Source organism: Rhea pennata, chromosome 17 (assembly GCF_028389875.1).
Source record: "Rhea pennata isolate bPtePen1 chromosome 17, bPtePen1.pri, whole genome shotgun sequence".
Classification (NCBI taxonomy): Eukaryota; Metazoa; Chordata; class Aves; order Rheiformes; family Rheidae; genus Rhea; species Rhea pennata.
Genome location: NC_084679.1, coordinates 14,952,711 through 15,221,086, shown reverse-complemented (window position 1 = coordinate 15,221,086; position 268,376 = coordinate 14,952,711). Strand labels below are relative to the sequence as shown.

General features: G+C 54.5%; 14 protein-coding genes, 1 long non-coding RNA gene and 1 other non-coding gene across 31 annotated transcripts; 8 read left to right on the top strand and 8 right to left on the bottom strand.

Annotated features, from left to right (window-relative positions):
* The first annotated feature begins 8,912 nt into the window (after positions 1-8,912).
* PLA2G3 (phospholipase A2 group III) lies at positions 8,913-11,614 on the top strand. Its single transcript, XM_062590406.1, has 7 exons — positions 8,913-9,357; positions 9,435-9,567; positions 9,635-9,769; positions 9,984-10,507; positions 10,690-10,819; positions 11,001-11,135; positions 11,413-11,614. Exons 1-7 carry the CDS (start codon positions 8,913-8,915, stop codon positions 11,612-11,614), a joined length of 1,704 nt encoding a protein of 567 aa, XP_062446390.1.
* Positions 11,615-12,355: 741 nt separating this feature from the next.
* INPP5J (inositol polyphosphate-5-phosphatase J) lies at positions 12,356-21,398 on the bottom strand. 2 transcript variants are annotated; one of them, XM_062589730.1, is made up of 12 exons: positions 20,454-20,491; positions 19,343-19,453; positions 17,724-17,832; positions 17,216-17,332; positions 16,969-17,144; positions 16,279-16,390; positions 15,779-15,888; positions 15,229-15,418; positions 14,735-14,872; positions 14,089-14,181; positions 13,680-13,784; positions 12,356-13,449 (listed from the first exon to the last, which is right to left on the bottom strand). In XM_062589730.1, the coding sequence occupies exons 2-12, from the start codon at positions 19,417-19,419 to the stop codon at positions 12,877-12,879; spliced, it is 1,800 nt and encodes a 599-aa protein (XP_062445714.1). In that variant the 5' UTR covers positions 19,420-19,453; positions 20,454-20,491; the 3' UTR covers positions 12,356-12,876. The 2 variants fall into 2 exon arrangements, with proteins under 2 accessions (XP_062445714.1, XP_062445715.1); XM_062589731.1 differs by lacking the exons at positions 13,680-13,784; positions 20,454-20,491 and adding an exon at positions 21,334-21,398.
* Positions 21,399-22,334: 936 nt separating this feature from the next.
* On the top strand, positions 22,335-24,385 carry SELENOM (selenoprotein M). Its single transcript, XM_062589740.1, has 5 exons — positions 22,335-22,502; positions 22,613-22,648; positions 23,113-23,147; positions 23,249-23,327; positions 23,557-24,385. Exons 1-5 carry the CDS (start codon positions 22,344-22,346, stop codon positions 23,767-23,769), a joined length of 522 nt encoding a protein of 173 aa, XP_062445724.1. The 5' UTR covers positions 22,335-22,343; the 3' UTR covers positions 23,770-24,385.
* A 1,640-nt stretch (positions 24,386-26,025) lies between these two features.
* Positions 26,026-55,267, bottom strand: SMTN (smoothelin). Of its 3 annotated transcripts, none has more exons than XM_062589726.1 (20): positions 55,132-55,267; positions 47,329-47,489; positions 46,967-47,060; positions 46,695-46,773; positions 46,234-46,586; positions 43,353-43,455; positions 42,775-43,076; positions 42,436-42,502; positions 40,749-40,841; positions 39,274-39,669; positions 38,156-38,226; positions 34,416-34,574; positions 34,184-34,259; positions 33,626-33,790; positions 32,663-32,725; positions 32,420-32,483; positions 31,831-32,001; positions 31,629-31,752; positions 31,398-31,549; positions 26,026-26,318 (listed from the first exon to the last, which is right to left on the bottom strand). In XM_062589726.1, the coding sequence occupies exons 1-20, from the start codon at positions 55,180-55,182 to the stop codon at positions 26,168-26,170; spliced, it is 2,895 nt and encodes a 964-aa protein (XP_062445710.1). In that variant the 5' UTR covers positions 55,183-55,267; the 3' UTR covers positions 26,026-26,167. The 3 variants fall into 3 exon arrangements, with proteins under 3 accessions (XP_062445710.1, XP_062445712.1, XP_062445711.1); XM_062589727.1 differs by lacking the exon at positions 26,026-26,318 and adding an exon at positions 29,766-29,927; XM_062589728.1 differs by lacking the exon at positions 33,626-33,790.
* A 13,508-nt stretch (positions 55,268-68,775) lies between these two features.
* Positions 68,776-72,960, bottom strand: LOC134148227 (uncharacterized). The gene is made up of 2 exons (XR_009960167.1): positions 72,871-72,960; positions 68,776-70,215 (listed from the first exon to the last, which is right to left on the bottom strand). It is a non-coding gene; the product is annotated as an uncharacterized LOC134148227 (long non-coding RNA).
* A 234-nt stretch (positions 72,961-73,194) lies between these two features.
* Positions 73,195-117,896, top strand: MORC2 (MORC family CW-type zinc finger 2). Of its 7 annotated transcripts, none has more exons than XR_009960166.1 (26): positions 73,195-73,321; positions 78,658-78,711; positions 79,974-80,008; positions 80,571-80,639; positions 84,763-84,853; positions 86,440-86,548; positions 88,704-88,863; positions 88,947-89,058; positions 90,933-91,058; positions 95,340-95,419; positions 99,321-99,403; positions 100,344-100,429; positions 103,952-104,092; positions 104,695-104,849; positions 105,048-105,176; positions 106,484-106,589; positions 111,315-111,447; positions 111,826-111,900; positions 112,037-112,426; positions 112,824-112,967; positions 113,062-113,116; positions 113,929-114,070; positions 114,421-114,612; positions 114,712-114,805; positions 115,266-115,439; positions 115,977-116,062. XR_009960166.1 is itself a non-coding variant. In XM_062590118.1 (26 exons), exons 1-26 carry the CDS (start codon positions 73,254-73,256, stop codon positions 117,022-117,024), a joined length of 3,087 nt encoding a protein of 1,028 aa, XP_062446102.1. In that variant the 5' UTR covers positions 73,195-73,253; the 3' UTR covers positions 117,025-117,896. The 7 variants fall into 7 exon arrangements, 6 of the variants coding, with proteins under 6 accessions (XP_062446102.1, XP_062446107.1, XP_062446106.1 ...); XM_062590118.1 differs by lacking the exon at positions 115,266-115,439 and adding an exon at positions 116,956-117,896 and having other exon boundaries at positions 115,977-116,165; XM_062590119.1 differs by lacking the exons at positions 73,195-73,321; positions 115,266-115,439 and adding exons at positions 73,596-73,892; positions 116,956-117,896 and having other exon boundaries at positions 115,977-116,165.
* Positions 117,897-124,325: 6,429 nt separating this feature from the next.
* Positions 124,326-125,387, bottom strand: LOC134148320 (apelin receptor A-like). The gene has a single exon (XM_062590280.1). It carries the CDS (start codon positions 125,385-125,387, stop codon positions 124,326-124,328), a length of 1,062 nt encoding a protein of 353 aa, XP_062446264.1.
* A 7,786-nt stretch (positions 125,388-133,173) lies between these two features.
* On the top strand, positions 133,174-152,822 carry MAJIN (membrane anchored junction protein). The gene is made up of 10 exons (XM_062590330.1): positions 133,174-133,274; positions 137,887-137,932; positions 138,414-138,489; positions 140,273-140,398; positions 142,905-142,936; positions 143,786-143,895; positions 146,291-146,345; positions 148,637-148,709; positions 149,153-149,297; positions 152,777-152,822. The coding sequence occupies exons 1-10, from the start codon at positions 133,174-133,176 to the stop codon at positions 152,820-152,822; spliced, it is 810 nt and encodes a 269-aa protein (XP_062446314.1).
* Positions 152,823-156,293: 3,471 nt separating this feature from the next.
* NIPSNAP1 (nipsnap homolog 1) lies at positions 156,294-159,229 on the top strand (the record flags this gene model as incomplete). The annotated part of the gene is made up of 10 exons (XM_062590095.1): positions 156,294-156,328; positions 157,018-157,145; positions 157,232-157,277; positions 157,408-157,502; positions 157,605-157,675; positions 157,768-157,908; positions 158,000-158,031; positions 158,554-158,648; positions 158,734-158,817; positions 158,931-159,229. Coding segments are annotated over 10 exons (792 nt in total), but the record flags the coding sequence as incomplete, so codon positions are not given.
* A 954-nt stretch (positions 159,230-160,183) lies between these two features.
* On the top strand, positions 160,184-173,113 carry THOC5 (THO complex subunit 5). Of its 2 annotated transcripts, none has more exons than XM_062589892.1 (20): positions 160,184-160,212; positions 161,367-161,481; positions 162,100-162,243; positions 162,555-162,668; positions 162,837-162,934; positions 163,239-163,385; positions 165,378-165,492; positions 166,056-166,188; positions 167,337-167,414; positions 167,657-167,697; positions 168,055-168,154; positions 168,447-168,555; positions 169,823-169,924; positions 170,198-170,294; positions 170,732-170,846; positions 171,542-171,645; positions 171,738-171,825; positions 172,159-172,274; positions 172,508-172,698; positions 172,910-173,113. In XM_062589892.1, the coding sequence occupies exons 2-20, from the start codon at positions 161,386-161,388 to the stop codon at positions 172,971-172,973; spliced, it is 2,052 nt and encodes a 683-aa protein (XP_062445876.1). In that variant the 5' UTR covers positions 160,184-160,212; positions 161,367-161,385; the 3' UTR covers positions 172,974-173,113. The 2 variants fall into 2 exon arrangements, with proteins under 2 accessions (XP_062445876.1, XP_062445877.1); XM_062589893.1 differs by having other exon boundaries at positions 160,193-160,212; positions 161,364-161,481.
* Positions 173,114-174,569: 1,456 nt separating this feature from the next.
* Positions 174,570-180,923, bottom strand: NEFH (neurofilament heavy chain). The gene is made up of 5 exons (XM_062590006.1): positions 180,146-180,923; positions 178,397-178,596; positions 177,386-177,510; positions 176,800-177,109; positions 174,570-176,556 (listed from the first exon to the last, which is right to left on the bottom strand). The coding sequence occupies exons 1-5, from the start codon at positions 180,921-180,923 to the stop codon at positions 175,102-175,104; spliced, it is 2,868 nt and encodes a 955-aa protein (XP_062445990.1). The 3' UTR covers positions 174,570-175,101.
* A 4,914-nt stretch (positions 180,924-185,837) lies between these two features.
* AP1B1 (adaptor related protein complex 1 subunit beta 1) lies at positions 185,838-220,501 on the top strand. Of its 3 annotated transcripts, none has more exons than XM_062589651.1 (23): positions 185,838-185,872; positions 193,808-193,870; positions 195,867-195,972; positions 197,749-197,884; positions 198,893-199,138; positions 201,184-201,374; positions 201,976-202,197; positions 203,559-203,679; positions 204,469-204,564; positions 206,080-206,195; positions 207,310-207,475; positions 208,915-209,013; positions 209,434-209,693; positions 210,324-210,525; positions 211,755-211,775; positions 212,388-212,417; positions 212,521-212,664; positions 213,470-213,615; positions 214,484-214,613; positions 215,309-215,393; positions 215,979-216,065; positions 217,388-217,542; positions 219,153-220,501. In XM_062589651.1, the coding sequence occupies exons 2-23, from the start codon at positions 193,834-193,836 to the stop codon at positions 219,225-219,227; spliced, it is 2,871 nt and encodes a 956-aa protein (XP_062445635.1). In that variant the 5' UTR covers positions 185,838-185,872; positions 193,808-193,833; the 3' UTR covers positions 219,228-220,501. The 3 variants fall into 3 exon arrangements, with proteins under 3 accessions (XP_062445635.1, XP_062445637.1, XP_062445636.1); XM_062589652.1 differs by lacking the exon at positions 185,838-185,872 and adding an exon at positions 193,125-193,494; XM_062589653.1 differs by lacking the exons at positions 211,755-211,775; positions 212,388-212,417.
* On the top strand, positions 214,047-214,148 carry LOC134148469 (small nucleolar RNA SNORD125). The gene has a single exon (XR_009960222.1). It is a non-coding gene; the product is annotated as a small nucleolar RNA SNORD125 (small nucleolar RNA).
* Positions 220,502-220,772: 271 nt separating the features above from the next.
* Positions 220,773-229,496, bottom strand: GAS2L1 (growth arrest specific 2 like 1). The gene is made up of 8 exons (XM_062590404.1): positions 229,465-229,496; positions 227,612-228,290; positions 224,645-224,752; positions 224,299-224,395; positions 223,983-224,163; positions 222,794-222,860; positions 222,520-222,619; positions 220,773-222,459 (listed from the first exon to the last, which is right to left on the bottom strand). Exons 2-8 carry the CDS (start codon positions 228,260-228,262, stop codon positions 221,588-221,590), a joined length of 2,076 nt encoding a protein of 691 aa, XP_062446388.1. The 5' UTR covers positions 228,263-228,290; positions 229,465-229,496; the 3' UTR covers positions 220,773-221,587.
* A 1,982-nt stretch (positions 229,497-231,478) lies between these two features.
* Positions 231,479-255,159, bottom strand: EWSR1 (EWS RNA binding protein 1). Of its 4 annotated transcripts, none has more exons than XM_062589898.1 (17): positions 255,086-255,159; positions 251,721-251,757; positions 251,418-251,469; positions 248,936-249,059; positions 243,078-243,264; positions 241,551-241,718; positions 240,525-240,739; positions 239,770-239,950; positions 236,913-236,950; positions 236,369-236,401; positions 235,289-235,407; positions 234,507-234,636; positions 233,963-234,085; positions 233,677-233,854; positions 233,191-233,288; positions 232,257-232,524; positions 231,479-231,876 (listed from the first exon to the last, which is right to left on the bottom strand). In XM_062589898.1, exons 1-17 carry the CDS (start codon positions 255,096-255,098, stop codon positions 231,837-231,839), a joined length of 2,004 nt encoding a protein of 667 aa, XP_062445882.1. In that variant the 5' UTR covers positions 255,099-255,159; the 3' UTR covers positions 231,479-231,836. The 4 variants fall into 4 exon arrangements, with proteins under 4 accessions (XP_062445882.1, XP_062445880.1, XP_062445881.1 ...); XM_062589896.1 differs by having other exon boundaries at positions 236,913-236,947; positions 255,086-255,149; XM_062589897.1 differs by lacking the exons at positions 231,479-231,876; positions 233,191-233,288 and having other exon boundaries at positions 232,408-232,524; positions 255,086-255,149.
* An 899-nt stretch (positions 255,160-256,058) lies between these two features.
* Positions 256,059-266,810, bottom strand: EMID1 (EMI domain containing 1). Its single transcript, XM_062590020.1, has 14 exons — positions 266,689-266,810; positions 264,956-265,069; positions 264,636-264,739; positions 262,342-262,428; positions 262,068-262,129; positions 261,807-261,933; positions 261,080-261,223; positions 260,403-260,489; positions 260,261-260,313; positions 260,089-260,142; positions 259,692-259,736; positions 259,526-259,570; positions 258,272-258,356; positions 256,059-256,404 (listed from the first exon to the last, which is right to left on the bottom strand). Exons 1-14 carry the CDS (start codon positions 266,808-266,810, stop codon positions 256,322-256,324), a joined length of 1,212 nt encoding a protein of 403 aa, XP_062446004.1. The 3' UTR covers positions 256,059-256,321.
* Between the last annotated feature and the right edge of the window lie 1,566 nt (positions 266,811-268,376).

The following is a 268,376-nucleotide window of genomic DNA, read 5'->3' as shown; positions in this document are numbered from 1 at the left end:
ACAGGGAACAGCCGATCGCCAGCTTTGGGGTCAGGAAGGAATTTTCCCCCAGCACAGATTGGCAGCAGTGCCTGGGGGTTTTTTTGCCTTCCTCTGTAGCACTGAGCACGGCCCATTCCCAGGGCTCCTCGGAGCCCTTTCAGGCCACTGATTGCCTGCTCTTGCAGCACCAAGACACCAGCTGTGCCCTGCAGCTCTCCCGCTCTCTGCCCTGGGGCAAGCTCAGGCACTTCCATGCATTCCGTATGCCTGGGCTGTTCTGCCTTGTGCAAAACAATGTGCGTTTGCAAAGGCTCCGAGCTTGATGCTGCATCAGGAAGCAGCTGCCGCTTGTCAGCTCTCTCTGCATGTAATAAAAGTGCAATGCTTGCAGCCTCTGCTGGCTCTGCTGTGTGTGTCGTGTGAGTTGTGGCTGTGGCCTGAGCGCTTTGTCGTGCAGCCGTGCTGTCAGGAGGCGCAGGTACCCTGCTGCCTGCAGGGCCTGTTGTCCCCCTTGCAGGGCTTGCAGGGTTGCTCTGAACCGCAGCGCTACCGCAAAGCATGCTCAGTTGCTGTGTCCTGAGCGTTGAGTCAAGGCACTGGAGTTGAGGAATGGATCCCGTGGGTGCCTTGGGGTCCACAGGTGTTTCTCTCCAGTAGACCACATCTGTTCCTCTTGCTGTGGCCCAGGGCTGTGTCTCGCCATCCCTGCCACTCGTCACCAGCACAGCAAGGCCAGGGCTGGCCCCACAGCACGTTCAGGCACACAATTGCCTGCAATGACTGTGAGCAACACACTCCACCCAGAGCCCTCAGGCAACGCCAGGACCTTGCCTGGCAGAGTGTGCTCCCAAGACTCTTTCCTCATAGGCCCGTATGTGATGGGAGGCTGCTCCCAGAGCCCAGACCCTCCACAGAGGGTTTCCCACCTTGCAGCCCCAGTGCCTGCCATCCTGCCGCACACCCTCTGCCTCCAGCAGCGCTCTCTGTCCCACTCTTGGAAGCCAAGCCAAGCCAAGGCTGCCAGGGGAGGTGACAGTGAGTAAGCAGAGGCTGCAGGCAGGAGAAACCTCTGTCACCACCACCTTCCCCACAATCCCCCCCTCCAGCAGCATCACCCTTTGGCATGCTCATACTGCTGTCCAGCCCAAAGGCTTCATCAGTGGCAAGGGAAGGTAGGAGAGGCTGCTCTCTGCAGAGAGCCCTCAAACCTGCACACCTGGACCCAGTCCCAGGCTGGCACCCCGCATCTTGCAGTCGGGCTGCTAGGGTATGGCTCTGACGAGTTCCCGCTGGCATCTCTCTGCCGTGCATGTCTCCACTCTGTCTGAACCCTGCTGGTACCTCCACCACCTTCTAGGGAGCAACTCTCTCCAGTTCAGGGCCACCACACAAGGAAGAACTGTCTTTTACCTGCTTTAACCCATTCTTCTGCCAGATTCAGTGTGTCACTCCAGTTCCCCCGCACCATTTGGTGAACAGGAGCTCTACACACAGCTCACCCACTACTTTCTTGGTCCTGCACCCTGCATCACCCTTTTCTCCTCCCGTCGAACCCAGCAACCAGCCGTCCTTCCTCTGCTCCCCAACCCTTCCTGCAGCCTCTGTCTGTGCCCTGCTGGCAGCCCTGTGCCTTGCCCTCCAGTCCCTTCCCTCGCCTCCAAGCCCTGTCCCTCGTCTGCAGCCCCCATCCCCTGCCTGCAACTTCCATGCCCTGCCTGCAGCCCCCATCCCTTGCCTGCAGCCTCTTTCCTCTGCCTGCTGCCCCTCCCAGGGAGCCGTGCCATGTGCACTTGGTCCAGGCTTCTCCACTCGCATATGTGCCAACTCCATCTCCATCCCTCGTTGCAGTCCCCTGTTTGGTCTTCATCTGCTGGATGTACTCTGATAGCAGTCAGTTGCATTATTGGCATGGACTCTGCCCAAGCTAGGAACAATGCAGACATGCGTGTTATGACCAGTTAGCCTTATCCTGCTGATTAATCATTCACCTAGCTCAGTATAACACTTCCTGCTGCAGGCACCCAAAATCCACATCAGAGACTGTCATATAAACTCACAGTTAGATAAAACATATATAATGTTAAGCGATTGTTAAGCATATGGTAATTTTCTCTGCTAAGCTGTTTTGGCCCCTTACAGAAAGATGAAAATGCCAGCATGAAATTTATCTTTGACACTAAAAGGAAGGAGAATGTGTTTGCCAGAAACCAGAAATGCTCCAGAACTGTGACCTTTTCCGCTCTCTGGTTTGCCAGTCCATGTGATCTCTGCCAAATTTGGATCCATGCTGACAAGGGGATCCCCCTTTTTGAGCTGCAGCCTCTTATGCTGTTGGTCAATCCCAGTCATGTTGACTCATCACTTACCCAACCTTCATCTGGAAGTCACATGGTATGCCAGGTACCAGCTCCTGCTTGCAGATCTGCTTGGCAGTTCTCATAATTTAAGTAAGTCATTCACCAGGATAATTAAACCTACACCTCTCCTAACTACATGTCACTGACACTTTTCTAGGGATTAATGCAAAGCAGAAAATGATAAGAATTTCCTCCTAGCACTAGTGTCTGAGCTGTTATTAGGAACTTGATGGTCCTGGGTATTTTTTGTCTTTGCTTTTCTCTTATCTCATTTGAGGTTTTCTGGAATTTCCCTTTAGGCATTGCTGTTTAACAGGAGCCATGATAAGTTATTTCTAAAAGCCCTGTCAGAACTGCTGCACACAGTTCCTGTCTTTTCTTACTCTCCCTCCTCCTTCTAGAAACAGGAACAGGATTTTGTGCCACAAACCAGTTAGCATGGCTGGGTTCCTCCGCATACTTCTCTCGCTGGCCTGCATGTTCTTTACCTGTGTGGAAGCAAAGGGAGTGTGGGCAGGTATTGGTGCTTCCAGTGGGACTATGAAAGCCTGCAGAAGCCTGACTGGTTGTGCTCACAGTGGGACTGGGAGGAAATCTTCACCATAAGTCATACCACAAGCATCCTTGGAGCTCAAACTTCTGAGTACGTGATGGGTACATTTGTTATAGCCTAGGTACTTTAGGATGCTCTGAGCCCTTTCACCTAACAAATTCCTTCCGAAAACATGCCTCTCAGATATTGGCAATGTCCAAAACTATGCCTTTTAGTCATCTCTTGGGCACATTAGGAGTTTGAAGTTTTTTATAGAGCTCTGTAGAAGTTGTTCTTGATTCAAGAATAGGTATAGGCCCGCAGTGGTTGTGCTATTGTGTTGTCTCATTTAATATTTGTTATGTTTTCAAGACAGTGCAGAGGGCCAAGTAATCCCATGCAATCCTGCCCAGGAATGTCCTAGAGGGTTGGTTGTATCACTGCCTTGTGACAGGGACAAATACCTGGCAAGGTGTTCCACGTGTCCACACCTCTGCTGGCCTAGGTCTTCCTGTAGGCTTGGGACACTGTCCTGTGCTGCTGCAGCATGGAAGGAAGTGCTGTGCAAGAATCATGGGATGAAGGGAAGAAAGGACAGAGTCCTGTCCGATGGCTGGGATTGCCCACCAAGTTCTACAGCCTATGAGTAGGCGTAGTGCTTTTTACTCACCTACAGTACACCTCATTTCTGCTAACTGCTCTTCAGGCGGTTTCTAGTCCATTTTCTGAATTAGCAAAGGAAGAGGCTTAGGTAAGTTCCCCAGTGCAAGCAGCTTGGTTGGTGTTGCTGGCTCCACATGGACATTGGCTCACTGAACTGAGGAAGGGTGCAATGCTGGCACTCACACTCTGCAATGTCTTAGATAAGAGTAGTTACCTGGCAGCACAAAGATTCTCAAAAAAGACCTTGAGGAGATCTCAACTCACAGGATAACGGTGAGGTATCACTCGAATGGAGACCCAGAGTAGGAAAGAGGCAGGAGGCACCACTTTCTACAAATTCCTGTAACATGCTGAGACCCACAGATGACAGCAGGGCCTAATTCAGCTCCACACCTTCCCTGCACCCAAGACCTGCACTGAAAACAGCTGGTGGAGCCAGCCTAACTTCTGTTCAAAAAGTCTGGAAAATGCAAGAGAGGCAATATTTTCCCCTTTTTAATTCCTTCATCTATAAGACTACATTAGAAAGAAAATATATTCAAGGGACTCTTTCTTTAAAGGGTCCTTCTTCATATGCCTTGTTCCAAGGGCTGACAAAGGTGTTCCTATATGAACGTCCTGGCATGATGATAGACTTCCACAGAAAATCAGCTCAATGCTCAGCAGTAGGCAAAAAAGCAAATCAGCATTAGGAATCAGGCAAAGAACGGAGAACAGAACAGAGAAATCATTATGCCAGATGATGCATATGCAAGTCCTTTTCTCCTGTTCTGGACACCATGTGCAGATCGGAGTCCTTCATTTCAGACTGAAGAAGTGGAGTGGAAGAAGTTCAGAGAAGGACAAAGGATGAGCAGGGGCCTGGGACAGCTTCCATGTAAAGAAAGGCTAGGGGAGCAAGGACTTCTTAGTCTGGGAAGGGAGGATTGAGGGGCTATGGTAGAGGAACAGAATATGTATAACAGAAGAAATGACGGAGTGGCAGGAGAGGGTGCCTGAGGAGCCACATTCACTGCCATTCTGCATAGAGGAGCTAAAGGGCACCCAAAGAAGCTAATGAGGGATGTTCCGGCAGAGGAGAGGAGGTGTCCGAGCACCCCGTGGGCAGAATAAAGGGAAAGAAAAACAAGGGAGCTCAGGGCACAGCAAATGGCAGCTGGGAGTGGAGCAGGATCAGTGAGTTAGAAATGGGAATAGAGGGAGCAGGAGGGGACCCTGAGACCAGCTGCCTCCGGGCTCCACAGGCCAGGAGGCTCCCCGCTAGTGCCCTGTCTGGAGACACAACAGGACCCAGAGGTGGTTGCAAGCTCTGAAGTCTCCTGGAACTCCCTCCTCCTGGGGGTGCAGCTGCAGCCCTGCCAGGGTGGGCAGCCACAGGAGGCCCCACTTCCCGGGTCCTCACATGGGGAAGGTGCCAGTGAAAGCTGAGGGAAGTAGCTCTGGTTCTGGAGAAGGTGGGAGAAGCACCACAACCTAGCACACTCCATATCTCTAGATGAACTCCCCACACCATAGAAGAGGATCTGCAGAGTCTGGAGGTGGGAGGTATGGACCTGGCTGTGGATGCTGAGCAGGACCTGCCTGTTCTTCCCCAGGGCACCTCACAGAGATCCAGTGCAATCCCAGCCAGAAACAGCTAGCACTGGCCTTTGGAGCCCAGCCAGCGCTGCAGGGCAAGGACAGTTGGGCTGGCTGGCGCCCAGCGCCTGGCCTGGAGGAGAAGGCAGGCAGAAGCCCTGCCCACTCGCTGGCTCCTCTGAAGCAGCCCACATGGAGAAGCAGATGCCATGAGAGCCCAGACAGAGCAGCGGAAGAGCCTGGCATCAACCGCATCCCAGCACTACTGGCCTAAGGAAGGGCTAAGCTCTGCTGTTTGCAAGCCAGACAGTGCTCCTGGAGGCCACCACAAAGCCCACACCTTCCAGCAGGCTGTTGTGGATGTGCTGTAGGCACTTGCTATAGGCCTTTCTCCCCACACAGTCCCAGGGGCCCAGTGCATAGATGAAAACTTCACCCAGGGCCTAGTATTTGTCAGAATACAAGGCATCAGTCCTCACCTCTGGGCCCAGTATTAATTAACTATATTAACAATTAGTCCCTCTACCTGCCCTGTGTGCAGCAGGAGCCCCAACATCTCAACAGTCCCCAGCCCCTCAGGCCATGAGTCCAGGGAGAAGGGGCTCACTCCCCACAAAGGGCTGTGGAGGTGGGTGACATTGACCTCGCTCCGCACTGCAGCCACCCACCGGCTCAGCAGTCAGGCTGGCACCAGTGTCCTGGAGAGACGCAGTGGAGCATCATCCTCCTCGCTGCAAGTGAAGTAGTGCAGGGGAAAGTCATCCTGCGTGGAGAAGATGAAGCAACTTGTAGGTGAATGGCAGAATTCACACCAGCGTTCAGAGCCAAGCCAGTGAAGAGTCTCTTCTAGGTCTGCAAGTTGATTGAATATATACCTTCAACTCAGATACGAAACACAAGAAGCCTCTGTTTGTTCACTCCAGCTCTCCTTTCGATTTCTTACCTTTGCAAGAGATTTGCTCTTATAAAGAAGTTGTTTTTCTGCTCTGCCTTTTGTGTCCAGGCCAGTCAGAGTGCACAAATGCTCTGGACAGCAGAATGTCTCTTACTGTTGGCCAGGACATGGCCATAATGATTTGTTTATCCTTTCTTCTTATTTTTTATCTCCACAAAGCAGAGAAAATAGCCTGTGGAAAGCAGAGACTTACCACGATCCAATATTCCAGTGATTTTTTTCTGTAAATATCACTACCGATGCCCCCTCACAAGGGGCAATATCCCATGTTGGTCATTAAATCACTAAGAGTGCGGTGTGTATTATCCCGGACATAACTGGGGTTGGTCAGAGCTCTGCAGAGCCAGCTTTTCTCCCTCTTTGCCATAAGAAAAAAGAAAGAAAAAAAAAACAGGCTCCTCGACATCTCCTCGAGCAGATATAATAGCCCATCCCTTTCTTCAGAGAGGAGATGAAGCTGTGCTGTTCAACCACTAGTGCCGCTCCTGCGTGTACGCCGAGGGCCGACCAGGACGCCGCCTGCAGAACGTGCTGTCCTTGCTTGCGCACACCTGTGTGTACACACGCTCGCACAGCTTCATGCCCGCGGGGAGCCCGCTCTGTTCGCCAGGGCAAAGGGCAAAGCCGAGTGTGGGGGCAGCTGGGGATGACTTTCAGCTCTGAGACATCACGGCTCAGTCAGCAATAGCGTACTCCGTCATCTGTAGGATCCTGCCATCTGTCTGCCCACCTGCAAGTCAGTCCCAAAGGATGCATCACCTTGACACCTCCACTGGTCCTGGGTGTCCAAAGGGAGGAAGAACAAGAACTCCCATGGTCCAAAGACAAGGACAGAGTGAAAAGATAAGATCCCTCTTTGCCTCCACTTCTCTGGGATGAACAAGCCCAGCTTCCTCACCTTCTCCTTGCACTGAGCTCCTGCCCCAACCATCTTGATGTCCTCCACAAGCCTCACTCCAGTGTGTTGATATCTTTCTTGCGCTGGGGCTAGAGCCCCACTGGAGGTAGTGTGCCGAACACAGGGAAAAATAAATCACTTGCCCTGACTTACTCCTGCACTCTTGTTAGCCAAGCCCATAATGCAGTTGGCCACCTTCACCATGAGCACCCACTGCCAACTGCTGCCAGCATCTCCCCAGCCTGGGCAGAGGGAAGGACAGGTCTTCAGAGCCAGGCACTCCCACCATCGCTAGTTTGTGAGCGTCCAGGGCTTTCCAGCACGGCTGTCAGCCTGTGCAGAACCAGCCCTTGCTGTTGCAGTGCGGTGCTGGCCTTGGCTGCAACCCTGAGCCACGTCAGCTGCCCAGGGGCACAAGTCTATGTACGCCTGCCAGGGTGGTGGGCAGGCAGCCCAGGCCATCAGCCCTGAGCCCTATGCAGCAGGACCCCAGCCCTCATCACCTAGCTCCTAGGACCCAGTAAGCAGAGGGTTAATTGGATGCTTACATATTTGAGCAGGTTGTGTGGCATAGGGCCAGCCATGCACAGACACACACACACCCAGAGCTGCTGGGGGAGGGTTGAAGGCCAGAGCACCAGTCACCCGTCCCTCATTATCCCTTGTTATCTTCCAGACAAAACCAAACTGGGGCCTGGCTGAGCACAGGGTCCCTGACGTGCTCACACACTTGGCAGCCAAGGCTGGGCCACACTGCAGCCCTGGGCTCTCCCTGCCTGTCCCCCACGGGGCTGCGGTAGCCCAGGCAGCGGGGCAGCCCCGGTACGCCTTGCAGGGGGCTGGGGAGGAGGGGGCCGGCACAGCTCCGGTGGCAAGGCAGCCCCCAGGCGCATTGCCAGGTGCTGGGAGGATGAGGGGGGCAGAGGTGTGTGCCAGCTTCTCTCTACGAAACTTTGCAGTCCTCCTGGGAAGGAGAGCAGAGAAAGGAGGCTTGGGCAGGGCCCAGATTGCTTCTACTTTGCAAACCCACCCTCCTGCAGGACACGGGCAACTCAGAGCCTTCAAGTGGCCCCGCCAAGCGACACGCCAGCTGGGAGACCTTTGCAACACCTCAGGCGATGTCAAGGGCACCACATGGCAGCCATGTCACAGCTGCAAGGTGGACTCTGCACTTGCCAGTGATGTTGTCCCCTGGACATGCCGTTAGGGAAATCCTGAGATGATAAGATAAGGCATCGCCACCAAACTGTGTGTCAGCCCCAGGCCACCCTGCAGCGCTCCCGGGCCACACAGGGCTCTACAGGCTACCTCCTCCGAGGATCCCGGTGGCGAGCAGCACAAAGCCCGGCACTGCGTGTCACTGATTGGACCCCAGTTGCCACACAGTCCCCAAGAGGGAAGCAGGGCATCATCCAGGGCAAGAAAATAAACCTGCAACTCAGAGGCTGGCTCTGAAAGCAATGGTCTGCACCAGAGGGAACAGGAGTTTCCCTTTTCTCTCTCTTCCTGGTCTCCATTCCCTGAAGTTGTGCCCAGGTCCCACCTCCCTCTTAGCTGGGAGAGGGGAAAGCTGGACCTTGGTGGGGGGCGTCTCCCGAGCTGCTGGGGCCGGGCACCCAGGCCTGCGCTGCGCTGCGCTGCCCGGAAGGGACGGGCCGCGAGCACGCACGCCGCCTGCACCCCGGACCAGGCCCGGGCCAGCTCGCACAGCGGCAAGGCCACGCGGCCCACGGCGCGGTGAGAGGCGCGCGGCGTCCGGGCCACCAGCCCGCGCCCGCCGGTTCCCACGCGCCTGGGCAAGGCGGGCGCGGAGGGGGCGGGGCCGGCGCAGGCACGGCCCAATCAGCGCGCGGCCCGGTCGGCGCGCGGTCCAATCAGCGCGCGGCCCGCCACGGGCGCGGGCGCGGGCTTAAAGGCGGCGCGCGCGGGCGCGGGCGGCCCGGCGGGATGCGGGCGCGCGCGGCGCTGCTCTGCGCGGCCGCGCTGCTCTGCGCGGCGGCGGCGCCGGGCGCCCGCGCCTGGCCCGGCGGCGCGCTGTGCCCGCGGCGGGTGGCGGGCGCGGGCGGCACCCGCTACCTGGCCTTCCTCAGCCGCGGGCCCGGGCCGCCGGCGCTGGTGGAGAGCACCTGGGCCGGGCGCGGCCGCCTGCGCGCCTGCTGGGCGCGGCGCGACCCGCGCCTGGCCCGCGCCTTCCGCGCCGCCTGCGCGCGCCGCCCGCCCGCCGCCGGCGCCGCCGCGCTGCGGCGGGACCTGGCCGCGCTGTGGCGGCGCCGCGCCGCCTGCCGCGACCCGCGCGGGCTGGCGCGGGGGCGCCGCCGCCGCCGCGGCTGGACCATGCCGGGCACGCTGTGGTGCGGCGCCGGCGACTCGGCGGGGAGCCCCACCGAGCTGGGTACGGGGCCGGGGCCGGGGCCGGGGCGGGCGGCGCCGGGGGGGGGCTGCGGCCGCGCTCACCGGCGCTGCCCGCAGGTCTCTTCCGGGGCCCCGACGGCTGCTGCCGGGAGCACGACCGGTGCGAGGCGCAGATCGCGGCGCTGGAGTTCAACTACGGCATCCGCAACTACCGGCTGCACACCGTGTCCCACTGCGACTGCGACGGCAGGTGCGCCCGCGACGGCGGCGGCGGCGCCCGCCGCACGCCGGGGCCGCTCACGCCGCCTCCTTTGCAGATTCCGGCGGTGCCTGCTGGACCTCAACGACACCATCTCCAACATCATCGGCGTCACTTTCTTCAACCTGCTGGAGGTGCCGTGCTTCGTGCTGGAGGAGAGCGAGGAGTGCGTGCAGTGGCGCTGGTGGGGAGGGTGAGTCCCAGGCGCTGAGGAGCCGGTGCTGATGCAGCCAGCTGCACCTCCACAGCAGGAGAGCAGGCTGTGGGGACTTGTGCTGCAGCCCCCCAGCTTCCAGGGTGGGTGTCCTCGCTGCTAGGGCCCTGAGCGTGTCCCACCTGGCTGCTACGGGCAAAGCTGGGCTGGGGCAGGTCCATGTACAGCACCCCGTGCGATGTGGTGTCCCCAGGTGTGAGCGTTATGGTGTAGTGCCCCTGGCCAGGATGGTGCAGCAGAATCAGTACCACTATGGCCTGCCAGTGGAGGAGACGGACAGCCCCACCACGCAGTCCCCACGCAAGGGAAAGAAGTCCTCTAGGCTTGGCCGGAAGCGGCTACGACAGAGACTGGGACAAAATCCTAAGCTCCGCCGGACGCAGAGCCCTGGGCAGAATGAGAGACTTGTGACAGTGCAGCAGCCATGGGGCCCAAGTACCTTGCCCCCTGCATCTACTAGGGATGAGGCTGAGCCCACAACCAGATACCTGACAGCTCCATGGCAGCTGGAGCCACGGCCTTCGACAGCAATGACCATGTTGGAGCAGGACTCTACTGGAGAAAGGCAGATACTTGGAGTAACACAGCAAGGGGGTAAGGGTTCAGCACATCCTGCCTGCATGGCCCACCGTGAAGAAGGCAGCATCAGATCCAGCCCAGCTGCGGAGCTGCACAAAGCAACCCCCGTGCCTCCCCGGGCTCAGCGCAGGCAGCAGGGTGAGTCGTTTCCCAGGACAGAGCATGCAGTAAAGATGGGATTTCCCCAGACCCAAGTGGCTTGGTGTGATTGCCGGGGCTGCACCCACCCCTGGTGGCATCTGTGCCTGAGAGGTGCACGCGGCGCTTCCTGAGGCCTGTGTGCTGGAAGTGCCCCTCATTCTCTCCCTGTTTCTTCTCAGGTGTAGGCAGGATGTGCAGGTGCTACAAGCGCCTGGATAAGTGCGAGCACCAGATTGCACCCCATGAGCTCAAGTACAAGCTGCATAACACGGACATGCGGACCCTCTTCCACTGCAATTGCACTCGCAGGTCAGTGTCCTTAGCACACCCTCCGCAGACGTGTGTGTGCACAGTGTGAACTTCCTAGGAAGTGACCTGGCCCACAGGCCAGCCAAGTCCTGGCTCCTGGAAAGAAGCCTGTCTAGGACTCGCTGCCAGGACTGTCCACCCTGTCCAGCAGCCAGTGAGCACTGCCTCCCCTTGCCTGCAGACTGGCCCGGTTCCTGCGCAGGGTGAGGGGCCTCAGTGACGCGGAGGAGGCCGTGCTGGCTGAGCGCGTTGCCGCGGACTGCTTCGTACTGAAGCCGCTGGCTGACTGTGACCTGGGCAAGGAGCCACGGCACAAGTAAGTGCGACGGGATCGAGGGAGCTCGGCCTGCCTGGGGGCTCTCTACAGCCTGTGCAGGCAAAAGGGACTTTGTGGGTGACTGGGTGCAATCCTGGCTCAGTTAGCGCTGTGCTGTGCCCTGGGCAGAGCCGAGGCCGGCAGCGCTGGACGTGTGTGGCGGGGCAGAAGGCAGTCCAGTCAGAGGACTGGGCCTGGACTGGCTCTGGATGCCAGTGCTGCAGCGTTACGGGCTCCGGGGCCACTCCTGAAGTTAACTGCTCTGCTTCTCTGGCAGCTGTATTACAGTGACCCAGGCTGTGCTAGTACCTGCTCGGCACCTCAGAAACACCTTGAGGCACTGGGATCCACTGCATATGACCTCCAAGATCAAACATCAAGACCAGAAGATACAGGATAGTGGTGGCTCACTCTATGAGAGATGCTTGCAACTGGCCTTGGAACAGAAATGGGGAGTTCAGCACCCCACAGCACCCTGACGATGCCTGAGCAGAGCTGTCTTGTGTAAAATGAATGTGCGCGGTGCAGCAGCTGCTGGAGCAGAGCTGCTTACCTCCTGTCTTGGAGGCAAAGGATGGCTCTGAGCACTGCGTGGAGCTTGGGGGCCAGAGCTGGAGTGAGGGGGGAAGGCAGAGGAACTGGGAGGGGTTGACTAGCCCCTCCCAAGGAGTGATGGGGCTGTGCTTGCCATCTGTGAGCAGCCCAGAGCATGGGGAAAGGAGCAGGAACAGCTGGAAAATGAAATGCCATGTCGTTCTCTGCTGTGCTCATGGGGCTTGGGAGACGCTCAACCCACCCTCCCCTTTGGTCACTTGAGGGCCCAGGCAAGGGAGATACCAGGAACTCCTCCCCCCCACCCAGGATGTGTGTTCCTTCTGCTGATGGGGCTGAGCAGTCCTGAGCTGCTGGGTGAGCCTGGCCCAGCCACCAGAGGAGGAGGTGGCTCGCAGACAGGCATGGGGGGTTGAGCCGTGGCTGCATATCTGCTCCTAGCACTGGAGCAAAGACTGACTCCTGGCAGGTCAGGAGAGGGGGCAGAAGAGGTTACAGCATCATCCAGGGTGATGGAAGGAGCTCTGCTGTGTGGGGGGGAAAGGGGAGTAATCCTGGTGTGTAGCAGGAGAAGAAAAATAAAAGGTGGTACGGAGTGTGGTGTGTGGTGCTGGAGAGATGGCTGTGCCTGGGGCTGTTTCTGACCCCCCTGCAGTAAGCACAGCACAGACAGGGACAGCAGGATGGTTTATTTTGTTACTTGCAGTATGTCTAAGGTTGAGGCACAGTGGTAGGAGCAGGGGAGGTGCAAGCTTTGATCTTCCAAGTACCTACACCAACCCAATGGCCTAGGATAGTCCTACCTCCACATCTGGAGCAGATGGGAGGCCAGTGCTCCTCCAGCAGGACTGAAGTGCCTTGGCCTGGATGTGTTTTGCCCTGACTTGCCTTTGAATTTCATGAATGGCTTCTCCCAGCCACCCCCACTGCAGCACCAGACTTTCTTCCTGTCCCTTATGTCCCAGCTGTGCTACCTCACAGCTCCTCCACGACCAGGGCAGCAGCTCAGGCAGTGGGGGCCAGGGACAGACTTCTATAAGCCGGGTATACAACAGGTTACAGGTACAGAGGGTTATTCACTGCAATAAATAAGGGAGAGGATGTTTCGGCAGGAAAGTGGTAGAGAAAAGCACACAGCAAGCACCTTACGTGAATGGTGGGGCTGCTGAATTAGTGTCCCATGGCATGATTATGGCTGCCCAACTCTTGGGGCCTGGTCCTCCCTTGGGGAGGTGCTGCATGGGTCCCCGGTGAGGCTCATCTTCCTGCAGGGGTAGCCTTGGTCCACACTCTCTCTCCGATGGCCTGTGGTCTGGTCAACTGTCTCCAAACGGAGCGCAGGCAGCAGGCCCAGGTTCCTGGGATCAGCCCTGGCCAAGAAGTTGTCAGCAGAGACATGCCACAGGCCGCATTGCTCCCATGCAGTCTGGTAGAAGGAGCCCGAGCTGCCCTCCTGATACTCGGCTGCTTGCCCTGGTTCCTTGGCTTTGGCCCCACAGCACCCTGGCTCCGGCTTGGGCAGGTGGATGGCAGGGATGTGCCCTGTGAGGCCCCGGCGGCTTTGGGGTGAGGGGCTGCGGCTGGTGCCCCGCTCCCGGCTTGACGGCCGTAGGATGAGGCCCTGGAACTTGGCCAAGGTAGGGCTTCGGCTCCGGTGCTGTTTCATCTTGCCTGGGCTGGGACTTCGGGATTTAGAGGCCAACAGGACCAGCGTGCTGTCATCTTCTTCTTCAGAGCCCTCCTCTGACCTGGACAGGGAGATCTGCACGTCCCCTCGAGTCAGTGCTGCTGGCAACAGGTCCCAGGCTGCCCCATGCACAGTACTAGCAGTGCCAGCCCCCACCTTCCACCCCAGGGGTGCAGAAACACTGCAGGACTGCTGCGACAGCCGGCCTTCACAAGGGGCCACGGGGCACCACAGGAGCCTGCCTTATTCAGCCAAGCACTCACGCTTCCCCCAGCCCTTCAGCCTTGCCTCCGGGCCGCGCTGACCTGGAAGGGCTCCGTCACGCCAGCGATGCTGCTGGAGTTGTTGCTGTAGTATCCCAGGATGTACTCGCCTCTCCCCTTGGGCAGCGCCTCCTCTGAGAACACCACCTGCAGCCCAGAGACAGCTGATAGGCACCAGGGCTGGGTACAAAGGTGCCCCCACCGCACCTCTCAGCACTGCAGGAAGCCCCAACTCCAGCTGAGAGCAGAGATCTCTGACACCAGTACAGAGTAGGCCTGCCCTACACTCGGCACAAGGCAGGAAGGAGGCACCCTCTTGCCCCGACCATCAGTGGCACCAGGGACACAATGAGATCGCTCAGCCTCAAGGGGTCACTGCTGCAGATGCTACAGCCCCAGTAAGGCTGCAAGAGCACAGGCAGGGCAGGCTGTGGCTCCGGGAGATGCTTACCTGTGCACAGACTTGCTTCTCCATGCAGCAGTCTTCATCATCACTCCTGGCCCAGACATAGGACACATAGTCTTTGGGATGCCGAAAACCCACCTGCATGTGAGCACACACGAGAGAACACACAGATGAGCTGAGGAAGGTGCCAGCTCCAACACCCTCCGCTGTGCTCAGCGCCATCTCCCCTGGAGCTGAGCACAGGACAGGTTGAGGCACATCTGGCCCTGCTGTACCCTATCCCCCAGGTCCTGAGGCTGCGCTACCTTGCCCTTGCGGGTTCAGGGCTACCATCAGCAGAGCACAGGGGGCACTAACGACTCTCTTCCATCCATCCCTTCAGTGCCATGCTGGGGAAAAGACCTGGGCACCCAGTCCCCCCCCAAGACATGTCTGGTCTTGGACCACATGAAAACCAAGGACTGGAAGGAATAACAGAGCTGCTAGATCTGACTACTTCAAAGCAGGGCTGTATCCCCCCCCACCTTGGCTCCTAGAGGAAGGGAAAATACAGCCCCCCACGCAGAGCAGGGAACACAAGCTGTATTAGGCACATACCCAGCACCCATGTCTGCTAGGGGGAAGAAAGCAGCAGAAGGGACGCCACCGTGCTCCCCATTCCTTTCAGCCACTGCAGCCCTACAGCCGGTACCTGGTAGAGGCCTATCCAGTCCCAGGAGCTCCGGTGGAAGTCAGCAGCCATCTTGTACCTGACAACAGCTTCCTCAGGCCTGCTCCACTCATCAGCCACATAGATCTCAACTGGGGGGTTGTCTGCCTTGGAAGCAAACTGCCAAGGACATGCATATAGTGAGCGAGGGCAGGTGGCTACATGCCAGACAGAGTTTGCCCAGGGTGCCCGTCTGAGGCTGGGCCCTCAAGGACGCATCAACAGCAGCCGCCCCGCTGTCCCTGGCCATGGTAGACAGGCAGCCAGGCCTGCCAAGCAAAGAAATCAAAAAACAACACATGCTGTGCAGACTCACTGGGCTCCCAGACCCGAGGCCTTGCTACCCCCTCTGTGCCTCCTGCCCCCCAACCCCAGCTGGGAGGAAGAGCCTCACTACTATGAGTGGTAGCCCAGCACACCTGCCTCCTGACCTGGGGGAGGCATACCCATGGCCAGTGACCCTGCGAGATGCTCACCTGCACTGCAAAGATGGCAGCCACAGGTTTGTGGTCACTCACAGTGTACTCCATGTGGCTGCAGTAGCAGAGCTGGCTCACCGACAGGCCACCCCAGCCAGGCTGGCACCCAGCCACACCTGGCCCAGCGCTGGGAGACTTGATCTTCCAGAGGATGCGGTCAGTCCAAGCCGGCTTTCGCTTCTTGACACTGCAAGGCACAGAGGGGCATCTCTTGCCTGGCAGAGGGCAGTGGGCTCCACCCCGAACTGCCTCCCCCTGGCACTATGACATGCGTGAGTAGGGGATGCAGCTCATCTTGGCACAGTTCGGTGCAGGTCTGTCCTTGCAGCTGCACTGTCCTGTCCCAGCCCTCTGTCCCCAGCCTGGCCCTTACCTGCCCCACCGTGGTGCCCCCCCACACACCCAAAGTCTTCACTGTGAGCTGGAACTGGCATCCGTGAGCACCAACACCATCTTGGCTATCAGCCTCACAACTCCTGCAGCCCTCAGTTGTACCATCCTCTCCCAGCCTGCAGGCCCAGCACACACTCAATCCCTACCTTCCTACCTGCTGTCATACTTGTTGGTGCCCACGTCAAACTTGAATGTGGGTGGGAAGTTCAGAGGTCCCTCCTCAAAGCCACTCAGGACAGACCAGGTGTTCTTGGCAATATTTAGCTGAGGGGAAGAGTATGTTAGGGGAACAAATCAGGCCCCACAGCCAGATTGCACATGTTGTTGGAAACCTGGAGACCTCCCCACACCCAGCTGGGCTGTTAGTATGCAGCAGCCTCTGCCCCCTTGCTGCCAGCCCCACACACCCTAGTGGGCATCACACAGCTTTTAAGGTTTGTCCTTGTCGTGGAAGCAGCAAACCTATAGGCCCACTGCCCCCAGCTCTTCCAGACATGCTGATAAAGGAATCACTAACATGTGCATAGCCCCTCTGCATCCTGTGGGTGGCTGGTGGGCAGTAGCAGGATGTGCCCTGTCACATAGCTCCAGCAAGTGCCAAGTGACACTCCAGCCCAGAAGCACAGCAACATGCTCAGCCCACCTGGATCTCACCTGGTCCTTCTCCCAAAGCTGACTTAAGATGTTGCTGTCAATGGCATATTTCACAAAGCGGATGTCAAGGCTCTCAATGCGGAAGTTGAGGTCCCCAAACCAGAACACAAGGCTGGGGATGGAGGGACAGTAGGTTAAAAGGGCCCGGGCAGCAGAGCTAGGTAAAACAAGCCCTGGCAGGGGCCTGCGGACAATCTCAGTCTGCAGCAGAGGCGCTCTCAGGAGCGGCAATGTAGGTCAGTATTCAGCCAATAGCTTGGCCAGCTGCCAGCCCTGCCAGAATAGTTAGCTTTGGACCAAGCACCATCAACCAACTAGGCCAGGCTTCCCTGGGCGGAAAAAGAGGACGGAAATTTCCATTGCAGGCACCTGCTCGAGTCAGATTACACAGTCAATGCACTGGGGCAGAGCTGGGCCCTCCACCTCAGGCTCAAATTGTAAGACAGTGCCAGTATGGCAGGAGCTCTATCAGACCCGGACGTGCCTCAGGGGAGACCGAGGCCCCGTCTTGACACCTACCCCACTGTGCAGCCATCCTGGGCCAACGGACAGCCTTGCAGCTCTGTAGGCAAGACCCCATCTCTGTCTGTCAGATGCCAGACCCAAGTTCCTGGCTAGAGGCAACCAGGGGAGGCTGGGCTGGCACCGCAACTTTGGCCCAGAGTGGGGAGCAAAGGGGGGTGTACGCACTCATGGTCCAGGATGCTGCTGGCCGTATGCCCCTCGAACTGCTGCATGTGCAGTATAGTGGCGAAGTCCTGCTTGCGCTGCTCTGCCTTCTCCAGGTGCGCTGGCAGGTGGCAGTTCAGGAAGCAGACCATGTGGCCGAAGATGGAGAGCCGGATGCTCACCCCACCCTTGTTGCCCTACACCAAGAGGAGCCCACTGGATCATTGGGAAACCAGTCCCTCACCACCTCCCCCGGGACCACACTCACCCAGCAGCCGCCCAGCCCTGTCCTGGTGCAATCTGTCTGGATGTCCTGCAGGAAGGGGAGGTGGTAGTACTTGGCAAATATCAGCAGGAACAAGCCTTGCATTCGTACCGTGCTGACCTGAAATGAGAACAGGGAGTAAAAGTAGGACGATGGCCACAGCACAGTCCGTAGGAGCAGGAGCCTCATCTCCAGGTCACAGCCACGCTAGGACACAGACTTGCTCCTGCATTCACCTCCCACCCTGGTACAACACAGCAGCAATAGAAAGTGTTCCAGGGCACCATGGGGGAAGCCAAAGGCAGTAGGAAAGGGAGCAGGATGGTGAGAGCTATGCAGCATGGTGGCGAGATGCCCCACTAGCCCCAGTTCAAACCCTCCTCCTGCTCTCCTACTAGCTACATGTTGTCCCTCCAGCCAGTTCTCCCACTCCATATCCTCTCTTGATCTCCACAGCCTGATTCTCCTTTCCTGTGGCCAGCAGCTGTGCAGCCCCTTTGGACCTCCATACCAGGACAAAGTGGAATGGGCTCAGAACGTCCATGAAGAGCTCGCTCCACTGATCTGTGAACAGGGCATCCTTCAGGCGCTTGTTTAACTTGGAGTTCACCTCTTGCAGCCTGGAAGAAGAGGAACAGGTAGCTCTGCAGGGCCTATCCAGCCACAGTTTCCTCAGCCAACGAGGAAGGTGTCTGTACCCCAGCTACGGAGAGCGCCTTAGGAGAGATGCAAAAGAACAGTACTGGGGAGCATTGCCAGGGCAGGAAGGGTAGTTCAAAGGAGGGTCCTGGATTTACAGCCCAGACCAGCTGTATCCTTGCTCCAGCAACGCCAGGGAAAATGGCAGCAAGAGGCACGAGTAGCACTGTAAACCCACAGCGGACTTGGCCCTTTAAGCAGGAACAGTTCAGCTGCACAGGGCTGAGCAACAGTCTAAAGCCTGGACATTTTGGCTGCGTTAACATCTGCAGAGAAGCCAAGTCACACCAGGACTTCAGCATAGGTGTCCAGATACATCCCAGCCACAAAGCTCAGAGCAGCAGCAAATAGAAGGTTAATAATACTCCTCCTAGCTCAGCAATTAGTGAACAGAGGGAAGGAGACTGTCGCTAGAGAACAGCGGAATCAGGAAATGCCTTGCCCAAAAATATCAAGTGCCCAGGGCTCAGAGAAAAGATGCAGCCAGGCAGAGACATCCTGGAGGTGGGGAGCAGCTCACCAATACAGGACATCCCATCCCTGGCCAAGAAACAAGAGTCCCGGCGAGTCCCTCAAACTGAACACAGGACTTACGCAGTCAGCTACCCCCAGCACGCCATCCAGCCAGGCCGAAGTCTTATCTCCACAGCCCCACACAGCTACATCCTGCTGGTCTGCAGAGCCAAGGGGGCCATGACCAGGAGAGAGGCTCCAACACAGCACCACAGCTCTGGCAGTCCAGGCAGCCTCAGCCTCATGCTGCTCCCTCCCTGGGACAAGGAGGATGAGGGTTCCTGTGAACCTCTTGGATACAGACCAAGCTCCTCCACCTCACATACACCGGGAGCCTGCCAGGGCAGGAGCTATGGCTTGGCAAGAATCTGCTGCAGGCTCAGCAGCTATCCCCAAGGGGCCGGTTTTCCCTTTGACTCTGGCAGAGCTTGCCTTGCTGGCCACACCAACAGAGCCTTACCACGCTGACTTGGAGCTGCCTTGCCAGCGGTTAAGTGTTTCCAGGGGCACAGAGCCAATTCAGCTGTGAGAGAGTAGAAGATTTGTGCCCTCGAGGCTCGCGTACCATGGGCAAAAGCTGAGACAAGAATGCTCCCAGGGGACTCTCTCTGGCAGGCGAGTTAAATCTCTCTGAAGGCATGACTCCAAGGATTGCCAGGACTCATGGCAAGGGCAGCATTCCCAGAGGCCAGAGTTGAGCTCCTCTTAGTGCCTCCGTTTTTATTAGGAGCCAACTTTCAACCACCTTTGCTGATGCTTTACCACCTGCAATGCTAAGTCCCTCCCTGCTCCCCATGCCGTAAGGGAAATTGGAGCTTTGGCTTTTCAGCTCCAAGGAAACCCCCCGACTACGGGGAAGCCCTTGAACAGGAATCTCTCTGGGGCAGGAGAAGGGGGCCCTGCACCTCACATCCTTACCCAATGGCGATCATGTCTGCATCATTCGTCGTGCCTGTGTTGAGATGAAGCAGGGATGTCACATCGTTTGGGGGCATAGCTGTGCCCACGTTCCAGGTGACCACTGTGATGCTTGGGAGGATAAAGGAAGAACATGCTGATACGCGGGCTCAGAAGTGTTTCCTGTCCCCACCTTGCTCAGTCCCCAGTCTCAACAAGGAGGCTGTCTCCCAAGAAGCAGCTGCAGCTGAAGTTCAGCCACGGCCCAGACGCCACGTCCTTAGCTCCTATTTGAAGGAGGTGGGTCATTGCCTCCTAAATCCTCCAGGGTCTACGCTCAAGTGTGTGGCAAGCCATGCTGTACCCCAAGCCCCAGCACAATTCTGCAAACCGGCACACGAGCCCTCACTTTTATTGGCGCTGTCAAACCCAGGCTGGCACAACAAGGAGCCTGTGAGCCAGGGTGTCCCCGGAAAACTGCTCTCCCTCCTTTCCCCAAGAATCATCAATCTCTCGGGCTCCTGGAGAAAGAGGCCTGGATTTCAACCCACCGGGTCCTCCCCTGGAGCACGGCCAGCCTGAACAGCCAGGACGTGACTCGTGACAGAAACGCTGCAAGCCCGGCAGCAATGTCCTTCACTAGTGCAAAGCCACCATCAATAACGACACGCGAACGCCATTACGCAGCATGCACCAGCAGCCTGCAGCCTCTTTCAACAGCACTAGGACAAGTCTTAGCCACGGGAGGCGGGTTTTAACAGCAAGGACGGGCACTGCCACCCCAGGCCCAGCTGCAGCAGGCACCTGCTCCAGACGAGTACACCGGGGACACACCACCCCAGAGCATCCGCTCCCCAGTGCCCCCTGCACAGAGGGCAGGCACCAGCCTCTTTTCCCCTCTCCAGCGTGCCTAGAGGAAACGGGCCGTCAGCAGCCCCTCATCTGAGATTCCTTCCAGCCGGACATCACCCACAGCACGCAGGTTAGGAAGCCAGGAAGAGGCTTCACTCGGCGCTTTAGAGCGGGGGGCAGCCGCGACCCCGCGTGCCGTCCCGCCGCCGCTCCCCCCCGCCGCCCAGCAGCCGCGGCTCTCCTCCCTCAGCACAGCGGGCAGCCGGCCGCGGGCGCTCACCGGAACGAGCCGTCCTCCGCCACCCTTCCCGCAGAGCCGAGGACAGCGTCGGCGGAGCCAGCGCAGCTCGGCGGGCTAAGGGACGCCCCGGCCCTCGCAAACACGGAGAACTCGTCCGACTTGGTTTTGGGGAGGGCCGCGGCCTTGGACGGGCCGAACTGTCCCCCAGCGATGAACTCACTGGAGACGGCTTTGGGCAGGCCCGCGGCCCGCGGGGGCGAGCCCGCCCAGGCCGAGATGTGGCTGCTGGACTCCGCTTTGGGGAGCATCTCCCTGCGCTCCGTGAGCGGCGGCTTCCCGGGGGCGGCTCGCTCCAGGGGACCGAGTTCGGGGAACGGGAGCCGGCTCGGAGACTGGCTCAGCTTTGCGGGCGGCGGCAGGCCGGCGCGGGCCGAGGGGCTGCTTGCGCCGGGCGACGGCAGGGCCTGGGGGCCGCCCGGCTGCGCCCCGCCGCCCGCCTCCAGCGACGGCGGCGGGGCGGCCCTGCGCGGCGGCCGCTCCGCGGGCGGCCCGAGCGGCGGCGGGGAGCGCAGGGCCGCCGAGCCGAAGGGGTCGAAGACGACGTCGGGCTGCGAGCCCCGCGGCGCGACGGCGGGGGGGGCGCCGCCGCCGCCGGCCGCCGCCGGGGCCCTGCCGGCGCCCTCGGGGTGGAGCCGGGCGGAGCCGAAGGGCGGCGGCACGAGGAGCGCGGGGGGCGCCGCGGCGGCGGGGCTCCGCGGGGAGGCCGCCGGGGGCCGCCGCGCCGCGGGGGGGCCCCGGTCCGCGCTGCCGCGCCGAGCCAGCTCCATCTGCGGGGAACCGGGGAGCCGTTAGACCGCCGCCCGCCCGGAGCCCGGGCCCCCCTCACGGCGGCGGCGCCGGCGCCGCGCCGGGCTCTCACCTTGCGGCGGCCGCTGCCCCCCGCCGCCGCCGCCGCGCTCCGCCCGCCCGCCGGCTCCATGGCGGCAGCGCCGGCGGCGGCGGCAGCGGCGCCCTCTGATGTCACCGCCACCTGCGCGCCGCCTTAAAGGCGCAGCAGCGCCGCCGCCGCGCACCTGCCACCGCCCCCCGCCCCGCCCAGGCCCCGCCAGCCCCGCCCCGGGCCGCCCAGGCCCCGCCCCTCCCCGCCCAGGCCCCGCCCCTCCCCGCCCAGGCCCCGCCGGCCCCGGCCCCGCCGCGTGCACGGTGCGCCCGCATGTGTTCCCATGTATGTGCGCATGAACGTGTGTGTATGTATGCAGGTGCCTTCACGTGTGCATGTGCGCATGTGTGCTTGTGCATGTGCACTCATGTGCACATTTACGTGTCTGTGCACAGGTGTGTGCACACATCTGTGTGCCTTTAGCGTGCACGTGGGTGTGCACCTGTGTTTGTGTGTGTGCATGCTGGTGTGTCTCCATGTGTGCATGTGTCTGTGTGCATGTGCACGTATGTATGAGCATGCATTTCTGTGTGCGAGTAGGTGCATATGGTATGTTTTCATACATGTGTGGGAGTGTGTGCTTGTGTGTGCACTTGTGCATATGTAGGTGTGTGCACATGTATGCATATGTGTGAGCCTGTTTATGTGAGTGTGTGTGTGTGTGTGTGTGTGAGGCGGTAGGTGTGTGTTTGCACACCTGTGCACCCCTGCTTGCATGTGTGTGTGTGTGCAACTGTGTGCCTTAGCGTGTGAATGTGTATTTGCACCTGTGTGTGCACGTGTGCGTCTAGGTATGCGCAAGTGAGTGTGCCCCTGTGTCGGCACGTGCGTCTGTGCGTGTGCACGTGCGAGCGCCTCTGCGTGCACGCTTGTGCATGCCCCTGCGCGTGCATGTGAATACGTGCGCGCGCGCATGTGCGGGCGCGTGTGCCCTGCGCATGCGCGCGTGCGGGCGGGCGTGCGCAGCGCCGTGACGTGGCGGCGGCGCGATGCGGCAGATGGCGGCGGCGCTGCTACCGCAGCTGCTGCTGCTGCTGCTGGCGACAGCGGCGGCGGCCGAGGGGGACGGCGGCGGCGGCGGCCCTGGCCCGCTGCGCTTCCAGCCCGACTGGGCGAAGCTGCGGGGCCTGGCCCGGGGCAAGGTGGAGGTGAGGGGGGAGGCGGGCGCGGCGCGGCGCGGTGAGGTGCGGTGACGTGACGTGACGTGACGTGACGTGACGTGACGTGACGTGACGTGACGGCTCTGCTCTGCCCACAGACCTGCGGGGGATGACGGCTGAGCCGCCTGCGGGAGGTGGGTGCCGAGGCGGGCCGGGTCCCCCGAGGGATGTGGGGGCTGGGGGCGGAGGCCGGGACTACCCGCGGGAGGAGGGGCGGGAAGGAGGCCCAGACCCACCCGACGGGGGGAGACCGGGAGGGGAGGAGGCCGGGACCCCCCCTCCTGAGGAAAGGGGGGAGGGAGTCCAGAACCCCTCTGAGGGAGAGGAGGGGCCAGGGGGGAGGAGGCTGGGACTCCCCCGAGGGTGGAGGGGTGAGGAGGGGGAAGGAGGCCTGGACCCACCCAATAAGGGGCCCGGGACCCCCCCCCTCCTTGAGGCGGGGTGGGTGGCAGGGGAGGAGGCCAGGCCTCCCCCCCCCCCGAGGGAGGTGGCCTGGAGGGGGAGGTGGGGGACCCCCCCAAGTGAGATGGGGGCCAGAGGTGGCACAGGGGCTGCGACAGCGCCCTGCTGCTGAATTGTGCCCGCTCCGTCTCTCCAGGTGAAGGCCTTCGTCACTGAGGACATCCCGCTGTAGTATCCTCTGTCCCAGTGTGTAGGGGTGGCACAGGGAGTGGGTGGGGCGGGGGGCTGCAGTAGGTCCTCCGGCTCTGCCAGCTCCTTAACCCACCTCCCAGCCACAACCTGGAGATGAAGCACCTGCCCGGCGCTGACCCCGAGCTTGTGCTCCTCAGCTACAGATACGCGGAGCTGGAGGTGAGGGGATGGTGGGGCACTGGCCCCTGCCGCGGAGCTCCAGGCAGAAGGTGCCAGCAGAGCTGGCCGAGCAGGACCTGGTGGCATCCAGCTTCCTGGCAGGGCGCTGGGGGAGTGGGGCAGCAGGAGCCCCTGCCCACTGGAGCCCACATCTCCCCATGTGGGCCCGTGCAGGGGGCCTGGGCTGGGCGCGGAGGGGACGGGTGCTGCAATCTCTGTCTCTGCGCAGAGAATCCCCCTGAGTGACATGACCCGGGAGGAGATCAACCAGCTGGTGCAGGAGCTGGGCTTCTACCGCAAGGAGACTCCCGATGCCCCTGTGCCAGAGGAGTTCCAGTTTGCCCCTGCCAAGCCTCTGCCCACCCTGCCACTCTCCAAAGCTCATGCAGCCGAGAGCAAGACCCCATCCGAGCCTGACAACGGAGAGCACCCAGACCTCTAGGGAGCAGTGTGAGGGGTGCCATGCTCAGGATGCATGCCGGGGGGGAACAGGGACGTGGAGCCGGTCCCTAGCGTGTGAGGGTGAGGCCGTTGGAAGAGCTGCCTCTCCTCGTGGGGCTAGGCATGGTAGGCATCCGTCATAGGCCTCTCCAGGAAGCAGAGATGTCTTCTAGCTGCCTCCCTTCATTGCTTGGTGCTACATAGCCTCTGCTACAGGGTTGCCCTGAGCTGTTCCAGCCTTGAGCAGAGGCTCCCTGTGCATTGAGGACAAGTGGGGTCTGTGTGCCCATCCTTGCCCTGCCTCCCCTACAGCCCTGTAGCTGCAGCCATGCTGGCATGGCTAATGAAGAGGAGAAAGGGTTCTTTTTACCCCCTCCCCCTGCCCCCACAAGGTATTGGTTACCGCACCACAAGGTATTGTCAACACACAACACTGGGCAGCATTATCCTACCTGCATGGGACAGGATGAAACCCTCAGCAGAAAGCCTAAGGTGCTGAGAGTAGATGTGCGGAGTCCTGGAGGGTGGGAGAGCTGCCTCCTGGGAGGGTGCGGCTTTACACCGCCATGCTCATGGTCTCATATCCAGCCCACAGTAAAGCCCTTACACACATCACACTGCACGGTGTCATCTTTGCAAGCAGGTTTCAGGGAGCAACATGTCCCACACTGCTTTGTAGTCAGTGCCTGGTGGAGCTGGGTGCCACATCCGTGCAAGAGCAGCTTGCAGGGGTGGGAGGAGTTTGCACGGTGGCCCTGGCTACAGTTGCTGCTGGCCAAGCTGAGCCTCATGCTCTCACTGGACTGTGCCTGCGCGACCGCCCTGCTTGCTGGGTGCCTCAGGCTCCATCCACAGCTTTTGGTTCAGCATTGCTTCCTCAGGGGGAGCAGTATATCCCATGCCCCTTGGATGAGGTCCTACAGTGGCCGAGTTGAAGCCTGACTGGTCCATGTGCTTGCCCAGTGCATTTGTGCTCTGGCAGAAGATGGGAGCGGAGAGAGCAGATGCAGCATCTGCAGAGAAGCCAGCAGAGGTTCAGGAGCTGGCTCAGCACGCCCCTGTTGCGAGTGTGGGATCTTTCCCACTCTGCCAGACCTGGCTATGGCAGCAGGCAGTAAAGCGACAGCCCCCAGCCAGGCCCAGACGCAGACAGTGCCCCTTAGCTCCTGCAGTTGTCCCTGTCTGGGAAGAGCTGTGCATGCCCCACATTGCCTCAGAGGTGGGCAAGTGGGCCTGTGCATAGCTACAGGCAGAGGGGTCAGCACTGAAAGAGCAGCACTAGGAATGTGTCCTCTGGATGAGGGAGGCTGAGCCTCAGCGATGTGCTTCGCTGGCACGAAGCAGCAGTGTCACTGGGAAGGGTCTGGAGATCAGGATCTGAGGTAGAGCCGTCACCCTGTAGAATAAACCTTTATTGTCTGGCTGGTGTTGGTACACGTGTCAACGCAGGTGTAGAGACAGTGATGAAGGGGTGAGTGGTGCTGAGCACACAGTGCCCAGAGCTGGGGAGGAGAGCAGGGGCTGGCTGGGCCCATGGCCCTGGCCTGCACTCAGGCCCCTTGTTTCCCTTTGAGCCCTCCCCATCACCCCTCCAGCTCTCCAGCACAAAGATGCTGCAGATCCCCAGTGTGGAAGTGCCCCCGGGCACATGTGCGTGGTGGGAAGCAGGGTGTCAGTCGGGTGCCATGGAGCCATCCTGAGGGAGGTGGCACCAAGCAGGGACTGTGGTGGGCAGAGAGGCTTCCTTGCAAGGTGCCAAGAATCTGGGGCCGCCTGGAGAACCAAGTGCTCTGTCTCATGGATGCACCAGAACCAGCAGCTCATGACAGAGGCATGGGCCCTGGGCCAGATGGGCCCTGGCGCTCAGAGCCTGCTGGCTGGGGGGGAGGTGGGGGAGCAACAGCCCCACAAGCCCACCCAGACTGCTGGATGCATGGACCCAAGCAGGCCCAAGGTCTGCGGGGCACAGCCATGCCCTGGCCTCCCTGAGGAAGCAGGGGCACTGCCCACAATAAAAACAACTCCTTGAGAATGAATAACTTAATACAATAGAGAGCAGGAAGGGAGGAGGAGAGCCCAGCTGGAAGCAGGGATGGTAGCATCCTTGGCAGTGTCCACCTGGCTCCATCCTGCCCTGCCTGCACATTCAGTTCTCAGCTGGCCATGGGCAGAGGCTGACAGAGGGAGCTCCAGCAAGGCCCAAGCATGGAGTAACCCATGATGGCAGAGACACTCCCCCCACCCCCACCCCCACCCCCCCCCCCAGTGCCAATCCCTCAGCATCACTGGGCTCCTCCTGCCAGCCTCTCCGCTGGGGCAGGCAGCTCCTCCGCACACCAGCGTCCCTGTGGGGAGAGGGGGGCAGTGAGGTGTTGGTCAGCTGCAGGCCAGGGCAGGCTCTAGCACTCTTTCTGCCGCAAGCGCAACTCGTGGCGACGCAGGTGATTGTAGAGAGACTGCACATAGGTGAAGACACACTTGGAGTCTGGTTTCTTCCCCATGATCATCATGTCTTCCACCTCCACCAGGGGCACACAGTCCACCAACATCCTGGAGAGAAACAGCCCTTAGCGTGGCCACCATGCAGCCTGCAGAAGGCCAGGACACGACCATGCCACGCAGGGGCCCACCCAGACTAAGTGTCTCTGCCCTGACCCCACTAAGCTCCTGCTTAGCCCCCAGTGCTCACAGACTCCCTGGTCACTCCTGGCGCTAGGAAGAGCTCGTGGTGCCTACAAGGACAGGGCAGCCAGCTTGCCTGCACTGTCATCTCCTCGGCTGGGCGTAGCAGCCACCTCCCTGCCCTCCAGCCGTGGTCTCTGCCCCACTTACTGTCTTGCCTACCTCTTGATTGCCTGCAATCAAGTCACTTCTTTCCCCAGCCTGCTGCTCCCTCAAAACCTCCCTCCTGCAACTCTCAGAGCAGAGCATGGCCACACACAAACACACACCCTTCTTCAGCTGGTGCTTTGGGGGAAGAAACCTGTTGGGACGGACAGACGGACGGACTCACACCCCCCCCCCCCACACACACACACACCCCTGCCCCCCCCACAAACACACACCCCTGCCCCCAACCAAGGATGGGCCTAGGAAAGGCCACTTGGTTGTGGTACAGTCACAGGAGGTTGCTGCTCACATCTCTGCCCCTTCCTCCTGCCACATACCTTAGCCCTGTTTGCCCCACTGCTTCCTTTCTGCTCTGCTAAGCTCCCTCTTACCCAGATGCTGTCAGAGCCTGAAACAAGGGCCCGCGTTGGCTAAGTGTTACAGCAGTGCCACAGTTGCTGGTGGACTGGATGTTGTGCAGCTTTGAACATCTCAGAGCTGGCGTGCATGGCTGCCACGTACCTCCCCCGGGCCAGGAGGCCTCAGTGCTGCTCTGCAGATCTGTGCCATGGTCCTTTCCCAGCCCCTGCCAGGGCACAGCCTGCAGCCCCCAGGGTGCTGGCAGCAGGCCTGCTCCAGGGTGGGGAGAGCTCAGAGAGGGGCCACAGCCAGAGCAGCCTAGGCCCTCTCTTGGGGATGGGAACTGCTCATCCCTCGGAGGGCCTCCCCTCCCACATGGCACTGCCCCAGGTAGCTACAGCCCAGGCCAACTGGACAAAGCTCCAAGGAGCTTCACTGCTGTGCTGCAGCGGTAGCTGCACCTCTAACGCTGGCCTTGGCCAGGCAGTGCTGTGGGGACCAGTACGCAAGAGGGGAAGGTGCCCGAGGACTCCAGGGCACGTTGTGTTACTGTCGCTAGTGGCCTACATAAAACCACTGTTCTTACAGACGGCAGGGAGTACAGCCTGTGCTGGCACCCAGAAGCTGCACGATGCCGGTGTGGCCCCTAAGGACAGGGCTGGGTCCAAGCAGGCCCAAAGCTAAAGTCATGGGACAGAGGGGGAGGCAGTGGCCCAGGACTTTGCTCCGGACTTCCATGCTGTGCCCAGAGGAGGTGCACAGAGCCAGGGCAAGGTCAGGAACACCCATCTAGGCCCAGGTCTAACCAGCCCCCCTGCCAGCCACACAAGGTGAGCTGGCCCTTCGCAGTGGGGGGGGGGGGAGGGCTCCACGCATGCCTCGTTACTCCAGTCCTGGAGGAGAGAGGGAGGGCAGATTGGGGGGAGGCCCCACCCCAGACCTTGAGATCCCACAGCACCAGGGCACACGTGCATCCCTTGAGCTGGACACCCAGGGAAAGGGAGCCGGGAAAGCTGTCAGGTAGAAGGTCAGAGGGACTCTCTGCCACGCAGCCAAGGACGAACCAGGCAGCCGAGCAGTCTGGTTCGGTTCCCAGGCACCAAAGCCGCTGTCCAGCCAACGAAGAGGCTTGCCAAGGGCAGCTGGTACAGCACTGAAGGGATAAACAACTACCCCTCGCGAGTGCCCGCCCCTGCGACACCCCCCGCCCCAAGCCTTCTCCGTCTCCCCAGGCTGCAGAGCCCCCATTAACCTTGCTGAGCATCAAAGTCCCCCCTAGCACAGTCTGCCGTATACGCCATCCCTCACTCCCGCCCCAGCTCCCCACAGCCCCATGTCTGCGGGGAGCGTTCCTAGGCCAGCCCTGTGCCGCAGCCCTGGAGCAGACCTCACGGTGTAAACACAGGCCAGGACAGACCTGAAGCCAGTTCTGAGCCTCCAGGCAGGGAGGCAGTGCAGCCATGGACACAGGAGCTAGAGAGGCATCAAGGCAAGCCCTGTTGCCCCTGGCCTCTGCATCGGTGCTGCAGCCTGCTTCCACCTCTGGGTCACCATGGGGCTCATGCATGTGCCTGGGCTTGGACCAGTCCCACTCTTGGCTCTATTGCTGCCCTTCTTTCATGCCCTGCCATCCCTGCTCCTCTCACCAAGCCTTGACAGAGCTGGAGCTGAAGAGGCTGTGGGAACAGCAGGCTCTGAACCCAGGGGCCTGGCCAGCACCTGCCCCACCTCAGGGTTTGGCTGCCAGAGGGGATGTGCTCAGCACCTTGGGAAAGCACCTGTGGGGGTTTGGGGATTCGGGGAAGCAGTGGTGGCACACTACTGCCAGCCCAGGCTTGTGCTCAGCCCTGACTGCTAAGGCAGCCCAAAGAAACAGTTTCTGCCCTTATAAAGACATTGTTTAGGGCTCGGTGTGCTCGTGCACCATGGAGCCAGGGGGAGAGGAGGCTCCAGCGCCAGCTGGGATGCCCCTGAAGACAGGCACAAACACTCCAAGAGGCAGGACTGAAGCCTTGAGTCACACTTTCCAGGCTCCCCTCTCTTGCCCATATATGAGCAGGCAGCACCTCGCTGGGAGAGCACCGTCACCCACGCCTGACCCTGCAGCGCAGCATCCTGCGCAGCCCCCCGGCAGAGGCCAGCGGCTCCCTCTGCACAGGGTTCGTGCAGCCCCTGCGCTCCCGGGGCAGATGACCCCAGAGCCCAGGGGAGGGGAAGGAGGCAGCAAGTGCAAGCAGTGAGGCTGGGACATCTGAGCCCCGTGGGGGGCAGAGGAGAGCTTACCCTCGTGGCCGCCCCTAACCTAGGCAGTGCTGTTCTGGGATCCTGCTGCTGAGCACTTAAGTGTAACTGAAGCAGCAGTCCCCAGCAGCTAAGCCCCCCGGCCTGGATCAGCAAGCTAAGAGTCTCGTGGCACATGATTGCCACAACCCGTCCATTCCCACTAGCTGCCAACCCCAGCGGCCGGAGAGCAGTCAGCCCGCCTGGACTGCCACAGTACTCCCCACTGCCGCTGCCCCCAGCTTCTTCCTACCCACCCTCCCCATGAGCAGTATCTACTGGGAGGACCAAGGCCAGGAGCTGGTACCAAGCCAGTCCATCCCTTCTCCTGGCAAGAGAGCCAGAGCTTTGCACCATGAGCTGACAAGAAGTCTTGACCCTCACCCCCACCCCGGAATCCCCCATCCCCTTCCCAAGAGCTAGTGGCTGCTCCCCAACCCCTCCTGCCCAGAGCACGGCCAAGCTGTGGGGGTGCGGGCAGGTGGGCACGTGGGCGGTAGTTTGACAGGAAGATTCTCACCATCGCTCCCAGGGGTGAAAATAGGCTACGACTTTTTGGTTTTTACCAGCCCCTTCTGGACCAGGCAGCGATAGAATTCCTGAATGTATGTGTACACACACTTCCAATCCGGCTCGCGCATCCGGATCATGTCCTCCACGTCCAGCAACTGCGGACAATCTGCGTGCTTCCTGGGGGCAGGGAAGAGAGAGGGGGAAGCCAGTGACCGCAGCCCAGTCAGGGAGGGGGGGAGGAAGAGAGAAAACAAGAGACACGTATCAATGCAGTTCCCATTCCCCGGGGCAGATGCTGCTCTGCTCTCACATGCTCTGGGGGTGCACGATGCAGGGCAGGATGGGACTAGACGCCGCTGCGCTCCAAGGCCATTCAGTGACACTCAGAGGGGGGGGCTCACAAGCACAGGCTGCAGGAGGGCAGGGCACAGGTGAGCAGCGTGGACAGGCGTGAGGTCCAGGGGGGGGAATGACAGAACAAGACAGAGGAGGGAGTGACGTGTTCTGGCGCGCCGGGTGGTTGAGGAGCAAATTCCAGAACGGAGTGGCACTCTATATAGCAAGTATATAGACCAGGCCAGCAGGGCAGGGCAGATCTGACCCTCCTGCCCAGCTCCGCTTGGAATTGCATGGCACAGCCCTGGTGCAGGAAGCTCGGGAGAAGATGCTCACAAGAGCTGGAGGAGGAGGAAGGATGAGAGGCCACCTGGCTTCCAGGCTGGAGGGATCGATGGCTCTCTCAGTCCACACACCAGTCCCAATTAAGGCAAAAAATATATTAACAGGATCGCCAAGGCCCAGGTACACGGCCCCTATTCCCGCTTGCTCCACTGAACAGCACCACAGCACCAAAGGAGCTGGCTGGAGCTCCCAGCTTGTGCCACCACACTGGGCACCAGCCTGCTGCCACACATTGGGGCAGGCAAGGCAGGGACTCCTCAGAAACCCACCTGGCCCTGCTCAGAGGCAGCAGCCAGCCAGGTGCTGGAGGGAAGGAGGAGTGGATGGGAGGAGAGACAGAAGGAAGGAGAGAGGGCCTGGCTTCCAGCCCTCCAGCTGGATGCACTCCCATCTCTCAGCACCCAGGAAAACCAGAAGCAAAAGGGAAGGGGAAAAGACTTGAGAAGCTGCGACGGTGTCTGAGCCCTTACAACCGTGAAGGAGGCACCCCTGCATGTACGAACCTGGCCCTCCATCCATCCCCCAGCTCTGTCAGGAGCTGTGATCCCATGCTCAATGCACTTGGAGAGTGCTACGCCCCCAGAGGGGGGTGGGAGGCCCAGCCTAGCCTCTGCATGCAGAAGTATGGGCTCAGAGGCTGCCTTGACTTTGGGTCTCTGCCCTGCAACCAGGTATCCCAGACCCATGCCCAACATCTCTACACCAGACTGGGCTGTACTGGCCTCTTGTGGCTCTGTACAAACAAGCACGGCTTTCCCCAGTGTCAGCCTCACCCAACCTCATTGCACAACACGGGGAAGCGATGCAGATGGGCCACTGAGCCTGGGACACAGCCAGCTTTCTCCGGGGCTGTGGCTCTTGCCCTGTGCCTGTGTTCTCCTCACCCAACCAGCGAGAAGAAGAGCTGTCCAGGCAAGGGACAAATCATGCTCACAGCCCATCTGATGGAGCACAAGAATTACGTACTCTGCAGAGGAGAAGGCCACCTCGAAGTTGTGACGGCGGTTCTGGGGCGTGAGCTGGCTATAGTCAAAAGCCTCAGGGAAGAAATTGTGGACCAAGGCACAGAAGGCCATGCCATCACTCCAGCTGGACGAGAAGTTCTGGATGTCCACATGCTGCGGGGCAAGAGAGTTATTCAAAAGGAGAGGGACTGACCCAGTCAAGCCAGGGATGGGGAGAGGAGGCAGTACCGACCTCATAGCCCCGGGTCTTGGCTCTACACCAGTCCAGCAACATCTGCTTGATGCTGTTGGCATTGGGAACGCCAAAGCTGGAGGAACGCTGCACAGCTGTGCGTGACACTGCAGGATTTGCAGGACTGTGGGGAAAAATACACAGCATTACCTACGTGGTGCTCAGTCCCACCCAGCCATCCTGCTGCAAGGCCTATCCTCACCTCCCACTTTCCTTCTGCAGCTTCTCGATCATGGCCTTGCGAGCCTGCGAGGCCGAAGTCTTGGGCAGGCTCTGAGCTTTCATCAGCTCCTTCTTCCTCTCAGCCTGGCGCCGCTCCAGCGCAGCCAGGCTGTTCTGTCTTGAGGCACTCTCATCTTCACGGTCAAAGATGCTGGAAGAGACACAGGCAAAACCTCAGTACTAACGGGGACATAGTCAGCCCAGACAAGGGCACTTGGACTTCTCAGCACCTTCCCATCCCTGGCCAAGGGTTTGTGTATCCCTGGTGGTTCAGAAACCTTCATGCTACCATGATAGAATGAGCACTGCTCAAGGGCCCCCAGCAGGCATGCACAGCTAACAGTGCTGCAGATTCCCCCGGGCTCACAGCCCGGAGTCCCAGCCAAAAGGGGACCCAAAGGCTTCTGCTGTGGGGATTGCTGGAGGAGCCAGCAACTGCTGGCGTTGGCAACACCCCTGTACAGAGCACCACAAGCTGGACAGAAAGGAAGAGGGCTTGTGAAACCAGACAGCAGACAAGGACTGCTACGCCTGTCCTCATACAGGGCTGCCATGGGGCTGCCACTCACCTGCCCATCTTCTTGGAAGAAGAGCTGTAGGATGATTTGGTTTGAACAAATGTACTGCTGCCATCTGCAAAGAGACAGCGAGAGAAAGAGGCATCAGGTACGAGCAGAGGGGGAAGGAGCAAGGCAGGCTGGACAGGCTCCACCACGTGCCCAAGGGCAGAGATGGCACTGAGACAGCAACGCCCTGGGGAAAGTGGTGATGCCCAGAGGATGCTGCAGAGAAAGGACAGCACAAGCTCTTACTGTCTTGTCTCTTCACATAACTCGACTCCGTGGTTGTCATACGGGAAGTCTTGGTGCCATCGTCTGCAGGGGGGAAAGACAAAGAGGGGTCAGTTAGCTCTAGGTGCCACCAGTACCCACAGAGACTGACTGCTGAGACGTGCATTGGCATCTGCGTAGTGACAAAGAAAATTCCTGGATGACCAGCAGGATGCATGGGCATAGCTGTGTCCAGGGGAGACACCAGGGTGTGAGACGGAGGGCGTATGCCAGCCCAGGCAGCAGCGATCAGGCAGAGCAAAGAAGAGGCCAGTGTGAAGGAGCAGAAAGGCAGAAGGGCCAGAGCAGCCTTCAGTCGCAGACAGCAACTCCCAGCTTGAGGCAGCCAGCAGGTCCAAGGGCTTGGAGACCAGAAGATGTAGGTGACAGGAGATTGTCCTGAGGAGCACACAAGGCCTGTGCCAGGATTGATGGGGGAGTAAGGATGAGGTGGGAAGGGGCCAGAGCAGATCCTTTAATGCTCAGGCCTCCAGACAAGCTGTGGGAGATCCAAGGAGACACCCACTATTTCCCGACACTGAAGGCCGGCAGAGGGAAAGCAGCTGGCCCACTAAACTGGGCCCTAAACCAACATCCTGCTGTCTCCACATTGCCTCCCAAGATACGCTGACCTTGTGTACCCACACCATTATCTCCCTCCACAAGGAGGGCAGTGGAAGGTGCTTAGGTCTTTGTGCTGGCCACTGCCTAGGCTTCTGCAAGGCCCTGTGCATGCCCCAGACTGGACTGATGCTGGAAATGCCAGGGCTCCCTGAAGACACTGCAGCCAGGCCAGGCCCAAGATAAGTGGACAGACAGTAGTAGAAACAGAGCTGATCTTTGGCAGGAGAGAGCCAAGGGAGCTCTCAGCACTTCCTCCTGAAGGGACGGTGGGCCTGCAGAGCTGAGCCAGCACGGCCTACGCTCTGCCAGCCCTGCCCTTACTAGACTGGACGAGACGCTCTGTTTTGGTGACTGTGCTGCGGGCCGAGCCGTCGGCCGACTGGGTGCTCTGCGTGGTGGTGGTCTCTGTGTTATGGCCTGCCCTCCCTGCTGTAGCCTGGTTCCTCATCTCCTGCAGCTGCTGGTTTCGCTCTTTCTCCCGCTGGTCTGCAAACACACACGGGAGATGGTGTCAGCAGCAAGACACAGGCTTCACTGGGCGACGGACACTTTCCCAGCCATCCTGGAAGGTCCTACCCGCTGTCAACAGTCCAGAACTGGCCTACAGGAAGAATGATGTCCTCAGCCTGGCAGAGCCAGGAGCGTAGCAGAGGACACAAGAAGCCCCTTCTTCTCCTTACCACTGCCAGGATGCACCTACTTGGGCACCCCTTTTGGCTCCACCTGCAACGCCTCTGTGACCAACAGCTCCACCACTGACGCCCTCCAGAGCTCCCAGGCTCTGTTCTTCCAGCCAGGGCAGCAGCTTCTGACCCTCCCTCCCTGCCCCATGTGGGGGCAGCTTCCCCAGCCACCAGCCCCGGTAGTAGGAGCAACTACCTCGCTTACGCTGGCGCAGCTCCCGCATGGCAGCACGGATCAATCGCCGCTCCTCAAAGTCCGTTGTCTGATCCAGCTGCAGAAAGAGATGGAGGTTAGCATCTCCCCCTGTCTTCTGGCCCCGATGAGGGCCTCCTCACCGCCAGCCTGCGCCCTTCCTACTACCCCTTGGGGATTGACCTGCTCCACACCCCACTCCACCCCTGAGGGAACACAATGGCAGGGGAAGTACCATCTTATCCAGAACATTCTCGTCCTCGATCCTGTTCAGCTCCTCAACGCTCAGCTTGCTCCTCTTCTCTGGCTCCCTCACTTGGACTTTTTCCATGCCATTGGGAAGTTCTGGTTCCAGCCTCGGTGCTTGGGGCTGCTCCACCAGCTCCGGCTCCATCTGCAATGACAGCACTGCATGGCTGAGCTCTCTTCAGCTCAAGATATATACGTCTGCTCTGGTTCTGGCTGCTGAAACATCCCTAAATGCTTCTCCCTACTGCCTGGGCAGACAGACTCTGCTCCAGGAGGAGGAGGAAAGCCACAATCAGCACCAGCCCAAAGGTCCCACACAACCCACTGCAGCCCGCCAGGATCCTACAGCAAGGCAGGGGGTGCCCAGGAGATCCAAGCTGGGTCATGCTGTGCCCACTCCCTTGTGGCAGGCAAGTTGCTGGCAAGGCCAGTGTGTACCACTGGTAGTGGCAAGGGATTTCCAGGGAATTAAGGGACTTAGCAGAAATAAGAGCTTGTGCAGAAGATCAAGAGCCTCTCATCTCTGCTCAGAAACTAGGCCAGCTCAGCCCCTCCAGGACCAAAGCCAGGGCACCAAGTCCCTTTCAGCACGACCCACAAGCAATGCGCCCCAGGCAGCTGGCCAGGCCCAGAATAGGACAACAAAGGGAAGGGACAAGAGGTGTCGAACGTGGGGCCAAGGCAGCCCCTCCACACACCTGGCTCCATCCCGCCTGCCCGCCAAGAGGTGCCGGGACCTGCTGTCGCGCCCTAAGCCAAAAGCCCTGAGCAGGGAGGAGCAGCGCCAGAGCCAGATGCCTCGGGGCGAGAGCACCCAGCAACGCCAGCGTCACCCGCCCCCGCCTGCGGCTCCTGCCGCTCCACCAAAACGCATCCTCGCGGGACCCTGGGCCTGGAGCCAGTGTAAGGGGAGCCAGAACAGCTGCCCCGCAGCCCGCTGCGGCCCCCGCACCGCCCCGGGCGGCACGCCAGCAATGCGAGGCAGGCAGGCGCCATTGGCTCCGAGTCCGGGCCAGGGGCCCTGCCTGGCATTAGCCTTCCCCAGCAACACAACAGCAATCGCTAGCTAATCCCTGCGACAGCGCATCTGCCTGGCCCCAGCCGCTGGCCCAGCGCCCGCCTGGTCCCAACCCTCAGCAAGGGTTTCTCCTTGCCCTCGCGGCTCTACGCCCTTGCTCAGCCCGGGGTGGGGGGCCTGGCCACCTCCGAAGGATCGCAGGCAGGAGCCGGCAGGGCTCGGGGGAGGCCCCACGTCTTGCAGAACTCTTAAGATACAGAGCGGGGACAGGCGAGGGCCGCTGCGTCCCGCTGCCGGGCCAGCCCCGCTGGAGAGGGCTGCCCGGCCCCTGCCTCGCTCTGCCCCTGCCCGGCCCCTGCCCGCACTCACAAAGCTGTTGCTCCTGGAGAGGTGCACAGACGACTGCCGGCGCGTGCTGGAGAAAGTGGGCGGATGGGCCACAGGGCTGCTGGGCTCCTCGGTGCCCTCAAAATGGGCACAAGGGTCCTGCGCCTCCAAAAAAAGCGTGCTGAGGTCCTTCTCCTCGGGCTCCTGCGGCCCCAGCCACAGGGCCAGCATGTCGAGCTGGCGGCCCAGGCGCGCCTGCTCTGCCCGCAGCACCAGGTGCTCTTCCTTCAGGTCGTGCAGGGTGCGGGCCAGGGGCTGCACTTGCCGCAGGGCCTCCTCCAGCTGGCCCTCCACAGCCTGCCGGAAGGCCTGCAGCTCCTGCCGGAGCTCCTCCAGCTCAGCCACCTTGGCCTGGGCCAGGCCGTGCAGGCTGACCCCAGGCATGGCGCTGGTGGGCTCCAGGGCTACGGGACGCAGGCGCCGCAATAAGCCCCTCTCAGCTGTCACCTGCCTTTTATAGGGGCTCCAAGGGCACCACCCTCCAGGGCTGGAGGCAGGACCATGCCCCGGCACGGCTCCGCATGCCGGCTCGGCTATTCTTATCGCCTGCGCTGGGGGTCCCACACGGGGGCACAGAGAGAGGCGCTGACACTTGGGAAGATTCCCGGGCCCCGTGAGACCGGGTGGCCCTGCAAGGGGGGGCTGTCACCAGGCTCTGCAGCCAGACAGAGCAGCACCGTGCAGCTCCATGCCGGGCAGAAACACCCAACTGCGGCTGCGGCGACTGGGAAAGCAAGGTCCTGCCTTAGCCCCCCAGTGCTCTCGGCTCCAGGCCGGCGGCGGGTGCCCCCAGCCCAAGCCATACCCCCCAAAAGGGGCTCCTGCGAGAGAAGAGCCCCGGCACCAGGGAACAGCAGACGGACACAGGCAGAGCCACACTCATGCAGGAGGCGGCTGCGCCGCCAGGATCTGTCCCCGAAACATTTTGCTGGTTGCCTCCAGACTCGCAGCCTCTCTGCAGAGCCCTGGGACCATCCTGCTGACCTCCTTGGCCCCTTCTCCCACTACCAAGGACATCGTCTCCTGTCCTGCGTCACCAATAAACCACAAACCTCTTTGGCCCCAGTCCAGCGTGAACGCAGGAGGGCCTTCGCCACCGGCTGTGACTCGGGGCAGGGGGTCCCGTGGGGGGCATCCACCTCCCCTTCCTGCTTGCAACCTGGGCAGATCAGGTCACCGCACTACAAGCGCCCATGCCACCTTGCCAGCACGCCAGGCAGACGGCGCACACAGAGGTGGTGACTGTCCCCCAACTCTGCAACCACCCGCAGGGCCCTAGGACGTCACGCCAGAGCCCAGCCCTGGCCGGGACAGCACCGACCCCTACCTGGTAGGGCTGACAGCACCTCTGCCACCTCCTCCTCCTCCTCCTCCTCCCTGCCCGTTCGGAGCACCCCCAGCAGCTGTGTCTCCTGCTGGGCAAGCAACGGGTCCTGAACCCCGCTACGGCCACGTGGCAGCGCTGCTAATGCCTTAATGGGAACTGACAGGCCGCTGGGGCCAAGCCTGCCTGAGCGCATTAGCGCGGAGAAGTTGCCCCTCCGCAGGCAGGGCAGAGCTGCCTGCCGGAGCTGTGCCCTTCCCCCAGCGCTGCCCAGGGCAGGCGGCGTTTGCAGCCGACCCCACCGAGCTCCGGGCAAGCCGGGCACTCCGCCTCGCCGGGCCACAACTGAAGAGCCCCCGCTTCTGCCAGCACCGCTGCGCGCACGAGCGCTTTGTATTACCCTAGATGGCCAAGGGCAGATAAAAGCGCTCAAAGAGCTGCCCATGCACGGCTGCCTCCCAGGCACCTGCGCGAGCCCTGCGGCCCCAGCACTCGGGGGGCTGCGGGCAGCTCTTCCCCCCTCAAAACGGAGCAGAGGGGTTTTTGCAGCCGTACCCAAGAACCCCGCAAATGGGCACCCGCCTGCCTCTCTCCTTTCGGCCTGAGGGCAAGGAAAAGCCAGGGCTCCAGCCCACGGCGCCCGCACTCGGGGCGCAGCATCCCCTGGGGCCAGAGGCCCGAAAGGAGCTTCCCAGCTGGCCAGCTCCCCGTCTTTACAGCCAAGGAAGGGAAAGCGCAGGGACGGATAGCCCTGTCCCCTGGCCTGTCCCTGATGGGTTTCTCTGAGCCGCTGCCACCCCGAGAGCGTCTAAAAACAGAGCCAGTGGGGAGGAAAGAGCCGCAAAAGGCTTCCAAGTCCAGCTGCGGGCACAGCGTGGTCCTCACAAGGCTCACGTGGCCCGGGACATGGTTCCACGTGCAGATCGCGGGGTTCCTCCGGCGGTGCACAAACATCAGCGTGAGGCACCGCTGGGCACTGCCTTAGGCACACGCTCACCTTGGTGACATTGCTGCTGCTGGGGATGGTGGTGATGTGGATGGGAGTGCTCCTCAGCCCCACGGTCAGCTCTGCAACAGGAGGAATCAACGGTCAGGGCCTGCTCCAGCCCTGCGGGCTCGGTCTCGTGCCCGCGCCTGGGAAAGACGCTGGCTCCCAGCGGGCTGGCTGCCTGCCACATGAATCCTGCCTCAGCAGCCCAGGAGCTGAGCTCTGGGACACAGAAGGGACTCTGGGGACAGCATACAGATTTGGAAGCTGCTTCATGAGGAGGGGATTTAGCCCCCCCTCGTCAGCCCCAGCCCTCCCTGTCCCAGAGGAAGGACACTTTCAGCTGAAGCCAAGACCACCCTGCATGAGAAACAGCCCCAGGAGAGGGCAGAGCCTCAACAGAGCAGCTCAGAAACATCCAGATCCAGGAAAGTCCAACCGTGAGCAGGCAAAGCTGGGACATGCATGCTGCACATCAGCAGGGACAGGATGGGACCGGACCACAGGGAAGCACGGATGTGCAGGGCGAGACGGGACGAGGCAGGTGTGTGGGGATGGGGCACGAATGTGGGGATGGGCAGGACCGCTGGGGTGGGGACGGGGTTTGGAGCCGGTGGCCTCGTGCTGAGCACAGAGGTGCACTGGGCAGGCTGGTGTTCTCTGCCAACGCGCGAGGGCTGCCAGGCAAAAACCTGCCCAGAGCCTGTGCTTCTTCTGGCACGAGGCGTTTGCCCACGTTCAGCCTCCTGACCACCAGCGTCCACATCCCATGGGCGCTCACCTGCCCACGTGTCCCATCGGCGCCCACCTCCCCGCTCCTGCCAGCTTGCCTGCTGGTTTCCACCTGCCCATTGGTGCCTACTTGTCCCGCCAGTGGTGACCACCGTCGGTACCGCCCTACCCATTGGTGTCTATCTGTCCCCACCAGTGCCCACCTGTCTGCCCACACGCTCCATCCCCAGGGTGAAGGCCAGCCCGCAAGCGCCCGGCTCCCTGACCAGCGCCTACTTCCCCGCCGTGGGCTACGTGCCGCAAGGTGCCCATCCGCCCCGCGGTGCCCTCCGCCCCATCGGTGCCCAAGCTTGCCGCGGTGCGCCCACCATCCCACCTGCCCGGCCGGTGCCCACCTGCCCGCTGGTTGCCGGGGGCCCCCACGACCCGGGTGCTGAGGGGCTGCACGCGCCCGTCCTTGATCTCGATGGTGAAGCAGGTCTTCATGGCGTCGTGGGCGCCGGCGGGGCGGGGGCCGGCGGGCGGCGGGGCCGGGCGCTGCTCTGCGCCCCCGCCGCTGCCCCGCGCGTTTTGAGCGGGGCCCGGCGGGGCCGCGCTCGGCCCCCGCTGCCATTGGCCGGGCGCGGCCCGCCCCGCGGCGCCGCCGCCCGCCCCCTCGGGGCCGCCCGCCGCCGCCCGCCGCCGCCCCGCGCTGCCCGCCGCGGCGCTCGGCGCCGGCGCTTCCGCGGTGAACCTGCGGGCGCGCTCCCGCACGGAGGCGGCGCGCTGCGGCGGCCCGTCGGGGCACGGCTCTGCCGGCGGAGAGGGGACGGGCGCGAGTGAGGCGCTGCGCCGAGGCGGCCGGGGCGCCCCCGCGGTGCACGCAGCCCTCCCGGGCGCCCCTGTCGCGGTGCTTGCGGGTGCCTTGCGGTGCATGCAGCCCCCCGCGGTTCCTGGCCAGGACGCTCCCGCGGTGCACGCAGCCCCCCCCCCCCCCCGCCCCGGGTGCCCCCGCGATGCACGCTGCCACTCGCCATACCCCTGAGGTGCACGCAGACCCCCCCCGCCCCGGGTGCCCCCGCGATGCACGCTGCCACTCGCCATACCCCTGAGGTGCACGCAGACCCCCCCCGCCCCGGGTGCCCCCGCGATGCATGCTGCCACTCGCCGTACCCCTGAGGTGCACGCAGACCCCCCCCCCGCCCCGGGTGCCCCCGCGATGCACGCTGCCACTCGCCGTACCCCTGAGGTGCACGCAGACCCCCTGCCCCGGGTGCCCCCACAATGCACACTGCCACTCGCCGTACCCCTGAGGTGCACGCAGCCCCGCTGCCCTGGGTGCCCCCGCGATGCACGCTGCCACTCGCGGTACCCCTGAGGTGCATGCAGACCCCCTGCCCCGGGTGCCCCCACAATGCACACTGCCACTCGCGGTACCCCTGAGGTGCACGCAGCCCCGCTGCCCTGGGTGCCCCCGCGATGCACGCTGCCACTCGCGGTACCCCTGAGGTGCACGCAGCCCCCCCTGCCTGGCCAGGGCATCCCCGTGCTGCACGCAGCCTCCCCGGGCGCCCCCACGGTGCACGCAGCCCCCCATGGTGCCCCTCCAGCGCCAGCAGCGCTTGCAGCCAGGCTCCCGGAGGGGCCCTGACTGCCAGCAGCACGTGTGGGTCATGCACAGGTGCGACAAGCCCATGGGGAGCAGAGGGAGCAGCAAACATTCCCTGTGCGGGCGGCCAGAGATCGGCCTCGCTCCAGCAGCGACATCCACCGCGTAGCGTCCTGCCACCGCCGTGGAGCTTCTCATCACCCCCGGCCTTTGCGGGGGACCCGCCGCCACCGAGAAGCGCAGCGAGAGCAGAGACAGCCACCCCCAGCGGAGGGACCTTACCTGCGCGGCCGGCCGGGCGCAGGGAGGAAGGCGCTTGCTCCCAGCGGTGAGTGTTCAGACGAGCTGGGGTCCCTGCTCCGCGCTGGGTGGGCGCTGCCGTTCGGGAAGAGACGGACCATTTTCATAGATAGGCAAAGCAATAAGCCGAAGGGAGCAGAGGGTCAGAGCAGCGCAGGGGAGCGTTGTCAACCATCCCACCACCGCCAAGCACAGCACCCTGAGATCTCTCCTGGGGTCACCTCACGCTTCCCAGATTGCGGCACCGACAACTGCCAGTGTCCATGGGCTGCCCTGCGCCCGGCACCCTGAGCAGCTCCTGGTCAGCAGAGGGTTTGGCTCTGCAGTGCCAAATCTGACAGCGCAGGGGGGAGCACCGGTGCACCAGCGCCCGGACCGGGCAGCGAGAGGGCACGCCATCACCGTGCGAAGGCCGGGAATGACCCATGCCACTGCCCACCGGCTGCCACCACAGCACCCAACGGTGCTGCAGCGCACGGAGGCCGAGTCTGCACCCAGCGGGCATCGGCTCCGGCTAGGAGCAGCACGACTGGCACCCAACAGGCTTGGCCTTTCCCCAGCAGCCAGGTCTTGGCCCGAGCCCCTCGGGTGATGGCAGGCCGCCGCTTTGCCCCCAGCACTCGTTCTGCCCTGAGGCTGTGCCATGCTCCAGCCCAGCCCAGAAGCTCCCTCGCTCCTGCCTTCCCATTTAGCCAGCAGTCCCGGCCCCTCTTAGCTTTCCCTGGGTTTCTTCAAGGGTGGGATGGCCATAGTGCTAGCGAGGGGCCCGCTTGCAAGGGTTGCTGCAGGTGGGACCCATGACTCTACGGGTGCCTGGGGCAGAGAACTTGTGCCAGGAGGAAATAAGACCAGGGACAGCAGAAAGGAAGGACTTTCCCAGAAGTGGCACAAGGGCATCTGTGGGGCAACATGATGCCTCAAGCCTGCCAAAAGCACCCAGGGACTGGAGAGGTGCTCAGCCCCCAGCCAGGCCAGCGAGCACAGCCCCAGGGGGGATGGGGCCAGAGCGGTGCTCAGCTCCCAGCCTTATTGGGATAAAGAATGTAAAAGGCCGGAGTTTGTTGCGTGCACAGATTCCCTTTCATGGCCCTGCAGCAGCCTGGCCAGTAGCTGGGTGACTTGTAAACAGCGCGCCTGGCACCCCACTCTGCCAGGACTGGGTGGCCAGGGCAGGCAGCGCGCTGGCCAGGGGAAGGCCAGGCAGGCAGCGAGGTCACTGGCCACGGAGGCCTTCGGCCTGACCCGACCCTGCCATCGCATTCCTCTCCGCAGTTGGGAAGTCTCTCTCATATCCGTGCGGATATAAGTCACGTCCCCAGGGCTCACAGCCTGCCCTTGCTCTGTTTACTCTGCCGGCGAAGCTCATCCCAAGCCGGAGCGGGGGGACGCAGGGACACGGAGCCGGCTCTGCCCAGCGCGCTCAGCGGCACGCTCCTTCCGGCTGCCCGCTCCTCAGCAGCGCAGCAGGAGCCAGCGCCGCTCGCCCACGGCACCGGCGGGTCACGGCGCTGCTGTGGGGAAGGCGCAGCATCGCCGCGAGCCTGCGGCGCTGCCCGTTGCTGGGATCAGCTAAGGATGCTGCTGCCTGGGCCGGGAGAGGGCTCCGGCCGAGCGCGCTGCGTGCTTCTCTGGGTCTGCCTTGCAAAGGGAGCTGCTGGGCCGCTCTTACCTGCTTGCTTCTCCACAGGAGGGTTTCCCATCTTCTCTGGCATCTGGCCCCTCACGCAGACAACAACCTGCGGGGAGGGAAGGGGACAGCGCGGTGAGCGGGAGGGAAGCAGCTGAACCTCGCTTTTCACCCAAGCAGGGTCAAAGCCTTCGGAGAGCGGCGAGCACCAGCCTTGCCAGGTGCCTGAGCAATCACGAGGCTGAGACGAGTCATCAAGCTACCTTCATTTGTGGCCACAGCTCAGTGGGACCTCCAGCCCCCCTACTGAGAGGGTCTGGGGCACACGGTCCTGGTGGTCCCACCAAGTCTAAGCCTCTAGAAATGCAGGTGTCTCTGTACCTGTCTGCCCTGGCTAATGGCAGAGGGCTGTCGCAGAAGAGCCTGCTCTACACGGCAGCTTTCCCCCACGCTGCGGGGTGTCTCCAGCTGCTCCGCTCCGGGCTCTCGCATGGCAGAGGGGCTGCCTGGGCTCTTTTCCTTCCAGGAAGCTTGATACCGCAACTCAGCCTGAGCAGCGAGCTCGGAGCATGGCTGGCCCTGCTCCAGCTCCTCAGTGCGCTCTTTGGGCTCCGGCTCGACGGCTGGACGGGGCTCTGGGGCCTGGTGCAGATCCAAGAGCACAAGGGTCCTAGAGGCTGCATCTACAGGAGAGAGAACAAGCTCCTTAGAGGGGAAGCCTCAAGCTGCTTGCGCATCATTCCCCTCGCAGTGCCCCCAGGCAGAAGGCTGGCTCCCCTGCCCCAGTCTCAGGCTCTTTAGCAGACTCCCCCCCAACCTTCTGCGTTCTCCTACCTCCAGGTAGGACACACTCCAGCCCTGACCGCAGCATCTTCTTGCACTCCCAGGCTCTGCTTCGTCCCCTTTGGGGGATTTGGGCAGGGTTTTGCCTACAGAAAGCAGGATTCACATCGACTCACCCTGGGCGTTGCTTTTTTCAGGTGTTCTCTGCTGCTCGCTGCATAGCTCCTGGGTCTCAGTCCGGATGTGCTCCTGCTCCACCACATTGCCTTGCTCATGGGCCTAGGAAGAGTGAGGAGTGAGAGCTAGGCCAGCCCCTCTGGCGTACCCCTCCCCACCACAAAGAATGACCAAGCAACTTCTTATGCAAGGTACGTTAGAAACACCATCTCCACCAGCCCGGTCGCTGGCCTGCACCCGCCACCAGGCCAGGGAGATGCTGCAGACTGTGGTGGCCTCTACCCAGGCACCCCAGGTTCTGGCCCAGGGCAGCAGGCAGGAGATACCTGTACATGCACCACAGTAAGCTGTAGGCTTCCAGACAACATGCAACATCAATCCCACACCCGGCATGGGAGTCCAGCAGCAGCAGAACCGCAGAAGGCTTGTGGGAGAGCAGGTATCCCAAAGCATTGCTGCCTCTCCTGCCTTTCCCTGACTGCGCTGCCCAGCACCAGCAGCCTGCTGCAGCACTGAACCATCTCAGATGGCACCAGGGCAGCCAGGTAGTGCTGGTAAGGCAAGGGACGGGGAGGCTGTATCTGCTGAAATGGGAGGACTAGACTCCATGCCTACCCTTTGCATCCTTGGGGCTCCAGTCACCCCTCGGTGCAGGGCTGAGATAGGAAATAGAGCACAGAGCCAGAAGCTGGTTCTTAACATCCCTCTGTGCCCTCTGCCACCTGCATGGCACACAGAGGCAGCTCATTTCCCAGCCTTGTCCAGCACTGATGCCAGAAGGTAGGTGGAAAAGACAGTCCCAGCCCAGTGACCTCTGTCCTGCCCTGCTTCCCAAGCCCCAGAGAGCCAGAAAGAGCTCCAGGATGCAGGGCAGCATCTAGCTCCAACCTACTCCATGGCTTCATATCAGCCTGGCCCTGCCTGTGTCACCCAGCAACTCTGGTCAGATGGGAGCAGTGAAGGTACCAGGTTCCCCCTGGGCTTCCTCTGCTGCCCTGCACTGCATCCCCATCACTCAGCCAACACAAAGAGCCTAGGATTACACGCTGTCGTCGGAGCAAAACCTAGGAAAGCTCCCCCCAAACCTGAGAGGGACATGCAGGTGACAGGGGCCCACACTGCCCAGTGCCTGAGGAGAGCCAGAGGCATCCTGGGCGCATTTGTCCCATCAGTTGGAGCAGGAGTCCTGGCTGAACTGGGCACAAATGGCATAACTGGGAGCAATGGCAGGTAAGCAGAAGCACAGGGGCTCAGAGCATCAGCGCAGAGCTAGGAAGGACTAACAGATCCCAGCAGGGAAGTAGCACAGCGTGAATCTCGGGAGCAGCACAAGCTCCAGCTGCTGACATGAATGATGTGGAGGTGGTGAGGGAATGGGCTTCCCTAGGAAGCGTACAGGGGAAAACAGTACTCAAATCTCCCCATTCCAGGATCCTTATTTTAGAGAAACAGCCCCAGGTTTTGGAGGAGCAGCTGGATAAGCTGGGACAGCTCCACTGGCTGCTCAGGAAATACCCCTGCATGGACAGGGCCTGTGCCAGCAGACCCTGATGGGGAAGGTGGAGGAGTGGTGAAGAGCTAAGTAGGGCCGCTTTTCCCTCCACAAGCCTTTTGCCATGGCCCTGGGGGAGGCAAAAGCTGAATGAATGTGAAAGTGCTGCGGGGTCCCACTCCTTCACACCCGGTCGTGGCTATAACCACTGCTTTCCAGCTGCTTCTCCCCTTCCCCAGCCTCTTCCCCGAATGGAGACCCTGTGCTGTGCTTCTGTGCGCAGGGACCTCGTATCATCACGAGAGCTATGCCCATGTGGCAGGAAACCATAGGCAGGAAAAGGGATGAGTGGGCTTTCACCCATTCCTGCCAGCCCTGGGCCCGACCTTCAGCCTGCTCCACTAGCTCATCCTCCCCTAGCCGTGCCCACCCAGAGAACCATCACCAAGCCCAGACCCCTTGAATGTGAGCAATGACAGCAAGCATGGTGAGAAGGAAGCAGGGCTCAGGTTTCTGCAAGATAACTGCTGGCAGCAGCCACCACCACCACCAGGATGAGCAGCAGTCAAAGCCTGGCACTGAGCAGCAGTCTTCCCCAAAGAATATGTCCCCTCCAGATCCACAGCGAGGAGGGATGCCCCACACTCCTCTCTGCTCATCAACCACCCAGCAGATACTGCTGCCCCCCTCTCCCAGCAAGCACATCCTGGCCAAAGTGGGCACGGACCCAGCCCAGCACTGCCAAGGCTGCATTCCCAAAATGGCTTCAGCAGGACCTGCAGAAAAGGCCACGGTGAAGCCCGTCCGGAGGCCACAGCCCAAACGGAGCACTGTCTCCAGCTGGTGCCCTGGGCCTTCCAGTAGGCAGGCCGGACACAGCCATGTTCTCGTGCTCCAGCCCTGGCTCATCACTGGCAGGGACACGCTGGCCCAGCCCAGTGCAGGACGGCTGGCCAACCCTGTCGGCTCCGGTCCTGGCTCACAGCTATCAGGGCACACTGGCATAGCAAAAGGTGCCAGCCGTGCTCCTGGCTCCAGCCCTAGCTCACCACTGATGAGGACACGTGGGAAGAGCCCAGAACTGGTGCCCAACTGTGCTTCCAGCTCCAGCCCCAGCTCATTGCTGATGGGGACATACCAGCACAGCCCAGCGCTGGGTGCCTGGCCATGTCCCTGGCTCCAGCCCTTCCTCATCAATGTGGACTCTTTCCACCCCCTTGTCCCAGCCCCAGCTGTACTGCCAAGGGCACCTGCCCCAGGCCCCAAGGCAGGTAAGTGACATCTGCACTGGGGGCAGCCTGTCCAAGGCAGGCCAGGACATGGAAAACAAGCAAAGGAGATGGAAAATCTGCAGCGATTCCCCCAGCATCAGAGTCCTCCACACTCACCACACAGCATTCAGCTTCGGTCAGCTCAGGCTCTTTAGCAGCCAGTGGTTCAGCATCACCCCTGTGACTACTCTCCATACTCCCAGCCAGGGCTGGTGGCTCATCATCATCCCTCCGGCTACTCTCCACACTCCCAGCCTCAGTCAGTGGCTCAGTGTCGCCTCTCTGGCTGCTCTCCATGTTCCTGCCCCGAGCTGGGAGCTCGGCATCATCTTTCTGGCTGCTCTCCCGACTTCTAGCCAGGGCTGGTTGTACACTGTCAGCCCTCTGACTGCTGTCTGTGCTGCCAGGTAGGGTTGGTGGCTCAGTGTCATCCCTCCGGCTGCTCTGCACATTCCCAGCCAGGGCTGCAGCTGGATGGAAGCAAATGAAGGCAGTTAGCAAGGAGCTGGCCGTGTGCCAGCATCTCTGGGGTAGCAGCAGCAGCTCAGCCTGCCCGGGATACGGGGACGGTGCCTCACCTTCGATTTCCTCAGCCCGCAGCTTGCGGATGGCAGCCCGGATCAGCTTGCGCTCCTCGTACTCGCTGGCCCCCCGCAGCTGCAGGGGGAGAGACCCAGGCGCGCCGCGCCGTGAGCATCCCCGTCCCGAGCGGCAGCCTCTCAAGCGTGCAAGAGCAGCACGGGAAGCCTCAACGGCACCAGACTTCTTGCGTTGTCCCCGCCTCGCAGGAGCTTTCCCTCTGGGCATGGGCCAGCCAAAGTCAGCCCGTGACCCAGCGGAGGTCACTTACCAGTTTTGTTAGCTCCTCCACATCTGTGATCGACTCGAGTTTCTGGGATAACGAGGCCAGGGCCTTCTGCTGTTCTTCCTCCAGCTGCTGGGACCTGTGCAGGGCCAAGGGCAGGAGAGAGGCTAGCTAGGGTTTGAGGTGGGTGCCTGGGAGCAGAGTCCCCTCACAGCTGCAAATCCCCCACTGGCAGCCCGGATAAATTCAAAGCCCCCACGCACAGAACCATCCTCATTCCAGGCTCTTCCCACCCTCACGCCCATCAACGTCTGCCCAAGCCGCAGCAGGGGACAAGGCATCAAAGCGACAGGGTGCAGCGGGTTCAGGGGACGCACCCGCACCCTGGCCTCCCGCGCCGTACTCACCGCAGCCAGTTCTCCTTGTTGTCCTGCCTGTGGCTGCCGCGCTCCGAGCGGAAGCGCTTGGACGCCAGCGCCTCCTCGTCCCGCTCCAGCTCCTGGCGCCGCAGCTCCCTGATGGCCGAGCGAATGCGGCGCCGCTCGGCAAGGTCCAGCGTTGCCTCCAGCTGGGGTGAAAAAAGAGCTGGGTCCGCAGCGCACGTCGCCGGCGCTCGGCCCCCGGTGCCACCCTCTGCCAGGATCGCCGGGCGCGCTGCCCGCCCACGCGCGCGCGGCACAACGGGGCCGTCTGTGCCCGCGGCCGTGCGGCGCCCGCCGCTCGGCACTGCCCTCGTCCCCCCGCCGCCCACGGCGCCAGCTGGGCGCTGCCACCGCCCACGGCCCCCAGCTCGGAGAGAGAAGGGAGCTGGACAACCCAGCTCCCCTGGGAACCAGCACCCAAGGCCACAGTGCCCGGGCTGGGGGGACCCCAGCACCCCATGCAGGAGGGTGCAAGCCCAAGGCCAGTCTTCTGCTGCCACGCTGGCCTCGTCTGCCTCATCTGGGCAGCACTAACAGGGAAGGCCGGCAGCTCTGGGAGCCCAAAGCCGCAAGCAGGATGTGTCCCAAAGCAACGTCCAACCCGCTGCGCGTGGAAGCACCCCTGCGCCACGAGGTGCCTGTGCTCCCATCGCTCCCCGAGAAGGTCACATCTCTGCGGCGTGCTGGCAGCACAGCGTCCGCGCTGCAAGACGAGAGCGCCGGTCCCGCGGGGCCACCGGACCGGGCTCTGACGGGAAACCCTTGCCTGCGCCAAGCACGGGGGCCAGGGCACTCGGGAGCGGGGCCAGGCACCCCCCCCCCCCAGCCGAGATCTCTCATTGCTGGTACAGAGGGGCTCTGCCTGCAAGGAAGCAGCCAGGAGAAGGCTCTGCCCCCGCTCCGCGGCACGCCAGAGCAGGGAGCCCCGATTCCAGCCCGAAGCTGGAGCCGGGCTCGCAAGCCGAGGTGAGGAGCAAGCCGGGGCAGGGCCCCAAACCAACCCAGAGAGCTCCTTGCCGCGGGCCAGCAGCGCGCACGAGCTCCCCGGGCATGGGCTCGGCTAGCAGAGCCATCACCCTTCCACGTCTCCTCCCTGCGCCGGCTTAGGAGGCACGGCCAGAGGGAGGGAATTATTTTCATCCAGGCCAAAGTAGAGCCCGCGGGGTTCAAGGGCAGAGCCGAAAGCGCCCCAGACCCGCTCTGATCCCGGCTCTCTGGCAACGGCAGCGGTTCAAAGCACGAGCGTTCCCACGCGCTTCCGAGCGGCCTTCCCTCCCAGCGCCCTCCCCCTGCCACACTGCCCCACGGCACAATTTGTATCGGACACGCTGCAGCTGGTTATCACATCCTGCAAAGCTTCAAGCATTTTCCTCCCAGACAGAAAAAGCCTGGGGGCTGCAGCCCAGGCCCAGAAAGGTCCTCTCGCGAAGGTGGGGGCTTTCCTCCGGAGATCGCGCCTCTGCCCGCCCGGGCAGAAGAGGGGGGAGGCAGCTGGGGAGGATCCAGGGCATCTCCGTTCCCAGGGAGGAAGCCAGGCTCTCCATTCGCGGGGGCCTCGCATTTCCCATCGGCGCCCCGCGCTGGGCTCGCCTGCCCAGGCTGCTGGCCCTTCCCCCGGGGAAGATCCTACAGGCAAGGGGCACCGGCTGCAAGGACAAGGACTGTGGGACCGGGACCTTCCCCTTGGGGGAAGTGACCCCCGAGACGGGGAGGAGCCGGAGGGAGCTCGTGCAAGCCGCTTCTCGGAGCTCTCTGCCGAGATAACACAAGGGAGCGTCGCAGATCCTTCGCCTTCGTCCTCTTCGCACCGCACACGTGCCCCGGCGGCAGCGCTGCCCCAAGCCCGCGCCGAGGGAAGGCGGGCGCCTCGCACGCAGGCCAGCCCGTCTCCTGCCGGCGCCCTGCACGGCAGAGGAGTGGGGCCCTAGAGCACACGGGCCAGCTTGGCTCAGCTCAGCACCCCACGGAGCTGCGGCAGCATCAGGCCGGCCAGCGGGGCCACAGTGCCTCCCAACAGCCCCCAAGGTGAGGCAGCAGCGGGAGGAAGGAGCTGGGCAGGTCCCCCAGGCCACAGCTCTGCGAGCCCTTAGCTTCTTGCCAAGGGGAGCTCCTGGCTCCGTAGTGTCCTCTGTGCAGCGTCCCCACCGGTCAGAGAGGGATAGGCTTCAAACTTCTGCCTTAGGGGAGCAAACGTGGTGGCCTCCAGCCTAGGTCAGACCAGGTCCTCTCCATGCCCCCAAGGACAGGGGAACAGTGCTCAGCACTGCAAGAAGGGCAGGTAGGACCCCACAAAATTAAGCTTAGCCTGAACCTAAGCTTGCCAAAACCATAGGAGCATCAGCAGGACACCTGAAATCACAGTCTGCTGCTCGCCCACATGGCACTGGGCTGGGAGAAGCCTCCTGTGCCCATGACCCGCAGCAGGAAAGGCTCCATGGCCAGCCTGTCCTGCCCAATCGCACGGGAAGCCCTGCTCCAGCACGCACAGGGTGGGAACAAGGGTTTTGGGGGAAGTGACGGACCCTGGTGCAGATCAAGCCCAAGAGGAAGAGTTGGGAAGAGCTGCCAGCCAAAAAAACAGACACTGACAGTCTCTCTCAACAGCCTGCGTTCACCCAGGCCCTGGCGGACCTGGGACAGGGTGTTTGCAGGAGGAGGGAGAGGAACAATGTTAAGTCAAGCTCTCCTGCAGCTGTGCAAGAAGGGCATTACAGACAGACAAACACTCTTCTGCCACACGCTGGGGGCCTGAGACCTTGACAGTTTGCTAAACAAGCTGCTGATTGCATGCTCCAGCACGGAGGTCTCTGCAGGTGATGGGTCATATATTTCACGGACACATGATGCAGAGGCAGCAGCACAGCATGCAAGAGGATGCAAGGAGTGCCGAGGAGGTCGAGGTGCCCATGCCCTTGTATCTTGGAGCAGACCCTCATGCGCTTGTGAGACACCTACTCTCCAGCTCTTTAGCCTCATAGTTCTAGCTGTGGCCTAGCATCACTGTTCTAGGAGCAGCCCCAGTTTCTCATGGGGGCAAACCCCAGTTAGGTACTGGTGAAAAACACAAAAAAAAACAGGCAGAAATATCCTGACTCCAGTATCTCAGCTGCTGCTCGAAAGCATGAGGCCGGAAGTGAATTCAGTCTTAGATAGGAGGAAGAGAAGGAAAACAACCAGGCAGACACCCTGCCTGGGGGGCTCTAGGTAGGATCTGATCTGCATTTGGGTCACGGGGTGCTTAGAAAGCCTTTCCTCTGCAGGAGAAACTGCGGCAGAGCAGGAGAAAAAGCCTCATCCCAAGCCCACGTCAGCACAGAGGCAGGACAAGGAAAACAAATGGCTTTGAAGGCTCTGTGGCCAGCAGCAAAGGGGAAACGTGCCGGAAACCACAGCTGGAGCTGGGAGGTGGAAAGGGGCTGAAGGGCCCAACCCAGCCTACAGCTGAGTGCCAGGAGCTCCGGACACGCCAGGGCCCCATGGGCCCTGCCCAGGCAGCAGCAAATTAATGGTTGCAAGCGAATGCCTGCCGAGTCACACGCACAAAGTGGCTTTGTGAAAAGGGTGCTGGCAAGCCACCCATGGGCTGCTTTCCCAGTGATGCCTGAGCCCAGCAGCTTTCAAAGCCTTGCTCACGCCTGTCCGGCCCGTGGCATCTCCTCCCGGACAGTTGTAATTAGCCCTGTACCCACCCAGCTCCTGACAGAGGCAGAGCCCAGGCAAGGGTGGTGAAAGGCTGGAGCCTGGCCACAGGGAAACTCTGCTCTGGGGTAGGAGCCAGACACATTCACGAAGCGGCCGTCAGTCCTCGAAGGAGCTACCTGCCAGTAAAGTGTCTCCTACAGCCGACCACTTTGCTGTTGCCTTTGGGAGAAGCTACGGAGAACACAGCTGCTGCCTTGAGCAAACAAACAGAGAGGACAGCTGGGGCCAGGGGACGTGACGGGGATGCGACAGCTCTTTGGGGCTGCTGAGAGGCTGGACAGGCCAAGCCTTCCCCAAAGAGCGCTGGGGCGTAAGAAGAAGGGACCTCAGGCCTGTGACCTTCCTAGCTCCAGGTCTGCCCTAGACCTGCCTGTGCTTGCAAGGGTATTTGTCTCCTGCCTCTCAAACTAGCTGTCCTGAAATCCAGGGAGGCTGAGAACGGGGAGCACCCCCCGGTCCGGGGCCACCAGCCGACGGCCCCGAGCTCAGTGCAGCTCCACGCACCCACGTATCCCCACTCTTTACAGACATGCAGCCAAGAACTGTCCCTGCAACAGCAGCCACCCCACCGCTCCCTCCCTGGTCAAGCACTTGCTCTGAGCTCCTCCAAGCCCAGAGCATCTTTTGGGCTGCACAAGTTCATCCTGACCAGCTTGCCCTGGCTGGGAAGCAGGCGGCCTGGCCGGCCGCCCCCAGGTCACAGTGAGATGCAGCGCATCCACGTCGGCGAGACGCCACGGAAAGGCACGACGGTTCACCAGAGGCAGGCGCGCGGCGGGGGCGGCCGGCCCGGCTCGCCCAGGCGGACCCAGGGCTGCTCCCAGCCAGGCCTGTTCGTCCCCCGCACGGCAGCCCTCCTGGCAAGCATGCAGGGCAGTCAGGGAGGCTGCGGGCACCTCCTTGCATCCTCAAACCCTTCCTCTTCCAGAAGCCCCCAGGGCCACCATACATTGCTGCAGAGATCCCGCTAGCTAGGAGGGAGGAGAACAGGACAGGACAGGAGCTGAGGATTAGGGAGAGCAAAGGAGCAGGGAGGAAGTGGTGGGAGAGGCAGGCAGTTTTCCCTTATATGGGCTAATCCTCTTCCAGCTGAGTGGAGCCAAAAGCCAGCACCAAAAAAAAAGGGAAAAAAAAGAAAAAAGAAATAAATAAATCCCTTCCCCGCCTCATGTCATTTCAGAGCAGGCTTTTCCCAGCCAGCTCCACATGGATGTGGAGAGACCACAGCCACGAGCAGCCCCTCAGGAGCTGGGTGGAAGCAGGGCAGGAGGAAGACCAACAGCAGTGGCAGAGGGGCTAATGCCAACCACCAAGGACCCCACAGCCAGGAGATGGAAGAGAGAGGTCACAGTGCTGGCAGCCAGGGAGGGAGGGATGGCTCCACGGCCTGCAGTGGGACGGAGAGAACCACCCTCCTTGGACCCCTCCAGCTGCTTGCTTCTCCAACAGCACAGCTTGTAGCTCCAGGAGCCCCTGACTCTGCCTCTACGGCAGGAGAATCGCAGGGTACCCGGGGCAGCCTCCATCCTGAGCACTTGTGTGCCCAGGGAACAGCAAGCGCACACGTGCCAAGCCTGCTATCGAAGGAACACACCACCCCCAAGCAAGGCACCCACGGGGATGCAAAGCCACAGTGGGCTGAAAGAAGAAAGCTTCAGGAAAAAGCATTGCTCGCTGCTGGGGTAAGATCCATCTCACTAGGTGAGCCAGAGACCCAGCTGCATCAGAGACCTGGCTACCCATCCCACCAGCCCAGTCTGGAGCTCCAAGTCAGCCCGGAGGCCTCAGCCAGCGTCAGGTAGGAAGCAGCAGAGCCGAAGCACAGCCAGGATGGGGAAAATGTTTCCAAACATATCTCACCGGCTGAGACAGAGCCCTGCTTACCCTACAGTAGTGGCCCTTACGCAGGTCTGAGCTCTTGCACCCACCTCGGAGACCTCCTCTGCTCCCCACACTGTTGCCCTACGTAACCGTGAAGGAAGGGACTCTGCCCTGGCGACGCAGGAAGGGTCCTTGTCCCGACAGCAAGGGCCAAGCGTCTGACTGCTCACTTCCCTTATCCCTCCAGGGACTGCCACCTCTCCTCCTGCACATCCCATGCCACCACCAAGCTCCACCTTCGCTTCTCACACCACCGGGGTGCTCATCCTTGGCCTTTCCCTAGTCCTCCCCACTCCGGGTCCCCAAGCACACTCAGAACAGGGTCTCCCAATTGGATTCGGCTTTGCCCAGCCACAGGACTCCTTACGGACAAGCTGGACAAATGTTTGCTGCCCCAAGCCATGTTGCCAGCCCAAACCACCCATTCTCATCTCTCTAGCACCCCCCTTTGGTTTCTGCTTCACCCCAAGGAGACTGCTGGGCTCCTCAGTCCAAGCACAACCTTCTCAGCGTAGGAACAGCACGCAGGTAGCTGTGACTGCCACCTCGCAGGCCCTGCCCACAGGGACGCAGCGGGCTGCGACAGCGTGTCAGCTCTGGTATGGAGGGCACACGCAAGTCTCTGAGAATCACAGCAGGAGCGATCTCAGCACAGCAGGGCTCAGGGATCACCACGGGCTCGGCATTGCATGCTACCCCTCAACCTGGGACAACAGCATCCCCCTCTCCAAAGCCCTTGGGCTCCCCTTTTCCTCTCCTGTGCTCTCGCCGAGGTGAGTACAGGCGACAGGTCTGCAAGCCATCACCCGGAGCAGCACAAGGATCGGCTCTTAGGAGGCTCTGGCAGAAAGGCAGCACAGCCCACGCGCCGGCCCCCCGCCCGCCGTGGCGTGCCGCTGCCCGCTCCCACCAGGGTCACGGCACCCCGACTCTTTCCTGTTCCTAACAGACGTTCTTTCCAAGCTGACTCAGCTTCCTGCCGTTAACCATTCCCCAGCGTCATTCCAGCGCCTGCTGCTGTTTACAACCAGCTCAGCCTCCGGGGCACCCAAGCAAAACCCTCCGACCGGGGACCCGTCGTACACAGGAGGAGAGGGCTAGCTTTGGGGGAAGGTGAGCTATCGGGGAGGCGGCAGGCCAGCCCCAAGCAGCGCCACGCTCTGCTGGGGTGCTCAGCTCGGGCTCCAAAGAGGATGTGTTCGTCCCGCAGCGCGATGGCTCTGCTGCCAGAACTTTGCAGCTTCCCGACGCTCAGCCCTGGCTTGGCAGGTTAGAGCCCAACACCCAGGCTCCCACTCAGGCCACGCAAGTGCCAGTTCCCCACGAGCCCATCCAGTCCGGGGAGTCACAGGGCTAGGATGCAGCTCCAGCATCGTCTTCAGGGGAACTTAAAACAAGCGGGTAAGCAATTCTGCTGAATCCACCAGACACGCTGTGGAAAGTTATTCCAGCCGCTGCCTAGCAGGGTCCCAGACTTAACGCCTGGCGACGCAGGGCACAGCATCGGCGGCAGGAAGCAGGTGGTGGAGACCGGGGAGGGTTCAGCTCCTGAAGCTAAGCCAACCCTGGGCCAGGAGGAAGCAGAAACCTGAGCTAAACAACACAAGGCAGATGGGAAGCAGCAGCATCCCCACCTGGCAATGGGAGAGGACTGAGCAGGTAATGGAGCAGGCAGCAGGAAACGTCTCAGGCAGCAGGAAATGACTCGGGCAGGAGCAGCCAGCCTAGGAAACGGAGCCAACTGACAGATGCTACGGCCTGAGCACGGGGCCAACAGTCCCAGTGTCGCAAAAGGAGGTGACCCGGGGACTCCGCAGGCCAGCGACGGGCTGGGAAGGTTGCTTGTGCGAGCGCCCACACGCGCCCGGGCAACCTCGCCGGCACACGCCAGCGGTGGGGAGGGTCCGACCCCTCCCGATCTTGCGGTCTGGGACCAAAGACCCCCCCCCAACCGGGGAGGCAGTACAGCAGGAGCGGTCCCGGCGAGCGACCCCCCCCCTCCCCGCGCTCCGGAGGCTCCGAGAGCAGCGGGGCAGCGAGGCCGGAGCAGCAGCTCCGCCGCCCGAAAGCCGCTCGCCGCCGCTCGGCCCCCGGCGCCTCCCGGCGGCCCCGCGCCCCGGGCCCGCCACGCTGGCGGGGCGCGCAGCCGCCCTGCCCGGGCCAGCCCGTCGGGCCGCGGGCGGCCCCGCCGCCGCCGCCACTCACCAGCTTCCTGAGCGCTGCCTCGTCCATGCCGAGCAGGTTTTCCTGGGACATCTCGCGCTCGACGGGCGGCCCCGCGGCGCCGCGGCCGCGAGGTGCGGGCGCCGCCGCCCCCGGGAGGCTCGGCGGCGGGCGAGGCAACAAAGAGCGCCCGGCACCGGCACCGCGACTCGGGACCCGCGTCCCGCGCCGCGCCGCGCCGCGCTCCGCCGCGCTCCGCTCCGCCGCGCCCGCCGACCGGGCCGGCCCCGCCGCTCTCCCGCTCCCGCCGCCGCCGCCGCCGCCGCGCGGGCCGCAGGCTCCGTCCCGCGCGCCGCGCCGCCCACGCGCCCGCCGCCGCCATTGGCTCGCCGCGCCGCGCGGGGCCGCCCCGGCCCCGCCCCCTCCGCCCCCAGGCCCCGCCCCCGGCCCCGCCCCGCCGCGGCTTCCCCGAGGGGGCGGCTGCCAGCGCTGCGGGCCCGGCCGCTGCCCGGGGCTGGGGGGGGGGGCTCTGGCGGGAGAGCGGCGGGGCCGGGGGGCCGACGGGGCGGGCAGCGGGGGCCGGGGGGCCGCGGGGCTGAGCACCGGAGGCTGCAGGGCCGAGGGGGCGGGCAGGGGCCGAGCCCCGGCACCCGTGCCGCCCGGGCTGGTGCCCCAGCGCGGGGCTCGGCCCGGCCCCAGCTCCCCTCTGAGGTGGATCCTGGCCCCGTGGCCCTGTCCGGTGCCCCTGTGAATTCCCCGTTGCCTTGCTCGAGGGGGCACGGTGGGGACAGTCCCGTGCAGTGCCCAGGCAGACATGCTCAGGCGAGAAGCGGCAGTCCCGCTCCTCATCAGTAAGCGGCCAGCCCGGATCCCCCCCAAGACCGGGGGGGGGGGCACAATTCTGCCCGGGGCCCTTCTCGCTGCACACCTGGAGCAGGGCAGCCCGAGATTGGGGTGCTGAGCAGGATGTGCAAGTCCCAGAGCGTGTGACAAGACCTGGGAGCCTTGCCCCAAACCCAAGGTGTCGGGTGGCAGTGCCAGGTGGAGAGCCGGACGCGGGGAGGGCGCGGGAGCCAGGAGAGCTCAGCTGTGCCCCAACATGAAGCTCCCGGTGGGCGCTGGGACCTGTCCTGTCCCCGACGCTCGCCAGGGCCCGCCCGGCTCTGTGGCATGTGCCTGTGCTCAGGGGAAAAGTTTGTTTGTTTAAAAGGAAACAGTTTCATTTGGAATTAGAAACGAATGGGATACATCATGGAAATATTTCTGTCCCACTCAGCCTTTTGTGACAGCTTTTTGCAAAACCCCAAATTTGGGTGTAAATCCGCACGTAGAGTGTCCCTCCGGGCTGCAGCTCTTAACCCTTCGCTGCTGCCTGCGGAGGTGGCGGGTGTAGCGGAGGCCTCGTGTCGGTGGGGGGCTGCTCTGCCGGCTCCCAAGGGAGGGGGCTTGGGTGTGAGGACGTTTCCCGTCCTTACAAGGGAAGGCTACGAAGGCTCCCTTCACCTTCCCGGCAAGTCTGGCCAAGCCTTCAGCCCAAGCTGGGCTGCTTCCAAAAGTGCCAGCCCCGAGCCTGTCCCTGCCCTGAAGGGAGGTGATTGCTGCTGCGAACAGGAGAGGGAGGCACGTACCGGCGCGCTGCTGCGTGTCCACGTCGCCGAGCGAGGCGCGGACAGCCGCGCGGCGCCTCTCCGTGAGGCATCCTGCCCCTTCTCGGACCCGCGCCATCGCAGCGTTCCTGCGCGAGGCTCGTTTGGCCCCCGGCCCTGCACGCTCTCGGTCCTACCCCGCTGGCCCCGCCGCGAGGTGTAGTGTTACCGTGCCGCTCGGCGCAGCACCCCGAGCCAGGGGTGAGAGTAACCAGAGAGAAATGGTCTTGGGAAGTTGCGTGTTTCTCCAGGCTCCCATCTTGTCCCCTTGCTCCCCGCTGTGCCTTTCTGCACCCAGCCCAGGTCATTTCACACCCGAGCTGTGCGGTGCTGGAAGAAAGGCCAAAACCCGGTGCCAGGGCAGAGGCAGGATCCCATGGAGATCGCATGGATGCCCTGCTCAGAGCATCTAGCTGCTGAAGCATGCTGAGCTCTAGCGATAAAGTGATGTACACAGCAGGTACGTAACGCTGAGTTTGTGCATGGACAGAGGGTTCCCTTTGCGCTTGCTCTCCAGCAGGTTACATCTCTATAGTGGCATTTACTGAGAGGTTTTTTCACGTGCTGCTCAGCTCCTTGTTCTTCTGTTTGGTGAACAGCCTTGGCCAGCTTGTGCTCTGGACAGAACAAGGACAACTCTGGTCTGGTCCGATTAGTTTTCTCTCCAGTTCTTACTGGAAATGTACCGAGTATTGCTGCAATCCCATCTGTGCTTCTGTTCCCAGAGTCCTGCATCCTGCCAAGTTCATTTTTACCCAAGACAGTGACTCAGCCCCATCCCTACAATCCCAGCGCAAACAGCTAGCACAGCTAGACTGCTCTGTCCTGTGTCCCCACCGTGGCGCTTCTGGTGTCTGCTCCTGGTGGCAATGGGGTAGGGACTTATTGTTTGTGCATCTAGCTAAATGCAGCCTTGCAGAAGCAGAAGTTCATGTAACAGCGGAGCAAGAAGAGATTTACAAGTATCCTGGTGAGTGCAGGGGCACCAGCTCCTGGCTTGGCTCTGGAGAGAGCAGGGAGGGCTGCAGACTGCTGCTGAGAGCATCAGCACCGGGCACGTGAGAGCATGATCTCACCTGCATGCAGGAATCACAGGACAGCTGCCTTGTACCGGAGCAGGGCAGGCAAATTGCCCAGCAGATGGGATGTACCTGCGTCATGAAGCAGTGGCTAGGCGAGGCCGGGTGTACGGGTGTTGGCCTATGTGCAAGAGGAGCAAGAGTCCCACAGGAAGGGGATGAGCGGGGCTCAGGAAAGAGGTTCAGAAGTCCTTTAGTTCCCTTTGTAGCTGTAGATGCTACAAGCAATGTTAGTAATATGACTTGACTGTGTCAGTGTGTATCTGGGACTGGTGTGGCCTGGCTGGGGTTGAGGGACCCCTGCCTGGCTCGAGGGTAGGACAACGCAGAATGAGAGTCTGCCATAGTGTAAGGACCTGCTGCTGCATCAGCCAAAGAGAATTCAGGTTCTCTCAATCTCGTGGCCTTTCCACTGGGCTTGACAGTGAAGGAGAGAAGAACAGATCATGGGCAGGCCTGAGCCAGGCTGTCCTGCCAGTGCCTCCCCACCAGCATGAGCCTGCATGCCTGCGCAGAGGTGCAGGGGCTGCCAGACCCCTAGGCATCCCTTCGGAGTGGGACCACGTTGCTAGGAGGACACAGCCCCACAGGCTTGAGCTCAGGCTGTCCAAGGCCCCTGGGAGGGCCTGGCAGGCACAATCTCCTCTTCCTCGCAGGAAGCAGATCCCTTCCCTCCCCTCCCAGCACAGCTGCTGTGGCAAATGGTCCCCATTCCCACAGTGTCTGGCTCAGCTGGTGCTGCCAGCACTGGGGAAAGGAGCAACCCAGGAGCTCTCTCAGCTCCTCCTTCCTTCCAACTGCTTCAGAGACAGACACGCTAACTGGGAGTTTCCTGAGCTCATCTCTCTCACCTGGGAACGCCTGACGCCCACAGACTCTGGGTCCCTCTGGATCTCCCCACACCCTCCCACTTCCCAGTGGTGTCCAGATTTCAGAGCCAGGATCTCACTGCATTACAAATCTGCTGGACCTGCTTTGCACCATCTCCCAGAAGAAGCAGGGGAAGAGGGACAAGAGAGACCTGCCTCTCCTGTGTGATGGCTGGGCCAAATGCCCCCTCCTCAGGCTGCCGAAAGCAGCCAGCAGTGTTCAGTGAGAAGGAGAAGGAGGAGGAGGAGGAGGAGACTTCCTGGTTCTGCTGAGCCATGCTGCTTGCCCGCGGCAAGCTCACACGTAGCTTGACACTACTGCTCCGCTGTGCGCTGGTATCCAGGGCAGCTCCCACGGAGCACAGTGCTTGTGTAAGCGGTGACGTCATGCTCACCAAGTTTTGGGGTTCTTGCATGCACCTCCAAAGGTGCCCCATGCTGGGGGGCTTGACAAGTGCCCAGGTCCCAGGCAGGGGACAATCTCTTCTGGTTCCTGGGGCTGTGGGTGGGAAGTGGGGGACTGCACCCATTTCTCCAGCTAGAGAGGGAGTCGAGCAGCAAGGCTCTTTATTCTTCCTCCTCCTCTCCTTCCTGGAGATTATGTCCTTGCTGGGGAAAGAGAGCTCCAGCTCCTCCCAAGCTGGGTATCCTGGGTTTGCTGCTCTTTCCGCAGTGCAGCTGAGCAAAGGGGCACTTAGCTTCCAGAGGAATCTCCCTAGGCGCTCGGGCCACATCTCCTCTAGTTCAGAGCAAAGCTGTGAAGCCTTCCACACCTCCCACCAAGCCCTCCTGCTCGTATCTGGCTGCACTCACGCGTTCCCAAGCACCCTCCCGGGGCTGCGAGCTGGACCTGCAGGTCTGCAATGCCTTTATTGACCCGAACCGTGTGGCCAGCCAGCTGTTTGCCATGCGCACCCAGCCTGCAGCACCGTCCCTCTGCCCCCCTACAGCCAGGCTAAGGGAGTCTCTGGTTGCTGGAGGGAGCAGTGCACTCCGGAGAGGGGTTGCTGTTCACTTCTCTGCTCCTCCTCCTCTGCCGGGCATGTGCTGCTGGACCCTTCCTGGGCTCTCTGCAAGGGACAAACATGAGCCACCCCCGAAGGGAACCAAAATATTCCTGTGCACCCACCCCAGGGAAAGAGAAGGGTATAGAAATGGGAGAAACCCAGGCTGTAGCATGGCAAAAAAATGAAGCAGGGGTGAGAGGGTCAAAAGGAGGGACACAAGCGCCCTGTGATGAGTGAACCCCTTAGCGAAGCCTGGGAGATCTGCAGAGGGAATTAACTGCTTTCCGGCTGGAAACGCTGCTTTTTGTCAGGTGCGCAGCAGCGTGTAGAGCTGTGCTGCAGCTCTGCCACTTCTTCGGCGAGAGCCGCTCCGTGGCCCCGTCTCTGGGCCCAGCCCGGAGGCGGAGGGGACGCACCGCCACGCAGCTCTGCCACAACTGCATTAGCCGTAGAGATCGTCCGTCTGGGCCGAACGGGTGAATTGGTGCCGTTTGCTTAGGAGGTGACACTTGTGCCCAGTTGAGTGTGTTATACTCATTTATTAGGCCTGGCTCGGGTCCTGCTCAGAACCAGGGCAGAATGAGGTGTGATTAATCCCTGCTCTTTGCACAGGCACGGTGCAGCCTCCCACCTGCACTGGGGAGGCTGCATCACTTGAGATGCGTAAGAGCCACGTAACAAGGAAACTCTCATTTCTGGGGTGTCGTGCTGCCTGAGAAGGGGTGATGCTGTCATGGGCATGGAATACTGCAGTAGTCACGCTCAGCTCAGTGGGCTAATACAGGAGCCAGCACACTAGCAACACGCAGCACCTTTCCTCAAGGCAAAGGTGATTTCCCATGAGTGTGCATCTCCAGGACTGAATCTCTCCACGATCTGCCGTGCAAGAAAGCGAATTTGCTGGTATAGTCTGTCTGTCTCTCTCTGGGCACTGGTCTGTCCACTCACGCCGTTTACGGAGGTACGGGGTTTCCAGCCTCTGGCGCGATGTGTGCTGCGGGTGGCTGGAGCACACCGTGGAACTAGGGCATCCAGACTAACTCATAGGCCAAGCTGTGCATGGAGGAGCTGTTTTGCTGACTAAGCTGCTACTGATGTGTGTCTCATCTTGCTATGCCAGATGTCTCTGTGCTGCCCTGCACTACAAATGTTGAGCGAGGCAAGTCATTTGGGGTCTCAGCCAGCATGGTGTGGACACCACAGGAAGCGCTGAGCTCCTCCTTGGCAGTGTTGCCAGGTCCTCTCGGAGGAACTCACAGCCATTAATACACCTTGCCTGCTCCCACAGGCAGACAGGACAGAGAAACACCAGCAGTCCCCAGTGCTGCTGGAATTCAACAGCCTGGGGATGGACTGCAGTGCTGCGTGGCACCCAGCAATGCAGGACAAGGCTCCAGGCACAAGGCCAGCAAGAACACCGTGTCCACTGGGAAGACGGAGGAATTTGAGGCAGATGCTGGAACAGAGCTGGCATTTGCTCAGGATGGTCCCTGGGGTTACAACCTATCACCTGACAGTGGGCCTGGGTAGACCTGAGTGCTTAAGAATCAACTAGGCTTCGGTTTGAGCATCTCCGCTGACTACGGGGCTGCTGAACCCGGGATGAAGAATTGGCACATTGTCTTCCTGCTTCATGTCGGTGTTCCCAGGCCTATGGTAACACATGTGAACAGGCGAAGCACATGGCCCCCGCCTCAGCTGTATGGCTGCAGCTGCTGGAGCAACATTAGAGATACTCTGCAGCCTTGCTCCCTGGGGTGCTGGCTCCTGAACTTTCCATGGAGCTGTGCTCCTGCAGAGCCAGAGCTCCTGGGCTGCACATCTTCCTCCTGCAGCCTGGCCAGGCACCCACATGACCTCCAAATGTCACTTCTCTGCCTTGCCTTCTTCCTCTGAGGTGCCAGAACACTGCCAAAGCATGTGGAGCGCTGACTCGCAGCGTCTCATCCTGCTGTGCTTTGCACCCAGAGCTGCTGTGGGAGCCAGAGTCCAAGGAGATCACAGCTCTGCCAGGTTTGCAATCACCTCAATTCTGCAGTGTTGCACTTAGAAGGGTGGGACAGCCTTCTGCACGTCATCCAGGTGCAAGAGTGAGCCTGGAAGGATGGAGATCTGAGCAGAGGTCCTGCTCAGCACTTGGCAAAAAAGAAATGGCAGCTCTTAAACACTTTTAGTCCTACTTAATAGTCATAGCTGGCTATGTGGGGCTTGTGGGCAAAGCCGGACCAGAACAACCCTGTGCTGGCTGTATCCTAGCTCCTGAGAACGATACTTGAAACCAGATTTCTTTGGAGAGGGGTCAACCCAGGGGGATAGGTCAAACACATGCTTCGGTTCTAGCTCAGCCTCAGCTCTGGGAGCTTGCCCAGGGCCATATGTGAAAGGGAGGCTGCTTCACATTTCTACAGGTGGGCCATTCCTAAGAGGTGACTCATCCACCTCCCACCCCCCCATCTCTCCAATTTCTTTGTCACACTAACAGTGAACGCAGCTCTTTTTTCCCTTTTTGAGACACCTCTAGAGCCCATAAACCACAATGCTGAAATCTGCCATGTCCAAGAAAGGAAGGGTATGGAAAAGGGGGTTCAAGGAAGGTACCACTCCTAATTGTTTACCTCTAAAAAGCAGGCTCCAGATACTCACAAACATGTCAGTCCTTTCTGGGGACCTCCCAGAAGACCCTTTGTTCAAAGCAGCCACCTGTGCTGCCTATCTCTGATGGCCTTACATTTCAAATAGGATTTCTGGCTGTCGGGATGCTGAGGGGGAGCCAAAGAACCATTTTTTTCAGACTGACCTTAAAAATTTGGCTTCATTCATAGGCTAGGTGTAGAGACTAGAACTATTTTTCTTACAGGGATGGGTTTGGGGAAGGTCCTTAGGGTCACAAGGATTGGAAGAGAAATTCAAAGATGCCACACTGTGCCAGACAAAGCTAAAAAGCCCTGGTCAGAGGAGACCAAACCACCTTGGACTCCCCAAGTCCTGACTGCAGCCATGTACCAAGGTGAACAAATAGCCTCTACAGGGGTGACAAAATTGTTCGTATGGAGAATGATGCAGCTCCAAGCCCACCCTTGTGGGTTCCTTGGCCAAAGAGCACCACAGGCGAGTCCTGCTGCCAGGGAGCACCTTCTCTCACAGGCAGGCTGGCTTTCACAGGGCAGGACCCACTGCCCTGCAGAGAGGTGGGTTTTCAGGATTGGCACAATCGCAACGATGTTTCCTTCCTGAACCTGTCTCCACTAATGGTGCCAGGATGGGTACAAGCATCCCTCCTACACTGTCCTGATAGGACATTTCTTATTGGGGCAGATCCACAGTCAGCTCTATCAGCACTGGGGCCTACAGAATGATGCTTCTCCTCCCTGTCTGTGCCCTGCTATATGGGAAGGGAAAGTTCCCACACGGGCTGAGACCATGGGCTCACTGAAACCCAGAGGTGGGCAGGACATCTGGATGGCTCTAGTCCAACCTTCTGCCCTGAGCAAGGTTATCTCCAAACTAAAGCAGGCTGCTCAGGGCCTTGTCTGGTTGAATTCTGAAATGTCCAAGAGCAGAGACCCCCACCTCTCTGGTCTCTGTCCCAGGCCTGCACCTTTCAGGAAGAATTTTCTCCTTATGTCCAACTATAATTTCCAAAGTTGCGTCTCACATCTGTTGTCTCTCATCCTTTCAGAGAGTATCTCTGAAGTCCATTCTTTATACCTCCCTTTAGGTGCTGGATGACTGCATTAGATTCTCTTATGGTATCAGCCTCTTCTTGTATGACCTGTGCTCCAGACTTGACCAGCTTCATCATTTCCTCTGGATCTGCTCCAATTTATTGAAATTCCTCCTCTACTGAGGGAAGGGGAGGGGGGAGGGTAGACATAACTGGACCTGGATCACTGCACCTGAAGCAAATCATACCTCAGCAACAAACACCCCAGAGCCCTGCTACAGCCCTGGTGCATCTCTCTTTCCTGGGCAGGGTGGACTAGGCTGGGGATATAACAGCTATCAAGTCTCCAGGTTGTCCTGTGTGCTCTCCCAGAGAGGGAATGGGCAGTCCTTTCCCTCCTAGAGTGAAAAAAATGCAGCTCCTTGATCATGCAACTTCTCCTCCAGGAACTGCCCTCTCTTCTGTGCAGCACCTGTCTGGTGCTCTGAGCTCATCTGCAGCAGAGTGATAGATTTGGGGTATGAATTTTCCACGTCTGAAGGACTCCAGCCAGTGCAGAGAGCTACAAGCCCCTCTTGGCAACACATCCAGAGGCAGCACAGCATACACTTCTGCTCTGTGCCCTTGCCAGTCTCAGCCATCCTCTTCATGGCTCACCTGGAGCAGTCTGAAGACTGACTGCAACTTTGTAGAGATGTCCATGTACCAGATGCACAAAAGGATCTTCCATAGTAAATGACAAGCCCAGGCTCACTGGATACAGAGGTCTCCGGTGGGTGCAGACTACAGCAGAGGAAAGGTTTCCCCTGAAAATGTTCCTTTCCTGTCCCAGGAAGCTAAGCATGTTTATTGTGCCTTACTGAGCAAACACCTACACGAAAACATGTTTGTATGGCCAAAAAAAAAAAAAAAAAAAAAAAAAAAAAAGCCATCCTCACCAGATCACTCCACCAATATGGCTTCTCCTCTCAGACTTAGGAGGAGGTGACAAAACTGCTTCTATTAAAAGAGAAATAGAGGCCACAGGCACATGTGAACAAGCAGGAAGCCCACACAACTGTGCTCTTGTGTTGCCCTGCTCAATGGCTCACTGTGCTCTCACGGGCCTCCAGCACCATGGAAACAACATCATAGGCACTAATACCAATTTGTCCCAAGAAATCTGAAAGCCTAGAATCTGAAAAATATGTTACAGGAAACCTGTAACAGTCCAGTCCTGGTATTCACTAATGAGCCAAATCATGTGCTGACAAAGGGCTCTTGGATGCCATGTGTCCTACACATGACTGTACCTCCACATGACTGTGTATGGCACAAGGCTTGGCTCTGTGTCACAACTTCTGGCTTTCGTCAACTTCCTAATTGTCAGTGGCTCATCCATCTTCCAGGAGGATTATCATGTCCTTATGGACTAGTACAATGAACCTTGCTGTACTGCTGTCTGGTGACAACTACAGTTGTTTTCAGATTTACTCCCTCATGGTAGTACTTGTACCAGCCACAGGTTCTTCCATCTCTTTCATTCTGTAAAATTCTTCAGTATCAGGATCTTTTTTGATCATACTTTTTATTTACATTCACCTCATTTTGTGCTGAGACAGTCACAAGGAACTAGGAGAACTTGGTGAAATATTTCTGAGCTTGCGCATATTCCTCTCGGCTGTTCCTTCGCCAGGATCCGCTCTTCCATTCTCTTCCACAACATGAGCTGTATCCCCTAGTGTTATCTGAATTTTGCAGGGTAGATACTGTGGGTAGATAATGTTTTTGGCAATGTGCTTTTGTGTGCAAAACATCAAATGTTTTCCTACGTGTAATAAATCTTCTGTTACTGTTCTTTTCCATTATTTTTATTGCCATTTCACAGACTCTTCTTTGATGCATAGCTGACTTGACATTCTTCTTCTATTCCCTTCTTACTCTACACAAAATAAAATATGAAAGTTGTGAGTTGTAGACCATCTGTGCAGGGAACTGTAGTCTTGTGCCAATGTTGGCTTTGCAGCTTCTTTTCTGGTCTAGACAGCTTATATAAGAAAGATCCAAACAGCTGCCTGGTCAGGAGTCCTCCCTGTCCAGTTGTGATTCTGCCAAGTCTTACACTGGACTCTTAATCCTTCTCGGTATGTCTAGTTTGCTGCAGTCAGGCTGTTATACTGCATTAAAAAGCCCTATCCATATACAAGAAGGCTGGTAGAACTTCCTTCGGCATTTCATATGTGGTCTTAAATTCATGGTGGAGATGGGAGATTAATTTATCCACAGCAAAACTAATACGAACAGATCTGTATTTCACCACAAATGCTGCATGCAGTGCTCCTATCAGTGCCTCACGCTGCTCTGCTGGCTCCCTGGGTTCCTATGAGGTACTTTTCTAACCCTTTATTTTCTGGAGATCATTCTTTTAAGTCTCAATTTCATCTGCTAACTCAGGATCATCTGTTGTTTCAGCTCACGTGGAGTTCACAAAGCTGTGTTGTGCTCCTTATGACTCAGTTACAGCACCCTGATCCAATAGGGAATCCTGGGCTTTAGTGATTGCTAAGCTCTTGCTCTGACTAACTGGGCTGCAGACAACTCAAATGATACGACCACTCAAATTCTTCACTGCTACTGTGCCAAACATGACCACATCTTTGCTGCCAAGGCTCTTGTTGCACCACAGCTGACTGTGTCCCTCTGGCGAAGCCAGCATCCTGGACATTGAGTGCAGGGTTTGAATACTGAACTTTGAGTTGAGCGTGTTTCTCCCTGTTCAAAAATGTATTTAGCTGCTGTCTAACAGTTATTGGCACTCTTAGAAGCGCAGGAATAGCCACCCCTTCACTTGTCTACGTGCCCAGGAGCTGGTGCCTGCCCATTCCAAAAACCACTGCTTGACAGTCTGACATCAGCTCTGCCATAGTCATGGGAAGAGCAAGAACCGAGACAGCTCCTTCCTTGCTCATATGTGAGCTCTGCAAATTTAGGACCCTGACTGTCTTCCATATATGCTTGTATCCCTCTCCTCTCGGCAGATCTCTGGACCTTGAAATAGGCACACAGCAGAGCCCTGGGTGCAGGGTAAGACATTGCTCCACATTAGAAACTCTACAGCATGCTAAAAACCCTTCCAGTGCTAGAAAACCAGTGACACCTCTGCCAAATCAGAGGAAGGTAAGTAAGTCCCTCTGCAAACTGTGCTTGGCTTCGGAGATCCTCAAGGAGGAGCACATAGGGGCATGCCACAGCCTTTAGGCTGCCTGATTCCCACCACCCCTCAGTCTCCTGGAGTTGCTTGAAGAGAGGGAACAAGCAGCACATCTTGCAAGGTGACCTTGTTCCTGGCAAGGGTCCCCTCTCTGCACAGCCAATGCAGCTGGAATAGGAAAGCTTGTCTCTTGCCCCTTAACTGTCCCATCCTGTTCGCACAGACAATCTTCTCATCTTCCACTTTCTCAGTGGAAAAGACTGTCAGATCAAGAGCTATTTTTGAGGAATAACCAAGGATAAATTATCTTTTCTCCCCTTTGCTATTACAGTGCTTGGATTAAGGTCTCAGTTACATGTAAACAGACTGCAGAGTGGAGGGAAGGCCTCGTCATGTCCAGAGCATGAATTGTGTAGTCGGCAAAGCCACAAATCTCTGAAAGTGGGGGAAGGAAGTTCTATCTTAGAGCAAAATATTTAGATTCTGCAGTATATTGGCCAATTACAATATTTTTCTTAAAATAAAACATTTATAAGAACACAGAAATAAATATTTGAGAATGTAATATACCAAAGTACTGAGTCATTTCTGATGCAAAAGTTTTCTCTCATTTTCCAAGTAGCTTCCCCATTTAGGGTTTGGAATTGGGATGGCCTCTGATGGCACTGAGGTGCACTGACAGGTCCTGGGGCACCTATTCTTGCTGCATGGAAATGCTGTAGCTCCTTCTGGCAAGGGGTATCTTCTAGTTTGAGCTGAATGCCTAGGTATGCCAAGGAGACACAGTTCTGAGTGTGTAAGAAATTGCCTACAACATAGATCACGCACAGATGGTAGAGCCAGAGGTGCACCGAGACCCTTCTCGCTGTTTAGCGTGGCTCATAGATCACTACTGAGTCTTTAAAGAGAGAGGCAAGAGAAAGGATTAACATAATTCAACTGCTATGATCATAGTTACTGTCCCTGCGGCACTGCCAGGTGTGCTCCAGTGATGACCAGATCAGAATACACTTATGGGCCTAAGGAGGCACTACATACTCCATGGGGGTGAATGTAGAAGGGAAAAAAAAAAGAAAAGGCCTTCTCTTCTCTCTTCTATTCTCTCTTCCTCTTCTTCTGTCTTCCTTTCCTCTCTGCTGCTGGCAGTGTTTTTTAAGTCCAGCCTGCAAGCTTAGCTTCAGATCCCTCTTGATGTAGAGCTTAGCACCTTTCCCTGCATGACAGATGATACCATGCCATGTACAGTCCTTGGGCCTATCTGCCACAGGGTCTCAATACTGTGTCTTGTCAGAGCAAACTTTGTCTTCTTTCCCTGGGCACAGCTGATTTCCCACTTTCTGGGTGTTGTGATGACTGTGAGAATGAGGCACAAGGTTCTCACAGTTAGACATACTATCATCATTATCTGTATGCACCTTGCTTGGCCTTGCATGGGACACAAAACACCTTCATTTCTGATCGGCTTCCAATTTCATCTGATAGAATTTAGAGACTGAGGCCAAGTAGGAAACGAGTCGAACATGGCGTGTGCTACAGAGGGTACCAGGCAGGAGACAGAAAGAGAATGCTCAGAAACAGTAAGGAAACAAAAAGACTGGTAAGGGTTCAAAGGAAAAGAAATCAGGAAGATAGAGAGGAGAAAGCTATTGACTTCTCACAGCAGAGTTAACTGGTCAGCTTATAAAATGAAGAACTCTGCTACATCCTAGAGAAAGTAAGAGCTATGCCGAACAGCAGACCATCTAGTCAGAGAACATCTCTCTCCAGAAAACATATTTCATACATAGCTCTTCAAAAAGGAATTAGCATAAAAACAAAGGGATTGGACATGTGCAGTGGTGTCTCAGCTTGCTGAAATGAGCTCCCAAGATTGTCTAGGGTTGTGATGAGATTTACTGCCTTAATTAAAAAAGACACTTCGAGCAGTAGCTCTTGGAAAAAAGGCCTATAAGCAGTTTACCCTGGGAGGGGGGAGGAGAGGGCATTTCTTGATGTTCTTCAAGTCATCTCCTACCAAAGACTCTGCAGGCTGATATGGATACATATGAGATTCCTTAGAAGGTTCTTCCCGAGATTCAGATAAACAAGGTTGATCACTTGAGCCACATTTACTGTGGACATTGTTAGTGAGGTTGTTCAATCTGTCTTCCAACCCAACCAAGGTGTGGAACCACTGGCATTAGGGAGAGCACCCTCATCCTCCTGACTGCAGAAGCAAGGCAGACCCATGATATGGACGAAACAGGTTTATTGTCCTGCTCCTGGCGGCATTGGTGAGGCAATCCCCAAGCATCTTTGATCACGTGGTTTGCTTTGCCTTACATTTCCTTTTACCTCTCCCATTTAAATAACCCGCCTCTGGTTTTTCTCTTTCCCTATATGCCCAAGTTTTGCTGATTTTAGTCTTATTCAGTAATTGCAGCCTTGGTCAGTGACCTCAATAAGCCAGCACCCACTCTCACTACCCTCAGGCACTCTCTATCCAAGGCAGGTCTGACGCTCCCCTCTCACCCCTTTAGTCTGGTTGCAACTCACTTTATTAGGTTAGTCCCAGGTCAGGGTTGGTCAGCTACTTTCGCATGCCCATGGCCTGCTCTGTCCGGCAGTTTCTCACACTGTTATCCCCTCAGGATAACCTCAGGCCATGTCCGGCCATCTGCCTGCACCTTCACAAAAATGTCGTTAATGCTGGTATTCTCCTACACATTTCAACTGCTGTCCTAGCTGCTGCAGCATCGGATTTATTTTGATGTATTGAACAAGCATGGCAACATCTCCACACTTCCTGCAAATTAGACACTGACAGGATTAGAGGGCTGCGGGGGTCACATTATCACATGGGAGATCTAACAGCACTGGTAAAACCTTTCCTAAGCTATGACTGCTTTCTCTTAATGATAGTAACTGCGTCAACAAGAACTAATGATTTCAGGGTGAAGTTGCTGGGGAGGGGGAACCCACATCCCACAGCTTTGTTTTCCTTGATCTCCTGATGCTACAGTCTGCTTGTCAGAATGGTGTTCTTGTGCCTCACATCACCTCTCACTTCATGCTTGTAATTCTCACCGTACTAGCTGTTTTCCTGTTAACCTTCACATGGTCACGCACCAGAGAAAATGCTGTGTCTCCATACAACTCCTTCAATCCACTCTCCCACCAATGCAGCTGAGTCCACTTTGTGTCTTTGGTGATGTCAACTTCATACAATGCAGAAGGTCAGTTTGTGGTTCCGATTTACATCTCACCTTGATTTCAAGCTATGAAAACAATAGCAGTAGGATAGATTTTGCCAAATGTTGTCTGCCTACATCTAAAGTTAGGGGGGAGGAATGCCTTCAGAGATGACAGACGACATTCACATATTGCAGTATTCACAGCTCACAAAATGGCGGTTATTTACGGACAGTCATCACTGAGAGATTTTTTAATGAGAAGACTGTAGAGCCGCTCCAAACATTCTGCATCCGACGTGGTCATATGGCTGCTCAACTCTTCACTCACAGCAGAGCTTGGTCTAGTTGGACGCCACTTCTAAGTGCAACTGACACTTGAGGTTTCACTGAACTTTTCACTATAAGATCATGTTTTCAGTTGCTTCTAAGTCTGCCAAACTGAAATCACTTGAACTGTCCATATTAGGCAGGTCTGTCAGAGTGATTTTAAATGACATTCTAAATCAAACAAAAAAAACACAGGTTATATAGTCCACACATTTCAAATAACAAGGTAAGGAAAAATATTTACTCATGACCCCCCCCCCCAAAAAAAAATCCCCTAATTAGTCACTTTAAGAAGCCTGCATACCTTTTCACTTTGGTAAAGGCCACTGACTATTTTCTGTAATCACAGCTTGGGAAGAGGGAAGCCTCAGACTCAGGATGGGGGAGCCTGACAGGTATCGTACTGGACAGTCTGCACTGTCCAACAGTTCTGCTGAACAATTCCCATTTCTCACTTCAGGATGTCTGCCTGCTCTTGTTTATTCCTCCCCTTTCCATTTTTCTGCCAACTATCTCTATTTATAAACTCATTTCTGACAGCCAGTGTCTTACTGATAATAATACCTAAAATGGTATTTTCCAAATTGGGGGAACAAAATCACACATTTAAATCTGTGGTGTGACTTTTTAAGGAGATAGGCAAGACAGAAGTTGACATTTGGCACTATAGAAAAGGTCTTTGGACTTTTCTTTCAATGCTTTGATACATCTTGAGGTACTCCTGTTTGAACATTTTGGTCAGCTTGTCTCACATGGACTGGTTCACTGACTGCTCAGTAAGTTGGACTGTTCCAGAGAAAAGACATGCAGAGACTAGATCTCTCAACAAAGAAGAAAAAAAGACACTACTACCAACGAAGAAAGGTTTCACAACATGTTTCATGTGAATTAGTCAACAAATTGCTCTGCTAGCTAACATGAATGATGGAACAGCTGGGCAGCCATACCTATGAATAAAAGGAACAGCTCTAACCAGGCCACATACGGCAGAACTCCTTGCTAGTAACAGCTAGAAGGGAAAATGTTTGCTTCTTCTAAATTCTTAGTTTCATGGCTTATATTCAAACACATCCTGAGATTCAACTCATGCCCTGGAAAAGGCAGAAGGATTTGATGAATAATGCACGAGCAAGTAAGATAGGCAGGCTCTATTTCAAGAATACCTTATGCTGTATTGAGGGAAGTTGAATACTACATTGATCAAGATGTCCAAACTCAGCTCTGTGTAACAAAATCAGCCGCAGGTTAAAGAAGAGCAGCAAGGTTTGCCTCAAGCACCACACAGGTTACACAAGTTCACCATTCTGTAAGTCACTTCGCAGGATGGTTATATGCTCCATAGCAAACTCTGTTGTCTCCCACTGCCTCTCAAGAGTGATTCTGTTGCCTATGATATTTTATTTCATACCACAGCTGTGGAAGAGACAAAGTAGTGGAAGAAGCTAGACTCATACTACCTGTTCGTGTAGGTTGGCTGCAAAGAACCACTCACTGAATAGGAGCTTAGGAAACCAGTGCTGATAGCACCTCAGCTTCTGCAAAAACTGAATTCCTTCATATTTTAGATCTTTAGCTCAGATTCTTATTATCTGAGACAGAGGAAAAGCAGCCACCCTGTTTTAAAGTCCATTTCGGAAGGAGAATCTGATATGCTTTTCCAACGGGCAATTCAGGTATTAGCAAAAAAATTCTAACCTTTGGGATTTCTGTATTCTGCCTGTGGTTCGAAGGGAGACAAGTTTTACACAGCATGTAAGGAGCATAGCCCAACTGTGGTCAGTCACTTAGGAATTCAAGATGAATCAAAGGGACAGAATTCAGATAAGAGCGTTTATGACTTTACATTCCCTCTCTATTAATCTATTTTAGTAAATATGAACACATTCATCAGCTTTTCCTTAATGATTTCACAGAGCCTTCATCAACAATAGGAGCTGCCAGCTGCAGGAAAATTAAACAGCAGCTGAAGTCCACATGCAAGTATTTTGTAGACCAGAAGCTGATGGTCTCCAGGCTGGATTTCAGTTGCAGAATGACTTCAGTGGAGCGCACAGCCACGCTCGAGGGGATCACCGCCACAGCCCCCTCCGTGCCCATGAGGCTGGGCAGCCGCGGGCTCCTCACGGCTTGCTTTAGCGCCCTTGCGTTGCGTTCAGGCCTCACATCAGGCGTCTCGGTCACGCCAATGCTACAGGGTGACAAGCGAAGGAGATGCTTCTCCTGGCCCGCACTGGTGCCTGCGCCCGAGATTTATCACCAAGTTTAAATGCAATGAGCTGGATTCGCCACAGCCATCCTGGCTAGCAGGCGAGAGGCTGCTGCGCTGCTGGGCGGCGCAGCGGGGTCAGCGGGCGCCAGGACGCCAGCCACAGGGCTCGTCACGCCACGGAGGCGCACGGGGCGGGCGCAGCGCGCAGGCCGGCCCCAGCACCCCGCAGCAGCCTCCTGCCCCGCCCCGGGCCCCGGCCGCTGCCACGCGGCTCCCGACTTGGTTTTTTTTTTTTTTTTTTTTTTTTTTTTTTTTTTCCCACGTTTCGATAAAGTGGGGGCAAAACCGCTGGTTCGCTGCGCGAGCTCAACATCGGCCCCAGGCCGCGGCTAGGGCAGGCTGCCACCGGGGCGCGGCAGCGGCGAGATCCGACCGGATCCGACCGGATCAAACCGGATCAGCCCAGAGCTCGCTCCCCTCCCCAGCCCCCCCCCGCGCCGCGGGAGCGGTGGCCGCGCCCGCCCCTCGCGGCCCCCCCCGCCCCGCACGGCCGGTGGCCGGCCCCGCCCGCGCCCCCCGGGGGGGGGGGAGCTGCGCGCGCCGCCCGCCGCACTCACCCGCCGCCGCCCGCGCCCCTCGCCCGCCGAGCACGCCCGTCACGCGGCGCGCCGAGGCCGCGCCGGCCGCCGCCATGGCTCCGCCGTCACGCGCCGCGGCCGGCCCAATGGGCGGCGAGCGCGCAGGCGCCGCCCCGCGAGGCGGGGGCGGGTGGGGGCGGCGGGCGCGCGAGCGCGGCGCAGACAAAGCGGGGCCCGGCCGGGGCGGGGGCGCCGCCGGCAGCCGCGGGCCCCCGGCGGGGGCGGCGCGTGGCGCTGGGCTCCCGGCGGGGGCGGTGACCGGGCGGGGGGTGGCGGCGGGTTGGCACGAGCGGGCGGGCAGCTTTCGAGGGCGCCCGGGGCCGGGCCGCGGGCGCACGCGGAGCGCGGCGGCCGCCGCCGCCATGGCCTTTGCTAATTACAGCAGCCTGAACCGGGCGCAGCTCACCTTCGAGTACCTGCACACGAACTCGTGAGTACCGGGCCGGGCGCCTCCACGGCGGGGGCGGCGCCGCCGCGGCCTCCCGCCGCGCTGGGCCGCGCCGCGCCGCGCCCAGGTGAGCGGCGAACCGCCCGGCCGCGGAGCCGCCTCCGCGCCGGGCGCAGCGCGGCTCCGCCCTGCCGGCGGCGGCCGCCCCCGCCGCAGCGCCGCGCGGGGCCCTCAGGGAACCCGCCGCGGGGCGGAGCGGGGGAGGGGGGCGGCGGTTGGGGCCGCCCCGGGCCTCGGCCGCGTCGCTCTCCGCGAAGCCCCGGCGCTCTGGCCGGCCGCGGCGGGTGTTGGCCGGCCGCAGCGGTCCGTTTCACCGGGCCTGGGTGCCCGCGGCCAGCGTGCCTCGAGTGGGAGCGCCACGCTTGGGCTCGCGGGCTTCCGCCGGCGTGCGGTGCTGCGAGGCCTCGAGACGCGGTCCCGCAAGGCCCGAAGTTCTGGCTGCTTTAGACGCGGTCACCTCAAAACGCGTGTCTGGATGATGGAATCGCCGCCAGGAAGTGCAGCTGAGCCCCGTTAAACGCCTGCCGGAGACCTGCCTGCCACGAGCGACCTTGTACGTGCCACGTACAAAAGAGTCTAGAGAAGGAGTCCGTTCGTGCAGAACGGTGCCCTGAAGGGACAGCATGAAGCATGTTTGATGTTTCTTCATTTCCATCAACTGGGGGCCAGCGACTGGCCTGTGATTCTCTGTAACGTTTTGTAGAAGAGTTAACTCTTCGTGGACAGAAGAAGAAAGTGCTGGCTTTTTTAATTTTTTTCCTCACATATGATTTCTTAGGTGTGAAGGCAAGCTTAGATTGAGGGACCCCAGTGGTCTGCAGCAGGCTGAAGACTTCAGATAGACAGAGCAGTGAATTTCGAAGTAGATCCGACAGTATTTTTGTTGGCAGTGCAAATAATGGCCACAAGAGCGACTAGTCTGCCAAATCTCATATTGTTACTTATGTCAAGAGCATTATGCTCAATTTCTTTCCACTGTGAGGATGCCAAGTTCTTACACAAGACAAAGATAACAGCCTGGTGTCACCCATGGCTCTGTTATCCTGTGGCTTCAGTCTCTGGTTTGACCTGCAGCAATTGCATATGAAGTCAGCAGGCTGAAGTCTGAAGACAATAGGCAATATTGAGTCACTGTCACTATTTGCTGTCTTTGTTACTAACTTGCTGAAATGTTCCTGTCCAGATATGCAAAGCAAGTACTCCTATGGATTGAAAAACATCTGTATGGCAGAACTCTATTTGAAAGCTTGCATGTGTCTGCAGACCACTGAAATTCTGGCTATGCTTGTAAGAAGATAATTAAAGGCTCTGCTGTGAAGAAGTCTCTCATAGGTTTTGTGACTACTGTGGTTGCTTCCCTGAAGTGTTAAAATTACTTCGTGCTGTCACTGTACGTTCTAGTCATCTGCTGTGGATTCAGCAAAGCATAACTGCTATAAACTTATTAGGAAGAGTTGAAGGCTAACAGAGTATAGATAAGCTAATGCCAGGGCGTTTGATCCACGAGTGAAGAGCTTTGTGAGATTACAGGGACCAGTGCGTAAACTTCCTGAAGAACAACAATGATGGAAAGGATGGAGATACTTTTGAAAAGTTTGTGACAGAAAACCAATCATCCCACAGGATTTCTGATAAGAGATGCTTGTGTCTCAGACTGTGTCCTCTTGCACTGGTATGCTGCAGAAAATGGTACTATCTCATTCAAATTTCACTTCAATAATAAAGGCATTCTTGCAGTCGTGGAGTTAAAAGTTCTTTAAGTTGCAGCTGTCAGTCATCTAGCTGTCAAGCTGTGGAATGAAGCCCTGATTTAGTTTTGCTCCATTTTTAGGCTTTCGCAAAGCAAAGTTTTCATCTAGTCAACACTGACTAAAACCCAAAGAGCTTTTCAGCAGTCAGTTTATATGGTCCTGAGCTTCAGGACTTGCAGCTGATCTTTAGAATAGCTTATTAATACTTCCATGCCTGATGGCAAATTTCAAAGTGCAAGCTTAAGTGACTTCAATTTCTTTTTTTTTCTCGATACCACTGCTGTTCTTTCAAGTGCTTTTCTGAAACTTGAATAGTTGAGCTGTGAAAGTCCTTCTGAATCTTGTAATGAAAATACCCATGCACAGGCACACTAAAATTAGCGGTGCATTCTTTTTATGGTGGCTTCTCAAAGCTGCCTGCATGTAGGTTGGTGATCTTCCTTGAAAATTAAACGCTGCTACTTTAAAGCACTTCTGAAGCCACTCACTGAGATAAGTACAGACAATGCATCTAGATCCAATTGACTTTTTTTTGAGTATTTTTAATGCATATTTGAAGGAGCATATTAAAACACCTGAAATCATTTTCTAACAGTGGCACATAGGAAGGAGTTAACTTGTGCTTGAATGTAAGGTTCTTTCTGTAATCGGAATTGTCCTGTTAAACACAGCTGGAGTGGAAGAAGATCACTTAAATGGAAAGACTTCAAAGTAACTGAACAGTGACCTTGGGAAATAAGGATGATAGTTAACTCCTGACCCTCAAATGCCAGCCCAAGCTCTCTCATTTCTTCTGTGGATGTTTTCTGATCTAGCCTGAAAAGTTAAAGTACAATTATGAGAGAAGAACTCTTATTTCTGACGTTGATGCCAAACTCCCAAGCTTAAGTATTTTCCCAGATGTGGCCTCCTTTAGAACAAAAATAGTCTTATGTCTTTCATTAGTAATTAGGTACTTGTCTGACTATGTAAGATTAGGAGTCCAGCAGGGTTCAAACAGAGTGTGATCCTCTAAGAACTGCTCACAAAATAAGCTTTGTTTGAGAGGAGAGGAAGGGTATTACTCTCAGTGGATTGTAGAGATGCTTGAGATCAGTCATGTTCTCTGGAGTCATCTGACTTGACCTCTTGCAACCAGAATTTGAATAAATATATTGGCAGCATTAGACTTCCATGTTCTGTTGTTCCTTGTTGAGTTTGGACTTCTGCATAGAGCTGTCATCAGTGAAAGATGAAAAAATGAGGAGGCTCTCAAGCCAGTCCATTTCTGCCAAGATGAGCTGTCACTGAGACTACAAATTTTAATAATGCTCTCTTCTTTTTCCCCTTCGTGTTTCATTCCAACAGTCATATAATCAGTAATGGTTATATTTCAAGTGCTCTGATTGTTTGAGGATGATATGATCTGTAATGCCAGTCTAGCTCATACTTAAGGGTTTCCAGGTTACGTGCAAGCTCTGGTGGACTCAATTTTGCCAACCTGCCTTGCATGTAAAATAATCCCAAGTGTTTTTCAGATGGCTGGGTTGAGGGAGGATTGTCACTGGCTGATCATGATACATGTGAAGTGTTTCAGGTATCCCTGATAGATAGTAAGGCCAGATCATAGGTTTTGTTTATAGCTGAACAGGTAAAATCAGACTAACCGCTTCATGCAACTGCTAGTTTGATGTTGAGTAGATAATTTGGGACACTTTAGGTTGGGTGTTGAGGTTAATATATTTTATGCAGTGTATTTGTGGTGTATTTAAGTCTAGTAGAGGTAAATAGCTGGAGTTGATCTGAGTTGTTTTTAGTAAGGTGTTATTTTGCCTACATCTGGTTTTGGTAGCTGATCAAGTTGAGTATGGTGCCATGCTATGTAGAAATAACTTTATTTTGTTCCGTATCTTTCTACAGACATTCCTATTTGTATCTTAAATCTTTTATTAATTTGAAGAGTTCTTTAAATTGTAGAGCAAAAGCTGCTATGAAGCACAGTGACTACTGCTAAAACATCTTTTTGCTTGTAGCTTTTTCTGACATGAGTTAATTCCTAAATAAACTTCTGGGATGTTGAATTATGAGTTGAATAGGTGCTCCTGAACTAGGACTACTTGAAATCTGTGCTCAGGAAATTGTGCACAAATGAAAGAATAACAGCTTTGAGCTTCTGTAAAAGCTTTTCTGGCCCTTCTGATAAGGGAGATAGCCTTCAAAACACCTTCTGCCCTCAGTCTCGTGTCTCTGCTGTGTTGGCAAATGGAAGCTTACAAGAAATGGAAAGCTCCATGCTTATAATTACAGTGATAACTTTGAAAGTTGACTTGTTTCATTTCAGATGAGAACTACATTAATGAGTTAGGGTTCATAATGTTGAAGATGGATATGAAAGCTCATTTGGTAATTGGCATTGTGGACAGCTGTATGTTTTACCTATAGGAATAACCTTTGTATCTGTTCTTCTGAAGCTGTAAGGCTGAATTGAATGACTTTCTGTTTAGTCAACTGTTGGCCCTTTTTTGAGTAGTAATAGAAGCAGGTTTTGTGTGAAGAGGTTTCACAGCTGAAGCAGGTAGACAAAACCAAAACTTCTTGCCATTCAGTCTCTCGATCAGCTGTCCTGGAGAAACAGCAAATTCTTTAAAAAATCGCAGTTGATCAAATGACTGGATTCAGTGAGAACAACCGTTTCCCCAAGTCCTGTAGCTGCAGTTAATATGAGGATGAATGTGGTCTGTCTGAATATGAAATAGTTGTTAGATTCTGAATCTATGCCAACAAGTTGGAAGTATGATAGAGGTTTTGTGTTGATGTTGAGGGACAACATATTAAATTATTTTATTAGCTCTTTCAGGTAACCATACCACGTATCTCCTTTCAAGGTTAAGGCACATAACTAATGGCTTTTTGAGTGCTGCTTATAAAAGATAACGTTGAAGAGGCTGGAAACTACAGTTTTTGAGATTGTGGTAAACTGGGATCAGTGAACGTAGCCTTGATTTGAAAGACGATGTGCTGCAGTGATAACAGAAAATTGTCTTTTGTGGATTAGGAATGTGTGCAGTTACTGAGGACATCTCCCAGATTCTGGAAATTTCAGGAATAGCTTTTGTAATGTGAATATTTGCATTGGAGAGATGGGCCTTAGGCATAATCCTCATGTGTGCGTGTTTGACACGTATGCAGTGTTTAGTTGTCACTAAGAGGCCTGATAATATGATGAGTAATTATGGGTTTATATGAATTGTTGACTGGTTTGTAGGAGTTCATAGGTTTTTAGTCAATAATTTCCTTAATGCTTGTTAGTGAGGCTCTTGTTTAGCACAGGATGTTTCTCAGTCTACAGGGAGTAACAGGTTAGTTGAATCTGACTGCATACTGGCGTCCTTTCTGCTGAGGGTCTGCTTTCAGTGGATACCAAAATTTTTGGTGGAAAATACTCATTTCTAGCCTTGTGTCAGTGGCTGGCTTCGGTATTACAGATACATGATTCGATTCGTTTAAAACGCATTTGAGATTATTGTTTATTGAAAGGCCTCTCTTTCAGTATCAAGGTAACTTTGCTATTTCTGTGTTTTGTTTCAGAACTACTCATGAGTTTTTGTTTGGTGCCCTTGCTGAACTTGTAGATAATGCCAGGTACGTCTTAGAGCGCTTAATTCCCAAGGTAAATTCAATTGCCGTATCCAGAACAAGTCTTATCTTTTGGGGAGATTCTGGAGAAATTCTCACTTCTAGTAAGGTTTAAGAAAAATTAAGGAATGATTGTAGTTAAGTATGGATGTTTTAGTTGATTCTCTTGCATACCCAGACCAGCCCCCTAAAAAAGATAGATTTTATGACAGCTTGAGTTGGATCAAATCATAGGGTTTTGATAAAATAGTAATTACCGGAGTTGAGAATAGAAGATACTTGCATAACATTGACTCTTAGTATCAAGAATGGCAATAGGATGAGAAGATAAAAATCAGAAATGGTATTGAAAATCAGAGGAAGAATGGAGCAGTTGTGACACTTAAGAGGTCAGGCTTGGAAATCACAGGTTTTATGTGACACTTCTAATGTAGCTATAGCCTGAATTCTGGAATACAACATCCCAAACATTGCATATTTATCTCTTGAACTTCAAAAAAATACTCTAGTTTGACACTATGGAAATATTTTGTGATTATTTTCTGTCAAGTAAGGATAAAAGAGCCCGAAAGAACCAAAGTTATTTGTGAAAGTGTTTAAATAAAACACTTCTAAACAAACCAGTCTGGAGTCAAGACCAATGCACATCATAGAAGTGATGCTTTACTAGGATAGAACTGCATCCTTCAGACTAGCAAACCAAGGATGTGTTGCTCTATATTGTACTAAAAAGGTTGGGTTTGAGGAAAGGGATTAACTTGATCTAGTACTGCATGCACTTTTCAATCACAGGGGAGGATGAAAAGTGTATGAAGACCTTTATTTAAATGATCTTGTAACGGCTCAGTTTAACAATCTTAAATGTATTCAGATGGAGTTTTGTGCAGAAACTTCCACGCTTTTCAGAATCAGCTTGATGGGAAAAATGTGGGTAAGGTTTGCCTCATACAGGAAAGTGGTCAGTAAACGTGTGCTTATTTGATATTTTTGCTCAGTATAACTTTTGTTAAATAAAATGCCAGTGATATTCACTGTAACTTGTGTTAATAGTGTGTGTAACAGCAATGTTTGTATGATGGAGTTTGGATTCAAATAGACCAAAATTAAAACCATGTGTTGTCTTTTAACTTCTCAGTGCTGACTGACAGGGCCTTTGTGGATTTTGATATGTGCAGTCAGTTCCTTTTGGAAATTCTTACATGTGCCTGGCTTTTGGCTTCATTTTTATTTGACGTTTGAATGCTGACTGTGTTTTTATTACTTTGTAGAGATGCAGATGCCACAAGAATAGACATTTATACTGGTGAGTCACTCTTGCTGCTCCCTTACTTGTCAGCATTTAAGTCAGTAGTTACAACTTACATTTAGGCTGTGAAATATGTGTTTACACCCGGTAGAATAAGACTACTGGGCTTCATGTCCATTATTATTTGTTCTGTGCTCCAGTCTCTGGCCTTCAAAAAGTGGTGCTCTTCTGAATAACTGGCACAATATTACGAAGAGTCACATAGTACTTACTTCAGTCTTCAGCTGAGGTTAGATGAACAGCGAAGTGAATGATTGTTTATGCTGGGGGATAAAGAAGCATGATTTTACAACACACTTTGTAGCATATATTTACATACAAATTAAAGTGTGGGAGAAATTCCTAGTCATTCTGTAATAAAAATATAGTACTCTTTTTTTTTTCTATTGTTCATGGGTGAGTTGAGTGAAATTGTTGGCTATTGGAGCTTAGCTGTGTTAGTTTTGGAAGAGTCCCGTTTATTGAGGTACTTCAGATACGAAAACTGTTTAATTTGATCCCATTTTATCGAACATTTAGCTTTTGTGCGTGGGAGTATTGACTAGCTCTTCTCTTGTAGAACAACGAGAGGATCTGCGAGGTGGATTCATGCTGTGTTTTCTGGATGATGGAACAGGAATGGATTCAAGTAAGTGACAGGAAGTTACATTTGCATTTTCAAGCTGAAGTATCACGTCATGGCTTAAGCTGAATTGATAACTTGTTGAAAGGGGAAGTTCCATGGAGGGATGCATGTTCCTGTCTCTTTGCACTGCCTCTTCTAGGCCTTACCATATATATGTATATATGTATATATATACACATACATACATACTTACATATATATGTATGTAGAACTAGTCATCTCCCCTGTCACAGAAAACTAATCTGGCCTTTTTTTTTTTTTTTTTTTTTTTTTTTTTTTTTTTTGCTGTATTAGAGAGTTGACTCAGCCTGGCCTGTGTTTGATGAGGCATCCTTTGGGAGATAAACAGTAAATGAACCCAAATATCCCTGGGCTCTGACTATTCAAATAACAGAAATCCTTTCATGTGTTATCCTGCTTTGTTGCTATTCAGTCTCATTGGTCATTTTTTCATGCTGGACTTCCTGATTTTGTCTGGCAACTTATAAAAGCAGGAAAGGATATAGAAAAGCAGTAGGCCAAATTTGAGTGCTCTGCCTGATAACTTCTGATTGTCAGATTGAATGTTAGCTTCTCAACTAAAATAAGTGAAAGTTGTAAGTGATAAGCTTTTCTAAAAATTAGGCATGTGTGTCAAATTACTCGCACCAGAATTACATTTAGAACTTGATGCATCAACTCCTTTAAAGGTTATTTGACCCAAAGTTCAAAATATATTTGTACTCAGGCTGCAATACTTCTGTCTTTATAGTACAGAGTCATAAGCTCTCAAAAGATCTGACATTCAGTAATGTCATAGTACAGTTTTCTGGGGGAAAAAGCTTAACATCCCACAGTGCAATATTAGAATCACAGTGCTGGTGCAAAAGTTTGGCTTTTTCATAGGGGACTAGATGAGTCAAATACAAAATCACAAAGTATAGATATTATGCCACACATGTTAAATCAGAATTTCCCATATTGTGATTTGTCTCTGTTGAAGGTATTCAGGCTTGAGAAGTTTTACTTATTGCTTAGGCTTTAAGGTGCTGCATAAGTTTAGTGAGTCAAAAGCCAATTGTAATTTGAAGAAATTTATTAACTCTTTTAGAAAGGGACCTGTAATTATATTCTTAAGGAATTGAAACAAGTAAGTCTTTAACTTGCATTTTATCCCAATCCTTGGTTATTAAACTATAGCTTGAAGGTTGGAACCTTAAATGTGCTTTTAATTTTAGTGAATGCAGCTAATTAAGTGTTAGAGTCTTGGTTACTTTTATTAGCTTCTGTATTTCTTTAAATATTGTCTGCCAAAGGCTCACTACAGTGATAACTATGTTTAAATATTATTGGGATGCTAGCACATTTTTAAGAACGCATACATGCTGCTATGTTTAGGCAGTAACTCTTAGGGGAACAATCTTAGCGGAGCAGTCTGCATATTTCTCAGGTGAAACTGTTTTTAGAACCTTGTTAGCACACTTAAAGATCAGTTAACATTGAAGGAAACTTGAAGTAGATTAGATCTTTAGTCTCCATGGGAAGTTATTCCAAACTGATCTGTCAATAACTAGTTGTGTTCATTCATTTCTATCCTGAGATAACAGATTTGTTCCTGCATCTGTTGTGGTACTAAAGATTTCAGAACTTCTTCCCCTTTTCCCCTTTCCCGAGAAGGCTGGACTTGAAATGATCCTGGTTTAGGCTGTTTTTTCCCAGCCTAACTTCTCCTGATTTCTTTGTAAATAAGATATTTTGGCTCTGAGATCTTTTTGAGGATGTTGTCATTAATTCTACTGTGAATAGCCCCGCTAATGCAAATCTGGCAGATAAACCTACGGAGAAGACAAAGAGTGAAGCAAAGGACAATTTGTCATGCTTGGATTGATACCTGCTTTCGTGTACTTTTAGCTAGAGAACTTGGAAATAGAAGGTTCTTCTTGAAGAGTGAAGGTGTTCTCCAGGAGTGGCGATAGGAGAAACAAGCAGCTCTATTCACCAGCTCTTCATCTCTAGCTGTTTGATGTTTCTTCTTAGGAATTCCTCCTTTTCTTTGTCTGAGCTCTTGATACCTTTTCCTGAGCTTTGAAGATCAATCTGCCATCTTTAGTGAATTCCTTTGAATTTTTTTTCTTCATCTGTTTGGTACAGATCATATCAAACTGCTTTTTATTGCCAGAGACTTTATTTTTTTAAGTCTAGTAACTGTGAGACAGGATAAAACCAAAACAGTGTGACTGAAATAGCCCACTCACTTTTAATAAGTGAAACTCCCTCTAGAGCCTTAACTTGATAAAGCTGGGGAGAAAAAAATCATTTGTACAAAAAAGTTGGAAAATCCATTTGTATGTTGGTTCTTGAGAATAAGTAAAGATTAAATTTGTCCCAAAGACAGAAAGCCTGATGCAGAGAAACTCATTTACTCTTCAGCAGACCTGTCTTGCAGAGGTCATTTATGTCCCTCTGTCAATAAAGAAGAATGTTTTTAAAAGGCTGGTTTGGGACTGCCAGCATTGAGTGATAAACCATATGTTCACCTTTTCTGAGAGAAAGGAAATGTTTTGGAAAAGTGCCCTTTTCCATTTTTAGGCTTCTTCGTACTTTTTAAAAATAGTTGTTGATACAGCTTTTCACAAGGACAGCAAGCAAAGTCCGTTTAGCTGAAGGACAACAGTAACAGGCTCTTAGAATATTCTCTATTCCCCTGTGTGGCCAGAATTAAACTAATACAAGAGTAGTAATAATAATAATAAATCTTATCTCATATCTGGAGATCTAGGTAACTTTCTAATGTTTCTTTGGTTGGGTTGAAAATACCATAGTAGGCTGAAGTCCTGAGAGACTAGGTCAGGGAAAGAAGTAGTTCTATCCAATCAAAAGTTGTTTTTCAAATTAATTATAGACTCTCATTATAAACACAGTGAACTGAGATAGCCGGGTGCTTTTAAAGCTGTTCTCTTGCGTTTTTGTCTTGTCATTTGTGGCTTTCCATATGAATGTCATTCAAATAGAAAATGACCTTCTAACGTGCAACTCAGTGAGTGATTTCTTATCAGAGCAAGTGATACTGTACTACTGAACTGCACATATTACTGGGAAAGCGTGTTGTCTGTACTACTGAACCTAAATAAACCTCCCGTATGCATAAATTCAGTTTGTCTGCTGGTTCAATCTCCTGATGGTTGGTAGGGCTAGAATAGTAAGTGATGTTCACAGCTTGCATGTGCATTTGCAGGCTGGGATTGTTGTTAGCCTTCCTGTTTGAAAGAGAGTTCCTGCTAAAGAACTTCACGTTCCCTCCTCTTGGGAATTACATTTTGTTTCCCCCAGTAAGTTCTACGGTGAAACGATTGCTATCTTTTGGGGGAAGGGAGGAGAATTGTCTTGTGGATGATACTGCAAAGACTTTATCCCTTGAACAATAGAAAGGCTTGAGCTAGAAATGGCAGACCCTCTCAGCTGAAAAGCTGTCACATCCTCTCTTTTTGTCCTGTGCTAATAAAATACTCTGTTTACTTGCTGCAGCGCTAGTGAGTACTGCCTTTATACTCATAACTACGCAACTGTCACTATGCCAGGAATCTGCTGGTAAAATTAGCTTTTGTTTTACCAGTGCATTAATTAGCCGTAGTGCTCAGTTCAACTCCATGGCAAAAAAGTGATTGGTTTATCCTGTATTCATGATCTATTTTTATAGTACTGACTTATGCTATATACTAGCATTTTGAGACCTATCATGTTAGTAGTAGAATCAGAGCTGCAGTTGGTCTAGGCAGTGTTTTCTGATTTTGGTTTATGAGCCGTTTATAATTGTGATGGACTCAACAGATAGCGATGTTCATCTTTTTAGTAAAAAGACATCTTTATGCACTTCAGATAAGGCATTGGCCTAGTTTAAAACATAAACCTCGTTTTGTCAGCGTGGTGGCACCTGTATAAAGCCTGTGATAATGAGTGCCATTAAATAATGTAGTTCTTACAGAGCTGTATGGTAGAGCTTCGTGATGGGGCTTTGGCTTGGGCTTACAGCCTCTTCTATGGTATATTCTTTCTCTGCTACTCATAATTCTGCACAAATTCATCTAAAAGGTATGTATGTATGTATATTACAACAAACTTTGTTTTCACTTCCTGTCTTTCGTTCCAGGTGAAGCTGCCAGTGTAATTCAATTTGGTAAATCAGCCAAGCGATCGCCAGAGTCAACTCAAATTGGGCAGTATGGGAACGGCTTGAAATCGTAGGTATAACAAAAGCCAGCCTCCTGAAATTACGGAGGTTTGAGTTGAGATAGTAAATGTAATTTTTGCTTGGGGGTACATTCCCCCCCTCCCCCCAAATAACACATGCAGAAAAAATACATACAAAGAGCTGCTAGCCTGTTAAGGGATTATAGATACTGTGTTTTGGTAGACATATACTATATGAACATCATCTTTATTTCTTCAGTGGCAAAGAAGCCTGTCCAAAGCCTGTGGCAATATTTTTGTGTGATATTTAGGTGATGCAGAGCTGGAAAAAATTATTAAAGAGCAGGAGAACAAATACTTAATACGCCTACAGAAGAGCATGGTAGTGATGCAGCCTCTTACTAGGAGAGTTCTCTGGTGCTAGCCTTAAACTCTCTTTTTTGTATCTGAGAATTGCATGGAGGAGAAAAGGAAGTGGGTAGAAAGAATCAGAAGGTGGGTAGGATTAAGTGGCAGAGAATCAGAAGCGGGAAATCTTAATAGTTAGTGGGGGCTAGCTTAGGAGAGCGGCCTTTGCTGTAGTAACCTGGTATTTTAACAGAGAGTTTCCATGGCAGAGTCCAGTTGACTGCTCTGGCTTGGCTCTTCTGGTTTGTGCTGGTGGTGTCTTTGTGGCTTGATGATGTATATTCATCCTACTCTGAGAAATCTGGAGTTCTGTTGATATGTAGAGGGAAAAGTATGGAATCGTGCAGTATCAGTTCAGCTGCAGTGCAGGACAGATCCGTGGCCATTCTTAATCACGAGTGAGGAACATACTATGTACAGCCAACTAATGTAAACTGAAGCAAATATATGTGAAAGGTGAGATTTGGTATCAAATTAAGCTAATCTACAGAGAACTAAACTGCCAGAGCATTGATTTTTTTTTTTTTTTTTTTTTGGTACAGTGTTGTTTTTTTTTCTGTTAGTTTTGGAATAAGCACTGGTGTTATCAGAGGAGTTTGAATGATAGGGTAACAGGAGGAGGGGGACAGCACTACTGGGGATAGAGTTGGGGAGGAAGATGTGACTGTGCCTTTTAGTGACAACTACTTCAGCTGAAATGTCAAACTTTGCCTTTCAAGGTAGACACTAGGAAATAAATTCCATCTCCCTGAAACTAGTCTGCTGCTACTCATTCTATGTACAGTGAAATAAACTGCATATTCACGTTCCCAATGTGCTTGCATTTATACTGATATATTGGAAGGCTATTACCACAGCTTGCTTTTTTTTCTTTTTTTTTATTTAAAAAAGCAGACTCATTCTTTTGAACTTTCCTCGTAGTGTGAGCCTTTATTTCTGTATCGTTTCATTATGGCTAGTGTTAAATGTTTTATGGAATGAATTTAGGAAACATTTGATCATATGCAAATGTCTGGATTTAGATCCTTTTTATAAGGAGCGAGATATTTAGGCCAAAATTATGTTTTCTTTTTCATCTCATCTGGTTTTAGCATTTCAGAACTGAACGTAATGGGAGGAAACCATGGGCACCTCAATCTTTGTAGTGTATGGCAAAGAAACAAATCCTACAACACCTTCTAAATTGTGTTGTGCATCAGATGTAATGTAGTCTGAACTTTGTCTCTAGGGGTTCCATGCGGATTGGGAAGGATTTTATCCTGTTCACGAAGAAGGACAACACCATGACTTGCCTCTTCCTGTCACGGACATTTCATGAGGAAGAAGGCATTGATGAGGTTTGCACATACTTTGTAATGAAAGAAAATGGTGAATGCTCCCTCATCTGAGCTTCTCAGCTCTCAGAAGAATGTACCAACATTGATTTCAACTGTGATGTTACATGTATAGTTTTCTCTTAGTGATACCCTTGTAGGGGGTATACAAATTCTTAAAAGATTTTTGCCTTTTGATTTTTGTTCTATTTGAAAGATCTCCAAACTACTGCGAGTTTGTAGGGCTTGCTGTAAACGCTTAATGTTGCTCATCCTTAATTCAGGATATGTCAAGACCTCTTGCATTCTACTTCTCCCATAAAGTTTGATTTTGAGGCGTATTTAAGTTTATTGTTTCAATTTGAATTTCTCTAGCGAGCCAAAGGTGGTGGTCATACCGCCCATAGGTGTCAGAAGTTCCCAAACATCTGTTCTTTTGCATCTTCTCCAACATTGTTATGCTCTATACAAAATTTTATCATGAAAGTATTTTTGTATTTAAGCATGATAATTTTGCAGGCATGACTGATACTAAAAGTTTTGAACTTACCCTGGTTTAGTGTCTAACATAAGCATTTTTCGTTGTGGTGGTGGAATGAGCTCTACAATGGAACTGTTGAGGGAGAAGTATTAGTGGCCAACTAATGGCTGAAACAAATTGGGAACAGTCGTGTAGCTCCATAATGGTTCTGGAGCCAGAGATTTTGACTCAGACTGGATCTTTAAAGGAAGGGACTCGCTCTCCTTGTTCAGCTACTACAATACATAATTCTATCTCTGTTTTTTTTTTTGGTTCAAACAGAAAACACCAATAGCGCTATTAAAAACCTGTACAAATTATAAAAAGAGCAAGATCAGGACAAATATGAGTATATGAGTGAAGGATACACGAGTTCAGGATAGCAGTTAAGCACAGAGGTTGATGTTTGAAGAAGCAAAGTTTAGGGGTTTTGCTAGTATTATGAAAGCTCTAACAAGAGGAAGAAAGACACAACTGAGCAGCCCCCTGTGTGAGCAGCCAAGTACGGTCATGACAGTGTTTAATTTGGGAGTTCTTGTACTGAAGTAATACCAAAATCTATCTCTGCTTTTCTCTGTCTGTTAAGGTGATACTCTGCAGGGTAGTAACACAAACGATGCTCTCCTGCTGCTCGATCTTCCTCCATGCTTCATTCGGCGTTCTTACTACTTTGTAAACATCACAGCTGTTTAAGCTACACCATCTTCATAAAGTTTAATATGGAACTTTAATATACGTTTGTTCTTGGTGACTTTGTTGTCCCTTTAAGGGCTTTTAAGACAAAATTGTGCAGCCGTAATTCTGTGCTGATGTTTTGAAGAGCCACGCTGTTAGAGAGGCTGGACATGAGAACTCAAAGATTTCCAGTAATTAAGCATTTCACTGACCAGGGGTGGCTGAGCAAAATTATTTCTTTTTGTTCACATAGCATACCTGAATTGAGTTGGTAATGATGAGTACAGTTCCTTTGATTTGTTTCTAGCTCAAAAATAGTAATTAGTCATCTGCTCAGCTTGAAGAAGAAAACTAAGTGAACTATGGAGACCCAAAGTTAAAAAAGCAAACAAAAATATCCCAAAAGTCTTTGTGCTGCATAACTGAATCAAGACACTTTTGGGGTTTATCAATAAAGGAATAGGGAACTTGTTCTAGTTGAACTTATTTAAATATATGGAGAAGTCAGAATTCTGTCACCATTTGTCTTGTCTCACCTGTATGAGAGTTATGGTAGCATTTCTAAGCCTTTGAAAGATATTAAAATGGAAACCCAGTCGTAGCTGAGGAAAGCACAGCCTTAGCTGGTGTAAACTGGCTTAATTTCACAGACTTGCACAGACTTAAAGCAACTGAGTCGCTGGCTAACCAAGATGATGTGGAGAATTACTAAATTCTATTTAGGACAAATTATTGAAGGGATTAGATGCTGTTCAGGGTCAATAGCATATAGATACAGTTGTATACATAAAGATGCTGTAGAAAGGTTGGAAAAGAAGGGTCCTTGAGCATTTTACAGACATACAAACCACTGAAAAGTTAGGAAGGACACTTGCAATACCTGGAGGGCCATCAGAAGGAACATGTTCACTTAGACGTGAGCCACAGAGATGGCTGACTCAAGTACACAAGTCTAAATCACTATTGTTACGGTCTGATCTGCAGGTCATTGTTCCCTTGCCCACGTGGAATGCACGGAATCGAGAGCCTGTGACTGACAACATGGAGAAGTTTGCTATTGAGACTGAGCTAATTTACAAGTATTCCCCTTTCAAGTCAGAGCAGGAAGTGATGGAGCAGTTTAACAAGATCTGTGGAGAAAAAGGTGAAGTATATATGCTGCTTTTCATGGGCAAGGGGTTCAACTGTTGAGTGGGGCACACCTGATAAACTTTGTTGCTTGCTCAGGCACACTGGTGATCATCTTTAACCTCAAACTAATGGATAATGGAGAGCCAGAGCTAGATGTGACTTCTGACCTCCGAGATATTCAGATGGCAGAAACACCCCCAGAGGGAACGTAAGTGTAGCAGTATTACGGGTGTCGGGATTCTGATCAAATTATACGTAGGGTTTGCTGGATAGATCATGTTTGCTTATGTTTTTAGAAACTTCTTTTTCTGAGTGTGAATTGGAGAATCTAGAAGTTCTTTATTTGGAATGCGTAGTTACAAACAGGTCACAGGCGTTACGGCTGTGCTCTTGGTGGGAATTTCTGCATTGACTTGTCTCAGCCTAGTCAAAGCAGCAAACTCAATACTCTTCTCTAGCTATTGTAAAGCAGAGGGACCCCTCCACTACAGAACTACTTTTCTAGACTCATCAGAGAAGTATGTCCCAGAATGACAGCCTGTCATGGGTCTGTCCCTTTCTTAAACTGGTGTTCTGTTTTGTGGTTAAATGCACACTGACAAAATTTGTGATGCTGTCAAAACTCAGTGAATGAATGACACTGTTGAATACAGATGTTACGTTCAGTGGAGTATATTAACTCTTTGGGGGAACACAGGTAGCTCCTTGAATTCCTTTAAGAGGAAGGAGAAGGATGTGCTCAGAGGAGCAGAGGACTCAGTTTAGGCAGAGCTAAGTGTTTGCTTAGCTCCTCAGGGAAGAATTCTGTTATGAGTCTTCTGGAAGCTTTGTTCACTTGCAGCCTGAAAAGAAAAGGAAAAACTGGGCTAAACCAACTGAATGGTTGATTAAATCCCATAGCTCCATTTGGCCTACCTAGATAAATTCACCTTTTTTTGGGGGGGGGGGAGATTACGTGCTCTGTCCTAAAATTGTTTCTTTCCTACAGAAATACAATTTATAACACCATGTACGTAGCTATATTTGTATGTAATGGCTTGATGTTACTGAGTACAAAGGTGCAACAAACTCCTTGGGGACCTTTGGGAATCAAATATGCTTCTCAGTTTATTTAGGGCATGCTGGTGAGTTTTTATGATCACCACTGATAACTAGAAGGAGCTGCTTCCCACTGACCTTGTGATACTGTTCCTGTGTTTGATCTGTGTAATTTCTGTTGGAGCACACTCTTACCCTTCAGTTAGTAAGAAGAATGTACTGGGAAGCTGGCGCTTACTTAGTGCTATGTGGTCCAGTTTATAGATTTGACTGCTATTCGATAAGGTATGCTTTTTTTATCCAGCTGTATGCAAACATCCTTTTCAAGCTGCAGGAATATGTGCATAGAAATATTTTTGTCACTGTAAAATACACAATTAAAAATCTGTGGAAGACATAAATGAGGAAGTGAAAGAAAAGCCACACTTAATCTACCTGCATGACGATTAAAATAAAAGCCTTTGCTTTTACATTAGCTCTCTTGCTGAAGGTTGTAGCTTTGGCGTATCTTGAAATAGCTGCTTACTTTTGTTCAGATTGTGCCCTTCCATTGATTTTAAAGGGAGTCTCATGCTGAAAGCTCGGATGGTAACATTTGAAGTTGAACAAGGCAAATCCTGTCATAGGTGTCTAAAGTCCAAGGTCCATGATGATCAGCGTGGGAGGTGTTTGGGTCTGGGGAGTATTTCTGTTGATCAGATGGAACCTGGACAACAGTTCTCAGGAACTAAGAACCTTGCAGACTTTGTCAGTGGAGGAACTCGTTCATTTGATTTGGCTAGAGGAGGAGGCTCTGTTGTGAAGGTAGTTTATCTGGGCTCCTCTTAATTGGGGAGGAATTAAGGGGGAAAAACGTGAAGTAAAGGAGAAAGGGAATGCAGCCTGAAGGAGACAAAGATGAAGTCTTTGATGAAGGAGAGATGACTCAAGGGATGAACTGATGTTGTCGATTCTGGGCTATGTGGACCTAATTGGGAAAGTAGGTCTTCTAAAAGGAAACGCTGAACAAACGGCCTGGTTTCTGTAAGTGTTCCTTTCCTGCAGAAAGCCTGAGCGTCGCTCCTTCCGTGCCTATGCTGCTGTGCTTTACATTGATCCCAGGATGAGGATCTTCATAAACGGACACAAAGTACAAACCAAGAGACTTTCATGCTGCCTGTACAAGCCAAGGTAAAAGTTGTGACTCAAAGTCTACATACGTACGTGAGGCTCTTCAGTGTTTCCTTACAGAAAGGTGTTAGTGTTTTGCTCTCTAGGTGTACCTTGCATAAGCCCCTGTTAAAGCTACAGAAACAGATTGTAGTAGAATGGGACGTTGACATTATGGGAAAGGGGGTAAATAACGAAATTCTAACGTTTTTGAAAATCACACCAAAGCAAGCACAAAAATGAAGGTATTGGTTACTCAAAATGCCACATCCATACATACCTGTTGGATAACTGTTTTTTACGTAGGACAGAGAAATTCATATGGTGTATACTAGAATTATTACAGAAGTGAAAACAGATTGATCATTTTGACACAGTTTGCTTTGAAAATTATTATTTGTGTGTGTGTGTGTAGCTGATTTAGATTTGAATAGAGATTGGGAAAGATCTGTCCCTGTCTTCCTTTTAAACATAGCAAATTTGAAAGTGAGCTGGGGTATGCTCTCAGTTGGTGTAATAGGGACTGAAAAAGGGTTATAAGATTGAGAGGGTGGGGGAAGAGAAAGTATATTTATGCCTGTTCTGTCCCTAGGAGCATATAGATTGCGTTCTAGGTGACTTAACATGATTTGTCTTAATAGAGTACTATTAATATCATAGAATATTTTAGGGATTCTTTTAATCATGCATTTTGGACTTTGTTGGACATACTGAACAGTCTAGGCCCAGTATCAACCTGCAGAGTACTGCTTATTACTGACCAGAATCAGATGTCAAGCCACCAATTACTATCTTTTGAACCTGGCCAACTTTCAGCTTACGTAATGGTCTGCCAAGTTCATACTTATTCAGCTTTTTAAATGAGAATATGAAAAGTAGTATCAGAAGCCTTACTGAAGGCAAGTGAGATTAAACCACAGCTCTCCCCATGTTGACCTGGCTAGTGATTTCAGTGTAGAAAATGGTTAGGTTGGTCCAGCATGATTTGCCCCGATAAATTCTAATTTTGCAGATAGGGAATTTCTTACGCTCTTGAATTTCTGCCTGCAGTTTACCCATGTGTGAATGCCACATCTGCCTAAAGCCCTATTGCAGGGAAGATGGCAAATCAGTCCATTCTGAGGACAAAGTTGGTACTCTTTTGCAACTATTCATGATCTCTTTATTTTTTCCTCTGAGGAAAAAAGCCCATTTACATCTATTTAATGGGCTTTGAGAACTCTGATGTTTAATACTACTATCCTGGACTGACATAAGGGCTCTGATTTATTTTATAGGAGGCAGGGGGGACTGATGGGTATAGCAGTCAGCCTGTCCCTCTGGTGTTTGTTATGTTGTCAAGATCTGTTCAAGAGAATTGTCTTTAGGAGGTGGTAGCTCCTGTCTTCTTTATAGGCTGTAAATCAGTTCATTTCTAAGGGAAAGGCTTTTACAGTGGCTTGTCTACAAGTTAATTTTTGGTGTTAGAGAATGAAGAATAGAAATCTGTCGTGGGCTTTAGAATGTTTAAATATATTTCCTACAATTTCAGAGTAGTGCTTTTAGGCAGTCATAGCACTGTTCTACATCAGATTGTAGCTTGTCCCTTGAACAGGACACTTACTTTGCTGTTGTTATCTGTCCTTTTTGGAAGCTACCTTTTGTGGGTAGCAGAGTCAACTGTTAATGCAACCCACTTACGGTTGTACTCCTACATAGGAACTGTTACTCCCAGTTAGGTGGGAGTGGGCAATATCCATCCAGGTCGTGGAAGCAGTGGTTTCTCTTTTCAGATTAGCTCTGGTTCCCTTCTATCTTTAACAAAATATTGGTGAGAGAATTCTCTAGACCTGACATTAGTACCTTGCTACCTTTCTGGAACCTTCAAATTGCTGGTATCAGAGGCAAGCTAGTTTTATGCCAGCTTGTTGACCAGAGTTTACAGGTGTGATACTGGAGTGTCTCCCCCTCTGGAAGCTGCTTTTGTGTTTTGAAGGATTGCTTTCATCTGTTTTTTTCCATGGTAACTGTGAACTTTAGCAGTGCAGGCTGTGCAGATGAATGTAGTCAGGCTATTTTGCATGTCAATCTTTATGTATGCTATTTTCAGATAGATAATTGAATGGTCAGAGATCTTAGCGGACATCCGGTGTTGGTGACTGCAGCAGTACTGTATGCTGCTTTGCTTTCCTTGGCTGTTGCTGTGATTTACTGAACCATGTACAAGAGTTTCCCTTTAAGAGGGCGTGCTAAGGCAATTGTAATGAAGACGGAGGAATGTATCACATCATGCAGTAGTCTTGTCTATCAGGCAAGATAAACAAGACAAGATGCAGCTTATTTGCATGTTTGCTAGGTATGCTTTTCCAAACCATTTGAATATTGTCTTCCCTGGCTGTGATGACTTTGGTACTGGAAAAGAACATGAAACAGAAATGGCTGGGTGGTTCCTTTTTTCTTGAAGTGGTCGGTCTCTGGAACAGTATTTCTGGAAGCAGAAATACATACTAGTGGACTCTGTTTAGCTTACCATGTTATTGAACACTTGCAGACAGACAAAGCTGGTACTGGCAACTGTCTTGTACATGAGGGGTTTGGGATGATATCTCATGTTAACTCTCTATATTACCCTGCAATTGCCCCCTCTGCGTTTTGATGAAAAGAAGGTGGTGTATCTCTGCTGGTAAGAGAAAACTTCAATCACTTTGCTGCCTCAAAAGTTGGGCATGTTGAGACTTTTCATCTTCACCTTGTTTCTCCTGTTTGTTCTCAGGAAAGTAAGGCTGGATGTGGATGAGGTAATTTAATTGTGCCAACATGTTGAAAGCAGTTCTAGTTTACAGGACGTGTTCTGTCTCTTGGCCCAGGTAGCTTAAATCACTCTAAAGTGGATTTGAAAAGATTGCACCACCCAAAACCCAGGTCTCCTTCTCCTAACATGGTTGTTGGATGGTTCTTGGAAGAATTAGTGCCTGTCTGCCTTTCTTGCCAATAAGGAGGTCCCTGTGAATAGCAGAAAATAAGTTGCAGAGATAGACGACTTTTATGTGCTATATTGCACAAATTGGGCACGACCTGCACAAATGTAATCAAGTTGACTATTTGTGGTATGAATTTTCTGAACTTCAAAATAGGTGTTTTCTTTTAATGAGATTATTTGACATCTGTATCTACATCTGCAAATATCTGCCCATAGAAACATATCTAACTCTTTTCATCTATGCAGTGTGATTACTTATGGGTCTTGAGGGATTATCTGCCGTTTGGAGGGATCTTGTCTCTTACTAGGATCTGAACTCCTACATTAATGAGTTGGTCATTTAAGCCTTATGTCCTTATATACTTCCCCATCTCTGTAAAAACAGCGTTTCTAGTGATGTTTACTTTGGCTAAGGATTGGAGAGATCTGATCCCTTAAGCTTTCTTTTTTTCTATAAAGCTTTTTCAGGGATGGAATTTTCCTCTGGGTACATCCAAACCATTGTGTCTAAGGTGGCTTAGGTTCCTGCAGGCTCTGATCATCCTTCTTGTTGTTGTCTCTGCTTCCCCAACTACATGTGTCCATGTGGAGGTGACGTGTACTTGTGGACTTCTGCCTCTTTCACTCTGAAATAGTTTTAGTTAGATTGCAATCTGTATTTGATATGATCTAATGAGATCAAATGAGCCTCTGCAACTTCAGCACATTTTCCAAGGTTGTAAGCAGATTGTGTAGTGTATGAAAATGTTCTGAAACTTTAGAACTGAAACTTGAAGCTCTGCTCAGACCTTTACTAAATATTTTGCTACTCTGAGGCTTCAAAATGGGATGTAATTCTTGACAAACCAATTCTCTGCTTTGGTTTTCTTGTAAGAGCTATTCTTAGAGGTAATCTTGGAGGGTTGAGAGATACTGCTTGGATGCATGCACAGTGAGACTACACATTTTGGACAGTCATTTGAAGGAGAAAGGAAGGGTTATTTATGTGTAATGGGAGGTTATTGAGAAGCTTTCCATGTGTTCACTCCACCTTTCCACTTCTAAAGAATTTGTTCCTCTTTTCCCTGTAGAAAATTCCAAGGTTATGGACTATATTATACCCCAGCAGATCACGTTGGGGGCACTGTGGTTGATGTTATTGCTAAAGCATCTCTGACTTAAAAGGTTTGGCTAAGCACTTCCCAGTACCCTCGGTTACTCATACCTAAACCTCATTCTTCGTTTATTGAATCTTTTGAGAAGATTGGAGTAGCATGTGGAGGCTCTGTTCTCTAATAGAATGATCAAATCATGGTGTGACCTGACTGCTGAGGTTGCTGATTAATAAGTTTTGATCATCACAGGATGTACAAATATACTTCAAACCGTTTCAAGACTCGTGCGGAGCAAGAGGTGAAGAAAGCAGAGCACATGGCAAGGATAGGTGAGTCTTTGGGTTATCCATGCATCCTGCTTTTACTGTAGAGAAAGAAAGCACAGAAAGAGGCTACATTGTTGATATGACCTGAAATTGCTTGCTTTTGTGATCACTATGATTGCTTAGGAAATTTATTTTTACAGTGATTCCAGATGAACTAGTCTTACTGCAACACAGTGGGAGAAACTTCCATCATTCCTTAAGACTACTTCCTCTGAGGAGCAGATGTACAGAATAATCCCTACAGCTGTTTCTACCTGTTCTGTCTGAGGCCTTGCTAAGCTGCCTCCTTGTTAGCCCATAGTTCTGCCCTCATCTTTTGCATATCATTAACTACTTCTTTCTCTTTTCTTTCTGTTCCTTCTCTGTTGAGGCAGTCACCAAAAACTAGATTTTTATTTTACCAGTTAATATGGGTTGTTCTGTGTGTACAAGTGCATCCTGTTTGGGTTGTTTATTTTTTTTTTCAAGACATACCTTTTGTTTGTCCAGTCTTACCTTCCTCTCAAGTTCTGTAGTCTTTAGGAGAAAACCTATTTTGACATTATTGGATACTTAGCATATAGGTATTACATGAGCATATAAATGCTACATATAACCTTGTTAAACTTACCTAAATTTAGTGTATAAAGTAGCCTCCCTCATTCCTGATGGAGAAATTCCCTGGTGAAGGAAGAATCTTATAGCTGTAAGACGTGTTGACCATTCTTTTTGATAAATTTTGTAAATGGTGTTGCTGAGACATGTGCCTTCTCTTCCTGTGTCACAGCTGCTTTAGGTGTGCGCACATGCATTCAGATTAGATGTAACTTCAGGAGGATTCCAGGACCACATGCAACCTGTGCAAAGTGATAAAGAGGAATGTGCCTGTGACTCTTCCCAAACCAGTAGAGCAAAATTGTATAAATTGCTGTGTTCCTCCCCCTCTCATGAAGCACAATCTAACATTGTAGATTTGGAAGTATGTTGTTTAAGTCGTTTATCCATTGCGTGAGTTCCCATATATTAACTTTTTTTTAGATTGAGTGCTATAGCCAAAGTAGGTGTTCAGTACATTTGTATTCTCTTCAAGAAGGTGTAAATAACATGGCTCAAAACAGCCTGAGACCTTCATGATGTTTAAAAGATGAGCTTCTTGACACTGAAGAACACTGCCATTCGGTAGCCTGCTACCAAGAACTGATTCCCTTGACACTGATACTTTAACTTAGCCTTAGCACCAAAGCTACCTCTGGTAGTGGAAGTGAGTGCTGAACAAAGGGCTGTGAACATGGAGATGAAAACTAAAGGCAGATTTAAGAATGTTTTCTGCAAGGGTTGTTTATTAAAAGCCTCCAGATCTAAAATATTTTTACCATTAATCCTAGCTTCAGTGGCACAGATCTCAGTTATTTGTTTCTAGAGAAATTACCGTTTCATCTGTTATGAAGTGTATTTAATATATAAAGTAGTACTGCTTTTCTGCTCTTGGTAGAGAATATGTTTTTTGTTTTTTTTTTTTGTTTTGTTTTGTTTTTTATTATTACTAGCATATATTTCTGTGAGTATACACACCACTCTCATGAGGGATCTTCACGAGAGAAAGATTTGCAGTTTTTTCTTCTACTAGAGAAACTAGAGATGCATCATGAGAAATGTTTGTCATTTGAGCTAACCACAGTTCCACAATGTGCTGTGTCCATCTGTTAGAGATGTATTAGAATCCTTCATATTAAAGATTTGTCATTCCATCCATAGACACTTCTGGAATGCCATGAAAGGTTAGATTTAAATGGGCAGGGTAGTGTTCTGTATTGTTACCAGAAGATCTTTTTGTCACTTGATAGTGTCCTTCATACCAGAATTTGGCAGTTTAGCTGAGCTCCTGAAATGAAATAAAAGGATTGATACAAGTCAAGAAATAGCCTATGAGGTTATTGAAAGAAAGCCAATGATAATTGAAAGGTGACTACAAGACAAGAAAAATGTATGGGCAGCTACGGTTGTCAGTGACATGGCTGGTAGGTCTATGTTTACTACAGAGCCTGTATGCAAAACAAAATGGGTTTAGGAATTGGTATTCCAAAAGACCTGCAACGACTTGACATGCATCTGTTAATTCCCTGAGAACTGTTATCCTGCCTCATGTGATAAGCTGTACCATCCAAAGCCCTAAGGGAGCAAGTGGACCCATTCAGCCATTCCAGGATATGAGTACTGTGCCTGGGCAACGTAGCTACCAAAGGCCATCTTCTGCATGCCTGCCAAAGGGAGGCTGAATACTATATTCAGGCATCTAGGTGTTGCTGTTGCCTATTTGCAAGAAATTCTCTTAAAAGTTTAAAAAGCAAACAAATGAAGAAGTTGGAGAGTTATATAGGTGTCCGTTACTGAAAGCCGCTAACAGCTATGTTCCACATTTGATATTAGTCCAGAGTACTTTGGTGTGACCAGTGACTTGCCGTTGGCATGCCATGCCTGTTACCACTTGTAGCTAGAATCCAAATTCATGTCCTCCTGTATGTTTATTGCCCAGGTTAGGGGGGGTGGGGTTTTCTACCAAACACATCTTCTCAGCTGTCATTTCTTTACCAAAGCAGGTTTGAGCCTGCTCCATATGGGCAGACCTCACTGTCTTTGGACATAGTTGCGCTTAATCCAGCAACTCTTACCATATAAGTTTGGACCAATTTTTTTAAGCTGTCTGCAGGCTCTTCCATTTAAATGTTATCCTAAGCCATCTCTTCTGAAGATTAAGTTGATCATACAGTGCAATTCTGCTGTTACTTGCCTGGCAAGCTGAGTTTCACAGCAGAGGATGGTTTTGTGAGATCTGATGCAGCAAAATTGAAATGTAACACTGCATAGAAGGGGAAGGTGATTTTTATTTTAATAATCTAAGTATAGTCACTGTACCTATTTGCATTCCTGTACGTGCAGACAACAAAAATGTGTCCACGAGTAATCCCAGCTGCAGCACTCAGAACAAGGGATGCCAGTTACGAAATCCTCACTAGATCAACCAGACTTTACAATTCTGTAGAAAATTCTGTACAGAAATACAGACACAATTGCTGACTGCGTGCTGGTCTTTGGAGAAATGTCTCAAGGAGCCAATTGCTATTTTAGTATGGTCTAGCTAAAAGCTTTCCTCCTGTTGGGAGAAGAAAGAGGAATGGCTCATAGGATGTGGCTGTAACCTTGCTGCCATCTTTCTGCAGCTCGGGTACAGGCCTGCTGCTTCAGCTGTTTTCCCTGGGGACGTTTTTAAGTGACTGTTAAGTGGTATGAAATTGGTGTGTACTGCTTGTCAGGCAGTTTTTTTGATAGTCTGAAAAAGAAACAAGAGGAAGAATTTCTCCAAGTGGTAAACATGAAGATCAGCGTTAGTAGTAGGTTTTTAGAGCACTACGTGCTATTTTAATTGGGGCACAAATTTGGGTTTCTTCAGACAAAATCAAGTGATAATTGAAGATAAAAGTATTTATCAGAGTAGTCTCTTCCCATCGTCTATGCAAGTAAACTACCTCTTTGTACCTCCTTTTCAAGTCTGAGTGCTGTTTTCATTTTGTGGCAATATTGAGGCTTTTCTCTCTGCTTTCATACTTCTGTGCAGACCGGATAGGACCACTTACGTCTTTACCATTTCCAGTTCCTCACCATTTACCTTACGGATCTTTCCTTAAACCTACTTTTACAGAGTTTAGACCTGTTGTTATGCCAGTGTTGATGGCAACTTCTGATCAAGTTTAAGATGCCATGTTAACGATCTACTCTCATGTTAAGGTTTGATTGTTGTACCTTCTTGTGTTACCTTTATCTGTGTAAATCTAGCAACGGCTCTCTGGAAATCTGTTAGCTGAAATGGATGCCTCATAGTATGCTGTCTCTTCTGAATGGTTAATACAGTGTTTTCCATGTGTTTTAGCGGAGGAGAAGGCTCGAGAGGCAGAGAGTAAAGCCCGTGCACTAGAACTGCGCCTAGGAGGGGATCTCACACGGGAGTCCAGGGTGAGGCTTTTGCCTTTCCGGCAGATTGAATTTTAAGCATTGGGGGAAGGTTCATAACTGTGGTTTTGGAGCAGAGAGCTGTGCTGTTCAGCTGTTCGGTTGCTTTTAGCACTGTCATATGTGGGTGAAGGAGATGTTCCTGCTGGACATAAGTTTCAGCAGTGTTCATTCCATGGTCTTATGACCACAGAGCATGCTTAAATTGGTGTGTTTTCCAACCTAAGTGAGAGGCATGCTGACACTGCAATGCTTACAACTTTCGGTATGTATCTAATGGGAAGGCAGTCCTTTAACAGTGTGTGAGTTCTGCTGTGGAGATACTTTAGTTGATGACGCTCTCTGAAGAAGCAGCATGGGCAACATGAAGCATTTGAATAGAAGTAAAATTTGATAATTTTTGTCGGTTCCTTCTTACGGCTGTTGCACTTTGCTCCTCAGCTTTCCCAAACTGTTGCTGGAACTTTTGAGATTTTTTTTTTTTGCTTGTTTTCCTTTTTTTCCCCCTTCTGAATGGTACCCTGTGAAGCCAGAGCTTGTGTGGTGATACGACAGGCTCTTGAAAGGTGGGTAAGGCCTGGCTTAGACCTAGCCGGTAGTTGGGAGGGAAGAAGAATTTTGGGACATGCCAGAGGGTTCAGCGAGTGACATTTGTTTCAAATCATTTTACTGTTCAGCGAGATCTAGTGAAAAAACAGTATTTGAATGTTTTGTCTCCATCACTCTACCCTGTGGTTTTTGTTGAATAGGTATTTTCTTCCAGTCAACTGTGTAGCTGTTTAAATGACCTAGCAACAGATGCTGCCATAAATGTAACATAGTGCTAATTATTCCCTTCAGTTAGTGAATTCTTTACATTTAAAACACTTCTGATATCTTCCTGAAGGGGGGAAAATGTAGAAGTGGGTTAATTTTAGTTTTGCTATGTGATATCTGTTTGCAGGTGACATTACGTCAAGTCCAAAACTCTGCAATCACCATGCGCAGGGAGGCTGATGTCAAGAAGAGAATCAAGGATGCAAAGCAGCGGTGAGTACAAGGCAACTGAAAGCTCTTTCTTTCCCAGGCTGGTCACTCTATATGCTTAGATGTTTCTTCTACTTTGCTTTGTGTGGTGGAGTGAGCAGTTCTGATCACCAGTTTAACCAAGGGGCTTGAGTTTGTTCTTCTGATTGCTTTTGCTATTCCCCTCTCATTTGCTGAATGAAGTCTTTGAATTTTGCCCCCGTCCCCTTTTTTTTTGTGGACACTTAGCAGTTTTCTCCATCAGCTTTTTTCATTTTTTTGCTTAATTTGGTTTTCATCTATGGATAAGATGCAGGTAGGCAAACAGATGTTAGCAAACTGCAGTGAAATGGCTTTTAGAGTTGCAGAAGTGGTTTTCTAAAAACTTATTAAGTTCTGTTACAGGCCGTGCCATGAAATCAAGAGGAATAATTTTAACTAGAGTTAAATTACAACAAAATAGCAACAGAGTTTGCTATTCATATACTCACAGGAATATTTCACTTTGTATGCAGGTTTTCTGCAGACCTGTCATATGCATTTCATAGCTTGAAACACAAATCTATTAGATGCTGAGTCTAAGAAAAATTGGGATTTCTATATACATTTTATATGCATATACCATTTGGTTTGTTTTGCATGCTAATTTACATTACAGGTCAGAAGTATTCCAGACTTATTGCTAGAGATAGATATAATGCCTCTTAATTTCAGGAAAAAAACAAAAACAGAAAAACAACTTGAACTCAAAAGTGTTAGAGATACAACTTGGAAAATGCAGCAATTACAAGAAGTCATTTTCTTTCATTTTCTTTCATTTTCATGTACATAAATCATCTTTTAATTCTTAGTTTTGATGATATTACTGCATGAAGTAAAAGCTTCTGAAAGGGTTTCCAACCTTCTTTCAATGAAGAAAACACTTTTTTCTTTAAAAAGCTGAATGATGAGCATAGAGCTTTGTTTGAGAATAGCATTTGTATGCCTTTTAATTTCAATTTCTCATTTCCATCTACACACTAAAATTTCTTCAACAGCTCTTTCTGCTTGATTTCTAAGAATGAGTAGGCCACAAAATCTGAATGAGCTCTTATTTGGTAAAACGTTTTGTAGGTATTCCCAAAAAAATTTATTTAGCCAGGTTTCAAATATGTGATGTTGAGAATAGATGTAGGAACTAATAAACAAGGCAAAACTTTTGTCCTAATTCATGTACAGCCTTGACCGTTTGTACTTCTGACCTAGAATTACCAAATGATCAACCAGCTCTATATTGGCAGGTAAATTCCTGCATATACCTGCATTGATCTTCGATAATCAGAAATACTTTTTAGAAGGTCCAACTTTTCCATAATCTTATAATTAATCTAGAAAACAAATTCCTGAAAGATATACAGATATCAGAATCCTTCTGTGCAAATCAAATTCTGTAGCCTCTCAGTAAGCTCTTGAGTTATAGAGGATGCTCTAGAACCATTTCCTACTCTTTCTCGGGTGTTGTACAAGTTACTGAAACAAATGCTGTCTAAAGCTCCCAAAACCTATGTAAATTCAGATGATAAATCCAGCAGCTATTATAAGGATTGTAGTGTCTGTTCTAATAGGTAACTGGCTGGGCTTTGTACTATCAATTTATTTTTCCATGATTTGGAAGATTATTTTATTTCCTGTTGTCTTTAAGAAGGGCATTTTTTCATTCTTCATAGAAGAATGCACATTTTTACATGAAATTCAAGGCCCTACATCCTTCTCTCCAAGTTAGAAAGCTAGAGTTGATCCCTTGCCTGAGGTAGGAGTGAGGGGTCTTCTGTTTTGCCACAACTAATGCACCCTCAAATGACAGGAGTTGTCCAACTCAATCAGATGAGACCAAATGGATATTTTCCAGCCTTGTTTCTCTGTTGATAGCATTCAAAACACCTCTTAGCAAATGTTTAGGTTTAAAGTTATTGAAAGCTGCTATTCCAAGTGTCATCTTGGTAACTTCTTTTAGGTTGTCATCTACTGTCATCTACTAAAGAATAATCTCTCTGTGAGTCTATAGCTGCTTGTAAAATGAATGATCAGTTTAGATGAATTCAGTGAATATGCTTTCTGCTAACAAGATGACCATTCTTTCTGATGTTTGTTATCAAAAAAAGTTAATGTAAACCAGCACATCAACCTATTTTACTGAATGTGCCTTGTAAACCAACACATCAGTCCTACTCTACTGAATGTCTTTTTTCCACACATTGCTATCTCCTTCACATCTAATTTAAAAATCTGAAGAAACATCTATCAACTTCGCTTTCAGACAAGGTAAATCTCAAAATATGATAGTAAATTGGAAGAGATTTCTGCCTCTTGATTTGGGGCATTTTAGCCTTTGTGGTTCTGTTCTGGGTCCCTTACAGTTGTAGAAAGGAACTTTAACAGAACTTCCTTTTAAAATTTAAGGATTACATATTCATTTAGGTAGGTAAGAAGATGACTTCATGAAAACAAAAAATGGGCATGAAATCAATTATTTCAGGGATTGTTTTTAACTTGCTTGAACATTAGGACAGGCTTCCATCTTTTAACTGTAGGTTATTATATAGTGATCATGAATACACAATTCAGTTTCTTGTAGACAGTCAACAGATTATTTTAAAGAATTCCAAGTATCTCCAATTAATCACTTAAAGAGAGGTCAAGTTCTTAATTGGGTGTAAAGCACTTAAGTGTTGAGGATTTTGATGAGAAATACAAATATGAAGTCAAAAATAAGAGGGGTGGGTAGAAAGTAGCATAGACTACTACTTCTAATTATTGGAAGTTTGGGGCTTATGTCTGATGCTGCCTTAAGCCTAAAATGGAAGAATCGCCGTATGGAAAATGTTCAACATGTGTTTAACGGAAGCTAAGGAACCTACGTAGTTGAGTCTGTTATATAGTGATAATTCTGTATACAAAATAAAACACAAACAAGCTTTTTTTTAATAACATGGATCTAAATCTGTAAAGGTTTTCTGCATTACAGGAGATAAAATTCCTGATAATCAAAGATGCAGGTTCAGAAGTTCATATATCCTCAGAAGCATAACTGAGGCCAAGTTTTGTTAGCTAGCTATGAAATAGATAAGGTAGAAGTCATGCAAATTGCTGGCCTGCTATTTCAAGAAAATCCTGCTTCTCACGTGTGTTGCAGTCTCTCAGCTTTTGGAACTTGTTGAAATAGTATTACAGAGCTTGCAATTATGAGAACTTCCACAGAATCTAAATATTGAGACTGTAGTTTTATATCAAAATCTTAATTTCTGTGGTTTGTATAGTGTAGAGGTACACATCTAGAAAATACTAACCCAAGTAACTTATGCCTCACATTGTTAGGTACAGACTTACGCTCTCCAGTGTATTTGACTCTAGTCAAATACAATTTTTTGATAAAGTGCATCTGAAATAAAAACCAGAATCTTTTTATGAAAGAGGAAATGTATCCAGGCCAAGTAGCTGAACAGATACCATCTAGCCCAAATCGGTATCTGTATTGCATTTCTGAAGCTCTGTTTTGTTTTCTTCCAGGGCACTCAAGGAACCAAAAGAACTGAATTTCATCTTTGGTGTGAATATTGAGCAGCGTGAGTTGGATGGCATGTTCATTTATAATTGCAGTCGACTGATAAAGATGTATGAGAAGGTGGGCCCACAGCTGGAGGGTGGCATGTGAGTTTTTGGAAATCTTTTTTGTAATCTTTGTTTAAGCCTGACATTTTCCTATATGTGACTTAGACTTATAAGTGTAATAAACTTTTTCTGTAAGGAATATAATCATTTTTCATGAACTTGAGGCTTCACTCATTTTGTCAGCCTTTAGTGAAAAGATTTAGATTCTGACAAAATATGTTTAAATATTTCCCAATATTTCACATTTCACAAAGAAGACAGTTCTCTATCAAGATGTTGGTCCATACCTGCAGCAGAACAAGGCTTTTGTGCTCAGTACTGGTATTTGAGTCTGAACATTTCCTCTGTGGGCTAACAAATGAATACAGGTAGCAATACTACCTCATTCTAGGAACAGAGCACATACATCTTGAAAACAAAAATTTATTTGTGGTCAATACAGAAAAGGAGGTATTTGACCCCCACCTTACTTTTTTCAGAATGCCAGCTCAAATCTGAGTGGTTTAGGAAGATGATAAATCAAAAATAGTACTGCTGCAGGAATGCATGAATGCATAGCTGTAATTTGCTGTTTTAATATTGCTTCTCTGCACAATGACCTAGTAGTTTAATGATGTTAGTAACTGTACATCTTCTTTCAGGGCATGCGGTGGAGTGGTAGGTGTGGTGGATGTACCCTATTTGGTTTTGGAGCCAACCCATAATAAACAAGACTTTGCTGATGCCAAAGAGTATCGACACTTGTTGAAGGCCATGGGAGAGCACTTGGCTCAGTATTGGAAGGATGTTGCTATAGGTAATGAAGCTTCACGGTTACTAGGGGTGAGAAGGGAAAACTTGGGCAACTGGAGGGGAATTAAGGGTAAGGGCAGCCAAGAGTGAAGGTGATTGTTTTTTGTCTTTTTTTTTTTTTTTTTTTTTTTTTTTTTTTTTTGTATGGATCCATTGATTTATGGTTCCATAATGAACGGGGGATTGTTTGTTTGTTTTGCAGCCCAGAGGGGTATCATCAAGTTCTGGGACGAATTTGGTTATTTGTCAGCAAACTGGAACCAGCCTCCATCTAGCGAACTACGCTACAAACGCCGAAGAGCCATGGAAATTCCTACCACAATTCAGTGTGGTGCGTCTGACCAAGCAGATGGCTGCAGTTAGGAGGCTGATCTTTACTGAGGAGGGAGGGAACTACTAGCTGGAGTTTAGGGGAAGCTAATGGGTAGGAGACTTCTGAGATGAGCTTCTCAGCCATGATCCTCTTAGAGGGCCTCTCTCCTGTTGTAAGTTCCCCTTTGCCTGCATCTGATGGTACACTTGGACATCTTGACATAAGATCCCTCTCCTCAACAGTTTATTATTTATGATATTCTTCAGGTGTACTTTTACAGAACTAGGACTGACCAAAGCCATTTCATCCCTACACTAAAATAAAATATAAAACTTCCATATAGGCAGTGGATGGAAAGTGTTCAAGTAGCTTGTGTTCTGATGAACTAGACAATACCAGATGTGAGCACAGAAGGGAATCATTACAGTCATCTTTCAAATGCAATGTGAGTTCACACTTCTAAATGGCTCTGGCTAGGCTCTTACTCCAGCTGGAAGAAGGGAGGTCCCAGCGCAGCTACTTTGTCTTTTACTAGAGAGCTGCCAAACTCACATAACCCAATTTGCCCCAGAAGACTCAGATGAGGGTGTAGCAAGAAATGTGAAACTAGTCTTTTGGAAGTGATCAGTCTTTTGTCAAGCTCCTCTGCCTTGACTGTTTTCTCAGCAGCCCCTCCCAAACAGGAGGAACTTTACTGTTATTTGTCAAGTTTTCTTCTGTTGACATCTACCAGAGCCTGAACTGGAGAATACTTGCACTTTCTAGGCAAAACTTGATTTTTTTTTTTCCCCACTGTTGCTTTTCTTGTTGTCAAGCAATGCTCTGGAAGCCAAATCTATGTGTCTTCCTGGTTCATTATGATATATTGGATCATTATCTAAAGTTTTAGTGGACAAGTCTGACTTATGTATTGATACCAGTAAGGGACAGCCTGATGCCTGAGATGAGTAGTGTTCTTGGGACTGGCTGTTCAGTTTTGGTTTGAGCTCTACATGCTGTGTAGCTGTCAGTGCAGCAGTGAGTGTAGAGTCCTCTAGTGCTAGTTGATAGATACCAGGTTTCACTGATTCTTGTTAGGGATGCCTTGTTTCCCAGATTTGAGGTCGTCCTCAAGGTGCTTTGGGACCATGGAGCAGGAGTGGACTTCATGTATCCTGTGGCTATGTCTCACTTCTTACTATTTTGCTGTCACTAGTCCTATTGTCATTAGATTTTCTTCAGAAATTAATGTTGTCCATTGTTGTCCTTGAATGCTAAATGGACTCAATGAGTCTGATTTTATGGCTTAAGCTATATTTCTGACTTGCATAGTGTTTCTCTAACAGATGTATGTCTGAAATGGCGGACTCTCCCATTCCAGCTGAGTTCAGTGGAGAAGAATTATCCTGATAGTTGGGTGTGTTCTATGAACCCTGATCCTGAACAAGACAGGTAAGAGTGGGTTAATATAAAGAATTTTCTGTAATGTACCTTATCTGTGTTTTTTTGGTCTTCTATTCTTTTAGAATAATTTAAGGGGATAGGCAAAAATTCTCTGCTTGTCGACTAAACTGTTCCCACAGTCTATGAATGAGTAGTGGTGGCATACATATTTTTGGTTTGACATGCTCCACAGGATGAAGAGTAAACTGAGGTCCTTTATGGTTTTTAATGCAGGTGGCATAAATAGCAATCGAAGAGTAGTCGTAAGTACAGACTTGGAGCAGAAAGTATCCAGTACTCAGTGGAGTCTTTATTGCTACTGTTGCTCCAGCTCATTAAACACAAAAACTTGTACTGCAGTAACACCTCTGAGTTACAGGGAGCCCAACAAAGACATTTTGTACAGCTGAGGGAGCAGCACATTGATTCATATACCAAAGGCAGGTTTCACAATTACCAAATTTAGGTAGAATCTACTTTTTCTTGAGGAACACAATTGCTCTTGGCTCCTCTTTTCTCTTTGTCAAGGGAGATATAGCAGAATTTCATTCTTATCTTAATTGAATAAAGAGAGAAGCTGATCAGGCCATAAATTAGGCTTGAAGGGAAAGAATCCAGGTGGTAACTTTTAATTAGAATCAAAATCTTAGTGTCTGTGTACAAAAAAGCTGGTAAAGATGTGTTAATGCTGATATTTGGAAACTACTGATCTTCTAAGATTATAATAATAAGATTATAATAAGATTATAATTAAGATTATAATTAATATTAAGATTATAATAAGATTATAATAAAAGCACCAATAATCTGGTGCTTTTGGCACATTCTATTTGAATGATAACTGGTGTTAATTTTCCTGTTGCTCCCTGTTCTCATGCTTTGGCGTATAACTAGAAAGAGTATTGTTGTACTGATGATATCATTAGAACTAAACTATATTTACTAAGGAAAGACTTTTTAAAATTTTTTGTTTTGTAATACCTTGAAAATTTGGAGAGGATATTGTGCCATTCATGTGTTCTTTACTGAACTCTGGAGTTGAAACAGATGCTTGTGTAGTGTATCCACACTTGGTATCATCACCGAATTCTCGTTTGGGGAAGATGGGTGGGCACAAATAAGACTTCTTGAAGAGATGAGCTAAATTTCTGATTTCTGCTTCTTTGAAAGGGGGATCTTAGGAGTCTTCGAACAAGAATAGTTTTGTATCGAGTAGACTTACATGCACTTTCTAATAGTGAGTGTACTTGCATCCTTTCACGTGAGATGGAAAATTTTCCCTTGTTATATCTATAGAGGTTGTGCTAGAGTTCCTCTGACTCAGTGCCATAAAAAAGCAGACCATGTTTGCAGTCATTGTATTTTGAATTTCCCTCTGAGCTGAACTGCTCTGCTATCTGGGGTTTCTTGCTACTTCCTTGCATCCTGGATTTGGAGACCTTCACTGCTGTGTTATGACCTTGTGCCCTATCTGTCCTGTTCCAGACATTTATCCTGCCATGGGAGTACAAGGCAGTGGGCAGAAATGGACCCACAGGGAGTTCCGCCTGAACGTGAGGGGGAATTTCTTCAGTGTGAGTGACAGAGCACTGGGACAGGTTGCCCAAAGAGGTTGTGGAGTCTCCTTCCATGGAGATCTTCAAGGCCTGCCTGGATGCAACCCTGTCTAACATGCTCTAAGTGACCCTGCTGAGCAGGGAGAGTGGATTAGATGATCTCCAGAGGTCCCTTCCAACCTTACCCGTTCTGTGATTCTATGATCCTACAAGGGAAGGAGGATCAAGGACTTCAGAAGCATCACTGTTGATAGTGCTTCACAAGGAGGGGCGGGGGGCTCAAGCTTGCATACCATGAGGATTGCTGTCTCTGTGTAGACAATGGCAATCATCCTCTAACTGGCTTGGTCTAAGTCGGATCACTTTTCCACAGCCTTTGCACCTCTCCTGAGGACCTATAATACAGGTCGGTCTTGAGACAGGCTGGAAGTTGATCCTTGGCAAGGCAATCCAGATGAATTCTTACCTACCTTCTTTGTATTGTGCTGTTAAACGGCAGACTTCTTGGACCCATGTGATCTCTGCAGAATCTCATCAGCCAAGTCGATGATGAAGCACTATCAGACTACATCTGCAGACTCTCTCCTGGCATCAGAAGACTTTCTTGGCATTGTCTCCCTGCAGAGTGTCCACTGTTGGTACTGAGCTGTTCCCCACTTTCATTTCAGCAAGCCAGTCTGATGTGTCCACCTAAACCTCAGTTTCTGCTCTTCAGACTTGTTTAGTATGGCTTTTCTGGAGCATTGTCATGGGTACTTGGGGTTGGATGCCCTTCTCTGTGTATCTTTCCTGTAAAGCAGTCTTCTGTCAATGTACTTACCCAGTTACTTTGTCAGATACCACAGTCTATATTGGGGTTAGTACTAAGCCGCACCATTGCTCACTTTGTCACAGAGGAAGCACGTGTGTGTCAGACTTCAGTGTCAGGCTCTTCCTCCTTCTCTTTTCTATCTAAGACCCAGCTAAGGGTCCCAGGTAGCATCTGGGCTTGCGGCTGAAGCAGCTGCTGAAGATGCCTTTCTGAGTCAAGACAAAGCTCCTTGAGCATCATCAGAGTCATGGTGCTAGCTGTAGGCTGCTCTCATTGCAAAGACGGTTGCTTTTTCCTGACCATGATTCCTGACTGGTTAGAGGTCTTTCTGAGATAGGTTCTCTGGTTGCGTTGATATATTGATGCATATGGTAGTCTACCTCCAGTGATGCAATCTGTCTTTGGAATGTCCTGAATAGTCTAATTGCTGCCTGTCCACAGAACTTATGGGGGTTTTTCAAAATTTCTTCAGCTGTAAAAGATAGCTTTAACTACATTATCACCTTCAGTTCATGCAGTGGCATGTGGAGTAAGTGACTGCAGAACCACGTTTCCCTATTGGAGAATTTGCGTATGATGCCACATAATCAGCTTTGTCTTTGGGAATTGCAGCTTTCCTATCATGCAGTCAGCTTGCAGTGATGACAGGTGCTTCATTAATAGAGGGAGTAATCACTCCATTAAAAACTCCCTTGCAGTGATTCAGCTGAGAACAAGCTGATGGAGAAACTGCCACTTATATTCCTTTCCATGGACAAATGTGGTCATGGTGAATGTGTATCTTCAGTCTGGGGGACCCCTTCAGGTAGCAGATTCTGGATCACATATCTTTGTGAAATCATCTTTAATCGGCTTCTTGGACCTCTGTATGATCTCCAAGGCAGGCAAGGTCTTCCCTTTTTCCATAAGGCTCACCCTTGCAGGTAATGATTGACAGCTTGGCCCCAAGGTAGTGTAAAAGGCCACTGGATCGCTTTGGCTTTGCCTTCTCAGACCTGTTGTCTCAGTCCTTACACGCTGCATTCCTGTCTAAATGGCATCTCTCTGTGGATGGGCCTTTGCCCTCAAAGGGATGATCTTGACCTATCTGTCCATGACTCAGTTCTGTGATGCAAGATGAATCTTGGAATCCCCCTCAGTTTCCTTTTCTTCATTTGGAGACATCCCTGATGTTCAACTGAAAGTTTGAAGATGGTGCGAGTCCTCATAAATCAGCCTCCAAATACTGCTGTCTTCAGATCTCTCTGCATTCACTTAAGGTGGTCTTGGAATTCTGTCCTAGCAAGCAGATAATCCTCCCACTGCTCTTTAGCATCATTTTTTGACTGGAAGTGTGGCTCATGCATTGTCAATACATACTTGTTTTATTTTGAAGGTGGTCGTGCTTTTGGGTTATCTTTCAGATTGGATCTTCATGCAGAAGCAGCAAAAGGTTCTTTTCTCCATGCAGTGGCTGTTAGTCAGCACTTCTGATAGAGTGGATTCACCACTGCGAGAGTTCAAATGGCTTTGGTAGCAGTATAGTGCAAAGGTGTGATTTTGGACAATTGCTGTGTCATTCTGTGGCACTTCCCCTGTACCATCCAAGGCTGATGCAGGTTTCAGGAGGAGAATGGTGTCATCGCGCTGATGCAACTCAATTAGTGGCAGGGTAGCTGCCTAAAGTAAATGTTTGAGTCAGCCCATGCGTATGCTCTTGAAAACTGTTATTAAGGAGTGACCTTTAAGACATGAAGTCCACATTTTCATTTATCTCCTACCTGCCCTTTTCCTTCTCTCTCAAGGTCTCTTCAGGTAGGATTCTGCATTTTATAGGACCTAAGATAGTACGGTAATTATCACTACTGTGTATGCCATAAGATGAACAGGAGGGGAACAACAAATACCCCTTTAGATACATTGCAAAGGAAAATGTTATGGCTTTAGCAAGAAGGATGCAAGTCCATTCTCTGTTGGAATGTACACATAAAGAACATACAAGTTGCTAGTAATATGCTTTTCTTTCTAAACAAAAGGAAAATCAACACAAACAGGATATTCTGACATAAGTTGATTGGAAGGAAAGTTGTTGTGGTAGACCTAAGTTTAGAAACAGAAGAGAAAGCCAGTCATAACAGTTCATGAGCTTTGTTTAGTGGTTTCTGGGCTCTGAATTGGTAATTCCTAGTGTAAATGGCTTGGTTTTTAATGGCTAAGTGATTGATAGTTAAATCCTGAGGTTGTGACTCTGAATGTATTTCACAAGGAGGAAAGGAAAGGAGTTTTGCTGCTACATTCAGGATGGGACTTGAGGACAGTGCTGGGTGTGTGAGATTTTCCAGATTCTTCTGTCATTGCTGAGGTTGTCTTGTATTCTTTTGGTATCAGATGTGAAGCTGCAGAGCAGAAGCAGAAAGTGCCACTGGGAACTCTGAAGAAAGACTTGAAGTCACACGAAGAAAAACAGAAGCAGCTGACAGAGAAAATCCGCCAGCAGCAAGAAAAGCTGGAAGCTTTGCAGGTGAATCTGGAGGCTTTCAGCTAAGTGCAACAGCGCTTTGGGGGACCTCCTAATGCAAACGGACATTGAGTAATGTCTTCTCAGCCTCTAATACCACGTGTGCTATGTGGCATTCATGGGGTGGGCGTGGTTTTAATACCAAGAAATAAGCATCTTGGCTTCCATATTACATAGCATATCCTGTTCGCAAGATGAGTGACTCCTGGTGCCCAGGTGAAGGAATGTCTCTTGAAGCACTGCAGAGCAGACCTTTAAGTCTTAATTTTAAACTGGGCATCTGATAAGTTGAATTCAGGCAAGTATTGACAGCTTTCAAAGATAACTTTTCTGACTGTGGTGTGTTTTTTTCTTTTCTTTTTTTTTTTTTCCTTTCTTTAGAAAACCACTCCAATTCGATCTCAAGCTGACTTAAAGAAACTGCCCCTGGAGGTGACTACACGGCCTGCAGGAGAGGTAAATGCTAGAGCTGTGATACCACTGTATCTTTTTACTCTTCTGTGCTAATCAATGAGGCTTTAATTCTTAGCTGTAATGCGAAACTGAGCCTTACTCTTCCTTCTTTTCTCTCTTCTGCCTACATTTGTTTCAGAACACCCAGTCACTGACCAGATCTCAACGCCCACGATCTCCTCCTTTACCTGATGTAATTAAAAATGCTCCCAGCAGACCGCCACCACCCAAGCCTCTTCCAAAGTCCACCAGTCAGCAAAAAAAGAGCTCTTCAGCTCAGCCAACTGTTAGCACTCCCAAACTGACAAGTGTGCCCTCCAAGGAGGAGGCCAGTACTTCCAGGACACACCAGCACACTGTGACAGCTGGAAAGTCCAACAGCACTTTAAGAAGTCCTGCCAAATCGGCTACAGCAGCAAAGCCACACTCTGCTGTCCTGCAGAGTCCTAAGAGCCCACGAGAGACCCCTAGTCCAAAAACTTCAAAGGTGCCAGCACTAAAGAAATCTGTTGCTGTCAAATGTACACAGGTGAGACTGTGGGATGAAAACTGTCAGCTGCTTGCTATTCTGCATAGCCTGTCCTGCCCTGTCACAGTGGATCCCCTGTGTATTCCTTATGCAAGGATAAGGTCATCTTTTTTTTTTTTCACTCTATCATAATGCTATTCTACACTCCTCATGAAAACTTGTTAATGTATTTCATCCCTTTCTTTGAGACCAGGCTTGTTCCCCAGACACAAACATAATGGTGGTGGGAGTGAGTATTTGTATTGTAACATGGCACACACCAAAATCTTTAAAAACTGCCCAAGTTCTCAACTGAAGATACTGGGTGCTGAGTACTTTATTTTTTTTACTTGACTGAAGGAAAATCTTGTTTGTCAGCATACTTGAATCACAACTACAATTTGTGTGTTTCCAACAGGCTTCCACCACCCGGAAGAGGACTTTAATTACTGCAGAAGATGGATCTGATGAGGAAGTGGAGCAGAAGAAGGAGAAGACTAAACGAGGAAAATTTATGGTAGTAAAAGAAGAGAAGAAGGATTCTAGCGAGGTGGTGGTAGAGGTGAGAACTGCAGATTTTTCCAAGCAGAAGGTATTTGTCAAACATTCATAATCTTACTGGGAAAAAAACTAATCTGAGCTCTCTCTGCTCATAGCTCACAGACAGTGCAGGGGAAGAAGAGCTAGCAGAACTGAAGAAAGCTCAGAAAGGTGAGAAATGAACCACTGAACTCCCCTCCAGTATCTAAGATGGTGGAAAGAAGTTACTGCAGAAGTGGAGTCACCAGCTAAATATGTGATTTCATTAATGACATTTTAATTCAAGAATTAATATAAAGTTGGGTCCCAGCCCCTGAGATGACTCTTAATTCACATGGAACAAAGTTGTTTGGCTAAGCCCCCTTGATGTAACAGGAGGCAGTTGTAGTGTGGCAGGATCTGTGGTGAGGGTTGCATTAAGTAGGGTGGTGTTTTGCTGCATAGAGTAGGATCATGCTTCTGTAACATAAATCATGCTCACCCTTCCTAACTGGACCTTGCAGCTTCATTAGCAGAGAAATGCTGAGGGCTGCATTTAGACTTCTGCACTGCTGTGAAAGAACAGCTGAGAGATCCCTAGGAAAGATTATAGCTAAGGTGCTGTTGCATCTTCTGCTAGATGCAGTTCATCTAGTTTCTGCTGCTTATTCCAAGAACGTGTCTGAAAAGTGATCCTCTAGGAGTGCATGGCAAATTGTCCTAGTGGCTACTACAAGCTTGAAAATTGCGTATTGGTCAGCCTGCAGTACATCGAAACCCCTCTGTCTGAAGATGGCATGTTGTTTCATTACTTATTAGTGTCCTATTTGTGAGAAAGTGGGAGTTTGACAACAGTGTTTTTATGGTTCGTAGCCTGTGTGAAGGATTTGTCGCAGGTTTCGGTTTGCTCCCAAATGAGGGCGCTGTCTTCTCTGAGAGTGCATTCTGCATAACCTTCAGAATCCACATGTTTGCAAACACCTTTAATGTCTTCCTCCTTTCAGATAAAGGGCTGCATGTGGAAGTGCGTGTGAACAAGGAGTGGTTCACAGGCCGTGTGACAGCTGTGGAAATGGGCAAGAATGCAGTACGGTGGAAGGTGAAGTTTGATTATGTTCCTACAGATACCACACCGAGAGATCGCTGGTAACTATCTTTAGCTACTGGCTTTTGGAGATTTACTTTACTTTCAGGAGGAAGACCCTGTTTTACTTTCACAGATCCTGAAGACCAGCCTGTTGCTGTCATGTTAGAGAGCACATACTCAGGACTATCCTGCTGCATTGTACTGAATGGACCCTACAGGCTCAGTGTGGTCTGCCTGTCACCTTGACAGTTTCTGTGGAGGGAAATACTGTGTAATCTAGAGGTCTTTTAGGGTGATGGCTGTGTAAAGATTCTTATGAAGCTGTTAACAGGATTGCAGGTAAGGCTAAAATAGAAAAGGGTGTGTGACCTCCCCTTGATTTTTTTTTTTTTTTTTTTTTTTTTTTCAGGGTAGAGAAGGGCAGCGAGGATGTGAGGCTGATGAAGCCTCCCTCTCCTGAGTACCAGACTCCAGATACGCAGCAGGAAGAGGAAGTGATTGCAGCTGAACCTTCTACCTCAGACTGTGTCAGAATTGAGCCAGACACCACTGGTCCCAGCAGCAGCCAAGAAACAGTAGACTTACTAGTTCAGATCCTTCGGTGGGTTCACAGTGGTTCTTGTGAGCTGCTGCCATCTGACTTAGTCTTCAAACAGATTTTTTAAACTCAGACTCTGGCTTTGTTTTTTTTCCTGCGTAGGAATTGTTTGCGGTACTTCTTACCTCCAAATTTTCCCATCTCCAAGAAGGAGTTAAGTTCCATGAGCTCTGAAGAGTTGATGGCATTTCCCTTGGTGAGTTCAGTATGCCTGTAGAAAGGTGGGTTTTGTCATCGTCATCTTCCTCCCACCCATACAGACACACACACATTCCATTCTTCTGCAAATGTGCCTCCTCTGGATGCAAGATTGCAATCTTTCTTTTGAAAGGTTGCTTGGGTCCTTAGCAGACCAGTGTAGCTGAGAACACATGAGGAGAGGTTTCAAGTGCACTTTCATTCTTCCAACAGCTGCTGTCTGCACCAAGTTTTTTTTTTAGCTTACAGCTGTGTGAGAAAGTTGACTGCTGCTATCCTAATTTCTTGTCCGTTGCTGTTAAGCTTTTAAAGAAGACAGTTCAGGTTAGAGGCTTTTGGAAATGGGGTGTAGCTGAATCTATTCGTTTTTGTCCCCATCCTTATAAATGTTAACTTAGAGGCAGTCTCAAAAACAGGTGAAAGAACAGAGGAACCAACCCCACCTCATGCTTTTCCAGATGACCAAGCTACCTCAAGAAAGGCACAACGCAAAGCAGTGTATTGCTGTTGATTCAGCATACGTCCTATGGCAGGCTGGTGTGCAGAGAAGTGGTACTTGATTCTGAGCTCGCTCTTCTTTGCTGTCATGCAGACAAGCATCAAAGGGATAGCTTTGCAAGGGATGTCTGCAGGTGATAAATGCCACTAGGAATGGCTTATTTGGTAGTCACTGAAGTTTCCTACTCCCTCCCTCCACACGTATATGTTGCACACTCTTCCTCTTTTCTCTCAATTTGGTTAGTCTGCTTTGAGATGCTGGTCATGCTGCTTTCGCATAATCTATTGGCTTGTCTTGCAGAGTTTACTGTGAATTTAGCAAACGTTCTTAACCTCACAGTAAGCTGTGCTGTCTGCGGTGTCTATACTAGTGAAGTTAACTGCGTACTGAAGTTGTCCAGCTCTTTCTACACTGTAGTTGCGCTTTTGCAGCTCTAGTCTCTGAGTGGGAAAACCTGTATGATTTTTTCTTTTGCTTTCTAAAGTAGGTAAATCAGAAATGTAAGTGTGAAATGGTACTAATGCAGCAAAAGAAAGCAGGTGTTAGGCATGTGTAGTTCAGTCACAGTATGTGGTAGCTAGATTATTCCAGAAGGTGCATGAGCTGGAGTTTCCCTTTACACTTGGTGCTTTTTCTTAATGTATTGTCTCTTGCTTTTTGTCTTCTACAGAAAGAATATTTCAAGCAATATGAAGTAGGTCTGCAGAATCTGTGCAATTCATATCAGACGCGTGCTGATGCCCGGGCCAAAGCCTGCGAAGAAAACCTCCGCAACTCGGAGAAAAAGCTGAAGGAAACAGAAGAGAAGCTGCAGAAGTTGAGGACTAACATTGTGGCACTGTTGCAGAAAGTGCAGGAGGTGGGTGAGGAAGGGGTGTTAAACCAGAGCAGCCTCAACATCCTTCACCACCACACTGAGATCAGTCCAGACACTTGAGATGTCTTAGTCCAGAGTTTGACTGCACTTCTGCTCTTTCTCAGTTCAGTGCATCTTGGACACAGATCATCAGAAGTGGCTAAGTGCCTAGCTGCTGTGGTTGCCTGCCTTTGGGGATCTAAGCCTTGCTCTTCCTGGCTGTGCTTTTTTTTTTTTTTTTTTTTAATGGCCTGTACTTTGAGTGTGCCTTTTCTCTTTGATTTTTGCTTTACTCTGTGAAACATGAGAGTGCAGGAGAAATTTCTGGGGCATAGGCAGTTTTCTGCAGATGATATTGAAGTGTTTTGGAGGGAATTTCTGCCACACTACTTGAAACAAAATTAAGACTATCCAAAGGAAGAAAATGAAAGCAAATGGAAGTTGTTGTTCACTGTTGAGAAAATGTGTCTTGTAGCTCAAAAAATACTAACTTGGCCATGATCAGCACAGTAAGTTTATTACTTGAATGTATTGCTAGAGCATCAGGTGGATGAATGGTTTCCAGGCACTGTGTCTACCAGTCAGGCTCTGACGAAGGAAAGCTGGTAGTGCTTTCACAGCAGATGCAGCAACAATAAAGCTTCACTCCTGGAGAGTGCTGGAAGTCAGGACCTAAAGGCTGATTGTTGCAGAGGATGCTGTGCTGCTTGGGAAGGACTTGCATTTTTTCCATTCCTACATTGTCCTTCAAGATTTACCTTTTCACTGGTGTTTCTTGTGCTTTTGATTTCAGGACATTGATATTAATACAGACGATGAGCTGGATGCGTATATCGAGGACCTGATCACCAAAGGAGACTGAGCAGCCCAATTACAGACCCTGGAGAAATGCAGAAGAGTTGGTTGCTGTGAGCAGAGATGTGGATTCCTGCAGTGGAGGACTGTGGCAGCCAATGAGAGGGAAGGGTTTTTAGACTGTCATTATGTTGTGTCGGTGTACAACTTGTTCTTGTGACTATACATGAAAAAGACATTTGTGCTGTTGGCAGGAACGTTTTTAACATTGTAGTTCTTTAAATCTTTCTTCTGTTTATAAATATTTATTTTTAAAAGAAATGGGAACTGTGCCTGGTATGACAGGAGGGTTGCTGAGTGCTTTTAGCGAGGTAAAAGCGTGAGTACACCTTTTGCATCTGGGCTATGTTGATATGCCCTACCCAGAAGATCAGAACATCCTGCCTCATAGATTGTCTCGAGGAAGAATCTGACAACAACTTAAAAATACTGAGGCCTTGAGTTATAGAACAGGAGGTCGGGACGTAGACTTTTGAGATACCAACCTTGGGCTAGAGAAAGCCAAGTCAGGAATTTGAACTACACAGAGGAGATCAAAACATGTTTTCTGTGTGAGCAGGAACAGATGGGATGAGGTGATATCTTGGGGGTTCTGACAAAGCTTGGGGGGAAATTCCTGAACATTAGGTTTCTGTAACCTGGTGGAGCAATTGAAGATGTTAACACTTTCCTGAGGATAAGGATTATTTTTAAGGAGTCTGGCCTGCTAGGCTGCTAGCAATGGGTTGTGATCATCAGAAGGAGAAAGAGTTGGAGTTCAGATTCTTTTCTAGCAGTCACCTTATTGCACATTTTTGCTGCTGTTTTTTTTTGAGGCATAATTTGCAAGGACAGAAGAACTCCTTGACCAGCTGAAAATAAAGTGACTGTCTGTTCTAATGTCACTCCCTAAGGTTTGTGTTGCTTTGCTCAACTTGCTCTTCCCAGGTGATTTTAATTAGAGTGCAAGGATTTGGAGCCTTTGGAGCGCTGCATCACTGAATTGCATCTGGCCTTGGGTGAGCAACAAGGATACATCCTTTCCGTTTTCCTCACAGTTGGAGGCTGTACTACAGCTCCTAGCAGACACTTGAAACAATGATAACTCAGTTTGAGTGTGTCAGTTAGCTCTCTTCTCAGTAAGATTCTTCGCTAGGGCGTAATGTCCACAAACTAAGTGCCCAGAAAACCCAAATCCACAGCCCAATGGTCTGAAGAAACACCATGTGACCGAGATGTGCCCCCTGCCCCCTTAGGAACACAAAGTGGACAGTTGAGGTTCTTCTGATAACAGTCAAGTGTGTAACAGATATTCTGCAGATAATATTGAATTAAACATCTATTGCACAGAACACCTCAAGCACTAAAGGTTTATTGTGGTACTGCAGAACTCCCAAATTCTACATACCACAGGAAAAGAGCAGAAAAGAGGAAAGATACTGCTGTGTTTCAGGTCCGAGTAATAGCATAGAATTTAAGACTTGCTTGCTTTCATTTAGGACGTGGGCCTTGATATCCTACTATGCGTGAAGGTAAGAAGTTCCATCCCTATCCCTTACCTCCCCACATCACACTTTTCTGGACAGAGTAGTAGAGTTGCTCAAATGAAGGTGTAGTCACCATCAGCCTTCTCAAGTTCCTTATTAAAATTAAAGGCATTCTTTAATTGTGATTGCACACTGGTGCTTCAGAGGAAAATGATCCCTCTCTAGAAGCTGAATTATGTATTGAGAAGAAATCTTTGCCCTTTCCAGATGACCAGCAGAAATTGTGAAGAACCAGATTAATTAAAAACACAGTTCAAAGATGGTGCAACTCCAGGAGTATACAATCCCCTGTTCCTGCTCCCCTCTTAGAAAGGTGTTGGAATTTCATTCCCTTGTTCCCTGGAAACTTCTGGTTTCCATTTTAACTCCTTTATGGCATTTTATTTCTTTGATCTTGTATCAAATATTTTTAACTGACTTGCATTTCTTCTTTGGAATTACTCATCAATTGTACTGATGAAAGTAATTGTCCCCTCTTAACTTCCCTTTTGCTGGGAAAAGCAAGCCAGGAGATTTTAACTGCTTATTAAACAAGGTTTCATTCTCAGTCTTCACAGTAGTCCTTCTCTGCACCTGTTTCAATTTGAATTTTTGTAATGTGGTAACTAGACCGTAACATTTTTAACTGAGGTTTTACTAATGCCTTAAGAAATCTTAAGATTAAAAGGACCCTCCGGAGATCATTTAACAACTTTCTGTTCCAAACAAGGCTGGCTTTAAAGCTGGAACCAAGTTGGTCAGGGCCTTCTTCAGCTGAGCTTTGAAAACCTTTAAGAAGGGAGATTGCACCACTTTCCTCCATAAGCATTCCAGTACATGATTGCTTGAGCGTGAAGGAGTCAGTCTTTGTGTACAACAAGAATATCCCTTTTTGCAGTCTTGGAGGCCATTACAGCTGCCAGTTGACAGCATCTCTGCCTGATACATCCTAGGCAGCGTGACCTTCGTGCTACAAGTCAGTGGTTGATACCACATGGTACCCAGCCTCTCAGTCCTCTCTGCCTCCAGGTAAGTTTAGAGTGGAAAGACTTGTTAGTGCATGAGTTGCTTGCAGTACAATGTCCTCCTTTTTCCATGTTTACTTCCTGAGATGACCAGTCCTTCCTTTATGCCCACTTTGGTAATCAGTTTTAGAAATTCTTCCAGCTCACCTAGATGCTTCATAGCATGTGTGTATATGTCAGCAAGGTTGCTAGTTCTAGCAGAAGGGCTTTTATTTTATTTTAAATGGTTACAGTTTGTGTTCTGGTCAGCTTTGCCTCAGTCTCAAAGCAGCAGAAGGAAAAAGATGAAAGCAACATTTAAAGGAGCTACTTTACAAAGGTGGCATTGTGTTGGCAGTGCTGCTTTGCTGTCTTCAAAAGCTTCCCAACCCACGCAAGCACCAGGAAGGGCTTTGTAGAAGCTCTGTCCAGTAGCAGCCCAAGTGCCTGGGAGCAGGGAGGATGGCTCTTGGAGTGCTAAAGGGGAAAAGCAAACGAGTCAGCTGCCTCTTTTCCCCTTTAGCAGTGCTGCACTGTATTGCAGCCCCTGCCTCCCCATGTCTGAGCTTTTCTATGAGGCTTTCCAGGAGGCCATCTTCAAACCCACTTGCTGTAGCTCATGGCAGGGCACAGTTTGGCACAGTCAGCAGAACTAATCCTCTTTGTTGCTTCCCTTGCTAAAGCTTCCGGCTTATATTGCAACCTGAAGTTGCTATTGGTGATCCTCCATCTTGTAAAAAAATAAGCCCACTTTATCTTGCTGTGCGAGACAAGTAGACCTGAGCTCACTGAAATCAACCTGTCTCCAAGGACAGTGGATGCAGTCCTATGTCTGTAGTTCACAGAATAGTTGACATTGGAAGGGACTGCTGGAGATCATCCAGTCCAACCCCCTCCCCCCCCCCGCTCAAGCAGGGTCACCTGGACCGCATTACCTAGGACCCTGTGCAGATCTTTTTCTGGGGGGAGGGGGTTATTTAATTTTTTTTTTTTTTTTTTTATGTCTCCAAGGAAGAAGACTCCACAACCTCTCTGGGCACCCTGTCCCAGTGCTCAGTCACCCTCACAGTAAAGAAGTTTTTTGTTGTGTTCAGACAGAGCTTCTAGTGTTTCAGTTTGTGCCTATTGCCTCTTGTCCTATCGCTGGGCACCACTGAGAAGTCTGGCCTTATCTTCTTATGTCTTCCCTTCAGATACTTAAATGCATTGATAAGATCCACTCTTGGTCTACTCTTCTCCAGGCTGGAGTCCCAGCTCTCACAGCCTTTCCTCGTATGACACGTGCTCTAGTCCCTTAATCATCTTAGTGCCCCTTTGCTGGACTCTCTCCAGTAGCTCCATGTCTCTCTTGTCCTGGGGAGCCCAGGACTGAGCCCAGTACTCCAAGTGTGGCCTCCCCAGGGCTAAGTCGAGGGGCAAGATCACCTGCCTCCACCTGCTGGCAATGCTCTTCCTAGGATACTATTATTGGCCTTCCTGGCCACAAGGGCATTGCTGGCTCATGGTCAACTTGTCATCGACCAGCACTCCCAGGTCCTTCTTGCAGAGCTGCTCTCCAGCAGGTCAGCTCCCAGCTTGTACTGCTGCCTAGGGTTATTTCTCCCTAAGCGCAGGACTCTGCGCTTGGCCTGGTTGAACCTCAGGACGTTCCTCTCCGCCCAGCTCTCCAGCCTGTCCAGGTCTCTCTGAGTGGCAGCACAGCCCTCAGGTGTGTCAGCCACTCCTCCCAGCTTGGTATCACCAGAAAACTTGCTGAGGAGGCACTCTGAGCCTTCATCCAGGTCATTAATAAATAAGTTGAACAACACTGGACCCAGCACTGATCTGTGGGGCCTGGAGAACACCCCTAGTTGCTGGCCTTCAACTAGACTTTGTGCTGCTGCTCACAACCCTCTGAGCTCTGCCTTTCAGCCACTTCTCAATCCCCCTGTCCACTCATCTTGCCTGCACTTCCTGAGCTTGCCTAGGAGGATGTTATGGGAGACAGTGTTAAAAGCTTTGCTGAAGTCAAGATGGACAATATCCACTGCTCTTCAGCATCTTTGGAAGCTCATCTGTTGCTCTGGCTAGTATTCCAACATCACTTCCTCCAAGCTCAAGAGCAGTGCTTAGTGCTTAGGGTCCTTCTAAGGGTGGTGGTACTACTGAGTCCTTTCTGAGCAAAGTAGCTGTGCCCTTGGAGGGATGTGTCCAGCTGTATAAGCATATGAGAAACAAAGTGCCGGGGAGGCATCGCTCCCTCCTTCTGTGATGAGAATGTGCTCTGGCCTTCATGGGAACATCCTGCTGCCCAAACGGGTGCTGGGGAACCGCCTCGCTGGTTCTGGGAACTGCTGGGAACTGCTCTGGTACAGAGCAGCAGGGAGCTGCTGGGATTCTGCGGGGATTTTGATGCTACGGAGAGGGCCTGCTGGGTTCAGCGCCACCAGCGTGGCTCCTGCCACCTGGGGCCATGGCCAACGGCAGGACGCGTGGCTGTGCTTTCGCTTGCTAGCAGAAGCTGAGGCAGCTATGGTGCAACGGTGCTGGGGTCCTCTTGCCTTCCTCACCTAGCACGGCTCCGGCACCGTGGCTGTTCCCGTTCTGTCTTCCTCGGGACCCGCTCCATGGAGGCCAGTCCCACCAGGCAGGGAGGAAGCTGCCGGGCGACACCGCACGGCAGAGAGCCTCCGAACGAGGGGCGCTGCCCCCGCTCCTGAAGCTCCTCATTGTCCCCGCGGGGTCCGCCGGTGCCTGGGAACGTGGGGGCACATGTGGAGGTGTCAACCCCCTTGTGCTGCCCTGTCTCCAGGGAAACAGCTCGTGGAAGGAGAGGCATCCCCAGCCGGTGCCAGGGCAGCCCCGGCCTGCCCCGGGCTTTGCTGGCGCCGTGGCCTTTGTTTGGGAGCCAAGTGGAGTGTCTTCCTTTTCCTGCCAGCCGCCGGCTCCCGCTGCAGCTGCCTGGAAGCAGCTCTCAGCTGGCATCTCCCCCAGGAAGGAGTGAAGGGAGCCACTGAGCGCTCGAGCCAGCCCCGGGCCAAGGAGCCGCGGGGCCCCGGGCTGCCGACGTGCCGTGGCTGCGAGCACACAGGGGCCCTTGTCAGAGTGCGGAGGGGGGGCTGGCAGCTCCTCGCCCTTTGCGGGGGGCTCCTGGCAGGAACTGCTGAACTTGGGCATCCTTTGCCCACGCCAGCTGCTCCAACCCGCCACAGCAAGGCAGCGAGGAGCCTCGCTGCTGTCCCTGAGGAGCATCCCTGGCGCTGGTGCGGCGTCACCCCGGGCAGACCACCGTAAGCCGCCCAGGCGCACGCACCGGCCACGGGTCCCGCGCCTGGGACCCGCTGCGTCCTCGGCCGGCTCCTCCCTGCGTGCCTCCCTCGCTGCTTGTCTCCCCGTCTTGCCTCTGCCCCTCCTGAGCGCCACGACGCTGCCTGCCCCGTGCAAGTCCCAAACCCCGTCGGACCTGAGCCAGGAGACGCCAGACCAGTCTGCGCTGCGTTTTTGTTAACCCTTCATCCTAGAGCGCCCGGCTGTAAACACAGGAGGTTTCTTGCAGCCTCCCTTACCCCCACCGGCCATCCAGCTCCCTCGCAGAGCGCGACGGCACAGGCATGTCCCTGCAGGGTGCTGGCGCGGGGGCAGCAGCACGATGGCCGAGGTTCCACGTGTGCGTCAGGACCCGGCTCCAACCCCCTCTCCCCAGCTCCTTGCTCTCACCGCCCCGTACTGGCGCGTTTACCCGCCTTCTCGCTCGCCTCAGCTGCCCCTGTTCTTCCTTTGGTTTACGGGGGGACCGTGGGCTGAGCACCTTGGGGTGCACCTCTCTTCAGGCCCCCCGCAGCCCCCCGCTCCTCGGTGCTGCGCTCCTGCTGCCGGCTGCTGCAGCAGCTGGAGAGGGAGCTGCTCCAGGCTGCGCGGCCCGGCGAGGGCGAGCTGCCACCTCTCCCTTCCCTGCGCTCCGTTTCCTCCCGACCGCCCCCCGAAGCATCCCCTAGCTGCGCAGCAGCCATCGCACGGGGAACCTGGGCCGTGGGCAGGACGGTGTGCAAACAGCGGGGGCTTCTCGGGGAGGGCAGCGCTGGGGGGACGCTTTGGTCTGGACCGGGCAGGCTGCGCCCACAGAGGCGCCTGTGGGTGCTGAGCGATGGCAAGAGCCCAGCAGGGCCAGAGCGGGCAGGAGGAGGGCACGGGCCCCCGCGCACGCCGCGCTGCGACGCAGCTCGGGCCAGGCCCGGTTCTCCCCGCCACAGCTCCCGGAGGGCAGCGTCCCCACCGCGGGTCGCAGCCAGACCCGTCCCGGCTCCCCAGAGGGCGCAGAGGCGGCCGAGGACGAGCGGACTCCATGGAAAGGCTTCTCCCGCCGGCAAAGGAGCAGCTGGTGGGCGGCTTGCGGAGGAGGAAACCTCACCGCAGCCCAACGCACTGCGCGCGTGTGCTCACGGTGGCGTAGGAAGAGCAACGCGCCCGCCGAGCCGGCGCTTTCCCCGAGCCGCCTGCTGGATGGCGGCTCAGCCGGCAGGAACACCCGGGGCCCCGTCTGCCCCGGGCGACGGGCGTCCCGCGGGGCCCAGCGAAACTGCTCAGCGCCCGGGAAGCCAGCGACGGGCGAAGGCTCGCGGTGCCGGGAAGCAAGAGCGTGGCCAGCGCCGCCCCGCTTCGGCAGCCCTGGGGCAGGGAGGGGGCGGCCGGGATCGTGCGGAGGCGGACAGGGGCGGGGGGGTGAGGGGGGGACACGAAGAAGCGAGCAGGCTCCGACCACGGAAAGGACGTTTTATTGGGGGACGGAGGGCGGGGGGGGCGGCGGCGGGTCGCGGCGGTCGCTACACCTTGGTGCCGGCCGAGGGCAGCTCGGAGCGCTGCGTGGCACCGCTGAGCGCGGAGGCGGCGGGCGGGCGGCGCGGCCCGCGCGGCCCCAGCAGCAGGCGGCACTGGGCGCGGAAGCGCCCGTCGAGGAAGGCGTAGAGCAGCGGGTTGAGGCAGCTGTTGAGGTAGGCGAGGCAGGTGGCGTAAGGGTGCAGGCGGGCGATGAGGCCGAGCAGCGCGCACGGCAGCTCCAGCAGCCCGGCGGCGGCCAGCACGAAGAGGCTCTTGAGCAGGTGGAAGGGCAGCCAGCAGCCGGCGAAGACGGCCACGAGGGCCGCGACGAGGCGCAGCAGGCGCCGGCGCGCCGCCGCCTCGGCGCGCCGCGGGCGCAGGTGCCGGCGCACGGCGGCGCCCAGGCGGCAGTAGCACACGGCCATGAGGAGCAGCGGCGCGCCGAAGCCCAGCGCCGTGGTGGCCAGGCTGAGCGCCGCCGCCCGCCCCGGCGCGCCGCCCGCCGCCACGTCGCACAGCGTGCGGTTGCGCGGCCCGCGGCGCGCCTCGCGCAGCAGCAGCGCCGGCAGCGCCGCCGCCGCCGCCGCCGCCCAGAGAGCCGCCAGCGGGCCCAGCGCGGCGGCGGCCGGGCGGCGGGACGGCGGCGGAGGGGCGGCGCGGGCCACGGCGCGGTAGCGCTCGGCGCTGAGCCCGCCCAGGCAGAAGGCGGAGGCGAACATGTTGAGCAGCACCAGGTAGCTGCTGAGCTTGCAGAGCGCCGCGCCGAAGGGCCAGTGGAAGCGCAGCGCCGTGTAGGCGGCCCACAGCGGCAGCGTGGCCACGAAGGCCAGGTCGGCCAGCGCCAGGTTGCCGATGTAGGCGTCGGCGGAGCGGCGCTTGGCCCGCGGGCTGCGCCACACCGTCAGCAGCACCAGCCCGTTGCCCGCGAGCCCCAGCACGAAGACGAGCGTGTAGAGCGCGGGCAGGAGCGAGAAGGACGCCTCCCAGTCCGCCTGCCCCTCACACCCCTCGCCCGTCTCGTTGCCCTCCTCGCCGTAGTAGTAGTCCGCCTCCGCGTCGTACTCCATGGCACCGGCGCCGCCCGCCGCCGCCCGCCGCCCCCCTATAAAGGAGCCGCCCGGCGCCGCCGCCGCCCCCCGGGACGGGCCTGCGCCGCCCCCCGGCGCCGCCTCCGCCGCCGGCCCCCTGCGAAGGGGCTGCTCCGCCCCGCCGGCCCCCTCCCCGCGCCCCTCGGGGCTGCCCCACAGCCCCTGCCCCGAGCGCGGCCCCCTCCTCCCCCCCCGGGGCGAGCTGCTCCCCCGGCTCCGCATCCCCCACCCGGCGAGCGGGGGCCGCCGGTACCCGGCGCCCGAGCCCTCCGGGACCGCGGGGCAGGGAGAAGGTCTCTTCACCTGCCGGACCCCCAGCTTCGCCCTGCTGGGGGCGAGGAACGGCGCGGGTGGGCGCTGAGGGGATTTCGGTGCCTTGTGAGTGCACCCCCCCCCAATCCGCCCCCTCCGGCACCCCGATGGGCTTTTTGCCGCCGTGGCACAAAGCGTTTTGGGCCTCCCTACGGCTTCCCGCCCTCCCTCAGCTCCGGCTCGCTTGAGCGAGACCCGCGCTGCCCGGGCGGCTCGTGGCGCTTGGCAGGTGAGGCTCACGCTCGGCACCCGCCTCTCAGCCACCGCGGCGGCCCCGGGGGCCGGGCGGTGCCGGGGTGTGCGCTGCGGGCTGCGCCCCTTGGGCATCCTCGCCCCTCCAGCCGCGCCAAGGGCCCGAAACACGCAGGATTGTAATCGGCAGCCCCAGAGCCAGCAGCATCCGGAAGCAAATTCCCTATCCGCTGGGTTGTTTTCCTACACATCACATCACAGCCTGTCTTTTCACGGCTGGCTCTCTCTCTTTTTTTTTTTTTCTTTCCTCCTTCCAGACACTCAATAAAAACACCCTTGTTTGAGGAGAGCCTTGCAGAAGACACTTCCCCTGGGTCGGTCCCAAGGTGGCACGCGGCCAGCTGCAGCGCTGCCAGGGGCACGGAGGGAGCGCGGGGCTGGCGTGGGACGCTTGTTCGCCGCAGAGGTTTCGCCCCGCTCTCTTTGGGATTGGAGGGGTTCCTGTCCCTCGGCGATTTCACACACCACTGTGTTGAAGGACGCTCGGTGCCTGGGGTCAGGGATCTGTGCTGGCTTCTCAGGTTGCCTCTGCCCGTGGGTGCCAGGCCAGCTCTCAGCCGTGGTGCTAGGCGCTCTGGAGGAACAGATCCCGTCCCTCTGCACCTGAACGCACCCAGGCTGGTTTGCACCCTAATGAGAGGCTTGAAAAAAGAAAATCCAACTCAGAAAGTGGCAGCAAGAGGAAAATACCACTTTATAGAGAAGGATTAGAGTTATCTTGGTGCCAGACCCTCTGTAGCTATTGACAGGAGCAAAGAACAGTTTCATTGACGGATGGGAGGGAGGCAGCCTCCCATTGCCCCATCCTGCTTAGGATGGGCTTGGCCAAGACGTGGTGCTGTGCACGGGAAGAACAGGGGCTGCGATGCTGCGTGTCAGGGATCAGGGGCTGGAGCAGACGGGGAGCTGAAGTCTGGCAGGAAACAATTCCTAGAAGTCCTGGTTTATATACAGAGCATCATAGCAAGGGACAACAAGCACATCAGGCTTGTTGGTTGGGTTGTTGGTGGTGATGGGTTGTTGTTGGTGGTGGGTTGTTGTTGGCTCCTGCCAGTTGGGTGCTAGTAGTGCCAACTAGCATTGAGTTTGATGTTGTCCTACAAGGAATTAGGGTTTCTTTCTCCAGGCCGGTCTCAGAGAACTAACTTTGTGCCTTGCTTTCCCTAACTGTTATCCTGGGGATTCTGCCCAGCTTTGTACCAGGAAAACAGGAGCGAGGGGGGGGGTGATACCATTGGAAATTTGGCTCATGTCCAGACACTGCACTGCCTGGTATCCCGCAGCCTGGGATGTCATAGCCGACTCTGCCTGTTGGCCAAAGATCTGCCTCTGGATGGCTCTGGGGAAGCACGCCTGCTCTTTGCTCTTGCTGAAGGCTGCATTTCTCAGGCTCAGAGAAGAGCAGCATGTTCCTGGCAGTTCCCATGTTCTTTGTTTTCTTGTCTTTGCTCGAGTACTGAGATGCCTCTGGGATGCTGTGGGTGTCCAGAGCCAAGAGGCTGCTCAGACCCAGGAACGCACCTCTGCTAATCCCGCAGCTTCATCTTGCAGCAGAGAGCCAAAAGGCACTGGCGGATTTAAACTGAGGTCCCTTCCCAGAGGTGCTGCCGGAACTGCGGCCACGACGCCTCTGTTAGGAGGCTTCATTCCCTCTCCTCCCTCTACAGATTTCGCCTCTTGCTACTTTTTTCAACAGCAGCTGCACCTTCACTGAGCATTTCACGGGGGCTCTCCAGTCTTTCCCTTGTCTTGAGATTGCTACTTTCCTGGTTTATAAGCCAGAAACAGGGCACTTACAGACTTTGAAAACCATATAGAGAGAAATTCTCTGAAAGCAAAAGGCAGCACCGAGAGTCTCAAATATTCCCAGGGCTTGAGGAACAAGGACATCAGTTATTGTATTACTTGCAATTGCTAGCGGAGCACTGAACAACCCCGGTAACATGCTTTCTATTTTCTTTTCGATTACCGTACTGGCTGTGTTTTAATCTACCAGTGGGGCCAAAGGTGGGAGTCCGTGGGGCTGGGGTGGGAGCCAACTCTCTGCTCACCACAGCCTGCAGTGGCATTTGCTGCTGCCCAGCGGCTGCTGGTCCTTTCGCAGCCATGCTGGATGCAGGAGGTGAGCATTGTCTTGTTTCCAACTTTCAAAATGGGCACCCAGGGCTGCGTGATGATGTTTTGCCTTCCTGTGCCAGTAGAAATCTCAAAATTTTTGATTCATCCCTCCCACCCTTGCACTGCCTTGATTCTGAAACAGAGATGGCGACTTCAAGCTCTGTATGAAATTTTGACACTGTTTATCGTGCAAATTGGAAGCAGGGAGTCCAGATTACCAGGCAACATGGCCAACTCCAAACAACAGCAAAATCCAACAGATATGCTGGAGAGATCAGGACAGCAGGTCCCGCTGCAGCACAGAGCGGAGCAGTGGTCTGGAGCAGGAGCAACTGGCTGTCAGTTCACGGATCCAAAGCGACCAGGCAGATTCTCATGATTTCAGCGCTCTCTAGAGGCTTAAAACATCAGCGAGGATTAGGCTCCAGACTGCCTCCCTCTCTGCCGCAAAGCTTGCACCAGTACTTGGCCGCAGGCGTGGAAGATTCTGCCTTTTGCTCAGCACCACTGGCAGTTCTCATGCCTGGAGCTGAGCTTGGCGGATGCCGACATCAGGGCTAGCCCTGCTCTGGGGGACAGCAGGTCCTACTACGGGAATGTACTTGCGATTGCTTTTGCCCTGGAAGCGAAGCAATTCTGGAGCATTTTCCTGCTGCCACTCCAGTCTTTGCAATGTCTGGAGCTATTTCTGCTCTAAGTCTCCATTTGACTCCACCAATCACACAGTTTTGACCCTTCAAGCTTTAGCTGTAGAAATCTAACCCACATCGTGCCAAAATTGAAAGGAAGCTTGATATTGGTTCAACCGATGTGGGATCAGCAGCCAGGGCAGATCGGGTGGCTTAAATGCAACAGGCAGATGCAACACAACAGCAGTGGTGCTGGTGCAGGTTCTGCACCATAATGTTCCTCCCACTGCTTTCCTTTTCAGCCCCCCGTGGTGCTGGATGATATCACTGTCTACTTTTCCAAGGAGGAATGGGAAGAGCTGGCCGAGTGGCAGAAGGAGCTCTAACAGAGCGTGATGCCTCAGGAAACTCACCCATCGTGGCTCCTGGGGGGCCGGGATGAGCTGGGGCTCTGTTTTTCCCCATGCTGTCTGGGTCTCAGCCACGTTCAGCTCCATCCGTGTGGTCTGTGATTTAAAAGCAAACTCTTCCCTGACCGAAACATCTATGAGTTTATGAAAATAATTACCGTTCTTCTTTACTGTCCCAAATTAAAATTAATTTTCTACTATCAGTGTTTATCTGGGAACAAGTAGGAGGGAGCTAATTTCCCATAATCCTAGGTGGGTCTAATGCCTGTGCATCCATCAAAGATAATCTTTAGGGAAAGCAGAGCAACCTGGTGGGCTCAGCTGACCTGTTTTAGCCATCTCCTTTAGAATATGCCGAATCACATCCTAGGAACATTTTTTTCTTCACTAATCCTAGAGGGAGCCTGGCGCCTGGCTCTGAAGTCATGATCTGCTTTGGAGATACCTGTGCCAAGCAAACAGAACCACCACTTAGAGCTGCAGAGGAACTGGTGTTCCCTCCTCAGCAGAGACCAAGTGAGGGAAAGCAGCTTTGAATGTGAAAGCAGTGATGGGCAGGTCACTGCAGGGGACTTGCGTGTCTATGAAGATGTGCTTGAAGCTATTGTGATTAAGCTGGGAGTTCTGATAGAATCATAGTCAATTTTTTAATTTTCCACAGTTTTATTAGCCAGATGTTGACAGGAAACTTGAAGCATTATAAAAAAAAAAAAAAAAAAAAAAAAAAATCTTTTGCTTTCCTGTTTTTTTACCAAAGCTTGTGCTCAGATTTCAAGTCACACTTAAATATATATTGGATATGCTCTGTTGCGTGTGCTCCAAAGATAACGCTGGCTTTGGTAATAGTTGAATGGGAATCTTTTGTAGAGCTGAAAACAGACACCCCGTGGTTTCAGACTTTCAAATTTTCCTAGCTTGTTCCTGGCAGTACCCATGGGTACTCGTGGAGCCTTGTCAGGATGTTACTTTCAGAGAAAGTATTAATTCCTGTTTCTGGAAAGACATGTCAGCATGATTTTCTTGCACAGTCAACAACTGATCTGAAATTGTTATTTTCTTTGACAGGCTATGCTGCTGTTAAAGCTGATATTGTATCCCAGACTGAACAAGCAGAAGAACCATGTTCCAGGGACGCTGGAACGTGAGGAAAACCTGCTTGTCCTTAGGTGAGTAGTGAGCTCTTAGTGGTAGGGACTGTCCTTTGATTATGCATTTGTGTAATCTTTGTGCGGGAGCCCGCAGCTGGCGTAAGAGTAATGAAAAAAAGACACAAGTGTTTGTCAGGGAGCTACATTCACCCCCAGTTTCATGGAGGTACATTAAGAAGCAAAAGGCCCTGCTCTGAGGCAAGGGGTTGGACCTCATGTCCCTTCCAAGCTCAAGCATTCTGTGATGCTGTGTCGTCTTGCTCGGATAGACATCAGCTCTCTGTTTCTGCTCTTGCTGACTCTGTATAGGGACCTTAGCCCTCTGTCCAGCTATTTCCTGAATATTCAGATATTACAGTAAGATTGCCATCTTCCTTTTTCTTTTCTGATAGTCTAAGAAATATGGTGCCCCAGAACAAGTAACTTCCCAGGATTTGGCTCAACTTTTAAGGATTCTTCTATGCTATGTGGTCAAAAAACATTCTTTAATGGACTGCTTAACCTGTGAAGCCCCAGGGCTGGTAGTTCCAAAGAGGGCTTCACCTGATCGTAGGTATTGATAAGCTAGGTTAGAGATGTCCCCATCAATTGGTTGATTTGGTTTTGTAATCTCTTTGTCTTTCCTTCCAGCAGAGTATTAGAGAATACAGAACCTCCCGTGTTCGCCAGGGTCTGAGAGTTTTTCTGGGTGACCCCCCCCCCAATGAACAGAGTTTGTATTCAACTGCTTTCCCACAGAAAACGGGGTCACACCTTTGGTGGTGTCTGGTCTGAGGTGTGCAGATGTATCTTTAGGCTTTCCCTGTATTAGGGAGATGAGCTCTTTGGAACACCAGGAAGACTTTCAGAGTTGCACAGAGAATTGGAAATATATCTCTACATGCACCAAAATCTCTGAAAGGTGAATACTCTATTTTTATTTCCATACAGATTTGTCACCTGCTGCCACTGCCCTGAATATTCCTGCAGTGTCCTTTCCACAGAATCACAGAATACGTAAGGTTGGAAAGGACCTCTGGAGACCATCTAGTCCAACCTCCCTGCTCAAGCAGGACTACCTAGAGCACGTTCACTTGGCCTTTCTCCTCCACCAAAACCTCCTTAGATCCCTCCTCTCTCAACAGGTACAGATACCCCACAAGTAAGCGGAGAGCTGCATCTGCCAGCAGCCTAGAGAAAGACATGGGCAGCGTCTGACAGGAGATGAGGACAGCAAGACTCCAGCCGGCCAGCACAGCTGACCCGCTGTTAGCTTTGGGGTTTACAACGAGTTATCCGCATCCAAGGTCTTTGCTGGGGGCAGTCTGGTGTCCGTGGTGCTGGGAGTTCTTTTTTTCCGCGGTCTAGGGTGTTCTTGGGGCTAATTTCTGAGCTTATTTTTAAGTCTTTCTGATGCCGCCTGCTTCCGTCCCTCTCATTTGCCTTCAAGGGCTCTCGCCTGCTGGGTGGTGACTGCCGGGGTTTACCAGATCGGTACCGACTCGGCAAACCCAGAGCTTCGGCCAGAACCGAACAGGCAGCAGCCCCTTGAGGACTAGGCAGCTGTTAGAACAGGATAAAACTAGCTCAGATCAAAGCAAGGGGAGGCCAGGCCCGAGACGCTGCCCTACGGGTCACTACGAACGGCACAAGCCGCGACCTGGGCGCCCGCCGCCGCGGCAGGGGGCAGCGGGCGGCGCAGGCGCAGTGAGGCGCGCGACGCCGCACCTGAGGCGAGGGCGGGAGGCGGCGGCGGCGCAGGCGCAGTGGGGCGCGCGACGCCGCACCTGAGGCGAGGGCGGGAGGCGGTGGCGGCGCAGGCGCAGTGAGGCGCGCGACGCCGCACCTGAGGCGAGGGCGGGAGGCGGCGGCGGCGGCGCAGGCGCAGTGGGGCGCGCGACGCCGCACCAGAGGCGAGGGCGGGAGGCGGCGGCGGCGCAGGCGCAGTGGGGCGCGCGACGCCGCACCTGAGGCGAGGGCGGGAGGCGGCGGTGGCGGCATCGCGGGCGAGACCCGAAGGCGGCGGGGTGGAGCCGGGCTGTGGAGCCACCAGCCTCTGTCCTGCCCTGCTTTGCCGTCAGCAGAAGGCGCGGGCCGGTGTGGGACCCCCTGGCGCGGCCCCGCACCCCGGGCTGCAGGCCCGGCCTGGGCTGTGGCGAGAGTCGCCGCAGCAGGGTCCCCAGGGCCCCGCGGGGGCGGTGGAGGGGCCCCCTGCGCCTGGCTGCTGCGGGGGGCAGCCGGGAAGACAAGGCGGGGGTGCTTCGGAGAGGAAATCAATAGCTGCTTTTACTAGCGCCCGCAGGGAGGTGGTCGTGGGTACAATACCCGCCTTTGCCAGCTGGCAGGGTGAGGAGTATGTAAAGCTTCAAGTATTTTGGTAGTTTCACGTTTACAGAGCAGTATGGTAAAGGCAGCGTAACCGTCAGCTTGATGAGAGATTGTCCTCTCATCCTGCTCAAAAATACCCCAATTTCTATAATTAACAATTAAATGATTTTCTGGTTGGTCATTACCGCAGCAGATGCTGGTGGGAAATCTGCTCCCTGAATGCTGCAGCAATAGATTACCAGAGTTAATTATATATTCTTTTCAGGTCAGCTTGTACTTCTTGAAATAGCTTGTATGATATGTGCAATGATACTTTGCCTGGTTTTAGTGATTTAACCATTGATCACATTCATGTATTTGTTGTAGTGTTGCTGCCTTGAAATATGCAGCATTCATAGATGGGGTTTAGGGAGTCTCAGGATACAGGTACAATCATGTGAATTTTCTCTGGAGGAAAATTTACCTATAATCACCCTTTTCTTACACTATGACAGAATGAAATGTGACAGAATAGATTGGATTAAAGATTTTAATAATTTAGCTTTAATTCTCTTGTTTCCCTAGGCAGGTATTCAGGAAAGAAAAAAAAATGCCATTAAAACCATTTACATATCCACTCCCTGAAACAAGGTTTCTTCATGCGGGCAGACTTGTGTATAAGTTTAAAATCCGATATGGTAACTTCCACAGGTAAGCATGTTAGAGCTGAAAAGTCAGCCTGCAGTTTGATGGCTGCATATAATCATTTGGCATTAATGTAAGCGTTCAACCATTTCCAAAGATCCTATTTGTGAAAAATAGGCTGCTTTACTTATCTTGGAGCTTCAGACTCAAAATGTGTCCTTCAGCTATTTCCGAAGCTGGCTATTTTTAGCAGTGTGCCTTCCACTGGCCCTGCAGTCATGCATTCAAGTGTGTACAGATAAGCAGGCCTTGGAGGCTGTCACTGGCTTCTCTCAGCAGGGGTTTCTTCAACTCTCAATATACTTGCTTTCAAGCTTCCCTTTCCATGGACATCCCTATTTTGAATATGTTTGTGGCAAAGAACCTGTCCTGATGTTTTGAAGCAACAGCATGCTTGTCGTGCAAGTAGAAGGGCTGAGAAGGACTTTTCTGATAACTGCTTCTCTCAGCAGAAGATACTGTAGTGGCAAGCCTGAGCGATGAAAGCAAAGGGAAAGTATTTTATACTGTCAGTGTTTCTGCTGCTGCTGGCAAGAGACAGCAAAAGGCTTTTCAGGGTGAAAAGGTAATGAGTAGGAGAGTTGTGGGCGGCAGCATTATGTGGTGAGCCTCAGATTATTATGGTTAGCGGATGGGAAAATAACTAAAGCACAAGATGCCAATTTAGGGTGTCAGATGGGGAAGATGTAACAGAAGTGAAGAGAATAATCTTTTAAAGTTGAAGGAAAAATATTTTCCCTGAGGGTATGATCCTGGAGGAATCTTCTTGTACCTGCTAGTCAGATGTGCGGAGATGATGGCCAAGTGCTTCTGTGCATGGCAATACCTTAATCGGCAAAACCAGCAAGCTTTGGAGCTTTGAATTTGAGAGGGGACTCAGAAGCCCCAGCACTGTGGCTCTGGTAATCACTTCAGTTTGAACTACTTGGACAAAAGGAGTGAGAGTTGCTCAGCTTTAAGGATAATAATCAAAAACAGGTGATTAGAGATGGTGTCCTTCCAAGGAGCATTCTATAGATCTCAAGCTTGGTCTGAAACTTTATACTCCGTTACTGTTACCCTCTGATAAATAACCAAAAGGCCAAGTGGCTCAGTTAGTATGATACGGCTCCCTGTGTGCATGCTTCAAGGCTGTGTTCATCAGCAGACAGCAGTTAAGTGTGATGCCTTTACAAGCATTTGGTAAGTCTTGTAAACTGTTAAGATTAAATCTCTTTTCAGATGATGGCAAACTGATGCAGACTGAGGTTCTGAGTCAGCAGTATCCTTGCATCAACGAAAGAGAGCAGTAGTGTGCTGTCGTGAAAACCATGTTTGATGCCATTGAGAATGCAGCAGGGCTAAGATGCCATAAGCAATGATTCCCTCAAGTGTCTCCCCAAGGAGAAATTTTATTAGCATTAGTGAATTTCCTTGGGCAATTGGATATGCATAGACGTTGCCAGAGTCCAGGTTTACTGTGGAAGTAATTTGTTAACTGCAGAAGAGTTAAAAAGAACATGCTGTGATTACCATGTCAATTAGACTGTCCCTGGACCTGAAGCTGCATTGAATCTCATGCAGCATTTGTCTGCTTTTTCCCTTGTAGAAGTAGGAATGCTCTTTGAAAGTCCATAGCATGAGAGTATTTTGGGATGCATTAGAATTTGATTGTTACTTTGGCTTTGCCTTTCAGAATTTTGTTGGAATAATATCAGATCCAGGAGGATTGCCCTTTTTCATTGCTTTGTTTTCCTTGATGATTTTGATGAGGAAGATGTGTTGTCTGCATTGCAGCATGTTACATGCCTGAAATGTAGCTCTTGTCTATGAATGATCCCTTTCCATCAGTGTCATCCCCTTGAGAGGTACTGCCAGTAGTGTACGTAGGTTTTTCAGTGTGTTTCTGAAGAGCCTGAGGGAGTTTGATCTCATGATGGAAAGCACAGCACTACAATTCTTGAATTTGGCAACTTGTCGTTTCCCCTGCATGTTTTGGGGTTTGTGTGCATTGCAACATGAGTTCTTACAATCTATGGTTAAGCTTACAGGAACAGGAAATGAGAATTTTGCAGCAGATTTCATATTTTGTAGTAACTGCTGGAATTGGCAGCGATCAGTCCTGTAACATTCAGTCCTTCACATTGACATGGTCAAATATAGCAAAGCAACTCCTTATACAGTGTGAGGCAGTGTTGTCCCAGCCTGTACCCTCCTCTCCAAGAGCAGAAATATTGCAGTGTTATTGTAAAACAATAATTGGTTTGCTGCTTCGTTTAGAAACTTTACATTAAGTGTCTCAGATGTGGATGTTAACCTGCAATGTATTGATTGTACGTTTGGACTGCATGACACACTGATTTCTCCAGCAGTGTCTGTTGCACATCATAACTGCAGTCTGCAGATCTTCAGCCCATAACGTCAAAGATGATGTAACCAGTAAGATAACATGGCTTCAGTCTCTCTTACTGCATGTGTCCTTTTATCCAGAATACAAGATAAGATTTTGACAATTGCAATTTGTTAGTCATCATGTTCATTAAGCAATGCAAGTTTGTTAATCTCTTTTTGAGGAATGAGGTGTGCAGCCACGAAGTGGTAGGCTGTGGAGTTGCCTTAACTTTGGCATCCAGCCCTTGTTCTGTTCAACTGCCACACATGCAGTTTGGTGTAGATAGATTAATTTGTTTTGGTTACTAGAAAACTGTTATTTCTTTGCTTTACTGCTGTTAGCATTCCTTTGTCTTTCAGACCATAAAGAACTGATCACGGAGCATAATATCTGTATTCCAAGGAAAGCTGTAGGCATATCAGGCTGTTACTTATGCTTTCGGTTCTCCTAGCAGTTAGCAGCTGGGGAGGCAGTATATAATATTACAAAGCACCAGCAGATCTAGTTCTAGTTTTTGAAGTATAAAATCAATGGCAATCTTAGGAGTCTGAGAAATAGAGAGTTGCAGAAGCTACCATGAAGAGAGAAGGCAGAAGGAAGAAGTGTTTCCCTAGTAGCTGGACCAGTAATTCTAGTCTCCCTGGCTAGAATTAGTCTGGAAAATGGGGTCATATCTGAGGGCGTGAGAGGGAAGGGCAATCCCAATGGATGCTGCAGTCCTGGGGTGCTTTTGAAAATCTTCCCCATCCCTCTGGGGTTGCGGGGAGTACTTGCTCTCAGCAAATAGATGTGTTATAGAGGCTCCCATCTTCACAGTAAGAATAGGTCAGGTCTTTAACCTCTATGAAGAATAAAAAAACACTTTTAAGTTCCCCTAGAATTCTCAACACTGATAGGTAAGTGGGTGCTGCCCATCATATGCACTGAAGAAGGCAGAGGTCCCTCAGGGGAGTGAAATTGTGCATTATCACACAGTTCGGTATCACATGCAGAGTAGGCAGAATTCTTGTTGTAAATGCTGTTTGAATTCTCATTTTACCTGATTTGGAAGTTTTCACCTTTGCAACTTCAATTTTCTTCTGCTAGAATTTTAATGGCAACTTGAGCAATAAAGGCCAGGTGCCTAGTCAGGATTATATTGAACACATATGAAATAGGTATTTGGTGACTGGCATTTCGTTTGGGGTCTTGGTAGTTTGTGATCCCCAGTATGTGTGACAGGAATCTGGTGGGCAGCAGGACCGCCAGGGCTTCGTCTGTGCTTTAGGTTCATTCATGTCCTTCCCCTAGATGCCCCTTTCCCTTTAAAGATTCAGAGAGTGAGGCATCTCCAGCCTTTCCTCAGGTTAGTCCTGGAAATGAGATGGAAAAAACTGCCAGACTGCAAAAGCCACCATTTTTGGCAGTCAGCTCAAAGTTCCTGCCAGTTGACAAACTAAATATGGGAGTCTCAGGACCAGAAACCTGCAAATGTCCTGTGCAGTACTTTTGTGCTGACCAATGCAACAGGAATTCGCTAGATCTGCAGGTCACTTTATTCTTCGGTATGATTTCTCATCTGCAGGCTTAGCTCATAATTGCATTTCAGCTTACTTATTTACTCACTTATTACTTACTTATTTCTAAATCACTGTTATGCGATTGTTTGCATTTAGTAGACTCTATTTTTTTTTTTTTTTTGATTTACCTCTCACTGTGTATTTTGCTGTTTGCTAACACCTAGCAGCCAAAATCTGCTGAGAACTCACAAAGGATATAGCTAATGTCTGGGAAAAAAGTTTGATGCAGGCAGTTCATACCTCCCAGCACCAGCTGACAAACTCCAATGCTATGAAGTCCTGTTTCTCTACACTTCTGCACTGTGGGGGCAACTAAGACATACATTTTGCTGGTCACTTCTTCTAGTCCTTTGAATAGAGTGGGATACCAATAGATATGAGACTAACATATTAGTTTGAGGCTACCTTGTCAAAAAAACCATCGTAGTGGCTACTGGGAATTGAAAAGATCAGATGTGTCATGTATTGTGTCTGCACACACGTAAAATTCAGAAAACTCAAAAGAAACAGTTCTTGTGAAATAGTGGACTCATCTCCAATGTTTTAAGAATTCATCCATCTGCTACATACTTTATCTATGTAATGAGAATGTTCCCTGTATGTGATGTTTTGTTGTTTAAACTCTTGCAATGCTTGTAGCACTGTTGCTCTTTGATTTAGGTGCTAATTCTCTCTGTTTGTTTCGCAGTGCTGATGATCTAGATAATACTGAAAGTACTGTCAAGGAGTTAGAGGTACGATATGAAGCAGATCCATGTGGTCTTAGCTGAATGTTAAGCTGAATAAATCTTTTGTTCTATATGGGATGGAGGACATTCTGTCAAAAGAAACATGCTAAAGGAGAGTAATGGGTAACTTACCTAGTGAGTATAAGGTTGGAAAAAAATTACTTAAGAAATGAAAATGTTCATCAAAACACAGAATTAGCCATGAGAAGGCTAATTTTTATGTGAAATATTTTTTTAAAAAGTGCTAATGAATGTAAATCTGCAGAAATGATAACTGTAGTGTACTTTAAGGGCATGTGGAGGGAGTGGGGAGAAGAAGAGGAAGAAGATGAGCAAAGTCTTGTGTATCTGGAAGCTAGCTATTCCATAATTCATGCAAACTGTAAAGTTGCTTTAAAATTTCCCAAACCTGGAAACAGTACTTCATGGTAGAATTGTAGATGTGTTTATTAATATTCTTCCCTCATTTCTTTTTTGATGTTTGCAGGAAGCAATTCGAGTAATCCTTGGAAATCTTGATGATTTACATCCATTTTCTACAGAACACTTTACAATCTTTCCTTGTATCCTTTCTTTCTTCTAAAGTGAGAAATTAATGAATTGTATCTATTTGGCATTGCTTAATTCCGTATTCATATTTATCAATGTACAGATCTTTAGCTGGAGTACACCACCTTTGAGCTTTAGTGTTTTACATTAGCTGAGGAACCACCTCAGTACTTGTCTTCACCAAAGAGCTAATTTAAAAGAGTGTTTTGCAGTGTCCAATTCAGATTTAGTGAGAAAACAAAAGTCAAAGAGTACATATGGAGTCATTGTAAACCGACCTAAAGCAATAATAAACAAAACTAGCGCTTTGCTTAAAAATGTTAATAAAACATTTCTTATAGACTCAACAACTTTGGCCCACAAGTGGAGAAGATTGCAATGGTTTTCTGGTAGGGTACATTAGGATTAGATCACATCCATGAGCTTCTGAGGATGGATTATATCTGTGAGGCTCTCTTCAGTCTGCACAGGAAGATGTTTGAGCTGGACCTGGAGAGAACAGTGTCATGAGACAAAGAGTTTTTATGTTGCCTAGATAAAAGTCTAGTATAAAAATTGTTTCTTGGGCAGAAACCAATGTGATTATGTGCTTACATATCCATATAAATGGCTGGAAGGAGCAAAAACCACCTTAGTAATTTTTACACAGAGAGGTAGTTGAGCTGATATAGATAAGCTCTTGAATACACACAGCCCATCAGCTTGTCATACAGTTATCCTGGTCACATCTTTGATGTAGTCTTTGAAGTCTAGAAATAAAAGCAACTTAATAAGGATCACGGAGAGTAGGTCTTCTCTTCTAGGATCTAAGGTGTGTAGAGAAATCTGTGTCTTAGATAAAGAATTCCAGCCTTCACTGTTGGATTACTAAAGCTCGTCCAGCTTTGCCTGCATACCTGAGGACTGTTTGTTTCTCAGATTTGTATTTCTAGAACTTACAGGTCTGGCCACATGCTTAACCAGCCCTGATTAAAGCTGCAAGCTCAAAGGTCTAATTTGGTAGAGTTGTCCTGCAACCTGTCTATGTGTAGGACTCCTAGGCGTAGCATAACTTTAGTTAATCACTATCTGTGGGGGTCCTTGAAGAAAAACTCAAATGAGCAATTTCATATCTTACAGGAACTGATTTTTGTAAATATTTAATCTAGGCAAATCTTGTATTCTATCTTCACTCCTCAGGATGTTAGCTTCTATTAGTTAGACTAAATAGATTTAAAATGTTCATTTTACCTGTTTTTTTTCTTTTGATTAGATGTGTGTAAGCAGACTGCTGTCCAGAATCATACATTTTTGAATGCATTAGTTCATAGGTGCCAGAGCTGCCCACACAAAGGAACCTATGACTCTCTGGCTATTATAATATCAATCTTTTTTCCTCACATTTTGAACTATAAGTGTAATGATGCTACTCCTGTAACCCTGTTTCACTTCCAATTTTTAAGAAGTAATAAATTTTCAGTAAGGAATGCCGGTGAAGTTTTCCTCATAGAGTTGGATGAGCCTGGCATGTTGTTGCCTGAGGGAGGATGTCTGGACTAGAGCCAAATAAGGGTAAGGGAAATACAACATATCTTTAATACAGGCTACTAATGGAAGAGTAGCACCTGAATCAACTTTTCCTCCTAATGCGTTTCTGATACTTTTCACAAAGCTAATGCCCACAGATTGTATTTAGTCCATTATACAGCTGTTTACCATGGTATGATTTCTGAAGCCTTGCAAGAAGGTGTTCTTAGGACACCTATTCCTTTGAAATGTTAATGCTACATTTTTAAGTCTTAACTCATTCATTCTCAGATTTAAGTAAATGGGAGAGAGTATCAAAAATGAGATTCAAACATGGGGATGTACATCTTCTGCCTTATCCCTACATTTGCACTATGTATCTAGAACTCAATTCATTTCAGCAAAACATATCTTTTGGTAAGTCTGTGTTGTTATACTTCTGGATAAATTCTGGAAACAAACCAACATATTACAGTATGATGTCGTTATTGCTCATGGAGAAGAAAACGGTTTTCTACTCTAAAGTAAGTTTTGTCACTGAAGTCATTTCTCTGCTGTTTCCAGATACTACTCTCCATGTAGCTAATGTTTACCGGCTCCGTTTCTAGGCATCTGGCCAGGAAATCTTCTAAGAGCAGCAGCATTTGCAAGAAGACAGATACCTCTGCAGCTCTTGCATGTGACAGACTCAGAGTACAAATACTTTTGTCTTCACTAATGGTTTCCACTTCAGCCCTTTTGTCAGACAAGAAAGCTTAGGAAGCTGCCTCTAGCTTTCACCTTCCCATAATAGCCTTGCTACATTCATTACTGCAGTTGTTTTTTCTCATTCCTGTCAGCACTGCCTGATTTTTAAAAAACGAGTATCTTAGGTTTTTCCTGCCTCTGGGACTCTCAGATGATGAAACAGAGGCTAAAACTTCTACAGTGGATTTCCATCTTACCCCCAGAAGGGTTGAGGACATATCTTAAAAGCCCTTTGAGGCTAAGGTCCTTTTGTAAAGAGTCTTGACAGCTCGAAAGGACAACTACCCTGTTGAGCAAAGGCTTGTGGTCTTCCCCATTCCTAAAGGACAGGAACCACATGCTCTGTCTCAGGTTCATTGGAAGCATCATTACCACAGTAGTTGCACTTTGAAGACTCAAAGGAACAATTCTGAAGCCACATGAATAACTTTTTTGGCTCAGCCTGAAGAACTGTATAGCCAGTGTTGGGCCTTTAAGCATGGTTGGTAACAGTTGCTTTGGGAGCGTAGAGCATATATCCTCATGCGTTGAAGGATACTTTTTTCAGGGTAGCTTCCCGGTTTCCAGTGTTAGAAAGGGTTCCTCAGTCAGAGGTTCCTTCTGTTTGTGCTGTTATTCCATGAAGTAATGAAGTTGCTTTTGAAACGTACTTGCCCATTTTGCAACACCAGCATCATGTTCAGTGAGTTCCAGGATGTGCTGTGTGAACAAATTCTGCTGTTTATTTTACGCTTGCTGCTAGATCATTGAATTTGATGCCCCTTTGCTCTTATTTGAGGAGCAATAGTAAATAAAAGTTCACCTTCCTTTTATGTGTGCCCATCTTGAATTTCCATCCTGTAGCTTCTCAATCATGTTTTGTTATGAATTGAAAAGTTCAGGGTTGTTCAAACATCCTTGAACAGAAGATTTTCAATACCTTGAGCTCATGCATTACTATTCTTATCTCAATCTAGGTTAGGGGGAGCAGAACTGCACGCAATGTGGCTGTACCATAGATATATTTGAAGCATAACAATGTGTTCTTTGTTTTGCATTGCACTTCCTAAAATTTCCTGACTTTTTTTTTTCCAACCGCTGCTGAGTATTTAACTGGCATATGAAGCATGTATGAAGCAATCTCAATCCCCCGGTGATCCCAACTTTCATTTCCTTGCTGCCAGCAGCTAGGTTGGAGCTGGTGTGTGTGAATGTGGAACACGTTTTTTCCTTCCTTGTGCTTTGCTGTGTGTTTGTTGGCATTGAACTTCACCTGTCTTTTCATCGCAGTCTTTGCTTATTGTTTTATAAAGGAAGAATGTAACTGTTTTTCTAAGTAATAATAATAGTAATAATGATAATGTCTTTTATATAAGCGGCAAGTGTCTCTGCTGTGAAAACGTGAGTGTTTATTTTTACCATTTCCTATTTTTGATGGATTGTTGAGAAAATCTTTGATTTATGACTGCTTAATAGATGTTATAGTCATCTTTCCTGTATAAAATTTCTTACTAGTAATTTCTTAGTCTCACCCATTTGCTTGTGTTCTAGCATTCTTACTGTACATACCATGTTTTGATAATAAAAGCTTCTAAACATGGAGAATTCACTCACTTCCCTGAAGACCTTGCTACAATATTTAATTGACTTCCTATATATTTGGACAATATTTCTGTTCTAAAATTATGTACAGCAGTTCTCAGGCATACCTGGTTCAGGTTGCTGTTCACATGGACTTTTCTTTTGGAAAATAAATATATGCCACATGCATCTGAGATTAGATGTTCCATATTCTAAAGAGCCATGCTTTTGACTTGTCCTTGCATAGGACATAGACTGTTGTTTGCAATTTTTCATTTCCTTTTGTTTTCTGAAATGTCTACTAATTTGGTAACCTGTAATACATTGCTATATCTTTTAATTTAAGCCTTCAGCTCCTTCAAGAAAAGCACTTGTCCCCGTTCCATCAATATGTGGTTTTTACAGACAAGAATTCTAATTCTGAAAGAATTATATTTACTGTTTTTTTTTTCAATTTCATCTTACCATATGCAAGTCCAGCATTGTTTCTAATCATAAAAATACATTTCTAAATCCTATTCTGTGAGGTTGAGGCAAAGTGTAAAAATGTGCTACTAAGTTGCTAAAGAAACCCCATCCTAAATATTCACCAAATTTCATAATGCGTTTGTTACAGGTAAAGAAGTACACAAGGGAAGTTGCAAGCTTGTAAGTTGTGTATTTTTTAAGTTGCATTTTAAATAGTCTAGAGAAGCAGAATATATGTGGAAATTTCAGATCAAGACAACAAAAATTTCAAGACGGGCTATGATTCTCATATTTCTAGGTATCATTTCAGTCAGGTGATTGAACAGACACTGAATTCTCACCTGTACCCATTAAAGTTGCATGAAGTCTTTCTTTCAATTACAGTGGTCTTTGAATGAGGTCCTGCCACAGGACCTGAGGGCCCTCCTGGCTTCGGTTGAATTGGCTGGCATCAGTTCTCTACAAGGCTGCCTTGTTCTGTTAAATGATTTTGTCGTCTTGAGACTCCGTATGAGATCAATATTTCTGAATTGTTAAGTTCCTTCCTAAATACTGTCTGTGTCGTAAACAATAAGGTTGAACTTGTTTGGAAATGTTTTGTTTAATGAGAGCTCAGAGTAGATTTGTTTCCAATAAGGGCAAGTATCTGAAGATAAAGTTAGGTACTTTTGGAATTCCTGCAAAGAAAATCCCACTGTCTCCATTAGCATTACGTTCCTGCTAAAATCAAGGCTTTCTTCTAAAGATGGAACAAGAACAATGTCCTGTAAAGTAACACTATTTGATTATGACCTTTGAACATAATTCTCTGGATGGCCTCTCAATACTCATCTTCCATTTGAATAAAGAATCTAGTATTTTATGCATTAATATTTTATACATTAATCATTTTTTGGTTTTCATTGTACAGACATCAACAGTTTAACTAAATACAAATGTATATTAACTCTGGAATTTGTTATAAAATAGAAAACGTCTTCAAATGTTGGAACCAAATTTTATCAGTAACAAGTCTGCAATGTTTTGAAGGTCAAGAAAAGAAATGAAATGTCAAGAAGCACTGAGATAGAAGGAACAGTGAAGAGGAGAAGAGTGGAAGATGAAGCAGAGACTCCATACCCAGAATCAGATATGGACCGGTCAGTTGACTAGAAAATAGTACTCCAGGGCTTGTATCACTGTTTTTAATATTTCATGAACTTTCCTCATATTTCATTATTGTGTAATTCTTTGCCCCATTCTTCCTTCTCTTCCAGATGTGTCAGAGTTTAATCAGTATTCCCTATATTTGGATAAAAGTTACCTACTTTCAGGTTCCTGGGCCATTAGATAGGGGATACAAGTATTCCTGTTTAACTCTTTATGTTAACATTACATATAGAATCATAGGGAGTAGGGAACTACTGTGTCACGTGGAGATAAACTGTAAAACACTGAAGACAAGATACTGCACAAAATAATGTATTGAGTCAGACATCTGAGTAAGACGCAGTAGGGGAAGAATTGGTTTTCTAGCTAAATCTGTCTGTCCTCAGAGTCTTCAAATGAATTCTGCGTCTCAGCTTGAAGCTGATGGCAGAACACATTTGAGCTTAACCATTTTCAGTGCTTCAGAATCTCTCAGAATGTATATATGTCTGTTTGTGTGCGCACATGAATATTATCACAAATCTTTCATGTCACTTTGGTAACTAAAGTACTCATGCTGATTCCAGAATAGATGTGTATCTATGGGTTTCAAACTTTTATATTTTCTGTTAGTGCTTGACTATCTTGTGGAGGCAAGCCCAATATTATTATGTTCTAGCTGGCTTCTTTAAACTTTAAGATATGATGCTTTATTTCATATAGTTTAACATTTTTTGAGTTTTTTTTTTAAATTATTGTCTAATTTGACTGTGTTTGTAATCTAGATATTTTGGGTACTTAATATTTACAAGTACATGACAGGCACACATTCAGGGTTGTGATTTGCGATTTAAAATGTTTATGTACACCTTTCTCATCCCCTGGTGGTTTGCCAACCATGTCAAGTCATTTCTGTTTCCTTATAGTCTAACCAATTCTCAAATTTATTTCATGTAGAGATTGTAATAGGTGAATATCAAAGCCAGTTCTTTTCATGTTCATAGCAATGTGATACTTTCATTTATTTTGCCCGTCTATTTCAAGAGTAAATCATGAATAAAAACTGTTGGAAATGCATGAAGAATGAGATCAAGATCTAGAATACTTTCTGATTTCCTTGAGCCAATATATGAGTTGAAGATTCATAAAGTTTAAGGTCACAAGTGGCTACTTTTTTATCTAATCTGGCACTTCTATCTTAATCCTTTATTTTGCCCCCATAATACTATTCCAAAAAAAAAGCATTAAAAATCTTCATTTTTTAAAGTATATTCTTTATTTCTAAATTAAATTGACAAGGCATCAACACTGGTCATTATTCTGATGTTTCTGTTAGACTGAAGAGCTCATTCAGTCTGAGCATTTCCTCTCTAGGAAAGTATTTGTCTAGTGTAGTTGGACCAGCTCTTGATCTTTCTTTTTTTTTTAATTATCTTGGTAAGCTAATTATATGAGCACTTTTTAGTGCCTTAAAAATAGAAAAATAAAAGATTTGTAATTTGAAAACCCACAGAGTAGTTCAGACCAATGGTCCAGCTAGCCCAGTCTCCTGTCTCTGGCATTTACCAGAAGTGGCTATTTAGGGAAAAATAAAAACAGAACAAACATATATGACAGCCCTGAGCACTCTTCCAATGTCTAATGATTTTCAGCTTAGAGGATTTGCTGAGATTAATGTGGTTTGTCCAGTGAATAACCTTCACAGGATCTCTTTTCCTAAATGCATTTGTCCAGTCTTCCTTTGCAGCCATGTCCATTTTTTCAGCTTTTAAAAAGTTTTTTTTTTTTTTTTTTTTTTTTGTCGTCAAGAAGTTCACTGGTCAACTTCTGTTGGAAAGGAAAAGCACCTTTATTCATTCTGAATCTAGCTCCCATTAATTTAGTGGGAAAATGGTCTGGTTCTTGTGCTGAGAGAGACAGTGAATGGTCAGTCCCTCTCCACCCTCACCTTGCCATTCTGATTTTTTTTTTTAAAAAAAAAAAACATCTCTCATATTCTCCCTACTATCTTGTTTTCTTCCTGACTGTCAACTCTTACTTTATTGCTCTGTAACTTGGTCTTGTAAGATCCTTCTGTGGTTCTTCGCTATCTACCTTCTCTTTATGTGAATAACTTTGAAGATTTTGGAAACTCTTTCAACCCACTGCTCACCCCCTTTTCAATGGCATTTGACATTTTTGTTCTCTTTAACTGCTTGTTTGTTGTAGTAAAAAAAGCAGAAATCCAAAGCCTGGTGTACGTATGCTTTTTTTAATGAGAATTTGAAACAGGAATCATAAATATATATTAAGCGTCTTGTTGGCTAGAAGTCCTAAAAAACTACAAATATTTATGGTAATCACTTAAATATTGCTTCCTTGTGATTCTTCTGTAAACTCAGTTCTCATTTTTTTGACTTATTTTAGATCAGGAGCTGAGTGTATAAACAGCATAAGTAAAGCAAAGCATGGATTTGAAATGGTAAGTTGCAGAAAATTCAGTGAGGCACAAAAACAAATGTTTAATTCTAGACTCTTAAAAGGACATGCATAAAAATGCCTTCAGATAATTTTCTTTCCCTTTCATCTGCATCTGTGATAGAGAGATTCTTGATTCTGGCTCATCAAAGTTACTCAAGTGATGAGTTTTACAGCAGGACTGCACAAGAAGCTTTTCTGGTCTCAAGCTTAGAACACGAGGGGTAAACTTAGCCCCTCAGATACGGACCTGAAAGATCTCCTGTCTTGTCTTCAAGACTCCAATATTGCTCTCTCAGATTCAGGCTTTGTAGAAGCTTCTCCTTTTGGGGCCTTTGTCTGTGCCCCCTTCATACAGAATTCTGCCACCAGCCTCCAGTGAATGCTGACCTTGAGGCTCACGTCAGTGTCAGTACTTATCCCTTAGCAGCTGCATCCTTACTCAGTGCAAATGCCTCTGCAGGTGTCTGCTTCTTCATGAAACAGTATGATGACTTTTCTTAGTAGTGCATATGCTGGCATTAGGCATCAAATTTGAGATGATCATTTGCCTCAGAGTTTTGCCTTCACTTACAAAAATGAACTGCTGTGCGCCAGAGGTGATGCAGTGCCAGAGGTATTAACAGCTGCTTCCTGAACTCGCTGTTCTCAGAAGCCTTCAGCAGCTGGGGAAGATTCACTCACAGCTCCCAAGCCTCAGCCTCCGAAAAAGCTGCTTTGACAGAGCTGTTGTTAGGCACACCCTTTAGGAGATGACTTCTTCCTTCACACCCCCAGTCACAGCGTGTGTTTTCTTCTGTTTGATGGATAATAATGGTCATACTCAATTTAGTTCTATCTCATGCTGCCACCTTGCTGGCCTCTTTCCCTCTCCAACTGTTATGAGAGCTCCTTTTCAGAGGAAGCAAGCCCCTTTTCTCACAGGATTGTCCAAGAAGGAAGTTGCCTGGTAGGACCAAAGCAACACCTACTTGGGAGTTGAATGCTTGTATCACATACCTGGATTTCTGTGTGTTTCTGTGTGAGAAGATAATGCCCCTTTTTCATGAATCTTTTGGAACTTTCCAGAACTGACTGAGCCTTTACACAGATTTCTTCTGTTGGCTTGCTTGAAATCTCAAACTGGGAATGCTGGGGAATGCTCCCTGCTTGCTCTTGTAGCACTAGTTTAAAAGGGTCGGTCCCAGCATAATCTCTGTGCAGTGATTCATTGCATATGCAATTGTCTGCAGTTTCAAGTACTACTAGTTGCATGCTTGTCTTCAGCCTGCACAGATAAATACCTATATTGAGACACCCCCCACACTTTCATAATCCCAAGGTTTCTTTCAGAAGTGGAAGTTTTGACAAGTTTGTTCGTTTGTTTGTTGGCTTTTTTTTCAAGATAGGAGGCTCCTTGGTAACTTTTTAGGAATATTCAGTACAGAATAGCTTCTTTAAAATGAGTCTCTAAGACCTGTATCACATTTTTCTCAGATTGCCTTTGCAATATCAGTGGCAAGTTTCTACACTCTGTCCCTTCTGGCTTCTTTCCTCAGGTGCTTCAAACACTATTGGTGGGAGAAGAGTCATCCTCTGAAAGCTGCTCTTTGCGCCACACTTTGCCAAGAATGCCCCCAGTCCCTGTACAGTGCCAGGGGTCTATAACAACAACTTGATGCAGGCTGAGAGCTTTCTAGCATACTTCCTGGAGCTCTAGCTGCCAGTGGAGGCAGACTAATATCTTTCATTTGGTGTAGGGGTGACAGAAGATGAGGAATATGAAAGTATCTTTTTGCTCTGTCATAAGGATACATTGGAGGGTTGCTGGAATGACACGGTGCTAAGGCAGTTATCCAAGGAGCTGGTGAATTTGGAGGCATCAGAAGGAATGAAAGTCCAGCCTATACATTCTTCCATCTACAGAGAGCATCAGGAGAAGTGGAACAAAGTCTGAGCACCTTGTTCTGGTCATGAAAGAAAACTGGCAGGTGATCAGCCTGTCACTGAAGATAGGTTATAGATTATTTAATCATTTGAGACTAAACTACAGAGGAGATCTCTGGCCATCTAAAGATGGGAATTTTGCATGAACCTGAGTTTAATGTAAGAAGCTTTATTTTAGGTCTGTGAATTCCCTGAGGAAAGAGGGGTGGAAATACTTTGCTGAAGAAAGTCCTGATAGTAGCAGGAAAAAAAATCACAGAATGAGAGCGTGCACCTTGCATTTAGTTCTTTAAGCAAGCAAACAAAAATCTCTTGCAAAATGCCATTTTACATTATGTAACACTTTTTTTGCTGTGCTTTCCCTTTCAGAATTACTCCAAAGAAATTCAGTGTGAGTATAATCCAGCATCCCTTATCATGAGCTGTAACCCTAGGAATGTGTGTAAGAAATTCCTGGATTATTTCTTACCTATTGTATTTGAATTGATCATATTAAATTCAAAGCTGCAAGGATTACATTGGGACATGGGTTTTTTTCGTTTGGTTGGGGTCTTTTTTCTTTTTTTTTTTTTTAAGGAAAACTTTGGTATTCTCCAGCATGTCAGAGTAGGAATCTCAGCCAGTAACGCAGTAAGCCAAAATGATTTTGGCTAAGAATGTCATCCAGCATAACAAATTCCCACCCACAGAGCTAGGCTAGATAGCTCTTCACAGCACTGAACTGTTGGATGGGAGTTTACCTCAATGACCTGTATTTGTTGTGATTGCCTTAAAACTTCCCAGGCATTGTATCAATCTAAGCTGCAACACATCACTTTTAGGGGGTATTCATGGGGTGTGAAGGGAGTGAGCTTTTATCTTCTTTCTTGCTGCCCTTTATTACAGGGGGACCTGTGGAATTTAACACTGAAAAAAATACAGAGACCAGCCAGGCTGAAGGGGAAATGCAGCTACCACAGCAAATGGACCAAATCAGTAACAAAGGAAATACAGAGTTAAAAGGAAGAGGTTTTGCAGAGTTCTGGAGAAGGTACTGATATTCATAGAGTCATAGAATCAGTAAGGTTGGAAGGGACCTCTGGAGATCATCTAGTCCAACCTCCCTGCTCAGCAGGGTCACCTAGAGCATGTTAGACAGGGTTGCATCTAGGCGGGCCTTGAAGATCTCCAGAGAAGGAGACTCCACAGCCTCTCTGGGCAACCTGTCCCAGTGCTCTGTCACTCACACTGAAGAAATTCCCCCTCACGTTCAGGCAGAACTTCCTGTCGTTCCATTTCTGCCCATTGCCCCTTGTCCTGTCACACAGGGCAACTGAACAGAGTTTGTCCTTGTCCCCTTGACACCCTCCCTTCAGGTACTCATACACATTGATGAGATCCCCCCTCAGTCTTCTCTTCCCCAGGCTGAAGAGGCCCAGCTCTCGCAGCCGTTCCTCACAGGGCAGGTGCTCCAGCCCTCTGATCATCTTCATAGCCCTATGCTGGACTCTCTCCAGTAGCTCCATGTCTCTCTTGTCCTGGGGGGACCAGAACTGGACACAGTACTCGAGATGAGGCCTCCCCAGGGCTGAGTAGAGGGACAGGATCACCTCCCTTGACCTGCTGGCAACATTCTTCCTAATGTGCCCCAGGAGACCATTAGCCTTCCTGGCCACAGGGGCACATTGCTGCCTCGTGGTCAACTTGTCATCCCCCAGCACTCCCAGGTCCTTCTTGCAGAGCTGCTCTCCAGAAGGTCAGCCCCCAGCTTGTACTGGTGCCTAGGGTTATTTCTCCCTAGGTGCAGGACTCTGCGCTTGCCCTTGTTGAACCTCAGGACGTTCCTCTCCGCCCAGCTCTCCAGCCTGTCCAGGTCTCTCTGAGTGGCAGCACAGCCCTCAGGTGTGTCAGCCACTCCTCCCAGCTTGGTAGCATCAGCAAACTTGCTGAGGAGGCACTCTGTGCCTTCATCCAGGTCACTGATGAACAAGGTGAACAGGATGGGAGCCAGTACTGAGCCCTGGGGACTCCACTAGCCACAGGCCTCCAGCTAGACTCTGTGCCACTGACAACAACCCTCTGAGCTCTGCCTTTCAGCCAGTTCTCAATCCACCTCACTGTCCATTCGTCTAACCCACACTTCCTGAGCTTATCTAGGAGGATGTTACGGGAGAGAGTGTCAAAAGCCTTCCTGAAGTCAAGGCACACAACATCCACTGCTCTCCGCTCATCTGCCCAGCCAGTCATTCCATCAGAGAAGGCTCTCAGATTGGTTAAGCAGGATTTCCCCTTGGTGAATCCATGCTGGCTACTCCTGATCACCTTCTCCTCCATAGGCTTGGAGATGACATCCAGGATGAGCTATTCCATCACCTTTCCAGGGATGGAGGTGAGACTGACTGGCCTATAGTTGCCTGGGTCCTCCTTCTTGCCCTTCTTGAAGACTGGAGTGACACTGGCTTTCTCCCAGTCCTCAGGCACCTCTCCAGTTCTCCAGGACCTTTCAAAGATGATGGAGAGCAGCTTGGCAATAACATCCTCCAGCTCCCTCAGTACCCGTGGGTGCATCCCATCAGGGCCCGTGGATTTGTGGATGTCTAGCCTGCCCAGACGGTCTCTAATCCTATCCTCCTCAACCAAAGGAAAGTCTTCCCTTCTCTGGACTTTCTCCCTCACGTCCAGGCTGCAGGATTCTTGAGGGCTGCCCTTAGCAGTGAGGACTGAAGCAACGGCAGCATTCAGTAATTCTGCCTTCTCTGTATCCCTTGTCATGAGGGTCCCCGCCCCATTCAGTAGTGGGCCCACATTTTCCCCAGTCCTCCTCTGGCTGCTGATGTATTTGAAGAAGCCCTTCCTGTTGTCCTTGACATCCCTTGGCAGACTCAATTCCAACTGGGCCTTAGCCTTCCTCGCCACATCTCTACATACTCTGACTGATATTGCAGCTATGAGCGGATGCAGTCCTTAATGCTGCCTTATAGTGCATTATTTGCTTTCTCTTAGGTAAGGCTGAGAACTGCTTGTGCCATCTTCTCCTTCTTATTTGCTGAATTTTGAAGGAAAACTATTTCTGCTGGTTTGTGGAGTATGTTTATGTAGCACACTTTAGGACAGCGTAGACATACTTAAACAAACTTTAAATGAACTAGCTTGGGTGTGAGATGAAGCTTCAGCTGTGTCACGTGAGTTAATTCTCTCTCCTGAGAAGCCACTTGTCCTGGCTGGACTATGTCTGATTCTGGCCAGTTCAGGTGATTCTACGTTACTTTGAAGAGTAGATAAGTCTTTTGCTATTCTCCAAAGTTAAAGAAACATTTGCTGATGTCCTTTCTTCTTCTAGTAAGGCACATATTCCTAATAAATGTTCCATTCTCAACTGTCTTTGGGGGGGGGGGTGGAACTTAGGGGAGAGATGCTGGTTCATCATGTCCATATGTTAGGTTTAGCTTGGTTGGTTTTGCCCTTCGACAGAAAGGGTTAGGAGCATCACATGTGCCTCTTGTGAGGCTCTTTAATCCCTGGAGGGTTACATTGTGTGTGATAGCCTTAACACTCTCCAAACCATAGTTATGGACTCTCTGTCCTCTTCCTTCTCAAGAAGTTCATGCAGCTTATGTTGTGACACATTAGGCAAATTACAGAGAAGGGTAAACTGAGGAGAAACATCATGCCATTGAAAAGGCTGTTTCATACCATCAACACAATTTCAAGCAGGTGACTATAGGAGCTTTTAGGACTTAGCCTGCCATGTTAGATTGCCTGTAAATTTTTAGGGATAATAATTGAAAAAAATCTACTTTAGAATGATCTATAATGTAACAGTGGATGACAGAAATGTGCATTGAAAATCTCACAGGCTTTCCCTATTTACTTCTTAGGAATTACTTTTCTCTTTTGAGATGTATAAGGCATAAGCACTAATTTTTGGAAAGAGCAAACTTTTCAGGTTGCCTGTTAACATTGTTACAAAAAGTTAATGTACTACTAATATTTGCATACACTTAGCAGAATATCATATTCTACCTTCTCTTCTAGAAAGACTTGCTTTTTCCCTCTCCTATTCACTTACTGCTAGGTTTGTAAAAGGCTTGAACCCAGTAGGGGTTTGCAACTTTGGCCTTTGTAGGTTTGACCCCAAAAGACACCATTCTTAACAGAAATTAAAGCAGCCGTACAAAACACTGCTGAACGCTCCTGACTAAAAGAGTGCTCTCAGCACACACAGGCTGGGTACCTCAAGCACAGTTGATTCACTGGACAGCAAAGCTTGAACAACTACAGTAACTGTTTGATAAGTAGCAGTTTGGGTTGGAAGAAATAAATATTTATATTAACTGTGATGATTGCTGATCTATAACTATTAAGACAAGATCATTGCAGCATTAGTTGTTCATAATATTTCCTCTCAATTTTTTTTCTTTTATTTTATGTTGGGAGTTGAGTCATTCAGGGAACAAAAATAACTTTGCTCTTACCCTTCTCAGAAAAGTATTTTGAATATAATGTACTCTTCTGTTTTTGTTTCCGCAGCATATTCTTTCTTCCATTACAGCATCTTTTTGGTGGAAATAACTGACCCTTGAAGTGTTAATTGTTGTGGAAAGGTAAACTTGCAGTGTGAATGTCAGTTTGTGTTATTTCTTTTGTAATTCGGCTTTTCCCATTGCTTATCTCAGCTATTAAATGCAATTTACTTTGTTTACATTTTCAAATTAATGTACTGAAGATGTTGGGTTAGAAATAATATGGTTTTTGCCTTCACAAACTAGAGTTTGGGGAAAAAGAGTAAAAAGTGCTGTAGTTTTGATCTTTAAATGTGATAAATGGAATTTACATTTTAAAATCATTATACAAGATTCTAATAAAACAAACATCAACTTGGAAGCATATGTTCTTTCTACTCAGTCTTACACAGGCAGAAACTACTGTTTCTATCCATGAAGAAGTAAATGTTTCTAGTATTATATGTATTTCTATACTATGCTTCATAGAACTGAAGAGGTCAGAAAGGTGAATATATTTTGCATTATATTTTTCCGCTATTCTTATTTTGTAATTATTCATTAGCTGATTTTGCACCTGTTCTGGTGCTGGCTTTGAACAACTTTTGTACTGCTGGCTGGATTAAACCCCTTTCCTATGAGTTCTTCAGCTCTGTACAAAAGAAAAAAAAAACAGGGCTAAGACAAGGTCAGAGAAGATGAGGTACTTGCAGAGCCCCGTGACCTTGCCTGCTCTTTCTGCAAAGGAGGGTGTAGTAGAAATTTTTCCCTAACATGGGAATCTGCCCCAGGATCCTGCCTTAAGATCCTGCCCCAGGAGTGGCTCTGTGATCCTGCACTGGGATCTGCATGGGGACCCTCCCCCAGCATCCTGTACTGGGACCTGCCCTGGGAAACCACCTTGGAATCTGCCTCAGGATCCTGCTCCAGCATCTGTACCAGGACCTGCCCTGGGGACCACTCCCTCCAGGAAGGGGCTGTGGGGCAGGATGGGCAGTGGGACAGAGCGAGCGCCGCTGCAGCAGGGTTTCCGGGCTGCACCCAGTAGCAGTGGTGTCCCCTAGGGGCAACAACGAGCGGGTTGGTTGGTGTGTGTGCTGGGCATCTGATGACGGCCACGTGCGGAGCCTGAAGGGCCCTGGGTCTACACCACGGCACTGGGGGTGTCAGAAGAAGCAAGCTGCTGGGTCTTGGCCTGACGGCTGTAGAGGTAGACTCTTTGGGGCATTTGGGGGAGGGAGGGGGAACAAGCGATGTTTTGGTTTCCAAGGACAGGAGGAGCAGGTAAGCTGCAGGCGGGAGGCCCTGGGGGGATGTCAAGTGCTCTGAGTTGGGATGCTCTCTTATCTCAAAGCCCATCACAGTGGCAAGCAGACAAGCAGCTTGGAGCTTCTCTACAGGGAGGTCTTGGCAGAACCCTCCTGTCACACCAAGGTGCCAGTGTCGTCAGCCTGCTTCCACTCGGGGAGGGTCCCTTCTTCCCCATGAACTCTCTACATCTTTGGAGGAGAAGAAAATCCCAGTGGCACAAGCCTTTCAGGAGCTGATGGCAAAAGCCAAGGAGAAGGGAAAACCCACTGCTGCCAGCTGCCCCACCATCAGTCGCACTGGCATGTGACGTGCGTGGTGCACGTGGGCACTGGCTCTGGAGGTTTGCTGTAAGCACGCTGCCAACTTCTGTGCTGGGCAATCAGCTCAGATGAGAAATGAAGCCCTAGCAGCAGAGGGACCCTCTGGTTGAGGCCAAGGCCACCTTGCTGAGACACTTCCCTACCGGGGGACATGTAAGCTTGGAAAAGAGCCTGCAGAGAGTATGGGGACAAGCAGTAGAGTGCTAGTGTTTGGAAGCCCTGGGTCTCTGGGATCCGGGCAGAACAGGACCTTGTACGCCTGGGTGCCCAGACGCCTGGGTCCCCAAGGGGATCGGCACGTGAGTGTCCAGTCAGGCTTAACACGGTGGCGACCGCACGGTGTCCCAGCTGCAGTGCTAGGACGGGGAGCAGGAGAGAGGGGAGCTTTCCCAGCTTGTAAGCGGTAGGTGCACCCCAGCCTGTGTCAATACTGTACAACCCTTGTTATTGGGCAAAACGAATCTCCCGGGAACAGATTTCCTGAAAGGACAGCCTTGGATAGAGAGCTGGGGGAAATGGGAAACTGGGAGTCCTCCAGTTACAGGGGGAAAAAATCACCTCTGCACGATTAAGCCTGTGAAGCTCCTACAAATAGCCCCACTCCTGCCTAACAGCAAAGCAAAGTTAACGTTCCTCGGTGTAAACTCCCTGCTCCTGCCACAAAACCGGTGGCAGAATTAGTCAAACAATTAGAGCCATGGGGTATTACAGAGAAAACATTCACCACGCAACAGCGTACGTGACCTGTTGGAAAATGTTTATATAGTTTTTCATGGGGCAGTGGGAAGACAGGAGGGACTCCTGAATGGCCAACTCCACAAGAGTGGCTCTAGGAATAGCCCTCAGTGGGCATCTTGTTCGTGGGAGGCTGCGAGTCCAAGGGACAAACCGCCCCGGGCAGCCCCGTAGGCAAGGGGCTCACGTCGTGAGCGGCACCAACTCCCGTTGAGAGAGAAGTCAAAGCCTACGGCAGTCCCAGGGATGAGGCGCCGGTGGAGCCAGTCTCTACGGGCTCGGAAGTGCTCATGCCAGGCTCTGTGGCCTCGGACGGGCCAGTGCCAGGCTCTGGGCTCACACGAGTCACTGCCAGGCTTTACGGGCTTGCACGGGCCCGTCTCGGGCTCTGGGGTTTCGTACGGGCCCGAGCCGGGCTCGTGTCCAGCTCTGCGGGCTTGTGTGGGCTCAGGCCGGGCCCTACGGGCGCGCGCGAGCCTGCGCTTGCCCAGCTTGGGGCCGGGCTCGCAGTGCCGTACGTGGACGTACGGGCCCGCGGAGCCTGGCACGGGCCACACGGGCCCGACGAGCCCGGCCAGGGCCCGCAGAGCCCCGGGGGCCCGCAGGGGCCCGCGCCCGGGATGGCAGGCGCCACGCCCCGGCTGGGGCCCCGCCCCGTCGCCTTGCCCCATGGGTGTGGCCTGTGCGAGCTCCGCCCCCCCCGGGGCAGCGACCAATCAGCAGCACCGCCCCCTGCGGGGTGGGGGGGGGTGCAGGTGTAATCACGCTGCCGCAGAGCCATCGCGGCCATTGAGGCTCCGCCTCCTCCGCCTGGCTCCGCTGATTGGCTGTTGCCATGTGACCGAGGTGAACGGCCGCTGACCTGCTCGAGCCCCGCGGCCGCGGCCTTGGCCGCTCCCCGCAGGCAGCCAATGGGGCCGCCCCCTCTCCCTCCCCCCCCCCCCCGCCCCGCGGCGGAGCCCCGCTTCGGGGTCGCCCGGCTGGCGCGAGCGGGCGTGGCCAAGCCCTGCCCAGCGCGGCGGCCAACCAGAATCCGCGCTGCGAGGCATGAATGGGGAGGGGGTGTGGCCAGCGCGGAGCCCGTGCGCGTGGCCCCGCCCCTGGCCGCGGCGGCGGCGGCGGCGGCGGCGCGGGGCGATGGCGGCGGCGGCGGCGGCGGCGGCGCGGGCGGCCGGGAGCGCGGTGCGGCGGCTGCGGGCGGGCGGCGCGGCGCGGTGAGCGGCGGCCCCGCCCCGGCCCCTCGGCAACGGCCTCTGTCCCCCCCCGGCGCTGGTCCCCCATCCTCTGTCTCCTTTCCCCCATCCCCGTGTCCCCCATCCCCGTCTCCGTGTCCCTCATCCCCGTGTCCCCCATCTCCCATCCCCGTGTCCCCGTGTCCCCCATCCCCGTGTCCCCCATCCCCTGCCCCCTTGTTCCCCCATCTCCTGCCCCCATGCCGCTGTCTCCTTGTCCCCATGTCACCTCATACTCTTGTCCCCCAGTTCCCCCCTCCCATATCCCCTCATCCTCTTGTCTCTCTTGCCCCCTCGTCCCCCTGTCCCTGTCTCCTTGTCCCCCATCCTCTTTTCCTCCCATCTCACTGTGCCCCTATCTCCTTGTCCCCCCATCGCTCCCCCCCCGGGCCCCGTGTGCCTCCCCCCTCCCCGGGCCCCCCGAGCCCTCCCCAGGCAGGGCAGCCCCGGCCGGGCCTGGCAGCCCCCCGCACCGCCGATGGGCGGTTGTTTACGCCGGCGGCGCAGTTAATGCGTGACCAGGCGGGCCAAGGTCCAGGCGCCCGCGGCCGGCGCCCGACCCAAAAGCGGGGCGAAGCGGGCGCCGGGCGAGCCGCCGCCTGCCCGGGGCCTGCCGTAACCGTGACCGCCGCGTTCGTGTCCCCACCGCTTCCCCGGGGGGGGTCTCGCAGGGGCTACGCGGGGACGGCCGAGGGCAGCTGGCTGCGCTCGCTCTTCGTGCACAAGGTGGATCCGCGCAAGGACGCTCACTCCAACCTCCTGGCCAAGAAGGAGACGAGCAACCTCTACAAGATCCAGTGTGAGCGGCGCCGGCGGGCGCGCCCCGCCGCGGGCGGCCCCCCGCTCCCGCTCTCACCCCTCTCCCGCCTGCCCTCTCGCCCGCAGTTCACAACGTGAAGCCCGAGTGCCTGGAGACCTACAACAGCCTGACGTGAGCCTCGCCCCCGGGGGGGCCGCGGCCCCCCTGCCCGCCGCCGCCGCGGCCCGCCGCCCTTCCTGCGGGGAGGAGGCCGGGTGGCGCGGGGCGCCCCGCGAGCCCCCGTGCGCCGTCGCCCCCGCAGGGAGGAGGCGCTGCCCAAGCTGCACGCGGACGCCGACTACCCCTGCGCGCTGGTGGGCAGCTGGAACACGTGGTACGGCGAGCAGGACCAGGCAGGTGGGCGCCCCCGGTTCCCCCCCACCCGCCCAGCGCCAGCCGGCGGGTGCCGCCGCCAGCCCCGGGGCTCGGTGGCACCCCGCGGGCGCCCTGTCCTTGCAGTGCACCTCTGGCGCTTCTCCGGCGGCTACCCGGCCCTCAACGAGTGCATGAACAAGCTGAAGGAGAACCAGGTAGCGCCGGAGGCGGCGGGGGGGCTGCACCGCACCACGCGCCGGGGTTGCGTCCCCACGGCCACCCAGGTTCCCCCCGCTCCCCGCCGCAGGAATACGCCGCTTTCCGGCGCGAGCGCAGCCGCCTGCTGCTGGCCCGCCGCAACCAGCTGCTGCTCGAGTTCAGCTTCTGGAACGAGCCGCTGCCGCGGCGCGGGCCTCACGTCTATGAGCTGAGGACCTACAAACTCAAGGCGAGTGTGGCCCCGCGTGGCACCAGGGGCGGGAGGCCGGCGGGGGGCACCCGCCCTCTCAGGTATTGCCGGTTTGCTCCTCCCTTTCCAGCCGGGGACCATGATCGAGTGGGGCAATAACTGGTAAGGAGCCCCCCCCCCCATCCTGGACCCTGCCTGTTTCCCCCTGTCCGGGTCCCTTCCTCAGCTTCCCTCTGGGTCCCTGCCCCAGTTTCCCCTCTATCCTGGTCCCTGCCTCAGTTTCCCCCTGTCCTGGTCCCTTCCTCAGCTTCCCTCTGGGTCCCTGCCTCAGCTTCCCTCTATCCTGGTCCCTGCCTCAGTTTCCCTCTGGGTCCCTGCCCCAGGTTTCCCCCTACTCCGGTTGCTGCTTCAGTTCCCCCCTGGCTCCCTGCATTGGTTTCCCTCTGTCCCAGCTCCCTGCCTCAGTTTCCCCTCCCAGTCCTGGCCTCAATTTCCCCCTGCCTCTGGTCCCGGCCTCCGTTTCCCACCCCCAATCCCTGCAGGCTCCCGTCTGCTCCTCGGTTCCCCCATGCAATCCCCGGGGCCGCGGACAGAGGAGGAGGAGGAGGAGGAGGAGGAGGAGGAGGGGGAGGAAGGCCCCCGCCCCCAGCAGCTCTCCCCCCCCCGCTCCATAACCCCTGCCAGGGCTCGGGCCATCAAGTACCGCCAGGAGAACCAGGAGGCCGTGGGTGGCTTTTTCTCCCAGATCGGCGAGCTCTACGTGGTGCATCACCTGTGGGGTGAGTAGGGGTGCCGGGGCCACCCCGGGGTGCCGGTGCCTCCACGCTGCTGTGTGACCCCCCCACACCCCCCCCATCCCCGCAGCCTACCGGGACCTGCAGTCGCGCGAGGAGACGAGGAACGCGGCGTGGCGCAAGAGCGGCTGGGACGAGAACGTCTACTACACGGGTGAGCGGGGCAGCGCGCGGGGGGCACCCCCGGGTGCTGGGCCGGGGGGCGCCCGCGGCGGCGTCCCCCCCGCCAACCCCCCCCCTCACCCGCCGCCACCGCCGGCTTTGCAGTGCCGCTGATCCGCAGCATGGAGTCGCGCATCATGATCCCCCTGAGCATCTCGCCCCTGCAGTGAGCCGGTGCCTGGGCACCCCGTCGCCCCCCGTCCCGCCGGGTCCCCCCTCCCCAGCCTGGGGCACCCGCTCCGGACAGCCCCCCCTCCACCCCGGGCTGGGAGCACCCGGCCCCGTGGCGGGAGGTGGCAGCGGTGGCCGTCGTCTGGAGCCCCAAGTTCATTGGAGGACGGTGTTAACGAGCGCTAATGAGCCCCCGGGCCTGGCCTGCACCCATTAAATGTTCGATGCACCCATGGGTGGCCCTGTCTGTGAGCGGGGTGCTGGAGCGTGTCCTGGGGGTGTGGGGGGCAGCGGTGACGGGTCCCCCATGCCTATGGGCACGCCTACCCCAAGGAGCCCACCTCCATGCCCATGGGTGCCCCCCAAAGCCAGTGGGTGCCCCCCAGTGCCAATGGAGCCCCCACGCACACTCCCAGAACCCCCTCTCTCACCAAGGGGTCCCCATACACTAAGGGGTGCCCCCCAATGCCAAAGGGACCCCCCACCCCAAGGAGCCCCTCCCAGTGCCCATGGGCGCCCCCCAGGGCCTATGGAGACCCCCACCCTAGGGACAGCCATGCCCAAGGGTGCCCTCCCCCACTAGGGGCTCCCCATACACCAAGGGTGGCCCCCAATGCCAAGGGAGGCCCCCACCACAAGGAAGCTCCCATGCTTGAGGATGGCCCCATTCACCTGCCCCCCCCCAAGCCCATGGGTGCCCCCCATGCACTATAGCCCCCCCCAACATCCCTGGGTGCCCTGCATACACCACCTCCCCTTCCATGCCAGTGGCTGACCCCCAATGCCAATAGAGGCCCCCATGCCCAAGGGTGCCCCCAATACACTGTGCCCCCCCCAAGCCTGTAAGTGCCCCCCCACACACACCAAGGTTCCCCCCATGCCCACGGGTGTCCCCCTCCCATGCCCATGGGTGCCCCCCTCACACCAAGAGCACCCTCGTGTCTCAGGGGCTCCCCTTGCACCAGTGCCTTCGGGTGGCCCCAAGAGGTCCGGACCCCCGAGGGCCGCCACCCCGCGGGGGGAGGGGGCGGGGAGAGAGAGGGGGGCGCAGGCCCCGCCCCCCGCGCAGGCCCCGCCCCCCCGCGCAGGCCCCGCCCCCGCGCGCTCCTCCCGCCGGGCGGCGCCCGCTAGAAGGCGCCTTTGGCGGGTGTCGCTCTGCGCCGCGCTCGCCTGCTCCGTGACGTCACATCCGGGCGGCGCTGAGGCGGGCTGCGCGGTGAGCGGGGCCTGCGCGCGGTGTGGAGGGGGAGAGCCGGGACGGGGGGGGCCCAGGGTGCTGGGGACAGAGGGCCTGGTGGGTGGGGGGCCGAGGGGGACCCGGGGCTCGGCAGCTCGGGGCCTGGGAAGGGCGAGGAGAGCGGGTTGGGGGCTCTGGGGGAGCTGGGGCGGGGGCTGTCCCTGGTGCGTGGTGGGTTGAGGGGAGGCCGGGGGCGAGGAGAGCTGGGGCAGGGGCTGTCCCTGGTGCGTGGTGGGTTGAGGGGAGGCCGGGGTCCGGGAGAGCTGGGGCGGGGGCTGTCCCTGGTGCGTGGTGGGTTGGGGGGAGGCCGGGGTCTGGGAGAGCTGGGGCAGGGGCTGTCCCTGGTGCGTGGTGGGTTGGGGGGAGGCCGGGGGCGAGGAGGGCTGGGGCAGGGGCTGTCCCTGGTGCGTGGTGGGTTGGGGGGAGGCCGGGGTCCGGGAGAGCTGGGGCGGGGGCTGTCCCTGGTGCGTGGTGGGTTGGGGGGAGGCCGGGGTCCGGGAGAGCTGGGGCGGGGGCTGTCCCTGGTGCGTGGTGGGTTGGGGGGAGGCCGGGGGCGAGGAGAGCTGGGGCGGGGGCTGTCCCTGGTGCGTGGTGGGTTGGGGGGAGGCCGGGGTCCGGGAGAGCTGGGGCAGGGGCTGTCCCTGGTGCGCGGTGGGTTGGGGGGAGGCCGGGGTCCGGGAGAGCTGGGGCGGGGGCTGTCCCTGGTGCGTGGTGGGTTGGGGGGAGGCCGGGGGTGAGGAGAGCTGGGGCGGGGGCTGTCCCTGGTGCGTGGTGGGTTGGGGGGAGGCTGGGGGTGAGGAGAGCTGGGGCGGGGGCTGTCCCTGGTGCGCGGTGGGTTAGGGGGAGGCCGGGGTCCGGGGTCCGGGAGAGCTGGGGCGGGGGCTGTCCCTGGTGCGTGGTGGGCTGGGGGGAGGCCGGGGTCTGGGAGAGCTGGGGCGGGGGCTGTCGCTGTCCCTGGTGCGTGGTGGGTTAGGGGGAGGCTGGGGGCGAGGGGGCTGGCGTGGGGTGGGGGTAGGGGACACTGGCCATGGTGTCTTGGGAGTCGTTGGAGGCCTGGCAGAAGGGAGCCCTGGGCGCCTCTGCCCTCATGCGGGTGCTCACCTGGCGCTCTGTCCCCTGCCCCCGGGCAGCAGGGCAGCTCCCGGCAGTGCCATGTCGTCGGACTCCAGCAAGAAGAGGAAGCCCAAAGTGATCCGCACCGACGGGGGCCCGCAGGAGGGCAAGCGGGGCAAGGCTGACACCGACCAGGTGGGGCACGCCGCGGCCTCTCCTGGCCCCCAGTGCGTGGGGGGAGCCGCCTGAGGTCACAGGGCGCTCCTCTCCACGTTAGGAGGACCTGCTGTCAAAACTTCCCATTTTTGGCCTCGTTCTACCACTCAGGCAGCTTGAATGGGGTCAGAACAAGCCTAGTCTGAACACCTCTAAAACTCCCACTCTCGATTTCTGAGCTGGTTTCCCCCTCCTTGAGGAAACCCAATGCCTGGGAGTCAAACATTGCCTTTTGGGACATAACAGAGGCAAGTCTGAAGCTGTCGGGTCCCTCAAGGATTTGCAGGTTGCCTCGAAACATTCCCGCAAAGATCAGAATAACCTAGTTTCAGTCAAAGTGGGATTTAAAAATGAAGAAGCAGGTGTGCAGCTTCAGTAGCAACATAGATGTGCTGGCACTGGACACATACTGGTTCTAATTTACGGTGACTATATAGGAGGCCTGAACTTTGCAGGTGTTTGTGCCCTGGGTTGTTAAATGAGTTGCTCTCCCGTGCACAAACCTCCTCAAGCGTGGGGTGACTGGGCTGAGGCAGCGCTTGGGACCTGGCGATTTGCCTCCTGGGGCACTTCAGGTGGTGTTTTTGCCCCTTGCAGGATGCTCGGTACTACAGCGAGGAGGGTGAGGTGGATCTGCGTGACCCCATCAAAGATTATGAGCTCTACAAAGAGACCTGCCAGGAGCTGCAGAGACTTATGGCAGAAATCCAGGAGCTGAAGAGCAGAGGTGTCAAGGACAATGTAAGGAGAAGCTGTGGCGCCTTGTTTTCTGCATGTGCTTTTCTGTGATGTTTTTCCTTGACCTGAGAGGAGTGGGAGCAGAAGCCGTTCTAAGGAAAATTAGGAAAACAGGACAGTCTCCTGTTAAATGAAAAACAATAAACTGTAGCTGAAGCGCTTGATATTTGACCAAAAGGCCGTTGCCCAGGCCAAGGTTCTCCTCTTCGAGTCGTGTCAGAGCCCTGCTGCGAGGGGTGTCAAGACGTGTGAGGCGAAGCGACTGCGTGCGCCTCTCGTCTTCCACCTCCAACTCCCCTCTCCCTGCCGTTCAGGCTTCAGAGATAGACGAGCGGCGCATTCAGAGCTGCGTCCACTTCATGACCCTCAAGAAACTCAACCGCTTGGCTCACATTCGGCTGAAGAAAGGAAGAGATCAAACCCATGAGGTAAGGAGCAGGCTGGAATGATTGTAATAGAACTCCCTCCCTGGCTTGCCTCAGGGCCACTTCCCAGTGCTGTGGGCCAAGGAGAAGAGCGTCGTGGTCCTGTATTGCCGCTTGCACACACAGCTCTGCCTTGTGCTGTGAGGGTCACTGGCTGTGTTTTTCTTTCAGGCGAAGCAGAAGGTGGACGCGTATCACCTGCAGCTCCAGAACCTGCTCTACGAGGTGATGCATTTGCAGAAGGAGATCACCAAATGCCTGGAGTTTAAGTGAGTCCAGCCAGGGTGGAGTAACCAGGTCCAAAATGGGAGGGAGGCTTCAAGGGGTCAGGATCTCTTGTCACGTTGCCTCAGCCTGTTGCTGGAGGAGTGTGGGGAAGGCACATCCATGACCCTGCTCAGATCCGTTTCCCTCCTCTGTTGCGACACGTGGTTTTACCTGCGGTGGTTGTGGTGATTTGCGTGGCAGCATAAAGCCAGGGCCTGGGGCATTGCCGCTGAGCACTCTGCTGCGAGTTCAGCCCTGCGTGGGCATTCGCCCCTCTTCCCTGACCATATCTTTCTGTCCTCGCAGGTCGAAACACGAGGAGATTGAGCTGGTGAGCCTGGAGGAGTTCTACAGGGAAGCCCCACCAGAAATCAGCAGGCCAGCGATCACCCTGGCTGAGCCCCACCAGCAGACCCTCGCCCGCCTTGACTGGGAGCTGGAGCAGCGCAAGCGGTAGGTGGGCGCTGCGCCGCACTGGCTTCGGGACAGCCTGGCTCACCTCTGCCATGCCATAGGGCAGCGCTCCATGCCAGCACCCTCGGAGTGAGCTCCACAGCCCCTAGGGGAGCAAACGCCAGCATAAATGCGTTAACACCCACTTGAAACAGTTAGGATAGAGCAAGTGAGAGATTTATCGTATAACTGAGCGTTTATCATAGAGATTTACTCGCTGTGGAGAGCTGGGCCTGGTGGGATTCTCCATCTTGCTTCATAGATGGTGAATTTTCCTTTGTGTGATTTTGGAGGCTGCCAGGCAATCCGTGAGGAGCAGAAAAGCTCCAGACCCAAGCGAGACACCCTGAGCCAGTGATGGTGCGGGAGGGGAGTGTGAAGGGCTGCAGCTGGCCTGTGAAAACGGCTGTTCTGCCGAATGCTGGAGTGTGAGGGCTTTGGGTAGCAAAGGTGTTTTGGCTGCTTGGGTCCGTCCGTGCACGGATGCTCACTGAGTCAGTGAACATCAGAGGAACAAAATGGACATCACTGCTTGGTGTTTCCAGCATGCTCCAAGCTTGGAGGCTCTGGCGGCGGGGAATGGGCTGCTGCCCTCTGGAGTTGTGCTATTTTAGGACAGGGAGTCGCATGCCTTGATCCAGCAGCTGCTTCAGCAAGACACAACTTGTGGGGCAGAGCAATCCCCACGTGGGCAGCACTGCCGCAGCGTGGGGGTCAAAGCTGGCGAGTCTTGGAGGCCTGGGGGGTCGACTCAGCGGCCTGGCCTTGCGCTGTGGCTGCTCTGCGCTCCTGCTCCTGACCCTCACCACAGCTGGGCGCTGCCCACGCAGGAGAACCCGGGTGGCTCAGCTGCTCCAGCAGCTCTTGCCTTATGTGAGCAGCGAACATGACACAATTTTTCTGATCTTCGCAGCAGCTAGCAGCTTTTTCTAGCCAGCTAGGGCCAACCTTCTGGAAAGAGCAACCTAAGCCTGCGAGCAGTCACTGTGTGAGCAGTGCAATTAAACACAGCAGACCGTTGAGAGGCTGCTGAGAGGTGCTGCAGCAGGCATTGCGTGGCTCCCTTCAACTTATAGTTTGTCTGTCCAAGCCTGTTCCAGGCTCCTTTGTACTGAACCTGGTTCATTTTGTCTGGTGAGAGCCAGACAGAGCCATTTGTGCTGCATATTTTTAGGGTTGTCTTAAATGATTGTTCCTTGCAAACTCTGAAAAGGGCAAAGCAGAACTGGGTGGAGCTTGTCCCACGGCTGTGTTGAGTTACTGAGAGGTTTCAGCATTCCCGGTTCTCATCCTACTGTGTTTGAGGACACCACCTTGCATTTGGCACTTCTGTCATGGCAGGGGAGAAATGGCTTCTCGAATCCCTGTGACAGTAGATGGGGGGTGACGTTTTGGGCACTTTCTGATGGTTTGAGAGTTGTTGGTGGTTCACTTGGAACATGAGTTGGTGGTTGAAGGTTGGAGTTCAACACCACTTTCTGTAGGAGGCTGCAGGGGAGGAGTGCTATCCCAATGCTGGATCTTATTGACTCTGAAACCAGTGACAAGAGACTCATGTAGTGCCTTAAACCTTTCTTCTCGCAAGGCTGACTTGCAGAAGCTGTTGCTATGACATGAAGGAAGTGAACGTGATGGTGATAAAAGGTGGAAAAGGCTCTTGGGGTCAGCAGGAGTCCATGGGGTTCTTGCTGGCAGCAGAGGCCGGTGCAGGAGCAGGTCTGCTGAGGAAACGCCTGGCTGCTCTCCCTTCTCAGGGCACAACACTAGCTGAGCTTTGAGTTGTTCTTCTCATTTATTTTCCTGTTCTAACAAGTTCTGCTCTGTCTCTATTTGCCTTTGGTATTGGGAGAGCTCCCTGTCTGTCATTGAGCTCTCCTGGTTCCTGCAGCGACGTTTCGGGTCAGGAGAGCTGGGGCTGAGGAAGGCCCCGGCTGGCAGCAGAGCTTGCTCTGTGACCACAATGTGCAGTGGTAACTAATCTCCCATCCCCAGATTGGCAGAGAAATACAAGGAATGTCTGGCCAACAAGGAGAAGATCCTGAAGGAAATTGAGGTGAAGAAGGAATATCTGAGCAGCCTCCAGCCCCGGCTCAACAGCATTATGCAGGTAGCGGCCCAGTCCTGCAGGATGGGGAGCCAGCCGGTGGGTGCCAACCAGAGTCGCCCTGGAATCACCATGAGGTGCTCTGCCCATGTGCCTGCCCATCTTGTGGCTCTCAGGGCAGCTGCCCAGGCTGGAGATGTCAAAACCCAGCTGAGTGTGTAGGCTGTGGCTCCTTCAGGGGTGTCTGAGCTGTTTCCTTGTGCTCTGCCTTTCCGTCCCAGTCTCCTTGTCTGTGCAGCTGTTCCTGCAAAGCTGCAGCTCCAGAGCTGGTTAAACGGGCCTTTCCTCAGAGGCCGATACGCAGCTCCAGCCCCTTGTGTCTGCTGTGGAGGGGCAGATCAGGAGAAAGAACTGGGTTAGACTTGGATGCAGACATTTTCCAGCAGAAGAAAGCAGCAAGTCCTCCCCTGGGGGACTTACCATAGTTGTGGCCTGTGTTAAAACATCTGCAGCTGCTTGTGTGCTGGTTTCCAACCTCCCACGTACTACCTTGGCGTACCTGAACGAGAGTGTGAGGAGGACAACCCTGATCCCAGTCACGCACGTCATGCCTGTTCCCTCTCCAGGCGTCCCTGCCTGTCCAGGAGTATCTCTTCATGCCTTTCGACCAGGCGCACAAGCAGTACGAGATAGCCCGGCACCTACCGCCGCCACTCTACGTCCTCTTCGTGCAAGCCAGCGCCTACGGGCAGGCCTGTGGTGAGCACTGCGGGGGCCAAGGCGGGTGCGGGGCTCTCTGCAGCGCTGCAGGAGGCTGTGGCGAGGTGGAGTGGGCACACGAGGAGGGGATCTTGCTGCTGTGTGTCAAAACGCTGCTTTTGGGAGGCTCGCGGAGGTCCGTTTTGTCCTGTCTGCCCTACTGCCAGGCAGCAAACTGCATGGAAAACTCACTGCATGCTTCTCCCTTGGGTCATGACAGTCCTCGGGGCCTTCAGGGACATCTCTTTGGTGACACTGGTGGGCTGGCACCCCACGGAGTGGGTGCTGTGTAGCACTCTCCTCTGATGGCAGCGAGTCCAGAGACAGTACAGCGGGTGTTTGTGCCCAGTGTCATGGAGGTGCTCGGCTTCTCCACCCTCCCTGCAGCAGAGCAAAGCCTGGAGCCACACCTCAGGAGATGTGGCCTGGCTGTGGTGGGTGTTTTGTGTTCCTCTGGCTCATGAACCTTCCTTTCCCTGTGGGTTGGCCGCTCTCAGCAGAGTGGGGCTAATACCTCCTGGAGTGGGTGAAATTAGAGCCAGGGAACAGCAGGCACTTTCTGGTGGCTCTCGGCTTTTCAGCGTGGCAGCATGATGGCTCTCTCCCTCTTTGCGCCCCTCTCCCAGCCCTTCCCCGCAACTCACCTGAAAGCCTCCATCCCCTGGGATGATTTTGCAGGCCTGAAGCCTGAGGGAAGCACTTTCTGGAGGGATTTCGTGGCAGGGCTCCCTGCTGCCCCACGAGCTTAGGATCCCCAAACTGCTTTCGGTTTGCAGGCTTGTCGAAAACAGCAAGGGAAGGTATATTTGGGGGTTGTACTTGAGGCTAATAGCGTGAAAGAGCAGGAGACATGTTCCCTTGACCCCAGGTCCAGGGCAGGGTTGTATCACACAAGGGTTTGTTCCCTGCCCGTTACAGGGAGCCACCTAGCTTCTACCACTGACACGGACTCTCCTGTGGTGGCAGTGCATCTGCTTGGGCAGCGGGAGGGTTAAATTTCAGTGCTCAGCAGTTAGCCAGCGAGCTGCTGCGGTCTGGCCTCCAGCCTTGCGCCTCTCATAGCGGCAGACAGCGCTCCCCGTACCTTCTGTTCCTGCCTTTCTCATGCAGAAGTATGGCTCACAATTTTGTTTTCATTTCTCTCACAGATAAGAAGCTTGTTGTGGCTATCGAAGGGAGCGTTGAAGAAGCCAAAGCCTTGTACAAGCCACCTGAGGACTCACAGGGTGAGTTAGGTGCTGTAGTGGGGGGATGTCCCCAGGCATTGGGTCGCATCCCTGTTTGTCTGCGTCCCACTAGGGCCTTGCTTTGGAGGGGATGCTGCCTCCCAGGGGTGGGCAGCTGCGGTCCTGGATGGATTGAAGCTTGGTGGCCCTGCTGCGGGTGGGAGAGCTGCCTCTCTGTGGTGCTGAGCCGGGCTGTGGGGCTCCTGCGCAGGATGCTCACTTACAGCCCTCTCTTTGTGCAGATGACGAGAGCGATTCGGATGCAGAGGAGGAGCAGACCACGGTAAGGGGCAGCATTGGGTCCTCTCTGAGCACCATGTGGGCAGGCAAAATCTGTGCCCACTAGTGGTGAGGTGCTGAGGGAGATGGGCCCAAGTGGCTCTGGGAACTGCTCTTCCCTCGCTGCCACCAAGGCTTCTTCTCCCTCCTGGTCTGAGCATCGAGGCAGCAAACCAAAGCCCCCCAAAAAATGAAATTTAAGCTGTCTGACAGGTCGCTTCCAAAAGTGGTGGGTCCAGGAACTGTCTCACCTTTGCACTGGGTCTTGCATCCCAGGGTGTCGCCAGGGCTGGCGGGACACCAGCGTCCCTGCCCTGAGCAGCGCCTGTGGGAGCTGAAGGCTCTGCTTGGCTCTCCCTAGAAGCGACGCAGGCCCACGCTGGGTGTGCAGCTGGACGATAAGCGCAAGGAGATGCTCAAGCGCCACCCGCTCTCCGTCACCGTCGACCTGAAATGCAAAGGTGAGCAAGCGCGAGTGGCCCCTGGCAGAGAGCACCCAAAGGTGTGGGGCTGGCCGGTGGGTCGAGGAGCAACCTGGGGGCAGCTTGGCCCTCAGCAAGAGCAGCGGTTGCAGGCAGGCCACATTGGTGCCTGATAGCTGCCAACGAGGCAGCATCAGAGACATTTGCCTCTCAGCCCTGTTTACTGTAAGGGCAGCAGAAGAGCACAGGTATCCCCCTCCCCAGGGAGCACTGAACCCCAGGTGCTCAGAGCTGCGGAGAAAAGCCCTGTTGCCTCCTTCTCTTGGCACAGATGAGAACGTGCTTCACCTGACGTTCTACTACCTGATGAACCTCAATGTCATGACAGTGAAAACCAAGGTGACCACTGCTGTTGAGCTGACGACCCCCATCAGTGCTGGGTGAGGAAAGCCCCTTGGGCACAGAGGCTATGCTCGGTTGTGGTGCGTTCGCTGAGCGCGGAGCCCGTTGCAAAAGCCCTGATGTCCTGCTGGGCCCCATGGGTCCTGCTGGACTCTGAAGTGACCCAGTGGCAGAGTGATGTGGCACCAAGGGGCAGCCATGTGCCCTGTGGTCTCTGGCACAGGATTCGGAGGGCATCGAGCTCAGCTGGGGGCTGAGCAGGGAGAAGCGCAGTCAGGCCCTGCGACTGCTCTGCACCCAGCAAAGCCTCTTGCAGGAACCTGCTCGCAGCAGATGCTGCTTTAACATCCTGGGGCACCTTTGAGGCCATTGTGCAGAGCAGCATTTTCCACGCGTTGTTCTGGCCTGTCCTTAAGCAGGCAGGGGAAGCAAGGAAGAGGCTGAGAGCCTCCTCGGAGGGTGGTGCTGGACTGAGGCTTACACCCCAGTCAGGAGCTGGGAGCAACCTCTCCTGCTTGACACATTAATCTACATCTAACAGTCAAAATGCCCCTCTCCCTCACACAGCTTTTGCTAGCTTCTTGGCAGCTAACCTTATTTTGGGGGTGGGGGGGGTGCTGCTTCCTACTCGCAGACTCCCTGCAAAGCTGCTTGGCTGTGATTTTTGTAAGGCCTGGCTGAAATGGCAGCTCCGGGGTCTGCTCGGGACGCTTGGATGAGCCGGGAGCTCGCCAGGGCTCTGCCCCAGGGCAGATGCCAGTGCCCGAGACGGGGAGGCAGGCAAGGCTGGCCTGGGGCACCCGCGAGCAAGCACCGCTGCCCCCAGCACAGCTATGTGAGGCCTTCCCTTCTCTTTGGGCTTCTCTTTGCTGTGGGCACCCAAAATCACTGGGCAGGCAAGTGTCTGTCTGCCCTGCTGGGGTGAATGCTGCACTGGAGGGGCAGCCTCAGGCCAGGGCGAGAGCCACCCCCCCCCCCCCCCGCTACAGCTTTAGCTGGTGGGATGGTGAACAGCAATCGGACCATGCCCTGGGTGTGCTGAATTTGTTTTCTGCATAGCTGACTGTCATCAATAAGTTTCAGAGTTAATGCACTGAACTTAATCACACTGAAGCCTGTGAGCAGCTCCCTGGGAGCGTGGTGCCTTGTGATTTCTAACTTCTTTACAGCCAGGAAGGAGACGAATCTCTTTCCGGCCTATTCGTGGAGCATAATCTGTTTTTCCAGGCTTGCGGCTTGTTTATGGTTGCTATAGAGACACAGAGACTAATGAATGATTAACCTTCTCCGTCACTCTCCTGCCAGAGATCTGCTGTCTCCAGATTCCCTCCTGAGCTGCCTGTACCCAGGAGACCATGGGAAGAAAACGCCGAACCCAGCCAACCAGTTCCAGTTTGATAAAGTGGGGTGCGTAGGCCTCAACTCTGCCTGCACGGCCTCGACTGGGCAGCTGGTGCGATTGCGCTGTGTGGGGGCCTGACCCCCCCCCCCCCCGCCATGGGGGTGACTCTGAGGGCTTGGAGCTGGCAGCACCCTGAGCCAGGCCCTCAGCTGCTCCTCTCTGGAACGGCAGGGCAAGTTGGGTAGCCGTTAGGTGGCCGTCGGGACTGCCGGGGCATCGGGTGGCCCTGGCATCGCCGAGGTCACGGCTCGGATAACCCTTTCTCTCTTCTCCCACAGCATCGTGACCTTGAGTGATTACGTGACGGAGCTGGGGCATCCCTACGTGTGGGTGCAGAAGCTGGGCGGCCTGCATTTCCCCAAGGACCAGCCTCAGGCATGTCACATGGCCTCCCCTCCTTCCTCCCCCCAACCCCAGGGGGCTGGCCTGGGTTTCTGGAGGCCTTGGGGACAGCTATGGCCTCCCCTCCTTCCTCCCCCCAACCCCAGGGGGCTGGCCTGGGTTTCTGGGGGCCTTGGGGACAGCTATGGCCCCCTCTGCTGCTCCCAAACCATCAGAGCCCAATGAGCACCCTCAGTCAGGTCAGACCAGCATGAGTTAATTGGGGTGAATCAGTACAACGGAGTCGTGCTACAGTATTTTACCTCCCAGGCATGATGGTCTGAGCTCTGTCAAGTTTACCGGCCCTAAGCAGCTCGTTAAGGGCAACGACACAAACGTGTGCCTGTCCCGCTGGGCACGAGGGAGGCCCCTGGTGCCACGCAGAGCCCCCAGTGAAGGGCCCGTTGGGTGACAGCCTCTCCTGCCCACAGCACACGGTCACCGCCGACAACTCGCTGAGCGCAAGTCACATGGAGATGACAGTGAAGCTGCTGCGGACGAGGCTGCAGTCGCGCCTGGCTCTCCACAAGCAGTTTGCATCACTGGGTGAGTGCTCAGCTCTGTGCCCCTGGCCCGGGGATGGGCTGGGCAGTAGCTGGTCACCCCAAGTCACCTCTTGCACCGAAGAGGTGACTGAGGTCTCCTCTGAGGGATGTCCCAGATCCCTCTGTGCCCTTCACTTCTCATGTGTAGGCACAGGGGCATTCCTGGTCCCTCCACTCCTCCCCCTGGGCCTGTGCTTCCAACCTGTGTCCAAACACCACCAAAGTGTCCCTGGACAGGCCAAAGTGAACGTCACTGCAGTGCCACGATCAGCAACCCGAGCTGTCCCCTCAGTACTGGCAGTGGGAGCAGGGCTTTGAGAGCAGCGCAGGGGGCAGGCTGCCTGCCCACTCGCTGCCCAGCAGCCCTTCTGGGCTGCCCTGGCTCAGCCCGTGAACTCGGTGCTGGGGATTGAGTCAGGCCTCGGGGCAGGTGAGTTGTCATGGGAAGTGTCGTGCGCCTGCCGACGGGCTGGGCACAGGCTGCTGAGGCCATGTGCTCTTGGGGACGACAGGCGCGGCTGGCTCTGCTGCCAGCTGGGCACCGAGTGACGATGTCGGAGGGACAGTGCTGTCCCCACGTCCTGGTTTTGCTGCCACTCGGAGCATGGCCGTGGACCATGTATAGTCACTGGCAGCAGGGCAGGAGCGTTCAGCTGCAGCCCGCGCCTGCTCAGGTGACCCCGTCCTCCGTTTCAGAGCATGGGGTCATACCAGTGTCCAGTGAGTGCCAGCACCTCTTCCCTTCCAAGATTGTCTCACGCCTGGTGAAGTGGGCTGCCATCCCCTACGAGGATTACGTGGTGGGTGCTGTGCCTGAGGCCCTTTCCCTCCTGCTCCACACTGGGGCTCAGTGCTGGTGGCCACTCACTCCTGCTGCTGCCACCCCTCACAGGAGCTGCCCTACACCAAGGACGTGCTGGAGGCCGGCCTGGCTGAGGACACTCACCTCTATTACATGGCGCTGATAGAAAGGGGAACAGGTAGGTACCTTTCCTTGCCCCAGCAGTTCCTAATTCCCAGCAGCTGCATATATTACCCCCCACCCAGGCAGCTTTTGCTGCTCTCAGCATGGGCCAGGCCTGCCCGGACCTCACAGAGGGGTTTGTGAGTGCCTGTGGCCATGCCCAAGAGATGCAGGACATGGCAGGGAACCAGCACCCGGCGAACTTTAGCTTCCCATTTGTGAGGATTACCTCCTACCCTTCGTGCCACCTTCCTGGCTAGTCCCTGCCTTGTTGGGTGTCTTAATGGGAGGCCCCCGAGGGCAGAGGTGCTGTGGGGCACATGTGATATTTCTGCTCTGCCCGGCTCAGCCAAGCTGCAGGCTGCCGTGGTGCTCAACCCTGGCTACTCCACCCTGCCACCCATCTTCAGCCTGTGCCTCAACTGGAAAGGGGAGCGGACCGGCAGCAACGACGACAACATTCGGGTGAGCCGTTGGGGTGGGAGAGGAGTCTGGAGAGCCACTGGTTTTATTTCTGGCGCTTTTGTGGCCACACTAAGGCAGCTACTGGGAGAGGTAGCAGTTGGGCAGCTTGTGTGAGTGGCTGCCCAGACCAGGTATCATGCTAGCTCTATGGGGTGGATTTGGCAGCGGATCTGGTCCTGGGAGGGAAGAGCAGAGCCAGGGCTGTGCCATGCTGATCCCTCTGTCTGTGCCAGGCCATGGAGAGTGAGGTCAACGTGAGCTACAAGGAACTGTGGGGGCCCAAACCTGGCTACCAGCTCCTCACCAACCAGCTTCAGCGCCTCTGCATGGTGCTCGACGTCTACCTAGAGACAGAGTCGCATGACACCAGCGTGGAGGGGCCCAAGGAGTTCCCCCAGGAGAAGATGTGTCTGCGCCTTGTCAGGTGAGAGCTGGTGCAGTGGGGGACACCAGGGTGCTGGCTCCCAGCTTGCAGGCAGCAGGGAGCTGGGTGGGGGCAAGGGTGCCAACAGGAGACCCTGGAGCTCAGCTCTGCCTGACCTGGTACTGCAGCTGCATCCTGCTGCCAAGCAAGTCTTGCTCAAAGCAGGAAAGGTGCTGGTGGGTGATCTGCTCCCTTCTGTCTCCTCTTCCAGAGGGCCCACCCGCATGAAGCCATTCAAGTTTAACTACCCACAGGGTTTCTTCAGTCATCGCTGATGTACCCACTGCTCCAGGTCTGGGCCTCACCCCAGCCAAGGGAGGAGGAGTGGCCCCAACCTGCTGTTTCAGATGCTTTCCCAAGGTTTGGTTTGGAGTTTTGTACCCAAAGGAATTAAATTCTGGACTGAAGGAAAAAAGCGCGTATGTGTCTTGTGCAGCTGCCTTGGACTGTGATTGGGGTACCCACGAGGGCTGGAGATGCCTGTCCCAAGGATGTGATGCGTTTTTCATTGCATCTGTGCCTGTCACTGGGGCACCATCACTGTTCCTGTCAAGGCTGCCCGGATCTTCTCATCCTCAGGCTAGAAACCGCTATGCGGCCAGAGAGGATCCCTGCACTGATGTGCTTGGGCTAGATGATGCTGGCTCTGCTGCCCTCCAGCACCAAGGGGAGGATGCGCGTGAGGCTGCAGCGCCCTGTCCCCTGTGGCTCTTGGCTCACGCAGGTTTGCTGTGTCCCTTGAGCCCTGCCAGCTCTGTGTGCCTCCCTCGCCACCACAGCTCCTCCGTAATGCTGAGCCAAGAGGCTAAAAATAGCCCCAAGCCTGCACTGCAGCCAGTGCCTGTTCTCATCCCAGCTGGTTGCCTGCCTTTGGCAAAAAGAGCCAAAACCAGCCCAAAGTGGCAAGGGAGGGCCTTGGTTCCCAGAGCACTGTCTTGGCTCTACTCAGGACTCAAGGGTTTCTCTGCTGCACCGACGAGTCGCTCCAGCCTCTAGCAGGAGCTTAGCCCTCCTCCTGCTGGCACAGGGGGCCAAGCACCTCCCTGCCAGGGCAAAGGTGAGTCCCAGCTTGCTGCACCAGGAGCTCACGGGCCGCTAGCTGCAGTTCCAGAGCCTCCTTGGGGCCTTCCCTGGGGGTCCCTGTTGCAGTCTCCAGTGCTGCGGCTCCTGTCTGAGCCGTGGTGGCTTTGTCCCCCTGCTCAGGATCACCATCCCTGCTGGCTCGCCAGGGCTGGGCCAAAGCCCGTGTCCTCACCGCAGGCTCACAGACCGTTTTCCCCCTTCTGTGCCAGTGCTGCGTCCGCTCCAGGCAGTCCTCACCGTCGCTGCAGCGCCGCAGTGCAGAGCTTTGCTGCGCTGCAGCACTCAGGTTAAACCAGGCCCAGTGGCCCACTGGGAGCCCCATTTTAAACTGAGAAGGAAGCAAATGCTGCTGTGAGCCCTTGCAGGGTGGGGAGCTGGTGGCTGGCCCCGTTCGCAGCCCCTGTGGGGAGCGCGCAGGCAAGCTGCTGGCCCACAAGCTGGGGCTCTTGCCTGGCTTTGCCGACTCCCTGGGCCAGGGGCAGGGGCTTGGCCGCCTTCCCTAGGAGGCAGTCGGGGTTGGTTCCTGGTGCCGTTTACTTCTGAAAAGCCCCCGCCACCCCCTGCATGCCCCTGCTCTGGGTTGGCACCCCTGGGCGTCCAGTGATGAGGCTGCCTGCGTTAGTTGCTCGCAGCCCAGGGAGCTGTGCAGATCACCTTTCTTGTGATCCAGCCCATCCACTTAAACAGATCTTAGGGCACCTGTTCCCACCCCCCTCCCCTTCACGGTTGCTTTCCACCCCTCCAAGCAAGCAAGACAGCAAGAGCCCAGGCTATCTCTGTAAGCACTTTATTTGGTTATTGCACATAAGCAACAGAGAGTGGACTCGAGTCTCCTCGTGCACGTCATGTTTTGGGGAGTATTTCCACACTGTGCCTAACCCGGTCCACCCAAGCCAGCCCCAGCCTGCGTCGCCGCACAGAAAGGACAGTTTCCCCCGGAGGAGGGAAGGCCATCGGGGCTCTGCGAGCCTTCGGCACGCGGCCCGGGCAGCTAAAGCCGTGCGGCGCGCCTGCCTGCCAATTGCACGTACCTTAAATAAATGCACTTATTGGAGAAGGGCAGCCAGGTCCCATCGGGGCCGGTCCCGTCAGTATAATTCAAGTGTTAAATGTGGTGCTCTGCGTGTATCACATTCGGCTACAGAAGCGATCATAACATACCCCCGAAGGAGGGCAGCTAGGGGCTGTGTCTCTCACACGAACATATTGCTAAGGCCGGGCTTGGCAGGTGATGCTTCCACCTACCCTCGGCCCTTGGAGGGCAATAGAGCTGCTCCCTGGACTGAGATGCTCCTGGCGCCTGTGGGGCCAGGACTCTGCTCACTTCTCGCTCTTCTTGCCCGAGGCAGGCACCAGCTCTGAGGCTTTGCCCTCCTTGGCATCTGCACTGGCCACTTTCTCAGCCTTGGTGGGCTCCTTACTGGCTTTGAGCTCATCTTTGGGCTTAGCTTCAACTTTGGGTTTCTCCTCCAGCTCCTTTTTGGGCTCTGCTTTCTCTTTCTTTGGTTCCTCCTTCTTCTCCTCAGCCTTTGGCTTCTCAGCTGCTTTGCTGGGCTCCTGCTGAGGCTTTGGCTGAGCCTCCTTCTCTGCCTTCCCTTCCTCTGTGGGTTTTGTGGACTCCTTCCCTGGTGCAGTAGCCACCTTGTCTTTGGGCTTCTCCTCTGCCTTAGCTGGGACAGCCTGGGGGGCCTCCTTTTTCTTGCCTTCCTCAGCTTGAGGCTTGGAGGAAGCCTTCTCCTCTTTGGGCTGCTCTTCTTTCACAATGGCTTTTGACTCCTTCGGAGGTGAAGGAATGGGCTCCTTTGCCGGGGCCGTTTCCTTCTGAGGAGACTTGGTCTCCTCCTTCACAGGAGATTTGACCTTTTCTGGAGACTTCACAGCTGGGCTCTTGGCCTCTTCCTTGGAGGGGGATGCAGGTTTCTCTGGGGACTTCACAGCTGGGCTCTTGGCCTCTTCCTTTGAAGGGGGTGCAGGTTTTTCAGGGGATTTGATGGCTGGGCTCTTGGCCTCTTCCTTGGAGGGGGATGCAGGTTTCTCTGGGGACTTCACAGCTGGACTCTTGGCCTCTTCCTTGGAGGGGGATGCAGGTTTCTCTGGGGACTTCACAGCTGGGCTCTTGGCCTCTTCCTTTGAAGGGGGTGCAGGTTTTTCAGGGGATTTGATGGCTGGGCTCTTGGCCTCTTCCTTGGAGGGGGATGCAGGTTTCTCTGGGGACTTCACAGCTGGGCTCTTGGCCTCCTCCTTGGAGGGGGATGCAGGTTTCTCTGGGGACTTCACAGCTGGACTCTTGGCCTCTTCCTTGGAGGGGGATGCAGGTTTCTCTGGGGACTTCACAGCTGGGCTCTTGGCCTCCTCCTTGGAGGGGGATGCAGGTTTCTCTGGGGACTTCACAGCTGGGCTCTTGGCCTCCTCCTTGGAGGGGGATGCAGGTTTCTCTGGGGACTTCACAGCTGGGCTCTTGGCCTCCTCCTTGGAGGGGGATGCAGGTTTCTCTGGGGACTTCACAGCTGGGCTCTTGGCCTCCTCCTTGGAGGGGGATGCAGGTTTCTCTGGGGACTTCACAGCTGGGCTCTTGGCCTCCTCCTTGGAGGGGGATGCAGGTTTCTCTGGGGACTTCACAGCTGGGCTCTTGGCCTCCTCCTTGGAGGGGGATGCAGGTTTCTCTGGGGACTTCACAGCTGGGCTCTTGGCCTCTTCCTTGGAGGGGGATGCAGGTTTCTCTGGGGACTTCACAGCTGGGCTCTTGGCCTCTTCCTTGGAGGGGGATGCAGGTTTCTCTGGGGACTTCACAGCTGGGCTCTTGGCCTCTTCCTTGGAGGGGGATGCAGGTTTCTCTGGGGACTTCACAGCTGGGCTCTTGGCCTCCTCCTTGGAGGGGGATGCAGGCTTTTCAGGGGACTTCACAGCTGGGCTCTTGGCCCCCTCCTTGGAGGGGGATGCAGGTTTCTCCGGGGACTTGATAGCCGGACTCTTGGCCTCCTCCTTTTTGGGGGACTCAGCTTTCTCCGGGGACTTCACAGCTGGAGATTTAGCCTCCTCTTTTGCAGGAGACTTGGCTTCCTCTTCTTTGCCCTCTGCTTCAGCTTTCTCCTTTTCAGCCTCCTTCTCAGCCTCTTCCTCTTCTGTGACCTCCTCAGTCACCTGGATTTCCTCTGTCTGCTCTTCCACAATCACTGTCTCCTTCTCTGACTTTTCCACCACCTTGACTTTCTCCTCACTCTTCACCTTGATGTTCGTGGTGATGCTGGGAGCCTTGGGGGACACCTCTGGGAAGGAGACCATCCCAAAGCCAGACTCAATCCGATATTCCTCCCCTTCCAAGAGCTTTCTGCCAGGAAGAGACCAGAGCAAGGAAGTCAGTGAATGCCTCTCACCCAGCTCTCATTTCCTCCCATGACCAAGGGACTCAGCAGGAGCTGCCAACCATGTCCCACATCTTCACCTCCCTTGTTGCCCTGCTCCTATGGACAGCATTGCCTCCCCTAGCACAGCAGGGCCCCAGGTGTTACCAAGGGTCAGCTAAGGCCATTTTTGAGTAAGGGACCAAGATGACCCTGAGAGAGACCATGGCTGAGAATCCCCACCTCCCCCTTGTACTCTGTACCTATAGGCAGCAATTTCAATATCCAAGGCCATTTTGACGTTGAGGAGATCCTGGTACTCTCGGAGCTGGGCTGCCATCTCCCACTTGCTGTTTCTCAGCTCACTGTCAAGCTGCTGGATAGTCTCCTGCAACAGATGAAGCAGTCAGTGACACACAAGTCCCCAAGCAAAGTGCACAGGGTCTGCCCTGCTCCCCACAGTTTCCCAGGAGCATGGTGGCCCAGGATGGAGCCTCCACAACCTATTCCCATATTCAACCACCTTCACAATCACTGATGGTTTCTTGTGTTCACTTTGTGCCCATTACCTCTCATCCTGCCATTGGCCACCACTGAGAGGAGCTGGGCCCTGTCATCTTGATATCCTCCCATCAGCTATTTATACATTTCAGTTTTTAGACACATTTTTTAGTTTGCCTGCTTCCCTTGGAGGACATGGCTCCCTGCTGTCCAGCAGGAGTCCTGTGCCATCTCAGAGGTGCATAGCAACAAGCTGAACCCCACGGGAGCACCCTTCAGCAAGGGCCAGTCCTCCAGCTGTGGATACATTTCTAGGTTCTGGATGCATGTGGTGGTCACCCCGGCCACCAACCCCTCACTGACAGCAATGGAGCATTGCTCTGGGGACAGTGTTTTCGTCCACTGCCACCACTGAATGGTAGTGCCCAGAGCAAGCTCTCCATGCTGTAGTTCACATCTTTGGGACACAACCTGCACCCTGGGCAAGCACCAATGGCATTTGTGAGCAACACTGAGGCAGCTTAAAGCCAGGCAGTTACATGGGAACAGCCCCATCATGGGTGATGGCGACATCAGTCCGGATGCAATCTCAGGCTCTAGGTATCCTGTCAGCAGGAGCCGGGAAAGACCACAGCAGACAAAACGGCCAAGCATTTGCTGCTGGCTGCCATCATCTTCTCTGGGCCCAGTATCAGTACTACCCTCCCTGGCAGCCAGATAGTCCCTCCCTATGAAGCTACAGGCCTGGGACCTTGTCCCTGGCACCACATTACCTGGTAGGAGAGGACATCTGCATGATGGCGCTCCTCCGAGTCCTGTCTCTGCTTCTCCAGTGATTCCTGGGTCCCTTTGAGGGCATCGAGCTCAGTGGTCTTGGACTGGAGCTGGCGGCGGTACTCACTGATCTCCTCCTGGGCTGAGCGGATGGCATCTGTGTTCACCTTGGCGACTTCAGAGAGCTTGTCCAGCCTCACTGCAATGAGGAAAGGGAAAAGCTGCAGCGAGCAAGGGAGGCAGGCTGCACTCCCTCCTTCTGGGGCAGCTGAGGTGGCCGATGGCCCCCAAAACCCTTGAGCCTGCAAATCTTCTGTGTGCACATCCTCCACAGTACTAAGCCCTGCCAGGGGCTCCCTGGAGCACCGCATAGCCGGCCCTCATTCCCCCTGTGCTAGCAGGGTACTGGGGAGAGGACTGTGCCTGGGCAGGACAGACAGGGCAGCTATTTTGTCCATTATCGGGTTTTTTTTCAGTACAAATTTACTGTCCTAGGGTATCCATTTGAGCTCCTGCCACAAGCACACTGACCTGCAGATCCGCTTGCCACACTAGGGCACCAGGGTGCCCAGGGGTGAGACAGCCACACCATCCTTGAACAGGCAGCAGGAGGGCGAGGAGGGCTCTGCCGCCTGCCCCGCACCCCTCGCCGCAGCCAGGCGCCGGCTGCGTGTCCCGCAGGGGACCGCCGTAGTGCCCTGAGGCCACTCCGAGGGACGGAGGCCAGCGCCTGCCACTCCCGGTGCCCTGCACGACAGCTGCTGGGCGCTGGCAGCCTCAGCTCCCCGGGGGTGCTGGCCCCAGAGCAGGCTGCTGAGCCCCGTCCAGCACTCCCGTGGGTGCTGAGCCTGCTCTGCCCCTCCCACCGGGGAATCCCATGGGCGCCCCCCCCACCCCCGCGCTCCATGGGCACTGATGCCCGCCCGGCGCTCTCCAGGGTGCTGCAGCGGGCCCCCCCCGGGGGGGCGGTGCGGCCGCTCTCCAGGGTGCTGCAGCGGGGGCCCCGGGGGGTGGGGGGCCGCTCGGCCGCTCTCCAGGGTGCTGCAGCGGGGCCCCCCCCGGGGGGGGCGGTGCGGCCGCTCTCCAGGGTGCTGCAGCGGGGGCCCCGGGGGGTGGGGGGCCGCTCGGCCGCTCTCCAGGGTGCTGAGCGCCTCCCTGCACTCCCCGGGGTGCGGAGCCACTCGGCTCAGTACCGTAGTGCCCCGCCCAGCAGCGCAGCGAGGACGCTCCCTACCCGCCTGGAAGGATGCGGCACCCCCCCCCCCCCCCCAAACTGCGCTATAATCCCCTCCCTGCAGCGCACCGCAAATTCTCTCGACCTGGCCAGACTCCAGGGCAGAGCAATCGGTACAATCTCCCCCAAGCCCGCAGAGTTATCGCGGCACCCCAAAGACCCACGGGGTGCAGCGGCCATGCTGCCCTCCCCCAAAAGCAGTGCGGGGTGATACGGGGTGCGGGGCAGGGGTGCCCCCCCCTGCAAATTCCCGCGGTGGCGGAGGCGACGGGTTTGGTTACCGTAACGCCCTGCCGCAGCGCACTGCACCGGGGAGGAGGCCGGGGGGGGGGGGGCACGGACAAGTCCGCGGTGCGGTTACCGTAACGCCCTCCCGAAGCGCACCGCACAAGCCAGCGGTGGGGTTACTGCAGCGCCCTCCCTGCGCGCAGAGGGGAGGGAGGAGTGCGGATGCCCGCGGTGACGCAGCGCACCCGCGGAGCAGGATCCGCGCCCGTGGGGTGGGGAGACTCACCGCGGAACCAGTCCTCGGCCTGCAGCGTGCTGCGCGCCGTCGTGCCTTCCAGCTGGGCGCGCAGGTCGCGGAGCGCCGCGCTGAGGTCGGGGCCGGGGGCGGGGGCGGGCGGCTGGTCCAGGCGGGCGCCGCGCAGCAGCGCGCCCAGCTCGGCCTCGTGCTGCCGCCGCAGCAGCGCCGCCTCCTCGCGCAGGGCGCGGGCGCGCTCGGCCAGCGGCCCCCGGGCGCGCTCCTCCTGCGCGGAGCGCTGCGCCAGCCCGCGGGCTGCCGCCTCCAGCGCGCCGCGCTGCCGCGCCTCCTCCTCGAGGCGCGCCCGCAGCGTGGCCGCCTCCTGCGCCAGGCGCGCCCGCTCCAGGCGCAGCTGCCCCTGCTCGGCGCCCAGGCGCAGCACGGCGGCGCGCAGGTCGCGCAGCTCCCGCGTGTACAGCTCGCCCATGGCGGCGCGGCCCGCCTGCTGCTGCCGCAGCGCCGCCGCCTCGGCCGCCAGCGCCCGGTTGCGCTGCTCCAGCGCCCGCACCCGCTCGATGTAGCCGGCGAAGCGGTCGTTGAGCACCTGCAGCAGCTCCTTCTCGTTGCGCGCCCGCGGCTCGCCGTTCAGCGACTCGAGGCTCTCCGTGGTGGAGGAGGCGGCCGCGCTGCCGCCGCCCCGCGCCCGGCCCGGCCCCGATGCGGGGACCGGCGCAGACCACGAGTGGAAGCCGCTGGAGGCGGCGGAGCGCGGGGCGGCGCGGCCCGGCGGCGCCGGGGGGCCCAGCAGCGTCTCCAGCAGCAGGCTCATCGCGGCCACCTCACTGCGGCACGGGCGCCGCCGCCGCCCCTTTATAGCGCCCGGCACCGGCCCGCCCCGCTCCGGCCCCGCCGGCGCCACCGGCCCCGCCCCGCGGCCCCGGGGCCCCAGGGCCCGGCCCGCAGCGGGACCCCGGGAGGGAGAGCGGGACCCTCGGGAACGGAGTGAGGACCCCCAGGGGACATTGCGGGCTCCCGGAAAGGGATGGGGATCACCCGGAGCAGGACGGGGACCCCCAGGCGGGGAGTAGGGACCCCTGGGGAGAGCGGGTCACCTTGGGCAGAGAGCAGGATCCCTGGGGCACAGAGCGAGGTCTCCAGCAAGGCAGCAGGGACCTTCTGGGGGCAGAAGGGACCACCGCGGATGGCAGGAGCCCCCAGGAGACAGTGGAGATGCCCAGGAGAGGCTGAGCAAGAGGGAGCGGGTCTCTCTTCCCAGGGAAGGGACCACAAAGACCATCTTGGAGGAAGGGGGAGTGGGGATGCCCTGGGGAGAACAAAATGGGACCCCCAGGAAGGGAGGAGGGAAGCAATGATGCCTCCCCCAGTGGGTGAGAGCCTGAGACCTTCCCCTGCACAGTGGGGCAGGGAATGTTTCCTGGGATCCCCAGACCCCCCACCCTGCAGCAGGGCCAGGGACGTTCCTGCCCAGTCTCCAGAGCCCCCAGCTGCTCTCAGGCTGCAGTAAACAGAATTGGGAGCAGGCAAACAGGACTGTGCCCCAGCTCGGGGTGCTTTCTGGCAGCTGGCCGGCAGCCCAGTTGCAGGGCTGCATGCCAGCTGATGACTTGCAAACTCACGGCACCTGCATACTGCATGGCAGGCAGGGCAGAGAGGGGCTGCCAGGCAAGGTGGGCAATGCATGGGGGGGAAGCAGGGCAGCATGACCCCCGTAGACCTTTCTGTTGGTCCCTGCCTGTGGGTGTTGTCTGCCTGTTCCTCTGCTTGCCCCTCTGGCCTGCACACTGCACCCCTGCGAGGACCGGTGCTGCAGGTACCCTCGCTTTGGGCTGATGCTGTTCCCCGTGCAGGGACAAGGCCTGTCGCTGGTCCCTGACACCGCAGGGGCATTTGGGCCGGCTCCACCCTTGCTGAAGGCAGTGGACAGCAAGTGTGGAGCTGCTCCCCGACACCCTGTGAAGGGCCCAGCAAGCACAGGGTGTCCCGGTGGTGAAACCCCAGGGCAGGGATAGGGGCAGAGAGGTGGAGAAGCTGGCGGTGTGCACGGGGGAGACCCAGCTTCCCCCTGCCTCAAGGCTGGTGCTGAGCCCCATCAGCCTCGCAGGACACTCGAGCTGCCTTTGGAGGTCAAGCGCGTGCAGGGACAAGGTGACCCGGGGGAGACAGGCGAGGGGGTGGGCCATGGGCCCCCTCCTCCCTCACTGGGGCAGCAGGGAGCCCACAGTCTGGGGGGGGTTGGAGGGGGGGGCCGCACCAGCAGCCCAGCCAGTCAGCACACCGGTACAGCCCAGCCAGTCAGCATATTGGAACAGCCCAGCCAACCAGAACAGTGAATCAGTGCACCAGTACTGCCCAGCCAATCAGCACACCAGCAGCCCAGCCAATTAAAGCAGAGGTAAAGCCCAGCCAAATAGTACAGCCAATCAGCACACAGGCACAGCCCACACCGAGCCAGTACCTACAGCCCATAGCCAACATACACCTACAGCCCACACCCAACACCCCTACAGCATACACCCAGTGCACACCCACCACCCACACCAACCCACACCCAACAAGCACACCCAACCCACACCCAACAGGCACCCACACCGCACACCCAACACACCCCTACAACACACACCCAATGCACACCCACAACCCACACCCAACAGGCACACACAACCCACACCAACAGGCACCCACACCACACACCCAACACACCCCCACAACACACATCCAAATTCCACACCCAGTTGGCATCTACAGCCCACACTCAACATGCCCCTACAACCCCTACCCAATGCACACCTACAACCCATACCCAACAGGCACCTACAGCCCATACTCAACACACACCTACAACACACACACAACAGGCATGCACAATCCACACCCAACACATCCCTACAACCCACACTCAACAGGCACACAAAACCCACACCCAGCAGGCACCTATAGCCCACACCCAACAGGCACACAAGACCCACACCCAACAGGCACCTACAGCCCATACTCAGTGCACACCTACAACCCACACCCAACAGGCACCTACAGCCCATACTCAACATACACCTACAACCCACACCAAACAGGCACCTACAGCCCACACCCAACAGGCACACAAAACCCACACCCAACAGGCACCTATAGCCCACACCCAACACACACCTACAACCCACACCCAACAGGCACCTACAGCCCATACTCAGTGCACACCTACAATCCACACCCAACAGGCACGCATAACCCACACCCAACATGCACCTGCAACCCAACCCAGCAGGTACCTACAGCCCACCCGGGAGCTGTCCTCAGGCCTGCCCAAAGGGGAGTCTCTTTTATCCCGTTTCCCCATCCCTGCCTGTGGCGGGACCCGCTGATGCCGGCTGTTGGGGCAGCAGGTGGGGGGCAGGGATATGGGGTGTGCTGACCCCTTCCCACTGACAGGAGGTCGAGGTGGGGTCAGAGGTGGGATTTCTCCAGCCCTTGTGAATTCGCCTGCACCAGGGGCATCGTTCCCACCGCCTCCCACCCTCCGCCGGCCACGGTGCCCAGCGCGGGAGGCACGGTGGGAACGGCAGGCATTGCTGGCGGGAACCGCCGCAGGCCCTCCCCGCTGCTGCTGCCTCCCCCCCCCCAGCAGCCCCGGGCAAACGTCTCGCTGCTCAGCAGTTTTCCTTTTTCCAAAGCAGCCCTGCAGCAGCACGTTGCCTTGAAACGCGGGGCTGCAACGGCAGCATTTATTTAACTAATTGCCGCGCAGCGCCGGGAGGGGAGAGGTGCCGCAGCGCCGGGCCGGCTGGCGCGACGCCTTGGCACGACCCCGCTGACGCCCTCCCCATTGGCACCGTGTTGAAAGTTGCGGGTGAGATGCAGCACGGGCAGATCCAGGACCCGGAGCGTCCGTCACCTCCTGCTTAGGGACACCCGAGTGCTCGGTACTGGCCAAAGAGCCACCACTGCTCACGGGTCGGAACATCTGCAGCCCCTGCTCTGCACCGGGCGTTTTCGCCCGGCTGCGGCTGCAACTCAGCCGTGCTGCCAGAGCGGAGCTGCTCCGCGGGCTCCCCGCACCCCGCCGGACCCCGGTGCCAGCCGGAAACGGGGGCTCCGGCGCCGCGCTGCCCCACACCGGGTGCTCCGCGGCCCCCCAGGAGCAGCGGACGGACGGTGTCGCCTTACCGGGAGCATCAGTGACACTCCCCCCCCCCCCCGCGGAGCCGCAGCGGCAAAAGCGTCTCGATTACGGCCGCCGAGGAGCTGCCCGGCGACCTCTCAAAGTCACGGCGCGGGCGGTGGAAAAGAGCCGTCAGCGCTGCGGGAAGGGGGAATTTCTGTCGCGGCAGCACATCCCCGCGCCGGCCCGGCCCTGCTCCCTCCCCGCGACCTTTCCGGGGCCGTTCGCCTGCATTGCGTTTTCCCCTGGGAAGGCGGCTCGGCGGCGGCAGAGCGCTGCTGGCTGCTGGCAGAGAGTTATCCTGCAGGTTTTTTCCCCTTCCAAAAAAACTGGCTCTTGCATAGCGTGGTAGCCTGGCAGAGACCCAGCAAACTCGCTTCGCCCAGGAGGCTGGCGGCAGGAAATGTTCCTGTCCTTCATGGTGGTTTTTCTGCTTCTCCGTGGATGGTTTGGCCTGTCCGGGGCTGGTTTGGCCACGGAGCCCCTTGGCCAGAGCTGCCCGGGCAGCGGAGCTGAGAGCGGAAGCAGGGAGCTGCATTGGTGGCACCGCGCTGCGGCTGCACGTGGCACGTCATGTCACGCCACGTCATGTCATATCGTGCCACGTCACGCCATGTCATGCCACCTCATGCCATGCAACGGCACATCATGTCATGCCACTTTATGCCATGTCATATAATGCCACATTGTGCAACATCATACCAGTCGTGTCACCTAATATCATGCCACGTCATGTTACGTCATGCCATGTCATCTCATAGCATGCCATGTCATGCCACACTATGCCGTGTCGTGCCATGTCACATCACACCACATCATGTCTTGTCCCATCATGCCATGTCATGTCACGTTATGTCACATCATACCATGTCACATCATGCCATGTCATCATGTCACGCCATGGCATGTCACATCATGCCATGGCATGTCACACTACGCCAGGTTGTGCCATGTCATGTCAGGCGGGGAGGCCCCGGGTGTGAAGGGTGGGGTCCCGCTCAGGTGGGGGCATCCGGAGGATCCCGAGCTGCTTTCCACGTCCTTGGGCCCTGTTCCGGGGGGGGCTCCTGGGAACGCCTCGGCGGCCTCCTCGCTGCCGGTGCGGAGCGGCAGGGCAGTGCCAGGTGCCATCAGCTCAAGGCCTGGCTGGCAGGAGGCCGCGGAGGCAGGCAGGTCGCGGGGGCCGGGGGTAGCCGCAGCGTCCCGGGGCCCACGCGTGGGCCCCCCACAGCGGGTGCCCCAGGGTCCCCGCTGGCCGCTCCCCCCCCATCACTGGGCGGGCGGCAGTCAGGGCCGGCGGCCGCGGCGCCCTGGCGGGCGGGGAGCTCGGGCAGGGGGCCGGAGCCGCCCCCCGCGCCCCCGCGCCCCCGCGTCCCGCGTCCCCGCGACCCGCGTCCCCGCGCGGGCTCAGCGCGCCCCGGCCCCGCCCCCTCCGCCCCGCTGGCCCCGCCCCCTCCGGCCCCCGCCCCCGGCCGCGCCCCGTCTCCCAGGCCCCGCCCCTCCCGCCGCGGCCCCGCCCCGCGCTCCGGAAGCGCTGCCCCGCTCCGCGCTCACTTCCGCTGGGCCGGTGGCAGCGGGCGGCGGCGGGAGCGCGGCGGGAGGTAGGGCCGGGCCGGGCCGGGCCGGGCCGGGGGCGCTGGGCCAGGGCTGCTGCGGCGGCGCGAACTGGCTGCCCGCGGGGGCCGGCGCCTCACCGTGCCCGGGGGCGGCTGCCGCCGCCGCAGCTCCCGGCTCTGCTCCGTTCCGATCGCTTCCCCTGCTGGGGCCGCCTACTGCCACGGCCGGGCGCCCTGCGCCCGCCTCGGCCCCCCCGCCCCGGGGCCGGGCCCCCCTCGACCCCCGGGGCCGGCCCCACTTCGACCCCCCCCCCCCGGAGCCGGGCCCCCCTTCAAGACGCCCCCCCCGGGGCCGAGCCCTCCCCCCCGGGAGCCGAGTCCCCCTCAAGCCCCCCCCCCCACACATTCCCCGGGGATAAGCTCCTTGCCCTCCCCCCACCCCCCGGGCCTTGCCCCCTCTTCCCTTGCGGTGCCCGATCTTGGGGTTACATGACAGGGGGTAACTCTTATTCCGACGGCAGTTTTTTGGGGTGTTGCTGGGGGGGAGGCCGGCGGCCATGCTCCCCCCGGCTCCCCTCCGCGGGGAGGTCGCAGCAGGCTGCTGACGGGCAGTTTTGGGGGCTGGCGGCGTAGAGAACTCGTGTCGCTCCTCGGCTCGCTCCCTGCGGGAGGCGGTTCGGGGAGTCCAGTGCAGACGCCAGCAGGGCTGGTCTGCGCTGTACCTAGCGCAGTCCCGGCATTTCTGCTGGAAACATGCGGCTTATTTGCAAGAGAACTGGTGAAATACAGGGAAACTCATCCCCACTTCCTTCATGGGTGCTCCTCTGGGTGGAGGAGAAAAAATTTCCTGAGTCTGCCAAACTGCCGAGAGGCTGCTGAAATCAGGAGGGGTCCTAAGGGCTGAGGCAGAGACAGCTTCAGGAAGCGAAAGTTGTATCTGATGTTCTCAGTCCTGTTAATTCCTGTTTTTCTCGACCTTGTTCGGAGAGCTGCTTCCTCAGCTTCACGCTGAATCTGCCCCGGCCTGACTGCTGCCCGTGGAGCAGTGTCTGCCAGAGCGTGGTAAAATGCCATACAATTTCCAAGAAATTGCCGTCAAACTCTGCAAAGACGGTGCATAAACCTGAAGCCGAGCAGTGGATCGGGCAGGAATGCGTCATGGCCAGTCTCTCATGTTTGCTGGTTTCTGCGCAGATGTTTTCTGGAAAAAAAAACCTCCCAAAACCTTAGAAAAAGGAATCTGTGAAGCAGCTTGTGTCTAAAGGAAACTTGCTGTAGACTTTTCTTCTCCTCCTTGCTCTCTGCACTTGCTTTAGTTACAAAGTTTCTTTTCAGGAATCTTTAACAACTTGCTGGGAGGAAGTCTAGTCTTGTAAGAGCAGTTCTGAGGCAGAGAGTTTGAGGTGGTGAGTTGCTTTTCAACAAAACTTCTTTAGAGAAGAGTGGAAAAAACTCTGATCTCATTTCGTTTCAGTTTCAGCTCCCAAGTATCCACTTCTCCTTCCCCCCCCCCCTTTTCCCTTCTTGCTGGGTTTGGGTGGCCGTTTCAGCGCGCCAGGTGGTGTCAGGGCTGTAGGCGGCATGTGGGATGGAGACCGCTCCTGGGGTTTTGTCGTCCTGCCTCGCAGTACCAGAAACCTGCATTTGAAGTGCGGGATGTAAAGTAACAGCGTTGGGATCGTTAATAGGATTTTACCGGCCGGTATTTTGTGCGTGAGGTGCCTCCGGCTGCGGGAGCGAGCCCTGCGAGCCATGCTGCGGGCAGGTGTGGTCCCTTCCAGAGTCGATCACTCAGCAGGGCTGGTGAGGCCCAAAGCCCCGCCGTGCTTTGCTTCTTCACGGAAAGAAAATCCTCTCTGTGTGCTGTTTAAGAAGTTGAAAAATGAAGACCTTGTCTATGTATCTTGCCGCCTCCGAAACAAGGTCCTCAGTGTCTCGGCGGGGCCAAGCTTGTGTTTTGGGGCTTGCTGAGGGCCCTCGGCAGACACAGGGCGGCGTTGTCAGGAGAGAAATGGGACAAACGGCCCAAAGTGCCGCTGCGGTTTGGCCACCACGGGTCGTATTCAGGTGGGCGCAGGCCACGATGGAGACTGCAGGGGGTTTCTTTGCTAAGTGCGTGCAGCGCTTCTGCACTGGGAGCGTCTCTGTTTATTTTCTAGTTGTTGGTTGGTGTTGTAGCCGGTATCAGTTGCAGTTCGTTTTAACTGGCCAAGGTGCTTACTCGCATGGCCTTTTTGCCATCTGTGTTTATTGGGGGCCAGATGCCGACACTTTGGGGTCTCTGATTTAAGCAGTACCTCAGCAAATGAATTCAGCTTTCACAGTTTTGGTAGCTTGCTGATGAAGTGACTTGAATTTGGGAATGCTGGTAAACGTGGCCTTTGGAAATACCGTCTTTGCATCATCCAGTAAGTGTGGCAGGGCTGCTAGCCATTAGTTGTTAAAACAGGGCGCTTTAAGCTGCTCTTTCACCAGGAAGAGACCCTTTTCTCATAAGAGAAATTCAGAAAAGCACACAAGTTGTTTAGTAACCGGAGTGGCAAGACAAGGCACGTGCTGGCAGTCAGTCCACTGTGTTCAAAGTGCATCATCTGCGCCCAGCACCGGTCTAAATCGGCCTGCTGCGGTGTTCTGGTCTTACTGTGTAAAGTGTAGGATGATTGGTGATACTTTCACCAGCTTTTCTGAGTGAAAGGCCTGAGCTGGGAAGCTCCTGAGCTTTTTATTACTTTCCCTCTGTGAGCCGCCAGGTCTTGCAGACCCCCTGGGATTTGACAGTGTGTGTGCAGGCCAAAACCTGCCCTGGAGGTGCAGCCGTGTTGGGCAGCTATTTAACGGCACGTGGCAGCCATGCACAGCCCAAGCAGGAGGTCTTGGCTCTTCTGGATCGCGGGGAAACACGAGAATGTGGGAAGTGGAGAGCTGAGCTCGATGCCGGGATGCGACAAGCTGAGAGCTTGCGGCTCCACTGTGCCACAGGATCAAGCGTGAACAGATGGGCAAGGTCTGGCTCAAATTGGGCTGGTCCTTACCTAAGAAAAATATCTTCTGCCCTCCAGGGCATCTGAGGGACCTGCGTGAGCCTTCACGGCTTTGCGCCAGCTGTGGTGAGCGGAGCTCGCTTCTCCGGTGCGGACAGCGTCAGAGTTTAGCTTTGCAGATGCGAGTTGCGCCCGCACCAGGTCCGGAGGACAGAATACACCACGTAACCCAATTTTTTCCTTATTTACTCGAGCAAAGTTACTGAAGCATTCAGCACAACTCTCGTCGTTCGACATCTTATCCTCGGCCACTTATTTTTCTCTTCCGTGCCTGCATTTTTACCTTCCCCTGCAAGACTCTCTGTATCTGGGCATCGTGGTTTGTTTGCCCTAGGTGGAAGACGCGAGCCCTCGCTCGGCTGGGGTGGCGAGCCGCGCTGCTCCGCGGTGCCGAAGGCGCTCCCTGCTTCGCGCCCTCTTCGCTTGCCGTTTGGGGCTGGCTTGAAGCTGATTCGTATCAGGACAGGGAAGGAGGGCTGTCTTGCATCTAGTCGCCGCAGTTTCAGGTTTTGCATCAATTATTCTGAGGTCTTTCTTTACCCTGCTTTAGTTTTCTTTAATTCTGGCTTGGTGGATTCCTGGCAAGGCAGAGCTTTTACTGATCCATCCTCTCCCATCTCCCCGTGCTTGTTTCCTAGCTGTGAGCAGGGTGGCAGTGAGGGAGCGCCCATGTTGCTCGCTCTTAGGAGCTGTCTTCCCCTGATAACCCTGATAACCTTGAGCTGAGCGTTTTTTTGTGGTTTTAGTCCCCTGGTTTTTTTTTCCTAGATGAGCTGTTTTCCTGCCAGCTTGCGCTTTCGCGCATACCCGTTCCTCTTTGCTTGTCCCTCTGCTTCGGATGCTGATGGATACCTCCAGATGCGCCGGGGACACGCACTTGGATAGTGTTAGCATGGCTACGTCTCCTTGACTTTGCTTTTTTTCTTTCCCTTCCAGCCTGTCTTGTGAGGTCGGTTGTCACTTGTTCCTCTGAAAAACAGGAAGCATTGCTTTCCCTGTATCCCTTTTCAGGCGATGGGTCTTTCTGTTCAATGTTGACAAACTTGCTTGTCGTCAGGGGAGGAGTGCGAAGGCTAAATGAACCCAGGATTTAGTCAAAAAACGTGAACTTCCACTTCTTAGCAAGACGACCGCATACAAGTTCTGTTTCTGGGCTAGGAAAAAGTTTTGGAAAACACAAACCTGATGCTGCAGGAGGTAACTACTGCTTAGTTCTTCCCAGATTTCCCAGTTTTGGGGGAATGGTTTTAAGGTGCCAATTGCACCATCCCATCCTCTGCTTTGAATGTTTATACTGTTTACTAACACTATTAGAGCGTAGCAGGGGAAGCAAATGTATCTGCGGGATGCAGATGGTGGGATCTTACCCCTCTCTCTGTAAGAGGAAACCAGTAGTACCAGTGAAAACTTGCTTGACATCGTTTTTTTGCCTCAAACCGTGCTGGCAGCATCTGTCTCTCAGAGAGAAGCCCAATGCTGCCGTGGTTTCTCTAGCCAATGGTTTGAAGGATCGCGATCGCTGTGTGAGCGGAGAGACCTGACTGTTCCGAAGAAAGCTTCGGAAGCTGATATGCCGTCCCAGGGGCATTTTTTTTATTCACTGAGGACAATTCATTAAGCCTCTTCACATGTCCGGGCTGCAGTCTGAGCCTTCCTCCTCGACGAAGGAGACAGCTGAAACGTGTTGCATTACAGCTCTGCGAGCAGGCGATCGGCTGCACTGCTTCTCGTTGACCTTCTAAGTGCCATTCTGCGCTCTTCCCTGGCATTGAAACTTCCTTATGTGCTCCCAGGGAGGGTCGGAGGTACCAGGGACTGCAGGTTTGGGAGGAATGCGCTGTCCCACGGTTACGTAGCAGGGCAGGATTTGTCTCGTGTAGGAGCTCTTGCAGGCTGTGACGCCTGTGACCCACCCACCGGAGCTGCCGATGGCTCGCTTGCAAACGAACTCCGGCCCAGCCCAGCCCGGAGCCGGCAGAAGAAGCATCAGCAGTGAGCATGTGGTGTTGTGCTGCTATGAAGACTTATCCTCAAAACCAATCCCACGTGTCCTAACGGCACGTCAGCGAGCTCCGAGCGCTCTGGTCCAGAACCGGTGCGTGCAGGGCCCGTTTTGGTTATTGGATTCTTTGGAGTAGCTTTTGATTGTAAGGAGTTGCTGCTTTTGGCAGGGTGGTTGGTCTCTGTCAGCCTTTCTGCCCTTAGGTGGTAGAAGCTGAGATGCATCGGAGAGAGGGGAGAAAACACAATTTCACCCCTTTTCTAGGTGCTGCTCCCTGTCTGTTCTGCGCAGTGCGGTTTTGGGGAGCTGCTTCACAACTCAGCCCATCTCCAGGTGATCTGTAACCACTGAGCCCTTCTCTTGGAAAAGGGAGCACAATGGGAATCATGGGACTGGGCTGGGAGGGACACACACGTCTGCTCCTGGTCGTGTACCAAGCGCTTACTTCTGTTCCTATTTTCCTGCTTTCAAATGAACTTCCACCTCACGTTTTCCTTCGATGGACACAGCGCATTTAGCAAGGACTGAGCATTTGTGATCCCCCATAGTGACCCAAAGGGGTCAGTTCTGTCCAAAGGAGGTGATCACGTCTGGCTCCGTATGTGACACTCCTGCTCCTGCAGTTTGCCAGAAATCTGGATTATTTAGTGGAGGAGTCCAGCTTGGGAGAGTGGGACCAGATGGCCCTTCCCACTTGCCCAGTTCAAAGTGGACACAGACATGAGTGCCTGCGAGAAGAGAATAAGGTGCAAGCTGCTCTGGGGCCTTCACTGAACAGTCTCATCCGCCCTCCTTAAAGCTCGTGCCCGACGGCAGTTTTGGACCCTCCCCGAGGGCAGAGCGCCGGTGAAATCGCTATCGTTGGGGTTGTCCGAAAGGCCGTCGCATCCCAGCTCTGCAAAGCAGCCTTGCCTCGGGCTCCAACATGGTGGCTTTAGGCTGAAGAGTGGAAGCAGCGGTTTACTTCTTGGAGCATGTTGCTGGTTCTGCAGGACTTAAAGGAGTTGTGACGGTCAATGACTGGCTTCGTCTTTGCAATTAGTGGGGTTTGGGTATGGCTGTGCAAAAGCAGGTGTCTTGATGCGTACGACCAGCTGCAAACCTTCCCAGGTAGCTTTCAGGATTGCTTTATGGACTCTTCTGTGCTCCAAGTAGGGCAAGACTGACTGCAAGCCAGCATGTAAACCTTGTGTGGGACAGTTGGACGGATTGAGGTAAATCCTCCTTGTTCCCTTCCTTGCAGGAAGACGAGATCTACAGCGAAGTAGAGAAAGCTGCTGCGGCAAAGCTTGGTGGCTGCTGCTGTTCGTGTGAGAATTCGCGTCGGGTAATAAACCTGGGGAAAACGGCTCTGAACCTGCCTTAGGCTGCCTACACCAGCCTAGAAACATCACAACCGTGGTTGCCTCCTGCCCCCACATGCACGTTGAAGTGAAATCATTGGGCTCATGGGGTTGTCCTGTGGACTATGCCGGCTTTTATCCTGATTTTTTTTTTCTTTTTATCCCATCTGGTAGCTGATGGTTCTGGCTCCTCCAGGTTGCATGGGGAACCTGGACAACCCGGTATCTCCAGACACTTCTCTTGTGCTAACACCAGCTGGCTGCATTAGGATTTCTCCATTCCTAAAGCTGCTTGGTAATGCTTTAAAATCAAGCTATTTGCAAGCTCTTTCTTAGGCGTGTTTGACTTTGCTTCCTGGGTTTTGGCTTCTCCAAAACTGCAAGGCCTTTCTCAGCTTTCATGGATGCTTCTCTGGTTGGGTTGTTTTTTTTTTTTTTTTCCTTTTTTTTTTCCTGCTGTTAAAGGAAAGATGGGTGAAATAGCCATAAAAGATGAATCTGCAGCCTCCCAGCTGACCTTTAAAAGGGCTATAGGCTGCGCGCACATGCAGCTCCCTCCGCGCGCCAGGCTGTAAATCTGCCCCAAACTGTCTGGATTATATAATACAGCCTAAAGCGCTGGATGGGAGTCTTGCATCCTTTTAATTTAAAGGAACAGCACTTGAGAATTGATCACTTGAGAAAAAGGCTCATTTTGGTCTAGCCAATGTGTTTAACAGGGCGCTAGATCTGTGCTCTTAGCTGCAGTATCCTTCAGGGTAGCAGCAGCTGCTTCCTTGGCATTGGGCTGATTTTCAGATTTTGCTGTGCTCTTTTTTTCTTCCAAGAACCGTTTCCCATGTAGGATGTCGGATGCAGGGGAGGGCTCAGTGCGAATTCGCACTAGAGAAGTGTTCCTCGGGCTAGGAGACGTGACTGCGAAGGGCGCCCGGCAGGCCTTGGCAGCAGGGACGTGTGCGTCTCAGCTCCGCAAGGATCCGGGGTAAACCTGCGGAAGATGAGGCTTGCAAAGTGAGCCTGGCATCTCGGCTGAACAGGGGCGAATGCTGGTGTGCGAGCGACTGATTTCCTCCTCCTCCTCCTCAGCATCCCTGCTGGCAAAACAGCCAATTCCCCGCTCGTCAGCAGTGCGCCAGCATGCCTGCACTGCACTAGCCCTCTCATGGGGAAAAGGCACCTTCGACGGCGCCAGGGGCTCAGTTGCTCCTTTCCCCTGATGAACACAGGCAGCTTGTGTTGCTGTCTTGAAGGACCTTGAGATACCTGTGCCTTGAGCTGAAAGTAAGTGGGGTGGTGCTGATCTGGGGGTCCTCCATGGAGAAGGCCCCGCAGCGGTGCTGAGGAGACTGCACTGTATTGCTTATCCCAGCTTTTGGGGTCGCCGGCCCGCTCCTGGGAAGGCTGCGAGCACCCTGCAGCACAGACCTTGTGCTTGGCTCCGTGTGGCTTTTTCCATGAGAGTTCAAGATATTTTCCTCCCCCCACCACCTTTTTTTTTTTTTTTTCCTTGGAGCTTTCTCCGTCACAGCGACTTCAGCAGAAGAGCAAGGAAATTCTCCAGTTCTAAACCTCTCTTGTCTGCTTCTCCTCCCAGAGACGTGCTGCTAGCTGGAGACCACGATGACGGACTCGAAGTACTTCACCACCACAAAGAAAGGTAACTGCCCGGGTTGCTCTGCTTGTCCTCGTGTTGCTCTCTGTGCTCTCTCCTTCCAGCTGGTGCAGGGGCAGGAGGCTCAGAGGCAGCACAACTCTTTCCTTACATATAAAGGTGCAGGAAGATGCTAATGAAAAGCATTCAGACGTTGAGGGTCATCCCTGCTTGCACGGTGCGGTCGTGCTGGCGCAGACGTCCGTCGTGCTCGCCTGCCGGGCGCGTGGCGGTGGTCAACGGCTGGCTCTCCGCCCCCGCGCAGAGCTCTGCGCCTCGCCGTGCGGTTAAGGCACCTTGTCACCCAGACTTGCTGGCCAGGGCGTGAACCCAGACAAGCCTTTTAGCGGCTCCGTGATCGGCTTTAGCAGCTCAGGGCCGCCGGCTGGCGCAGGTGGCAGCCTGGCTGCGGACGCGCCGCCTCCTTCGCTTCCCCGGGCAGAGTGATTTGGAGAAGAGAGCCCCATCCAGCCCAGAGCTGTCGGTGTGGGCAGGGCTGTGACAGAGATGCTCTGGATGTTCTGCCTAAGTGGTTTCCAGACCAAGGAACTGAATCAACATAAATGAGGAAAAATGTGTGGCATCTTGCTCTTCAATCCAGGAGTAAATAAAGCCTTTCAGGAGAGGCAGGGACGCTGGGTGAAATAGGAGTGTGGCTTAAATTTGCTAGGATCACAGCCGCAAGGGTACAACAGAGCACAGCGCTTACCTGGAGCCCTCCCCTGTGTGCGGTTACTCAGCTGCTGCTTTCTCGCCTGCTAATCGGGGGTTTCTGTGCAGCCTGTCCTGCTGGAGTCCCCGGTCCCCAGGGCCAGTGTGGGAGGTGGGCAGTTCGGGTTGGATGCTGTATTTGCCACTCTTCAGTCAGAGCTCCCACGTGGCTCTGCGAGGACAGACAGCCGATCCCCTCGCTTGGGTTGGGTCTGGAGCACGCTGGTGGCATTGCTCCAGCAAGGACCTAGGCTGGGGAGCTGCTGCCGCACAGGAAGGGGAGTTAGGAGTGAACGTTACTTGCCCCCTTTAGACGAACCGTTCACAAAATGTGTTGACTTTTGCTGCTACAAGAGCCTGTAGAAATCCAGGCTGTGCTGGGTCGCTGCAGGTAGGTGAGCCAATCCTGACAGCCACGAGCGGAACGAGTGGTTTGGTGTCTACTGCAGTAATCACCCAAGAATTCAGGTGGGCTGTAGAGCCAAAACTACGCACAAAACAAACCCTCTGTCCCCTGCCTGGGGCATGGTACACTTATGCTCCTTACTTCTGGAGTACCGTTTACCTGGCATGTTGCCCTGAGTGCCCATCTGGCAGCAGGAACCTTCTGTTGTGGTGTCTCCTTGCTGATGAGAAGTTAAATCCTGTTGGAAAAGGTGGGGCACGTCTGTCCTTGCTGCTCTCTGTTTCACAGAGCTCTGCTAGGGTGATGTCCTGGGTCCTGTGGGACTTCTCAACTGTCTTTTCCTCCCTTTGGACTACTGGGTGAAATCTCTGCTGCTGAAATCCCTGTCCGTAAAGACCTCTGAGGTCCTCATGGGACTGGAGAGCCAGGAGAAGCCACAGAAAAGTGTCAGCAGGTTCTCTGCTCCCTGTGGGTGCTGGTGTTTCCATTTCTGCAGATAAAAGCTGAGGCCCCCAAGTTGCCCTGGTTGTTAGAGGCAAGTTTGTGAAGTTAAATTCTGCGTTCTGCCTCCTGACGCCAGGCGCTGTGGCTGTGAGACAGGAGAGCCCTGCTCGGGGGGTGCTCCCGGGATCAGGCTCTCTTTCCACGTGCTCAGTTCTGCTCGGCTCTGCCCTGCTGTCAGGGCACACGAGCCCTGGCTGCGTCAGCAGTCTCCCAGCTGCTCACACCACCTGGCCGCGGCCACCCTGAGGCAGCCGGGGTGGCCGGGTGGGAGCTGTGACCAGCTCCCGGTGGGCAGGTCGTGACACAGAACAGTCGCTCCATCCCATGCCAAAGCCACCAGGCTGCCCAGGAGCTAACCTCAAACTTCTGTCTTTCCTCCAGGAGAGATATTTGAGCTGAAGGCAGAATTAAACAGCGACAAGAAGGAGAAGAAGAAAGAGGCTGTGAAGAAGGTGATAGCGTCGATGACTGTTGGCAAAGATGTCAGGTGTGTTGTAGAATTGTCCGTGCTGCAGATGTGTGGGGAATGCCCAGGCCAAGCCAAGCTAAGCTGGGCAGATAGGTTGACATCTTGCCAGGGCACCGCTCCGGATACGTGCCGAGCCAATAGAGTGCAGCAGCTCATGTAGTGGCAGGTCCTGGCATGCAACACGATCTGAAGAGCCAAGCAGCAAAGCTGGACAGGGAGCAGGTGGAAACCCCAGAGTCCCCAGTTTGCAGCTCCCATTTTGGGGAGGACAGGCCAGTGTTGCCTCCCAGCGGTCTGCGTGCTGGCTCTTGGGCCAGGACCGAGCAAGCTCGTGGCCACCACTAGCTGCTGCTGTGCAACAAAAACATTTTAAGAGCAGCAGCTTGGTGGGCTGATGCTCTCCTGGCTCCAATAGTAATCTGGCTAAAAGGATTGGCCTGGCTGCAAGATAAGTTTGTTAGAATTATTGCTGCTTCCTTCAAGTGTTACCTTGTGATAAAAACAAGCAAAAACCTCTCAGAGCCTTTTTGGCAGAGAATTGGTGTCTATCTCTGTGTCAGAGATGGCCCCCTCCCTCCCTGCACCTGCCCTTCCCCATGCTGCTTCTCCTTGCTCAGAGCATGAATGTTTTGTTTTTAATGGTGCATTTGAGGTGGAGCAAAATTGTGATCTGGACCCTCTGTTTGGAAAATTGAAGCAGATGAGAGGTGTATCCCATCCCCCTGCTCCCAGGGCGCTTAGGGAGGTAGGTAAAGCACTGCCTTGGGATCCTGAAGGGGGAAACTTCGGACTGGGGTGAGAGCAAAGGCAGGTGCTGGCTCTGCCTACAGAGAGCCTGTCCTGCAGCTCAGGCTTATGGGTCCCCTGGAGCTGATCTGTAAGTAATGACTGGTTTTGCGGAGGCAAAGAAGCTTCCAGGAGGAGAGAGGGGGGGAAAAAAAAGACATCTGTCAGTGTGGGATGATTTCTGAGTTAACCCTCTGACCGTGGCTGCTTGTCCTGAGGTGGTTTAATAGTCTAACTGTTCTGTCTTTATTTTCCACTGTGAAATAACTTATGTGGCACCTGGAGCTTTAAAGTTGTTAGTTCTCATTCACTGGGGTCAGATTTAGACTGGGGAATAACCCAAACTCTGTACAGGCAGCATTACGACTCCGCAACTCCCTTCTGGCTTTCCAGAGCATCATCCCTGCTGCAAAAGCTCACCTTGGGAAGTGGGGCTATTTGTTAGAGCAGGTCCTTAGTATTAAATTCTCTGAGACTGTAGGAAGTGGTGTGACTGCTCAGCCGTTTGCAGCAGGCGAGATTTTACGTCCACAAAAGCGTAAGACAGTTTTGGTGGGACTGTGTGCAAGGAGATAACATGCAGAAGGAATAGCTCTCTTGTGCTCTTGCAGTGATGCAGACACTGGAGGCTTTCACACCATCCATGGATAGCAGGTTAATGTCAGGCCTTCTCCCAAGCCAAGTGGAAACTCACACCCAGAGCTGGGATACAGCAGAGCTATGTGGGAATGGTGTGGGAGAGCCCAAGTGCTGTCCATTAGGGACTACTTTGAGTTGATATGGATCCATGAATAAAAACCCAGTGGAGAGGTGGCTTATTTAGCCAAATCTGTGAAGTAACTATGTAGTAGGCTCATCTTATTGGAGGACCCAGGACCTTCCTGGCTCTAGGAACATGTTGCGCTTCCCACAAGGGTGTAGAAGTGGAAGGTGATCATGTAGGTGGTAGCATCTCCTTCCTCTGGCTCAGCAGCACGGCTATATTCATGGCAACGCTTTGTATTTCAGTGCTCTCTTCCCGGATGTGGTGAACTGCATGCAGACGGACAACCTAGAGCTGAAGAAGCTGGTCTACCTGTACCTGATGAACTATGCCAAAAGCCAGCCAGATATGGCTATCATGGCAGTCAACACGTTTGTAAAGGTGAGAGGGGAAGGCTGCATGCCCTAGAGCTGCCTGTCCCTATCAGGATTAGAGCAGCCTGCCATGTGCATCGTTTCCGAAACCACTCAGCTGCCATCACCTTTCAGGATTTGGAGCTTCTCTTCCAGGAGAAAAAGGAGTTGGGGATTTCCTTTCCTTAGGCCTAGAATCCTCTCATTTCTCCTCAGCAAACTTAATTCTGAACCGACGAGGTGTCCTTCATCTGGAGAAATCCTTGCCCTGAGTTTGCCCTCTGTTCTCTGCCTTCCCCTGGTCTTTTGTAGAAGGCCACCATACTAAACTGCCACTTACCTAGCTACAAAGAAGTGACTGTGGGTAGGTTTCCAAATCTCCTTGCTCTGTAGTAGGGGCTCCCTTAGCACTAGACAGGAGAATAAATGTGGCCAGTAGTGCAGAAGAAAAGCCTTTTCTTGGCAGTAGTACTGTGCTGCTTGCTCTGTCAGTGGTAGCGTCTCTTGTGGGTACCTCCTGTGAGCCTTCATCAGCTAATATCAGCTGAACTTACTGAAGTCTTCATAGCCAAGAAGGTCCTCTAGGAATTAGACTCTGAAGAACATGTTTGTTAGGAGCCAAGATGTGGCAAGATCATTTTGTAAAAAGGCTTGGTGAGCTTCAAGGGGAGTTTTGACTTTTTAGGGAAAAAAAATAAATCTTGTAGATGCATTTCCCAGGTCAGATGGTGATTTTACAGTTTGGCACATGAATTTGAGTTTTTGGTGTAAGTGATGAAGACATCTTATTCCTGGAGGTGTATTTGGAGTGAGAAATGGTGGTGTTAAAATTGTGCGCCCTAGATTTCAGAAGAACAGGTCTAACCTCTCTCCCATGTTGAGGCACTCTTGAATGTCTTGTTCTTGAAGGCTGCATGTTAAAATCTCTAGATTACAGGTACCCAAATAAGAATTTAGATCCTGAAGCCACCACTGAAGTATGTGATTCAGGGACAAGTGGCCTTGGAAATCTGACCTCCCTTTCTAATCCCTGTAGGACTGCGAAGATCCAAACCCTCTGATCCGGGCTCTGGCTGTGCGGACAATGGGCTGCATCCGGGTGGACAAGATAACGGAGTATCTCTGTGAGCCCCTGCGGAAGTGTCTGAAAGACGAGGACCCTTACGTGCGCAAGACGGCAGCCGTCTGTGTGGCAAAGCTCCATGACATCAATGCCCAGCTGGTGGAGGACCAAGGTTTCCTAGATACCCTTAAGGACCTCATCTCGGACTCCAACCCCATGGTGATTGCTTTTTGCCTTCTTCATCCTCTCTTCTTATCCTGATGGCAATAAATGCCCTCCCTCATTCATTCATCTCTGCATGCTGACTCTTTCCCTTGCCTGTCTTTCAGGTTTTTTTTTAGTGCTTAACAGACTGACATTTAGTGACGGCTGTTGCTGGGGGCTGCAGGTTGTTTTCCTTGTCCTGTAACTCCCCTCTCCTAACTGCTCTTAAACTTAATGTTTTTGATCCATTTGTGGTCTCTTCTTGTTGGCTGTGCTGCATTAGTTAGAGCAGGAGACAGTAGCAGAGGCAAGCTGATGCCTGGCTCTGATGGCTGAGGATGCTACATGTCCTGCTCCCTGCACTAGGGGGCAAAGTGACAAGACAGCGGCAGTGAGCCTGGGGACAGGGATGCTCGCTGGCCTCTTGCTTTGTGAGTGCAGGGAGCCTGGGCTGCTGGGAGGAAGGCAGTAGGCTGATGACAGTGGCCTGGGATCAAGCAGGTGGAGCAGCTCCTGCATCCTTCACAAGTGAGAGGCCAGGAAAGAGCAACACCCAGGAGAAGCAGCAGGTAATTACAGGAACCTGCTGCTGTCCTCACTGTCCAGAGTGGCCACAAGGACCACTTTCCTGAGACAGGAGGAGGGAAAGGTCTTTGGATTTGTCTGTGCAAAGAGTTGAGCAAAAGTTGCCAAAGTGCAGCCCTGTGGCTGCTGCTGTTCATTACTGGCTTCCTGTAGAGCTGCTCTCTAGGAGATGAATCATGGTCACGGGAAGTTGTCTGATAACTCCATTATGAAACTGGAGGAGTTAAAATGCTGCTGTAGCTTCTTCTGAGGCCCTCCTAAGCTTACCGGGCAGAAGCAAACCTGGCTCCTTCCCACCAGCTGGCACCAAAGTCTGGCAGCAGTTTGTGTGCATGCAGGTGTGGACGAGCCTGCCTGGCCTGCAAGTAAGGACACCTCCCTTGCAAGCTCATGTCAGTGCTTGGGAGTCCGCTGCAGAGATTTGAACGCTGCTCGAAACTAGAGAGCAGCAGCACAGTCAGGTCTGCACTAGGCAGCAGCTGGAGGCAACTGCATTTCCTCAGAAATGTTGTTCCCAGTCCACCACTGTTGAAGTGGACAGTGTCTCCCCTGCCTTTGAGCACTGTTATTGTCCCTCATCATTCCCAGATATGCTGACAAGTTTTCCAAGCATGGGACACATCAGATTGACCTAACGGTTGTTTTTTATTTGGACTCCTTTGAGCTCTTTATCTCTGGTTGCCTGGAGATGGTTGGAGCATAACCATGCCATCAGAAGTTATTTTATCTGCTTTTCTCCCTGTCACCAGTCTGTTTCTGTCAGCAGTGGAAAAGATAAGCTTTGGGCAGAGGCTTTTACCCCTGCAGCTGCCCAGCACAAGAATGTCTCTCAGGTTGTGCTTGCGGTGATGTGGCTGGCCTTAGGACTGGGCTCTATCCAGGTCTCCTGCCTGCTTTTCCTGTTAGGATGCGTGTCCAGCCTTGCAGTCTGCGGTAGCTGGGCCTTGTTTTCGGAGTCCTGCAAGTCTGTTCTTGTTCTGGAGAACCAGTAGGCTGCTTTTTCCTCTAGGTCTGTGAAGGGATTTTAAAACCTACTTTGTGCAGAGTTTTTCCTCCTCCTCCTGTCTTTATGGTTCTTCAGATCTTGTCACCCTGCTGGGCAAGCACAGCAGATAAGCCTGAGAACTTCAAGGAAGAGTGATGGGTCTCTGCAGAGCAGCTCTGGGGAGGGAATTCCTTCGCACTGGGCACGCGGCCAAGGCTGCCTCCTGGTGAACATGTGCTCCATTTTGGAGACGATGTGATGTGGGTGGTGGAACTGTGTGGGCAGCAATTGCTCATCTTTGTGCAACATGCTACCACAGATCAGCTGGTGGGCAGCAGGAACTGGTGCCCAGATGTTGCCGAGATAAGAGTGTATCCAAGTGGGGTGCTGATGTCAAGGATGAAGTGTGTTCACTTGCACCAGCTTTCCTCTAGGATGTTGAGCCACTCTTTTTTTTGTCATGTAACACATGTCCGGTCCCCTCTGGCAGGTAGTGGCCAATGCAGTTGCGGCACTCTCGGAAATAGCAGAGTCTCACCCAAGCAGTAACCTCCTGGACCTCAACCCCCAGTCCATTAACAAGCTGCTCACAGCCTTGAATGAATGCACCGAGTGGGGCCAGATCTTCATCCTGGACTGTCTGGCAAACTACATGCCCAAGGATGACCGGGAAGCCCAGAGGTGAGGGAGGCTCTGGATACTATTGAGATTGGCACTTCCAGGACCAGTGCTGGCTGGAACAGGGTTTGGAAAGAGAAGGGAACAGACAGGTATTGCTTGAAAGAGCCACTTACTTCCAGTGTCAGGTCCTGACCTATCTTTATGCTTCCTTCTAAACTGCTCCTTAAAATTTGGCTTTCTGCTCCAGGAGGTGGAATGGCAGGCATCTGCTGGGCAGCATGCTTTGGGGCACTAACCTCACGAGCAAACAGCCACCTGGAAACTGTTGCAATTGCTTAGGGACTGCTGTCCCCTTGCTGGCACAAGGAGCACACTTTTCTAGCTGCCTTAAAATGTGAACTTGTGTGGAAGAACAGGCCACACACTAGGGAGCTACAAAAGAGAATCGCTGGAATTGGGTTTTGGGAAATAACCATCGTCAGAGGAGTTTAAGAGCTGGCTAAACATCTCTTGGGAAGATATTAGGTGGTGGGCACCTGCCCTGCCGTAAGCCCTACCAGAGCCTTGTTCTTGAGTGATATTAGCAGCAATATTTTACCTTAAGCAGGAAAACTGGCTTTGATCGTCTTTCCCTTTGTGTCCTTCCTCCTAACATCTCCAGCATTTGTGAGCGGGTGACACCTCGGCTGTCCCACGCCAACTCTGCAGTGGTACTCTCGGCGGTGAAGGTGCTGATGAAGTTCATGGAGATGCTGTCGAAGGACCTGGATTATTATGGCACACTGCTGAAGAAACTGGCCCCACCGCTGGTCACCCTGCTCTCTGCAGAGCCAGAGCTGCAGTACGTGGCTCTCCGTAACATCAACCTCATCGTGCAGAAGAGGTGAGAGCCCTAGCGTGGCAGGAGGGGTGGCCCAGCTGTGCCTTTCTCTCTTTTCCTGGCATGGGCACTGCTTCCTATTGATGCAAACCTTCTAGTGATTGTGGTGGTGTCAGGGCTTGGTTGACACACTCCTTCCTATGGCTTTTTTCTCTAGTATTAAAACTCAAGGGCTGGGCCTAGAGAGTCAGGAGAGGGACTGGGCAGGGAGTGAATGGTGAATAGCTGAGACTTTGGTCTCATCGTTAGATGTCTAGAGAGGAATTTTGTGAAAAAGGATTGCTTTTGTGCAGCCGTCCTTTTCTAACAAGGAAGTACTGAAAGGTCTTTTTGTCCCTTTGCTGATCTAAAATTGCCGGTGTCCAAGAGGTGTGTGAGGCCCTACATATGTACGCAGAACAGACGTAGTCAGCTGGAGAGCCACACTCCACCATGAAAGCTGCAGTCAGATGACTTGCTGTCCTACCAGTTATCACGGTTGTTGTCTATTAAAAATAGCAGCAACTTCTGGGAAAAGTGAAAAGCAATTAGCATCCCTGTGAGTGGGAACGTGAAAGACAGACTGGCTCCTTGAAGTTGGACAAAGCCTGTCCCTTTCCGAGCTTAGAGAGAGGATACTTTGGCACAAAAAGCCTGGCCTAGCACTGGGGAATCTGGGTTCACATCCGCACAGCCCCAAGACATCCCTCACAACCTTGGCAAGACAGTCGTCCCCTGTTGTCTCTCATCTGTTCTCTGTTTGCAGCAAAGTTTTGCTCTGTTCCCTGTGCATCAGCAAAAGGGAGCCGAGAGAACGCTTCCTAGGGCAATAATCACAGCATCTCGGATTGCTTGGCATTGAACAAGCCCAGAAACCTTTCTGTGCCTACAACCAAGGAGCCTTGTTCTCCTGGCCTAGCACTGTGGGTGCTCCCCCGCAGTGCTTGCTCTTGCACTCAATGCTTCCCCAGCATGTGTCCTCTGTGCTCAGGCCTTCATCAGCCCAGCTCCAGCCTCTGCCAGGGAGGGATGATTCATTCTCGTAGCTGGCTAATGGAATAATCAGATTGCAGGGACTTTGCTGGCTACGGGGGTCAGGCATCTGGATCCCTACCGTCTCCTGCATGTTCGGTGCTGTGCAACCGGCTGCAGTTTTCTGCTCAATTTTGCCTGCTGATTGTGCCTAGAATAAATAAGACACTGGTTGTGGGAGCAGTGGTCAGATTTTGCAGACAGCTTTGCCACAAGAGGAATCATATGATATTGGTCTCAGTGTCCTGAAAGCTCTGCAGAAATCCATGGCTTCCGGAGACTTTTTGCTTTCTGTGGTCAAAATGGAGGAGCTTATGTGTGTCCCTTAATTACTGCCCCTTCTTGTCCTCCAGGCCTGAAATCCTGAAGCATGAGATGAAGGTGTTCTTTGTGAAGTACAACGACCCCATCTATGTTAAACTGGAGAAACTGGACATCATGATCCGCTTGGCTTCCCAGGCCAACATAGCCCAGGTTGAAGATCTGTATGCTACACCAGTTGGGCTGGGTGGGCACCAAAGAGGGCACGCAGGGTGAACAAGTCCCAGGAAGGTATGGTGTTTCCCTGGCAAAACCTTGGTGCCAGAACTGACAGAAAGCTGGTGAGCTCAGTGTCTTCAGCAGGGCCAGCTCTTCTGCGTGTGACACTGTCCTGGGCCAAGTGGTGTTGGATCCTCTTTGGTAAGGAAGAAGCCAGTGTTGGGTTGTAGAGGGCAAGTCATAGGAGAGGTCCTTTCCCGGTAGTGTTTGTGGAAGCAGCACAAATGCTGCTTCTGCCTCTCACTTCCTCACCAGTGCCCAGCTGTGAGAGTGACTAGAGCAACCCAGACTTCCCTCCTTCTGTGGCCAGCGCAGAAGTCCTCCTTGTTCTTACGCCCTATTTGCATGTGCTTCCTTGCTGCTCATCCCCTACTCAGTGCTGTGAGCTTTGTGCCTGCCAGGCATGAGATGCAGCAGGTAGTGACAAGGTTGGGGGGGGTGGTTCTCCGGGGGTTACTCCTGCCCAGATTATCAAGCAGGATCTGAAACAGTGCTTGTAGGTACTGAATTAAATTCTAAATTAAATTAAATTCTTGATCTGAACATAGCCTGCAGCTTTGCAGAACATTCCAGGGAGCAGCCGTACCACCTAGTCTGCTATGGTCACTGGCCCGCGGTGCTGTGAGCCAGGCTTTTGGGGAGCATGTTGCTGTGCTTTCCTTTCGATCCACAGATCAGAGACTTCTTGGAGCAGTGCTCTCACTGTCTTATCTTCTCTGGCAGGTGCTTGCAGAACTGAAGGAGTATGCCACGGAAGTGGACGTGGATTTCGTAAGGAAGGCGGTTCGAGCCATCGGCCGCTGTGCCATCAAGGTCGAGGTGAGGGATGGGACGTATCAGCTGGCCTGAAGGGGAGCAGAGTTGGCTACAGAGCTCAGGCTTAGCTTGGGAAGGGTCTGAGCTGGTTGTGGAGAGCAGCAGGCAACTTCTACACACTGTCCTCAAGCTCCGACTCTACTGCTGCTGATGGCAGCTGTGGCTAAGCAAGGCCACCCATCACGGTCACTCTCCAGCCTGTGTGAATGAATTGAGGGGCCTAGCTGGGGTCTTCATGGGCCTGAGGATAAACCATGGTTGTTTTGTGAGGGATATTACAGTGCAGATAAGGGATACAGGGAGATTTTCTTCCCCTTTCCATTTGTTACAGGGACTTTTTTAGGATCCCTGTGCGCACTGTGTTCAGTTGCAGACCTAGCTGCTTGCAGCAGACTGGACCAACTGTGTGCTTAATGTGTTAATGAAGCAGATTAGACAAGTGTTGTGTTCAGAAACTGCAGGAGTCCTGGGATCGAGTTAATCCCTTAACAAAGGGGGTGGTGAGGGGTGCGGGGGTTGCATCCACTCAGATGTAATTTGGAGGAAGGGATTATTAAAAACCTTCCTGAAATTCCTGGCTGTGCTTTGCTGTGGCTCTGCGTGGCTGGTGAGATGGTGTGTTTAGAGACGAGGTCAGGTGGATTTGAGCCAGCTGATTTTACACCAGGTTAATGCAGAGCATCTGAAATCGCATGACAAAAACACATTAACAACAGCAAGGCAGCCACTGGAGAGATGGAGGAGGAGACACGCTAGAGCTAACGCGGTCTTTGTGACTACCACCTCGGGGCTGAGCTGACCCAGCTCGCTGCCGCTAGACCAATCCCTCCGGTCTGTAGTGAAGCTGGCCCATTCCAGAAGGATTTATTGCTGTGGCCTTCTCCTTAGCTCTGCTTTTTTGTTTCTGTTAACCGTGAAGCGTGTGGCTGTAAAGATCCAGGTTAAGGCAAGGGTTAGGAGTTTCCACTTTCAGAAAGTCAGAGAGAGACTCTGAGCTGCCCAAGACCCTTGGAGCAGTCGTGCATTAAAGACGGTAGAGGATATTTTGCTGCTGTTCATATCTCTTGTCTTTCAAGCTGTTAACAGGCTACTTTCTGCATGTCACGTGCATTGACCTTGTCCATCCTTTTTAAAAGGGGTGTGGGACCTAGGACGGGTGCTTAGTTCTTGGCCCCTTTTGGAAGGGGCAGCTGGTGACTTGCAGCAAGCGGAGGCCTGGGCACGGTGCTGCGTTCCTGCACCCTTTGGTCTGAAACATGTTCTTTGGGAGTGGAGAACAAGCTACACTGCAGGGTAGCAGAGGCACTTGGAGCATGCAGGAGGGATGAGGTGACCAAGACCCAGCTTTGAGGAGCAGGAATGGGAGGCCGCACTTGCGCTTCCCCTGTTCGGTTTTGCTTTAGGTTTGAGTGAAGGATGGAGGGCATAATGCAGCGAGGAAGGGGTGTAAGGAGGGAGGCAGAAGCTTCTGAGGGAGGCATGTAAGAGTGCCGCCGCCTGACCGAGTCCCTTCAACAGCAATCGGCTGAGCGCTGTGTCAGCACCCTGCTGGACCTCATCCAGACCAAAGTCAACTATGTGGTGCAGGAGGCCATTGTCGTCATCAAGGACATCTTCCGCAAGTATCCCAACAAGTACGTGGCTCAGGACACAGGGCAAACGCTCCGTGTGCTGGACCAGCTGCTCCTTGTTACCCCTCTGTGTTAATGGGGTCCCAGAGACATCCAGCATCTGGTGGGAGGGCTGGGTTGTTGCTCCCTCCTGGTGTGACAGCCCATGTTGAAGCTGCCTGGAGCTCAGAACTGCATTGAGTACGCAGGAAATAAATAATGCATCTTCTCCTGGCAGCCCGTGTTCTCGCAGGGCAGGGAGAGGACATGTGAAACCCGAACCTGCCTTGCTTCAGTGAAGGTGGTTTGGGGATTTTTTTTGGCCAATCTGAGTTGTGCTAATGAGTTAATGTGTCTCCAAATATTAACCTGGGGGCAGAAAAGCCTTCCACAGCCTAGACAATGTCCTGAGTCATGAATTCAGAATTCAGAAGTCAGAATTCAAGACCTGAACAGACAGAAACTGCCAGAGACTTTGAGGTCTGTCACACTGGCATTAACCATCTCTGGCTCGTAATTCAGGGATCCTGATGCACTGATGTCTGTACTCGCTAGCAAGGACTGTGGAGGTACCTGAGATGGGAGTAGAATAGCCTCACGTGACCTCTGGGGAAGAAGCTGGACAGATTTTTGGTTGCAGTAGCTCCAAAATACTCCTGTCTAACGTGCAAGGAAAGCAAGAGGAGAGAGGAGAATTCAGACTGATCCATAGCGAACAGGCAACTGTCATGTTCAGGAAGTAACAAACTAATAGCAACAATAATTACTAACAAATAGAATTAGTAATGAACAGGAAGCTGTTGCTAATCTCCAGCAACTCAGGGCTGCTGCAAAGCTGGGAGAGGATGGATGAGTGAGGCTGAGGACTCAGTTCTGCAGAGAGGCTGGCGAGCAGGGGTGTGTGCCCCACATGCATGGGGGCTTGTGAGGTTTTGGCGTGGGCAGCCCTGGGGAGAAGGAGCTGCCTGGGGCTGGTCAGCTGTAGGATCCCTCGCTGAGAGCAACATGAGTGAGCTGGGAGCGCTGATGCCCTTGGCAGTGTCCTGGTTCATGCTATCGGATGTATCTTGGAGTTAGAGAGCCCCAGTTGGGACTGGGCTCCTGCTGTTTGTTTGGTAAGCGTGTGCTGCTCTTGCAGGTACGAGAGCGTGATCGCCACCCTGTGCGAGAACCTGGACTCCTTGGATGAGCCCGAGGCCCGGGCCGCCATGATCTGGATTGTGGGGGAGTACGCTGAACGGATCGACAACGCGGATGAGCTCCTAGAGAGCTTCCTGGAGGGGTTCCATGATGAGAGCACCCAGGTACAACAAGGTGGAGGGGTGCAGCTCCATGGTCGGTGCTGGGGACAAATCCCTGGAGATGTGGCCCCTCCAGTGGAGGGGAAGCCTGATCCATTGGTAGGACTGGCTGGAGGGAGCCGAGCTGTGCTCTGGGAGAATCAGGGGTTTGGTCTTTCAAAGCTGTCCTCATGTCACCTTGGCCAGGCAGTGACTCAGTCCAAAATAACAGGCTTTCCACCTCTCCTTTGATCGAGTGATAGCTGGGAATGTGTTTGTGTCCCTGAGGTTTTGTTGAGGAGTGAAACTATGAAAAAGCTTGCGCTAATGTGATTTGAAGAAAGCAGCTTGCTCTAGCAGGTTCAGGAAAGTGGTTTTGTGCAGGCTCTCAGACATTGGTGTCTTCCATTGGTCCCGGGTGTAGACCATATCCATTTGCCCCATGAAATACCACACTGGTGGTGTCTCGAACATCTTCCCTTCTTAAAAATCAGAAGAGACCAACCAGTCACTTGGTCCACTCCTCTGTGCCAGGGCAGAAGCAGCCCTTTGGCGCTGGAAAATCAAGTCACATTGCTGAAACAAGCTGATACAGAGTTCAGTTCACACTTCCTGAGCAGGCAACCTCCACTGAAAGCTGCCAGTGGTTGCAGGACTGGCAGAGGGACACATGTCTGTCCCTTTTGCTGGGGCAGCTGAGGCTGGTCATAGCTCAGAGAGAGATTGCTCCAGTCTGTGAGAGACTGGAGCTTGTGGCTGGGGAGCAAGAGTGGAGCTGCACCTCTTCTCTCCATCCTCTCCATTACAGAAGATCCAGGAAGGGAACTTGTCAGGTTGTCTGGGACCACTTCTAGGGTGGGTGAAGACACCAGCCTGGGGACATAGCTTCTGCTGCTACCTCAGTTGTGCTGCCTCTTTGAGGTGGGACAAGTGACTTCATTGATTTTCATTTGGAAGTTCTCGAAGTGTCATCTGTGGAAATTTCTCACAATCCACTATATAAAACACCATGAAATTAGGTCACAGACAAGTGAACAGGGGAAGGTCTGGAATAACAGAGCCACTGAACCCATCTGTGCCGCCTCAGGTCTGAAGGGACGGTCGGAGGTGAATGGTTGCTGCTTGTTTTTCTGTAACTCAAAGGATGCTTTGACCTTCATCTCTTTGGGACTGCCTAACCCAGTCCCTCGATCTCACCCAGTGACCGCTCTGTCAGCCTGCCTCTCTGGCAGACTGAGAGTGCAGTAATCAGCTTGAAATGGCCTTCAGACTTGGCTGAAAATCACCCAAGATGCTCTGAGAATTGTTACTCCTGCCTAACAGGTCATTGCATATCAGATCTCTTGAAAGGCAGTTGGAGTTATGTCCCGGCAGTGCATACAGGGAAAACTCATGTGCTTTTTACACTAAAGCTGTGCGAGATGTCTGGCCATTTTTCCCTAACCTTGCTTTTCTGCCCGCAGGTTCAGCTACAGCTGCTGACAGCTATCGTTAAGCTGTTTCTGAAGAAGCCCACGGAGACGCAGGAGCTGGTGCAGCAGGTGTTAAGCCTGGCTACTCAGGTGTGTAACCCACTCCTGCTCGTGCGGAGAGCTTCCCGCAGGGCTGTGCCGTCACTTCCAAAGAAATGGGGGTGTCAGGGTAATGAACGGTGCCCCTTGCGGGAGGCAAGTGATAGCATTAGACGGCTTAGTTGTGGAAATGCTGGCAGTGAAACTGGACTCTGCTGTAGTTTGAAGCAGTTTGAAGTGTGCTGTTTCCCGTTAATGCCAGCGTAGCAGCATGGGTACCTTTGCAGCCTCTGTAGAGCAGAGGTACAACACAGGTCATCACTTCTCTCTCCATGTTCCCTCTAACACTCCTCCAGCAAGACTGAAATGAGGAAAAGATATCTGTGGCCCCAAGACACTCTGCATCACTTGGTGGTGGCTGCAGCTTCCTTTGCCTACTTGCTTCAGCACCAACCGCCGTATTTCCCGCAGGACTCGGACAACCCGGACCTGCGAGACCGTGGCTACATCTACTGGCGTCTGCTCTCCACTGACCCGGTGGCTGCTAAGGAAGTGGTGCTGGCAGAGAAGCCCCTAATCTCTGAGGAGACTGATCTGATAGAGCCGACGCTGCTGGACGAGCTCATCTGTTACATTGGGACGCTGGCCTCTGTCTACCACAAGCCTCCCAGCGCCTTTGTAGAAGGCAGCCGAGGGGTCGTGCACAAGAGTTTACCTCCACGAACAGGCTCGTGAGTGTCTCTCTGCTTGCTTCTGTCTGTCCCCTTCCTGCTCTGTCTTTCTCCCCTGCGTTGAATTTGTGAGGAGCTGAGGCAACTCAGGGTTTGCTCAGCCAAGAGGGACAACTTCTGCCTGCTGGGCCTCTAGCAGGTTACTGTTAACGTTATGTATATACACACGTGGCTCTGCAGAAGCATGAGCCTTTTTTCTGCATCAGACTGAGCCTTGGTGAATACCACAAACACTCTCCCAGCTCCTGTCACAGGGCATCACGTCTCAGTTGCGGTGCCACCTGTGCTCAGGTATTACAGCCTGCCAGCAAGGCTCCCTGGAGGGGGCTCTCCTTTGTGGCTCACCGTCTGCCCAGTGAAAGCCCTCTGTAGCAGCAGGGCTGGTATGGATTAAATGCTGTCCTTACAAGCCTGATGTAGGCAGCCTTGGATTTAAGTGGAAGGTGAATCTCGGTAAGAGGGTTTTGAAGTGTTGGCATCCCTCTTGGGGCAGGGCATCTCTGTGAGCATTCATCGCAAAGCATGGCTGGGCAAATCACGTCCATCCTGTCCCTAGCAAGGCCTGTTGGCTCAGCCAGAGCTTTACAGCATCAGGCATTTCACCCTCCTCTCCCCTGTCCTTCCCTCTAGAAGCGAGAGCGCAGAGAGCCCCGACACAGCCCCCTCGGGGGTTCAGGCGCCGGAGCAGCCAGCTGTCATCCCCACTCAGGGCGACCTTCTGGGTGACCTGCTGAACCTGGACCTGGGTCCCCCAGTGAGCGGCCCCCCTATGGCCACCTCCTCCGTGCAGATGGGTGCTGTGGACCTCCTTGGAGGCGGCTTGGACAGCCTGGTAGGTCACAGCTCTGTGTGCTCCTGCCCAGGTACAGGCTCGATCCCAGGCTGCCCTAATGGCATCGTGCCAAGTTTGATGTAGGCTCCCGTACGGAACGACTCGGGCTGAGGCTGGCCTGTCCCTGCAGGGATACCTGGGCTAGTCCTTTGCTTTTGCAGCTAGTGAAGGGAGAGAGGCACTCTGCAACCTCAGTCATCTCATCCTGAGAGAGGTGGCTGGAGCAGGGCACGGATTATCACTACACAGTGCCTTTTCTCTCAGTCCCACATAGGAGGTCTCTGTTGCTCTGGCATAGATGCTCCCAGGGCCTGCACTATGGAGATGCTCCTGTTTTGGGGTTCTCCTCTGAATCCTGATCCATACAGCTGCCTCAGATTGGGATGTGCGTCAGGGCTGGGCTGAGATATGCCTGCTCCCAGCCCCCAAGGAGGGTTTAATGGGTATCTCCTGTGCCAGGAGAGCTGGAGCTAGTAGCTTGTCGTCCTGGAAAACAGCAGTGGTGAGACACAGCCCCCGCAGGCACCACTTCCCAGCCTGGGTGTGCTAGAACAGAGGCTGGCTTTGCACAGCAGACCCCCGTGCCACCCCAAGGCTGTGGCCCCAGTTAACCATCTGGCAGAAGGGCAGCAGAGGACAGCCCAAGGCCTGGGCCTTGAATATAGAGCGACTCGTCCCAGATCCAGGCGTGTAGTCATAGGTGAGGAGGAGGGGAAACCTGGTCCTCCGCCTGGTCGACGCCATGCAGGCGCAGAGGCTGATGTCAGTGATGGTGCCAGCTCCTCGAAGGAGCAGAGTTTGGAGTCCCTCCAGCTCTCACAAAAGCTGGCAGAGATCCCCTGGGGGGAGGCAGTCGCTGCCTCTTGCCACCTCTGCCGGTTCACAGCTCCCCCGTGTGCCACCCTGGCTCTTCACCGGGCCTGCGGAGCGGGGGCCGGGCTGGTTGTGAGCACGCGGACAAGGGGAGATCCCCATTCCTGAGCGTGCTGGGATGCTGCCGCGAGCTGCGCTGCGTGAGCCGGTGCGGTCTGGTCCCATGTGCTGGCTCCAGAGGAGCAGAGCCGCCGTGCGACCCACCGGCGAGTGGACGGGCTGGTGGGACCACTGGACTAACGTCTCTTCCCTCCTCCCCTTCTTTTGTCTCCCTGGTTTCCTTGTCTCTTCTCTCCCGGCTTGCGTCTCTGCATGTGGCCGGCTCTTCTCTCCGCCTTGCCTGCTTCTGCTTGGAGATGGGGGACGAGTCGGAAGGGGTATGGATCAGCCTTTTCTTAGCTCTCTAGAGTGTCCCTGGCCGCAGTGCCCGTGCCAGCCCCCGCACTGCCCTGTCTCCCCTTGGTGGTCTAAGCCCCCGGCTGAGACCAGAGTCCAAAGCGGCATCTCCGGCCAGTCTGGGGCAGGCACCTTACGCCCGCAGTGCCCCAGGGACTCCTGTGCTTCCTGTGGGAGGCAGCTGATCCCCATAAACTGCTTCCAGCACACAAGGGCCCAACGGTCCCAGATGCCTTGGGAGAGGCAGAGCGCTGTGTATGCTACTGGGACCCAGCAACCTGCCTATGGCTTTTTGGTCCCTGCTTTCTCCCTCCTTTCTCTCTCTCTCTGTCTGTCTCTTGGTTTATGTGCCTGAAGCTTAGCTTGTTAAACGCTGATAAAAACAGTGTGTCACATGCTAAAGTAGGAGATCCCCCTGTGATGCAGAGCAGCAGGATCTGCTGGACAGTCTGGAGCACCCCTAGTGATCCCAGACCCTTGCTTGCGTGCTTAGAAAGCACCCTGGGGAGGACTTTTCTGGGAATCCCTTCCCCTTGGCACCCTGGATCCCTGCCTTGGCTCGCAGTGACATCTCTGTTTCTTGTCTCTTGCAGCTGAGGAGTGATGTGGGAGGCAGCCCTGCTGTGAGTGTGCCCTTCCCCGTCCACCCCGCTCTGCCTCCTCTCCTCCCCCTCACTCGTCTCCCCTCTGCGGGACCCCTGTAACTCGCTCCCTTGTCTCCCGCAGATGGGTGGCAGCAGCGGCTTTGCAGCGCCCAGCGCCGCGGCACCCGCGAACCTGGGGGCGCCCCTCGGCAGTGGCCTCGGAGACCTCTTTGACCTCACCGGGGGAGTGGGCACTCTGTCGGGATCCTATGTGGCACCCAAAACGGTGAGCGGGGAGCTGAACCCGAGCCACCAGTTTAACCTGCTGCCAAAAGCCAGAACTGGAGCATTGAGGAGGGTAGAGAGCCCCAGCTCCTCACGCAGCAGGGCTTTCTTGGGAGGAGGTGGAAAACAAGCCCACTGTACCTGGCACGGCGGCAGGAGCGGTAAAGGTGGTGATCTGCAGACAGAGAGGATGTTGGAGCACTGGCTGCGCTGGCAGATCTTGCCCAGACCCAGCATGTTGTGGGGCTGTGAGGCAGAGACCATGTTCACCCACGTGGTACTCAAGCTATAAACACAGCTAAGAGCAGGAATTTATCAGGTCAAATCTCTGTTAGCCCTGGGGTTTTCTCTTTTGCCAGTCTGTGGCTGGGGGCAGATCCTGAAGGAGCAAAACCCTTCAGGAGTACTCTAACTTCCAGAGCTGACGCGGACAGGGAGGCAGCTCTGTACAGCCACTCTCGCCTGCTGTGCCTTGCACACGCCTGGAGCAAGAGCTGCTGGTGGGCCTGGGATGTCGCTGCCCAGGCAGAGGTCTTGGTTGGGATGGGAGGAATCTGCTGTCTACCTGTGTCCTGTCTGCTCTGCCTGCAGGAGTTGGCATCTTCGTGGTGCTTGCCCTCAAAGGGGAGCACCCTGCTCCTAGAGTGTCTATAGCAGCAAAATCCTCCTAGGTTTAAAAATACTGGAGTGCCGGAGCCCAGTGAACGTGTTACTTGGTTCAGCTCCTCTGCAGCCTGTGTGACAAGGTTTGCTTTGTGTTTTGGATCCAGTAAAAATCACCTGGGTTTCTTGTGTCCTTAATGCAGGTCTGGCTCCCTGCCATGAAGGCCAAGGGGCTGGAGATCTCCGGGACATTCAGCCGCCAGGTGGGCTCTATCTCCATGGACCTCGTGCTGACAAATAAAGCCCTGCAGGTCATGTCTGACTTTGCCATCCAGTTCAACCGCAACAGGTAAGGTCCCTCCTGTGTCCTGTCCACCAGTGCTGTCCCAGCATAAAACTGGCCACTGCTTGGGATCTGCTCTGGGATCTGCCAAGATATTTGCAGGGCTTCGGCCACTGTAGAGGCCTGGTGGCCTCAGGGTGGCAATGACAAAGCCTAGGCATGCTCAGCAGAGTCAGCTGCTGTTTCAAGAAAGGCTGGCGGGAATGAGCATGAGGTTTGATGCCTGGAGAGCCTGATTCTGCGCGCTGTGAGCAGAGAGGGCTCTGAGCAGTGCAGTATGTGTGGTGTTTATCGGGGAGCGTCGCTGCCTGCGGTGGGGGGGCTGCAGCTGGTGGAGGTGCTGCCTGGCAGCTTCCACGTTTAGCCATAGAGCTGTGGCACGCGCAGAGGCCTGGAAGGAAGGGGCTGTGAACTGGTTGCAGCTGCCAACCTGTAGGGCCAGGAAGAGCCTCACGTGATGATCCTTCTCTTGCTGATGGCTGTGGTCGTGATGATCAAACCAGAGCCTCTAAGAAGTTGACTGAAGAGGCCATTCTTCTGGGGTGGAGGGGTTCTGGCTGCTGCCCACCAGCCTGGGCTGTCCCGTTAAGTTATCTGACTTTTTCCTAAACTACCTGACGCTTCCCTTTTGCTCAGAGGAGCAAAAGTGAGGGAGTGAGCCCAGGGATCCTAAGGGAAAAGTGCAGGAAAACTGAAAATCAGCGTGAGTCTGCACAGGGCAAAGGAGTCGCATTTTGTGGCTGTCCCAAGGTGGGAGCCACTTGGGCCCTGGGCTCTTTCTCGTGCCTGGAGGATGACTGCGTGGCAAAAAAACAGTTTTCATTACCTCCCCCCCCTGCCCTGACCCTCTCGTTCTTGTTGGATGTCCTCACAGCTTTGGCCTGGCCCCGGCAGCTCCTCTCCAAGTCCATGCACCTCTCGCCCCCAACCAGTCAGTGGAGATTTCTCTTCCCCTGAACACAGTTGGCTCCGTCATGAAGATGGATCCCCTGAACAACCTTCAGGTGGGGAATGTCCTGGAGTGTCTCCTCCCAGAAGGAGGAGCCAGTCAAGGAGGTTTGGGTCCCTGCGGGCTGGGCAAAAGGGGTGATGCAGGGCTGCGTTTGCTCCCTTCTCCAAGCTGAGCTCTGCAGGGAGCTGGGAGGGAAGCAAATGAAGTGGAGCTGGAAGGATTTGTGACAGCAGGAAGCCGGCGAGAGGAAACGCTCAGCTCATCATTTTTTCTTTCCTGTTGGAGTGCCTAGCTTTGATCCGATATCTAGCTCCCACTCAAAGTGCTCTGTCCGTGGCAGAAGATCCTTGCTGACGTGCGGCAGAGCCGAGTCTTGGATGAGTGCCTGCTTGCAGTGCGCAGAGGAGATGACGGTGGGGTGGCTGCTGGAAACAGAGCTGCAGCAGCTGCAGTTGCCAAGGGAGAAAGAGGAGAGCAGGCTAACGGGGCACAGCCCTGCTAGCAGGGTTCCCTGCCACCAGTTCCCTGGCAGCTCTCTGATTTCCCCTCGTGCATTCAGGATTGTGGCCTCTCTCAGGCCCCTGCAGCTCTCTTTAGGCACAAGAGTTGGTGATTGCCAGTCTCCTGCCTCCAGTGCTGGCTGGAACGGCACCAGTGTTTTATGGGAGGATAGGATGCCTGCCTAGGAATCGCTCGCCTGCTCTAGACGTGAGGAAGCGTTGACATCCTGGTGTCTTTCTGTCCTAGGTCGCAGTGAAAAACAACATTGATGTGTTCTACTTCAGCACACTGTATCCGCTGCACATCCTCTTTGTGGAGGACGGGAAGATGGGTGAGTCGGAGCGTGGGAGCCGGCCCCGCCGGTGGCCGTCCTTCCTGCAAGGTCCTGCACTTCTGCCACCCGTCGCTAGGCGCCATCGCGGCCCCTGAAAACCTCCCAGCTGCCTTCCCAGCCCTGGGGCTGGGGAGCCAAGAGCCTCGGGAGAGCCTGATCCCACTGGGAGTCTGGAGCAGGCTGGGGCAGGGCAGGCAGGTCAGTGCCAGCATGACCAAGCTGTGGCCACCTGAGGTGGCCGGGGCCACCTTCTAACAGCTTGCTGCCACCAAGGCCTCTCATTTCATTCTTACTGCTTATTTTGCTGCCTTTGGCACTCACCAGCCTCTTCAAGCCAATTTCAGCTTGCTAACCCAGAACAAGCAAGTAGCCTCACCACTGGGTGAAGCTGATCCTGGAAGAATGTAGAGGCTGCTGGAGGGGATGGCAGCACAGCAAGGAGAGCAGAGACCTACTTCTCCCTCCTGCAGTAGGATGCATCCAGCAGCTGGTGAAATCGCAACGTGGCCTCTGCGTTTGCACTGCACTTGGGAGGCGGTGGCTGATGCTTTGGCTCTGTGTCACTTTGTTCCCTTCCTACAGAGCGGCAGATGTTCCTGGCCACGTGGAAGGACATTCCCAATGAGAATGAGGCCCAGTTCCAGATCAAGGACTGTTCTCTCAATGCAGGTGGGTTTGGACCCTTTGGAAGGGCCCAGCTCAGCTCTCTGTGGGCTTTGGGCTGCCCTTCATGAGGGGTGTTGAGCTTCTCCGAGTTATCCCAGCTAAGACTGCGGGGAGTTGAGACCTCTTAAGCGTTAGTGCTCTGTGTGCCTTCCCCAGACCTTCAGAGATGATCACATCAGCTTGGGTTATTTTATTAGCTGAGCTGGTGGTGCTGGGTTCTGCCAGCGAAGCTGTTGCGCTGAGGATGATGTACTGGGAGGCCCTGCTGTTGTCTTCCTGTGGGTGTGGATCCTCATCTCCCTTCCTTGAAGCCTCTGTATCAGGGGTGTCAGCAAGGGCAGGACCCTTCTCTCCTCCACGCTGATCTCACAGGCCCATGGGATCCCAGGAGCTGCAACGCAATGGCCTCCCTCTTTGCAGCCCTGTCCCTGCTGCTGGGGGAATCTGTGCAGAGCCGGGGCTGGGCTCTGCAGTGCCTTCTCGCTTCTGCAGCAAGTCCATGTCAAACAGGCTGTTAACTGCCTTTATTCCTCGCACTGCTGTTGGGTAAAAACAAATCTCTGGGAAAGGAGAGTAGTTCCTTTTAGTCCCTCCTGCCCTGCCCTCCTGGTTGCCCTCACAGCCTGCACCGTCCTTGCCTGTAAGGGCCTGTTGTGTGGTGGTCTTCTCTCGGGGTTTGGTGCCAAGCTGTGAAACATGAAGCCTGGAGCAGGAAAGGCTGGTGCGAGCCAAATCCCTTCAATCCCGCTGGCAGCACAGCGAGCCGCCCGTGGCAGAGGAGAGCGGAGAGACTCGGTGCATGACTCTGCCCTCAAACCCAACAGAGCGCTTCACCCTGAGCTATCGACTGCTCTCCTGGGGAAGAGGGAGCGCCTGAGACCCTCACTGAAACGAGCTTTTCCTGTAATTCCCCGGGCACAGCAGGGTTTTGATGTGCTCTGTCCCAGGGCAGCCAGGTGGGATGGGGAGGAGGCAGTGGAGCAGAAGCAAATCCCAGCTCCCTGGGTGCGAGGCAGGTACAAAGGAAGCTGGTGTCTAGCTCAGGGCTTAAGGCATGAGGGTCCAGGGTTGTGTGCGGCAGAGGGCGAGCAGAGCTTGGCGTTAGCAGGGGGAGAAGAGGAGCTTACTCTCATTTAGCACTTGAGTTCTTGCCCCTCTTTGCCCTTAAGTGACCTTAAAGTGGAGGTGTGCCCAGGACAGGCTTGGGTTGTCCCTTGCTTCCCGTCAGCAAGGGCGGGATCTTGCTTGTGCGGTGCCCAGCCTCCCACCCCAGCAGGGTCTGTGCCCTCACGGGCTGAACAGTAGCTGTTTCTCTGCCCGCACAGATGCCGTTAGCAGCAAGCTTCAAGGCAGCAACATCTTCACCATTGCCAAGAGGAACGTGGAGGGCCAAGACATGCTCTACCAGTCTCTGAAGCTGACCAACGGGATCTGGGTGCTGGCAGAGCTGCGGATCCAGCCCAGCAATCCCAGCTTCACGGTACGCCCTCCCCTCCACCCAGCTCCAAAACGCCCCCGCGCCTGCCCCGGGCTGAGGCGGCTGCTCCCCACCCTGCCCTCGTCCTCGCCTTCCCTGCTCTCTGCTTGGGAGCTTGGGTGAGGGTGGCCAGGCCTTCATCAGACCTCTGTGGTGGTGGGACCCAGATGTGGGAGCAGCCGGCGCTGCTGCCAGCCAGGCATTTTGGCGTTGACAAACACGATGGAGGCGAACATCTGCCCTTTCTGCTGGCCACGGGGCTGGCATGAGCTCCCTCCCCTTGCCGGTCCTGGTGGCCCTCTCAGGCGGCGAGGGGGAGACGTGGGCTCTGTCAGCCGGGCTGGCGCTGCAGAAACGCTCCCCGTACTCTCCGTTCGACCGTCCTTGTGGCGACAGGGCGGTGCGTCACCATGCTGAGGGGTAGCAACCGTCGGCGGCGGTGACACAGCTAAAGGAAGCGCTTGTGTGGGAGAGAAGTTCCGGCCGAACGACGAATCTATAAAGCGAAAACCCCAACCTCAGGCCCCGTCCCTTGGCACGCCTGGCTCTGCCCACGGGCGCTAGGCAGCCTCGCTGCGGCCGCAAGGGAAAACAGCCTCGGAGCGGAGGCCGGAGCCCGCGTGGGCGCCCTGTGCCCGGCCGAGCCGCCTCAGCCCCCTCGCCCCCTCCCTGGGCCCAGCTCAGCCCGTCCCTGCGGGAGCCGCTTCCTGCCGGACCTCGCGAGCGTTTGGTTTGGTTTGGTTGCCACGAGCTGTTGCGCGTTGACTCACCTCTCTGTATGTGCCTTCGTATCCGCTGCTGCATGCCTGCCCGCCCACCGCTGCCCTGCCCCGATGTTGCAGGATTTGGAGGTTAGCGGACTGGTTTTTACCCCTCGGTTTTGGGCTGCGGCTGGCTGCTGCCTGAGTATTTCCTCCCTGACGTTTTTACCCGGCTGCCGGCTGCCCTTCCAGCACTTTGGTTTCTTTCCAGCGTGTCTCGCCTCTCCCTGCGGCCGCCCTGGCAGGGCTGGCTGGGAGCCAGGGATGCAGGACAGAGCCAAGAGCTGAGCTTTGCAGGACCTGACGTTTTTTTTCAGCGCCCCTCCCAAAATGCAAGTTTGCCTAAGATGAAAACAACGTCAGAAAATCCTTATCCTGGAGCTTGGTCTTGCTCGTGTCAGCCAAATTCAGCGCTCAGCACCTGAGGGCTGCGGCCTCTTCCTGTTGGCCAGCAGGTTTAGGAACTATAATTGAGTTCAAACCCGAGAATCATTAAATTTTAACGTCTTTGTCGAGCGAGTAGCTCCCGGGGGAGTTGTACCAGTTAAAGTGGAGACGTGCTTCGCTTCCCCCAAAGGCAAGCGAATTGCAGGATGTGAATCAAAGCCGCAGCGGATGCAGCGTGTGCGCGTGCCTTTGCCTGCGTCCCCCCTGCTCCTGCCCGCGCCGCATGCGAGTAACGACCCCTCGCCCGGGCGGGGGGGGGGGGAACGGTGGCGTTCAGGGGATTCAGTGTCTGCTTTTGGGCTCAGCCAGCTCTAGCCGGGGGCTGGAGGCTGCGGCGGTGCTCGCGGCCCTGGCGGGGGGGGCCGTGCGCGGTGCCGTCAGACTCTGTCTCCTCTCTCTGCGCAGCTGTCTCTGAAATGCCGAGCGCCCGAAGTGGCCCCGTACATCTTCCAGGCCTATGAAACCATCCTGAAGAACTGACGGGCTGCTGCACCCCGTCCTCCTTGGCGCCCGAGGAAGCGGGGCAGGACCTGCGTGCATGTTTCCTCTTTCTCCTTCCAAGGAACAACCATGAGCAAGATTTTTTTTCCCCCCATCCCCCCACTCTGCTCCCCACCTTGGCCATCGCCATCAGGCCGCCGGTGCCCGAGAGCTCGAAACGGAGCCGACGCTCCCATCGCGCTGGGCGCCGGGGAGGGTGGAGGAAGGCAGGGGCTTCCCAGGCGCTCGGGGCACGTCGGTATGGGGATCCCCGTGTGAGTAATGCGGTGTCCTCCTTGCTGCCGTGGCCCCCGCAGGCGCCCTGTTTTCACCCTCGAGGCCCGCGTGAGCGCTTCGTTGCTGAGCGGCGCAGCCAGCGCGCGCAGGGCCTGGGGGAGAGGGCAGGACTGCTTGCGAAAAGCCCGTTCCCATCTCACCCCTGCTTCCTCGGGCCCCTGGTGTGTCCCCCGGCCCAGCCCTGCAAAAACCTGCCTCTCCCTGGTGATGGGTCTCAGACCTGAACACGCGTGGTAGCTGGTGAAGGATTCATCGCTCATCTGCCCTGTCGGAACCAGCCGTGGCCTCAAGGGCCCTGGGGGGGGAGGGGTCCTGGATGGAGATCCTGGGGGAGCAGCACTGGGAGCCCCTGGGGGGTCGGGGATGGACACCCTGACCCTCTCGTGGAGCTGCTCCTCAGGGTTTGGTGTACTCCTGCATCAGCTGGAAGCTGCTTTGGCTTCTTCCTGCTGCTGGCCGCTTCCTGGCCTCTGCTTCTGGGGCAGAGCCCCCCCCCCACCAGCTCCACATTTGCCCCATCCAGCAGCCACAAGCTCTAGGGAGAGGGTCTTCCCCCAAAGGGGAGCAGAAAGGGCTCCAGGCCCTTGACTTTGCGCCTGTCACTTAGGTGTGCTTTAAAAAGGGCTTTCCAGGGAGGGCCCCCAAGCACGACTCGCGCGGACCTGGCTGCCCGGGGCTGGGGAGACGCCATCGGCGGGGGAGCCGGGCTGGCTGCCTTCCTCCCGGGCACCGCGGCTTCCTCGCTGCCCAGTGTCACCCATGAGCGCCGGAGAGGATGGGACGCCTTCCCCAGCGGTGACACAAATTGTGTGTCCCCTCCCCCCCCCAAATAAAGCCATTGATCACCCCTGGATAGACGTGTTCAGTGCAAGTTTTCAGCTCCCGCCAGTAAATAGCTAATATATATATATTATAAATATATTGTATGTTCACTTGTTTTAAAAGGACATGGAATAAAGGTGACATCTGCCCATGGAGCTGCTGTCTGCATTGGGGGGGGGGGGGGTTGTCCGAGCCAGCTCCTCCGGCGGAGCCTGAGCCGGGGCAGAGCCCCGCAGCCAGGCCGGCTCCAGGAGCTGGGGTGTCCTACACTGCTGGGTTTTTTTTTTGGGGGGGGGGGGAAGGGGTGTCCCTCAAATATGACCCCCCACACACACTGCAGTCCATCCTGCAGCCCTCGGGCCAGGTTTCTGCAGCACCCCCCCCCCCCTCCCAGGGCCTCAAAGCGATGACGGTGACACGCTGGCGTTTGGGATCAGTCACTTTTACTGGCTGCTGTTGGGACACGCGGGGTGGTTCAGCAGCTGCCCACGCCGGGGTTGGGGGGGGGGGGGGGCGTCTACGCACAGCCACGCGTATAGTCGGTTGATGCATAAATACGCACGCTACGGACACAGGTCGAGCTGGCCAGGGTTAGCGCGAGGGGCCGGGGGCTGGAGAGGACCATGACCCGCCCCCCCCATCCTTGAAATACCGATCAAGCTGATGAGCCGTATGTCCCCGAGTCATGAAGGCGACGAAGAGAAGTTGTGTGAGCGCGAGAGAAGATCAGAAAAGTGATGTAGAGAAGAGAGAAAAGAAAGAAAGATTGGGGGGTGGGGGAAGAGACAAGCGGCAGCGGCGAGGAGAGCGCTGGTTGCGCTCCCTGCCCGGCTCCTGGGGGGGGGGGGGGGCAGATGCCCATCACCACCGGGGTGGGGGGGGGGGGCACGCTCCTGGGGGGAACTAGTTTGCATTCGGCCGTCCCTGGCCCCAGGGACCTTGCTGCACAGCTGGGGACATTTTTTTTTGGGGGGGGGGGCGGGGGGAGGCTCCTTCACGTGGCCACCACGGCCCTGCTCCAGCACACGGGAGTCCTGCACCCAGCGCCCCAACCGCGCTGCGGGCGATGACCTGAAGAGCCCAAACTCCCACCATGGTCAGGGGTTGGGGCTCGGGCCTTCAGTCCCACCACCACATGCCACCCCAGTGGCAGCACCGCGGTGTGCCCCCCCCCCCCGCCCTCTTGCTCCGCAGGGCTCCCGCATCCCGCCTGGCACCTCCCCGGCACGGGGCCTCGCGGCTCAGGGCCAGGCGTCGCCGTCGGGCGCCGGGGGCTCGCGCGGGCCCCACGCGGGCTCCAGGAAGGAGGTGAGGACGCTGTGCAACGCCCGCCAGGGCTTGTGCTCGCCGGGCGCCCGCGCCGCCGCCGCCGCCTTGGCGCTCCGCGGCGTGGGGATGCGGGAGGGCTTCTTGTCGGGCTGCGTGTCCAGCCGCGGCTTGGCCCTGGGGCGCAGCGGCAGCCCGCAGGGCGAAGGCACTCGCTCGGGGGCCCGCCGGCCTCCCGCGCCGGCCTCCTCAGTCTCCGTCAGCTCGTCCACGCCGGGCTCGGGTGGTGGCACCGAGTCCGCGGCGGCCCAGGCAGCGTCGGGGCGCTCGGCCCCGTCCAGCGCATCGCTCAGGCCCGGGCAGTAGCTGCCCTCGTCCGAGGAGCTGGAGAGCGGCTGCCTGCGCCCATCCCAGGTGGGGCCGTCGGGGGGCTCGGGGCCCGGCGCGGGGGGCCCGGCGCCGGCGCGGCGGCCGTCCCCGTCGGCGGCGAGGCCATGCTTGCTGAAGAAACTGAGCGAGGACGAGGAGGACGAGGAGGAGCAGTAGGCCGAGTCGGCAGGCGCCGGCTCCGGGGCGGCGGGCCGCGGGGGCGCCAAGGGGTCTCCGGCGTCGCCGTCCAGCTCCAACTGCTGCGTGTTGGCCCAAAACTCCTCCTCGAGGCGCCGGTAAAGCTGCTGCTCCTGGGCGGGCTCGAGGCAGAGCGGGGCCCGCAGGCGCTGCACCAGCTCCTCCAGCTCCTGCTGCAGCGGCTCGGGCGGCGGCGGCGGCCGGGGGGGCCCGGCGCGGCGCGGCGCGGCCCGCTCGGCCGGCAGCGAGGCCCGGCGCGGCGCGGGGCTGCGGGGCGCCGCTGCGGGGCGCCGCGCCGGGCTGCCGCCGCCGCCCGCGGAGCCGCCCGCGGAGCCGCCGCCCGCGGAGCCGCCGCCGGCCCGCGCCCACGAGTGCTGCCCGTCGCGGCCGCGGCGGATGAGCAGCAGCGGCTCCCCGCCGGCGCGGCCCTGGCTGCGGGAGCGCGCCGCCGCCGCCGCCCTGCCCGGCGCGCTGCGCGGGGGCGAGCGGCCGCGCTCGGGCGGCTCGACGGCGCGGCGGGCGGCGGCGCGCGCGCGCTCCCGCGACTGGCTGCGGCTGGGCGGCGCGGCCCCGGCGCGGCCCGGCTCCCGCGGGCCCGCGGCGCCGCTCTGCGCCGACGAAGCGGACGAGTCGCTGTCGCCCGAGCAGCGCCGGGCCCGGGGGGGCGCCGGCTCGCGGGGCCTGGCCGGGAGCGGGGCAGAGTCAGAGCCCCCCGACGGCGCACGGGGAGAAGGGGAGGGGGAAGCCGGGACTGCGGCCGGCCCTGCAGGGCTGGGGGCGGCGCGGCCAGGCCCCGTGCACACCCCGGGGCCCCGTGCGCACCCCCGGTTCCCCGTGCACACCCCGGGTCCCCGTGCACAGCCCCGGGGCCCCGTGCACAGCCCCGGTTCCCCGTGCACACCCCGGGTCCCCGTGCGCACCCCCGGTTCCCCGTGCACACCCCGGGTCCCCGTGCACAGCCCCGGGGCCCCGTGCACAGCCCCGGTTCCCCGGGCACGCCCCGGGGCCCCGTGCACAGCCCCGGTTCCCCGGGCACGCCCCGGGGCCCCGTGCACCCCCTGGGCCCCCGTGCACACCCGCGGGCCCTCCAGCACAACCCCAGGCCCCCGTGCACCCCCTGGGCCCTGTGCACACCCTGGGGCCCCATGCACACACCCCTGGGGCTCGTGCACTCTCCCGGGCCCCCGTGCACACCCCAGACCTCGCGCAAACACCCCCGGGCCCCGTGCACATTCCCGGGTCCCCGTGCACACTCCGGGCCCCGTGCACACACCCCTGGGGCCCGTGCACCCCCTGGGCCCCCGTGCACCCCGCCCCGGGCCCCCGCGCACCCCGGGCCCCCCCCCCCCCGCTGCTCTCCCCGCGGCCGCCAGGGGAGGCGCCTCCGCCCCGCCCCTCTCGTCACTCAGGGCCGCAGAGGGGCGTGGCCATGAAGGGCCCCGCCCCCAGGGGCCGCGCACGCAGTGCGCCTGCGCCAGACCCGGGGGGGGGTGCGGCCCGGGGCGGCGCAGGCGCACTGCGGCCTCGAGGAGGGGGGCTGGAGGGAGCGGACATCGGCGCACCCGCCTCCCACAGCTCGGGGACCCCGCGTCCCCCCGGGGCTGGGGGGCTGCGACCCCCCCCAAGACCTGGACCCCCCAAAGACCGGGACACCCCCCCAGAGCCCAGCGAGCCCCCCAAGGCCGGGGAACCTCCCCCCTCCCCAACAGCTCCGGCTGCCCTCATGGTGGCCCCCCCCCCCATAGCCCGGGACCCCCCGTATGGCCCGGGACCCACCGAGCCCCTTCCCAGCGCAGCCCCTACCTGTGCGCCCCAGCGTCGGGCCCCGGCCTGGGGCTGCCGGTGGCGCCCGCGGCCCCTCTGGGCGCCGGGCCGGCCCGCTCGGTCCTGGCGTGGGCGCCGTCCCCGGGGGGCCGCCTGTCGCTGCCGGGGGGCCCCTTCTGCGGCGAGCAGCCGGGGGCGCGCGGCTGGCCCAGGCGGTGCGCTGCGGGCAGAGGCGCCGGCGCCGGCGCGTCGGCCGGGGGCAGAGGCCGAGCAGCCGGCGCGACCCCCTCACCCCCCCATGTCGGGGGGCCGCCGCGCGCTGACCCCCCCCCCCCCCCCACGGCCCCGCACTCACAGAGCGAGGCGCAGCGGCACGGGTCGTGCTTGTCCAGGTAGTGCTCCAGCGTGTCCCAGCCGCCGCCGACGCGCACCATCACGTGGCTGCGCAGCACCTGCGGGCGCCGCGCGAGGCTTCGGCAAGCGGCCAGGCTCAGGCCCTCCGGCGTCCCCCCCCCACCCCCACCCCGCCGCCGGGGCACCCCCGGCAGCCCCGGCCCGGCGCGCTCGTCCCCTCCCCGGGACACCCGCGAGGACGCTCGCGCCAGCCCTCGGGTCGCCAGCGCCGGTCGCGGCAGGGAGAGGAGGGTGGGAGAAGGGTGTGGGCGGCGGGCGCGAAGGGCGGCGGCGGCGGCGGCTCTTACTCGAACAAAGATCAGCGCGTTGGAGTCTCCCACTTTGTATTTACCCTCTGAAACTTTGACCATGGGGAACTGGGACGGGCAGGTGCAGCAGCCCAGGATTTCTCGCACCTGCGGGCAGAGAGCAGAGAAAGGCCGGGATCAGCGGCAGCGCCGCGGGGATCCCATGGGAACGGGGACCCCCGGCTTTCCCGCGTCCCCGCTCGCCCCGGCACCGGCAAAGCTCGCGGAGCCCCAACGGCTCCGACCCCGGAAAGCGGCCGAGGCGACAGCGTGGGCTGGCCCGGGGGCAGAGCCCTCGGGACCCCGTCGCCGAGGCATTTGCAAGCCCCGGGACCCCTCCACCCCCGCCCCGGCTCGGCACCGCGAGGATTTTCCTCTCCGAGCCCGGAGCGGCTGGCGCCAAGCTCGGGGCAGCCCCCTGCTCCGGGCTCGGCGGCGCCCGCCGGGCGCTCGCTTAGAAAGCCAAGCTCTAAATCCAGAGCGGAGCGCCGCGTTCCCGCGCGGAGACCCCGTCTCCCAGCGCCGGCGGCCGCCCGACCCGCCGCCGGCGCCCTCCGAGCGGCTCTTCCCACCTCGCCTCCCGGAGCGGCTCCAGCGTCGCAGAGCCTGGCGGGAGCCGCCGGCGCCTGCGGGCTGCCCCGAGCCGGAGCCGGCCCCCTGGTACCCCCACGTTTGGGGGCGAGGAGGGGAGTGAGCGGCTCCCGCTGCAGCCGGCTCCTCCCAGGTCGTGCTCCGGCAAAAGCAGAGCAGGTTTGTTCCAGGGCCGCGTTGTTGGTTTGAGACCAACCATAAAAAAATAAATATATAAAGGAGGAGGAGGAAATATCAGGCACGTTTGACACCCCCTAGCTGGAGCCACTCACACCCAAACCCTTCCTATCAGCTCCCGGAGACGCCCCTGGGAGAGGTTTCCAGCCCCTCAGCACCCCGCAGCTGGCTGAGAACGGACACAGCTCGGTTCACCTGCCGCCGGGCCCGTCAGCACAGCCGGTGCCCGGGACCTCCGGACACGGGGCCCCGGAGCAGCTGGATGGAGGCAACGGAGGGGAAATCGCGGCGCCACCGCCAAGATCCCCAGCTGCAGAGCCCTCCAGGGCTGAGCCCCCGACCTTCCTCCTCCTCCTCCTCCTCCTCCTCCTCCTCCCCTGCGGCCCGTAAGCCCCTCCATCCTGTGGCCGGCTCTTCCCCGCACCAGCTGCCTGCTGTATTTGGGGTGGCTTCGCCTCGCAGCCCAGCTGGGCAGGAAAAAAAGCGGGGGGGGGGGGGGGAAAGCTTGGGTGACATCAGGGATGACGCAGGCTCCGGGCCGGGGGGATCCCGGGACATGGCCGCCTCCTGCCCCGGCCGTCACCCGGCAGGGATGCGGTGCGGGGAGCCGCTGCCGCCCTCACCCCGCTCCCAGCGGCGGGGCAGGATCCGGCCCCCCCATCCCCCCGGCCGGCCGAACCGGGGGGGAGGGGGGGGGCAGCCCCGGGTCCCGCGCCAGGCGCCGGGGGCCGCCGGCGGTTCCCCTCCGGGGGCCGAGCGCGGCCTTCCTCTGCCCGCCGGGGAAACCGCGGCGCGGGGCGGCACGGGGCCGCGGCACCGGGGAAACCGAGGCCCCGGGGGGGGGGGGGGGACGGGGCGGGGGCAGCTTGGGCGCCGGAGAGCTGCCGTCGGGCGGCGCGGAAAGGCCCCGGGCGCCCGCTTCTGCCCGCGGCGGCTCCGGAGGGCGTCCGGCTCCGGAAGGCTCCTCCCCGGCTCTAGGGATGCCCGTAAAAGCCCAAAGTGAGGCATTACGCAGCCAAAAGGGAAAAAAAAAAATAAAGTACATCCGCGGGCTGGCGGCGCGAGGCCGGTCCCTTCCGGAGCCGGCTCCGGCGGAAGGTCAGGAGGAGCCGCCGCTCCGTCCCGGCTCGGCCCCAGTCCGCCGGGCGGGGGGACGGGTGGCCCCCGCACCCCGGAGGCGGCGGGGAGCCCGGCGAGGTGTCCCCGCACCCCGCTGCCGGCCGGAGACTTACGGGGAATCAGGGAAAGGGTTTAAATTAAAAAAAGAAAAAGAAAAAAAAAAAAAGCCTTTGGGATTAGGGAGTCCCAATCCCGCCGGAGCGCTCCTATTCGATGCCGCCGCATTAATCCGGCTGCCCTGCGCACGCGGCCGGACCCGCGGCCGCCCCGGCGCTAATCCCCCCCCCTCCTCCGCCCCCCGGCTCTCCGTCCTCCGGAGCCGCGGGCCGGCTCCGCGTCGAGGCCCCGGAGAGCGGGAATAACCCCCGGCACCGGCGCGTGCCAGCCCGCCCCCCCTTCCGCCGCCCCGGATGGCAGCGGGGCGGCCGGGAGGCGCGGGGCAGGGTTTGGGTGAGGGGGACCCTCGGCCGGCGCTCCCGGGGCGGCGGAGAGCGCGCCGGCGCCCGGCGGAGCGTGAGTAAGCAACCCGTGCCCGGCAGCGGCCGCGCTGCCGACTCCGTCTGCCAAAGGCTTTCCCGGAAAAACACCTCCGCCCTTCCCGCGCTCCGACTCCCACGAGCCTCGGCACCCCCAGAGGCACCCGAGCACGCTCACAAAACACTTTTTGACCGGGCAGGTTACACCCCAGGCGAGAGAAGCGTTGGGTTCCCACTCGCCCAGCGCCGAGGCCACCATCGTCCCCCGCTCCGGCGAGGGGCTGGCAGCTCCGGCCGGGCCAGGCCCACACGGACACGGAGCTACTTGGCTCACAAACATGCTTCAGACACGGCTCAAAACCACTGTCACGGCTCCTGGCGGCGAGGCGGGACAAGGGAAGAAAGTGGGTGGCAGCGGTGGTGACACCCGCGTCCCACATCCCCCTGTGATTACGGCCTCTGCCTCCAAAATAACCCATCCCGTGACATAAGGAGGCTCCCTCAGGCACAGAGGGCCCTGCTGGGTGGATGGAGAGGACCTCCCACGGGCCGCATCCAAGAGGACCTCCCACTCGCTTAAGGTGTGAACAGGACAGCATCTCACCAGCTCGTCCAGGTTCTTCAGGTCACACAAGGAGATGCGCTGTGCCCTGCTGGGGTAGACTGGAGACTCAGGGTCCAGGCTGAGGCTCTCCTGTTGCATGTCCAGGACCCCATAGGCGATTTGGTCCCTCATCTCCTCCTCAATCTCCTCCTCCATTTGGATCAGCATGGGGGCAAGCATCCCAAACTTAGAGCCCCTCCTGGCCACCTCCAGCAAGCACAGGACAAAGTTCTTCTCATTTTTCTTCAGCACCAAATCATTGGTTTCAAACATTACGACATCCTGAATGCCAAGGTCCTGCCGGCACCACTGGATGAAATTGGAGACATTGTCCCTGGCGATGAAGGAGCCAGGCACCACGTTCTTGGCCTGGAAGATGACCTCGTTCTGGGGGACACGCATGCGGGCTGCAGCCTCGGGGTGCTGCTGCTGGAACTCCAGGGCGATGCGGTTGACATTGTTGGCGTGTTGACAGAGGTCGTAGCCTGTCTCCAGGGTCTCCATGAAGTTGTCAACCTGGATGTCCAGGTCATAGAGGGTGTTGAACCACTCGGCGAGGTCCTCCTTCATGGCGTAGAGGTACTCCTCGCTGGAGCGGAACGGGCGGATGCTCTTCGAGGCGGCGGACTGGATGTTGCTCTGGTCGGCCATGGTGAGCTGCTCTCCGTTGTGCGCCTCGCTTGAGGAAGAAGGTCGTAGACCAATCAAGGATGGACAAGGGCAGGCTGAATCCACCACCGCATCACCCACCCACGGCTCCTGCTAGCCCCCCAAGGGGTCCTGGCCTGCAGGGGATCTGGCCAGAATTTGGCCCGTGTGCTGGGTGACCCTGCGGCATGTGCTCCAGCCCCTCTGTGCCTCAGTTTCCCCCACCTTATCAGTGGCCAAGAGAGCCATCCCCACCTCCACAACCTTCTTCCAACCAGACCTGCCAGCTCTGACCCACCTCACACACCGTCCCCCAGGCAGCAGGGAGGGAGCCCCCCCCCCAAGTCACCTGGGCTCCGTCACCCTGCAGGGTGTCACCGACGTGGGGTGTCACCCGGAGGAGTCGAGGCACCTGCTGCCTGCGTGGCCAGTGCCAGGGATGGGGAGACACCCTGGGGGCTGGGGACAGGGCAGGGTGACGGGGGCTCTGTGCCCCTGGGGGTGGGGGTGGGGGGGCACCTGCCGCAGACCCTCCCAGCCAGGGGGCACTGACAGAAGCCCGCGACCCCCCGTCTGTGCTGCTGGGACCCCCTGCCCTGGGGGGGTCTGTGCCCGGGGAGGGTCTTGGCAGCTGGGGGTGGGCTCTGGCAGGGGGGTCCCCTCCGTCCTGGGAGGGCACTTGTTGGGGGGGGGGCTGCCCCAGGGTGGTAGGGGCTCCTCTGCCGCGGGGGGGGGGAGCCCTGGGAGGGTCTTGGCAGCCGGGGGGGGGGCTCTGGCAGGGGGGTCCCCTCCGTCCTGGGAGGGCACTTGTTGGGGGGGGGGGGGCTGCCCCAGGATGGTAGGGGCTCCTCTGCCGCGGGGGGGGGGAAGCCCTGCTGGGGGTCTCTGTCCTGGGGGAGGTCTGCCCCGGGGGGGTCTCTCTGCTTGGGAGGGGTCGCTGTCCCGAGGGGGCGGTCGCTGTCCCGGGGGGGGGTCGCTGTTGGGGGAGGGGGTCGCTGTTGGGGGAGGGGGTCGCTGTCCCGGGGTCTCCGCCGAGGGGGCGGAGGAAGCTGTTTTGGTGCCTGGCGGATGGGGGGGGGGGAGCGGGGTCGGCACCTGCGAGGCAGATGCCGAGTTGGGCGAGCGCCACGCACCCGCGGAGACACGCACCCGCGGGGACACGCACCCGCGGGGACACGCACGCGGAGCCCCCCGGCCGCACTCACCGCTCCGCCGCGCCGGGCCGCGCCGCGCCGCGCCGCGCCGCGCCGGGCTGGGCCGGGCCGGGCCGGGCCGCTACCGGCAGCGCCGCGGCGCTACGCGCTGGGGGGGCCCCGCTGCCGCCGCCGCCGCCGCCGCCGGGGCCCCGCCGCCGCCTCCCGCCATGGGCCCCGGCCGCGCCGCGCCGCGCCGCGGGGGCCGCCCGCAGCCCCGGAGCCGCCGAGCGCCGCGGTGCCGCCCGGCCGCTGCCGGCCCGGGAAGTTGGAGGCGGCCCAGAAGGGGCCGGGAGCAGCCGGCGGCTGGGAGCGGCGGGGCGGGGGCACGGCCGGGGCCGCGCGCGCGCCCGCGCACGGCTCGCACGCGCACCGCGCGCACGCACATGCACACACACACACACAGGCACATGCACACGCATGCACATGCATACGCACACACACATGCACATACACATGCACACATGCACATGCACACACACACATGCACACACGCACACGCACATACACATGCATGCACGCACATGCACACACACAGGCACATGCACACGCACACACACACCTGCATGCATGAACATGCACACACACACAGGCACATGCACACGCACACACACATGCACACACATACATGCACACACACATGCACATACACACATGCACACGTGCATGCACACACGTGCACACACACACGTAGATACACACATGCAGACACACGCACATGCACACGCACACACATACGAACACACACACACATGCAGCACTATGGTTAGGGCCCCCTGCCCGGGCCTGGACCCAGCCCCAGGGCATTGCCCCCCGGCAGGCGCAGCTGCCCCCAACCCCCTGCAGCCTTGGTCCCCCAGTGCCGCCCCGCGCCCTGCCCTCATCCCAGTCCAGTGCCCCCAAACCCGCCGTGAGCCCCCCTTCGCCCCTGAGTCGCCTGCAGGGTCTGACTGGGGGTTCCCAGAGGGGGGCTCATCCTGCGGGCAAGGGAGGTCCCAGCTGCCCTCCCCCGGTGCTGTGCCAGGCACACGGAAGCTCCCAGCCCTCTCAGGGTGCTGCGGCACAAGGGGACCGTCCCCCCCTCCCCCCAAACCCAGCACCCACCTGGGGGCAAGCAGCTCCCAGAGGGGACCGGGCTGCAGGAGGATGCTCAGCACGGGGGCAGGATTTGGCCCCAGCCCTGAGCTCCCAGGCAGAGGCCCAGGCAGCAGAGGACGCCAGTGCTGGGGCCCAGCGCCCTCCCACGGGGACGCGGTCCCCTCCGCGTGGGCCACCAGGCCACACGCAGTGAGTCACTGCCCCCCTTCCCGCCGTCGCCCAAGCCATCAGCAACTCCCCCCCCCCCCCCCCCACCACGCCAGGGCTGCCGGCGGGCACCGGGCAGGCTGCGAGGGGAAGGCGCCAAGGCACAGAAAAATCCCCAGCACGACAAGGACAGAATGGGAGAAACGAGGTCGTCTCCAAACCCCGCGTTCGTGGCTCTCCCCGGTACGAGGCTGCACCCCGCAGCACCGGCTCTCCCCGCAGAGCGCCCTCCCTCCCGGGCTCCGGCTCGGAGATCCGCACCCCACTTCCCCGCTCCCTTCCGAAGCTCCGACCCAGCGAGGTTGCCAAGGGCGTTTCGCGGGCGAGCCAGCCTGCGAGCGCGGCCCGCGCGTTCGCCGTGGGGCTCGCGGGCTGCGTCTCACGGGTGCCATCGCCCCAGCGCCGGGGCGACACGGCGACCGACACGGGAGAGCCGCCCGACAAGCGCCCACCCAGCCCGCGCTCCCGCGTTACAGCCAGGACGCAACTTGGGTCCAACGGCTCGTAGAAACACCGGAGCCGCTTCCAGGGCGAAGGCGCAGGACGGGTCACGGCGCTTCGCTTCGCTCCTCCGCGCCGGCCTCTCCCGTTACGGCGGCTCCCGCACCCAGGCTCCCCGGCTGCGAGAATCCCCGCGGGAGGGCGGCCGGCGGCGAGATGCCGGCGCCCGGCGCGGGGCTGCTGCTCCGGGCAGAAGGTTCTCAAGAGAGGCCAGAAGTGGTAGGTTTATAAACATTTGGAATTTTATTTAAAAAAAACATCACAACCATTAACATTGTTACAGTTAGTTGCCGCCTCTGGGGTTTGCACACGATGATACGAGCATGCTCACAACAATGGTTTCGCATTGGTTTAGTTTTAGTTAAACAACCATTTTTAAAAGGAAAAAAAAATAACTCAGCCCACTACCATTGAACTTGGTTTTAATGTTTCTCCACAAATGGTGAAAAATACTAAAGTACAGACAAGGAATAATCATAATGTTGTGGCCAACATTATAAATATGGAATTATAAATTTAAAACATTTTCTGGTTTAAAAAATAAATCTGGTAGTAAATGCAGCTCCGCGGGTCTGCCTCTAGTAGGGCCGGTCTCTGCGCTCCTGGCGGTGCTCACCCCTGCAAGTGGAGAGGCCGGGTCAGCCGCAGCTCCCGAGGGGCACGTCCTCTCCGAGCGGCTCTTCCCACCGAGGGGGAGCCGGAGGGAAGGCATGCTCCTCGCCCACATCCAAGGCGGATCAAAAGCAAATGTGGCTGCCTGCAGGAAGAAGGGGCCCTGCAGCCCCCCCCCCCCGCAGCCCTTTCCAGGGGTGCTGCTGGCTTTGGGGGGTTACTCTATCCAAGAGCTTTCCCCGCTGACCGAGCTGCTCCCGCTTAGGTACCAAACCTCCCTTCCACCCTTGCTGACACTTCAATTTGCCCCTTTCCCAAGGTGGATTGCCCAGACGGCAGCTCTCCCCCAACCCATCAACCCCTTCTCCCCTCGCTCCCGCACATACTTGTCCATTTTTCCTGGTCCTCCGCGCCTTCCACCTCTGCCTCCGCCTCCCATCTGTTCCATGAGCGGTCCAGGCGGGCCCCCGGGTCCTCCTCCTCGCCGTCCTCCGCCTCCATATCCACCTCGATCCATACCCCGGCCCCCTCTGAATCCACCTCTGTCTCCACCACGGCCACCTCTGAACATGCCACCAGGTCCCCCACGGTCCATGAGGCCACCTCCTCTTCCACCTCTCATCCCCCCAGGGCCACCTCTACCACGGTCTCCACCTAGGAGAGAGGAAAAAGTTCACAGGAAAGAGCAACCCGAGAGTAAGAGCCTACCTACTGGGGACACTTCTTCAGCCTTTCAAGCTCTTGTCCCTTCACAGGAAATTTGTGGCCTAACAGCTGGTGGGAAACCCTGAAGTCGAACAAGGTTGCAGGACAGGAGATCCGCTCTGCTCACTGTTGGCTCGCACATGAGAGCAGTTACGCATAGGGACTGCAGAATCAAATGGACCAGGCTGCTGGCTGAGCTGGATGTAGCCAAAGGTAGGCAAACTGCAGCAGCTCCGAAGTCTCACCAAGTTTCTCCTCCAAAGTCAGGAGGGACGGGGCAGACAGAGGGGTCACTACCTGGGAGTAACGAGGTGATAGTGCTGCTTTGGGGAACTGGAGCGCTGAAAACTGCCCCAAGGAAGAGGCTCAGCAGTTCAAAATGAGCTGGAAAGTGTGGGGGAGAGGGTGGAGCACAGCACTTGAGTCTGCATCTCGCAGCTCAAAGAAGGATGTTTCCCCAGTAATTCCCACAGCTGGAAACAGCCACTCCCTTGAATTTGTGGTTGAAGAGCCTCAAACCATGCTCAGCGCAGCTCATGGCCCTTACAGCTACCTTGGCAACACCAGTGCCACAGCACAAGCCCTTCACAGCTGTGAACACTGCCATACACATACCTGGAGGGGGAAAAGGGGGTGGCAGAAACCCTTCTGGTTTAGGAGCCTTGCACTGATTACACTCTGTTCTCCAGGCGAAGTTCTGGTTTCCACATCCCCTAGACAAAACCGCGAGTTAGCAAAGACTGCAAATGCACTCCTGGTTAAGTACCATCACTCAGAAGCGTTGCTCGGGTGCTAACGGAGAGCACGGCGTCTTGGAGCTGGTCAGCAGGACCTGGGGGGAGCCCCTTGGTCCGAATTACTTGGCGCGCCGTGCAGCAGCAGACTGCTGGGTTATGCTGCAATGTGGATAAAAGGATCTGTGCTGTGGTGCTCTGAGCTAAAGATGACTATTCTCACCACAGTGGGGCCGCTGCATAGGTAGCACATTCACATGTGCCTGCTGCGACACGTGGAAGAGATGAAGGCAGCATGGGGTAGTGCTGGGTATCTGCCCAAGCAGAGAGGAGAGTTTCTAGGCACGGGCAGCAAGCTGGTACTTACGGATTGGGACACTGCCAGTCTCCAGCTCGGTGCTGGACGCTCCCCCCAGAGGGGTTTCCTCTGGATCCTCGGGGTCCTCTTGAGGAAAAGCCACCCCTGTCTCCACCTCTGCCTCCCATCCGGCCCATGGGACCACTTGGACCGCCAGGACCCCCTGGACCACCAGGACCTCCTGGACCTGAGAGGAAGATTCCATTAATTCCAGCAGCAGTTGAAGGACAGTGTAACTCAGCAGATGTCACAGCTCTGGCTTTGCCCTTTGGGGAGCCGAGGGAGTTGGATTTACCTCCGCGGAGCGGGGGAGGCATTCCCCGCTGCTCACGCGGGGGCATCCCGCCTCTCATGCTGTTCATCGGGCCCTTCTTCCGTGTGAGAGTAACTTTGATCTTGCTCCCCTGGAAATCCTTTCCTAGAACGAATACAAAGGTAAGAGCTTCATTTTGTGCTATTTGCTGGACCCAGATAAGACATACACCTTTCTACCAGGCTAAACGAGCGCACGGGATGCCTGGGATTTCACCCAAGCGTCAAAGACAAAGGGTAAAATTCCAGCTGTGCTACTAAGATAAACTTTAGTTATAGGAGAGTAACGGGGCAGAGGGAGCCTAGGCTACCGCAGACAACCACTACCCAAAGCAGGACGTTCACCTGTTCCAGTTAAAACCAGTAACTTTTTAGGCAAAAGCCTGTATGATAATCTCGAGTTAGCTTCAAATGACTATTACCCTAGGTACACTGAGGAAAGAAATGCCTACTTCTAGCAGCCAAGATTTTAGCTAGGAAATCTTGAATGAAGTGATTCCATCACAGAACAGGCTCCGTGTACTCACCATCAAACCACTCTACAGCTGTTTTAGCAGTAGATGGGTCATCATAGGATACTGTGGCATCTCCTTTTGGTTTGCCAGTTTCCTTGTCAATGTACAGGTGTATCATAGGCTGCCCAGTCCTCTTGTTCATCTAGCAGAAAATCAAAAGACCATCTCAAATCACATCTCTCCCATAAGCTGAGTGATGATTCTCTCTTCTGTTCTGCTATTCAACCTGAGACAACAGGCATCCTAAGTACACCTCATTTTGGCAACTCCATGGCAGAAGGAACAGCCCCCTCTGGCTCCCCATCTACAGCAGTTACTTCCCAGATAACCAAACTGGCCCCCAAAAACAGACTGCCTGGCACACCAGCCTCTCCTATATGCCCCTGGCAGTGCAAGAAATGGGCTATGCAGAGACTGAGTGAACAAACTCTCCTCTCATGCTGCTCTATCTTTCTCTAGCCACCCCGATCCCTCCAGCCTGCCAGGAGCAGATCCACACAGACACGCTTCCTCCACTTCAAGGACGTAATCACTGGTGCTTCTGCAAGTCTATTTGCAATGTCTAAGCACAAGTCCTGCAAAGGTTCTTCCGGGAAGCCTGAACTATAGGTGAGCTCTCAGCTGTGGTGATCTTACTGCCCCACTAGCAGGAGACTTGCCCAGTTCCTGGATAAGAAAGTCTAATGGCAAATGATCAATGTGGTGGTACGAAGGAGGTGGGCAATCCCTTTCCATCACTCTCTATCAGCTGGAGACATGCTGGCACTGACCCACATGCACATGTTCTTGCTCACCTTGACAACACCACACTGTTTGAAGAAGTCTGCCAGATCCTCCAGGGTCACATTATCATTGAGTCCCTGCACATAAACTGAACTGTTGTCCGAGTCCTCATCCGGGTCCATAGGTGGGCCTAGGAGATAATTCACAGTGTCACAACAGCGAGAGAAAACAAGGGAATTCAAAATAGTGGTGTACTTATATCGTGTTACTCCCTATGCAGGCTGCTGCTTCTCTCTCAATGAGTGTATTTATAAAGTGACATGAAAATCCTGGCACTCAGAGCAGTGACTCTGCAACGCCTCCTAAACGCAGGGAGGGAGAATTGCACTGAATGCTCTGGGGGAATGCCTGGGAAGACCTTGGCTTTAGCACGAGTGAGCTGCCTTGCCTCCTACTGGCTGTTTTGGTTCATTTCTGTGCAGCAAGTCAGGCAGGCACCCACCCAGTGCAATGCAAACTGCATGGTTAAGCCACTTGGTTTTAACAGGAGGTACCTAAGGTGAGACCTAAGGAAAAGCTTTTGTGCACAAAAGACCCGATGTGTGTTAGGTTCCACGTCCTCTGTGCTTCTGCAGAGACATTCAGCCCTTCCTTGCTGCACCGATCAACCCTTTTGCCAGCAGAAAATTACGCTGATCCTGGAAGACTGATATGCAACCACCAAACACATCTGCACAAAAGGAAGGGAAGAGCTATATGCCTACAGGCCCGGGGTCAGCAGGACAAGGCAAGAGACTACCAGGCAAGCTCCAGTCTAATGCAGCCTAAAGTTTGCTTTTTCCTGTACCAAACAGCTACCAGTCAGCTACTTAAAAAGGCCCCCACTTCCCGTGGAGAGGGATAAACATCTCACAACCATCAGCAGTTTTCCACCAGTCCCAGTGTTCTGATAAATCAGGAATACAAAAATAAATCAAATAGCCATAAAGAGATTGTAAGCGGCTAAGCATCTTTGTGCTTCTTCTCCAGAAGGGCAAGTGATAGGGCTATGATGTCCACGGGCAACAGCCCTTGTCTGGAGCAGGGAATGAGCACGAGAGGTCTTAATCTCAGAGTCTCAGGAGAGAGGCTGAGCAGTTGTTTGCAATTACCTAAATCAAGGTCTGGTCCTTCTTCCATGTGTCCTGCCAGTCAGGAGAGAATCATAAAAAGCTGTGTTAGTGCACGTCTTGCAGGCTGAAGAACTGACACACACAATACTATCTACTTATAACCACCATTTGATGGCATTGGTTAAACTCAAATTGACCTGCATTGCAGAAATGTCAGCAATGCACCTTTTACTTGGTGATCAGTTTGCTATTTTTAGCAGCCTTTCAAAACCATTAACCACTATTACACTTTTTAATGCTTTACCAGGCCAATCAGTTTTAAGTTTATTTTAAAAAAAAGTTACTTTAAAAAAATTATTAAATCCAAACCATTTATTTTCCCCAAATTACAGAAGTGGTTTCAATTCTTCCAAGTTACCCTGTGTCCTGTAACCGCATACCCCTAGGCATTGCCGGCAGTACCCATTACAGTCTTGTTGCATGTCATTTTAACCACTTATCAAACTAATAAAAATTACACTTTTTCTAAAAACTGACTGCATTTTTTTTTAAACACTATCCATTGTAATGCTCAAAAACTTACCACCAGGCTTATTGAAGCCACCTCGCTCTCCAGCGCTGCTGGGGGGATAAACGAAGAAATGAAGGCCTTTCCCTTTACAAAGCCAGTACCGCTCTGAGCCTCTGCGGCTCACTGGGAAGAAGGGCACTGGCTAAACATCTCCAAACAATGCATCTGTCTCTCTCTCTCTCATCTCGTCACTATGCCTTTCTTCAGGGCAGCTTGCTCAAATTTCCTTTACATATACAACCTCGCTTGTCTGGTCTTAGACACCACTTTTGCTGTCGGTACCCTTTCATTACTCGTATTGGTATTATCAGTGCAATACTTGGCAAAAAATGTTTTCAAGCGTTACAAATTGTGCTTTTATTTAAAAGAAGAAATCAGGTCATTCACTGGTCAACTCCCTCCCCTCTGTGTGTACATAAAGGTGCACCCTCAGCCTCTCGCAGCAGGAGAGCGAAGCGAGCCCGCAGGTCCCTAACATTAACAGTTAAAAAGGCAGGAGACAACCATACGCGATACCTACAACACAGTTCAGATGACATTTCCACTAAAACCTCGGTATAAAGCCATACATTCAGGTCACTACTGAATTTAACAAGTCTCTGTGGAAGGAGAACTTACAGAATACAGCAAGGGCTCGAAGGCCTGGGGTGCAGCTTTGTGGACACAGACCAGAACGGAAGATTTCGGCACATGTCAATGCAAACTCAGGGCCGCAGCTTTCATCAAAAGCTTTGGCTAAAGCTTTCGGTTTATGACTGCTTTCAAGTGCTGGTTAATTAGGAAAATGCCACCTGAAAAGGACTTTTATGTTTCTTTTTCTTTTTGGAAAGACAGAAGTTGTTTTGAAGGAGACAAGCAGAGGAGGGAGAGCACCATCTATTTTCTAGCAAGTATTGCACCTCTAATACTGGGAAAAAAAGTTGTCAATACACAGTTTCAAGCTGTTGCATGCAGCTTTGCCTCCTTTTGTTAAAGTACACACCATATATGTAATGTCTCTCTTTTTAAACACATACTTTTACACTTTTTAATGTTACACAATTCTAAAGTAGTATACCTCCTCTGGTTTTATTACCAAAAAACAAGTACGCAGTTACCAAAGTTACAGAAGGATTCCATTTATACAATGAATACATTTGGTTAAAAATATTCTATGTATATTTTTCCTCTCCATATGGACACCGTGTCTAGTCCCACTTTTCATTATGCTGCCGGCTGAGTACTGAGTACGGGTACTTTTTAAGTATTGAAGTGTATACAAGGCTCTCACTTTGTAACCTGTAGCATATAAATGCGACAAAGCATGTTAAAAAGTTTCCATGTTTAACAGCCAATGAAAATATAAAATAATTGAGTCAATGAAAAAGGGCATGTTAATAACATTGAGCTCCTTACCTGCTGGAGACACTGAAATCCATCACCACAGCATGATAAGAAGTGCCGAGTTCCCCTACCTGCCCTTGGTGTTCACGGAAAGGCCACCTTTTCTATGGACAGCAGAAAATCTATGTCCATAAAGCAGGGGGCCCTTCTCAATGGTCTAGTCAAGTGGAAATCACTACATACGTAATTTAATCTCAGATTACAGGTGTGATTAGAGACAGATGGCAAATCTTTTGCAGTGAGAAGCTCTGAAGGAACTAGAAATTTTAACATGTGATGATAGATATTTCAAGTGTCTACATCTACTTTAGATCGTTAGAGTTAAATACATCATGGGTGAAATCTTTATACAGAACCATGGAATTCTGTTCCACTCATGCCAATTCAAGCCAAATGTATTCCAACATGAATAAATCTTTTTCTTCTGTTTCCATGTACTGGATAGTTGCGTTTCTCCGATAAAGATTTCATGCCGCTTCAATTCATTTCAACAGAGCTATGCAGAATGGTACTGTAACTCGCCCAAACTCTGGTTGCCACCAGGTTGTGAAACAGCTTAGTAAGTTGCCCATCCACAAGAAGCTGCAGTTCTAGCTACCCTGCCAAATACAAGGGCTGCCACTTTGCATCCCATGCCGTATTTCCCGTGTGCATCTACGGACACTCTGCATAGCTCTGAACTTGCGAAGGGATAGAACACACACAAAGCTGCACCTTCCTTCTCTCACTAGCCTTTGGTATTAGTCCGCTTTCCTCACCTTTATTAAAACAGATACCACAGACAGGGAGACAAACTGCTGACCTGAAGACATAGGTTTACTAAACCAGATTTTGCCATCAGTTAAAACGGCCAAACTGATTTAGACCACCTGAAAGCTCCAAGGGGGAGCAGTCCTGGAAGTCAAGTCAGATCTTTGCATATTCTCGGGGCCTTCCTGCACACTCCAACCAAGCTCTAAGTACTCCGGCCACTCAAAGCCACAGCTTCAACAGCAGCAATCTGCCCCACACATACACTTAGGACAGTAGCTCTGCATGCTACTTCTAAGGTAAAGAGGCTGACAGTGTAACACGAGGCTGCCACGAGGCTTCCGCCTTGTACATACCTGAACTGTCAAGATCCCCATTAGCGAGGCACAGGAAGCAACTCCTGCACCTGGAGGAAGGTTTGTGTGTGTTCGATCCGAAGTTACTGTTAAACCCTGCAGAGGATTTCACCTCTGCACGACCATGAAGGGAGCTGAAAGTTCCAGGTTTAGCAATACCCGTAATTGCCCCATGCCCAACCAGCTGCAGGAAAAAAAAAAATTAGATCCTGCTCCTATTTCCCCTAGGATAACATTTCCATGGATTAGAAGCAACCCTGCTATAGAGATTTGCTCCATGGAAGTACAGCTGAGATTGTCAACCTTTCAGTCCCCTCTTTCCAGTTCAAATCCTATGGGTAAAACAGAATTAGGTAAAAGGAGAAAAGATTTGCTCTTACCCCATTCCACCGCGTCCTCCTCCCCGCCCACCTCTGCTCATGCCTCCGCGATCATATCCCCCTCTTCCCCTGCCCCGGTTATCAGGGCCGCTCATGTTCCGGTTCTCTCCTGGGCCTGAAAAACCTCCGGATTCCTGTCCATATACATTCATACTGCTAGGATGGTCCTGACGGAACGAACCTGAGGAAGTTTGTAATGGAAATGTTAGAGAGCTGCAGACAAGAGTGAGTCTAAGCAGCCTGTACCCTATTAAGCCTTTTCTTCCCCCGTTCTTCATTAGAACATAGTTACTACCCCCAGACAACTGTTCACTACAGTTCTTACAGAGATAGTGCTGTTTAAAGAAAGATGCACTGCTTTTCATTTGCAGGACCAAGTTTTAAGTTAAACACTACGAGTCTGAACTCTCTGGAATTGTCACCTAGCAATACACAGTCTCTTATACCAAGTCTTGCCCACCCCAGGCCACATCAGCATTTCGTAGTTCTTTGTGTTTCGACCACCTGTTCACTTTTACCACTCCATGGCAACCAGCACAATTTGCTACTGAGCCAGTTAAGCCAGTCTGCAGCGAGAAAGGACAAGAACAGCTACAGTACATCCCCCCCCCCACCTCAAAGCGGTTGCAAGCAGAGACCCTCTAGACCCAAACAACAAATGCAAAGCCTCTTTTTGCATTCAGCACATCTCGTGGTGCAAGGGCCGCAAAACCCAACCCTTCCGCTGATAATCCCACAGCTCAAAGCACACTCACTCTGCTGGCCGTAACTGCTGCTCTGCTGGCTGTACTGGCTTGGGGCCTGGCTGTAGGATCCAGTTTGGGGTGGGTAACTAGTTGGCGGTGGCTGCTGTCCGTAGCTGCTTTGCTGGCCGTAGCTAGTCTGCTGTCCGTAGGTGCTCTGTTGCCCATAGGTGCTCTGCTGGGAGTAAGTGCTCTGATCATAACTGCTTGGCTGTGTAGAGGAATAGCTGAAAGACAAAAGCATTAAAAACATGGAAAGATAAGCCAATTCTCTGGAAGGCATGCATTAGACTGCAGAAGTATCTCACTAGGGAGTAACGCAATCTGAAGACCTACGTACTATTGAAAAACATTTAAAAAGGTGAAGTCAGCCTGCGGAGGCTAGTCTGATGGCAAGAGAAAAAAAAATAAACGTGACTGATTTGGCTTTTAGCAGTCTGTGTGACTATTCCTAATTCACGCGCAGCGCTAGAAAGAGGTGAAAGCGTCAGGGTAAAAATCAGCAGCAATTCAGACAACAGGCTTCACTTGTGCTTTGGCACTGAAATATTCTCAGCTGATGGATAATAAAACAGTTCTGTTTCATGTATTTCAGGCTTTGAGAATTTCAAAACATGCATTCTAGAAGTCAGCATCAACACCATACCCGAGAGTGGTTAGTAAAGATACCAGAGGGCAAGAGGTGAGTCCCTCGCCAAAACCACATGTAAGGAGGTGGCAAAAGGTCGCTTTCACACTCCGTATCTAGAAAATTTCTTAAAAGCATTTGTCATTTTTGCCTTGTTACTGCAGATACATATGCATAGATATCTATCCACTCCCTCAAAGCCTCATCATCCTTCTGAGAAGCAGCATCCCAACAAGAATCACGCCTCCCCTCTCTCAGCACATCAAACCTCCCTTTAATTTTGTTCATATAAAATCCTTTCAAAAAAAAAAAAACAAAAAAAAAAAAACAAAACAAAAAAAAATTTTGCCCAAGCTAAGCCAAAAGTTCAAGTATCAGCTGCACCAGGCGTAGCTTTCTGAAACAATTACCTGGTAGGAGGATAGGATGGAGGCGCAGTGACTGGCTGCATAGGGTAACTGGCAGGCACCTGCGGGTAACTGTAGTTACTCTGCCCATACCCTAGGCTGGGCTGGCTATAGCCTGTCGTACTTGATTGTGGCTGGCTAGTCTCTGCTGGTTTGCTGCCATCCTGGGGTCTGAAAAGCAATATTGAACAATGAGGAAACACCAGTACAAACTCCCTTCTGTGGCAAAAGCTAAGGCACTCAGATCCTCTCCCACAACCTACAGAAAGGTGCTACTGATTTCTTGCAGAAGTGTTACAAATTGGCATCAAATCAGTGTCAGTCATTCTGATAGCAGCTAATATAAGTCAGTTAAATACTAACATTTTGTCATCTGCTGACTGGTAATTTATACACTCTCCTGCCACCAGGAAAGGCCTGGGCAATATCATTAACTGAGCACTTAAAGAGAACTAAAGCTTCTGTTTACCAGTTGCATTGTGAAACCTAAGGCAGGGGATTTAGACTTTGGCTCCAGAACGAATCAAGGATGTGAAATGGAAAGCCAATCAGCAACGCTGCCACTCCACTCTAGCTAGTTTTGCACAATGCTCGTAAAACATTACCTCAAAAGCAGCCAGAAACTTTGTCAACTAAAGACATCATTGTTTGGCTTAGAATCCAGGGCAATGCGATATTGCCCCATATACATTATCTGGTGAATGGAAAGCAATGTTCAATACGAACTCTCAGGGTCTGAAAATGAAGAGAATTCTTGCCTAGAATTCACACATCCCTTTCTTTCATATTTGTCCCTTCCTGTTCATAATCTCATGGTGTTTCTCAGAGCCAAGTAAAAACAACTGAACTACTTTCATTGTACAAGCTGGAAAATTATTCATTTTAAATGACACCAGAACTAATATTTCAAGTGTTATCTGAAAGACAGGGACAGAGCTGTGTTAAGCTCTATCTTTCCTAACTAAAGCAGCTACTGTAAATATCAGGTAAATGAATACAGCAGCTTTAACTTGCTGATAAATAAGCTTCTATTATTTCTTCTAAAAATTTCCTGTATTGAGCAAACAATTACGCCAAATATGCTACCAGCAGTGTCCAGACACAAGCAATTTAAAAAGCAAATTGTCTTCAGCACACGCACCTATTCAAATCACAGTACGTAACATTATCCTAGGTAACCGCATGACTCAGAGATCAGATGAGACACTGGTCAACCTGCTGTTTTACATCACGAGTCAAGCGCCCATTTTTGCTGGTTGGTTGCTCTTCCCACCTGACGATAACAACGCTGACTCATTACACCTGAGCAGGAGCTACCTACATGGCTTCCCAGGGCCTCGAAACCGTGGTGGGATCAGATACAGCAAGAGCAAAGGTCAAACACAACAGGCAGAGAAAAGGCATGTGCAAAAACATGTGCAAAACCGTGGACCCCGGTTCACCCAGTGGTGGCCTTGGGCTCACCCAAAGGGCTCTCTTCAACAGCAGAGCAAAAACAGCCTTAGGAGAAAGACAGAAAACAGACGTTACCTTGCAGGTGCGGATGTGGCGGGCTGCTGCCCATAGGTTGGGTAGGCAGGCTGGGTGCCGTAAGCGGACGGTGCTGCGTAAGAAGCCTGAGTGGTGGTAACTGTAGCGGTGTTAGTATCGTAGGCGGCTGTGCCATACCCCTGCACGGGCTGACTATATGCTGGGGGGGCAGTCGGGGTAGTATAACCTAGAACAAACGACAGCCACATCAGATCAGCTTGCCAGCTTCCATCCAGCATTTCAGATTATTCTACTTCATGGTTCATTGAGACCTCAGAAACAGTACAATTTTACCATTTCAAGAATACTACAGATAACCTCAAAATGACACGCTAACCCATGCCACCCCTCCTGCCTTACCCAAATAACCCCTGCGAAGAGGTACCTCAGCCTTTACCCCTAGTTCTGTTGTCACCAGCCTAGCCCAGAGGAGCCAAAAATCACATTCCAGGCCCTTATGGAAAGCTACCTTTCAATCCACATCTACAACTGACTGTTTATAGCTACTGAAACTCAAAGCTAATGTAATCAAGTGCATATAGGACAAGCCAAGGCATGCAGAATCTTCTGAAAGTCAGAAGACAAGACAAAGCTCCTGTTAGATTTAAAGTACAATAAATGCAAAAAAAAAAAAAAAGTTCAATCAAAAGTTCAAATTTTCAGCGTTTTTGAAAAATGAAAGCACAAAATGGCCCAAGCCTGACTTAAGAGGTCTTCTGGAGCCACTTATAAAGTACTGTTTTGAATCAGTAATTCTAGAAAGAAAAGAAATCCACTTTGCTTTTGCTCTAACTTAAGGGAGTTCAAAAAAGAAATACACAGTAGCTCCATATGTTTTATATATCTCTGTTTTACTTAGAATTTCAGTTTGCTTTAGGTAAGAAGCTGGAAGTTCATATAAATTTATTTCTGAACAACTGTCCAAGAATATCTGAGATCCCAAATGACCTCCATTTAGATTAGTCCTTCCAGCAGCCACCATGCAATAATTTAACCAACCATTTGGCTTGACACAAAGATGAAAATCGGGTATTAACTTGGTTTTTTTTCCCCTTCCTCTGATTAAGAAACATGCAAGCAGGTTTTCAACTCATGAAACAAAAGACTGCACGAAAAGCTTTACCAATCAAAAATACTGTCAGTAGAAGCTGACTTACTAAAATTATAAAACTTTGATTGCCAAAGAGCAGCCAACTGGTCTCCATCTCATGGATGTGTCCTAAATTGCATCAATTAAGATAACAGTTTCTCCTTTGCTTGTTATTTTTATTAAACATAAGACACTAGTGATGTACTCTTCCTTCTAATTATATAGCATTTTAAACAAATCATGCTGTAGCTTTTTATTTCAATTCCCAAAGAGAAAGTGCTTCAGCAGAACACAGCTGATGAATCTGCAGCTCCTTCCCCTTCTTCAGCCAGGCCCTCACAAAGCACCTTCCCCGCTTGCTGTGCTTTGCAGGTAACCTGCTACAAAATCAGGTCCCTTCTAAACTGCTTGAGCTAGCAAGTAAAGAGGAAGAGAAGCGAGAAGAGGAAGTTTACAGAGCACAGAAATTAATGAAAAACAAGCTTCAGTTTTCTGTCTTGACCATTATTCTCAAGTTTTCTCAGGTTCCTGGTGAAGGAGCTCCAAGTGGACAGAAGTTTGTCCATTTTTTTTGCAACTACATCAGCTAAAAGATACTGCATGCTCCCACAAGCCTTGTTTCTTCTACACTTAGCCTACCAAATGGATTACAGTACCACTCTCCCAGTGAGTGCCCATAGGCTAACTTCCCCATCACAGTTCTGCCAGTCTGGAAACATTAAAGCGAGAGAGAAAACTTGTCTCCCACCAGGAAATAACTGCATGAACCACCAGCAAATCAGTTCTCACAATCACTCAATCATTCGTTTTTGCTGAGAGGATCTCTAAAAAGCAAAGTCCTATTCCAAGTGTTACTGAAAAGGGTAAATGAAATGATGCTGAACAGGAAAAAACAAACATGATTTAGAGCCTCAGACAAATTTAAACAGCCCCACTGCTTAATGTGAGCCATCCATGGCATTTCCACCAAGAGTAAACAACATCAAAAGTTAAGGGAATCCTTATTTCAAGTTGTTGAAGCCTGAAGACTTACTAAAAATGCCTACAGTTTGCAATAAGGTTACTGCTAAAGTAAGTGTCATGGAAATCAAACCCCTGGAGTCCCGGTGTCACCCCGGGTGAATCTTGTCACAGGTAAGAGGCACAGGGAGGTCTTCCCAAGTTTGATCCCTCTGGGACAGTTAGTGGCAACATTACCCCTCCAATCTAACGAGTGAGCAGGTTTCCTAAGACCTAGCTCTGCACAGTCATTAGAATAAAGGGGAAAAAAAAAAGATTATCGTGAATTTTAATGCTGCAGCTCTAGTTGGAGCATTTTGCTTGTGAAAAGATGCCTAATAGAAAGTTTCTGTACCAACAGAAAGGGCAGTGATTTTAAATCCCACTGGCCTAAATTCTCATTCCAACAACTCATTTAGATGCACAGAAAATCCTCAAGACCTATAGTTCTGATGGGGACATTAACTTTACATCCCTTCTCTGTCCTCTCCCTACCATTCAGTAAGAAACACAGACAGGCTGCAGAACACATACTATAAGAAAAAAGTAACAGAAGAACTTCGATAACCTGCTTTAAGAAGTCCAGTTACATGGCTCAGTTTCCTCTCAAAGTATCCCAACCTGCAAGCAAAACCCTTATGGAAGTCTATGAATCCTTCACGCAGAAGGGAAGCTTGCAGGATTTGGTCCCAGAGAACATCAACTACAAATAATACTGGATTCAAAGAGATTTATTCTGAAATACGCAGGCTTCATATCAGCCAGCAGCAGTTTTTTGAGGATTCTCTCTGATGCAAGCAGTATTCAAAGCCACCCGTGGGGTCTACACACCCAAAGAAAGCTGACACCTGTTTTGCATGCAGATTTTCTAACAGTGAGAATCCAGGGAAGGAGTGGCAGAGGCTACCCCCCTCCCCATCTGCACTATTTTCATATAACAGATTATTGCAGTAGCCAATACACCTATTGCTGTGTTAATTTCAAATTCTGAACATATTAAATATATATATATATATATATATATATATACATAAATCATAAATTTCACAGATAAAAAGAGAAATGGGGGTTGGTGATTCATAGAGAGTAATTCCCACTTAGCTATTTAAAGTGGATTCATACTTGGATATTTGAAATTACATACTTGCCCCCAAATGACATTTTTAGAAATCCAGTAATTATAGCAGATGTAACTCTTATTTACTCTCGTAATTCATGCTTAGACGCTGCGGTGATTAAAGAGCAAACCATGACCACAGATTCGATGGTGCTGATTAATCCTCTAATCCACTTTCCGTCTGAGGACTTGCAGACAAGCCTAGAGACTCACAACCCCAAAACCCCTCTCCTCCACATCAAAGCGACAAGATGACTCCAAGACACCTCTTCCTACAGCCATGGGAGGGAAGAAGCATAACCTCTGCATTAACTCTCACCTCAGGCAGCCCGAGAGGAAAGTCAGCCCAAGTCAGAGGTGGCAGATTGCTTCAGACTCAAAGAGGTCCCCAGGCAGGTTAAAACGGCCCTAATCTGAGGCAATGAGGTGATGGAGAGGTACCGGCTCTGCCATTCTTGCAGAGTCCAGGAGGGTGTGTCTGCTCAGGATTTGGACTTCCCTGACAACAACAGCATCTTGCAAAAAATAGACTGTTAAGACAAAAAGGAATTCTGCTTTTAAATAATTCCAGACATTCCCGTGCTACAAAAAAAAAAAAAAAAATCAATCCCTAGGAAAAATAAATTGAACTTCAAGGTAAAAATTGCAAGTCTTTTGGGGCATTGAGATGTATGTCCCAGGCAACACCATGGGCTTTGTTTAGAATGAAAAGCAAAGTAAGTATTAGGAAGAGCCAGAGCGATAGAAAGACTGGCTTTCAGCACTACCCATTTCATTTGCACAACTCTGACTCTTCAGGGAGAGGCAGGTACCAGAAGGATAAATACAATCTGGCTCTCTGTCTTGAGGATAACATAAACCATCCTGCCACAAACAAATGCTACATGGATTGAGGCAAATAGTAGTTGCAGGCCTGATATGATCTTCCATTTGACCACTAAATGCTTTTTTTTGATGAAGTGAAGCTTTTTGCCTAAAAATGAAGCTGTACAGGCAAGATGCCTGATTTATTATCCCTCCAACAAGCACACCCTTAAACCAGAGGGGCAAGGAAAAACATAACCAGTGTAACTCCTGGGACCCTTGCAGGACTGCAGTCAATAGTAAGGACTAAGGGACTCAGGCATTTCTAAGAAAGAAATCTTGCAAGTCTACAGCTCTGTTCTCCTACTGGTTTTTGTCTATATACCGTCAAAGGGAAAGAAAAGAAACCCATAGATAGCCTGCAGTGACACTTGCTGAAGGCTACTTGGTTTTCATTCTGCTGGACATGAGGTAACTGCTAGGCAGAAACTTTCCTCATCCATAAAGGTGTTTAATACTAGAGTGCTGTATAACTGCATACAGTATAGGATATTTTTTTCCCTCTACATCCTTCTTGGTTTCCTCTATGGCCTTGGCCTTCTCCTATGGTTTCTGTGGCCAGATACCCCATAGGCACATCACCTGTCTGTGCTAGTATTTGCATTCTTTGGGAAATATTTAAGAAAGCTCCTGCTGTAGTAGACATTTATGCCTTTCATATTAAAGAATGGATTTGCAAAAAATGGTACTCAGAGCATTGCTTGGAGGAAAACTTGCATTCTTTTTCAATGACTCCTGAACAGTCAAGTCCAAATAAATATGAGCATGTCTCCACAGTTTCTTTTCAACATTAAGACATTTTCACAGAACTCCAGTTCAAAGAGCGTACGTTGGAATAGTTTACAGAGCACTTATGAACATGTGAGGTATGCATCTGCACTGGAAACCCAAAGACATAACATGGAACATGCAAAGGTGGTGGTCAGAACATCTGGACATGTCTAACTAGGCTGTTTACCCTTTAGGAAATGATACGACAATGGGCTTATATTCACCTGAAACCTCTTGGTATGGCTGCCATTATTACTTGAGAAGCTTTATCCATGAAGTACACCACTCAGGGGAACTTTTCAAAGATGCTTATTTTAGAGATGTGGAACTTGCAAACAGCATTACATCCTAGTAAATTCTTACTATGCTTGAGGGGTGTGTGTGTGTGTGTGCATTGTGATGTTGCATATTTTTAGTGCTAAAAAGAAGTGACACCTAAAGGGTTAACATCACAAGTTTAGACAGGATGAGACAGCATTTTCCATGCAAGAGTGAGCAGGATAGTCAAACCTGTACTGGTCCCTTCTACTGTGGGAAGCACAAGACAAAAAGTAGAGGGTACACTATCAGAACAGGCATACAGTCACTTTCACTGATTTGATTTTCAGGCAACTGCAGTGTTTGGGAAAAAAGGTTTTCTGCACAGGTTCAAAAGCAGCCAGAGTACACGTTTCCAAGGAGCACTGCTGTGCAGCATGTGTTTGCTTTACTCTTTTTAAGTAAAGTAAATTCTGTAGTCATGCTTAGTTCCACAGCATAAACCAGCACCCAAAAGGTTCCCTGAAAAATTAAATGGGTATGTTTGTTTACTCCTGGCACTCAGCCCACCCATATCTTACCATCATCTTAAACTGCCCTTCCCTCAAGGAAGGCTCTGAAGGGAGTAAATCCTTTCCACATGAAAGCAGCCCCGAGTAATTCAGTACAGTTTAGGCCAGAGTTCCCCAATACAGATAAGCTAAAGCCTTTAGCTCAACTCTTTTCCAAATATAAAGAAAGTCTTGCAGGCTTTCTTACCGGTTGGAGGCTGCCCATAAGAAGTTGCATACGCAGTCTGCCCATACGTTGCAGTCGTTTGAGGTTGCGTGTAGCTGACGTCAGTGGGTTGTCCGTAAGTTCCGTAACTCTGTTGCCCGTAAGTCTGCTCCAAAGACAGTATGAATTTAACTCATGAACAGAAGTGACTTATACGTATTGCACGGACATGTACACGCTGTTCTTGTGATGCACACAGACTGGGGGATCCATGTTACCAGATGTATCGAAAAGCAATCTGAGTCAAGCCAAGGCTACCGTGAAAGTTTAAGTGCTACTGCAAATTTCAATTTAGATCTGTAATGAAGTTACGAATGCAGTTTTTCAGTGCTGTGACTGGAAGGATGTCTTCCTAAATTTGCACAAAACACCTCTGCTCTATGCAAAGCAAAACATGAAAACATCCAGCTCTTAATTACCTAGGCACACACAGGAACATCAGATACTTCCCCAAGTAACCTGAAATACTGCCAATGGGACTGCTAAGAGGGCAGAACCGCACTAACTAAAATAAATTCAGCCACTTCAACACAAAAATCCTTCAGCATTAGCTAGGAGGAACCTACTGAAGCTTTCAATTAAGAATATTCTTTATGCCCACTTTTCAACAGTCTTAAAAATAGGAGATTATATAGGTACCTGAGGCTAGGATTAGCACAAGCATCCTAGGGTTTCCCATTCCCAAAACTGTTCCAGTTAGGGCTACTTCTATTCCAGTGCCTTTGTAGGGAAGCACTCAGCTAGAAAGCAGCTCTCAATTCACACCTTACCTGAAGTTCACTTTCAAGTATAGACAATCACTAAAGAACTGCTTCTGCACCTCCTCTCGCTTGCTCACAAAGACAGCACCGCAAAGCAACTCCTCAGTCACAGCAATCTGAACAGCAGCCCAGGGTGATGGAATTAGTTCTGAGCTGCTGGTGCTGCAGTTTTACCAGCTTAAGAGCTAACTACCCTCAGCCCCGTGCCATAGGCCGGCTGGCTCAAACTTCAGGCACTAGCCAGCTTCAAACAGATCTGTGTGGTCAACAGTTTGGTTTAGGATAAAACTCTAGTTACAGCTCAAAAAGCAGCACAAAGACAAACCTTAATGTCTAGATTCTTAAAGCTATTTACTGATTTCAGTGAGAGCTGAGGACTTAAATGCTTTGGGGGATCTAAGTTGATATCTCAGCCAGTCTCGCTAAACTCAAGCCGCAGGTCTTAACTAAGAGTAAAAAGCTTTGACCAGACTCGATTTTTAACTCATCTGTCAAAGTTCACTACATCAAGAGGCAGGAAATGCTGCAAACCTCCCATGGCTATTTGCCTACCGCTGAGTTTGAGTTGTGTTAGTATCACCCTGAAAGGATGTTGACAAGATCTGTCTTTCTCTGTTTGCCAGACTGTTTTAACTTACTTTTCTGTGTAACCTCTACATTCAAAAGTAGTTCTTGGAATTTTTCTGTCTCGATATATTCATTCAACATAGAAGTTGTTGAGGACACCATTTCAGACAATCCAAATGCCAAGACTGAACCTTCGGCTCCTCCTGTAATAGTGATATTTTTTCCAAAGGCCAGTCTCACACTGCAGCACGAACAAAAGCTCGTGTATTCACACAACCTCATCCGCCTTAGATGAGCTAGCTCAGGTACCAGCAGCATGTAGCGGGGCATAGGTGGTCTCACCACGCATGGTTAAGTTAGCTCTCAGCTCGACAGCGCTACAGCTAAGCTACTACCACTACTAGAATTAACCAATCTGAAGCTGCTCAGTAACACTGCAACACTTCAATGGAGTCATTTTTGTTTTCATAGTGTAGACACACTCTTGGGAGGCAGGTTCTTCCCCCCCCCAAAAAAAGAAGCTATCCAGTGATGCTGAGGAAAATTAACCAATGCTACTTTTTAAGGAGAATAGTCTACCTTTGAAAAGTACACTTGGCATCTGTATACAAACATGTTTTTAACAACTTGTACCCTGAGGATTAAAAAAGCATCATTTAATCAATTTCTTAAACATCATCGTCATTTTGCAGTCTAGTCAACTGAAAACATTAATAGTTTTAGCAATAATACCTTAATGAAAAATCTATTTTCCCCTCCAACTGCTGCAATTTCACAAACGGCACCTCTGTTTTTTATTTTTTTAACATTTCCCTCCTACACTGCCAAGTAAAATGCCCACCAACATGTTGACGACAAATGTACACCAAGCATGAGTTTTTTTTTATAATTCTCTCAGCAACAACAATCTTAGGCTAGGAAATATTAAGAAAGAAGGGGACTGTTGAAACTCCTTGATTTTTAGGTTATTTTCACTTTAAGAAAGCAGTTCAGATGGTACAGCAAGCTACAAGACAACTTCTTAATGACCGATTGTGACATTGAAGTTCAATGTTTTTCAAGGCTGACAGAGCCCTATGTAGTTTACCGGCAGACATGTGATTCAGTAGGAATTATAAAACTGTTCCATGTTTTACCTGGGTGGTCTGTGCATATCCTTGAGCTGGCTGAGGTGCATATGCGCTGTAGCTGTAAAATGAATTTAAAGACATTTATAATGCAGTCCCATATTCCTGACTTCTGCAAGGCATGTATCACACAAGACAGTTTTCAAGTATCCAAATGATTTCTGCTGAAATTCCAAGGTAATACAGAATCTAAAATTTAAAGGAAAACCATAGGGCTTGCACATATACTTGAGTTAAGACTAAACCACAATTATTACATACTTATGTTATACCTTTTTAGAACACAGAGGATAAGACTATAACGCTACTTACCCCTGCTGGGCTGCAGCCTGGCTATAGGTACTATAATCTACAAGAAAAAGAAATTGAAAAGACAGTTAACAAAATTAACAGTGTAAGAGCACAGCAAAGATGGTTAACAAAATTAACACTGTAAGAGCATGGCAGCTGGAATTTCCCCGGGCATCCTGAAAGGAGAAAGAACTGAAATCACAGTTTCAAAAGACCGAAGGTAAATGCACTTTTGCAGGCTTTTCGAAGGAAACAAAACCTCTCTTCCCTGCATTGTTATGGCTGTTTGCAGCAGCAACTTTGATCTCAAATGACCCTACTTTAATTTAACTGCCACCTTGGATAACACCCAACTAGACTGGCAGTAGGGTGTTTTGTTTTGGAACAAAAGAAACACTGGGGCTGACACTTACAAACCCAGTTTCAAAAGGCCAGGTTGCAAGCTCTTTGGATCCATAGAAACTACAATACTTCAGTCTTTCTGTTTAACTTTCAAGGGCAAAAACAAATTGCTGGAAAGTTCTAACACTCTCCTCATATCAAAGTTCAAGACAGGCAGCTGGCAATAATTCCCTTCCCAAAGCCCTGATCTATGGCAATAGCCTGATGCAGAGGAAAACTGAAATTCAAAAAATGCAAGCAAGAAAAGTCTACACTTAACTGGTTTGCTGCAAGAGATGGAAAACGCAGCTGCACAGCAATTACAAGGCTATATTTGAAATGATTACAACTCCTAAATGTGCGCTCTCACTCAAATCGTGAAGCATTTCCAGTTTCCTCCCCAAAGTTTAGAGCAAATGGTAGTGACGAGTTTGTCGCTTAGACTAAACCTTCCCAGATAAATTCAAACTCTTCCAGAATCAGAAGAGTCCCACCAGCAGAGTACGCAGATCAGGAAAGAGTTCAAACTCTGCCCATATTTGCTGCTTGGGCCACTGCATTTGACCAAGCTGGAAGCAAGCAGAAACAAAATGCTATTATAACTTTTCTTGCATAGAGCCAAGCAGAAAAAGGTTTAGGTGTTTCTACTGTCATAGTACTCAAGGTAAACGAATCTTCAGTAAAAACCTGATGTTCATGAATTTGAGGAATCTGGCAAAAGACTCCACAGACACCAGTTACCTCCAGATTATAAAGAGACTGCCTTAATCCCATTATCACTCCAGCTGTTTGCAACTGAAGTTGACAGATCACCAGAAAATATTTTGAAAATCTTGTTTTCTATGTATCATACACCAAAGGTTCCTGTTTCTTGAGGCCATGGACTCATCCATAATAACACTTTCCACTCTTCTTCCTAACCCCCTAATCCCTCTACATGAACATAGAGCTTTTCCTCCTTTTCACTTCTCTCTTTTGAGGCTGCAGCTCAGGCCCTGGGGTATGTGCTGATCGAAACTTACTAAGAAAAGAGATGCCGTAATTTTGGCAGTAGTTTTTTGACAGATCTAATTGGTCAAAACACAATAAAAAGATGCTCAGCTGCTACTCAAAGGCTTCTAAGATCCTGAGACGTGCCACGTAAATTGTCAGACTATTTCAGCACTATTCCTGCCTTCCTTATATGCTGTCAAGTTGAACATTTTAAATTCCTGTTTGCTAAATTCAGGGCCTTGCCTCTTTTTTCAGTCTACATGTGACTACCAGCTCTGCGAAATGCTGAGCGTTAAATACCATCCACACCAATTCCCCCTCATCCAGTTGAGCTTCTTCCACCTCTCGCTGCCTCCTCCTCTGTCTCAGCGCTGCTCCTCCACCCTTTTCCGCACTGCACTGTGCTGTAAAACCTCCATCACCCCCTTCCCCCTCTTTTCCAAGCCTCACCTCCTCTCTGCCCTCCAGCCGTCAAAACCTCCCTGGCTCTCATTTAATTCCCGTTTGCAGCTCCCCTTTGGGCTGCCATCACTCTTCAGGCTGTTCACACCTATATTGCCAGCATCATCCCGTCCAGCGGGGATGGCTGCTGGGCACCCATCTCTCCAGCCTTTGCCTCCTGCCCATTGACCATGGGCAACCTACCACTGCCCCAAGGAGGAGACAACGCTCCTGTCTTGAGCTCTGCACCCAGTCTTCAACTAAATCTTGCTCTGCACGCTCGTATCCCCTTTTACAGCCTTCACACAGGGATATCAAGATGCTCCATTCCTCCCTTTGCTAGATTTAAGTCCAGGTAAGTAAGTTTAATTTGCAATTTGTCTTCAGTAATTCCTCTCTTTTCCTTTGCCAGAATATAGATTAGCACAAAGCGCTCAAAAAAAATAATATGGTTAATTCAGTTAAAACCTTTCCAAGCCCTTATTTCCAAAGGGAAATCAATCTTCATACTTCTGTTTCATGAGGCTCAAGAGCACAATAGTGCAGCCCTAAAATAGTAGCTCCCACGAAAGAACATTTCCATTTATTAAACAGAAAGACAGCTATATTTTTAAACCTCACTTTGACAATGCCACGGCACATGTTTCTTTAGTAATTTTTTTTTAACTCTCCAAGGCGATATTAGCCATTTTCCTTTACACTCCTTGGTATATGACATTTTCCCTCGTAGGAAGGGTCCAGTCTTCTGCACTGGGCTTTAAGTCCACACTAAACGCAACGCCAGCCCAGTTGATAACTCCGAATCTTGACCCATTTACATCCATTTGCGGCCCTCCCGTAAAAGTACGTTTCCGTCCGCAACGCTTCACCGGTTTCCCTCCAAGGAATCCCAGCTGCACCGCAGGACGGGCTCGAGCGGCCCGCGGAGAAGCCGGACGCGCGGAGGAAGGCTCCGTAACGAAGGGAGGGGATTTTTTGGAAGGGCCGGAGCCGCAGCGTGTCACCGCGCTGCTCCGGAGGCGGAAGCTCGGCTAACGCGGTGTCATAAACACTATTATTATTATTTTTTAATAAAGTTACGAAAAGCCAGGCGGGAGGAGAAGCAAGGGGCTCGGGGCGACGCGGGGGGCGCGTTCTGATGAGTCACCTCGCGGGCACCAGCGAGGAGCCTCCTCCGAGGACACGGCCCGGCCCGGGGCCCGACCGCCCCGCGGCGCCGGGGGGGGGCTCGAGGCCGGACCGCGGCCGACCTCCGGCCCCGCGCTGCCCCGGCCAAGCCGGCGGCGCCTCCTCCCCCCCCCAACCCCGCGGCCCGCCGAGCGCTCCAACGCGCCGTAACGGCAGCGAGGCGGCGGCGGCGGCGGCGGCGGGCTCGGGCTCGGGCTCGGGCTCGGGCTCGGGCTCGGGCTCGGCCCCGGCCCCGGCGCCCTCCCGCGCCGCTCCCTCCCTCCCTCCCTCCGCCCCGGCGGCGGCCCGGCCCCCGCAGCGCCGCCCCGGCGCCCGGGCACAGGCGCGGCAGGGGCAGGGCCAGGGGGAGGCCCCGCGGCCCGGCCCGGCGCGGCCCCGCTCACCCGTCGACGCCATTTTCTCGCCTTCCTCCTCGGCGCTCCCAACGTCCGGCTGGTGCGGCCACAGCCGCCCCGCACTGCGCAGGCGCCGCCCCTCCCACCTCGGGCCGCACCAACGTGCCCCCCGTGTCTGGGGGGGGTTGCGGCCCGGCGGCTGCCTCACCGAGGGGCAGCGCGCGCCGCGGCCGTCCCGCTGCCGGGACCTCGGATCTGCCTAGGTATGGCCAAAAGCTGGTACCGGCCTCCGAGGCCGCGGGCGCCGCTGGAAGTTGCGCTGCCCCCGCGCTGCCTCGCCGTCCCCCTCCCAGGCGGCGCAGTGGTTCGGCCCGCCGCGGTTAGGGAGCGTCGCGCAAGAGCGGGCCCGGCCTCGGGGCGCAGCGCGGGGCCGGGCGCGGCCGCGGGGTGCCGGTGTCTGACGTCACGCGGCGGCCGGTGGCGCCGCCGTCTGCGCGTGATGTCACCGCCTGACGTCACGTGGCAGAGGCGGGCAGGCGAGGCCGCGGCGTGCGGCGTCATCGCGGGGCGTCATCGCGGCGGCAGGGCGACGTCCCAGTGGGGCCAGCTGCCGCGTGGCATCACGTGTGATGTCACCGTGGCGCACGGCATGACGTCGTGCTGCGGGCCCGCAGATCAGGCGTGACGTCACGCGGCGAGCAAGGGGACGTGGGCCGGGCCGGGCCCGTGGGAGGGAGGCAGCCCCGGGAGGCGCAGCGAGGGCGGCCGCAGCTCCGTGAGGTCCCGGGGCCCTCGGGGTCCCTCGTGGCCGCGGGGCCCCGTGGAGCCCCGTGGGGCCCCCTGCGCCCGCCGTGCCCGGGGTGCCGCGGCGGGAGGCCGGGGCGCGCGGCAGGGGGCCGGGGGCAGCCGCGGGGCGCTGAGGCTGCGCCCGCCCGGGAGGGCGCCCACCCCGGGGTGGCGGTGGGGGTCCCCGTGCCGGCGGGGCGCGCGCGCGGCGGACGGCACGGTGCTGCACACGGGCTGCGGGGAGCTGTTTAATGCCGCGGCGTCCCGGGCCTGTCCCGCAGCAGCGGGTGCGAGCAGGCGCCCGGGGGGGCGCAGGAGCCCCCAGCGCCCGTCCTGCCCCGGGGGCGGGGGGCGCCGGCACGGGCGTCCCCGGGAAGCAGCGGTGGAAGGGGCCGAAGCGTCGGGATCAGGCCGGCGAGGTCGCGCCGGCGAGCACCAGAAAGCCCTGCGGGGCGGCGGGACGAGGCTGGGGGACGCCGCCGTGCCCGGTGCCTCCTGTCACTGGGTGCCGGCGCGCCGCTGGCGGGGGGGGCCGGGTGCCGGCGGCCCCCCGGGGCCGCTGCCCGAGCCGGGCTCCGGTTCTGCGGAGGAGAGAGGAGAGCGGCGGTGTGAGGCCCCGGCTTGGCACCACCGGCACCGCGCGGACCCCCGCCCGTCCCCGGCGAGACACCCCGGTGAGAGGCACTGAGCGCCGGGTTGGGGGGTAGCTGGCTCCACTGCTCCCTGGGGGCGGAGGGGGCCCCCGGTGCTCTCCGGCTCCGAGGTTTCTCCCCGGCGTCTTGCCCGCCTGGGCACAACCCAGGTCGTTGTGGCTACCGTGCCCAGCTGGCACCCCCTGCCTGGCACCCGGCTGGCACCCCCTGCCTGGCATGCGGAAAGGAAAGAGCCCCCTCCCTGCAAAAAAGCAGAGCCGCAAAGCGGAGGCAGAGAGAAGAGAAAGACAGAGGGGGGGCACCTGCCAGCACACGGCTCGGCGCCCTGGCACCGAGGGGGCCGGGCACTGGGGGCTCCCTTGCTCCCAGGGGAGTCTCTGGGGTTTCCTTCAATCCAAGAGGGTCCCTATGGTCCCACTTGGTTTAAGAGGGGCTCCAGAGGCTCCCTTCGTCCTTAGGGAGCTCCAGGGTCTCCCTTGGTTCAAGATAGTCTCCATGGTCTCCCTTGGTCCAAGAGGTTCTCCAGGGGCTCCCTGAGTCTTTGGGAAGTTCCACAGGCTCCCTTGGTCTTAGGGGCTCCAAGGTCTCCCTTGATCCAAGAGGTCTCCATAGTCTCCTTTGATTCAAGATGGTCTCCATGGTCTCCCTTAGTTCAAGAGATTCTCCATGAGTTCTCTTGGTCCTTGGAGAGCTCCAGGATCTCCCTTGGTCCAAGGGGCTTCAAGGTCTTCCTTGGTCCAAGAGATTCTCTAGGGCCTCCTTTAGTCCTTGGGGAGCTCCAGGGTCTCCCTTGGCATCTTGGATCAAGGATCTCCATGGTCTCACTTGGTTCGAGAGGAGCTCTGGAGGCTCCCTTACTCGCAGGGGCTCCGGCTTCCCTTGCTCCAGGCAGCCCAAGCTCCCGGGCCCGCTCCCGGGGGAACGCAGTGAGCCCGGCTCATGCGGGGAGGGGAGAAGGAAAGCGGCGCTGTTACCTGGCCAGCTGATGGCTTCCAGCAAGGTGACCCTTCTAGCCAGGACCTCCAGCCGGGCCTGCTGCAGCAGGAGGGTTTGGAAGCTACTGGCCTGGTGGAGAGTGAGAGAGCAGAGCAGAGAGCGCATTTGCCCCGCGGGAGCAGCAGTGGCGCGGGCGGCACAGCACGGGCGCAGCCGGGCCGGCAGCGGGCACAGGAGCAGGCTCGGGGGCCCAGAGGGGTGCCGCTGAACGGGTGGGGGGTGCCAGGTCTCCCAGGAGGGTGCTGGGGGCTCGCCAGGATGCCAGGTGCTTCCAAGAGGGGGGAATCAAGGCTCCCCCGGTGCCAGCGGGTGCTGCGGGGCCCCTGGTGCCAGGGGTGCTGGGTGCTCCCGTGGTCCCAGGGGGGATGCGAGGGGTTCCCTTGCTCTGATCGTGGCCCCACTGGTGACTCCTTGGGGGTGCCCCAAGCTGAGGCGGCGGGGGGGACACGTCCCCAACCTGCCCTGGTGGCACCTGCTTGTCCCCAGCGCAGAGACTGTCATGGGCATCTGTGCCCAAGGCCGGTCCCCTGCGGCTGGCACCCCGGGGTGCCCCGATGGCCCTCTGCCGCCAGCCCCTGCCCTACGAGCGGCTCCCGGTGCCACGGCGTCACCGCATGGCTGACGATGTCATGCCTGCGTGACGATGTCATATGTTGGGAGGGGTCGGTGGGTCCGGGCCCACCTGCGCCGTGCCGCTGGCAGGGGGCCAGCGATCCCCCCGGCGCCGGGAGGGGGGGTCCCGCGGGACCCCTGCCTGCAAGCGGAGGCCGGGGCTCGCTCTGCCGCGGCCCCCACTCACCGTAGAGCCCGATCATCGTTTCCAAGATTAAAACCCTCTCGGCTAAAATCTTGAGCGCCTCGCGGAGCTGGTGTAAACCCTCCCCCTGCGGAGGAAGAGACGGGCGCCCTGAGGGTGTGCGGGGGGTGGGGGCAGACCCCCGCGCCACCCCTGGGTGCCGCCGAGCACACGGGGGTCCCGCACCCTACCGACCCCAGCCCGGGCACCCCGCTGCGGCTGCAAGGCCGCCCGGCCGCCGGAGCCAGCGCCCACCTCGGGGCTGGGTGCATTCACCCCCGGTGCCCCCGGCTTACCGCAGCACGGGCGGAAGGAGCGGGGGGTCCGAGCCCAACCCCGTCCCCCCAGCGCGCGCGTCCTCGGGGCCGTCCCGGGGCCAGCCCTGCTCTGCACCCCAATGCCCGGCACGCCGCTGGAGGGGACAGCGGATGGCAGGCGGGGGCCGGGCTGGCAGTGCCACCCCCAGCATTGGGGGTGGGCGACCAAGCACAGCGGGGGCCCCCAGGCCGTCACCAGGGTCTCGGGGTGTGACAGGGGTGCTGGGTGCAGCTGGGGACCCCCATGCTGTCACTGGGGTCCTGGGGACATGATGCCGGTGCCAGGCACAGCGGGGACCCTCATGCCATCATCGGATCCTGGGGGTGCAATGCCGGTGCCAGGCACAGCGGGGACCCTCATGCCATCATCGGGGTCCCGGGGGTGCAATGCTGGTGCCAGGCACAGCGGGGACCCCCCATGCCTTCATTGGGGTCCCGGGGGTGCAATGCTGGTGCCAGGCACAGCGGGGACCCCCATGCCATCATCGGGGTTCCGGGGGTGCAATGCTGGTGCCAGGCACAGCGGGGACCCCCATGCCTTCATTGGGGTCCCGGGGAGGAGATGCGGGTGCAGGACACAGCTGAGGACCCCCAGGCCATCTCTGGGGTCCCGGGACGGGCACAGGCGGCACATTTCCATGCGGAGGGGCCGTGCTGTCCCCCTGGCCAGGGTGGGCACAGGACAGCACGTGGTGTCCCAGCACCCCCGCATGCTGGGGGGCTCAGTGGCCGAGGGCACGCGCTCGGTGGCTGCACGCGGGGGCCCGGGGTTAGTAAGGAAGGCTGCAGCCGGAGGGCAGGTCCCCCTGTCCCCTGTGGTGGTGGTGGTGGGGGGTCCCTGCCGCATCCCGGGCCCATGTGGCAGCACGTCCAGCGCTGGATGACCCCCGATCCCGGACTCCACCTCATCCCCGGAGGCCACCCCCCGCCTGGCACTTACCCACGTGCCCTTCTCGCCCGGCTCGCCCCTGGGGCCCGGCTCGCCCTGCGACACGGAAAGGAGAAGGGCTGGCAGAGGATGGGGGGCGAAGGGGGGGGGCACGTGCCCCCCGGCAGCCGCCGGCCCCGGGGGGCTCCGGCCTGTGCGCCCCATCCCAGCAACGTACCTGCGCCCCGTCCTGGCCGCGGCTGCCCGGGTATCCTCGGGGGCCCTGGCGCGCGAGGAGGAAGCCCGTGAGCGGCCGTGCGGGGCGCCCGGGGCTCGGCGGCACCGCAGGCAGGGCCCGGGGGGCTCGCGAGGGGCTGGGGGTGCTCCTGGTGCCGCACACGGGGCACAGGAGCAGGCCAAGGCAGCGCCGGCCACGCAGGGTGCTGCCGCCTGCCCGTGGCCAGGGCACGGCGCGGTGCCACCCTCCACCCTGCTCATCTCCCCCCCCCCCCCCGCCCTGTGGGCTGAGACCCCGCAAGCTCATTGCACGCAGCTTGCAGGGCTCCTGCCCTGCCCTGGGGGCGGGCGCCAGGCTGGATGCAGGCACGGGGACACCCCCCCCCCCGGGGACTCACCCTGTCTCCTTTCTCCCCGCGGGGGCCGGCAGCTCCGGGCGCTCCGGCTTTACCCTGCGTGATGAAAACGCGCGGCCTCAGCCACGTGCCCAGGGTGGTGGCACTGCGCACGGGCCCCCAGCGCCCCGGGGCTCGGCTCCGCCACCCCGCGCCCGCCGCTCCCAGCACTTACGTGGGGTCCTGGGGGACCGGGCAGCCCGACTGGCCCAGGGGGTCCGGGGGGGCCTGCGAGGAGATGGGACAGGGCTCAGCAGGGCCCTGCGCGGGCGATGTCCCCCCCCCCCAGCGCCCCTTCGGGTAGGGGAGAAACTCACCCACGGGCCCCACGGGCCCCGGGGGTCCGGCAGGGCCCACGACTGCCCCGGCCACGCGGGCGAAGGCGTCGGAGAGCAGCGGGTCGCCTGCGGGAGAGCGGCGGGCGGGCGGCGTGGGCGGGCGCCTCCGCCGAGGCTCCCGGCGCCACCGGCGCTGCGACCGCGCCAAGCCGCCCCGAGCCCGCGCGAGGGGCTTCCAGCCCCTTCTCCGCAGCCCCGCGGACAGGCCAGACGCCTGCACGAGGATTAGGGAACCGCCTGCACCCCCCTCCCCGTCACCCCCCCCACCCCACAGCGTGCCATCCCCTCCCTCCTCCGGGCACATTTTGAGCCACGCTTGGCAGCGGAGGCCGAGATCCGGCAGTTCCCGGGAGCCTCATGAGATTAGGAGGGGAATAAACCCCTTTGGAGCCCCGGCGGGGGGGGGGGGGGAGCCGGGGCACAACCCTGGCACTAGACAGCAGGGAATCCACAGCGGTGCTGCTTGCTCCGCCGGGGGGTCCTCCCCCACCTCCTGCCCCCTCCCCGGGACCCCCCTGGAGTGGTTCCCCCCCCCCCGGGCAGCCCTCGGGGCTACCGGCACCCCGGGAGCCGTGGGGAGTTGGTGGGGGGTGAAGCGCCCCCAAGCCCCCGGCCCTGTGCCCGGGGCCACCCCCACACAGGGGACCCCTCCTTACTCGGGTCGGGCACGTGGGCTACAGCTGGCTCCACGGGGGGCCGGGGAGGTCCAGGGGGGCCCGGGCGCCCGGGGGGGCCCTTCTCTCCAGGGAGGAGGCCTCTAGCTCCGTCGTGGCCGGGGGCTCCTGGGGGACCCGGGGGCCCTGGAGGGAGGAAGAGGAGCGCGAAGGCCGGGCGCCCGGCCCCCGGCGGTGCTGAGCGCTCATGTGCCCCAAGGCTCTGGGACCCCCCCCACCCCCCCACCCCGCCACGGCCCTGGCCCACGGGGGCTCTGGCTGTCACCGGGGGGGGGGGACAGACGGGGAGCAGCGAGGGGGTGCGGGGGGCTCCTGGCCCCCTCTCCATCCCCGGCAGTACTGGCTGGCAGCTGGGGGGCAGCTCCATCCCGGGGGGGGGGCAGCCAGGGCTTCCCGAGGGAACTGGGTCGGGAAGGAGCCCGGAGGGGCGAGAGCAGGGGACGGCTCTAGGCTCGAAGCTGCACCACCTCCGGCTCCAGCACCGGGGGGGGAGGGGATTCGGGGGGGGCTCTGAGATATTTTGGGGGGTCTGGGGGCTGAAGGGGGCTCAGGGGGCTCAGCACGGCCCCCACCCCACCCTCTGCATGGATGCCCGCCGGGACAGGGGCCATCCAGCGCCGTGCATGCCTGGAGATGGAGCCCAAGCGGGCAGCGCCGCGGCCGGAGCCTGCCCCCCCCCCTGCCCCCCCCCAGGAACGCCTCCGCTTACCTTCCTCGCCGGGGCTCCCGCGGGCGGCGGGTGCCCCCCAGAGCTGGCCGCCGCCGGGGCCCCGGCCCCGGGGGGCACCCTTGGGCGCCGGGGATGGCGGGGGGTCGGCCACCGAGAGCCGGGCCACCTGGCAATGAAATGTCGGTGTGGGGGACGGACACGCGGCGGGGGCAGCGGCGGGCCCCCCCCCCAGCGGGGCGGCAGTGGCGGCCCCCCCCCGGCGCTCACCCTGGGGGGCTCTGCCACCCGCCCCGTGCTCACCTGGGCCTCGAGGGCGGAGAGACGGGCCGTCAGGTCCCCGAGGCGGCTGCAGTTGAGGCACCCTGCAGAGCCGAGCGGGGCGCTGGGGCCGGCGGGCGCCCATCCCTGCAGCGTCGCGGCCGCCCCTCGTTACCCCTCCACCCCCCCCACCGAAGCGGCCGGCTCCGGGGAGCCGCGGTCGGCCCGGCCCCGGGGACGTCCTGGGGACACCGTGGCAGACGGTGCAGCGAGCGGCGGCCCCGACGGAGGGACACGGCGGTGCCCGGGGACCCACCTGAGAAAGCCGTGGGGCGCGGGGGGGTCCGGCGCGGGGCTGTGCCGGGCCACGCGGCGTCCCGTGGCGCGAGGTAGGTGCGAGCGTCTGCCGAGGGAACGGGCGCTCAGCCAGCAGTGGGGGCTGGCGCGCGCCCCCCACCCCTGCACGCCCGGCCTCCCCGGCACGGAGCCACCGATGGGGAGACCCCCAGGACGGCCAAGGGGCGCAGGGAAAATCTGCAGCCTGGCACCCCCTAAAAGGGTGAGGGGGATTTGCAGGGGGTCCTTCCCCCCAAACCATCCACGAACCTGAGCCAGATCCCCTCAAACCTGCCCACGACCATGAGCTAAATCTGCCCCCCCAAACATCCTAGTGTGAGCCAGATCCACCCTAAAGCCCCCCAAGGCCATTAGCCAGATGCCCCCAAAGCTGCCCTAGACCCTGAGCCAGATCCCCCAAACCCACTCATGACCCTGGGCCAGATCCCCCCAAACCTACCAATGATCCTGACCTAAACCGCCCACCAAGACCACCCACATCTGGGAGCCAGATCCTCCCCCCCAGAAGTATCCAAGACCATGAGACAGATCCCCCCTAAACCTCTCCATGACCTTGGGCTGGATCCTCCAAACCCACCCATGGCCGCGAGCCAGCTCCATCCAAACCATCCACAGCCCTCAGCCAGATCTCCCCAAACCGACCACCCAGCGAGACCCCCCAGCACAGCTTAGAGCTGGGGTATGTGACAGGAGACCCGGTCCCAGGGGGCACTGCCGCCTCCTGGCACGGTGTCCCAGCACCCTGTGCCCTGGGTTGCCCGGTGCAGCAAGAAAGGGGTGTTGGGCGCAGAGACCGCTGGCACCCCGCTCCCCGCTCCCCCGACACTGCCACCACACCCAGGCCCCGTCGCTGCTGCTGCTGGAGGGGACAGTCAATGCGGTCCTAAGCGGACCCAGATGTAGGGCACAGGGCCAACGCACAAGGAGGGGAGAGGGAAAGCACTTGCGGAAGAGGAAGAGGAGGAGGAGGAAGAGCCTCCCCCCTTCCCCTCCCTGCTGCTGCCACCCAGCTGGTTCCAAGGCCTCTGGGGCATGTGCCAGCTGCCACCCCATGGCAACAGAGCCCCCAGCCCTCTGCACCGCCCCACCGTCCCCACGGTCCCTGGAGGTGTCCCTACACGGCAGGGCCATCCGTCGGGAGCGTCCCCCTGTTCGGGCCTGGGCCACGGCACAGCCAACCAGGCCCTCGATGTGGCACCATGCCAGCCGCGTCTCTGCTCATCCACCCACGTGTGGGCTGTTTATCCACACGCGGAACACATCCGTCCGTCCGTCCACCTGTGCGCAGCAATGTCCATCCATCTACCTACCCACACGCACCTGTCTGCCCACCCATGCATCCGTCCACTCACATGGGAATATCCATCCACCTACCCACCCGTGCGGTCATCTGTCCACAGGCGCAGTCATCCATCCACCAATCCATCCATCCTTTCGTCCGCCCACCTACTCATCTATCCATCCATCCATCCCAGGAACATCATCCATCTGTCCATCCGCATGTGGGCCCATCTGTCCCCCACCCGTCCACGGGTGCCTGGCCCCCAGCACCACTTGTGCCCCTGCCACATCCTGCATGCACATCTACGAGCATCATCCGAACATTCATCCATCCACTTGTGGGTCCATCCCATCCACGGGTGCATAGCCCCAGCGCCTGCTGGTGTCCCTGCTGTGTGCATACCCACGAGCATCATCCATCCATCTGTCCATCTACACAATGGTCTGTCTGTTCATCCACGAGTGCACAGCCCCCAGCACCTACTGGTGCCCTGACAACATCCTGTATGCAGAACCATGAGCATCATCCATCCACCCATCCATGGGGGCACAGCCCCTAGCACCTGCTGGTGCCCCTACAACATCCTGTATGCAGAACCATGAGCATCATCCATCCATCCATCCATCCATCCACCCATCCATGGGGGCACAGCCTCCAGCACCTGCTGGTGCCCCTACCACATCCTGTGTGCACACTTGTGGAGCATCATCCATCCATCCATCCACACACACGGGTCCATCCGTCTGTCCACAGGTGCACAGCACCCAGCACTCACTGGTGTCCCTGCCCCACACTGCCTGGCCCCTACAGTGATGCCAGAAGCCAGAGGCGACATACACTTGGGGGCTGCCAGTGAGGCCACCCCCAGCCCAGCTGGGCAGAGGACCAGGAGACAGTGCCGCCCACACTGGGTGCAGCACCCACAGCCAGGCCAGCATTGGGTCCCTTCCCATGACCCCGCTGGGTCCTACCTTCCTCACAGTTGGCACCGGTGTGGCCGGGGCAGCACTTCCACTCCAGCGCCGTGAGTGTCTTGTAGGCCACGCGGTACATGGGCCGGACGATGGTGCGGTAGCTGCCGGCACAGAACGGGGCACATGTGTCACACACGTCCCCGAGCTGCTGGCATTGCCTGCTGCCCAAACCCCCAGGGCTTGGGGTTCAGCCCCCCGCACTCGCAGGGCATCAGAGGGGCTGGAGCTCCCTGCACCCTGGCGGGCCCTTCCTGGGGCGGGGGGGCGGGGGGTGCCGGCAGGACGCGCGTGCCTGCTGCCTGCAGGGCCCCGCTCACCTGCCACCACTGCAGGCCAGGGGCCACCGGCAGCTCTGCAACACCCGCTGGAGGAAGGTGCCGTTCTGCACGTGGCACGACACCGTCCGCGTCACCGCGTAGGAGCACCAGTTGCTGAAAGAGGAACTGGGGGCACCTGCAGCCCTTGGAGAGGGCCCACGGGTGCCATCCCTGCCGCCGTCCTGGGTGGCTCAGGGCTGGCACCGGCTCGCGTTCCCCCCCCTCCCCAGCACCCCGCGCCCCCAGCCCGTCCCACACAAAGGCCCCTTTCTCCGGGCACCTCGCTGCTCCACTCCGGCTCCTCATGCCAGGCTCTGCCCGCCGCGGCTGCCTGGGGGACCCGAGGGGACCAGCGGGGGCTCCCAGCCCGCATGGGGAATGAGCGGGCTGTGGGGTGGGTCCACATGCCAGCGGCTCCCAGACGATACCGGCGCCATGCGGGGATGGCACGGGCCAGCGCCGGGTACCCCCGGGGCAGGCAAACGGGCCCCGGCCCATCTAATCTCCCCATCTTGGCAGAGCGAGGGGCCCGCTCCTGCCCCACGCCGCACCGTGCCGCGCCGGGGAAATGCCCCCCTTGGAAGCGGCCGCGGAGGCTGGGCCCGGCGTGCGAGCGCTCACATGGCCCGGCCTGACCCGACCCGCAGCCCGCTCCTGGGCCGGCGCTCGCGCACCGAGCGTGCCTGGGCTCAGCACCCGGGACTCCACGCCTCGATTTGCTCCAAATCCAACAAACCGCCCCCAAAGCATCCTCTTGGCCCCATGCCCCCTGCTCAGGCATGTGGGACCCCAGCAGTGCGTAGGTGCAGCGAGTGGGCTGGGGAGGGGGCTGGTGGGTACCCTGGATGCCACCGGTGGGGCAGGGGGCACCACAGGGGCGGAGCCACAGGCTAGGGGAGCCCAAGGTGGGGGGAGGCCAGGGTGGTGCCAAGGCTTCCTGGATTTGGCCGGGAGGGGAAGGGGAAATGAGGCAGCTTCTGCCCGTTGCCTCGCCGACCCGAGCGGAACCGGGAGGTCCCGGCAATCCGGTGCCGGAGACATGGCCTGAGCCAAAGATTTCCTGTAAACAACCCCCGCCACCACGCCGCCTGCCGCTCCGCCGGGACGGGGACCACGGGGGCGAGGCACCACAGGCACAGTGGGCGCAGGGCTCCCCCCACCGCTCCGCTTCCCGAGCACGGGCAGGACTTGGGGATGGAGCTGCTACTCCCTCGGCCCCAGCTGGAGCGGTGGGGAGCCCCAGCAGTCCCAGTAAGCTCAGGTAGCCCCAACAGCCCTGGTAAGTCGCGGTAGCCCTGCTAGCCCCAGAAGGTCCAAGCATCCTGCTGACTCCAGCAGCTCCGACGACTCCGGCAGCCCTGCTAAGCCCTGCCAGCCCCCAGCATGTCCCACCGCCCCTAGCATGTCCCACTGCCCCGGCAGGTCCCACTGCCCCCAGCAGGTCCCAGGAGCCCCGTAGCTGTGCCAGCCCTGGCAGCCCCGGAGCCCCGCTGGCTCCGGTGGCCCGGAGCCAAGCAGCCCCGCCGCGCCTGGTACCCGCTGTCCCCTTCCCCCCCCCGCCGCCGCCCGTGCCCGGAGCCTGTGTCCCCCGCGCCCCGCTGTCCCCCGGTGCCCCCCGCGCCCAGCAGCCGCGGGTCGCCGGTGCCGCCCGCGCCCGCCGATGCCGGTGGCCAGCGCTCCCCGGCGCGGTGCGGTGCCGGCGCGGTGCGGTGCCGGTGCGGTGCGGCGCGTACCTGCGGGCGGCGGGCGGCAGCGCCGCCAGGCTCCGTGTGCCGGAGCCGGGGGGCGGCAGGAGGCAGCAGAGCCCCAGGGCGAGCAGGCGGCGGGGCCAGGCGCCCCCGGCGCGGCTCTCCATGCCGGCGCGGCCCGGCTCGGCTCGGCGCGGCGCGGCTCGCTGCGGCCCGGCTCGCTGCGCCGCGCTGCCCCGGCACCGCCGCGCCGAGCGGGGCGGCCGCGGCTCGCTGCGCGGGGCGGCGGCGGCGGAGGGAGGAGGAGGAGGAGGAGGAGGAGGAGGAGGAGGAGGAAGGCACCCTCCGCCCCCCACCACCTCCGCCGCCTTCCGCCCCCCCCCCGCCCCCCTCCTCGGCGGTCCCAGCAGGGACACGGGGCTGCTTCGGTGGTCCCGAGGAGGGATCGGGGGCTCCGGTCCCAGGGCAGCTGCTCCGGGGGGCACCGAGAGGGGATCCGGGGGGATCCGGTCCAAGGGGGACTCAGCGGGGGTCGGGCTTGGGTGGGGGGGGCAGTTCGGTCAGAGGGATCCGGACGGGGGTCCCCGGGTGCAGGGTGCGGGGGCTAATCCAGAGTGGAAGGGGCAGGATCGGGCCCCTGGGGCCAGCACGAGTGTGTGCGTCCCTGTGCGTGTGTGTGTGTGTGTGTGTGTGTGCGTGCGTGAGTGTGCCCAGGCACAGGGCCGCGTGCGGCAGTGACGCCCGCGTGGGTGTAGGTCTGCGTGTGCACGCCTGCGTGTCCCCGGGCGCCTGTGCGCACCCGGCCGCGTGTTTGTATACAGGCGGGAGCGTGTGTACGTCTGCCTGTGTTTGTATAGAGCTGCGTGTTTGCGTCTGTCTGGCTGTGCATCCGGCTGCCTGTTTGCACCCGGGTGTGTGCGTGTGCATGTGTGTGTGGTCTGCAGCGGTACGGGAACAGGGTGTCAGCATGTGTATTGGTGTGGGAGGGGAGCCCGCACGGGCAGCGTGTGTGCCCCAGTGTGCGGGGGGTCTGCACAGGCGGCAGGGGGTGTGCGTGCAGGCGGCTGTGACAGGCGGCGCAGGGTGCATGTGTGTGGTCTGTGCGTGCTGGGCCGGACGCATCCCCTGGGGCCGGGCCAGGCTGTCCCTATGGCACGTCCCCGGGGGGTGGCTCAGCCTGGGCACGTGGGGGCACCCGCGGGCGCTGCCCCAGGCAGGCTGCCGTGTCCCACTGCCGCAGTGGCGCACCCCGGGGACGGCGGTGACACGGGGCCCCCAGCCTGGCACCACCACAATCCCGGCCCTGTGCCGCCGCCGTGGGGAGGGGGCCTGGCGCGGGGCCCGGGGCTGAGCGGGCACCAGCCGCCCCTGCGCCCGTGGGGGCCGGGAGAATGGGCACGCTGTTCCCGGCACGGCCGGGGACCGCCAGCGCCCACGCCGGGCCTCGCGCCGCCGGGCCGGCCTTGGCCAAGGGCCCGGCACGTGGCGGCTCCGGGGGCAACTTGGCACGGCCCCTCCTCGCTCTGCCTCCTGGGCGCTCTTCAAAGAGCCTCTTTTCTCCCTCTTTTGTGGTGCTGCCTCTGCCCACAGGCCCACCGGCCCCCCCAGATGCTGAGCCCGCCGGAGGGAGCGCGGGAAAAGCCGAGCGTTTCTTCCCGTGCCAGCAGGAGCTGAGGTTGCCCGGGCATCCGGGAACGTGCCCGGCGTGGCAGGAGCGCAGCGGGAGCGCAGCG

Coding starts and splice junctions, on each gene's coding strand:
- EMID1 (XM_062590020.1), bottom strand. CDS start 266,810: ATGGAGAGCCGCGCCGGGGGCGCCTGGCCCCGCCGCCTGCTCGCCCTG. Junction 261,224..261,806: donor CGGGAGCCCCGGCGAGGAAG/GTAAGCGGAGGC, acceptor TCCTCCCTCCAG/GGCCCCCGGGTCCCCCAGGA. Junction 260,143..260,260: donor CCGGTCCCCCAGGACCCCAC/GTAAGTGCTGGG, acceptor TTCATCACGCAG/GGTAAAGCCGGAGCGCCCGG.
- INPP5J (XM_062589730.1), bottom strand. CDS start 19,419: ATGCCCCCAAACGATGTGACATCCCTGCTTCATCTCAACACAGGCACG. Junction 17,333..17,723: donor GCCCATTCCACTTTGTCCTG/GTATGGAGGTCC, acceptor TTCTCATTTCAG/GTCAGCACGGTACGAATGCA. Junction 13,450..13,679: donor GCGTGACGGAGCCCTTCCAG/GTCAGCGCGGCC, acceptor GGGGACGTGCAG/ATCTCCCTGTCCAGGTCAGA.
- THOC5 (XM_062589892.1), top strand. CDS start 161,386: ATGTCGTCGGACTCCAGCAAGAAGAGGAAGCCCAAAGTGATCCGCACC. Junction 161,482..162,099: donor GCAAGGCTGACACCGACCAG/GTGGGGCACGCC, acceptor TGCCCCTTGCAG/GATGCTCGGTACTACAGCGA. Junction 168,155..168,446: donor CGTCGACCTGAAATGCAAAG/GTGAGCAAGCGC, acceptor CTCTTGGCACAG/ATGAGAACGTGCTTCACCTG.
- LOC134148320 (XM_062590280.1), bottom strand. CDS start 125,387: ATGGAGTACGACGCGGAGGCGGACTACTACTACGGCGAGGAGGGCAAC.
- NEFH (XM_062590006.1), bottom strand. CDS start 180,923: ATGAGCCTGCTGCTGGAGACGCTGCTGGGCCCCCCGGCGCCGCCGGGC. Junction 178,597..180,145: donor GGCCGAGGACTGGTTCCGCG/GTGAGTCTCCCC, acceptor TCCTCATTGCAG/TGAGGCTGGACAAGCTCTCT. Junction 176,557..176,799: donor AGGAGGCTAAATCTCCAGCT/GTGAAGTCCCCG, acceptor AAGTCCCCAGAG/AAACCTGCATCCCCCTCCAA.
- AP1B1 (XM_062589651.1), top strand. CDS start 193,834: ATGACGGACTCGAAGTACTTCACCACCACAAAGAAAG. Junction 195,973..197,748: donor ACTGTTGGCAAAGATGTCAG/GTGTGTTGTAGA, acceptor TTTGTATTTCAG/TGCTCTCTTCCCGGATGTGG. Junction 211,776..212,387: donor TGGGGGACGAGTCGGAAGGG/GTATGGATCAGC, acceptor TGTCTCTTGCAG/CTGAGGAGTGATGTGGGAGG.
- MORC2 (XM_062590118.1), top strand. CDS start 73,254: ATGGCCTTTGCTAATTACAGCAGCCTGAACCGGGCGCAGCTCACCTTC. Junction 91,059..95,339: donor TGCTGCCTGTACAAGCCAAG/GTAAAAGTTGTG, acceptor TGATCATCACAG/GATGTACAAATATACTTCAA. Junction 112,427..112,823: donor TTGCTGTCAAATGTACACAG/GTGAGACTGTGG, acceptor TGTTTCCAACAG/GCTTCCACCACCCGGAAGAG.
- SMTN (XM_062589726.1), bottom strand. CDS start 55,182: ATGTCCCAGGAAAACCTGCTCGGCATGGACGAGGCAGCGCTCAGGAAG. Junction 34,260..34,415: donor AGAATGTTCTGGATAAGATG/GTACTTCCCCTG, acceptor CTCTTTCTGCAG/CTGGATCAGACAACGGACTT. Junction 26,319..31,397: donor GTGGCCTTCTCCTCTGCAGA/GTACGTAATTCT, acceptor GTTTCTCTCCAG/GATGTTGGTGGACTGTGTGC.
- MAJIN (XM_062590330.1), top strand. CDS start 133,174: ATGCCATTAAAACCATTTACATATCCACTCCCTGAAACAAGGTTTCTT. Junction 140,399..142,904: donor TCAGCAAAACATATCTTTTG/GTAAGTCTGTGT, acceptor CGTTTGTTACAG/GTAAAGAAGTACACAAGGGA. Junction 148,710..149,152: donor CTGTAACCCTAGGAATGTGT/GTAAGAAATTCC, acceptor CCTTTATTACAG/GGGGACCTGTGGAATTTAAC.
- PLA2G3 (XM_062590406.1), top strand. CDS start 8,913: ATGCGGGCGCGCGCGGCGCTGCTCTGCGCGGCCGCGCTGCTCTGCGCG. Junction 10,508..10,689: donor GGCTCAGCGCAGGCAGCAGG/GTGAGTCGTTTC, acceptor GTTTCTTCTCAG/GTGTAGGCAGGATGTGCAGG. Junction 11,136..11,412: donor GGCAAGGAGCCACGGCACAA/GTAAGTGCGACG, acceptor CTTCTCTGGCAG/CTGTATTACAGTGACCCAGG.
- GAS2L1 (XM_062590404.1), bottom strand. CDS start 228,262: ATGGCCGACCAGAGCAACATCCAGTCCGCCGCCTCGAAGAGCATCCGC. Junction 224,753..227,611: donor TGAAGAACCTGGACGAGCTG/GTGAGATGCTGT, acceptor CTCTGCCCGCAG/GTGCGAGAAATCCTGGGCTG. Junction 224,396..224,644: donor ACGCGCTGATCTTTGTTCGA/GTAAGAGCCGCC, acceptor CGGCGCCCGCAG/GTGCTGCGCAGCCACGTGAT.
- EWSR1 (XM_062589898.1), bottom strand. Junction 235,408..236,368: donor AGGACCAGACCTTGATTTAG/GTAATTGCAAAC, acceptor ATTATCTCCTAG/GCCCACCTATGGACCCGGAT. Junction 234,086..234,506: donor AGCTGTAGAGTGGTTTGATG/GTGAGTACACGG, acceptor TATTCGTTCTAG/GAAAGGATTTCCAGGGGAGC.